Consider the following 277,782-nt stretch of genomic DNA (forward strand, 5'->3'; position numbering starts at 1 on the left):
TGGGGCTTGCCCGCGGAGGCCTCCGGACAGTACTTGAGCTGCTGCTGGCCCACGCGGACCCGGCGTGAACCCGAGTAGATGATGCATCTTCTCTGCGTCCCGAGCCAAGTGCTGTTCTAAGAGTCCTGACACCCCTTGCGGCTGCCAGGCCTGCTGGAGGCCTCCACGTGGTGCAGTCCGACATGGGTGTCTCTGTGGGGGTCGCTGTAGGTTGTCGTTATCCACCCCCCAGCTGTGGACTCCCTACCCTTGCTGCCGCCAGCTGCCAGGGTCCCCTAGCTCCACGCAGAAGGGCCACCATCAGGACCATGAGGGAGCCCCCCAGGGCCCTGAGCAGGCCCCTCAGGGGAGGCCCAGGAGCTCAGCACTTGCTTCCAGCCCCACAGCACTTCCAGAGCCTACCTCTACCTAAGCCTGTTTTGTACCTAACAGACATGTCTTCGCCTTGATTCTATTTCTCAAGTGCCTTCCGTTCCAGCCACCAGACCTTCCCTGATACCCGTTCCAGAGCAGCTCAGACGGAAGAAGACAGGCTTGTTCTCAGGCCGGGTTGGTCAGCTTCCCCTAGAGCCACTAGGGCTGCCCCAGCTGCACCCCGAGAAAATTAGATGGCATGAGAGGACTCGTTGTGGAGGCCTGGGCACCCCCCCCCACACACACACCAGCGCTTTCCTCCTAGGAATGCCAGAGTCCCCCATGGTGTCTTTTCATGAGTCCCAGCCACCATCTATAACACATTCAGAGGGCAGGGTGGGAACAGAAAGGCCTTCAGTAGAAGTCTCAAGAAGAATGTCCTGCCCAGAGTGAAAACAGCCTGTGATCCCAGTTATGCTGCTCATCTCCCCGCTCAAGATGCCAAGAAAGAACAAGGCTATTTATGAGATAGGATGAAGTTACTCGGTAGAAGAAGGAGGAAACCCAAACTGGCCGACGGGGGACCCCCAGATGATGCCCTCCTATCACTTCTAATGCAGTGAGTTACTTGGAGTCCACGGGTCCCTGATAAGGACCATCAGATCTTCGCAGTAAAGGGTGAAATTCAACACAAAGGACCAGGCAGAGACAGTCTCTAACTGTCACACACAATTAGGTACAAAGTTGATTCAGATCATAGCTAATGCTTCTTGTCATCTCTACCGAGCCCTGTGACAGGCTCACGAGGTAGGCATCCCCTCATTTCCCGGGGCAGGTAGGGTTGCGGTCTAGAACCACACTCGGTCAGATCGAAGCTGGGGACGCACCACAGCACCTGACTCCAAATCCATCCCTCCCAGCATCCTCCCCCATGAAGAAAATGTCTTTCACTCTGCCCCTGGCTTCTTTTTCAAGAGGCGGCTCCTTCCCGCCAGTGTCTGTCACTCAGTGGGTGTCACTGTCTTCCTTAGGTGGAGAAGGATGGAAAAATGGGGGCACATTTAGAGACCATCCAGGGCCCACAGGCACCAGAATGCCAGGCCACACTACACATGCCCAGAAGGTTCCGGGAGGGTCAGACCGGCCCACATGGTGCCCTGACGCCAGTCTTTCTAGAGAAACCTCTTCCCTCTGGGGCTCTCGGGGCACTTTGTGCATCTTATATCTGCTTTGATCACAGTGAGGGAGTTCACAGCCAGAACCCTGATTCTGCAGATAGAGAACGAGGCAGAGGCAGAGAGAACTCAGGAGCACGCATCCCTCCCTCTGGTTTCCGTCACTGTCAAAGTCCACGGCCTCTACTTGCTCTCCTCAGCGCCTCTCACTGTTTTACAGGGAACTCCAGATCTACAAAAATGTGCGAGTCAGACAGGCACCGGCCAGTTGTGGTTTCCTCAAGGTGGAGTGAGGAGGGAGCGAGTGTTCCCAGGCCGTCTCTGCAGAGCGCCAAGATGCGGTTCTTCTCCTGTCTTTACTGGTCTCCTCCTGCCATCTTGTGGATGTGAGCCAAGCATACATGCAAATTCCAACCTTCATCTCCCACACTGAAAAATGAGACTGAGTTTCTATCCCGTGCAATCCACACCAGGAGAGTAAGCACCCACCAGACCCGTGTTCATTTACTTCTTAGTCTGAAACAGGGGAAAAGAAGCTGATTTTTGGAGAGCATGGTAAAATTACCAAAAATAGGAGGCCGGGGGTGCCTGGGTGGTTCAGTGGGTTAAGCCTCTGCCTTAGGCTCATGGCATGATCTCAGCATCCTAGGATCAAGCCCCACATTGGGCTCTCTGCTCAGCGGGGAGTCTGCGCCCCACCCCCCGCCTGCCTCTCAGCCTACTTGTGATCTCTGTCTCTGTCAAATAAATAAAATCTTTTTTAAAATTTAAAAAAAAATTTAAAAGGAGGCTGAAAACATCAGATACCAACTTTTACCAAGTGGAACTTTTGCTGAGATGGGGGAGATGAGGTACCCCGAGAACTGGAGCCTTCCCGTCAACCCAACTTTGTTCTAAAGTGCAGAGGTAACTACACTTGAAGACAGACTTTACGAACAAGTCTTAACTGAACCAGCGCTGCACCCTCCCGTTAGTGATGTTCTGGAACACTTCCGATGTCTCTGTTCCACAGTTCAGCTAAAAGGACTACTCTCTACATGTTTCATTTATTTATTTATTTATTTATTATTATTTTTTACATGTTTTAATGAAGACTTTTCTCATGTTTTGAGTAACATAAAATACCAACAGAATAAAAGGAATTTCTTGGCTCATATAACTGAAAACAAGAACAAAAAACAAAGGAAGGGGAAACTTTAGGTATGGATTGATCCAGAGGTTCATGTTGCCTTCAGGGTTCTGGGTCTATCTGTGTGATTCTTCCTACCCAAGCCTTCTGTACACTGGCATCAGCCACAGGCTGTGGAACTCACGGCTGCAGTGCCCAGTGAGGCCTCATGTCTGCACATTGCACAGCCCAGGGACAGACAAGCTATCTCTGCTTCTCTGCTAATAGTGCCTAGAAGATTGAGGAAACTTCCTGGTCAGAAGCCCTTTGTAAGTACTTCCCTCCATCTCTGCGAGGACCAGACCTGGTCCTGCTCTTACTCCTAAGCCAGTCACAAGGCCCAAAAGGAGGTTGGGATCCTCTGACTAACTTCAGCCACCAGGGTCCACTCTGGAGTTAGGGAGGAATTGGTCTCACACAACATAGTCTCACATGGCCACAGAGTGGGGGGCGGGAAGCATTCTCCAGAGAAAATTGGACCCTGAATGTTATGGAAGACAAGAGATAGATGCCAGGGGGTAGACAATATGGGTGTGCCACACTCTCTCACATTGCTGGTGGGAATGCAAACTGGCGCAGCCAGTCTGGAAAACAGTATGGAGTTGCCCCAAACTTAAAAAATAGAACTACCCTATGAGCCAGCAATTCTGCTGCTAGGCATTTACTGAAAGAATACAAAAATCCTAATTCAAAGAAATATATGCAACCCAATGTTTATAGCAGCATTATTGACGGTAGCCAAGATATGGAAGCGGGCCAAGTGCCCCCCTGATTGATTAATAGACATAGATGTGGCATATAGACACAACGGACTATTAGCCACAATAAAGAATGAAATCTTGCCATTTGCAATGACATGGATGGACCTAGAGAGTATTACGCTAAGAGAAACAAGTCAGCCAGAGAAAGATAATACCAACTGACTTCACTCGTATGTGGCATTTCAGAAACAAATGAGCAAAGGGGGAGGGGAGAAGAGACAAACCAAGAAACAGACACTTAAATATAGAGAACAAACTGATGGTGACCAGAGGGGAGGCAAGAGTCTGGAGGATGGAGAAGATGGGTGAAGGCAGTCAAAAGGTACAAACTTCCGGTTAGAGATAAGTAAGCCCTGGGGATGTAATGTCTAACACGGTAACTAGAGTTAGTGATAGTGAGTTGCATATTTGAAAGTTGCTATGAGAGTCATAGATCTTAAATGTCCTCATCACAAGAAAAAAATTTTGTAACTATATATGGTGATGGATATAAACTAGACTTATTATGGTGATCATTTCACAATACAGTATATACACACGGCACTATATTACACACCTAAGGAGGGCCTGGGTAGCTCAGTGGGTTAAAGCCTCTGCCTTCGGCTCAGGTCATGATCCCAGGGTCCTGGGATTGAGCCCCGCATCGGGATCTCTGCTCAGCGGAGAGCCTGCTTTCCCCTTTCTCTCTGCCTGCCTCTCTGCCTGCTTGTGATCTCTGACAAATAAATAAAAATACTCTTAAAAAATACATTTATTATATACCTAAAACTAACATAATGCTGGATGTCAACTATACCTCAATTTTAAAAAAAGATTTTGTTTGGAAACGCTTTATTCTCTTTTAAAAATCATAGTTTAATACTTTAGGATTTAAAAACCCAGTCTTGGGTTTATTTCCATACTTGGTTTCAAAAGCTGCTGTCACAGAACAAGAGATTGTAGATTCAAATTAGGCAAATTGTCTTGATGGCTGCACTTATTAACTCACGATACCAGTATTTCAGTTCTACCCACCACTCATGAGCTTCTTTCCACCTTCTTGACACCAAAGGGTATGTTATTTTGTGTATTTTTAAACAAATGAACCCTTAATTTAGAAGACTTTGTTTCTCGAAGGGTGCAGATGTGAGCGTTCTTACTAAATGACACTTAACATCATTTTTGGCCACAAATCCTATCATGATACAATATTCCCAGACATGTTCAAAATGCTCTCTTTGTGCAGCAGCGACGGCTGTGGGAAGGCTACGTCTTTCTCACACAGCTTTAAAAACCTCACCCCCTCCCTTGAAGGGACTGAACTAAAATACATTGTTTTGGATCAACTGGCTGATGCTGCCAAATCACTTCTCAGGAAAGGCCATCACAGTTAGAAGTCACGCTTTCCTCTTCCATTCGTCTGTCAAGGAAAAATCTGTCATCCATTTTTAAGTCCAGAATTTCTTTTTTTAAATTTTTTTTTAATTTGACAGAGATCACAAGTAGGCAGAGAGGCAGGCAGAGAGAGAGGAGGAAGCAGGCTCCCCACGGAGCAGAGAGCCTGATGTGGGGCTCAATCCCAGGACCCTGAGATCACGACCTGAGATGAAGGCAGAGGCTTTAACCCACTGAGCCACCCAGGCTCCCCAGAATTTCTTTTAAACTCTTTGCCAGGAATACTCCAAAACCTCTACATGGCACAAGAGAAGTTCATGACTCCTCTTCCCCACCATTCCATGTACAAAATACCATAAAGTTCCTATTATTTAAAGGTCTTGCCTTTGTAAAAGTAGCCATGCCAATGGCCTCCTGCAGCCCCTAGACTGGGGTGTCGCTGGCAGCTGGACGAGTGGGATCTGCCCAGGCTCCCTATTCCACTTGGCCTCTCCCCAAGGAGTCATGTGGTCATGGCTGGCTGACAAGGGGCCTAGAGAGGTGCCAAGGACAACCCAGATAGTGAAAATTGATACCACCATTTTAAATTTCTAAGTGTTTCATTTTTTTTCTAAATCAGTAACCAGCAATACAACAAAACAGAATTGCTTGTGCTTTCTTCCCGCATCCCAGTGCTTGTCCAGTGCTGCGGGGGTGTGCCCTCCTCCTGTCTGGAGATCACTGCCCCTGAGAGTACTTCCAGGGGGCTAGTCTTGCCTGTCCCCCCGCCCCCACCACCACCACTAGAGATTTCTAAGCTTCTTAAGAGCAAGGGCTCTGCCTTGTCCCTCCCACCCGTCCCAAGAATCTGGCATGGGGAGAACAAAGCTCAGGGGTTCCATGACCCGGGATTAACAGGATGAGTAGACTCCATCAACAATAAGCCCTCGGATGCACAGATGCCCCTCAACCCAGCAGGGGTAGGGCTCAGATGAAGAAAGCCTAGACCGCCTTTCTTGAGGCTTCCTCATGTACTGGACTGAGAGATGTGTAAATGAGGAATGACATACGATCCAGGACAGAATGAGGTAGGAACTGCCGGAGAAATGCAAGAAAGGGCTGTGGAAGAAGGACCCTTGGTTCTGGTTCATTCTCCTAGAAGGATTAAGAAGGGCTTCCTGGGGGCGCCTGGGTGATTCAGTGGGTTAGGCCACTGCCTTTGGCTCAGGTCATGATCTCAGGGTGCTGGGATCAAGTCCCGCATCGGGCTCTCTGCTCAGCGGGGAGCCTGCTTCCTCCTCTCTCTCTGCCTGCCTCTCTGCTTACTTGTGATCTCTCTCTGTCAAATAAATAAATAAATAAAATCTTAAAAAAAAAAAAAAAGAAGGGCTTCCTGGACGAGGCGGCATGCTCTTCAGCGTACTGGTTTTTGTACCACAGCAACAAGGGGAGAGGATGGAGAGAAGATGATGAAGGGGCCATTAGGAGACATCAGCAAGGAGAAGAACCAGTCAGGGGCAAGTGTAGATGGGAAAGGAAGAGTTCACCGTGTCACTCTCAAGGTCGTACCACCACAATTCATGGTCACAGGCTGGAACAATATAGTAGCCTCACCTACAGCCTTCCAGATACGTTGGGTTTTGAATACAAATTTTTGTCTAGTAGGTAAGATAAAAGGTCTTTAGATGCAGATTCACAGATGTTCTTTCTGTTCCCTCCACACCGCTAACATGTCCTGCCTCAGGTACTTGCAGGGGCTTTCCTCTGTCTCCAACACCCTCCCCAGAGGCTCACACTGGTGGTCCCCTATGTCATTCAGGGCTGCACTCAGATGTGACCTCCTCAAGGGCCTCTCGGACATGACGGGGGGATGCCGGCCACTCTCTGTGGTACCGCCCTCCCCACTTTGCTCCCAGCTCCAAGCACGCCCTGAGGTTTTCTGTTTTAGTTAAATGGCAGTTTAACTGCTTGTGCCCCTCCTAGGTCGTCTTAAAAACTTGTTATAGGTCAGTTTGGTGAAACAGTCTCACTTGAGATGACCCCAAATCCATTTATGAGGGAAAAGAGAGAAGGAGGGAGAGGGAGGAACAAAAGAAATTTCTTAGTGTTAGTAGGAATTTCTCCCGTGAAATCCGACGTATGAGGTTACCAGAAAGCTTGTGTTTAACTTCTTTTTAAATCTAATTTGTTTTATTTCTCTTACTTCAGGTGAAAAACAAAACAAAATCAAACAAAATACCTTATTGTGTCTCTATGTACCTCTCAAAGGTACCTTACTTTGGTCAGAGACAAAGTTGGTAGAACTAATAAAGACATGAAAATACTTTAGGGATGTAACTTTGGGGATTTGATTTGTCCACAGATTTCTCTAGAAATGTGAAGTGTCCCAAGTCCTTGTTTCCCAGTCTCAACTAACCATCAGGTTCTCTGAGGGCATTTATTTAAAATACAGATTTCCAGCCCCCCCCCCCCCCACAGAAGATTGAAACCCTGGAAATGTGAGACAGGCTCCACTACTCCGCATTAGGCTTCGCAGGCGGTTGTGTGGCTCACTAGGTTTGGGGACAATACAGTAACTTACCGCTCCCCGGTCATCCAGAAAACAGTATCCATGCTTCGCTGGACTCCTTGAAATCTCAGTGAGGAAATTAGCGTGAAGAAAGTGGAAGATTTTGCTTCAAACTTGCTGATTATAATGTTGACATGGGGCCAGACTCGCCCCGAATGTTCCAGACACCTTCGGGGGGCCTGTGGGGGCCCCTGGCTTGCGTGGCAGGAGGGCTGCGCTCCCTCCTCTTTACCTGGGGCTTCCCGAGCTGCCCCTGGGCCGGGTCACCCCAAGGCTGTAGCTTCCAGAGAGCAGGTGGGCCCCTGAGCCCCTTCCCTTCCTGGGAAAGGCCGCGGCCCACCGCCATGGAGGGACTGTAACTCGGGGGTTCTCAACCTGGGGTCCTCAGGGCCCCAGAGGATCCATGCAAAGGCCTCAGAGGATCTGCGTACAGCCTGGGCCGTGTTTACCTTCCTCCGAGAAGACATTTCTGGGCCTTCACGCTCAGCTCTCCAGGTAGCCTGACGGTGAAGGGCTAAGCCCCAGCTGCGAGACTGAGGCTGCTTCCCAGGGCCTCCCAGAGCCGCGCTCCCCTGCAGGCCCTTCCTGTGGGCCTTGCTTCTTGGGGGGAGCCGAGGCAGGGTGGGGGTGGGGGACAAAGGCCACCAGCTCACCTGGGTGTTGATCTCCTGATTATTTTTGTGCCATTCGACCCGATGCCATCTGTACCAACCACAAAGGTGTAGCCATGATTTTTAATTCTACAGACCAGGTTACTCTAATCAACAGAAATCATCTGCTACCTTTTTAGCAGTTGAATGTATTATTCTGCAGGATACCCAATTGGATTAAAAACACAAGCGATTCTTAGTGCAAAATGTGGGTGTTTTAATACAGCCGCAGTTTTTACACTCTGAACCCTACATCCGGGGTTCTGAGTTTGAATTGTTAAATCTGGGAGGACCAAATTGTATCCCATTTCTCGCAACAGTCAGAAGAGTAACATTCAAGTCGTTATTTTTTTTTTTTTTTCATTCAAGTCATTATTTCTCCCTCCTCTGAATTTCCAAAACACTGAGTAACTTCTCCCAGTCTCTCTCACTGGTGTGTGTTAGAACTGCTTCTAGACCAGGTTAATCTCCCGGAGAGGAGGGACGGGTTTTGCCGCCCTGCACCTCTCCCTCAGCACACAGCATCTGTCACTCTGTCCTTCCTCTGCCTTTTACAAAACTTCCCAGCGGACTTGAGTGTACTCCGTGTTCCCGGGACACCTGGGCTGGCTGACCTCGTGGCATTTCCTACATGGTGTCCCTGTGTTGTCCCCGAAAGGTCGCGCACACACATCATGGCTGGGGACTTTGTCTCCTTCACTTTGGTGTGCCTACCTCCTGGCGCGGAGTAGAAAGCAAGCAAATGATGACTGCAAGAATGGACGCTTAATGCTTATGTGCACACTGTTTTAACAGCTTTATCGAGGCAGAATTCACATACCATAAAATTCGGCCATTGCAAGTGCACAGTTCAGTAGTTTTTAGCACATTGAAAGAATGGCGCAATGATGACCACAGTTGAATTTCAAACATCTAAGAATTCAGACATCTCATAGTCAGCCTCCCCTGAAACTACCCCTGGGGAAGATCCTGTATCCATCATCCATTATTTCTCATTCCTGCCACTAGCCCTGGGCCCTCCTCCTCTCGATGGAGCTGCCGATTCTGAACATTACACATACAGGAAACCCTACAAGAAATGGGTGTTGTGAATGCTTCTTCCGCTTAGCCTAACGTGCTCCAGGTTCATCCGTGCTGTTGCGGGCAAAAAGACTTCATTTTTTTTTTTTTTAAGATTTTATTTTATTTATTTGAGAGAGAGAGACAGTGAGAGAGAGCATGAGCGAGGAGAAGGTCAGAGGGAGAAGCAGACTCCCCATGGAGCTGGGAGCCCGATGTGGGACTCGATCCCGGGACTCCACGATCACGCCCTGAGCCGGAGGCAGTCGTTTAACCAACTGCGCCACCCAGGCGTCCCAAGACTTCATTTTTTAAAGGCTGGACAACAATCCCTTGTCTGGATGCACATGTAATGTGCACCCGTACATCAGCGGGCCAATATTTGTGTTTCCACTTTCTGACTAATACGAATGAGACCATCTATAAACATTCATGTACAAGTTTTTGGGGAGCATATGTTTTCATTTCTCTCGGGAAGATGCGAAGGGGAGTAGAATTGCTGGGTTCTGGGGTAACCTTATGTCTTGTTATTTTGTCTCTGTCTTTGATTCTAAGCATCCCACTGGGGTGGAGTGGTATCACGGCGATCTTGATTTGCCTCTCCTTAATGAGTTCTTGAGCATTTTTTCATGAGTTTATTGGCTACTTAGATTTGTACACTACTGAACCAAATGATGAAATGTCAGAGATTCAGAGGAAAACATCACGAATGAGTCCCAAAGAGTAATATTAAGCGATGTACCCAAGGAGAGGCATGCCCAGTAGCAGTACAGGGTCTCAGATGGACTCCTGACTCCTAACCAGTGCTCATTTCTTCCCCCCCGGCCCTTCTGTTGGGTGGCCTCTGGGTTCCTACCCCACTGGGTGAATGAAGGGATTGGACCCAGTATGAATCAGCACAAACATGTGCTCTAGGGCTTTTTGATTTTATGCCCTATCTAGTCTTCTTTGGTTGGGTGGCTCTCATCTCCGCCAATGGTTCTCGCTGGTACAGACCTTGTACTTGAGCAGATGAGTAAATTTGAACCTGTCCTTCTAATGTGTTCACTGTGGCCATGAACACACAGAAGAAAGTATTAAAAAGAGCAAGTATTCTACAAAGTACTTAAAATTAAGGAATGAGGTGGGTCAGGTGAGAGCAGTTATAGCGTAAGTACGAATGTTGGAGTTTGGGAGAAAAGAGAGAGAGAAGCTGACGTTGCTCCGCCCTCCCAGGGGCACAGCAGGGGAATCTGGAGCTGGAACTGAAGAGAGACACCATTCTTAGTACGAATTCTCAGGGAAGAGTGAGGTCCTCAGACAATGAACAAAAATGAAAAGAGATGGCCCAGAGGATGACTGGTCCCTAGTCAAAAGAGGCTGGTTTATGGTGCAATACACAGGCAGCACCAAAAATCTCCGTGGCTTATCAGAATGTAATTGTATTAATTGCCCATGCAACATTCACCATGGGTTTCCATGTGGTGGTTCAGCATTCCAGGCTACTTTTCCTTTTCTCTTTCTTTCTTCCTTCCTTCCTTCCTTCTTTCTGTCCTTCCTTCCTTCCTTCCTAAGATTTATTTATTTGAGAGAGAGAGTAGGAGAAGACGGAGAGGGAGAGAATCCCCTCTCTGAGCACAGAGCCCAACACAGGGCTCGATCACACAACACTTAGATCATAGACTTAGTGGAGATCAAGAGTCCAACACTTAACCGACTGAGCCACCCAGGTGCCCCCAAGCTACTTTTCATCTTGGCTCTATCTGTCTTAATTTACTTCCCCATTTTCCATGGCAAGAGAAGAGTAATCTAGAAGATTTTAAACCAACTGAGTTCTTCACCTTGGAAGCAACACATCATTTTTGCTCACCACCAATTGCTTAGAACTTAGTCACATGGCCTTGCCTAACTTCGGAGGGGCCGGGAGATGTGATCCTCCCATAAACTTGGAGGGAAAAGCGAACTAGACAATGGGCAGGTTCTAGTAACATTTGCCACAGCTGGAGAACGAGGTTCTTTCTGGTCTTCCCTGAGGGAGTTCTTGGAGGGATCTTTGTATTAGAGTCTCCCTGTCTGGCAGGGGATGGAGAACTGTGTTTGGACTGTGGAGGTGGAGGTGGAGCTGAAGCGAAGGAGAGATGCAGGCTGGAGATAAGAACACGAAGTGGATTAAGGCAGATCATCTAGATTCCAAGCCTTTTCTGAGTTTATTATCTGAATCCCCAAACACGAATAAAGTCTTTGTCTTAGCTAAGATTTGGGGGACACTCAACAAGTATGGCTCATCCCTGCCCACTGCTAGTTTTTATTTTGATCTAAATTAGAGAGATTTCCTTATGGAACAGCTGAATCAACACATAGACTCCCTTATTGAAAGAACCACAATTCGGTAAGCATTTACATCGTCATATCCTACGTGGCACCTGGCAGAGGGCCTCACCAGAAGGAAATGCAAGAAACTCAGAATTTCTTAAGTTAGAGATTGAGCAAGAAGAATGAGAAATATCAACCATCTATTGTATTCCTGAAGGCCAGCATAGTTCTGTAAGACCCCAAACTCTCCTCAGCCCCAGAGTAAAGGAGGGGGACAGGGGAGATGCCAGACCTAATTCAGTTACTGTGGAAACTCAGGACAGGCCCAGAAGGCTTGGAATTATGCTTCCTTCAATTGCTCCTGTCTTCAGATTGTTGGATTTGTTACTCATTCCAATAACCGGCCACCTACCAGGTCCGGTCCTACACAAATACGTGCTTGAACCATTTCTCAAGCATGTATCAACCTGCTTCTTATCTCTATCACTTCCACTCCCAACATGGCTGGCCCTTGCCAAACATAGAGCATTGTGGCTGCACGGGTGTCTGGGATGATATCACTGTAAGAAGATATTGTGGACTTGGAAGACTGGGTTGAAAGAAGCATCCCTTTGGACATACCGAATTTAAAGAACATTCAGGAGGAGAGTTGCAGCCGTACAGAGCAGGAGGTTGGGGAAAGTCAGGGATGGGGTTTCGCACTTGAGATTCACCGACATCGGGGGGTATTCGTAGCTGTGGGGATCAGGGAGAGAACATGAAGAAGATAGGTATGAAAGTATTTTGTAAAAAAAAAAAAAGTGTTTTGTATAATATAATACAAATAGTATGATTGTATATATATTTATTTTATATATTCATATGTAATTATATGTATGTTATAGTATATAACAAAATTTTAATTACCATATTTAATGGGTTCCAGAAGGAACTGGGAGGAGGGGCAAGAAAAGGGAAAAGGAGCCAGAAGCATTCAGAGAAGGAGGACGTAAGAGGCAGGAGGAGAACCAAGCAGCTGGAGGAGAGAGAGCTGTGAGGGTAGGGCCAGGGTGGCGAAGCACCAAGTGCTTGAGAACAGCCGGAGGGACTGATTGACGACTATAGCCTTTGGTGATCAGGAAGTTAGGGCTGTCCAGAGAGAGGGAGAGGTTTCATTAGGTAGCCTGGCCATCAACTTTCTCCTGTATTCAAATTCTCATCTGGCTTAGCCCCACCCCTTCCCAGGCTCTGTGCCCACCCCAGTCCGGTTCCCTACACCAGCTCTTGGGCACTGGGCCCCACTGGGACTCCCAGGAACCCATTATCCCTTTAGCAATCAACTCAACCTTGTCCAAGAATAGTCCAAAGTCTCTTCCAGTGAGTCTCTGAGGTCAAAACTATTTTTCACAATATCACTGAGACACTCTGGACCTTTCTCACTTTCCCTCACAAGTATACAACAGAATTTTCCGGAAGCAACACGATGTGTCCCATCACAACAGAAGGAGTGCATGAGATGACAGGAGGGAGGAGGAGAGCAGGCACTGGGAGGCAGCAGGGAGGCCCTTGAGATGCCCTCCTATGTTACAGGCTGGGCTCCAGGACCTCTAAGCAGCAGCCTTTGCTCCCTGGGAAGTGGCCTGGCGTGGGAGGCCAAAGACCCAGCAGCTGTAGGCTCAACTCTTACGTGCTCTCTGGCTGTGAGGTCACAGGCACCTCATGGGCAGCTGTCAACCCTCACTGGCCATTAGAATCCCATGGGAACATGAACAGGTACGGCCCTGAGACCCCACATCTGACCAAGTGCATCAGGCTCTCTGGGGGTGGGACCTCGGCCTGCCGCTTGGAGAGCCCCCGGTTCTCCAACCCTGCGGGATTCTTGGACTTTTTTCTGTCAGTTTATCCCACTGACCACAAGATGGAGCCCTCTTTCTGGGAAATCTTCGATGTTTGCCAACCGGGCGCCAGTCCATTTTCTCTCTAGTCCTCAAAGGACATATTTGAATTCGACAATCTTCACTGCATCTCATTAAGCCAGAATTGATGGGTCTAGCCATTTAATGTGTCTCTCTTCCCTTCTCTAAAAACCGTATTGGGTTGGGATGTGCCATCTCCTGTTTGTACTCCTCAAAGGCTACAATGCAGAGTCGGCATTTATTATGATCCTCATTATTAATATCGATAATAACGCTTCCCATGTGCAAAGTACGTTTCACCAATTCGACTCAGAATAACTCTAGGCAATGGGTATTACTGTTCTCATTCATACGAGAAAACTGAGGCTCAGAGCACGAGGTCAAGATCACAAAGCAAAAGCTAGCAGACCAGATCCTGAACCCTTCCCATTGGGCTCGGATGAGAGGAGCTGGCAGAAAAGCAGAGAAATCAGCAGTCAACCCCCGGGGGACCCAAAAAGTACAGCCCTGAGGCAGGAAACTTCTCAGGACAACCTCTGGAAGACTTCTTAAGCAAGCAGGAAAGGCAGATATCCTCTGGAGTTTCATGTTTTCACAGAGGACAGGTCAGTAGACGTTGGACCAGGCCAAGGAGTCTGCTGAGGTAACAGAGGAGAAGTTTCCAGTGCAAAGCTGGACAGAGTCAGCAGATATTCAACAGGGAGGACAGATTTGGTTAGTTTTAATTTTATGTTCCAGGGAAATGAACTGCTATGCCCATGGGAAAAACAAAGCTTAATTCTGCCTTATTCTAAACATGTAAACTCCCATCTCCCGAGAAAATCTTTTTCTACCAGCAAGGGATGTCTTACAGGTGAGGAGATCTGATGATGATAATTTCCAGGATCACGATCTCACTCATTACAGACTTGCTGCCAGATTCTAGCAATCAGTCAGGAAACCCAATGTCAAGGCGCCAGGGCCCCACTGTTTCTGGGGGCTTCGATTCCAGAGGAAAGGGCTCCAAGTGTAGGTTCAAGCACCTGGGCTACGGAGGCTATTTTCAGGACCGAAGTAGTTATGTGGAAAGCTTTATAAATTAGTATGTGGCTTAATTTCATGGCTTCAATGTACATGTTAGCAATTCAGTATGTCTTTTTATCATTTTCTGTGCTTCAGCTTCTCTGTGTGTGAAATGGTAAGAGTGGTCCCAGCTCACAGGACTGTTACATGGATCAAAAGAGTTTTATGTACAAAGCATTAGAACCATGCCCAGCACAGAGTAAGCACTACGTGTTTCTTAAATAATGTTAAATAAATAAATGGATCTGAGCACATCCATTTATATATTTTACAGGTGAAATCTTAATTTTTTTTCAGGATTCCAAGTCATTTAAATATCATGTAATTTGTACACTTGCAGGTACAAAAAATATGCTGCAGGAAGATTATAGTATTTCCTTATGACAAAATTTGAAATCCCACTTAAAATGCATAAATTTGACTAGAATGGTCCTATGGTCTTTAGCATTTTATAGACAAATAGGTTTAAAGTTCTTTAGGTCCACCATGTTTTTCTTTTCATTTTTACTGGTGCTAGCCCATAAGCCTATCCGGCAAGAATAATGCAGTGATCAGATTTTTCTTTCTCCTTTTTTTAAAAAAAGTTTTCCTCCATCCCCCCGCCCCACTTAATTTCTGAGTTTGGAAATAAGGGGTCATTGCAGAGGGTGCCCTGGGCCTCTTCCCCACTCTAAAGATTTCCTCGGTCTGAGTTTCTAGGCGTGTAGGAGTATCCTCAGCTCAAACCCCATCTTCAAGTATCAATTTAAAGCATTAAAAAGAGAGAGAGAGCATTTGTGCTGAGAGATTTCATGCAACCCCAAGGAGAGAGACTGGAATGCTGAGAATGTAATAGGGAGAGGACTTGGAAGAAAAACACATGAATTGAAATACTGCTTTCCAATCTAGAAGTTGTTTTTCATGTCTCATTTTGGCATTAATTTTCTTTTAGTATCATACTATTTCCTGGAAACCGTTTTTTATTGTTTATTGTTTTTTTGTTTTTGTTTTTGTAATAGCTCTTCTTTAAGACTTTCGTTTCTCTTTCTTGCAGGCTGTTTTATGAAATAGACTTTGTGCAGAAGAGATGGAGACAAAGATGGGCCATTTCCAGCCACCATGGAACTCCCCCTCCCCCACTCCCTGCTCAGAACCCTCACTATAGCCTGTCTTCCCAGGCCCAGGAGGACATGGGGAGAGGGGACGGGACAGAAGCGGGAACATGAGCCAAGCATTCAGGTGAAACCGAAACTACAGTTTTGCCCTACAAAGACAATATTTAAAAGTTTAAGTTCCTTAATACCAAAATGTGGGGCAGTTACGGTGAGAATCCCGTGGGCTTCTGTGCATTGAGCCAGAGGTCTAACCAATATCACATCATTGTTTCCAGGCAAAAATTAAAACCGAGGTCCAAATTTCTGACCTCAGGTGAACATTTACCATAGAACCTGACTGGGGACTATTTCCCATACAGCCAACACACTCAGAGACAGTTCTTCTTTCTAGCAATCAGGCTGTCCATCTGTCTCTCTGTCCATCTATTCATACAGTCTTTTCATTAAGGTGCAGCATAACTGCCAAAGAAATGTGAAGAAGCCAAAAGCTAAGATTGATAGAAACGAGTTACATATTTTATATTTATTGAGTTCAAAGCCAATGGTTCTGTTGTAAATTCATCTCCACTGATTTTTTTTAAAAATCACTATTTAAAATAATCTCTTTTCCATAGGGGTAGTATGGTACAGTCCCTGAGTTTTATAGCTGTGAATCTCAGGTCTAGCTACTTAACTTTTCCAAGTCTTGGTTCCTTATCTATAAACAGGGACAATTCTATAACTCTCAAGGATAAATTTTTTTTTATCTGAGATCATGTCAATGTCTGGCAATAAATGTGGCTCTTTTGAACTCTTTTTTGTTTCACTTCAATAAAGATATTTTTATACTTATCTATAAAAGGGGATGAGATCTCGCTGTGTGCGACAAGACGGGTGAACCTGGGAGATATTATGCTAGTGAAATAAGTCAGACAGAAAGACAAAACCCGTGTGATTTCACTTACATGTGGAATCAAAAACAAAACAAAAAGCAGAAGCAAATCCATAAATATAGAGAACTGAGGGCTGCCAGAGGGGAAAGGGGATGGGCAAAATGGGTAAAGGGGAGTGGGAGATACAGCTTCCAGTTATGGATTAAAAGGCTAAGCATAGGGGCGCCTGGGTGGCTCAGTAGGTTAACCATCTGCCTTCAGCTCAGGTCATGATCCCAGGGTCCTGGGATCCAGCCCTACATTGGACTCCCTGCTCAGCAAAGAGTCTGTCTCTCTCTCCCTCTCCATCTGCTTCACCCCCCCACCCCAACTCCCCCCAACAACTCACGCTCTCTCTCAAATAAATAAAATCTTTTTTTAAAAAAAGGCACAGCACAGGGACTACTGTTGATGGTACTTTGATTGTGCTGTGTGGGGACGGACGGCAGCTACACCTGTGGCGAGCACAGCACAAGTATAGCTAGACCTGTTGAATCACGCTGTACACTTGAAACTAAAGTAATACTGTGTCAACTATACTTCAATTTTAGAAAACTTCAATGTTTTTAAACCCACATTTAATTTTCAGAAGCCAGGATTTAAACTTTTCTCTACATGGGTGCCCTATCCATCTAGCTGCTTGACTTCGGTTAACGTACAAAATAGACTCACATGCATAGATCACTCACTTACAAATGAAATAGATTCAAAGAGCTTACTTATGTTGACAACTGTAACCTTTTTTTTTGGGAATTGTGCCTGCCCCTAAAAAAACCCTTGATTTTCACAACACTGTAAAAGATGTCACGTTTTTCCTTTTTTTCTTGAAGAGGGATTCGGATTTTCCTAACAGCTTCAACTAAGATCCCTTCTGTGGAAAGAGTTAGCCAAGTCAGGTGGTGCCTGAATGAATCAAGGAATGATCTCAGTGAAGGACAAGTCGGATTTTATTTAAGGAGGTTCATCAAGTGTTCCTCCCTATTTACCACAAAACCCATCTCATCGCAGAAGCAGAAGCGAGGGGTGGGGAGGGGTTCCACAACCAGGGCAAATGCATCCAGGTGGTGGGAAGCAGCCTTGCGCCCCCCGGGGTCCTGCTGGCTCAGCTGAATGCGAGTCCACTCTGCTGTTGGCGTGTCCAGGTCTCTGTCTCCTCCTGACTCGCTTTCACTGGCCCCTTTTCCTGGTATCTGTTCTCCTGCCGGTGGTCAGGATTGTGGGCTCTGCCTGCCGGTTAGAATTTGACACCCTCGCTCCTTATTCTATGGTGACATCATTCTCAGTTTTTTTCAGGCAACTCTGTGTCCACATAAGATCCACTCCTGCCTGCCAGGCTTGATCTCAGAGTGAAAAACGTACTCTCAGTTGTGAGAAAACCTGAAGGCCTAGGAGATTTTGTATAATTTAGAGAGCCCCCAAATCACACGTATAAGCCCATATTATAAAATATGGTTCTCTATAGTTTATAATGGAATCAGAAAGTTTCTCTGCTGTGTACTGAAGTGTAGGGTTATTCTCCCCCTCTCATTAAAAGGCGTGTTTGTCACATGCAGCTCCAGGTAGCCAAAGCTTGGAGATGTCTAGAATGACACTGCATTTAATTGTGCCTGTGCATGTGTGCATGTGGTATGTATGTGTGTGTGTGTGTGTGTTCAGGTGGCTTAATATGAAGCCAAGATGTCTGGTCCTATATTAATCTTCAGGAGTGATGATTTTAATTTTGTAGTGCAGAAATAAAGCTAAATATACAGGCAAAAAGTAAACCCGTAACAATGGGGGGCTTTAACTTAACTAATCCACTCCATCTTTGACAGCAATTTGAGATTAAAAAATGGTCCAGAGGACAAAGTACATAATTAATGATGAAAAAAACGATTCCTTCAAGTCCCATAAAAAAGAGTTCTCCCTGCCGTGATCATTTGTCCCGAGTTTTATTCACGCAAAAGCGATGGTTACTTCTTGCTTCTGTCCCCTTCATTCCAGTACTGCTCCGTCTGCATTTCGGTGAGTCGGGAAAGTGTGCGCTGAAATGCAAAGACTTCCTCTTCTCCAGTAAACATAGAGAGTCCTTCTGCTGAGTCCTGGTTACCAAAACACAAACCAAAAAAACAAAAAGAAACAAACAAACAAAAAACAAAATCAAAAACAAACAAACCCAGCACCAATTAAAACTACCACAAATAAAAATTTACAGAACTAAGAACAGGCTTAAAACAACATTTTAGGTTTACCTTTTTAGGTTGGGATTATCAAAGGTTCTGTATTGTCCCATATAATCTCTTAAATTAGACTAGAGAATCAACTACTTTAAACCAATAACCAACAGACAGAACATATTACCGGGGAGAAAAGAGTAGGGAAAACATGAAAGAGTAACTAATGCTGAAACATTGCCCCAAAATCCAAATACGAAGATTTCTGCGTGAAGAAAGATTTTGCAGGATGAAAATCTCCTGCAAGACCTAAAGGAAGGACAATGTCAGACAGAAAAAGAATTCTTTCTCCAAAAATGAACACCAGAAATAAGTAACACCAACAAACAGAGGTTTGGGCAAGTTAGGAAGAGGCTGACAGCCTCCCCCAGAGCGCCGTGGGCTGGGCCACAATCCCGACAAGAGGCCCTGAGGCCAAGCCTCAGCAGAGCCTTTTCTGCACTGGCAGGCAGAGAGGTCTATGGGCCTGGAGATCCAGCCCAAGAGTCCACTTTGGGAAGGCAGAGCTGTCTTGAGCTACTTAACTAGGGTTAAGTTTGGGAATCCCTCTGTGAGGCCAGCAAACAATCTGGTGATACCAACGTGGGCTGGTGGCTGGTACATGAGAAGGAGCAACTGTGTCTCTTTCCTTAGCAGTTTGCTAGCTTGCTTCCTCAGAAAACTTCTGGACCCCTTAGTCCATGCCTTCTGGGCTCACCCACCACAAAGCCCCAGAACCCTGCTGCCACGAGCCCTCAGTTCCTCGTGTAATGTTAGCCCTGCACGCAGAGCTTGCTTGACCCTCTTTCTGAACCCTGATCCTAGGGAGAAAACTTGAAGAACCAATGATTTAAGGAACTTCAGAAATGGAAAAGATAAGGTGCCTTGAGTATATCTTTTCAAACAGTAAAAGACGTTACTTGGATAGATGTATTGCTCTTAGAGAAACCACCAGCATATGGGTTTATAAGCAATTCTTCATTTCTACACATAGGTTTAAGTAAAGTAGTCTTATTTGGAAAGTTCACTTTTTAAATGAGTTATAGGCCTCACTTCCCCCAGACTCCTAAGCATACGTAACTTCTCCTCAGGTCAATAAGGAACCGTTTCCTCATTCCAAATGGCCTTTCACCTCTGGGGTTGGAAGAATGGGGCTCCCCTCATTCTGGAGGTAAATGTTTATGGACAGCTTTAAAATTTTGACTAATATTTCAACTGTTAAGAAATATACCCTGTAATATTCAGACAGAAGGAGGAAATGTAAAATCACTTCCACTTGGCCTGGGGCAAAACACCAGACCCCAAGCTCCAGAAGAAACAGGCCAGCACTGGCTCGTTCTCCACAGCATGTCCCTGAAATGTTTACAGAATGGGGCTGGCAGATGAATAATGGATTTCTCTGTAAGCCAAAGGCCGTGCTAGGCACTTCACAGTCCTGGAGTAGCCAGCCCTCATGCTCGGACACTGTATCTATCTCGTGCTCTACAAATCCAGTAGACATGAAGAGTATCTGGAAAAGCCACGTAGTGTAGCAGAACGAGCCCAGAACCAGACACGGGTGCCCTGGTGTCCGGCTCTGACCTGCCATTAGTCACCGGTGTGAGCACAGGCCCACCAGTCCTCCTCTCTGGGCTGTGTTTTCGTTACATGCAAATACGGAGCATGAAGCTCTCTTCTACCCTAAGACCATATGCTTTACATTTAGTGATACTGAGAAGTCTGCTCTATTGGCTTTAGGAGGAAGCAGCAAATCAATGATTGAATATATACTGTGTTCCTTCTTCAAAATGTAGCCACGTAAGAAAACAAAAACCACGAGGCTGCTTTATAATAAAAAGAGATCACGTGATGTTGCCTACCTGGCTCAGCCCCAAATCATCCATCAGTACTCTGCTTTGCTCCAACTGGCCGTCCTGATGTTGATGCAAAAACAAGCTTCCTATAGGGGTCGCTGCAGAGCAGATGACGCGCACCTGGAAGAGAAGAGGCCAGAAGGGTGGCGCTCCTTACATTTCACACGTTGAAGGCAAGAAAAAAAATCCCTCACAAAATAAAATTTGTTTGTCCTCGCAGGGTGCTAAGTTTGTGTCTCTTTAATGGGATATTTTTAAACTGCAGAGTGCTTTTCAAAAGATTTCCACACAGCTTATGACAACCTGTAGAGTAGGGAGCAATGGTTTTATTGGGTGACTTGAGGCCTGGAGAGGTCTCTCTCAGCTCATGGTGCCAGCTCAGGTCTCCCAGCTGGAAGTCCAGTGGGCTTTCCATTACGCCCTGGGGCGGCCATTTACACCCGGCTGTCTGGGGCCTGTGTGTGCGGGGAGAACCTTCTGTGTACTGCAAAGAGGTTACCATCTTGTGCATAGGTGAGGGTGAGTTCCACGCATCACTACTCTCATTAGACCCTGTCTAGAACCCACATTTGTATCAGCATCCCACCAAGACATTCTTCAAAAAGACTAAGCTTGACGTGAATATTTCTTGATTACACAGTGTCTGAGTGAGTGTGCACATGTGACCATATATTGGAAACAGCTTTTCTATCTTTATAAATTTTACATCCACCAGTTTAAATACAAACATACTCTTCTTGTTGTTTAATAAGTTCTGAATTTGTTTTCAGGATTGACAGCTACCCTTTAAACATCATTATTTAAACAACGATGCTAAGACCTTAAAATAACGTATGACATTTGGGAACTGTTTTTTCCGTATCTGGAAGGCCTTCTACCCTCTCTTAGACATTACTTTTGATCACAAATGACCCTATTTTCATTATTTAGATATGACTATCCTGATTTCACAAATTTCCATGAATACACTCCAGACTAATGCCCATTTGATGCTCCCAATTTCTGAAATAAGATCACTGCAACTATTCTTTAAACAAAGAACACAAACTCTAAATGTGTGATGTAGTTAAAGCAAATGTTAGAGGAGAGCAGTTCCGGCTCTCTGCCACACTGCACAGAACTCTTCCTTCCCATTAACTAAGAAGTGAAACGGTGGGTGTGAAACAGGACGAGGGGTGGGACAGAGGGCTGGGGACCATATGTTGTCTTTAAGGTATTCCTAGCTGACATGTAGATGAGAGTTTTATCAATCCTCCTACTCTAAGAACCACATACTAATGCCCCCTCTACCACTTTTTCTTGAAGCACTAGCCCTCTAAAAACAGACGGCCACCTCCAGGCTCACTCCTTTCATTCTGGACCCGACATGGTTATTTCAGAGCGGGGTCTGATCAGTGACAGGACCTGAACCCCGAGTTCTGGTGTTCTCAGCTTCCTGTCTCTCCTGCCTCCCTGAGCCCATGTACGCCAGCCCTCTGGGAGTGTGTGTGTGGCCCATCTGGATGTCCCTCACTATGGCAGACTCCTCTCAGCACTGTACTTGAGCCAAGGTAGGTGCCCTCCATGCTCAGGCCTACCACAGGACCTTTGCTACAAAGCCCCCCCACCCCCGCCCCCGCCACCATGCCTTGGAGTTTAGGCATCACTTCTCAGCGCTTGTAAGAAGCAGTTGAAGAGCTTGCGAACATGCAGGTTTTTCAGGTCCATCCCCTAGGATCAGAGTTCATTTACTGGACTGGGCATGGAGTAGGCTCTGGAACATGGATCTTAAGTAGCCCAGGGGACTCTGATGTAGGTCATCCTCAGCAGGATTTCCCCAGGTCCATCCCCAGCCCCCCAGAGATCAGTCTACTCTCCCCCAGACCTCATGGCACCATACTCCTCTCTCGATCCTTCCAAGAGACTAGACCTCAGGGATGACTTCACATTTAGTTCTGTAGATATTTGATGAATGCTTCTCTGACACTAGACAGTAAGTTCTATGAAGGCAGGCGTGAGATCTGGCTTTGCCTGTTGTTGAACTTCTAATACTTAGCACTGCACTTGACAAGAGAAAGGTTGTTGAATGAATGAATAAAAGAAACATTAAAATTTCATCTCTTCCTCCCAGTGGATCCTGGTACTTTCCTCCTCCCCTCAAAATCCCTTCAATTTTAGAATCACTGCTCTATCTATTTCTGTACAATAAGGAGAAATATTGTATCTACTAGTAATATATTTAACTCTAGGGATATTTAACTTTATTTTGAAATCATACTTGTGCTTTTACTATAAATATGTATTTACAGATATATATATATATATATATATATATATATATATATATATGAGTTTATTATTTGACACCGAGGAGAGAGTGAGAGAAGGAATACAATCAGAAGGAGTGGGAAAGGGAGAAGCAGGCTTCCCACTGAGCAGGGAGCGGGATGTGGGTCTCAATCCCAGGACCCTGGGATCATGACCTGAGCCGAAGGCTGATGCTTAACAACTGAGCCACCCAGGCACCCTATAGATATATTTTTAAAAAGATCTATTTATTTATGAGAGAGAGCGCGTGAGCATGGCAGGTAGGAGTAGAGGGAGAGGGAGGATCTCAAGCAGACTCCCTGTTGAGCATGGTGTCCGACGAGGGTTCTCGATCTCTTGACCCCAAGATTATGACCTGAACTGAAACCAAGAATTGGGTCCTCAATTGACTGAGCCACCCAGGTGCCCCACAGATATAGACTATTATTAGGGGCTCACCTTCACTGAACGTGCCTTACGTGGTCATTTAATCCTCACAACCACCATATGGAATAAGTACTATTATTCCCCTTTTCTTCTACAGAAGGCAACTGTGGCTCGAGAGATTAAGGTGGTCCTTAAGGCGGACAGCCTAGCTTAAAGCCAATTCTTTAATCAGTAGGCTATACTGCATCTGAAGAATGGACACGGGCTCATAGCTTAAACAAACAAAAAGATGATGCAAGGCTAGCTGCGAGGGTTTCTGGGTCACAGGGAGAGAGAGCTCCCATAGTGAGGAGGGTCCCGCATCATTCATTCATTTGTTCATTCATTTGTTCATTCATTATTTTTTCAGTCCAGTCATTTATTCATGCAACTCGTGAACTGACTGAGCACTCGATCTAGGTAAGGCATTTTGTTGTACAACACCAAGCGTGCACATTCTTCATTCTATGTCTATGATGGCATCGTTAACATCACAGTGTCTTCTGATGGAAGCCTGACTGACAATCCCACTATTTTTACTGCTATCACTGATATTATGTAAACAGCCTTCGGCTTGTGCTAAGTGTTGTTCTGAGTGTTCTTCATGGATTAGCTTATCTTGCCCTCCACAATTCTCAGAAGGAAATACTATTATCCCCCAATTTGTAGATGAGGGCACTGAGGCACAGAGAATAAACCGGGATTCCAGTCCAGGCCATCGGACTTGTTTAGTCTTGAGAAAAATGCACTACATCCTTACCTTGAAATCATAGAAGTTATCAATGAGAGTGATGAATCTTCGAGCCTGTGTCCTCTTGGCCAGCGTAAACTGGGGAATGTTTCGTAAGAATACTGTATCGAAATTCCTTGACAGTTCCAGATAGTCACCGGCTCCAAGTGGCTGTAATTAAAATGAAAATGAAGACTAGAAAACTGAAGCCAATTCCAGTGGCCCAGAATTTGAAAACACCTCTTTTTCTGGTCATGGTGTGATCTAGGCGGCAGCTTTGGTGTGACTTGACCAAACGTAGCAGTGTTTTCACTGTGGGCTGAGGTGGGTATCTACTGTCATTGTAACAGTGACATGAAAAGGGCCAAGAGTGAAGACAAGAGTGTGGTGGGGAGTGAAAGAGTATCTCGAGCCACCCCAGCCTTCTGTTTTTTAATTTCTATGACTTAACTGTAAACATGCCCCAACAAATCCTTCCTATGACTCCACTGCAAGCTGTCGCTGCTGTTAAATGGGCCATCTTATCATGGTGTGCCAACTCTTCTGTCGCCATTTTGAAATAAAGACTATGTTTCAGTGTGAAATCATCAGAAAATCTTTCTCATTTAATTTGAAATAGAGTTGTTCAGGTGCAGTGTCGTGAATGTAGCTAACTTCTGTAGGAAATACTGGACAGGTTAACGACCAAAGGCAGACAGAGGCCTGGAGCACAATTTGGTGCAGACTGCTCCCTCTTACTGTGAGGAGGGTACAACACTCAAGATTCACAAAATTATCCACAAAGACACCACCTACAATATAAGGCACTTATTCCCAAAACACGACTTTAACTCATGAAATTTATGAAAACTATCAGCAAACATCCTTTGGGGTTAGGAACATTCCCAGCAAGCATTACCTCTCTTTTTAAGTTGCACATGGATGAGTGTTTCTGGCCCTTGCTACAGCGTGGATGAGACCGAGGCCTGAGTGGGCCAGGAGCTACTTTGAGGTACTCCTAGAAGCTCCTGGATCACCAGGACCCATCCCTGGGACACAGAAGGCTGAGCCCCCTCAATTTCTGGCAGAATCCGACAACACTGCTCCCTGTCCAGAAATGTCTCCCTCCCTGGGGGAGTCATTTGCATCAAAACTTCTTCCAGAAATGCAGATTTGGCTATGTTCTTGGGAGAATTAGGGATTTGTGAGGAGGGGAGACCATCATCCCCGCTGCAGAGTCCAACCACTGAAGCCTACACTCTCCTAACAAGTAGCGGAAACAAGTCACACTCAGGAAAAGAGACCTCTCGTGGAGGCGTGCAGAGGCCAGAGTAAATCAGAGTGAAACTCTGGGGAAGTGGTTCCCTCGAGGGAGAGCAGCTCTAAGAAGGCTGCAGCAATTAAGAGACCCTGGGCAAAGGGGCAGGAAACAATCAGGAGAGAGCACAAAGAATGACCCAGCTCCTTTGGAAATCTGCTTCGAGAGGTCCCTTCCTCCCATCTCTCTCACCAACTAGGTAACAAATGGCGCCAGAAGAGGGGACCCTTGCTTTCCCATGTCCCTGCCCTGGCTGGGCAGCCTTTACCTGCATTTTACCTCCAACCATTTCTCATTTCCCTCCAGGCTGGCCTTACCTGAGCCTCCCCTACTCACTGGGCCACACAGGAACTGGGGTGTGGGGTTTGGGGTTTGTCTGTTTAACCTGGGCTCTCTTAGGAGACAACCCTGCTGTTAAGCCTGTTATGGACCAGGAGTGAATCCTCAGTCTGTTACTTATTAATGGTATACCTTTGGCAAGTCACATCACCTTGTGAGGACTCCACAAAAGAATACGTGTAAAGCCTTTAGCACAGTGCCTAGGGCACACGTTAGCACTCAGATCACTTTGGCTGCTTTTTATTTCGATTAGTTTAAGCCCAAACGATTAGGCCCAATAATGACAAGTTGAGGAGGTTCTCAATAGGACCGGTTAGTTATGTTCCAGCACCCACCCCGTCCAAAACCCTAAATCAGTCTTTGTGCATCTGCCAGACCTCAGGGTCACAGCAGGGACCATCGGAGACTGAGGGATCCCACATAAAGAAGACAATTCCCTACAGCGGGGGGAAGGCCACGTACGGCCTCTATGGGGACACAACAAAACTCCTACAGACACGCAGGCTCGGAGGGTGACACGTACCACTTTTTTTGAGATCAGTCAGGATTTAGTGTCTCATCTTTTGTCAATCAGAAAGTATATGTACAAAAAGTAACTGCTCATCTCAGGTCTATCGTTATGTATAATTAAACTCGTTCTTTATGCACGGATGTGATTTCTATCAGGATAACTACATGCCCAAGGAAAATCATCATCAGGAGAGCCCTGAAGTGCCTAGGGCAACTGGAAATCAGGATTCTGCCCACTCAGCTCTTTTTACAAATTATATACCTTTGTCAGAAGGTTCTGCATTTGCCATTATATTAGCAAATGTCCCCTTCGCTCACATCCCTAAAACAATTATGTGCTCATTCACGTAAAGAAAATTAAGCTTTATGTAGTTTTCTATCTCCTTTAAAAACAATGGTGATGGGGGCAATGAGCGGTAACTGTTTTCAGTGGATCCTGAGTTTCATTTTGGGATGAAGAGCATTCTAGAAATGGACAGTGGTGATGGTTGCACAACAATGGGAATGTACTTAATGCCACTGAACTGTACCCTTAAAAATGGTTAAAATGGCAAATTTTACATTATGTATTATTTTACCACCACAACAGAAAAAAAAGATCATTAACACTAAGAAATGTTATTTGTTGCCAAAGAAATCCCAATTTAGGCCACAAAAGGCTAACAATATTACTTTTTTCTTTAAAAACATAAGAAGAGGGGGGCCTGGCTGGCTCAGTGGGTTAAAGCCTCTGCTTTCGGCTCAGGTCATGATCCCAGGGTCCTGGGATTGAGCCCCGCATTGGGCTCTCTGCCCAGTAGGGAGCCTGCTTCCCTTCCTCTTTCTCTGCCTGCCTCTCTGCCTACTTGTGATCTCTGTCTGTCAAATAAATAAATAAAATCTTTCAAAATAAATAAATAAACAAACGAATAAAAATAAAAAACACAAGAAGAATGGGGTTGCCTGGGGGGCACACTCAGTTAAGCATCTAACTCTTGGTTTTGGCTCAGTCATGATCTCAAGGTCGTGTGATCGAGCCCCTCCTGGAGCCCTGTGCTCAGCAAGGAGTTTGTTTAAGACTCTCTCTCTGCCCCATGCCCCCTGGAATAACTAAATCTTTAAAAAAAAAAATGGGAAGAATGAAATATATTAATTGAAGAAAGATGTCTTTTCCCCAAGGAAATCAGCTCCAATAAGATTAATATTAACTTAAAATACAAAGCTTTTAGAAGGTATCTAAGAGTGTCTTCAACAAACTTTCAGGATTGATTTTGGTGAGAGATTGGGAGTTTTCTTTATTAGTCAGAAATGCTATTTTTCATTACATAAATAAGTCAAACTACTGTGGGCAAAAACTATGTTAAGACGCTTTGGAATCATTGGTCTGCCCCTTCCAGTCCTGTGACCTTGAGCAATCCCTCTGAACCTCCATTTCCTCATCTGTAAATGGGGGATCGTGGCAGGACAATTCTCAGGTTTGTCCTGATCTCGCATGTAAAATCTTTTAATAGTGGCTGTCGCACAGTAAGCGCTCAATAAATGCTATTTACGGAGTTCTGGTGAAAAGCATATGAAACAATATACGCATAGTACCTATTTGGCATACGCCAGACTGATACTTAATATATAGTAGCTATATTCTTTATTAACTAATCAAATAACCTAGTTCTGAGCTGATGAGGTCACGCAGCCTAAACAAGTGAACAACTCGGCTAATTCCAATCTGCTTCTGCCTTTGTACTCAGCAGGTAAAAGCTGCTTCCTCTGGTCCTTTTTGCTGTCTCCGGTCCACCAAGATATCTGTCAGCCAGATGCCTTAGCTCTCCACGAAGTCATTTATAGATGACAAAAACAGCATCTATCTCAGGCCCTCTCCCCCCCACTTCTTTGGTAATACCACCAGTACCACATGTCGGGGAAGGCTCCAGACACAAAGAATGAACAACCCCTACCCCAGCATATGGCACACTGGAAGGGCTTCACAGTCACTGAATGAATGAATGAATGAATGGTGCATAAAACCCAACATAGCCCAAGGAGCACGCGTATTCCTTCTTTTATACCAATTTGTCTCCAAAACAACGGAACCACCTACAAAAAAAAAAAAAAAAATCCCACTCCTTCTTCATTGGCCCAAACTCCTAGTTGTATATCCTAGTATGTACACAGGAAAAGTCTAGGACAATATAAACCAAAATGTGAATAGCAGTTATCTTTGGCTGATGGAATAAAAGATGAATTTTGGCTTTTTCTTATACTGTTTTGATTCCCGCCACCCCCACCCCTGCCCCATGAACTTGTATTACTTTCAAACAGCAAAAACAATAATGCTTTTTTGGGGGGTCATTTCTATAATGGGTATCTTATCATTTATCTTGCACGTGTGAGATCATAACATGAGTTTTGTCATGGACATTTTTCCCCCAGGTTTTCTTAATCTGAAGAAGTAGAGTTTTTTCAGGGACATTTATTTTTTTTTCTTTTTCTAAAAGATTTTACCTATTTATTTGACAGACAGAGTCCACAAGTAGGCAGAGAGGCAGGCAGAAAGAAAGGGGGAGGCAGGCTCCCTGCTGAGCAGAGAGCCCAATGCAGGGCTCTATCCCAGGACCCCGGGACCACGACCCAAGCCAAAGGCAGAGCCCTCAACCCCTTTAAATGCCCCTGGGTGGCTTTGGCACCTCTCAGGGACATTTAAAAAAGAAAATAAAACATAAGACTGAACATGTATTTTCTCCTTTATAGTCTGACAAAAGCATAAAGGATTTCATACTTGGGGTAAAATTTGATTTCGGTTATACAGTAGGCTCAACTGATGCTTCTTCATGGTAGGGTAGTGAGAGAGAGAGTGGGGAGGAGGTAAAGGCAGCACCCCCCAGTAGCTCACGTTTAGCTCTTGCAGTCAAGCACCAGAGTTCCCCAGATCAAAGGCTCAGTGATGTTAAAATCCATGTCACAGCCCAGACTGATACACTCCCATTTATATCATGTCTTAACTTGAGCAAATTTTCTCCATGCAAGCTTGATTCTTGTTCACACAAGATGGTAACTATCAAAAATTTCTCTTCAAGTTTTCTTCAGATCATACTTAAAATTTTTATTATCCTGTTCCTTTCAGTGGCAGGAACTTCTTGCTAGACATGTCTCCAAAGGCAAGGGAACCGAAAGCAAAATGAGCTATTGGGACTTCATCAAGATAACAAGCTTTTGCACAGCAAAGGAAACAGTCAACATAACTAAAGAGAACCTACAGAATGGGAGAAGATGTTTGCAAAGGACATATCGATAAAGATCTATAAAGAATTTATCAAACTCAACACCCAAAACCCAAATAATACAGTCAAGAAATGGGCAGAAGCAATGAACAGACAATTCTCCAAAGAAGACATACAAATGTCCAACAGACACAAGAAAAAATGCTTCACATCTCCTGGCGTCAGGGAAATACAAACCCAAACCGCAATGAGATACCACCTCACACCAGTCAGAATGGCTAAAATTAATAAGTCAAGAAATGACAGCTGTTAGCAAGGATGCGGAGAAAGGGGAACCCTCCTACACTGTTGGTGGGGATGCAAGCTGGTGCAGCTACTCTAGACAACAGTATAGAGGTTCCTTGAGAAGTTAAAAATAGAGCTACCCTACGACCCAACAATTGCACTACTAGGTATTTCTCTCAAAGACACAAATGTAGTGTTCTGAAGGGGCACCAGCGGCCCAGTGTTTACAGCAGCAAAGTCCACAATAGCCAAACTAAGAGTCCAGATGTCCATCGACAGAGGAAGGAATAAAGAAGATGTGATATATATATATATGTGTGTGTGTGTGTGTGTATACATATGCACACATATGTATATATGTATACATACACACACAATGGAATATTACTCAGCCATCAGAAAGGATGAAATTTTACTATTTACATCAACATGAATGGAACTGAAGGGTATTATGCTGAGTGAACTAAGTCAGAGAAGGAAAATTATATGGTTTTACTCCTTAGATGTGGAATATAAGAAAGAGCACAGAGGATCACAGGGGAAGAGAGCGAGACTGAATGGGAAGAAATCAGAGAGGGAGACAAACCATGAGAGACTCTTAACCACAGGAAACAAACTGAGGGTTGTTGGAGGGGAGGTGGAGAGGGGATGGGGTCCTTGGTGATGGGCATTAAGAAGGAGGGCACATGATGTGATGAGCACTCAGCGTTATACGCAACTGGTGAATTACTGAACTCTACATCTGAAGATAATGATGTACTGTATGTTGGCTAACTGAATTTAAATTTTAAAAACTTTATTATCATTAAAAATTATTAATCAGGAACTGCACTTAGCCACTTCAAATCAAAGCTGATTTTTAAAAAGTTATGTTCACAGAGCCAACTTTTCTCATTAAATTTGAAGAGATTTTATTTAAAAGTTTTGTTCAAATTTAATATTTGCTATATTTAATGTATCTTTGTAAGTTTATTTTTCTTCAGATTATATCACAGAAATTTAGTCAATGTTTTCATCAAAACACATAGGTGCTCAAAAATTATCTTATCTAGCCTTATGTGCCACCCAAATGGTATGCTGCCACAGGACTATGGATCCCCCTTTCCCCAGTATTCAGTATTTAAATGTGTGTGTGGGCATTCAAGTGCATTAAGTTAAAAATTCTCTAAAACATTATTATAATTTTAAACCTATTTAAAATACTTTTGGAAAAATGAAGAACGCCTATGTGCGGTAGTCTGATTATAATAATGGCTCCAATTGTTCTTGCCTCTTTGTCTACACTCTGGGTTATGACTTTCCATCTCTCCCATTAAGGCCTGACATCTCCCTAGCTCTTCAGTCTGGGCTGGACTTGTAATTCATCACGGTCAACAGAATGAAGCAAAAGTCACAATTTTCCAGTTCTGAGCTTAGGTCTCAAGAAGCTTTGCCTGCTTCTGCTGTTTTGCAACACAATACACAAATGAAAAATACAGTCAAGCTCCCTGGCACCCAGAGAAAGACATAACAAGAATGATGTGTCATTCTTCATATAGCAGTTTTGCAAAGAAAAATAAGTCATTACTACCCGATGCTGGCAAATAGGTAATGGGACACTCACTACTGCTAAAAAAGTAAATCAGTTTAGCTGCTCCAAAAGAAATGTGTTGGATTGTATGAAGAGTCCTGAAAGAAGTCATAACCTTGGCCCAGCTGTTATGTTCCTAGAAATCAATCTGTAGTTAACGATCAGAAATTCAACCAAAGGCAATAGACAGGATTATTTATAACTATGCGAACCGAATCAACTTTAAAATATAACACCAGAGGAATGACTCAATAAATTATGGCACTCTGATATAATGGAATATATTATCAATATAGAACAATGTTTCTGAAACATTTTATGACATGGAAACATGCTTACGATAAAAGTGAAAAAAAGCCCAATTCAAAATTATATTCGTAGTAAGGTAGCTATTTTGCTCTAAATAGATATGTAGGAAAAGGGCCAAGTAAATATGTAAAAATGCTAACAATCGTTATCTCTAAGTGGTCTGAGTGATAGAGGACTGTATTTTATTATTTTATCATCTTTGTTTTTTAGATTTTTCTGTATTTTTCAAAAAGGAGAGAAACAAAATCTATTATGACAAAAGAGTAAAAACAGAATGACGTGGCAAGACAATGTCGAAGATCTTTACTGAGTCCAAAGTATACTCTTTGTTTTTGTTTTTCAGCTCTCTGATCCCTTCCATCTCCCCTAAGAAGGAAGAGTGAGTGTGTAAAACAGTCACCGCACGTGCATATACTGAAGAGCTCGAGGAGCTCCAAATCTATTCCAAGTTGCCCTCGCCACTGTCATTTACTCCACTGTCCAAGAGGGGGAGTCCCGGAAGGGTCAGTACTCTCTCGTTCACCTGAGTGTCCGCAGCACCTAGCCGAAGGGGGACCAGAATCTTGCCCGATACAAGACTAGTGAATAAGCGAACACAGTAGTACAATCTCTTCTTCAGAATCAATGCTAACCCCTGACTGCTTAAAAAACCACAAGGTTTGTACTAAATCTTACAAGAACTTGGCAAAACACAAAGAACCGTTTCTCCACTCTTTCGACCTAACATGCCACCGAATAGCACACACAGGGTATCTACAGCAGTCGCAAGTCTTTATACTTTCATTTGCATTAGTTGATCCTCTTCTGTAAGTAAACCAGAGCACGAGACACCTTCCGAAACCATAATTAGTATTGTAAATTCCTGCATTGTGTCCGATGAATAATTAATGCACGTGACTATTTTCGAGTACGAATGCCACTTCAGTTGGTAGCATCCTTGAGTACGTAATTCTAGCTCAAAATTCAAGTAGCGTTATCTAATGCAGATTCTTCTTAGGATAGATAATGATGACATTCTCCGTCTTTCTACCTGAGCGATTAAAAAGTTTAATAGTCTTTGATGTGGCTGGTTATCTGAATAATTTTCTAAACAGAAACAATTAAAACCCACTTATTGGATGCTTTGTGCATTCTTGACTATTGTTTCCAGCTCTTTGTTTCTGGGGAAACCTGATGAAAACTTAAAGAACTTTAAATCTATAATGAGTTTCCAAAGAGCGTTTGTTTTCCTTAATTACCGGGAGTATACAGCTGGATTACACGTAGCACAGTTCTCTAACAAACTTTGAGGAATAAAGAGCTTGCCTGCTGTCTTCTTTCTCCTGCATGAGAACCGGCACAGCTGTCCGCTGAGGTTTGACCCTGGCGCCGGGAGTGGGGATTTTCTCAAAGCCACGCCAGTGTGAAATGCACGAGCCTCACCGTCGGGCTGCCTTCTGCCCTGCAAGGAGCGGTTGATCCACTCCAGCACACACGAATGAGCTGTCAGCTCGAGTTTCTTTTTTCTCTGCCCGGCTAATGCTTGTTCTGCCACCATTATTTCAGCTCAAGTAGGATGATTATTATTTCAAGCGCTGTCTAGATGATATTGTCCTCAGGGTTACCCTTTATAGACTCCGCTTTATAAATTCCTCATAGTGTCACCCTGATAACTCCTCATTAAACAAGTATGTGTGGCATCTTGCTTTGTGTACACAGACATGACAATATGTCGTATCTTAAAGAGAAGTACTTTTTAATAGAAAAAAAAAGCACTTTAACGGAATTAGGGTGAAGGCGTTCTTTTCAAAATAAACTAAGAATATCGTATGAATTTGTTAAAAACAACTAGGTGCATCAAATCAGTAAAGATAATAATAGGAAAAACAACGCAATGAAACGCGTGTATTTGTAGAGTACAGGATTTCCCAAGATTCGTAATACGGCCCCTTACTATGAGAAATCTCATTACTATGAAGTCTGTAACATCCAACCGGGAAATAGCTCACCATTCCAGAAATTACTATCATTTCTTACACACATTCTACTCTAGAAGGTGTTCTCTCATGGGCTGAGGCCAAGTTTTACTGCTTAACTTACAGAGTCACAATGGTAGAAGGCTATTTCTACCCAAAACTACCAGATCTTTACTAAACTTCTGTCCCCTTGATGGCCAAATATAGTACTCTTTGTGGGGGTGGGAGGAGTGTCGCATTTTTAACAGAATTTGTAGAAACAATGATTAAACAACAACAACAACAAATCAATGCGGCAAACCAGAGGCAACGACACTCTTTCCTCACCCTGGCTTGACTAGCTTTGTGTATGTAATAAATCTCCAAATTCTGGAGTTATCCAATTCTGGAGATTCCAGAACTGACAACTTTCTTAAAACACAAACCACATCAAATCAGATCTATTAAACGCCTGCTATATATCAGAACCACTGAGCTGGTTTATCACTAGGAATACTTCCAGTTCATTTGGGAAAAAGAAACCCCAACAACTGGCACAAAGACATTTGATTTATTGTCTATAGCACAGAAAGCCAAAATGCAAAGTGTGGAGATTAAGTTAAAAACACACCATTAGAAGAACATGAAGAAGTAGGAAATCGTTCAATTCATCATTATTACTAACAAGTGTCACTGAATGTAAGCGCCAATACAGCTCCAAGGAAATAACATGAAAACCACAAAAGCGTCTCCAGGAGATGGCAGGAATTACTGACGTGGACCATTCTAACCACTGGGACTGAGTAAACCAGACTATAACTTGTTAAGTAGGAGCTGGCATCTGACTAGGACGGAGTCTTCAATTGTTTAACAGACTCGGAAAACTTGAGGGGACTCAAGAGTTGCTTCTTGGGGAAGTGGGATAGACTGGGATCAACCATGCCAGAGGAATGAACAAGAGTAAATAAATTAGTGTGCCTTAGATCCCTCCCCTCAGAAAAACCCTAAATGCTTCTGGAATTAGAAAGTCTTACCCAAGTATTTTATTCAGTTTGTTTTCAGTTTAACTACAGTGTGAGGGACGGTGAGAAAGCAGCCTCGAGTCTATGAGGAACAGGCCTGCTTCTTTGGTTTTTAAGGCTGAGGGAAATGACCTCAGAGTCTCCCTCATGGACCTTGGCTATCCTCATCCTAGAATCTGGCTTCCCCATAAGATTATTCAACCTGGCTAGACTCTCCTACTAGTTCTCTCCTACTAGTATCTAAGATCTCTGAATTAAGATAATAAGAGGTTTATGCGTAAGATCTTTTCAAAAAGTTTTATTTTTCTTAGTAATCTCACAACCCCAAGATCTTACATGAGGCTCGAACTCACAACCCCAAGATCAAGAGTCACGTGCTCCACTAACTGAGCCCACTGGTGACCTTAAACTCTAGATTTTATAAGAAGCTATGGGCATACTTTGGATTAAGGAGTTTTATTTCTTGTGGCTCCTAAAATTTGTTTAGCTTCAAGCCAGCCCTAGGGAAACCAAGGTCTAGAAAAATGGGGACTAAACAAGTTAGTTGAGCAATGTGTTATATGGATCAATTAGCATAAGAAAAAAACCCATATTCTTCATCTCTAGGAACACGGATAGCACGGGGCTTTTCAAAAACATTCCATATACAAATGTATGTGAGTATGTTATAACCATTTCATTGGTTAGTTTTTTTTAAAGGAGTTTTTGGTTAGAAGGAATTTAATGTGATCCTCTACTGATAATTAACCATATATAATTAACCCATTCAAGTCATACAGAATGAGAGAAAAGTTATTTCAGCTGCACAAACAGCCAGTTCTTTGAAAGGACTAATCTAGATATTAGCAATCTAGCAGACACTGAAAAAAATATTGCTGGGAAAGAAAAATAGCCCAACTATTACTAGAATTATTTTACAAACTCATTTATGAAAACAGTGCTGTAACAACCGCCTTCTAATTTCCCACTGGCAAAAAAAAATATTTTATTAGCTAGTATAAAATGGAAATTTAAAATTTAAACATTATTATTAATGCCTCAGGCATTATAATATCTGATTGTACAGACTACAGAAGGAAATAAATGTATGTGGCCAAGGCTGAAATATGTTTCCATCCTGTTGTCTATTTTTGAATATAATGATTTTAATAAGAATGTACACAGTAATGACGAAGTACTTAGTAAAAACACGATTCTACCAAATTCACTGAAATCAGTAGCTGAAGTCTACCATCATCAAGCCATCCTGAGCATCCCCTCGGTAGAGGGCAGTATTCGCTACATCTCTGTTGAAGGAAACAGTGTTATAAATTTGCCTGGTTTTGAGATCCAGGAGAAACGTGAAAGATTACTCCCAAAGGAGGTTCTATACCTTCGCTACTGGTCCTACTTGTGCCTTTGAAAAAAAAGGTCGATCCACGCAAACCTCTTTTGGAAATCAAAGTGAAGAGGCATAAAAAGTAACACCACACTATAAAGCAAGACGAGACTTTAGAATATCAAATAACTTAATTTAAACTTGAGGATGATCACTTCTGAACATGTTAAAGTCCTAGAAATGCAGAAATGCAGAGATTTTGGTTTTGTTTTGCTTTTCCTCGAGAGAGTTCATTGGGTCTCTCCAATCCTCTTAGATTTGGATATTGAAAAAGCCTAATCAGAGTTGGGAACAAAATAGCTATAAAGAATTATTCTTCCTCCAAATCATGGAAATACTTGGTGAAAATGCTAATTCATATTCTAAAGATATTAAAAAGTTAATCAGAGCAAGGCTGAATGCTTCTCTGTGCTTCTGGATACACAAAGACCCGAATCCTTCAAACTGAGTAGACCAAGAGAATTTTTCACTCCACCTTCTTACCAAAAAGACAACCTTGAATTATCTGCTGCCCAAAGTTTTATACAACATTCGTGAGAGGCTTGAACATGAGTCTATCCAATCTCTATAAGCATTTATCCAGCCTCTAAATGACCTCTGGATCAAGTCTGATAATAAATAGAAAAGCTTACTCAGGAAGTGCTTTTTTAACCTCTATAGCACTAATTTCATTGAAAAGTGCTTTTTCATTATGCTCCCCAGGTTGATTATGAGAATCTGTGCCATACACACCTGTATTGGCAGCAGGGATAATGCTGAGAAAACTGTCTGCTGGCATCTTTCAGAAGTCATGCAAGGTCCAAGTTTCAGTAAGGACCTGACTTCTAACTGATTTTCTTTCTTCGAACTTAAAGAACATCTTTCTCCCTATTTGACTGAGAGAAGGCTGAGAGCTGATATTAACTGCTCAATTTGAGAACCCTGTAGGAGTTTATGACATATATTAATATATACTAACTTTTTCTTTCAACTTATTCTCTATTTTCTCTTTGTCCTACTTTCAAAAAATCTACATAATTCTTTTTGTGACTATATATGGAACCAAGGTATAAACAAATACATGCCTACATTATTCTTTTTCTATTTCTTTTCTTTCTTCCTTCCTTTCTTTCTTTCTTTCTTTTTTTTTAAAAGGGGAGAAGCAGAGGGAGAGGGTGAGGGAGAGAGACAATCTTGAGCAGGCTCCACGCCCAGCATGGAGCTCAACACCAGATTTGATCTCATAACCCTAAGATCATGACTGGAGCCAAAATCAGGAGTTGGATCCTTAACTGACTGAGCCACCTAGGCAACCCTCTTTTTCTATTTCTTTTTAAAGCTTATTTTGTTTCTAGCTTGTTTTTAAATAGGAAGTAAAGGGACATAAAATGTAAGAACTTCAGATACTAAAGAGCAATACCTCTTTTAAGTTTGTTAGTTAACCAACTTAAACTCAGTTTTATGTGGAATCTAAAAAACAAACAATACCAAACTCACAGAATAAAAGAACAGATTTGTGGTTACCAGAGGTGGGGAGCTGGGAGGAGAGGAAATGGAGGAAGGTGGTCAGAAGGTACGAATTTTCAGTTATGAGACAAATACTCTTCTTTTTTATCTATGCGAGACAATGGGTGTTCACTAAACCTACGGTGGTAATCATTTCACAATCTGTGTGAATCAAACCATCATACTGTACACCTTCAACCTTGTGTAGTGTAACCTTCACTTATGTATGGTGACATACATCAATTGTTTCTCAATAACCTGGGGAAAAAGTATGCAGGATAATTTTTTATCTCCATGTAAATGTGAATGATTTATATTTTATGGTTTTTCTATGTACATCAAAGCTGGAAAACAGTTACATTAAGTTATTAAGAGCAGAGTCCTAAGATGCTACAAATCTAGTAAATTACTTCCATTTTTAAATATTCAAGGAGGTACTTGAGTGGCGCAGTTGGTTAAGCATCTGCCTTTGGCTCAGGTCATGATCTTAGGGTCGTGGGATCGAGCCCCTCACTGGGCTCCCTGCTCATTGTGGAGCCTGCTTTTCCCTCTCTTCCCTGCTTGTGTATGCTGTCTCTCTCTTTCTCTCAAACAAATAAATAAAATCTTTTAAAAAATTCTTCAAGAAAATGGTGGAAAATTTTAGCTGTTTCTAATGTAACTTTGATTCAGCTGTACTAGGATCCTGACTCTGTTTCCTTCCACTAAATCCCACAATAAGATTTTCCAATCCCTGGGGCACCTGGGTGGCTCAGTGGGTTAAAGCCTCTGCCTTTGGCTCAGGTCATGGTCCCACAGTCCTGGGATCAAGCCCTGCATCAGGCTCTCTGCTCAGCAGGGAGCCTGCTTCCCCCCATCCCCCGCCTGCCTGTCTACCTACTGTGATCTCCGTCTGTCAAATAAATAAATAAATAAAATCTTTTAAAAAAATTTTTCCAATCCCATCCACACTGCTCATCTCTTCCATTTTCAGCGTTAGTTCAGGTGATTTCATTGACTCCTTTCAACTTCAAACTAATACATCTCTGTAAATGACTTCCAGATCTGGATCTTCAGTCTTAGATTCCCAGTTGTTTTTAAGTCCCCTTCTCCAACCTCAGGTATCTGTTAAGGGTCCTGCCATCCCTCTGGTCATCCAAACCGAAAACGTTAGAGCCCTAGGTGGCTCATCCTTGGCCCTGAGACCTCTCTACACCCAATCTTACAGATCTCCCTCATGTTCACCTTGTTCTTTCCAATATACCATGTATACCTGTTTTAGGGGACAATTGGGACAGAGATTCTGTCTTGCCAAGCTATGGACCCTGGTGAGAGGGCAACATCCTTCTAGAGGAAGGGCCACACAAAGGCATGATGTGGTCAGTTAGCTCCACGCCCATCTTGGGGAGCTTTATCTAGTGCACACAAAACCCCCATCTATGGTAGCAATGCCAATCTTACACAGCTCTGCCAGATTATCCAACATAGATCTGTTAAAAAAATAATGTTTGTTTTAGGCTGATGAAGTTTCTAATTGAAACTCTATTTATCACCTAATATACAAGCTGCTTTGTACTGACTTCAATCCATCTATCCTGAGTGCATATCACTCTCCTACATACGATCTAAATTCCATACATGACCCTTAAAGTCTCTGGAAAAAGAATTCTGGATTGTTGGGTGTTTTTTCCTTTGAGGAGTTTAACGATGATATTGCACTCTTTTCAGGTGTTCATTACCAGCCTTTAATCATACTATTGTTCCCATGGTTGCATCTTTGGTTTTCAACAGAATGACTATGATCTTCATAGGAGTGATTTTCTTTCTATCTTTTAGGGGTTGGTTGAGCTTCAGGGATCTGTATATTTATATCTTACCTTAGATTTGGAAAAACTTCAGCCATTATTTCTCCAAAAATATTTTCTACCCCATTTTCTCTTTTCCTTCTAGGGCTCCAATGATACAGTTTGATTTCTGATATGGTTTCTCATGCCATGAGGCTTTGCTTTTTTTTTTTTTTTTCCTCTATTTTTCAGATTGTTGCATAATTTCTATTGATCTATATTCAAGTTCACGGACTCTCCTGTTTTCTGCACTTTGGTATTAAGTACATACAATAAACTTCAAAATTTTTAGGTCTAGAATTCTCAACTTTTAGTTTTAGAATTTCCATTTGGTTCTTTTTTATGGTTTAATTTCTCTGCTAACACCTCCTATCTGTTTATTCATTATCAGCATATTTTCCTTTATATCCTTGAGTATAGCTATAAAAGGTACTTTGAAATACTTGCCTCTAATTCCATCAGATGTATCATCTAAGGTCAGTTTCTGTTATCATTCATTTCTCTTTTAAAAGTGGATCAGATTTTCCTGTGTCTGCATACATCTAGCAATTTTAGATTATATTCTAGATATTGTGAATGATATATTGTTGGAGACTTGGAATTCTTTTATATTATTCCACCAAAATATGTTGGTTTTTCTGTTCCTATTTCAGCAGGTAATTAACTTGGCTGATCTCAAACTCCGAACTCTGTCTCCCAAACTCTTCAGTAGTCTTAGTCTTAGTTGCACATGTGTAGTTCACAGGTCAGCCCATGATTTGGGTAGTCTCTGTGAAGAGTTCTGGGCTCTTCCTTCATGGTTCTCTCCTTTTCATTTTCTTATTTTCCAGCTGCTATAGTCACTCTCTCCTCATTCCTCAGGCCAGGAACATTGCAGGTTTCTACTAAGTTTTAGATATTCCATATGAGAACAACTATGATCTGTCCTCTGGCAAAAAACTAAAGAAAGTCACCAGCATCAATCCTTTCTTCCAGTGTGGCCTGTGCTCCACTTTTCCCCTGCTTTTGGTTGCTCAACAGTGCCTTCCAGAGTTATTTCTTAGATTTTGCCCAGAGTTACAGTTATGATCTAAAGATGGGTTGGGAACACCTCAGTGGCTCAGCCAGTTAAGCATCCAACTCTTGATCTCAGCTCAGGTCTTGATCTCAGGGTCATGAGTTCAAGCCCCACACTGGGCTCCCTGCTGGGTGTGAGGCTACTTAAAAAATAATAGTAAGTAAAAGTGGGTTGGTCAAATAGATGCTACTCTATCATTAATGGAATTAGAAACCTCCTGAGTCTTCAATTCTCTAAATATACTATGTAATTTCCTACTCCTGTGTTTTTTCATAAAAACAAAAAACCTCAAAAAACAAAAACAAAAACAAAAAACAAAAAACCTCAAAGGAGGAAAAGATCAAAGGTTGCCCTCACGATCCCCTATTCTTAGGAACAACCAAACAGCCACCCTGACACTCTCCCCCACCAGCAAATCTTCAACCTTCCAGCCTTTAAGGCCCAAGTTCCTCTTTAATTACCCAAAGCATTCTGCTTATACTGATCTTGTAATACTAATTATAATCTACCTTACATTCTAGTGATCTATATGCTGATGGTATTTTCTCTTTTAAATGAAGAACTTATGGTGTAGAAACTAATTCTTATCTATCTTTGTACCCCCTGATGAAGATCAGGGGAAGACAAGATGGCGGAGGAGTAGGAGGAGGCGCCATTTCAACCTGTCCCCTAAAGTGTGCTGATTACCTACCAAAGAACTCTGATCACCCATGAAATCAGCCTGAGATTAGAATTATACACGTCTGGATCTCTATGGGGGCAGAAAACGCCAGTGGCAGAAGGGTTCCAGGGTGCACCTTGCCTGCACCACGGTTGATACATTCAGCTACACATCCGTTCAACATCTCTCACCAAAATGACGAGGAGGAGGAATGCCCAACAGAAGAAAAATTCAGAGACTGGGCCTTCTGCATCAGAGCTATTAGATATGGACATAGACAGTATGTCAGAAAGGGAATTCAGGCTAACAATTACCCAGGCAATAGCTAGGTTGGAGAAAGCCTTTGATGACAAAATGGTATTGATTAGGGCAGAAGTGAAAGCCACCAGGGATGAAGTTCACAATGTTCTCAATGAGTTCCAATCTAATCTAAATTATCTAAAATCTAGGGTAACTGAGGCAGAAGATAGAATTAGTGATCTGGAGGACAAACAGATAGAGAAAGAGGATCAGGAGGAAGCCTGGAACAAACAACTTAGAAGCCACAAAACCAGAATTAGGGAAATAAATGACACCATGAAATGTTCCAATGTCAGAGTCATCTTGGTACCCCCTGTAGCATGTAGAATGATGCCAGCCTTCCATTAAGTACTTAGTAAATATCTGTTGAATGACTAGAAAGAAGTACCATAAAATATAAAAAGGGTAGGGCTCTCTTTGTTACCTTGCATAAAAGGTAACAAATAATTATCAAGCATGTTGGTTTATTTAACCAAGCTTTCCTTCTTGAAAGGAGGGCATTCCCAAGAGGAGATACTATTTGCTGACCCACTGGAACATGGCAGTGGAAATTACAAACTTTCCTAGAGTATACTTCCCCATTCATCATCCTATTACTTTATGTACCATGGTCCTGTTCAAACTAAAATGACTTTCTGTGGATCATGGTAAGAAGTCTAAACTTCTCTCCCTGGTTTTTAGAGAGGATCTGTCTGTGATTTTCATTCTTATTTCCCTTTTCTAACAGGTACTCTGCTCTCAGTAGGCAAGTATCTTCTGTTTCTCCTGAAACATTCAGTGCTTGGCTTCAGATCATGGTTGAAATATCTTCACTCTGCTCATCTAAATTCTACTCACCTATCAAGGTCAAGATCAATTTCCTCCTTAAACCTCATGTCTCTTCAGAGTCTTCCCAATCTTTACTATCCTTACTTTTCACTCCTGATGTACTCATTATATGTTCTAACGAACACAACTCCTCAAAATAGACTGTTACAGCTCAAATGAGGTACTTGGACCCAGATGAGGTACTTGGACCCAGAGAGCTTAAGTAATCTGTCCAAGGCCACTCAGCTGATTGGAATTCCTATTTCTTGATTCATTTGGACCTCTTTCCACTCTACAACATTGTCTGGTATTTCTTCATGTTACTTCCTTTACTAAATTATAAACTTTTTGAAAGAAACTTCTCATACTTCTTTTATATTCCTCAAAACATAGTGGCATACCAATGTGGAAGCACTTAAGAAATAGCTGCTAGCCACTGAATCAATGTAACAATCTTGGGGAAAAGGGGAATCTTACACAACATATATTTCTTGATTAACAATAAAAGATAAAAGAGCCAAGTAATATTTGATCCTAAAATACACAGAAATTGTATGATTTTTTTAAAGAAATTTTCTTCAAAGATTTTATTTATCTATTTGAGAGACAGACAGAGAGAGAGCACAAGCTGGTTAGGGAGCAGAAGGAGAAGCAGACTTCCTACAGAGCAGGGAGCCTGACGTGGGGCTTGATCCTGAGACCATGACCTGAGCTGAAGACAGATGCCTGGGACATCTGGGTGGCTCAGTCGGTTAAGTGTGTGCCTTTGGCTTGGATCATGATCCCAGGTCCTGGGATGGAGTCCCTCAATGGGCTCCCTGCTCAGCAGGGAGTCTGCTTCTCCCTCTGCCTCTTCCCCTCTCTCTCATGCATGCATAAATAAATAAATAAATAAAATCTTTAAAAAAAGAAAGACAGATGCTTAACCAACTGAGCCACCCAGGTGCCCCAATCCTATAATTTTTGATACTATAACTCATTTCTAGTTTTTTCACAAAATCTTTGCCTGACTTAATATCTTCACTGAGTTATCTTAAGAAACAAAAATAGTGTATCCTAACAATTCTCAAACTTTTTTTTCTTTAAAATACATTTTAAAGTCATAATATATCTAATGGGATATATCTTACTAAATATCTAATTACCAATGTACTGAGTAATGACTAATTCTCAATCAACAGACCTAATCTAAGGAAAGGTACTACAGAGTATATCAAATCATGTATTTTGTGGTGGGAAATAGAAAAAACCTGAAAGCTAAAGATCAAAGAATTACTTGATATACAAAACTTTTTGTTAAAAAACAAAAGAGCCAGTTGGTAGATAAGCATTAGAAAAGCCATCAGTGTTAAAACTTCAAAAATAATCAAACAAGTACATTTAAAGTACCTATAAAGTGTTTTACAGTCCTATTAATTGGTTGATCTGTATTTCCTCAACACTTTACCAGTGTTTTCACTGTATAGATCTTTTGTTCCTAGAACTATTCCTCTTATTATCCTCATTTAGGAGGGGGAGAAATTGAGGCCCTGAGATGTTGAGTTACTCTCCTAAGATCACATAGCGTGGTCAGGGCTTGACCTCCTTGGTACTTTGGGAATCAGATTCTATAGTTTAGGGTTGTGATATATTTATTATTAAATCCAAGCCAGATCAGTTTAAAGTAAAAAACAAGTTCTAATTTTTAAAAGCTAATGACCACTTCAATTGTTAAAATTTTAATTCATACTTCTTAATCATTGTGCAGGTAAATGACACATTCCTCTCAAATCCCAAAGCAAATATTAAATATTCGCTTGTCATACTTTCTTACAGAAGTGATCATAAAGGGAACATGAGGAGTTGTGTCTACTATTAAATCTGATCCTCAAAATAATTCTACTCCTAAGACAGAGAAACATGTGGAAGTTGCACAGTTCTCAGCACATTCATTGGTCCCTCGAGACACTCTGGGAATCCCTAGGGGCTTTCTCCCCATTACAGGGACCAGACACATTTTCATAGAAAATGAAAGCCAGCTTTCTCCCTCAGCAGGGTGCTGGGTCTCAGCCGGCAAAGGCTTGCAGAGTTTCAAATCTGCAGCCATCCACTGCATCACCAAAGGAGTTGTTCTTGCCCTAGTTTGGGAACAGAAGGTAAGCAAGACCACTCGGCCTCACAATGGGCCCTGTAAGAGAAAACTTGTCATGTGAAGAAAGTAGGAAGGTGTTCTCTCAAGCCAGTTTTTCTTCATTCCTTTTGATGCTTCTCCCCCCACTCCCTACCTTTACATCATAGAAATGGTCACATCCCAAGTAGCTATAGTTTCCAAATTTCTAATCCAGACTTCTTTTATGGGCATTTCTATAAAGGTCTTTTTTGTTTCTCCCTTTAAACCAGCAAAATACAAAAAACAAAACAAAACAAAAAAAAAAAACCACTTATAACCCAATATATAGTTATTTCCCTGGAAGATATAAATCACCACCTACAATTAGTAAAAATTGATCCTTCAGTTCAACCTCCAAATCTTGCTTTATCTTGAAAAATGCAAATGACACATAAAAATGTTGTTTTAGCTTATTTAACAAAAATATGGGTAATAGTAACAATGAACTAAATTCCTAGAATAAATAATGAACTACTACTATTCATTTTCAGCAAAACTTTCTTGACTAAATTATAGGATGATAAAATAGTACATCCTACATTTCACAATTTGGTTGTTCAACTACACAGAAAAATATTTTTACAAAAATATTTAAGGATTTTATCGGGTTTATCAAAATCCTCTTTTAATTAATAAATATTTCAATTATTTTCTTTTAAAGCTTTTAGGGTGTCATTATTCTTCATTTTTTTTTTTTTTCCTTCATCAGGTTGGCCAGTCTTCATTTATCAGTGGCTTTGCATGGATAGGTTTACTTTTAACTATATTGTTATGATGGGATGTTTACTACCTCCGACAAGTACTGAATGACTGGCAAAAGACTTTGACATGATCAGTGGGGCTAGGTACTAGTATTAAGCGATGAGAGATGTCTGAGGAAGGGCTACATTTTTAAGTGGTCAGTTCATTTGGGACTATTTTCTTGTTATGATAATTTTGCAGGTTTTTCCTTTTTTTAGAGAGAGAGCGTGCGTGTGTGCATAGGGGGAGGAAGGGCAGAGGAAGAGGGAGAGAGAATCTTAAGCAGGCTCCACCCCTAGTGCAGAGAGCCTGATGTGGGGCTTGATCTTAGGACCCTGAGAGCATGACCTGAGCCAAAATCAAGAGTCAGACACTTAACCGACTAAGCCACCCAAGTGCCCCGATAATTTTGCATTTCTCTTCAACGTTATAACTGTGGCAATTCAGATACTGAATACTTGCATGAAGAAGACTCTTGAAATCATTCAGTTTTAGATATAACCTAAAACAATTTTTAATAAAGATTTTATTTGACACAGAGAGAGAAAGACAGCAAGAGAGGGAACACAAACACGGGGAGTGGAGAGGGAGAAGCAGGCTTCCCGCCGAGCAGGGAGCCTGATGCGGGGCTCAATCCCAGGACCCTGGAACCATGACCTAAGCCAAAGGCAGATACTTAACGACTGAGCCACCCAGGTACCCCTTAAAATTCTTAATTATAATGACCTTCTGAGTCAGACTTAATAGTTCAGTAAACAAAAACCATTCAGGGTATCTGGGTGGGTCAATTGGTTAAGCATCTGCCTTCAGCTTGAGTGGCGATCTCAGGGTCCTGGGATTGAGTCCCACATTGCGCTCCCTGCTCAGCAGGAAGTCTGCTTCTCCCTCTACCCCTCTCCCCTCTCTCAAATAAATAAACGAAATCTTAAAAATCTTTATAAAAATTCAGTAAAGAAAAAAACCATTTCTAACCCCCAGTGAACAAAGCAGGACAGTCTCAGCTTTAGATGTCAGAGTTTTCTGGAAGGCTCCTAAAGACTGAGGCTCATCCAACCACCACACCTGACACCACCATGAAAGAAGGAGTGAATTGGCAAAGAGTGAATGTGTTGATGGTCTGTAAAGATTATTTTTGAGCCATGGCCCCTTCCAGGAAAAAATAATATATTTACAGTTTTATATATTAGGTAGAAATTTGTCTATTAGTGCCATCATAGATAAAAGAGTTTGACTGTAAGCCATTGATGTATGCCATTATGTAAAACTAGAAAAGCCCAGATCATTCCCATCTTCGCATACCTCTCTCCTTCCCTGCTCCAAGGTTAACATCTAGCTTCTTGGTATCTCCGGGATTCTCTTTCTCTGCAAGTCTACAATTCAGTACTGTCATGCCCAGAAAAGCAGACCCAATTAGGAGAGTCCATAGTACCTGCATAATAATAAAGCACACACTGCAATGTATCAAGCATTATTCTAGGCACTTTATACATATTAACTCATTTAATATCTATAATACATAGCCACTATCATTGTGCCCATTTTATAGGTGGAGAAATTGAGGTACTGACATGTTAAGTTACTTTCACAAGATCATATGGTTATCAAGTGGCAGAACTGGGGCTTGAACTCCTTGGTAGTCCGGAAATCAGACTGTGTGCTCTTCATCATTACACTCTATCTGAAAATGTTCTGGACAAGTTATATCAAATCTTCAGTTCTGGTTCAATCATGAAATACAATCAGATACTTTGTGAGTTCCATGCCTGAAGCTGGCTGGGGAGCAGACATCCTCCAGTGTGAGAGCTCCCTCTGTGCTGAGACCCTTAGGACAGAACTGTCCAACTCATGTGGCCTGGCATAACCATGCTATCCAGTACTGTGTTACTGACCCCTGTGTCCTCCTGAAAGCTGGGAAGGCCTTATACCTCCAGGCTAGTGACCTTAAGCCTTAGGCTTTCAGATTTCCTTGACATGGTTGCTTGGCTCAAGTAGAGGGCAATAAAGAACTCACAGATACTGTTATTTAAGTATCTAAAATACAGTTTTTAGATCTCTGGGGGTCCCTGAGACCCTTTCAGGGGTCCCTGAGGTCAAAACATGCTATAATAATACTAGGATACTATTTACCTTTTCCACTCTGGTGAAAAGGTAAATAGTTTGCAGTAATGGTGCAAAAACAATGGTGGGTAAAACTGCTGACACTTAAGCATGAATCAAAGCAGTGGCCCCAAACTATTTGTATTCTCTGTTGTCCAGTTAAAAAAATAATAATAAATCCAGTTCTACTTAAAAACATCCTTAGAGAACCAGTAAGAAGGATTTTGTTAAATCTCAACCCTTGAGAACACATCTTTTTATTATTCTTTGTGGTGAAGGAAGTACACATAAAGTACTTCTGCTATACACCAAATATAATGGTTGTCTTGAGGAAAAGCATTTGTGTGGTTGTTTTGAGTTGCTAGCTGAACTAGCCACTTTTATCATGGAGCATCCTTTTTATTTGAAAGACTAAGTTACAGGTAAACTACGGTTTTTCAGACTGGGCAGACATTTTCCTACAATGTTCCACAGATAGTTTCTTGAAAATGAACCAAGTAAGACTTCCACTTCAAGGAAAACAACTAAAAGTAATTCATTGCCAGTGATAAGATTTGAGCAAGTAAGGGAAAATTAGAATTTTGGAAAACTTGGCTGCTGCCATCATGAACTGGACAGCCTTCCATTTTTTTTCTGATGAGACTGATGGTGATATTAAGGAATCTAATGCTTTGATATTATAGGATTAAATGTGGCAACATGTAGAAGATCTATATAATTCAGTCAACCAATATTTTCTAATAACCACTGCATTAAGATCCATTTAAAGCTCAAGAAGGAGGGGTGCCTGGGTGGCCCAGTCAGTTAAATGTCTGCTTTTGGCTCAGGTCATGATCTTGGGCTCTTGGGATCGAGTAATGAGTCAGGCTCCCTGCTCAGTTGGGGAGTCCACTACCCCATCCCCCTTTGCTCCTTCCCCTGCTCACACACACTCTCTCTCAAATAAATAAAAAATCTTTAAAAGAGAAGTAAAGTTAGATAGGAGGATATCCCTATCCTCTATTAAGCCAGATGTTAAAGTTAATGGAAGGGCACCTGGGTGGCTCAGTCAGTTAAGTATCTGCCTTTGGCTTAGGTTATGATCCCAGGGTCCTGAGACAGAGCCCCACATCAGGATCCCTGCTCAGCAGGGAGTCTGCTTCTCCCTCTCCCTCTGCTTCTCTCCCTGGTTGCGCTCTCTTACTCAAATAAATAAATAAAATCTTTTTTTTTCAAAGATTTCATTTATTTATTTGACAGAGATCACAAATAGTCAGAGAGGCAGGCAGAGAGAGAGAGAGGGGAAAGCAGGCTCCCTGTTTAGCAGAGAGCCCAATCCTGAGGATCATAACCTGATCCTGAGATCATGACCCGAGCCGAAGGCAGATGCTTTAACCCACTGAGCCACCCAGGTGCCCCAATAAATAAAATATTTTTTAAAAAAGAAGGATTAATGGATTTTAATAATAGTATGTCAAAAATACACTGATACTGTCTCAGATTCTACACTGTAAGAGTTTAAAATCTACTTCTTGTCAAATTTTTTTTTAATTTAAATAAGACTTTTTAAGGATATTTTCAGGTTTACAGAAAAATTTAAAAGATAGTACAGAGTTTTCATACACTTCCAAATCCAATTTCCCCTATTATTAACACCTTATGTTAGCATGGCATATTTGTTACAATTAATAACCAATATTGATATATACTATTAGCTGAAGTCCCTATTTGGTTCAGATTTCCTTACTTTTTTAAAAAATTTTTTAATAAACATATAATTTATTATTAGCCCCAGGGGTACAGGTCTGTGAATCGCCAGGTTTACACACTTCTCAGCACTCACCATAGCTCCTTACTTTTAATCTAAGGTCCTTTTTCTGTTTTAGGATCCCATTAAAGATACCATATTACCTTTTAGTCATCATGGCTCTTAGGCTCCCCTCTGCTGTGACAGTTTCTCATAACTTTCCTTATTTTTGAAGATCCTGACAGTTTTGGAGAGTACTGGCCAGTTATTCTACAAAAGAATGTCCCTCAGCTAGAATCTGATGCCTTTCTCATGATTAGACTGGAATTATGGGTAGTGGGAGACAGACCACAGAGGTCAAATGCTATTTTCCTCACATCATATAAAGGGCATAGCTACCAACATGAGTCATTGCTGTTGATATGAATGTTGATCACACTTGTTTGATATGGTGTTTATCAGGTTTCTCTAACAGAAAGTTTATCTTCCCCCCCCTTCTCATACTGCGCTCCTTGGAAGTTCTTATTGAATTTTCATGTAGCATAAAAAAAGAGCACCCACAATTATCTGATAAGGCTATCAAAATATTTTTCCCATTTCCAACTACACACCTTTATGAGACCAGATTTTCTTCTATACTTCAATCAACATAACATATCATAATAGATTGAATGCAGAAGCAGAAAGGAGGATGTCCCTATCTTCTATTAAGCCAGATGTTAAAGAGCTTTACAAAAAATATAATGTCACTCTTCTTTTTTTTTTTTCAATTTTATTTATTTATTTGACAGAGATCACAAGTAGGCAGAGAGGGAGGCAGAGAGAGAAGAAGGGAAGCGGGCTCCCTGGAGAGCCCGATGCCGGGGCTCGATCCCAGGACCCTGGGATCATGACCTGAGCAAAGGCAGAGGTTTAACCCACTGGGGCACCCAGGTGCCCCTAATGTCACTCTTCTTAATGAATCATTTTCACTTTGGAAAATACTTTTCTCAAAAGTGATATTTATGCTAATTTGATAGGATGAATAGAATGGGTTTTATCATTGTTATTTTAAATCGATTATAAATACTTAAAAATTTTCTCAGCTTTAATTTCTAATACATAGAGTAAATATTAAGAGCGATAACCTACATAAACAAAAGCTCTTTGGGTTCCTCAATAATTTTTAAGAGTGTGAAGGGGTTCTGAAACCAAACAGTTTGAGAACCACTTGCTTTAGGGTTAAGCTTTTGTAGACCAAAAATGAAAGAACACTGTTCAAAGAAAGTGAGCCAAAACCGAATTCTAAAGGCTTAATGAGTAAACTGACTATACCTAAATTTTCCTTATTGAAAATTGTAATTTTTACACCTGCAGAAAATTGTTTCCTCAACTGATAACTGTGCTCACAAGTAACTATTTGCAAGAGTAGTTTGTTATTTGTGTCTTAAAAATAATGACAGGTAGCCAGGTGTGTTTGTAAAAAGTCTAAGCAGAGAAATGTATCAGTTGATGCATATGCATGGGTATACACATGTTCACTGTCAACTTCTTGTTTATTAGTTTTTTTCTTCTTCGGTTATTAGTATTCAAGGAATAGAGATCCATCAGATATATGTTTTGGTTTGGCCTTAATTTTCTTCCATTAATATTGACTATATCAAAATAGTTCATATGTGTTAGACATAACTGTATCTAACAGTATCTCATGGGGAATTGTTAAAAAAACATTTTGCTTCTCCATCTCTATTTTATGCTTTATTTCTTTTCATGTATTCCAAATGAAACCACCAGTTGGGAACTACTTCTGGTTTGTGTCCCGTGCTTGGTACACTCTCAGTCAATACTAAAGGATGAATAGCTTTTATCTCTACTATTTGGCCAAGAGTCAAGGCTGATGGTGTCTGGATGCCAACAGTGGTGATTAGCATCAGGGAATAAGGGCATTAATCACCAGAACTGAGGCAGCCCAGGAATCTCCCTGGCTCTTCACCTTCCCAGCAGCAAAACCACGTCTGCAGCATTGCCGATCTGTGTGTGCCAGTTTCCCAAATACGCTGAGCTTGGGCAACACCATGTCCAAGTAAGGCAGTGGGTCTGGCTAAAGCATAGGGGACAGGTATGGCAGAAGCGAAATGAAGAAGAGTTTAGTAGACAATGGGTCAGATCCTTACAGGGAGGATGTGAATCCAATGTCAAAAATTATTCCTAAATCTTACTGTCCTCTCTTTTCATCCTCACAGTCCTCATCAACCCTTAAGTTAAACATTCATAACCTTGGTGTTGAAAGACATCTTGAGAGTTATCTTGTCCACCTGTTCAACCAGCCTTGAATCCTCCCTACAAACTCTAGTCTTTTAGCTGCCTTGCAATGCCAATTTGCAGGATGCAGTTAGAATGGCGTGAGAAGGAATTCAGGACATAAGTCTTTAAATGAAAAATTTCAACACACATATCTGGACCCAGCCTGCTTCACATGGGCCCCGAGAATTATATAAAAAGGGTAGAATAAAAATCTTTTGATTGACCTATACCATAATTTGATTTAAAATATACACTAGCAACCTTTTGCCTGAATTTATTTAATTGTTCTGAAACTTTGTAAATAAAGGAAAAAGAATTCTCTGCAACAATCTTCTTCCCCACCACCTCCCCAGAGTAGACTATGAAGATCTGGGCCCCTGAGTAGTGGTCTTTTCCTAACAGTTAAGTGTCTCCTGAAATAATAAACACATAAAAAATAAAAATACTCAGTGTCTGCTCCAAGAGACCATCTTTGCCCAAGACACAACAGGTCTATCCTTCCCCTTTCCTCATGAGGTCCCCTTCCATGGAAGAAAGAGGAGCTTCATCTTTTCAATACATAAGATTTTTCTCAAGTTTATTTCTCAAGCAAAGTAAGTAAAAGCTAAGTGGAAGCCTTAGCAGAATTTCGAATACAGATGATAGGGTACTGGGACCTTGACGAAACTGACCCCACGGAAATGCGAAGAAGGGTCCATATTACCTAGGATGCCTTTCCCTACTACCAGGGGTGACATTTTTGCCCTGTCAGAGGATCTTAGTTGATCTTAAACCTTATCGATCGAAGTGCTTTATTTCTCTAATAACAACTGCAGACTGGATTCATCTCTCTGGTTTAAAGATTACAAATCTAAACTAGTTCTAATAAGTCATTAGCTTTTGAGAAAAGTACTCACAAAATGGCTGGCAGTTATAAATAAAGACTTTCTCTTCCCTCTCACTGAAAACGATTCTTTTTTAGTCATCTTAAAACCTGAGATAAATCAGAGACCACTTACAGGACAATTAAGAAATTACGCTAAAAGTTATGTTTAATTTGGGTTTGTTTGTCTCAAGATTTACAGTCAATAAATATGTTGAATATCCACTGAGTAACGAGAATCCCAGAGCTTTTAGAAGACAGAATTCAGGGCACCTGGGTGGCTCCCAGTGGGTTAAAGCCTCTGCCTTCAGCTCAGGTCATGATCCCAGGGTCCTGGGATCGAGCCGCTCATCAGGCTCTCTGCTCAGCAGGGAGCCTGCTTCCCCCTTTCTCTCTGCCTGCCTCTCTGCCTACTTGTGATCTAGGTCTGTGAAATAAATAAATAAAATCTTAAAAAAAAAAAAAAGACAGAATTCATATCAATACTGAATTTGCAACAAGGTCTTTCTCATTTATATGAATGTACACGTTATATATATTTTTTTCCTCTGTTGAGTATATTATTATATAATACAGAGGTCACGGTTACAGAAATTCACTTTGTCGCCCAAATAGATCAGAAATGGCAATCACAGGTGGGCAATGAGTACGAGGGCTAGAAATTCTCTCACGTCGTACTTTCTTGGATCATGGTAGTATTACTTCGTTTTCCTTGTCCCACATACTAACCTCCCCCCAGTTCAAAAAAACTTAATTCTCTTCTGTGTGACTTTCACAAAACATCCCTCAAACTGGTTTCTGTTCTGCTTCCAGCAACAGTTGACAGTCCTCTCTGTATTTCCAGTTTTGCTTAGCATCCTTCTAAGTGCAAATTTCGAGCCAAGGCCCATAAAAGGCACATGACATATACGGACGAGTATTTCCCTTCATGAGACTGTTAAATGAGTTCCGAGTCTGTGAACAGTCTTTTAAAATGTGAAACAGGCAGAGAGGAAAATATGAAGTATTTTAACATGTGAAAAGGCCAATGAGTCTGGACGTGTCTGGATACTTACTCTCTCACACAGCTCTTCAAATGTGCAGTCGGCAACAGTTCCACAGGCTTTATTCAGCCGCAGCTCTCTGCCTTGCACTTTTAGAATCCTTGGTCTAGTTACTATGGGAACATGAACAAAGACTCAATCTTGTCTGGATAATTACTATAAAATTCATCTCTTACAGATAGGAAATGCATAGCTTGATGAATAATAGCACATGATTCAACACATAAATTAGACAAAATGCTGATACAATGACTGCCACTTGAGCGTGGCATCAACCCATATACAGCAATGGAACTTATTAATTGGTCAGTGGAGATTGGGCATTGTGTTCTAAATGTATTCTCTTTCAAGAGAAATTAACTTACGTACAATCATTTTGTTTCTGAGCCAGCTCATCAAACAACTTATCCATGACAGCCTCCACATCAGCTTCACTTGTGCTACAGTGAAAAGAATAATAGAATATGAAATTAATAACACTTGAAGCCAACATCAAACAGCTGCCTGAGCCTGCTTAGCTTTTTGCCCATAAAAAAAGAGAACAGGATGTTATGCTCTAAATACAAACATTAGATTTAGAATACACTTAAAAGCAGAGAATATTAACTCTCAGGTAGATGATTCGGCCTTATTTGCATACACTGAAAGACTTCTGTGCTTCTGGCTGTTTCCAGTAATGAGACGATACAGGCAGAGTAAATCCATTAATACTATGTGTACACAATGAGAAGAAAGGCTTCTGGCTCTCTCTTGCATGCAAAACAAGAGCAAATAGACAAGGCAGTCAAGCATCCAGCAAAGTATCCTTTGAAATCTCTACTGAGAGGGTACATGTGAAATTAAATATTGAAGCTGCTTAAAAAAAAAAAAAAATCAAGTCAAGCCACTGACTGAGAGGATCAAACATCCAGAATTAAATTACCAGCTTCGAAATACCGAGTTGATCTGCACATCAATAACTTTATCAGACTTGGAGTACAGGGACAATTATAGACCACACAGTTTCTTTCCAAAGTGTCCTTGTCAGAAATTCAGGAAAACTCTCTCCTTCTGCAATGCCTACCACTGCAGCTCCTACGAAGTTAGCCTCATCAAAGAATCCTTTGTATTCTAATTACAAATCACCATATGGTTTAGGGAACCCACAAATACAAATGTGATAACACTATGCCCTTTCTTCCTATCACTTTTTTTTCAAGAGGGGTTTGTAAATTAACTGTCAATAAAATAAAATAACTGGCAGAAGAAATAAATTCTGTTAAAAAAGAACTTCAAATGTAAATGTAAGTTTACTTCAACTCTACATACAAACTTAAAAATGATGACCTGCCAATATGCTTAATTTTGATATACAAATCACTCATATCTAGGGGTGGAAGCTAATAAACTCAATTCTGGACATTCACCTTAATGAAGTTTTTTTGAAAACTAACATGACAAATCATTTTTTCTTTAAGTTCAAACAAAACCAGACTCATTTCTCCCTTGAGATAATTACCAGGTGGCATGCATTTAACACACAAGCACCTAATTCTTCAAATGTTGTACAGCAAATGCATTTAAAATGCAGGACAGCACATGGTCACTATGAAGGGTTTGGAATTGTCACCTTCCAAGTGATAACCATTCCACCTCAAAGAATCTTAAAAACATCATCTGCAATGGTTAACTTTGCAGGAGAAATGCTATTTGACTTGTATGAGCTTGTATGACATTTGAATAGGGTAGTATTACAATAATAAAATGACACTACAGAAAGTGATCATAGAGACAAAAAACAATTTTTTAAAAAGATTTTATTTATTTATTTGACAGACAGAGATCACAAGTAGGCAGAGAGACAGGCGGGGTGGGGGAGCAGGCTCCCTGCTGAGCAGAGCCCAACTTAGGGCTCTATCCCAGGACCCTGAGATCATGACCTGAGCCGAAGGCAGAGGCTTAACCCACTGAGCCACCCAGGCACCCTAGACAAAAAACAATTTTAAAGGTACAAAGAAATCACACAAGCCAATGTAAATGTCAGGGCCCATACCAAGCACATGTATGTTTACGTGGCTTCATCAAGATTATTCTTGGGAATTTATTTGAAATTGTCTCCACCTTGTAATGCTGGTGTAAACACACATGACTATTGGAGAACCAAAGGTACCAAAAAAACTTTTTTAAATATTTTTTTATTTTTTTTAATAAGCATATATTTTTTATCCCCAAAGGTACTAAAATTTTTAAGGGATATAAAACAGAAGGAGCAAAGCCAGCCACCCAGGTTATCTGCTGGCTTTCAGAAAGTTAACTTCTCCTTCGGATAGGCATGTTACCCAACAGAGGGGGAGAAATGCATTCTGAAAAATAACCAAGACAGAACACAGTTATATTTCTAAAAGCATATTTGGTGAACAAACAAAAGCTTACAAACATCCTCAATGGTGATTTCCCCTTTACAGTGTGCTCTAATATACTATAAAATTAAAATGTGGCTCACAAGACTTCAGTCAGGCCACACCTTCTACCTCATCTATGTAATTACTATATATGATTTCACTTATATGTGAAATGGCCTAATTATTTTACTATAGTAAAAATTCTAAATGGAGCCTCTGGGTGGCTCAGTCGATCTAGCATCTGACTGGGTTTTGGCTCAGGTCATGATCTCAGGATGATGAGTTTGAGCCCCATGTGGAGCTCTACACTGAGCATGGAGTCTGCTTAACATTCTCTTTCTTGGGATGCCTGGGTGGCTCAGTCACTTAAGCCGCTGCCTTCGGCTCAGGTCATGATCCCAGTGTCCTGGGATCGAGTCCCACATTGGGCTCCCTGCATGGCCGGGAGGCCTGCTTCTCCCTCGGCCTCTGTCTGCTACTCTGCCTGCCTGTGTACTCTCCCGCTGACAAATAAATAAAAAAATAAAATCTTTAAAAAAAAAAAAAAAAGATTATCTTTCTCTCTTCCTCTACCCCTCTACCAGTGCACACTCTCTTTCTCAAAAAGAAATAGATAAATAAATAAAATTCTATTAAATTATCACAAAAAGTTACCTAGAAGTTACAAGATGCAAAATAAAATTTTTTTACCGGTGTTAAATGGACTAAAAAGAAATATTTGCAAAAGTAGTTCATGTAACTTACAACTGAACAGTCTGTTATCCATCTAAGCCAAACTGTACTTGACCTCTGGAGTAAGTTCTATTGACCAGTTGAGGGGCAGAAACCTCAGCTTCATATTGTCTTAAAAGTGGGAGGGCTTAGTATGTGTCTTGATTTTATTAACTATATCTCTGTATTGACATGAGAGATGAGGATGCTGTGAAAGAAATTCTTACAAGAAATGAACTTATTCATAATCCCTTAACCGATACTTCACAAGAAAACACTAGACTTTTCACACTCTACTCAGATTTCCCTACTTAAGGGGATGCATCAATCAGAGCTCATGAACTTTTTTCTTAAGGATGAGAATTAGGAAAGTGAAAGGAGAAATTAAAATTTACCTGTCCATATTAACTTAAAAGATTCAGATTTTTACTCATTATCCAGGTGTGTATCTGGTTTAAACATCTTTGAATATGTTTTGTAATTTTACTTGAAAATGTAGATGATTCTGAACGATTTCCCTGTGTCACACAGGGAATAACAAAAAGCTGTATTATATAAGCAACTCGTATGCAACAGTTCACCTATTATCACCCCACCTTCCCATGCAGTATTTGCTATTATCCCATTTTTACAGAAGAGAAAACTGAGACTCAGAGAATTAAGCCCTCACTTATCTAAGATCTGAATATAGAAAATTTTTAAATTGCTGTACAACAAAGTATTATAAATAAAATATATAGGCATATCAAACAGTAGCAACATGTATGGCATTTATTATCAATGTATTGAGAATTAATACAATTTTAATAACACAAACAGAAAAGCTGACAAAGGTTCTGAAAAGAAAAACTGTATTTAAAAATAGCTCGATGAAAAAAAAAATAAAAATAAAAATAGCTTGATGGCCCAGAAGCCATCATGTAAAACCATTCATTCACTAGTGATAACAAATGCAAAGTAAAATCATGCAATACTATTCTTTTATCTAAACTGGCAGAGATGAGGAAAATCTAGACCAAGGGTACTTAAGGGGAAAATAGACCCTCTTCACATACTACTGGGAGGAGTATAAAATTGGTACAAGATTTCAGGGCAACCGAATAATATGTAACAAAAACATTAAAAACATGCATACCACATCACCCAGTTGTTCTGCTCATAAGGATTTCACCTATGGAAATAACAATGGTTAACAACGACAAGGATGTTCACTGTGACACTTCTAACATCAAAAAAGTGAGGAAAAAAAAAACCCTAATGTCCCACAATGGGGACTAAGAAGTACATTTGAATATACTCACACAATGAAACATTATGCAGTTTTTGAGTATGACTCTTTCCTCTTGTCCTGGAACTGCAGTTAAAGTCCAAAGTTGATGGCTAGAAATTCTTAGTGGCCCCAAGTTTCTAAAGAGAACCACCAGTGTGCCACTAATGGCTGGATCCAGACTCCTGCCCCCATGGTTAAATCATGAAGAGAACCAGCCCTATTCCAAATGCTACCCCCTCCTCCTTCACCAGCCCCTCCTCTTTACCACACCACACTGTCTTTATAAAAGGAGAAGAGGAATCAGGAATCTTTTTATGTCTAGTATCTGTGATAAGAGCCTTTCTCTCCCCTTCTTTCCCTTAGGACTTTTTCTTCAGGTTGACTTCTAGTTCCATAGTGTCGTGGTCAGAAAAGATGTATGGTATGACTTCAACCTTTCTGAAATTTTTGAGGCTTGTTTTGTGAACTAATATGTGATCTACTCTGGAGAATGTTCCACGAGCACTTGAAAAGAATGCGTATCTGCTGTTTTAGGATGGAATGTCCCGAATATATCTATTAGATTCATCTGATCCAGGGTGTCATTTGAAGCCACTGTTTCCTTGTTGATTTTATGTTTAGATGGTCTGTATATTGACGTAAGTGCCCTCCCCTTAGGAGAGAAGAGGGTGATTTACCTTCCCCCAAAGACAAGTGATGGGAGGGAAGGGTTCTCTATACAAGTCACCTGGAAAGATTAGGGGAGTCTGGAAAAAAAAAAAAAAGAATCTGGCATTGTTGTCTCTAATGGGATGAGTAGAACCTTGGTAGATTGAGAAATCAGAAGGTGGGAGGTGGGGTGCTAAGCCAACATGAAGCAAGTCAGTTCTCACTAAAAATCCTCCAAAGATTTAGCACTGCTAGATATACTTGAAGTTACACATGAGGGGGGACAGGCTGGAAATGGGGGGATCACTGGAAAATAAGACAAAGGCAGTTCTTTTGATGCCCTCCCTTTACCTGGACAGCAAGAGTCCTGAACACCTCCCCAACTCCAGCTGAAACTGTTAAGTTCATCATCTGGGTCCGTTTTAACAATGAAGAAAAGGGGAGAGACACCATACTGAAATCCTACATATTAGTGAAACCAACAGTCCCTCCCTCTTCAGTACCCAGAACCCTACCAGCCAAAGTTCTACTGTAGGAAGTAGAAAGATTGAAGGAAACACTCTGGAGGACACTGAATAGTCAAAAGAAAGACTTGCAGATACTGACATCTGGGATCTCTTCAATGGAAAATCTGACCTGTCACACCATCTCCCACCCTCCAGTGAAGCCTACCCATCAGCAAAACCCTATCCATGCACATGGAACTTCTAAACAGCTTTTTAATGCTTCAATCTTGTGAATGGACAACCAAATGTTTCTAGGAATTTAAGGAAAGCCCGTAAGATATAAAATAAGGATGAAAGGAGATAGAAAAAGAGGATCTTGGAGGAAACAAGGACAAATACACTCTAATACACCTAAAGAGAAGAAGATATTACGTGCATAAACAAAGAAGGATGTGATAAACTAAAAGAACAACTAGTACGTAAGAGAGAGCTCTAAATATGACTGTTAAATAAATTCAGGAAAAGAATTAGAAGAAGAAGTTGAGGTAATCTTTCAGAAAATAGAACACAAAGAACAAAAACTAGAAAACAGAAGGGAAAATAGAAGAATGAGAAAATACATCCAGAAGGTCCAATATCTAACCAGGAGAAGCTCCAAATACTATTGAGGAAAAAAAAAAAAGGAGCAGCAATGAAAAAATTAAATTCTAAGATTAAGTAATTAAATTAATTAATTACATTCTAAAATTAATTTTTCTAAGTTTCCTAGAACTGAAGAGCATGAATGTCTACAGTGAAGGAGTCCAGTGGACACCCACAACAAAGAATGGGTGAAAAGGTTCCATTCCAAGGCATATTAGCAGGAAACTTAAGAAACCAGGAATAAAGAAAGAATATCCTAAAACCTGCAAGAGGAATAACAGGTAAAATATAAAAAGGTCAAGAAACTGATTTGTATCCATACTCATAGAACTTTGCAGCTGTAATAATGGAAGCACAAAGAGAACAATAAGTGTCTAAATTTTCTAAAGGGAAGTTATTGTCAAACTAACCATGCCAGGTCAAACTATCAAACAAGCAAAATAAAGACATTTTTAGGCAGGTGAATTCTCAGAAAAAGCTACTTCCCATCCAGCCTTCTTCATAAGATACTAGGTAGGCTGGGCTCTCTCAGAACAGGAAGAAGTGTTCTCGGTCTAGTAGGACCTAATAAGCTCTACCCCCCACAATGGTCCTCCTGCCTATGGCAGCTATTACGTCCAGACAAAATACAAAAACAGGTGACCTGAAGGCACTGGGCAATGAACAGAACTGAAGAGAGTGGACACTTGAGAGAAGGAAAAAACATGGGGTGAATTACCCATTTTACAGCTTTCAGACGGAAGACAATCAAGTCAGGACTGCTCAGGGCAACTCCAACTCCAACAGAAAACCTGCAGTCCTGGCTTGAAGAACCAGAGGCCAGATGGGGGTAACCACACAGGTGGGAAATCCAGAAGAATCCCCACAATTGTTTCCAAAGTCCTGGAAGATACTAATCTTGAAAATTCATGAAATCATAAGTTATTCTGTATATCACAATACTAATAAACAGTGAATCACTTTTCCGTTACAGGGTTATACTAAAAGCTTCAGCAGTTTTTTATGAAAACAAAAAGGCATAAAAATAAATTCATGGTTTATCACTATTACAAATCAATATACTATGACATATATTTCTATATTATGTATATTGTGATCTATTTCAATAACATAAAAATAATCTCTACAAGATACAGACTTTTGATAGTACTAAATATTTAAAGGAAACGTTAACACAAGATAAATGCAAGATAAGATTATTTTAAAATTTAAGTACCTCCAATATTTAATATAGAAAATTTATTTTTCAAATGAAAGGTTTTTAAAACACACAGCGTAAATATCATATCTGATAGTCCTGATCTCTGCTGGTTGACAACTATTCCATATACAGGAAAATGTCATTTGGCACTGACATTGATCAAATCATTAAGAGTGTATCCTAAATCATTTTCAAGTTGGGCATTACGGTACATACTGCTTAATATAAACTCATTTCCCTTATTAACATGTGTCTGGCTTTGTTTACTCACTATTATCTACCCAAAGGCTCTATCCTCAAATACAGTCTCACTGGGGATTTGGACTTCACCTATGAATTTTGGGGGAATATAATTCAGTCCTTAACAATGAGCCTTGGGGCGCCTGGGTGGCTCAGTGGTTTAAGGCCTCTGCCTTCGACTCAGGTCATGATCCCAGGGTCCTGGGATCGAGCTCCGCATCGGGCTCTCTGCTCAGCGGGGAGTCTGCTCCCCCCCCAACCTCTCTGCCTGCCTCTCTGCCTACTTGTGATCTCTGTCAAATAAATAAATAAAATTTAAAAAAAAATAATGAGCCTTTGCATAGTTTACAATTCAGGGTTACTATGCATAGGGCTATGTGAACATCCTAGCACATGCCTTTTAGTAAACTTTTGTATACATGTCTGTTGGGTGTATAACTAGGAGCCGAATTACTGCTCATAGGGTATACCAATGTTCAGCTTAGTAAATACTGCCAAACAATTTTCCAAAGTGGTGGTAGCAGTTTACTTTCTTACCGGCATGTTCAAAAAGTTCTATTTGTTCCACATCCTTGCCTACACTTCCTTTTTCCATTTCTTCCATTTTAGTAATTTTAGTGGACATATTATGAATGATTTTAAGGTTAGTTGCCTCAAATTATTTTTAGAAATGCATGGGGCACAAAAATACAAATATAATTAACACAACAGTTAATCCAAAAGCATTTTCTTAGTAAGATGTCATTATGATATACATAAATTAAAAAAAAAACTCTTAAAAAACACTAAGATCTCTGGACTTTTTTAAGTAGGAAATTTCAAGAACATAACATTATTGCAAAATTTTCAGCTGGAGAGAATGACTTTAACCTCAAAATAGGAAAAGAACTTAAAAATGGAGGAAAAATGGAGTAATGGGAATGAGTCTACGACTCTAGGGCCCTACTAGTCAGTTTTCCAGGGAAACAATCTAAAAAGGCAGCAACATTACCTTATACTAAAAATCTACACTCAAAAATACAACCACGCCTGTGAAGCTCCAAAGGAGGACCAGGGTCAGATTTTTAAAGAAAATCAGATTTTTAAAGAAAAATCAAGTGTTTGGGACACAAGACCCACAGTTGGCAACAGGCATATTCAGAAAAGAAAGGTACAGAAAACACTCAAGGATATCAATCACACAAAATACAAACAGCGATTAAAATTAGACCCAAGTTATAAACATAATTTAAAATTATTCCAGCCTAACTAGAAGTCAAGAGCAGTTGCAGGGGAAAGCTGCAGCCTAAAGACGGCGCTAAATTAAATGGTTTCTTTTTGTTTTTTTGTTTTTTTTTTTTTCAGTGTAGAAGGGAAGCTAAATTCAGGGCTTTCTTTCAGGGCTACAAGAATATCACATCACAAAGCGAGGAAAAAAATATTCTGTTCAGCGTTGTGTAGTTCAATGTTAACCACAGCGTGGTGTATCTTAAGAAAGAGTGCCTTGGGGAGCATCAGTATGATCAGGAGAAAATATAGGAATTAAGCTCAGAGGCTATGAACTGTAGCCCCTTGCCTCTAGGAGAACAGAAACATAAGCTCCTACAACGGAGTAGGGATAAAGAATTTAAGTGACTTCCTTCAATTCTGGGTCATTACCCCACCAGTGCGATGCTACTGTGTGGCAGTGTTTGGGGCGGATAAAATGTGAAACAGAAAATCTGCCCACCGATAATCAAAAGTAAGAGAATTAAAGTCATTTCTGAAGAAAAAGCGAAGTCGCTCTTTCCAAATGGTTTTTGTTCGGGGGGTGGAGGGGATGGAGTCCAAGTGGAGTGCACACTATTTTTCTTTGTTCTGTAATGCCCTGGTAAAATACACCCATTTCACTGCTTCTGTCTCTTTTTGCTAAGCTCAGAAACTGCAGTGGACAGGCAGGTTTCTATTTTCTGTTAAGTAGTACCACTGTGTCTTTAAGTCAGAAAAGCCCTGGAATCAACCACCGTTTCGTTGCCAGGAAATTTGGCATCAACTCCTACAGGAAACCTGTGAGTACAGTACACTGGATTAAAAGCCTGATTGCTTTTGGAAGTATGAGAATCATGCTTTATTTCTCCATATTAAATTAGTAAACAGAGAGGAAAGTAATCAGTCATTCCAATTTTAAGAAAATTTCTATAGCTGAAATCAGGCACTCAACCCAAAACTTAGACAGAGAAATAGAACATGTCAAAAAAAGACCTTATTATTGTTGGATCATTTGAAATTCTCAACAAAAATCCCAAAAGAAGTGGAGGTTTCTAGAAGAGGGTCACACATGAATTTAAATGGAAATTAATTTCTTCAAGAACCTCCCACTTCATTAGGATTGACTCAGAGGAACAGAATGCTACCCACACTTTGCCCCTTTATCCCCTTTTTAAAATCAACAGCTTGTTAGGGTATCAACAAGTAGAATAGGGTTGGCTTTCCTTGGTCCCTCTCTCTCCATGTTCTCTATTCCAGAGAGCCAAAGTTGATTCAACGAGGGAGAAATTTCCCCTTCCTCTTAGAGTTCTTGTGCCAAACTGCCCTGGCAGGGAGCCTTCTCACTCTACTGATTCCTTGTGCATTCATGCTGTACAGCTCTTTGTGCTCTTACCAAACATAATCTGGGGCTGGAGGCAGGTCTAAGATTAAGTTGGTTTATATTTGCCTTAATATAAAACAGACTTGGTTGCATTTCAAATCCTGTAGGTTTGTTTTACATAACGGAATCAGTTGTTAGAATGGATTTGGTCCTACTATTTATCTTCTCAATCATTCAAAGGCTTAATTGACTGCTCAGAGATCTATTTCAATCTCTAAATTTCCCACCGTTCTCAGTCACCTGGAGAGTAACTTACCTGGTTCCATTAATCTTGACCCGTGTATAATGCAGAAAGTGGGACCTAGCACCTTTTGCTCTCAAATTCCAGACCTTCACTCCCTCTTTTCAGCCCCAAACTCCATATAAAATTTCTACCGAATCTAAATATAGCATTTCCACCCCCCACCTAATAAGTCAGTGGTGGAACACGCAGAATTACAACTTGGTAGATACAATAATATTTCCTTTTCATAAACTTTAAGAAAAGCTAGAATGGACTGAAAATTATGAAAATAAATAAATAAAAATGAGAAGGAGGCTAGAGAGTAAGAAGCTCGGACCCCTTTTCAGAAGAAGAGAATCGTCCCATCCACCTTGGAAAGAGAGGCCAACGGAGTTCTAATGGTTAAAAAAGTACACAGCACTTGCCAGATCCGCTTTTATAATGTTGAAGATTGACCTTTATTTATACATTTATAAATGACCTTTATTTCAAATGTGATCTATTTGAAGATGAAATAAAAGATAAGAAGAATTCTAAGGAAATCTAAAAACTTTATTTTGTACTTTTATATGTATAAGCACACATATCATTTACTCACATACATATTGGGTATTAGCTTATTTACACCCTATTAGATGATTAGAGCCGTGCTGCTGAATACTTTGTCAGTGTGTTCAGCGGGAAATGGTGGGCCAGCTCTATTCTGGTCCTTGTCTGGCCTGCTGGAAATAAACACTGTGATATGCTATTGTCAAATGACTGTTCGATAAAGGAATGGAAGATAAAAGGTCTGCTGAGCTGACTGATGGAGTCTGCGAGTAAAGTCCAAACAAGATGAACTTCTTCGGCTGCTCTTATGAATTCTTAGGCAGTATTTCAAACAGCTTCAAACTCTTGAAGTTATTAATTCAGTACTCCCTAAGTTAATACAGGATTAATAAAGTTTTTAATGTGCACCTGAATTAGGTCGAATATACAATTTTGTGATTTTTAACAGACATGATAAACAGTCTACCCGACTCTGCCCTACAAGATATAAAGAGAAAGTTGTTGTTTATTAATGTAAAATTGTAAGTTTGTAATGTCGCAGTGCCTTACTCATTCATAAACTATCAATAGGCATTCTTATAAGAAAGATACTGTGCATCTGCTTTTGAGAACCAACTATACTTTTCCACCATAGAGCCCAGGGTGCTTGTGGCTCAGTCAACGGTTAAGCATCTGCCTTTGGCTCAGGTCAGGACCCCAGGGTCCTGGGATTGAGCTCTGCATCAGGCTCCCTGCTCAGGGGGAAGTCTGTGTCTTCCTCTGCCTCTCACCCTGCTATCTTATGCTCTCTCTTATTCTCTCTCGGTCTCAAAGAAATAACTAAAATCTTAAAAAAAAAAAAAAAAAAAAAAAGCAGAGGTTGTTTGACTGAATAAAAAAGGAAGCTCCAACAATACATTGTTCATAGGAGATATCCTTCAGGTTCCAAGATACAACTAGGTTGAAAGTAAAGGACAAGAAGAAAGACATATTAATGCAAATAGCAACCACTACTAACATCAGACAATACAGACTTTAATATAAAAAATGTGATTAGAGATTAAAAGGGACATTTCATAATGATAAAGTTTCAATCCATCAGGATAATACAGCAATTACAAACATAGGCCCCTAACAACAGAGTCCCAAAATACATGAGGCAAAAACTGACATAAATGAAGACAGAAACAATAACAGTTGGAGACTTCGATATCCAACTCTTTCTTATGATTTTATTTTTAAGTAATCTCTATACCCAAAGTGGGGTTTGAATTTATACCCCAAAGATCAAGAGTCACATGGTCTGCCAACTGAGGCAGCCTGGTACCCCCCAGCTCTCAGTAAGGCTAAACAACTAGGTCAAAAGACCAAAAGGCCATATAAAACTTGGACTATACACTAACTAGACCTAACAAACATCTATATAAATACTCCACCCAATAATAGCAGAATACACATTATTCTCAAGTATACATGGAACATTCTCTTTTCTTTTTTCTCTTTTTTAAAAAGATTTTATTTTTATTTATTTATTTGACAGACAGAGATCACAAGTAGGCAGAGAGACAGGCAGAGAGAGAGGAGGAGGAAGCAGGCTCCCCTGCTGAGCAGAGAGCCTGATGCAGGACTAGATCCCAGGACCCTGAGATCATGACCTGAGCCGAAGGCAGAGGCTTAAGCCACTGAGCCACCCAGGTGCTCATGGAACATTCCCAAGGAAAGATCATATCTTGGGGGTCATAAAGCAAGCCTTAATAATTAAAAAGGATTAAATTATATGAAGTCTGTTCTTAATCACAATGGAGTGAAATTAGAAATTAATACCAGAAAGAAAAAAGAAACATAAAAAAAAAGAAAGAAATTAATACCAGAAAGGTATTTTGGAAATTCACAAACGTGAAAATTAAACATACTCCTAAATGACCAATAGGTAAAAGAAAGAAAACAAAAGAAAATTAGAAAATATTTTCAGGTAACAAAAATGAAGACACAACAAACCAAAACTTTTGGGACACAGTTAAAGTACTGCTTAGAAGAATCGCTAAGGAAATGTTGAAAAACAAAAATAAAGCTGGCGGCATCACGTTACCTGATTTCAAGCTTTATTACAAAGCTGTGATCACCAAGACAGTATGGTACTGGCATAAATACAGACACATAGACCAGTGGAACAGAATAGAGAGCCCAGATATGGACCCTCAACTCTATGGTCAATTAATCTTCGACAAAACAGGAAAAAATATACAGTGGAAAAAAGACAGTCTCTTCAATAAATGGTGCTGGGAAAACTGGACAGCTATATGTAGAAGAATGAAACTCGACCATTCTCTTACACCGTGCACAAAGATAAACTCAAAATGGATAAAAGACCTCAACGTGAGACAGGAATCCATCAGAATCCTACAGGAGAACATAGGCAGTAATCTCTTTGATATCAGCCACAGCAACTTCTTTCAAGATATGTCTCCAAAGGCAAAGGAAACAAGAGCAAAAATAAACTTTTGGGAATTCATCAAAATCAAAAGCTTCTGCACAGCAAAGGAAACAGTCAACAAAACAAAGAGGCAACCCACGGAATGGGAGAAGATATTTGCAAATGACAGTACAGACAAAAGGTTGATATCCAGGATCTATAATGAACTCCTCAAACTCAACACACACGAAACAGGCAAACATATCAAAAAATGGGCAGAAGATATGAACAGACACTTCTCCAATCAAGACATACAAATGGCTATCAGACACATGAAAAAATGTTCATCATCATTAGCCCTCAGGGAGATTCAAATTAAAACCACATTGAGATACCACCTTACACCAGTTAGAATGGCCAAAATTAACAGAACAGGAAACAACATGTGTTGGAGAGGATGTGGAGAAAGGGGAACCCTCTTACACTGTTGGTGGGAATGCAAGTTGATGCAGCCTCTTTGGAGAACAGTGTGGAGATTCCTCAAGAAATTAAAAATAGAGCTCCCCTATGACCCTGCAATTGCATTCCTGGGTATTTACCCCAAAGACACAGATGTCGTGAAAAGAAGGGCCATCTCTACCCCCAATGTTTATAGCAGCAATGGCCCACGGTCACCAAACTATGGAAAGAACCAAGATGCCCTTCAACGGATGAATGGATAAGGAAGATGTGGTCCATATACACTATGGAGTATTATGCCTCCATCAGAAAGGATGAATACCCAACTTTTGTAGCAACATGGACGGAACTGGAAGAGATTATGCTGAGTGAAATAAGTCAAGCAGAGAGAGTCAATTATCATATGGTTTCACTTATTTGTGGAGCATAACAAATAGCATGGAGGACAAGGGGCATTAGAGAGGAGAAGGGAATTTGGGTAAACTGGAAGGGGAGGTGAACCATGAGAGACTATGGACTCTGAAAAACAGTCTGAGGGGTTTGAAGTGGCGGGGGGGTGGGAGGTTGGGGTACCAGGTGGTGGGTATTATAGAGGGCACAGCTTGCATGGAGCACTGGGTGTGGTGAAAAAATAATGAATAATGTTTTTCTGAAAATAAATAAATTGGAAAAAAAAAAGAAGAAAACATATAACTTTGAATACCTACATTTAAAAAAAAAAAAAAGAAGAAAGGGAGTCTGAGTGGCTCAGTTGGTTAAGCAACTGCCTTTGGCTCAGGTTATGATCCTGGAGTCCTAGGATCAAGTCCCGCATCGGGCTCCCAGCTCTGTGGGGAGTCTGTTTCTCCCTCTGACCTCTCCCTTTCATGTTCTCTCTCACTCTCTTTCTCTCGCTCTCAAATAAATTAATTGATTGATTAAATTTAAAAGGAAGAAAAATCTCAAACCAATAACCTAGCCTTCCACCATCAGATCCTGTACAAAGAAGAAAAACTAAACCTAAAAGAAGTGAAAGGAGGGAAATAATAAAGATTGAAGTGGAAAACAATGAAATAGGGAATAGAAAAATAAAACAGCAAATTTTTTTTTAGAAGTTGGTTCTTTGAAAAAGTGAACAAAATTGACAAATCTTTACCTAGACAGACGAAGAAAGAGTGAAGACAAAAATTATCAAAATCAGGAATGGCAGTGAGAATATTATAAATATAAAAGATTATAAGGGAAAACAATTAACAATTATATACCAGCAAATTAGATCACCTAAATGAAATGGACAAGCTCCTAGAAAGATACAAACTACCAAGAAAATCTAAATAGAAGAGGGAACACTCTCCATTTCATTCTATTAAGCAAGTATTACCTTGATAGCAAAACCTGACAATGACATGAAATCTCTCATGACTATAAACACAAAAACCCTTAACAAAAAAATAGCAAATGAAATCAAGCAACATATTAAAAGGATTATATACCATGATCAAATGGGATTTATCCCAGAAATAACTTAAAATCCAAAAATTAATTAATGAAATATACCTTATCAATAGAATGGACAAGAAAAACATGATCATCTCAATAGACACAGAAAATGCACTTGTCCAAATCCATCACCCTTTCATGATAAAAATACTCAGTAACTAACAATAGAAGGGAAAGTCGAATATAATAAAGGGCATCTGTGAAAAACCCAGAGATTATATCATAATTGATGGTTAAAGAATAAAGTCTCCCCTACTTAAGGTCAGAAACAAGACAAGGGTGTCCATTCTATAATGGAATATACCACTTCTTTTTAGCATTGTACCAGATGTTCTATGCAAGGAAATCAGGCAAGGAAAGTATAAAAAGCACCCAGATTGGGGGCGGGGGAAGCATAAGCATCCAGGCTGGAAAGGAAAGACTAAACTATCTCTATTTGCAGAAGAAATGATCTTTCTTATATTTAGAAAGACCTAGGAATTAGAAACTATCAGGAACTATAAGAAACTATTAGAACAAATAAACAATGTCAGCAAGGTTGCAGGCTACAAGATCAATATACAAAAATCAGTTGCATTTCTACATAGTAGCAATAAAGAAACCACAAGTGAAATCAGAAAAACAATTCCACTTAACACCAGCTTTAAAAAGAATAAAATTTTTATGAATAAAATAAACAAAAAGAATTATAAAACTTTATACACTGAAGACTATAAAACACTGCTGAAAGGAATTACAAAAGACCAAAATAAATGAAAAGATAGCTGTTAAGGGTTGAACTGTGTCCTCAAAAATGTTAAACACCTAACCTCCAATATTTGTGAATGTGACCTTATTTTGAAATAGGATCTTTGCAGATATAATCAAGATGAGGTCATACTAGTTTAGGATAGTCTCTAATGCAATGACTGGTATCCTTATATGAAGAAGAAATGTAGAAACAAAGACACGTAGGGAGAATGGCATATGAAGATAGAGGCAGAGATTGGAGTGATGCACCTACAAGCCGAGGAATCACCAGAAGCTACAGGAGAAGCATGGAACAGATTCTCTTTCAGAGGACCCAGTGGGGACCAACCTGCTAACATCCTGATTTTGGACTGCTAGCCTCAAGAACAATGATAGAACAAGTTTCTGCTATTCCAAGACACTCAGTTTGTGGTACTTTGTATGGTAGCCCTAAGAAACTAGTAAAATACTTCACCTGGATGAATCAGAATGTTTGATACTGTATTTCCCAATGTGATTTACAGACTTGATACAATCCTTATAAAAATTCTAGCTGGCTTTGTGTTGTAGAAATTGACAAGAGGATTGTAATATTCTTATGGAAATTCAAAGGACACAGAATAAGTCAAATAATCTTGGGAAGAAAAAAAAAAGAAGACTTCTTGATTTCAAAACTTACTACAAAACTATAGCAATCAAGACAGGATGACACTGACATAAAGATAGACAAACAGATTGATGGGATATAATTGAGACCAGAAATAAATCCTTATATTTACAGTCAATTAATTTTCAACAATGGTATTGCTATATTTCAATACAGAAAGAATAATCTTTTGAACAAATGATGCTGGGACTACTAGATAACCACATGCAAAAGAATGAAGATAGACCACTATATCACATCACATAGAAAAATTAACTCAAAATTAATCAAATACCTAAATATAAGAACTAAAACTGTAAAACTCATAGAGGAAAACATAGGTATACATATTCACAAGCTTGGATTAGACAATGGTTTCTTACATAGGACACCAAAAGTATAAATAATGAAAGAAAAAAATAAATTGGACAACATCAAAATTAAAGCTTGGGTGCTTCAAAGGACATCATCAACAAAAATAAAAAGATAAACCACAGAATATGGAAAATATATGACAGGGGATCTATATCTAGAATGCTTAAGATCCAATAATGACACAATTTTAAAATGGGCGAAGTATCTGAATAGACTTTTCTCCTGAGAAGATACACAATGGTCAACAAGCAAATGAAACAATGCTCAATGTCATTACCCATTAGAGAAATGCAAATGGAAGCCATAATGAGATACCATTTACACTCGCTAGGATTGTATTTGGGTTGGATTGTTACCCCAAAAAGATATGAATGAAGTCCTAAGTCCCAGCACCTCAACATGTGCCCTTATTTGTAAATAGGGTCTTTATAGATGTAACTGGTAAAGTGGGAGAGTGCTTAATCACATATGATCAATACCCTTATGAGGAGACATAGAGCAGGACCATGCGACAATAAAGGCCGGGACTGGATCGACCCATTTGCAAGTCGAGGAACACCACGTACTGATGACAAACAACAGAAACGAGAAGAAGTAAGGGCAAGATTCTCTCTAGAGGTTTCAGAGGAGGCAAGGCCCTGCTGAAAACTTGATTTTGGATTTTTTGCCTCCAGAACTGCAAGTCAATAAATTTCTGATGTTTTAAGCCACCCAGATCATGGTACCTTGTAACAATATCTCTAGGAAACTAAGGCTAATAACAGAGGTAAGGACAAGCAATGTCAAAGGTGTGAAAAAACTGGAACCATCATACACTACTAATGGAGATATAAAATGGTACAGCTGCTTTGGAAAACAATCTGGAAGTTCTTCAAAAGACTAAATGTAGAACTAACCACACCCAGAAATTCCACTCCCAGGTCTACACAAAAGAAATAAAAATGTAAGTCCACACAAAAAAAACCCTTGTATACGAATGTTCACAGCAGCATTATTTACAATAGCCAAAAAGCAGAAACAACGCAAATGTCCATCAGCTAATGAGTGGACAAACAGAAGTTCTATATTTAATGGGATATTGTTTGACAAAAATAATATGAATCCTAAAAAAATTATGCTAAGTGAAGGAAGGCAATCACAAAGGAACACATCTTACATGATTCCATTGAAATGAAATATTCAGAATGGGTAAATACAGAGAGGAAGAAAGTAGATTAGTGGTTGCCTGGGCTGGTCAGTGGTTGGTTGAGTGATAAAAACATTCCACAGTAGACTCGTTCTGGTTGCATAATTCCGTGAATATACTAAAAGTCATTAACTATACACTTTAAATGGGTGAACTATATGGCATGTGAATTCTATTTCAATAAAGCTATTAAAATGTAAGTATAATATCCTTATCACACCTAACAAAGCTACCACTAATTCTTCAATGTCAAGACATACGCAGTTAGTGTGTGAATGTCTCTGATTGTCGTTTCATACTGTTTTTATTTTTGTTTTTGTCCTTACAGTTTGTTTGATTCAGGATCTAAGTAAGGTCCACACATAGAAATTGGTTGCTAAGTTCCTTAAGTCTCTTTTAATCTATAGGTTCTCTCTCTTCTTTTATTTGTTCAAGAAGCAAGTTATTTATGTCATTAAAAAAAAATATGCAGTCTACCATAAGTGACTCTTAATCTCACGAAACAAACTGTGGGTTGCTGGGGGGAGGGGGGTTGGGAGAAGGGGGGTAGGGTTACGGACATTGGGGAGGGTATGTGCTTTTGGGTAAATTGGAAGGGGAGATGAACCATGAGAGACTATGGACTCTGAAAAACCATCTGAGGGGTTTGAAGTGGCAGGTGGGTGGGAGGTTGGGGTACCAGGTGGTGGGTATTATAGAGGGCACAGCTTGCATGGAGCACTGGGTGTGGTGAAAAAATAATGAATACTGTTTTTCTGAAAATAAATAAATTGGAAAAAAAAATATGCAGTCTACATTTTGAAGAATATATTCCCGTGATGTTATTTAACATATTCCATTGCTCCTTAATATTTCCTGTAAATGGATCAAATTCAGGTTCCATTTCTACTGCAATTATTATAGAACTTAAGATCATTAACTAGTTCCATTAAACTGTGATGATTTTACAAAATGGTGATATTCTAATTCTTTCATTCTTTTCATCTGTTATCTAGAAAACATCTATAAAGATAACCATCCCTCATCAACTATTTTGTTATACTAAAAATCAGTTCTTTTTAAAACAGGCAGAAAAGATACTTGATTCTTTTATTTACCTGTTTTCACGATAATGGACTGGAAACTTACACTTCAGATGTGACCATAATGAAGTAACAGGGCCCAGATTTGCCCTCCAACCTTAAATAACTACAAATTGTCTAAACTACATGAAACATTGTTTTTTCAGACACTAGATCACAGAAAGCACGGGACAGTGATCCCTGAGGGAAAGAAAACAAATGAGATGAGCTTCCAGGCTTCAGAAGAGGAAACCTAATCAGATCCCAGTGGTCTCTGCATTGAGAAAACAGATTCAGAATTTGGGGAGGCCATGGCAGCTAGTATTTGCAAGGCAGAATACTGAAGAGAGAGCTACACACCCAAAGACAAAGGTTCCATGATCTGCAAAGGGTCCCTCACAGGTCTTTGAACTGAATACTGATCTGTCCATGCATGAGAAGAAATGACTCAAGGCTGGAGGCGGGCTATGCCACTGGTGAAGTGGAGCAAAGAACAGGAAAATGGATGACTGTAGTTGTCACCAGGAGGCCTGCCATTTGAGTGTCTGAGTGCTCAAAAGTACCCAATGAGAGGGCTCTTGGCTTCACTGTCTCCTGTATCCGCAGGCCTCTGGAGTGGGGTGGCAGTAAGAGGGTGGGGAGAGAAGTTGGGCCAAACAAACAAACAACAACAAAACAGCACTGGAATCACATAGCATTACTCTTCGAGCTCCTAATGGCCAGAAATAGTTCATATTTCCTCCAGTCATAGTAGATAGCCCTACTAACACATGGAGCATTGAGCAGAGCCCTCAGAAGAGTATTACTTCACTAGTAGGAGTAATTAACCATAGAATAAAGATTACTCTGGTCCCACTTTACAAAGCTTAGCTTTGAAAGGATACAATTATTTCCAAGTGACTTAACTATGTCCTAGAACAAAGCCCAAATTCACAACATTTGGCCTTCAACAAAATTAACAGGCATTCAAAGAAGCAGGAGAATATAACTTCTAAAAAGAATAAAAACCCGGGCACCTATGTGGCTCAGTTGGTTAGACATTTGACTCTTGATTTCTGTTCAGGTGGTCATCTCAGGGGCCTGGGATCAAGTCCCATGCTGAGTCTGCACTCAGTGAGGAGTCTGCTTGAGGATATTTTTCTCTCTCCTCTGCCCCTCCTCCCACTTGCATACACTCTCCAAAATAAAATAAATAATCTTTAAAAATAGAAAGGATAAAAATCAATCAGTAGGAATAGACCCCAAAATGACATATATGGTAGAATTAGGGGACAAAGACATTGAAACGGTGATTATAAATATTCTCTGTATGTTCACTAAGTTAGAGGAAGGTATGAGGATTTTTTTTCCTTAAGATTTTATTTATTGGGGCGCCTGGGTGGCTCAGTGGGTTAAAGCCTCTGCCTTCGGCTCAGGTTGTGATCTCAGGGTCCTGGGATCGAGCCCCGCATGGGGCTCTCTGCTCAGCGGGGAGCCTGCTTCCTCCTCCCTCTCTTTGCCTCCCTCTCTCTGCCTGCCTCTCTGCCTACTTGTGATCTTTGTCTTTCAAATAAATTTAAAAAAAAAAAAGAAAAAAAAAAGATTTTATTTATTTATTTGAGAGAGCAGAGGGAGAAGGACAAGCAGACTCTGGGCTTGATACCAGGATCCCATTAGACCTGAGCCTAAGACAAACGCTTAACCAACTGAGTCACCCAGGCACCCTAGAAGGTATAAGGACATTAAGAACAGAGAAAGAAGATATAAAGTCTTCTAGAAGTTGAACTAGAAACAAAAACATACCATGTCTGAGATGAACAGTATGTGCGATAGGATTAATAGCAGATTACACACTGCCAAAGAAACTACCCAAAATGAAATAAGACTGAAAAAAAGATTGGGGGAAAAAATGAGCAGAGAATCAGGAAACTGTGAGACAACATACAGAGGTCTCATATAGGTATAACTGGAGTCCCAGAAATTGGAGAGGGGAAGGAGGGACAAAGTATGTTAAGAAATAAGGAATAAAAATAAATAAATTGGAAAAAAAAATAAAAAAAAGAAATAAGGAATAAAAACTCTTCAAATTCAATTAAAACTATAAATTCATGGATCCAAGAAGTACAACAAACCTTGAAAAAAAGAAACAAACAAAATCACACCAAGGCACATCATAAACAGACAACTTAAAACCAATAACGAAAAGAAAACTGTAGAAGCAGCTAGTGAAAAGACATCTTATGTAAAGAAGGACAAAGAATGATAGATTTCTCATTAGAAACAATACAAGTCAGAAGATAATCAAGCAACAATATTTAAAGTAATGAAAGGGGGAAAAAAATCTGTCAACCACAAATTTTCTAGCCAGCAAAAATGTCTTTCAGAAATAACAAAGACTTTAGAGACACATGAGACATATAAACGATGAGAATATTCATCACTAGCAGAATACCACTACAAGAAATGTTAAAGACTTTCAAACGGAAGGAAAATGAAACCAAATGGAAATTTCAAACTATACAACAGAATGAACAGCATAAGAAATGGTTTTCATCTAATGGTATACATATAAATGTAAAAAAATTTTTTTATTTAAAAAAATCTCTAAAAGATTATTGGCCATTCAAGTAAAAATAGTAACACCATATTGTGTAGTATCTAACATAAAATACATATAATATTACATAATAAAATACATAATTACATAATAAAATGTAGGACTATAACAGCACAAAGGCCAGGATAGTGAAAAATGGAAGTACACTGTTGTAGGGTTTTTATATTGTACATCAAGAGGTATAATGTTACTTGAAAGCAGACTATTATAAGTTAAAGATGCTTACTCTAAACTCTGTAGCAATCACAAAAACAAAAACAAGAAGGTATAGTAAATAAACTAATGTGAGAGAAAACGGAATCTTAAAAATGAAATAAGCCAGAAAAAGAGGTAAATGGGAAGAACAGGAAAAAAAATGATATCGCCAAATCCAACCATATCATTAAACACATTATAATTTAAATGGTTTGAACACCCCCCCCTTAAAGAAAGAGTATGTCAGATTGCATAAAAATAAATTCCCGACTATGTCTTGCTCACAAGAAACCATTTTAAGTAGGGCACAGATAAGTTAAAAGCAAAAAGATGGGAAAAGATAAATTACGGAAATGCGAATTTTTAAAAAGCTGATGTAGCTACATTAATACTAAGCATAGCTTTCAGAGCCAGATGTACAGAAAAAGCGATCAAAATATGTATAGTGGGAGGGTGTAAGCCTACCAACCAAAGAATGACAAAGGTGACCTGATGGGCTCCTTATCCTGATCAGGTGCTACTTTTGTCAGCTAATGGGCCCTCAAAAAACCTTACAACTTCAAATGAAAATATGCTATGTCATCCTCTGTTTTTATATGGTGCCACTATCACCATATAGATATATTTCTATATCCTTTGCTGCTAAACACATTTTACATTCTTTATCTTATGTGCTATTTTCCCTTCAATACTATCATTACTCCATTGTGACACCATGAAAACTAGTGTCAGGGTAGGAATAATATGTAGAAGACTCTAAAAGATGCATGAGGGAATTCAGGGAATTAAAGGGAAAAGAATATAGGGGACCCATATTTGGCTTTCTACCATAGAATCTTTGTTATATATGGTGAGAAAAAAATTGTTTCAATGGGGTATGCATACAGCTTGCTACAGGACTCTGGGCAGTCAGGAAGATGGAACTGAAACAGTCTAAAAGGAAAGGAACTAGGGCGCCTGGGTGGCTCAGTGGGTTACGCCGCTGCCTTCGGCTCGGGGCATGATCTCAGGGTCCTGGGATCGAGTCCCGCATCTGGCTCTCTGCTCAGCAGGGAGCCTGCTTCCCTCTCTCTCTGCCTGCCTCTCCATCTACTTGTGATTTCTCTCTGTTAAATAAATAAATAAAATCTTTAAAAAAAAAAAAAAGGAAAGGAACTAGACTTGACAATTTCCATTGACTTGACAAATTTCATTGGCAGATGCTTCAGAGGTTCTCCAGTGGGAACTGGAACAGGAAATGACCGACCGGGTAGGTACTCTAACTGGTAAGAAAAACTAAGACAGACACTGTAAAGTTCAATGTCTAAGACATAAACACCTGGAATGGTAATGATGGGGTTGGTGTTGGGGAGAAGGTCCTGAGATGTCCTAGAGACTCTGGTAAACTAGAAATGGGGAACTTCCAGGCAGAAGACAGATGTCTGCCAATGTTTTAGGTATGAAAAAAATGTGACAATTGAGTTAAGAAATATTTTAAATTTTCATTGATCTGGTTCTCTCAGTTGAGGAAGGGGGAGTGTGTGTAGGGACTATCATAGGGTAGAAACATGAAGTTTTTAATTGTGGCGATGTTTTAACATGTATGAGCTCCAGTCTTTGTTTTCACAGACCTTTCTTCTAAAACAGAGCTGTGTGGTGTTGGCCAGCAAACTTTTTTTTTTTTAAATATTCAAAGATATATTCTCAAAAATTATTTTCTGTTTGGAATAGATATTTCCCAAGTGGAGATTAAGAGTACTTCAGACATGAAACTTCAATAGGTAAAAGAAAAAAGAAACTTCTTTTGAGATCAGCTCAAAAGACAGGTACTGTATGTACTGTAAAAAGCCAGGCAAAATATGTGAGTATTTGGGCTTTATCTAAAAGTCGTAACAAATTTTTAATCTTTTCAGTATGACCCATAGTTCCCACATACATGAAAGTGAAATGGTCTTGAGATAATTTAACTGAAATATTCCATAACTGAATAACAGGTTCAGATATAATTTTGCAGAAGCAGTGGATGACTTGATAGATAAGAGCCAAAAGAAATAAAAGGAGAAAGCCAGGCTTCTTTAAGGTTAAAAGTCTGGTCAGTGTCCCCTATTGGGATAAACAGTCCAAAATGGGTCTCTCGCTCATCTGCGCATCTTGCCAAGCGTGCCAAGAATGCATGGACCCAGCCATTTCTCAAGGTTGTGTTTGGCACAAGAAACCTTGAGGGACAAGGCAATGTCTCCCTTGAGACAAAAAACAGGATTGCTTACTTCTGGCTATAAAATGGTAGATTCCCCAAGCTCAGAGTTCCTGTCCTATAATACAATTCATTGTCTATGAAGGTATTCATCTGGGCCCTTGCCAAAACTCCCCATGCCTCCGACAATGAAACCACAGGGCAAGGAGGGCACGGACACATGTTCTCCACACCAAGGGTCATAAAATCCTTTGTCTCTGACCCAGGTCTCTCTTGCTTCTGCCAGCATCCATGAAACAGTAACAGGCAAACCTATTAGCTGGTAAGTTGGGTAAAATCAAATCCCAGGCCCATTACCTTCCCCCCATCCCTTCTGATTCAGTTTAAAGTCTTCCACTGAGGCCATGGCCTTTGTGCTAGGGGTGGGGTACATGACAAAGATATGGTATTAGAATAAGAACCCTCTCCCCACCCCCAAGCCCTACTTCCTTCAACAGACTTAGAAAAAGACCCTGTACTACTCGTTCCTGAATGAAAAAGAGAAAAGAACAAGGGAGCACCCAACATGGTCTGATCTCCTCTCGCCATGAAAAACCAGAACTCTTCACAAAAGTGACAGCAAAATAGCCTGGGGCAACATCCCACGGACCCCTCAGCAGTGGTGTTTCCTGTCTGAAAAGAGAGGCTCATTGCATATAGAAAATGAAAACCTCCACTGTCATCAGCCCCCAGTTAGAGAACTAATTTGAAGCAGTGAAATTCTCTGGAGGGCATGGGATACGGCCACCACTAGCGAACACCAGGCAATTAAAAAAAAATTACTCTCCCAAGCCCCAACCCAAATGCAAACAGGAAGCCCAATACTTAGTTGACCTGCTTGGATCTTATTCCCCACATGGGATGCCTACTGATCCCAATCTACCAAGCAACAAGGAAGAGAATGACATCGTGCAGATGTCTGGGGTGATCATGCAGTTACCACAGAATAAAAAATTGGACAATCATGGGGTATTTTAATTTCTGCAAAGTTCAGATATCTGGGCTCAAGCTTTCTGTCATTTGTAACCTGCTAAATTTCAAGTTTCTGAGTTTGTTTTGTATGAGATTAAGAACTTGTTCGGATGAGCCACAAACATCTGGAACTTATTTATAAAGATACTGTAAGATTTCTACATCTAATGTGATATAAAACTATGACTAAAATAGATTACATACAAACATATAATGTCACATATGAATTAGTTCTTTTGCAACCCAGACAATCTTATGAACCATAGAAAGTGTTCCCATGTGAACTTTTTGGGTACTTTGAAAGATCTCTGATAATTCTTGATATTATTTGGATTGTGTTTGGTGACGTTCTGAATTAGCTTTTGGAAAGTTCGACTAATAAAATACTGAGTTAATGAATACTTCTATTTCATTAAAGATCATATGTAGGATTCTGCTTGTATGAAATCCTGAGATAATGCTTCATGTTCCCCCGGAGGAAAGCTAGAATTTTGTTTTTCTTTCAGACAGCTGGGCGGTGGGCAATGAGATGGACAAAGGGGGAATCTGCACTTGTATGTTCAGGTACGAATGCCAGTTGTTTAGGCAGATCTTTAGTAAAGAGAAACACATGTTGTAATAGGACATTATATAGTATGGAACATTAAAATCTGTTATGGGGGAAATTAATTCAGTTTCCCTAAAAGAACAAGAGCAAAAGAAATCTAATTAAATCAGAAATATTAACATGACCCTAGGAAATTTTTTTTGTCATGAAAGAAGTTCTTCCTATGGGTTCCTGTGAAACAGGAAAGAGATAAGAACATATATTATATTATATTATAAGAATTATAAATTATAGCCTTAGCAAATAGTATTCTCCCACTCCCGAGGGGATTTTAACTCTGATTCTCCTCAGGAACACGCATCTGCCTTACCCGCTAAGTGAGCTGTGCCTTTAGGTTCTCTAGTTTTGGTTATCCGATTATAGTAAAGCTCTCTTTGCTGTTAAATACACAAACAAAATCTACCTTCCTTGAGGATTAAATGAATACATATATTTTTAAGAAAGTTGATCCAGAGTGCCATTCCTGGACTCTGGGTTGCTGTTAGCTGTTGTTTTCCTCCAGTGAGTATTTTAAATACCAACCTGAATTTCATTGTGTTAAAACTGCACTTTAGCAGGAAAAGGAAGAAGCAGCCTCAGGGAGAAGGTCAGAGAGAAAATGGCTATCCTCCCAACAAAAGCAGCTTTCCACATCCTGTAAATTCCACTGAGACCTCTCCAGCAATAGGAAACAAATCTCATGATGTAGACCCAGCCTACCATCCCAACTGAAGGAACTTCCCATTAGGAAAATGTTTTAATTCCTCCACATAAGGATACATTTTGTGGGAAAACAGGGGACAAAGACTGCCCCCTTTGAAAAAGAATGCAGAGAATAGTAAGAAGCTAATTTCTAGGTATCACACGTCGGGAATATCACAAAATTGGTAGCAAAGAATCAGGAAAGATTGCAAATATCAGAAAAATTTTAAAAACCTGCAAATATAAACATAAAAGGAACAGAGGGGGGAAAGTCCAAGCTAAAGCAGAAAGAAGTGTTATAAGAATTTTTTAAAATTATAAAGTACTTTAAAGACAAAGTACTTAAGGGCACATGAAGAACCTTCTATAATAATCATCAGAATCTGAATAATAAACCGAAATTGTCCCCCTTGGTACACTGTAAAGCATGCAATTTTAATTATGTGATTTTTCTAGCTAATTTCTGCTTCAAAAACAGTAAAGTACTTCTGCTTACAAGGTGGCAGAGACAAGAACTTTGCTGAACCTCTTTTGTCATCAAAATTTAAATTAGCAGAAACATGCCTTTGAGTTAAATCACAATTAGCACTTAGACCTATTTATTGAGAACCCACTATGTGCCCAACGCTGGCGGGATACGCTAAACAGATTACATTTGTAAAGCACTTGTCCCTTCTCAGGTTCTCACAAATGACATTTTAAAACCAACTATTTGTTTGTCAGCATTAACTGCATGTGCTGAATACATCTATTATTATAAATAGCTCCTACTCAGGAGAGCCTTTGTTTTTAAAGGATAAAATATATCCAGCTGTACTTGTGTATATATATTTTACATAGTTATGTACGGAAGTCAGTCAACAATAATAAATACAACAGACTGTCGAACAAAATAAAACAACAATTTTGGAGGAAGCGAAATGGCATATTTGTCAGGAGATGTCCACAAATAATTAATTACTTTCTCACAATAAAGATATTCTCTTAATCCTAGAGTCTCATAAGAGGATCTCATTACTTTCTAACCATCTGTCATCACTCCTCCCCAAAAAACTAATTAGGGTTTCATCCAATCACACATTATAAAACATGCAAATGTGGATGGCAAAAAACACAGTTTAGAGAAGTTAACATTATAACATTCTGTATTCTAAGAATCACAGGCTTCAGAACTAGCCTTTCCTGCTCTAATAATGACCCTACTTATTTTTCTCATCATTTCCTGATTAATTATTCGGTATTAACCTTAGAAAATTAAATTTAAGCAAAGAAAAACTTACAGATAGTAGAGTTTTCCTGCAGCAGGAAGTTCCCTTTTCCGGTAGTCGATCCCAGAATCGAGCTGGACCGTATTACAGTATTTCTGCAACCCAGAAACACAAACAAGTCGTGGCTCAGAATTATGATCTCTTGGCTATCCTTTTTCTTTTTTTAATCTTTGAACTTTTTCCTCAGGAAAACAACGCGTTTAGGACAAAACAAGAGACGTCAAGTAAGAATCATAAAAGTTGACCATTAAATATATATCAAACCCAAAGAAATCAGTTCAAAAAAGTGAAGATTGGCAGCATGCCCTTCTGCAACTTTGCTATAACAATGCTAACTGGCAAATTCCCCACCTGATGGCACTACATTAAAAAAATTTTTAACCCCAATTTCTGTTACCGTTAAGTAAGAAGCTATAAGAAAAAAAATAACTCGTGTGTCTTCAGCATCACAATGGGAGAGAGCTGGGCCTGAACATAGTAGCCATATTTTAAACCAAATGCTCTTACTGAAGAGATGCTTTCTGTATACCTGCACTTCACTCGAAAATGACCACCACTGCCCTTATCCCATCTCATAAATGACCACCACTGGCCCTACCCTGTGGAGTCCCCCTCTCTAGCCATCAATGTCTTTAGAGCTCTTTCCTGCTGCAGACCCTCCCTTCAGCCGGAGTCCTGTGCCACCCTTGTCCTTCCACTCTCCCAATCACTCGTTCCTTTCCCTCTCCCCCCACCCCGCCCCGCCCAGGCTGCACATGTGCATGGAAACTCACACACACCACACACACACACATACGCACGCACGCACACACATACACACGCACATGCTGAAACTCCTCCTGTAGAAGTTTATGAACTTTTGCTATACCTATCTCGGTCAGTCGGCTTTCTTTTTAGGGGGAAGGGGGGGCATATATATTATATATTATAGACACATATTCATTCCAGTAGAACAATGGTGAGCAAGGGTTTTCAGAACAATTCAAGAAAACATTTACAGGCTGATCTTTTTGTTTTCATCCTAAATGAAAATTGCTTTATGAAAATTCATGAGAAAAAATTGTATTTTAACAACTTCATTACCTTTATTAGTGAAAAACTGCTTTTTTGGGCCAAGGTAATTGTGGCAAACAGTGTTTTCCAAAGATGGCTCCAGTAATCTCCCCATGCCAACATGCTGTGATGTTGCTACCCCAACCATCAGGGAGTGGGGTCTGTGCTCCCCCTCCCCCGAATTTTGTGACTAGGCAAGAGGATGCTCTGTGATAGTACCCTATGTGATCATCGCGGCAGCTTCTTACTCGCCAGCTGGAACACTTGCTCTGAACCCAGAACTATAAGGTAATCATCAAACTTACTGGAGAGAGCTCAAAGCAGCCCATACAGAGACATGACCTGGAGGGGCCCCGAGATGACATGAAACAGAGGTGTCGTCTGATCAGTCCCCAGCTGCTCCAGGTGTTGCCATTAGGGTCCTAAGGGAGCCGGAATTGCCAGCTGAGGCTTTCTCAAATCCCTAACCCAGGGAAACCAGGAGAAATAATGAGGCAATGTTGTTGTTGTTTTTTGTTTTTTAAAGATTTTATTTATTTATTTGACAGAGAGATCACAAGGAGGGAGGAAGCAGGCTCCCTGCTGAGCAGAGAGCCCGAAGTGCGGCTGGATCCCAGGACCCTGAGACCATGACCTGAGCTGAAGGCAGAGGCTTTAACCCACTGAACCACCCAGGCACCCTGAGGCAATGTTGTTTTAAGCCTCTAATGTCTTCAGTCATTTGTTACACAGCAATACATAATCTGGGCACACTGGAAATGTGGCAACCTTCTTCCTTTCTGAAAGTGCATCCTGGGCTGAACTGCAACCCAAGAGCCGAGGGCTGTTTATCCGCTGCACTGCAGGGAAGAGACTGTGCCCAGGGGCAGGGAGAATACATTACCCCCTTTCTGTGCTGCAGCTGCTAAGCGGCTCAAGAAGGGAAAATAGGGCGATCAACCATCCCCCTGGGACTGAGGGGTTTCCCCGGATGCAGGACTTTTGGGGCTTACGTCAGGACAGTCCTGGGCAAACTGGGACAGATGATCACCTTAGGAATAACCCAGAAATCTAGACTGGAACGCTGGAGTATTCTGATCCCAGGGTCCTGGGAATGAGCCTCGCGTTGGGCTCCCCGCTCAGCGGGGAGTTGGCTTCTCCACCCTCCCACAACTTGTGCCCAAGCGAGCATGCGCAAGCCCTCTCAAATAAATAAGTAAAATCTTTTAAAAAATGAAATAAAATAATCCCTGATGGTCCTCTAGGGAAGTCTGCAAAACAGAGCTTTTGAATCATACCTGTGACAAACAACCCTTGGACCTAACAAAGTCATGTCACCCTACAATGCTAGACCCCAGCAGCCGGTGGGCCTCACTATACAGACCCCCCCACCCCCGCCCAGCTCACCATTCCAAGCGGCTCAAACCCACTCCCCAGGCCTCATTCAGGGGCCTGTAACCCATCTCACCAGAAAGGAATACGGTATCGCTCAAATACATGCACACGCATTCTACTCTCCTCTTGCCTCAGATGATCTGTTTTCTTTTGTTGTTGTTGCTGTTGTTCTTTTTGTTTGTTTGTTTTTATGCTATAGCCGTATACCTCTCTTCTCAACTTCGAGTAATGTACCAAAATTGGGAAAAGAGAGACCTCCTCCCCTTTGCCCAGACTGTCATTTTGGGGGCCCAGCCACCCAGGACAGGGAGGAGATACTCTTGTTTTAGCTAGCAGCTCAAACTCCCTTCTCCGAGAGAAACCTGTCCGGCAGCCATAAGGGCCCGTGTTTCATAAGCTAGTCGTACCACAGACAATACAATAAATAGCATGGCAATATATTCATGTAAGCATATTCACCCAGGCTCTCCATTTCTTTTAAACCACAGTTTATCTTACATGACCCAATATTCCTAATTTAGCCAAAATTTTTTCTTCTTTATTTTTTTGCTATTAAAAAAACAAGACTAATGGAAGTTACACAAGCTTCAATTTCTCTTTCTGGGTAACTAACTTCTCTCTCATAGGAGTGAGTGATTAAGCCCTACTGAATGATTGCATTTGTACATTCACTAATCACCACCAAGGAATACCTAATCAGCAGCAAAAAGAACTACAACCAAAGCCCTCAGATTTTAGCTCTTAATTGTCTGAAAAATACTAACACTCCGTTTATACTTTTAAAGAAAAATAAACCTCAAATTTTCAGATTTTATTCACGGAAGCTAAGTTCTTCAGAACACTTTGCAGAAGGATGGAGGAGGGTGAAAGCTAAGCTATTTCCAAGTTGATGAATCTAGTCACAAGGGCATGATTTAATTTCCTAATTTCCAGGGATAGTTGTGAGACCTGTGACCTCTTATCACCGTCCAATTGCAATGAATAAAACTAATCAGCTACCAAAAGAAATTTATTTTAAAAATAGTTTGTATATTTACATCTATAAAGGACAAACACAATTACACAATCTAAAAATGCAATTAGGAAATTTGGGGAGGAAACAGAGGGAGGTGAACACACCCATGGGAGCATTTGCATGAGTGAAAGGCCTTGACTTTGCAAAGAAAAATGTGCTACTAAAAGAACCATTTTCTAGCAGTTTGCATTTTCCTCAAGATCTATTGTGTGTATTTTTAGCAACTATGAATAGTATCATCAGAAAAATAGCCATCTCACAAAATAACTTTATATAGCTTCTAGTCTGGCTTTTCCCTTCCAAGTTGGAACAAAAGAACAATAAATATTGGGGAGAAAATCCTGTAAAACCACAACATATTAACCTCATAAGCAAAGACTGAAATAATGAAGTCTTGCCTACCTTAAATACTCTTTATTAAAAAGTATATTGCTTACAATGGAAAATTTGGAAAAAGAAAAAAACACATAACTCAAAGTTTTATGTCTTATCTAAATGATTATATTGAATAGGAACTTAAAAGATATACACTATTGAAGTTTTTTTGACAATACTAAACTGATCAGTTTTATACATTTTTAATAAGTAAGCGTTAAAGGAAAATATGGTGGAGGCCTTTCTAGTTGCAGGAAATAAAATATTTAAATAACTAAAATCTGTCCTTTAACTTAGTACTTTCAAACCATATCTTTTTAAGCTAAAAAAGTGACCCACTCTCACTATAAAAAATTCCAATACTAAAGATGTAAAAGTAGAAATGAAAGTCTATCCCCTTCTCAGAAAAAAGTTTGCTTATAGCTAATATCCTTCAAGTTTTTTCTACATGTTCAGAGATGATGATAGAGAAGCTGGGATCTTATTTATACATACAGTTCTAGGCTTAATTCTTTCTAATTTTTTTATGTTTTTTAAAATTTATTTGACAGAGGGAGAGAAATCACAAGTAGGCAGAGTAGCAGGCAGAGAGAGAGGAGGAAGCAGGCTCCCTGCTGAGCAGAGAGCCCGATGATGGATGATGTAGGGCTCGATCCCAGGACCCTGAGATCATGACCTGAGCCGAAGGCAGAGGCTTAACCCATTGAGCCACCCAGGAGCCCCTCTTTCCAATATCTTAAACGTTCTATGAGAGAAATAACTAGATTTAAATACAGGAAAGCTACACTGGCACTGCACTGGTTTGTTTGCTAAGAATGTAATTCTATAAGTAAATGACAAGTAAGAGTACAAGAAAGATATTGAGCCAAAAAAGAAAAAAGGAGACTTGGAGGGGAGGGTCTCTTTTTGAGGCAGGATATACATTCAGACATACATGCTGAAGCACGTATTAATCACATTCAAAACAATAATGTGTTACCACTTTTAAGCGAAAGCAATGATACATAAAAATTCAACACATGTTACATTTGGACATATTTTTAAGCTTTGTGCAATATAAATATAACATAAATGCAGAAAAGCACACAAGTCATAAATGTCCAGCTCAGTCAAGAAACAGAACATTACTAGCACCGGTGAAGTCCCCTCTACTAGCCTCTTCTACCTCTGCAAAAGTAACCAGTACTCTGATTCAAGCAATGCAGGATTTTGCCTCTTTGGGGAGTTTTACTTGAGTAGATCCATCCAGTATGTATTCTTTTACGACTGGGCTCCGTTATGTTTGTGAGATTCACCCATCCCCATGTTGTCTATAGTTACAGTTTGGTGTGTCATATACACTACATGAATAAGCCACAATCTATCAACTCATTCTACTGTTGGTGGACATTTGGGTTGTTTCTAGTTACTTGTTCTTTCCAATAATGCAGTCACGAACACTTCTGCACGTGAGTCTTGGCACACACATGCACATGCTCTTGTTGGATACACACCTAGAAGAGTAACAGCTTGGCCATTCGGTAAGCATCCACATTGATTTTTGAATACTCAGCTTATATCCACCAGTCTTAGAAATTCAATTATTAACGTAATATTTTTTGTATGTTAATTTTTCAGGATGATACTAGAGATGTCCCCTATTTTTTGAAAATATGCTACATTGTTTTATATCACAAAAAAATACACACTTACGGTTTAACAAGTTCTCTGTAAATTCAATATCTACTTTGGATTAACTTAACAAACACCGAACACTATATACGGGGTACTTCCCTGGTTCCTAGAAATATTATAAATAAGCTTTTGCTCTGACAGCCAGGTAGAACTCAGATATTTGCCTCAAAGTTACTATTTTCTTCTTTTCCCACTCATGGATCTCATTCTTCAAAGTTGATTAAGTTCTTTGTCAATTTCCCAGAAGTGCGATTTTAGCCCATTACGTAATTTCCCCCTCAGTTTTCTCCTCTATAAAATAAAGGAATTGAATTATGATCACTTTCAGTCTCAAATTCTTTTTTCTTTTTTTGAGATTTTATTTATTGGGATCAGTTGGTCAAGTGGCCTACTCGTGATTTGTACTCAAGTCATGACCTCAGGTTTGTGAAATCGAGCCCCCAGTGGGGCTCCATGCTCAGTGGGGAGTCTGCTTGAGATTATGGCTCTCGCTCTGCTCCTCCCCTCACTCGTGCACACGCTCACTTGCAAATAAATAAAATCTTTTAAAAAAGATTTCATTTATTATTTGAGAGCGAATGTGCAGGCATGTGCACAAGCAGGGAGCAGAGGGGAAGGGAAAGAGAATCCAAGCCGACTCTGCACCAAGTGTGGAGCCCGATGATGGGCTTGATCTCACACCCCTGAGATTACGACCTGAGCTGAAACTGAGAGTCCAACATTGAACCAACTGAGCCACCCACAGCAACCCTCAGTCTAAAACTCTTAATACAATCCTAAAATTCTCACACTTATTACAGCTAAGTTCTTGTTCAGGCTTTTTTAGTTCTGAAGTAGACCCAAGCCTCAGAGTCTACCACAAACCATTCTGCCTCCTTTGCTTTCTTGCTCATCTATTCCAAAATACATTTAAAAAAATTTTTTTCCCATTGCCCCCCTCCTACTTCCCTGGATACCCTACTTGTTTCTCATTTAAAATACCCACACCCTACCACCTTAGCAGGTAAGGTTTGTATCCCTTCTTTTTATCAAGCAATTTCAGAATTTCTTTTCCCTTCCAAAAAGCAGGAAAGTAAGATACTTTAACCATTGCCAAGTGCTATTATGTTTCACTTGTGTTAATGCATAATAACTTGAACTTACCTCACATAATCCTCAACTAATCATACACAAAGTAATTTTTTATCCCCATTTTACAGTTGAGGAAATTTATGGAGGAGATTACTTTTTTTAAATCACTGCAAAGGCCGAAACTGTGTTCCCAGTAAATTCGTATGTTAAAGTCCTAACCCCTAGTACTGAAGAGTGTGGCTGTACTTGGAGACAACCTTTAAAGAGGTGATTACATTAAAATGAGGTCTTTAGGGCAGGCCCAATCCAGTATGATTCCAATGGAGGAAATTGGAACACAGACATGCAAAAGAGGAAGGACCAAGTGAAGGCAGAGGGAAAAGCCAGCCATCTGCAAGTCAAGGAGAGAGGCCTCAGGAGAAAACAACCCTGCCAACACCTTGATCTTGGACTTCTAGCCTCCAGAACTGTGAGAAAATACGTTTCTGTTGTTTAAGCCAACCAGTCTGTAGTATTTTGTCATGAGAGCCCAAGCATACTAATACAATACTAACACTCTTGTAATAAGCATACAGAAAGACATTTTTTAAAAACAGTAAAAAAGGAAAGAACAGTTGAGACCAAAAAAAAAAAAAAAAAGGCCAGGACCGAAGCTAAAAAGCACCACTGTATACACCTGCTTATAATGTGAGCCACACACTGCCTCTTTCTGCGCTCACAGCTGGAGGGGAAAACACAGTAATTTCACAATTCAGAGAGCTCTAGATAGACCACATAGTTTGTAGGTGACTGAGTCATGATTTGCCCAGGTCACTCCTGACCCCAAATCTGTGACCTTCTCACCATGCCACACTGAGTTATTACACAGTAGCTACAGGATCATTTGTCCTTAGCCTCAAACAATTTACATGATTATTTCTTGCTCCCCGATTCCTCCTTCCATATGCCAAGTCAATTACCTCCACACAGCATACATATGCTACTTGCTCTTCCAGAGGCCCATACTGTATGATTTCGTTACAGTTTAAGTATTTAGTGCAACACTGTGTACGAGGTATGTTCAACCTATACTAAATTCTACATCCAACTGGATGGTAGTATAGTAGTCTTCCCTTATATAGGATGTTTTCTATGTTTAAAGTGTCTGCTTAACTCACAGGCCACTATTTTTGTGACCTGTACCTGATCATCTAAACTGATGTTGTCAGTCCTGGAAGGTAAACTCCAAGAGAGCAAGAACTGCCTGCTCAATTAGTCTTTATCAGAACTCAGAGACAGAAAATTCAGCCAAAGAGTTGTATCTTCCTCTAAAGTAAGAGCTTCATCCCATGGCAGGATTTCTTCAATGACAAAGAGATGAAACCAAGAACACAGCCACATTCATAAAACAGAAGTCCTGAGCTATGCTGATTAGCCTCCTTATGCCCACTACAATCACTCATGTAGCTTGGAAAAGACACAAGTTAACTTTGAGTCTCCTAAACCAAGGCAAATGACTGGGAAGTTGGAAATATCCTGTTTGGTAGACCAGTGGTTTTCAACTCTGGATGCATGTTAGCATTAGCTGGCAATTATTTAAAAAGTACTGATGCCCGGGTCATACTCCCAGACATTTTTGCGGAGGAGGGCTTACATTGGCTGATTCTGTCTGTTTTATTTTAAGCTCCTTAGGTCATTCTAATGAGCTATCAGCATTGAGAACCACTGGCTTAGCCTAATCTGGTCCCATCTGCAGTTGGTCCCATTCAAATCACATGGCTATTACATAGTAGAAGAAAGGTGGAATGAATTTTCGAGAAAACCACCACATTATCCACCATAGGTGATAACTAAAGTCACAGAACCACCCAGGGTTGGTGTTTATGGCCCTAGAATCAAAGAGTCGGAGACTGGTAACATTGATTCTTCTCTTGTTTATGTTGGATAAAATGAGATGAAAAGAAATCACCATTACTTTACAATGAGGGTAAAGACATAAAAGCATATGACTTGTCAAAAATAAAGGAAATAGAATACTAAGTAAACAAAAGATTGATAAAACTTAATGTGGATTGAAGAAATATTCTATAACTGAAGTCGTATGATTAGATGAAGAGGACTTGAAATAAATTTCCTTAGGGAAAATAAATATTTGAGAACATACAGAAAGGACAAGAGACTTGAGTGACTTGTCCAGCAGAGGATTCCAACATCTCAAACTAGATGACCCTAAGTTTATAGAGTTGGGTTTTCAACTCACATCTCATATTATTAATGAAGCTACATTCTTTTTTTTTTTTTTTAAGATTTTTATTTATTTATTTATTTGACAGGTAGAGATCACAAGTAGGCAGGGAAGCCGGCACAGAGAGAGAGGAGGAAGCAGGCTCCCTGCTGAGCAGAGAGCCTGATGCAGGGCTTGATCCCAGGACTCTGGGATCACGACCTGAGCCTAAGGCAGAGGCTTTAACCCACTGAGACACCCAGGTGCTCCTGAAGCTACATTCTTATCTTTTTGAGCACCACTATGATTTGGATCATTCCAATAGTTCTCTGAAATAATGAGTTCCTGGATATTTCACTAAAAATATTTTCCAAAAAAAAAGAGGCAAAGCACCAGCATCTGGAGTCATACCTGATCAAACTTAGCAGGTATAGACCTGAAGCCCAGCACAACAGTTGTAGGGTTTTCCTGTCAGTATTTGGAACTCTGAGATGAAACCGTGGCCCTTCAAAAACAAACCTCTACTCTCATCATCTATAGTAGGAAAGGTGAAACATCTGACTGTGGCAACAGCTACTATGTAACCAGAGACCTTGTTCAAAAGGCCAATGACTTACTTCCCCTTCTATATTCTTTCCCTGAGACATATTGATTCTTAGAAAATATTTGGACTCTAGTATACTAAAGTATGGTAACTATCAACTTTAGATTATCAAGAAGTAGGAAATTGTAAAGAACAAGAACGCCTCTGTCAACTTGGTCAAGACCTTAGGTACTGTTAGTAGACTGGTTTCCTGATAAGACTTAATTTGGATGATCTAAGCTACCAATTTGTAACTTAAATAGTTATGTGCCAGGGTGGGGAGCACATCAGAATTGATGAAGTCGCATCCTTACGCTATCAAATGGAAACTTTTGAGACATAGGATGCTACATAGAGTTTATGTGTTTTCTGCTTGTTGTAATAGAAGATGCCTCACTGCCCTTTATATATGTTTAACCATATAAATATTATATATAAATGTTTAATCATGGTTATCTTTATATTTTATAAAACTGTCACAAAAGAATAAAAATAACTATAGCCACCATTTATTGAGCACATAATTTTACAACCTTTAAAGATAGGATTATTGGCCTTGATTTACCAATGAAGTACTTAAAATTCAGAAAGAGCAAATATTTTGCTCTACTTGTCTAGAGTTATTTGGCTCTTAGGGGGCAGAGACTAAACTCAGGTCTGCAGACCATGCACTGCATGTATCTTCTATATTCAGAAAAAGACACAGAACAAAATTCACACAGTTCAATAATTCAACCACCCTTAAATATTCTGGCCATTATGATTTTTGAAATAACATGATACTAACTCAATATGTCCAAACAACATCCAGTAAAATTCCCAGAGTACCCCACATTAACGCCACATGATTTGTTGTCACTTATTTATTTACAACCTACTGTGCTCTGGAGGGTACATGTGGCTTCTTTTAAAAAATCACCTTACTCTTTGTATATTTAATTTCACCATTTAATTTTCAATGTTATCTAATACACAAGTGTAAATTGACAAAACCTAATGAGCTTTAATTACACAGAACTGTTGACCCAGAAATCCCAATTCTAGGATCCTATCCTTCAAAAACGTTAACTCCTTTGACTAAAAATGCATTTGTAAACAGGTTTTTTAAAGCATTATTTGAAAAGAAATATAGTAAACCTAAGTATCCAAAAATAACAGATTAGTTTAAAAATACTAATGACAAAAGGTATAAAAGCTATTAAAAAAAAAAAACGGTATAAAAAAGCACAAGGTTTCTGCCTGGCCCAGAGATTTTTAAAGGGGTTTGATCAGGTAAGGGAGTACAGTGGTCTGCAGCCATTAGTAGAAATACAAAGCAGCCATTAAAAAAAAAAAAAAAAAAAAAAGAGCTGGAGTTATATCTGTTATAAAAAGCTCTCCGGGATATCTTGAAGGTATAAAAAAGCACAAGTCAGATTAAGGCATAACTATTACTCCATTAATTTACAACAAAACTATATGCATAGGTATATACAGAGATCTGTATACATATAAATGTACAGAAAAATGCTTGAAAGATACAGATTTTCTTTCAGCTTTATTGGGATATAAATGACATAACATTTGTAAGGTTAAGGTGTACAACTGATAAACTTAACATACTGCAAAATGATTATCTATCATTTTGCAATATGTACCCTATCACCTCACACAATTACCATATCTTTTTTTATGACCTAACTTAGCAATTTTCAAGCATATAACACAGTATTGTTAACTGTATTCACCATGCTGTGCATTAGATCCCAAAAACTTAATCATTTACAACCAAAAGCTTGTACCCATCTCTCCATTTCCTTCACTCCCCAGCTCCCAGCAACAACCAATCTACTCTCTCTGTCTCTATTAGTTCAGCTTTTTTATATTCCACATATAAGTGATATCAAATGGTATCTGTTTTTCTCTGACTTATTTCACTTAGAGTAATGCCCTCAAGGCCCATCTATTTTGTCACAAATGGCAGTGTTTCCTTCTCATGGCTGTAGAATATTCCATTGTATGTGTGTGTGTGTATATAGACACACCACATCTTTATCCATTCTTCCATTGATGGACACTTAGTTTGTTTCTACACCTTGGCTATTGTGAATAATGCTGCAAAGAACACAGAAGTGCAGATGTCTGTTCAAGATAATGATTACATTTCCTTTGCATATATACTCAGAAGTGGAATTGTTGAATCATAGGCTAGCTCTACTTTTAATGTTTTTGAGGAACTTCAGTACTGTTTTCCCTAGGGGCAGCATCAATTTATAGTCTCACAAATAGAGCACAAGGGTTTCTTTTTCTCTATATCCTTCCCAACACTTATCTCTTGTGATTTTGAGGGTAGCCATTCTAACAGACTGAGGTGACATCTCTTTGTGGTTTTGATTTACATTTTCCTGATGATTAGTTATGCTGAACATCTTTTCATGCACATATGACCATTTGTAGGTCTTCTTTTGAAAAATGTCTATATGGTTCCTCTGCCCATTTGTTGGAGCCCCCTACTATTATTGTGCTGTTTGTGTATTTCTCTCTTTAGACCTGTTAGTATTTTCTTAATAAACTTAGGTCCTCTGATACTGGGTGCACCTATGATTGTTATGCCTTCTTAATAAATTGATCCCTTTATTATTATACAGTAGTGCTCTTTGATTCATTGCAGTTTTTAACTTAAAGTCTATCTTCTCTCTTTTCTGATTTAAGTATAGCTATCCCTGCACACTTTTGGTCTCTACTTCCATGGAATATCTTTTTTTCATTCCTTAACTTTGAGCCCACATATCCTTAAAGCTATGTGTCCTTATAGGCAGTACAGAGTTAGGAATTCCTTTTTTGTTTTTAATCTATCCAGACAATCCATGCCTTTTGATTAGAGAATTTAACCCACTTATATTTAGAGTAATTATCAATAGGTAAGGACTTACAAAGGCCATCTTACGTTTTACTCTGGTTGTTTCCTTGTTCCTTTCTTTCTCTCTTGCTGCCTTCCTCTGTGAACAGCTAATTTTCCATAGTGGTAGGCTTTGATTCCCTTCTCTTTATTTTTAGTGTATCTACTGCAGCCTTTTTTTTGTGGTTACCACATAAACTACCTTATGAATATAACAGTATATTTTACACTTACAACAACCTCAATCTCATACAAAAACTCTACCCTTCTACTACCCTTTTTTGTTTTTGATGTCACAATTTAGCCATTTTCATATTGTGTATTCATCAATAAATTATTATAGCTATAGTTATTTTTAATACTCTTGTTCTTTAACCTTTATACTTGATTTAAGTAGCTAACGCACCACCAAGTTACAAAATTAGACTATTCTGAATTTGACTATACTTTACTAGTGTATTGTATATTTTCATATTTTCATGTTACTAATTACTGTTCTTTCATTTCAGTTTGATGAACTTCTTATAAAGTAGGTCTAGTGATGATGAACTCGTTTGACTTTTGTTTGTCTGAATAAGTCTTTGCTATCCTTTATTTCTGAAGAATAACTTTACTGAATAGAGTAGTCTTGATTGGCAGGGTTTTTGTGGTTTTTTTTTTTTTTATTTTAAGTTATATTTGAATATATCATCCTAACCTCTTCTGGCCTGTAAGGTTTCTTCTGAAAAATCTGATAGTCTTATAGTGTGCTAGTAACAAGTTTCTTTTCTCCTGTTGCTTTTAAGATTCACTGTCTCTGACTTTTGAGTTTTATTATAATGTACCTTGGAAAAAAATTCTTTGAGGTTTTTGGATGACCTATAAGTTTTATGAACTTGGATATCCAAATCTCTCCCCAGATTTGGGAAGTTCTCTGCCATTATTTTTTTAAATACACTTTCTCCCCCCTTTCCCGCTCTTCTCTTTCTGGAACCCCAATAATTTAGATTGTTTCTTCCGAAGGTATCTCGTAGTTTATGTAAATTTTCTTCATTCTTTTTGAACCTTTTTTCTTTGTTCTTCTCTGACTGGATAATTTTAAAGTTCCTGTCTTTAATCTCACTGATTCTTTCTTCCACTTGATCAAGTCTAATGTTGATTGCCTTCTATTGCTTTTATTTTTTTTTTTATTTCATTAATTGTATTCCTCAGTTTCAGAATTTCCATTTGGTTCTTTTTAAGATTTCTCTTTGTTAAATTTATCATGGTGTTCATATATGGTTTTCCTGATTTTTTGGCACTATTTTTGTGTGTTTTCCTATAGACATTAAGTTTCTTTAAAACAGCTATTTTGAATTCTTTATGGGGTAAATCCCAAAAGCCCATGTCTTTGGGATCAGTTATTGGGAAAAAACTGTGATTCCACGATTTTTCATATTCTTTGAACTTTTGTACTATTGTCTTCACATCTGAAGTAGCAGCCCTCCTCCTGTTTTTACTAATAACTTTCAGGAAAGAAATACCTTCCATCAGCCAGCTAGGGATTTGGGGACTTTCTCAGACCTTCTATGAATATATGTGCTCCACAATTATTGCTCTTTCTTGAATTCTTATGCTTAAATGCTTTCTCTCAATCCTGCAATATCCTGAGTCTAATAACCTTCCTTTTATTTTCCAAAAGGGAGCACTTAAGCTCAAGTTTGTAATCTCTCCCTTGTGTGCAGATTCTGGCTGGCTTTCTGAACATGCTCACTAGCCATCTGCCAAAGCTCATTCTTATCACAGCCACTGGGAGCATATACAGGGCATCAGCCATGAAGTGAGGGTGTGTGTGGGTGTGTGGGTGTCCGCACACGCACATATGTGTGATAATGCAGAGCACGGGAGATGCCCTTGAGCCAACAGAGGATCTGGGCAAGGTTCCCCAGCAGCTTGTGAGCAGGCTTCTTGATATGTGTGAAGCAATCCATAGGATCCACCTCTCTTTAATGCCTTCCAAGAGAGTGCTCCTCTCCTAGCCTCTTCCTGCCCTCCAGCCATGCAGCTCACGATTTATTACTCTGGATGGGGCAAAAGAGAAATGAGCCTCAGGCAGCATCCCACATAGCTGGGGAAGCAGGGTGATCACTCACTTCCTCTTACGATCCCCTATAGGAGAAATCACAGGCCAAGAAGTTCTCTCTTGGCCCTAACCTGTGCTGCCTTGGGGGAAGGGTGATGCAGGTAAAATCAAACTGTTCCTCTTACCTTCTCCAATGTGTCCAAACCCAGGTTTTGTTTGTTTTTTGCTCCAACAGTATGTTGGAACTCTTCTACTAGAAACCTGGATATCTACAAAGGCTCTCTCATCCTTGGGTGACTGTTTTAAGATCCGGTTTCCAGGGACTCCCAGACCACAACTGAGAGAAGCTAGTGCTGCTTCACAGACCACTGCAAGGTCACACCCAGGACGAGGTCTATATTCCTATTACCTGACACATGGGTAGGCAAGCCTCCTCCCAGGTGCCCTGTCATATGATGGTAAATCCAACACCACCTATAAAGTCATTTTTGTCTGTGAATAGATGCCAAATTATTGTTGGTTGGTGGGGGGGAGGTGGTGGGACCATGAATAAGAGATGTCTTATTCGAAGTGCCTGGGTGGATCAGTGGGTTAAAGCCTCTGCCTTCGGCTCAGGTCGTGGTCCCAGGGTCCTGAGATCTAGCCCTGCATGGGGCTCTCTGCTCAGCAGGGAGCCTGCTTCCCCCCGCCCCTGCCTGCCTCTCTGCCTACTTGTGATCTCTCTCTGTCAAATAAATAAATAAAAATCTTTAAAAAAAAAAAAAGATGTCTTATTCAATCCTGATACTGATGTCACTCCGCTACATTAAATTTTTAACAGCAGCTACTCCTGAGGAGGGAAGCAAGAATGAAATAGGAGTGGAGGAGGGGAGGAAATGGGGAGAGGGGAGAGTAGTGAAGGCGGGGGCATTTGATATTTAGTAAATAGACACTTATGTGGCATTCAGATTTTTAAATATAGCATGTATTCATTTCTCTCTCATGAAATCTTATAAAAGGAAAGATCCTAGAGAACTCCATGGATCGTCCCAGAATAGTGGTATATGGAAAAATCTGATAGCTGTGTTATTGAAATTATAGCCATTATACATTTCCAGCTCTGTCATGACCAACAGAACTTTAATTAATATTCCATTTCTTCTCCCACTGTTTACTTTATCCAAGAAAACCAGAGTCCTCATTCCTGAGGTTAAAAAAAAAAAAAAAAGAAAAAGAAAAAAGAAAAATACAAAAATGACATCACAGACTGGAAAGAAGTTGATGTATATGCCTTTTGAAAATCTTTTTTATAACCATACTACCAACCCATACTGTGGCACCTGTAAGCTTTCTTTTCCTCCCACAAAAAGGAACTGTGCAATCTACCCTCAGGCCAAAGGGAACTTCCCACTACATCTGCAGCTCTGCAAAATGTATTTTTTGAAAATCCAGTAAATTTTACTTGCAAGTTTTTTCCTTCTTTCATACAAATAATCAGGGCTAAGCAATAACTTCTCTATCTTAAAAAAAATAAAACCATATAAATACACGAAGTACATAATACATGTGATTCATTTATACTGTAATCACAACTTCTAGAATGATAAAAACTGAATCTAAAAATATTTAGCTTAAAAAATGATTTTCAGAGACCTTGTTAAGACTTTTAGCATCCAGGATAGCATTTTAGAAATATTCTCAACTCTGGTTCTGCTCTTCCTGCCTTGTATTTGCTCGGCTTTTTGCCACTTCACTGTTCATTAGCACTTTTATTGAAAGATGAAAGAGGAAGAGATAGAAGATGAATTCAGTCAATCTTGTAACTTATTCTAATCTCTGATAAAAGATCTGAAGAATACATTTTAAGCTATTAGCTAAAACAAGGTTGAACACGCTATATTTATCATTGTGTACAAATAAAGGTAGATTAATAAAGTAGATTATACTTTTATAAAAGAAAAAGAATTCTTTGTTCATAAAAGCAGATGAGAATATAATTAATTCTACCCAAAGACAAGATTACAACATGTAAATATAACAAATATATAATGTTAAAGACACATACACATGTGCACACACATATTGAGCAACACGGTTTGCGGAAAGAATGCTGAGTAAAAAAGCAGGAAACCTGGGCTCTAGGTTTGGCTCTGCCACTAGCCAGGCAATCTTAGACATGAGCCTCAACTGCTCAGACCGTATAAAGTGATGGTATAAATATTTCTAAGGATGCTTCAACATAGTCCTTGCTCCATATTTCTCAGCTCTCACTATTCATAACTTAGTGCTACATCAGGTGTCTTCTCCCATATACACTGAAACTATATTTTGCTTTCTCCCTCTGCCCTCGCCTTTCCCTTCTAAGCCTTGTCCAGCTTTCTCAAGAAAATTTTCACTTAATTCCAATTAGAGCAAAACAAAACCATAAGCATGACTATTAAAGAGAGATGGCAGGGATACACCTAAGTGAAGAAAACAAAAGGCCTAACAAACAAACAAAGGTTCAGTTTCACCAACCTCTGAAATTTGCAGATACATACAGGAGTCCATTCAGAATTCACATAAATTTCCATTTCATTCACTCATCCCCCACAATCACCAGCATTATAGAAAGCAGAAAAATTATTTAAAATTTGTGGGCCTATCACTGTTTTTTTTTAGTATATGTGCTGCCGAAGCGAGCACTCTATCACTGTTTTTTAAATAATTCTTAGCACTGTAATCTTCTAACACACAGTAAATCACTCCTAACTCATTCTATATTGAAGTATAATACTTTTCCTATACTATAATTATTTGCTGGTGTGCCTATTTGCTCTACTAGAACATCCTGATCTCCTTGATGGCAGGATTCATTTCAGGACAGCTTCATCACAGGAGCTAAGCACTTAATAAATGCATATTGAAATATGAATATTGTTTTTCTTTTATTTTATCTTACAAAGGTATAGTATTTGAGCTACTTGGGCAATTAAGCTTTCATAGATAGCTAGTCTAGGACTGCAACACCACACTTAGAAAATGTTTGGGGGAGAAATTTCTCATAATTCAAAAAAATAATAATTTATAAGTCAACTTCTGAAACAATCTTTTTGAAAATTTATAGCACTATATATCAGGGTCTTAGGAATCTTGCAGTCCAATCCCATCATTTACAGATGAAAAAAATGTAAACTCAAGTGGACTCAAGAGACTTGCCCAAAGTCAGAAAAAGAGCTAGGCTTAGAAAGAACTGCCTCCTTAAACCATGGTTCCTCTGCTGTATCATGGACACCACAAAAATATGTGTGAAATGACTGTATGGCTTCTTCTTGCTTGCAGCTGTTAAGAATTTTAAAAGATTTTTATGGCAGAATTTAATCAGCTAATCAACCATAACTTTATAATATATGAATCCTAATGATCATTACTGACTGAGAAATACACTATAAGAACATTCACATGTCTTCAGAGACAGATTACAAAGTGCACATTTATTAAAAAAAAAAAAAACAAGCCGAACACTACTGAAAGTACATTCCAATTGCCCATTAAGAAGCTCTTTCTATTAACTCTAATTTTAGGGCCAATCTACATTTTTGTTATTTATTTTATGTTTGTATATTCAGAGAGGATACTGTCTCAATAAGCTATATAATATTTAACGTGAACTTGAAAATGGGAAGTGTAGATACAGTCAACAGTAAAAGAATAGACACAGTATTTTGTACCAAGCACCCCTAATATGCTATCATTTTGAGAGAGAAAAGCTAAATTCACTAAAGCAGAAAAAGGTTTCTTGGATATCTTGAAGCCTCAAAAACTTGGCCAACTATTGTTCAGCAGCACACAGTTTGTGTCTTCATGCTCAGATGTTGTTGAAACAGCAGACTTAAAAGAAATAATGTCAATGAATCCTACCAAGCACTATACATGACCTCTGGGGTAATTAGCAATCATTCAAAAGCAACAAGACTAAAATGTTCTATTCTTTATTACTGTCAGCTCTTATCTTGATCAGCATTTTAATAAAGATGCTTCGTTTCTAAGACAGTTTCATGAATCAGTCATAATTACATTCTGACATGCAGTGAATAGTAAAGCAAAACTAAATATCACTTCATCAACCTTTCTAACCTTTATGCAAGTATTAACTGTAAATAATTTTTACACAATCCTACAACAGAAAATCTGCATATTTCTTAGCTTTGTACATACTTTACCCCAAATGAATTTCCTGTGACCTATACCTGAAAAACACAATCAGCCATAATTATCCAGTTTTGTGAGATGTTCAGGTGTTGCCTTTCAGAGTTCAAATCAACTTCAAGTATAAAAGGCTACTTTATTCTACAAATGGCACAATATGCAAAATGGGTTAAGTAGCCAAAAGCATCTCAGAGCATTGTGGCTTGAAAGAAGTCTATCCAGAATCAAAACGTCAGAACAAAAATACGCTAAAGCAAAGTGACACTTATAAAAATAGATTCATAGATTACACATTAACACATGGATCTTGATGACTACTGCAGAAAGTCTTATCATGAAAATATGTTAAAAGAAGAATGTTAATTAGAAGGAAATCTGAGCAGTTAAAGGGTAGACTTTTTTTTTAATGTGACACCTAACAGTTTATGGAAGAGGACAGAAACTTATCAGAAATATAAACTTACTTAGAAATACTACTCTGCTATGGAGGATAATAATGCAAACTCTTTTAACAGCAGTAACTCCCCTCCCCCCATTCATGATTTACTTTAGAGTTTTGAAATAGTTAACTTCTCTTTTTTGGTGAAGACTTTTAAAAATATTTTTGATAGTCAAGGTGAACATAATTCAACTATCAGAATAAACTGATACTGCATTTTAGGTGACTTATTGTTTCAGGTTCTTAGAAGATTCCAAAATAAATGCAATGTTTCTCGAGAATAATTCCTGTCTTCTCAGTACTAGATACGGAATATCTGCACACAGCTAGGTTCCCAAACCTATATTTTCACAATGTCCCTCAAATAAGTAAAGTTTACAGGAAATCTACCAAGAGATATTTTTAACCAAGCTGATTTTTTAAAAGTGAACTATAGTGAAAAAAGAACATATTTACCATTTTACTTTGTGTGATTGCAATTTGAAAAATAAGTTCCTTCTAAAACCAATCTAAAATCATTCTCTATATGTTTTCTTATACGTTTTATTATAAAACGACCTTCCTAGAATGTTACCAGTCTGAGGCGAAAAGGCGCTAGCATCTTTCCCATATGGAACTAAAAACACAAAAATGTATTAAAAAAAAAAAAGCCACACAAAAATGTATGTCTTTTATATGATAATTTTTGTTTAACTCTTCTATTTAGCGTTCTGCATCATTATTCCTTCCTCTTATTGGAAGTGCAAGCAAAGAAGGGAAAAGAAGTGTTGATTTAAGAAAACAGATTTCCCAGAAAGAAAAAAACTGTGATTAAGATTTAAACAAAAGCTAAAGATGGCTTCCTCCGAGCACTGATGAGGTCCGCTACCTCATTACTAACAACTGAAAACTTGTGATGCATTTTGTTTCAAGAGAATCCAAAAGTCCTTGCTATAAAGCAGACAGGGGGGTGCAGAGTCCATTCACTCTTTCTGTGTCACGACCATTATGTAAGAAGTATAAAACACTGCCTTTATGCTGCCAAGCCACAATGACTCTTCCTACATCAAAGGATTTTCACCACCAGGGTTTTTTCTTCAAAATTTATTCAAGCTAAGGGCAGAGAGACAACAATTCATACACGCTAATTACGTCTAATTATCTACTCCCTTTTCTGACCAGCTTCGGCCAGTGTTATTTGCTATCTGGATTTCTCACAACCTCCCTTTGCCCTGTCCATCCAGCCCAACAGTGAAGGCTTTGAAGAAAACAGTTGTGGCTTTTTTGAGTTTTCTCAATATAAAGTTCAAGCAAATTAAATAATTATTCTGTTAGTTTTGACACATTTATGCGTTAAATATGAGGACCTCTTGGTTAATTTGGCAAATTCCTCACATCTCTCCATGGTTGGAATCATAGTAACACCCTCTCGTATAGGAGCTTCTCCTCATGCTTTCTTTTCATGATCTAAATGAAATGTTTATTGGATTAAAGTTCTTCTCTGCAGACCTCCATGGTGGCCTATGACAAAGAGCTTAAAAGTTCTATTAATTGGCTTGAGTTTTCAGGGAGGGGAAAGGGAGAATTTGATTTCACATTACATCACTAGCCAAGAAAATTGCCACGTGTAATTAAACTAATTTATCTCATGAGTCAAAGAAACAGCTAATTCATATTTAAGACACACTTCCTTTCAACCATTCTCACCATTAAAGAACTGATTTCTTCTAATTTAACCAAAAATAACTATTTATTATTCTAAGAGAATTCAAGACATAACAGTACATATTTTATATATAATACACATAAGCAATAGTCCTATTTGATGCAAACATATCATTTTTATATTTTATATATTACCTAAATACAAATGTATAATTTATACATTTCATGGAAAGTCTTTGTTTTCATTTTATGTAAGAATATTACAGAAAATACAAAGCATACACTCAAAATGACTTTTCCATACACCCTGACTAGTAGAAAGTGTACATTCTGGTATGAAGACAGACAAGAATTACATTTTAAATCCACACTACAACAAATTTATCCTAGATATCTATTCATTTCAAGGACACAGCACAAAACCACCACCACAAATAAAGTTTAATGCCTGTTACAAGAGCCAATTTGCTTAAATATATTTTCTCAAATACATATGGAATAGGCTTATGAAAATAGATTTCCTTCATTTCTTTAGCCTAACATGGCAAAATACAGGAATGTTCCGCAAGTCAGTCACTTTTGTTTCTTAAAACATTAAATACTAAAGTTCAAATGAACACTTTAGTAGTTTGTGGGGTAAGTCAGAACTCTTTTCAATTCCAGACTACTAGTTTCCTATATCTTCTTTCTTCCGATTTTAAGTGATAAAAAGTTAACTCATAAATAAAGATATTACATCGCCCTAATGAAGGGTTAATCCTTGCTACACTGACTCAGGTGACAACACAGTGGAGGTTTGTCAGTGGGGCTGACAATGACCTCAAAGGCTGCTTCTGATTATTTAGCCATCTGAAAGCTCCAGTATTGCAAGTTATAATGAACAAACTGACAAATCAATTTCAATAGTAACATGAAAACTGCGGCAGGAAGAAATGGCAAATATATATTTAGTAAGTTCATAAATCCCAATGCAGGTAGTGGGCAGTCTGAGCATTAAAGTGTCTTACCTAAGGGTTATAAACAATTTTTCTAAAGTTTATAACTAGACATCACATAGGACATAGTCTCAGAGTTTACTGTGCATACAAGATTTCTTAGGGAAAAAAAATTTCTCAGGAAACAAAACCAAAAGCTAATACATGGCTTTTTGTGTAAGTTTTAGAAAAAGGATGCATAACAACTGAGAGACATTAACAACCAAGTAGAAGAAATGGAGTTATTACCTGAATATTAAACAAATACTATAAAAACAGTAATAATAACAAAGCTATTACTACTTCAGATTATAAAGTGTTTTTATGTGTTGCATATTTATACCCAACAAATGTTAAACCAAATCAGATTATGTTTTCCAAATGGACAACTCTTTATCAAGAAAACAGAAATTCATATTTATAAGACTTAATGCAGTATCTTCTTTTTCTATTTCACCACCTAACATTCGTCAAAGAGAAAATGATACTGTAGAATGCCTTGCTGACCAGCTTACAGTGTGATTTGTGATATTTATGACCAGCTTACAGTGTGATTTTGGTAACCTATTAATTACCTAATTCATTTAATTTAATTTAATTTTTAACTCCTTTAATTTTAAATAGAAGATTTTGAATTTAATAAAGAAAATAGTTTGTTAAAGTGTTAGTGTGAATTAAAGTTGAAATACCATATTACTGATAATAGGATCTATCACTATGTGGCAAAACACTACGTAAAATATTGCATGGGGACATTTCCCATGGGGGGATTATTTTAGATCTGTCCATACTGTGAAACTGATTAAGAAAATCATAAAGTGGGGCGCCTGGGTGGCTCAGTGGGTTAAGCCGCTGCCTTCCGCTCAGGTCATGATCTCAGGGTCATGGGATCGAGCCCCGCATCGGGCTCTCTGCTCAGCGGGGAGCCTGCTTCCTCCTCTCTCTCTGCCTGCCTCTCTGCCTACTTGTGATCTCTCTCTCTCTCTGCCTGCCTCTCTGCCTGCTTGTGATCTCTCTGTCAAATAAATAAATAAAATCTTAAAAAGAAAATCATAAAGTGGTGTCTGGCTGGTTCAGCCGGTGGAGCATGAGACTCTCGATCTTGGGATTGTTCATTTCAGTCCCATGTTAGGTGTAGAGATTACTTAAAAATGAATCTTAAAAAAAAAAAAAAAAAGAAAAAAAAATCATAAAAAGGGATGCCTGACTGGCTCAGTGGGTAGAGCATGCAACTTTTGATCTCAGGGTTGTTATTTCGAGCCCCATGTTGGATGTAGAGATTAACTTAAAAATAAGCCGCTGCCTTCAGCTCGGGTCATGATCTTGGGGTCCTGGGATTGAGTCCCGCATCAGGCTCTCTGCTCAGCAGGGAGCCCGCTTCCTTCTCTCTCTGCCTGCCTCTCTGCCTACTTGTGATCTCTCTCTGTCAAATAAATAAATAAAATCTTTAAAAAAAAAAATAAAGTCTTTTAAAAAATCATAAAATGTTTTAAAAAATTCTCCATCTGAATTTTGGAATTCTCCAAAATTTTGGAATTCTCTAAAATTCAGATGGGGAATTTTTTTAAACTCTAATATTATGATTAGCATTTATTTCTTAAAGGGCTCATTATGGAATGCATCAGACACAATAGTTTATTTAAGTGTGATGGAGTAGAGAGACAGATTTTTACCCAAATATACAATAGCTGTTCAAAATACCATGGATTGCTGGAATTTGGTCAGATGAGAAGAGCAGTGCTTGCCAGGCAATCTATGTATCAAGAAAGCCAATAATAATAGTCCAGTTGAAATTAACCTAAGAAATTATTTTTCTGTTCAAAATACCAATTGGTCCTCTTTTCCCTTCAACCACATGATTTTAAATAAAGTTTACAATGGGACGAGATTATGTTCAATGTATATTATACAATGACTACACTTTTAAGATGTTATTTTCTTAAATGTGTAAAAGTGAAGATATTTCCAAGAAAGTTGATCCTAACAAAACTGGTATTTCTCAACTTACCAAATTATTTGAAACTGATACCGAACCACCCTCTTACCTTTTGGTTCCCCAAGCTTCATCCCTTCTATCAACCATATATAGCAAGTTCTTAAAATGCCACTTTCTGCAAGACCTACAAATGTAATGAATCTATGTGGGACACATGCTTCCTATCACATAAAACAAGTCGTATTTTACAGAAAAGAAGTGCTATATACATATGTTCATTTATTTTTTTAAGATTTTATTTATTTATTTGACAGACAGAGATCACAAGTAGGCAGAGAAGCAGGCGGAGAGAGAGGAGGAAGCAGGCTCCCCGCTGAGCAGAGAGCCCGATGCGGGACTCGATCCCAGGACCCTGGGATCATGACCTGAGCCGAAGGCAGAGGCTTTAACCCACTGAGCCACCCAGGTGCCCCTATACATATTTTCTTTTAAACACTTATCTCTCTTTCCTTTGCATGTTGTATAAATCAGGGATAAGAAAACTTTCTGTAAAAAGCCAGATAGTAAGTATTGTAGGATTTGAAGGCTATCCGTGCTACAGCTACTTAACTCTGCTGCTGTGGTGTGAAAATGGCCAAAGACAATACAAAAATGAATAAGCATGACGTTTTTCAATAAAATTTTATTTACAACAGGTGGCTGTCCAGATTTGGCCACTGGCTATAGTTTATATATAGATCTCTGTATAGAGATCTCAGGATCTATATATCTCGAGATACATAGAGATATATAGATCTCGAGATCTCTAAACAGAGATCTATCTCTCTCTCTCTCTCTATATATATATATACTATATATATAGTATATATCTATACTCCTGGTATAGATTATCACAGTCCCGCAGGGCCGAAATGAGACAGATATATTTAACTTTATAGGATAGTGCTAGGTAGACACCAACACATGCTTTCACAATTATGTCTGCTTATCTACTTAGAAGAACTGGCTACGTGCTATTAAAAATCACAACAAAGATTCTTTAATTCTTTAAGAATAAATCAGCAAAATCAAGACATTATGTCTCATGGTCAGTCAGGGGTTTCAAATTTGAAGCAGGTACAATAATCATAGTATTGACCACCTTTCTTTTTATAGACAGGGGATATTAAGTACTGTCTTTTTTAAAATTACAGTAGTCACCCTGGCTTTATCTGTGAGGGATACAATCCAAGATGCCTAAAACTGCAGATAGTACTGAACCCCATACATACTAGATTTTCTTATATACACATACCTAAAATAAAGTTTAACTAGTTTAAATTTAGTTTAATTTAACTAAATTAGGCACAGTAAGAGATTAACAAGAACTTACTAATAATACAAAGATCTGACTTTTAAATAGATTTCCAAGTTTCAAGCAAACAAAAGGACAGTGATCATTATTATTTTATGAAAACTTCAAAGAATTACTGATCACAAAATCTTAAACTGGTAATTCTCATGCTTCTGTCTTTTCCTTGCGTTTTCTTCTCCAGGAGGACTGCTCTTTCCCACTTTGCCTGGTAAATTTTATTATATGCTTATTTCATTTAAGCATCATTTGTTCTTCGGAAATATTCCTGATATGTACTGCTACTCCATTCAAATGGCTAGTGTGGGTTGGGGCCCCTTTTCTATATTCTTTAGCATTCTGCAGTTAACTCAATTACAGAAGTTCCCACATGCTTATGAAAAAATTTTACTAACTTGCAGACCAGAGTAAGAAAATTTTTAATCAGAATAGCGATCATCACCAATGTTTTCTTACCATAATATCTCCACCTACAGTTATTAATTTTTACTTAATCTTAAAGTAGTTTGTTCAATTAGTTTCATGAGTTGTACACTTCTGTAGATACCACATATCCAAAAATATGTATCTACAGGCTTAGATTTTCATGACAGCTTGGCTAACAAGAGGGCATACATTTATTTTTAACAAAGTAAAATCTATTTTATTCTATATCTACTTGTAGCAAGTAAGTCTCAATCCAGCTTGATTTTTTCCCACTGATTTTCTTCTAATTAACCATAGGACTCTTCCTTTATCCTTGAAGTTCAGTTATGCACCAGAAAAATGTATTATTCCTCTATATTATTTTTCTCTCTTAGAAATACGAATTCTGTGAATGTTTGATTTCTGTCATCTGCTTTCCAGAGCTAGCATTTTCACAATAGTTTTCTCTCTGACTCTTCCAGCTTCCTTTTGTGTGATTTTTTTCATAAGTTGGGTCTCCTTATCACTAATTTTATTTTTAGCATTTTTTATTCTTTAACTTGCTTTTTCTATGATGCTCTTCAGTTTTTTAATGGGTCTCCCCTCACTTTTTTTTAGCTCTTCAATCTAACTTTCCATCCAATCTTATAGTTACTTTATTTCTGTTTTCATATTTCATTGGTACCCATAACTTCTATCATTTCTTTTAAAATACAGAAAAGTTTTATCTGAAAAAGTTTCCCATTTCTTGGGGTAGTTCTTCCAAAGTATAACCTTCATGTGTATATTTACTTCTCCTGTCTGCTCCTGCTGCTTCCTTCCTATGCCCACCATTCCACTCTTTTCATGATAGCCTCTGTACATATGACCTATATTCATTCCATTTTGCTTTTTGCTAATTTCTCGACTTCGAATATGAGTAGTCCTATCCATATCTGCTGACTTCCTAAGAAGGGTAGGCAAAAATTTACCTGCTTAAAAAAAATGGGTTTTATTATAAAAAATAACACAAGATCATTCCAGAAAAGTCTAATGTTAGAAATCTTAGAAAAGTCTAACAGAGAAGATGTAAATCATCTATAATCTTATCATCCAGAAAAAAGTTCTAGTTACATTTTGAGATTACTTATTACCAGGATTTATTTTCCTATGTGTGCATATTATCTCCATAATTAAGAGTTACAGATATACTCTTGCATCATATTTTTTCACCCACATTATTTGTGAGCATTATTATACATTATCAAAAGCTTTTTGAAAATATCATTCCAAGTAAGTATACTATATCCCTTCATGTGACTATACCATCATTTAAAATCATTCCTTTAAACACAGGAAAGATGTTCCCATCACTGCTTTTTAAAATAGTTATTCTATTTCTTTTTTTAAAGTATCTGGAAAAAAAATATGGTTCTGAGTTTCTAAATTACAAAATATCCTGTCTTCTTCTTTACAATTAAAAGCCAAGATAATGGAAACCATCAACAAAATGAAAAGGCAACCTGCTGAGTGGGAGAAGATATCTGCAAATGATATATCCAATAAGGGGTTAATATCCAAAATACATAAAGAACTTATACAACTCAACACCAAAAAAAGCCCCAAGTAAATGGATGAAAATATGGGGAGAGAACCTGAATAGACATTTTTCCAAAAAAGACAAACAGACAGCCAAGAGACACAAGAAAAGGTGCTCAACATCACTCATCATCAGAAAAATGTAAATCAAAACCACAAATCACCTTACATCTTGTCAGAATGGCTAGAATCGAAAAGACAAGAAATAACAAGTAATGGGATGTCTGGCTGGTTCAGTTGGTAGAGCATATGACTCAATCTCAGTGTTGTGAGTTCAAGTCTTACACACTGGGCATGGAGCCTACAAAAGGAAAGAGAGAAAGGAAGGAAGGAGGGACAGAGAGAAAGAGAGAAAGAAAGAGTGAAAGAACAAACAAGTATTGGCAAGGATGTAGAGAGAAAGTAATCCTGGTACACTGCTGAGGACTTGTAAATTGGCAGAGCCACTGTGGAAAACAGTATGGAGGTTCCTCAAAAAATTAATAATACAGGGGCGCCTGGGTGGCTGTGTCTGAGCCTCTGTCTTCAGCTCAGGTTGTGGTCTTTGGGTCCTGGGATGGAGCCCCGCATCAGGCTCTCTGCTGAGCAGAGAGCCTGCTTCCCCCTCTCTCTCTGCCCACCTCTCTGCCTGCTTGTGATCTCTCTCTCTGTGTCAAATAAATAAATTAAGTCTTCAAAAGAAAATTAAAAATAGAAATAGCATATTCACATCCAGTAATGCCACTACTGGTTTTTACCCAAAGAGAACAAAAAACACTCATTCAAAAAGTGAGTTGGGGGAAATCAGAGGACCTTAAGAAACAAGCTGTGGACCTTAAGAAACAAACTGAGGGTTCTGGAGGCGTCAAGGGTTGGGAGGGCCTAGTGGTGGGTATTAAGGAGGGCACATATTGCATGGAGCATTGGGTGTGGTGCATAAACAATGAATCTTGGAACACTGAAAAAATGAAATGAAATTTTAAAAAATGATACATGCAGTCCAGTGTTCACTGCAGCATTACTTACAATAGCCAAGATAATGGAAGCAACCCAAGTGTGCCTAAACAGATGGAAAGATAAAGAAGATGTGGTATATATACACAATGGAATATTACTCATCCATTAAAGAGAATGAAATCCTTCCATTTGCAACAATATGGATGGACCTCGAGGGTATTATCTAAATGAAATAAGTCAGACAGAGAAAGACAAATACTGTATGATTTCACTCATATGTGGAATCCAAAAAAACAAAAAACAAACAGGAAAAAAAAAAAAAACCACACACGAGAAAAACCAGACTCCTAAATATAGAGAACAAACTGATGGTTGCTCTCAGGTGGGGGATGGGTGAAACAGACAAAGAGGATTAAGAGGTACAAATTTCCAGTTATAAAAGAAATAAGTCAGGAAGATGAGAAGTACACCTTAGGGAACATAGTCAATAATACTGTAATGCTGCTGTTTGGTTACAGATGGTGAATACACTTATTGTGGTGAGCATGAGTAAGGTACAGAATTGTTGAATCAATATGTTGTATACCTGAGGCTATATGTTAATTATACTTCAATTTAAAAATGTATGCTAATTATACTTAAAAAAAATTAAGAAAGAAACTTACACTTTTAGTCAAAGCAGAGTATTTAGAACTCAATTTTACCTTCCTGCCATTACACAATAAAACACTGGACATAACAGGTAAAACATTTGCTATCAGATGTAATACAACAGGTAGCGGAGGATAGCAATCCCTGAGATGTAGGAAATAAACCAAGCAAGCGTTACATTTCCCATGGCTTTCTTTCAGAGGCAATTTCTAGACTGTAGCACAGCAGTCTAAATGAATTGAAGAGACAGTGACCAGAGTTTAGGGGATTAAGGCAGTTGGGATTTGCATGAAAGAGTTCAGTAAAAAAAGAAATATGTAGAGAAAGAGCTCTAGATATCTGCATAGGGAATGTCTATAATCTTTGGCTGAATATTAAATTGCACGTGCATAAGGTGAAACTTCACAAGACTGGGGAAAGAGCAATCCACACAAAGCTGGAAGACATAAGCATTCTGAACAGCCAGAGTAGAGAGATGTCAGTGACACTGAGGGGATTCAGCACAGAGCCTTGAAGGGTCACATGTAAAAGAAAGGCTAAATAGTCTTAGAGTAAAGGCTACTTTAGACACATTACTGAAATTTAAAAACAAGCCTTGGAAGGATAAAGCTGATCTGCAAGAAATGTAATTACTTGCCAAAATAAACACCCAACAGCCTTAAAGGAAGTAACACTCAATATTATCACCCACAATATCCAGCATCCAATCACAAATTATTAAATCTGCCAAGAAGCAGGAAAGTAGGACTCAAAACCAGGGGGAGAAAACCAGACCACAAAAACAAAACCAGAAATAATAGAATTAGCAGAGAAGGACATTTAACAAACTGACATCCACTTCTGGGAAGATGGAGTAGATGCCCTTTCTCTATCCCTCCTGCTCTGTACAATTGAAAATCCTGGAGATTATATAAAAAATAAACATAAAAATATACTAAAAAGTGGAAAGAAGAAAGAATAGCTAGGGATCAGCTAGGGATCTCAAGACCTGTTCAAAAGAACAGTGAGTTCTCTGCTTTTCTTCTTAATTTAAATTTTTCAGACTTGGAGCTGAAGAAGCCAGCACCTCTGAAATGCCACCTCAGACAAATGAAGACCCAACAAAAGTCAGCTCTCTTTAGCTAAGGGACCAGAAAAATGGCAGCATAAGAGAAGAGACAACTTTTTGACAATAACTTTTACTGCAGCAAACACTGCAGGGAAAATACACGTATTGTGGGTGCCACCTCCACCCATTCCAGTCAAAAGAGGAGTCTAGAAGTATATCCTCAGAAGCTTTTAGGAGGCACTCTAACCCTCCTGCCAGTAATGTCAGAGAAGACCAAGTAGGGAACTGAAACCTCCATGCCTGCCAGTCAAAAATGAGTACCCTTTCCCGCCCCTGATGACATCAATGGAACCTCTCCACCAGCAGAAACAAGGTGCATCTTCTCAATAGATGCTGAATAGAGAACCTGGGCTTCTACCTGTATCTGGCAATAAAGAGATGGTGCCTAACCTTTGTCAGAACAGTGTCCAAAAAAGCCATCTAAAACTAAAGTTTGAAGATGATAAACGGGTTCCTGGGTGACACAGTTGGCTGAGGGACCAACTCTGGATTTTGGCTTGGATCATGATCTCAGGGTCATGGGCTCCTGCCATGCACTGGACTCCCTACTCAGTGTGAAGTCTTCTTAACTCCCTCTTCCTTTGCCCCTTCCACTTGTGTTCTCTCTCTAAAATAAATAAATCTTAAAAAAAAAAAAGTGAAATAAAGATGAAAAACAAATGGCCAATAAGCACATAAAAAGATGCTGCACATCACTAATCACTTGAGAAATATGAATCAAAACTACAATGAGGGATGCCTGGGTAGCTCTGCTGGTCAAGCTGCTGCCTTCAGCTCAGGCCATGATCCCAGAGTCCTGGGATCGAGTGCCACATCGGGCTCCCTGCCCCACAGGGAGTCTGCTTCTCTCTCTGCCTCTGCCTGCCACTCTGCCTGCTTATGTGTGCTCTCTCTCTCTGACAAATAAATAAATAAAATCTTAAAAAAAAAAACTACAATGAGCTACCACTTTATACCTGTTAGGGTGGCTATAATAATGATAATAACGATGACAAGTGTTGGCAAGGATGTAAAGAAACTGAAAACCTTGTGCATTGCTGGTGGGAATATAAAATGGTGCAGCTTCTAAGGAAAACATTATGGCAGTTCCTCAAAAACTTCAATATAAATTTACATATGACCTAGAAATTCAACTCCTGGGAATATATACAGAAGAATTAAAAAGACTCAAACCAGTATTTGCACAGAAGTGTTCAGAGCAGCATTATTCACAAGAGTCAAAAGGAAGATTTAACCCAATGCCCATCAACAGATGAATAGATGAACAAATTGTGGTATTACATAAAATGGAATTTTATTTCTTAAAAAGGGATGGAATTTGACATATGATACAGTATGGATGAACCCTGAAGACATTATGCTAAGTGGAAAAAGCCAGAAACAAAAGGACAAATATTATATGATTAATTCACATAAGGTGTCTAAAAATGGCAAATTCACAGAGATAGAAAGTAGAATGGTGATGAGCAGGAGTTGGGAGTAGAAGAGAATGGGGAGTTATTATTTAATGAGTACAGAATTTCAATTTGGGAAAATGCAAAAGTTCTAGAGATGGATGGTGGTGATGTTGTCCAACAGTGTAAATGTACGTAATGCCACTGAACTGTACATTTAAGAATGGTCAAAATAGCAAATTTTATATTACATGTACTTTACCATAATAAAAAATGATTAAAAAAATAAGATCCAAAGCCTTATGACAAATTATGAAAATGTTCAAGATTCCAATGAAATTCATTCATACCAAAAACCAGGAAGATCTCACACGGAATGTAAAAAGACAATCAGTATATGCCAACTTCAAGATGACAGAGATGTGAAAATTATCCAATAAAATTACCCTATGCATGTGCAATTCAAAGCAGATATGAAAAAAAATACTTCAACAGGCATATGACTACGCTTGAAACAAAGGAGCTTATATTACTACTTAGTAAAAAAGTGTCATTAAGGGCGTGGCTCAGTGGGTTAAGCCTCTACCTTCGGCTCAGGTCATGATCTCGGGGTCCTGGGATGGAGCCCCGCATTGGGCTCTCTGCTCAGCAGGGAGCCTGCCTCCCCATCTCCCTCTGCCTGCCTCTCTGCCTACTTGTGCTCTCTCTCTCTCTCTCTCTCAAATAAATAAATAAATAAATGATAGTTATTCCCTAAAAATGTCATTAAGGAAGTTCTGTTCACAAGCAATATTTAATAATTTCAACTCTGCATGTAACTTATAACATAACCTCCAAATATGTAAGGTCAATGACAAAATTATCAGAGAAATGGACAAATTCACAATCATCATGAATGACATCTTCCATGAGCTTCGTAGTACTTGATGGGAAAAAATAATAAAAACTGGAACATTATAATTAAAAATTCTAATTTAATCGGTGTAATGTTTATATATACTAGCATAAACAACTATATTTGAATACTCACTATTTTTAAGAATATAGAGAGTATATGGGGTGCCTGGCTGAGTCAGTCAGAAGAGCATGTGACTCTTGATCTTGGGGTCATAAGATGTCATTTTTACATAGGGTGTAAAAATTAGTTAAATAAAAAAACTTTTAAAAATATTTTTAAAAAGAATACAGAGAATTTTTTTTAATTGCCCACATATTAGGGCATAAAGCAAGTTTCAACAAATTTCAAAGGATTTAGGTTGCACAGACCATATCCTCCAACCACAATGTGATCAAGCAGTTGTTAAGAAAATAATAACAAAAGCATAACTAGAAAATTTCTTATGTTTGTTTGGAAATTAAGAGACATACTTCCAGGTGATTCATGAGTTAAAGTAGAAATCACAATAGAACTGAGAAAATACTTAGAATTTAACAGTGAAAATACTATCAAACTTAATGAATGTAGCTATTTAAAGGAAAATAAATAGCCTTAAATGCATTTAGGAATCAAGGTCGAAATGAGATTTTTAAAAATTAAAAAAAGAACATCGAAATAAACTCAAAGAAAGTGCAAGTAAGAGTGAAACAGGAACCTCCCTACTTAAAAGGGAGTGGAAGTTCTATGTAACGGTTTGCTTTTTTTTGTTTGTTTTGTTTTGCTTTGTTTTGTTTGAAGGGATTATTCTAGGAAGACTTCCTACAGGAAATGTACCTGAACACTTTATAAATCCCTTCCAGTACTATGACTTTTCTCCTTTTGTAATAAATGGTGGTAAAACATACACAACATAGAATTTATTATTTCAACCCTCTTAAGTGTACAGTTCAATGCCATTAAGGACACAGACAATGTTATGCAATCATTACCACTGTCTCTATCCACAACTTTTTCATCATCCTAAAGAGAGACTCTACCCATGAAACAATAACCACTCATTCCCCTCTCCTCTCAGCCCCTGGTAACCTCTATTTTACTTTCTGTTTCTCTGAATATGCCTTTTCCAGGAACCTCATATAAGTGGAATCATATAATATTTGTCCTTTTGTTTCTGGCTTCTCTCAAATGTTTTCAAGGTTTGTTCATAATGTAGCATATGTCAAAATTTCATTCCTTTTTTAGGGCAGAACAATAACTCGTTTGAATAGACCACATTTTGTTTTTTAATGGCGTATTAGTCTTCCTCATCATTTCTACTACCTTATGACAATATTATTATTTACTAAGAGCTTTTATAAACTCTTGGGTTTGTTTGTTTGTTTGTTTGTTTTTTGCAATACTCCAAGCAATAAATCACAAGTTCTTGTAGTGAATTAGAATTGTTATCACTTGGTTTATAGAAGAGGACATAAAGGGAAAAAATGGATTTTACACTGTATTTTTCCCCCAAATAAATTTCTATTTGATTTATAATCTCTTCTTTTTTAAGATTATTTATTTGTTTGTTTGACAGACAGAGATCACAAGTAGGCAGAGAGGCAGGCAGAGAAAGAGGAGGAAGCAGGCTCCCTGCTGAGCAGAAGTCCAATGCAGGGCTCCATCCCAGGACCCCAGGATCATGACCCAAGGCAAAGGCAAAGGCTTTAACCCACTGAGCCACCAGACACCCCTATAATCTCTCTTTTTTTTTTTAAAGATTGTAATTATTGGGTGCCTGGGTGGCTCAGTGGGTTGGGCCTCTGCCTTTGGCTCAGCTCATGATCTCAGGGTCTGCCCGCATCGGGCTCTCTGCTCAGCGGGGAGCCTGCTTCTCCCTCTCTCTGCCTGCCTCTCTGCCTACTTGTGATCTCTCTCTCTCTCTATTTCAAATAAATAAATAAAATCTTTTAAAAAAAAAAGATTGTAATTATTTATTCGTCAGAGAAAGCACAAGCACAAGGAGCAGCAGGCAGAGGGAGAAGCAGGCTTCCCGCTGAGCAGGGAGCTCAATATGGGGCTCGATCCCAGGACCCTGGGATTAAACCAAGATTCTCTATTTGTTTTAAGATTGTCTTCTGCTAAATATCTCTCTCAGCTAGGCCAGTTTGCAAGGGTAATGCTAGCATATGTAAATAGGCAAAATATCATTTAAATAAATATGAAACAACCTTTTCTTACAAGCGAAACTACATATGCCCACCAAAAAAGTTCCAGGGAAACCAGCCACAGCATATATTTATCAGGCTGTTTTGTTACATGTGAAAAGTCTTTTGAATAAATGAGACATTTTAAATATTTTCTCATCCAATCTGGTATTTAATTCCCTACAAATTTTAGTTTATGTTCAATTTCAATCTCAGTTCTTAATTCAATTTCAAATTTGGATTATGTATCTCTTTGGTGTTCCTTTCTCTACAAAAAAAAAAATTAAAGGTGAAAAGGGTAAAAAGTTTAAATTCTGGTCAATTTAGTTGCTTATTAATAATGCTATTATATATTAAAGTACAAAAAATCATTGGCCAGGGCGCCTGGGTGGCTCAGTGGGTTAAGCCGCTGCCTTCAGCTCAGGTCATGATCTCAGGGTCCTGGGATCGAGGCCCGCATCGGGCTCTCTGCTCAGCAGGGAGCCTGCTTCCTCCTCTCTCTCTGCCTGCTTGTGATTGATCTCTCTCTGTCAAATAAATAAATAAAATCTCTAAAAAAAAAAAAAAAAAAAAAAAAAATCATTGGCCAAAAAATGTTTGTGGTTAAAAAAAAAAATGTACCTACAAAGTTCCCTGAGAACCTTTAACTTGCTTCATTATGTGAGCCTTCACTCTTATATTTTATATATTTTCTGCTACACGAAGGTACTATTTTTAATACCCATTTTTCTCAGCCTCCCTATTTATATTTTGATATCCAAATCTACCAAATCACTTTGGATTCCCAGCATAGAGAAAACACCACAGATTTACCTTCTCCCCAAATGTAAAACATGAATGCAAAGGGGAAAAAATACTAACGGCATAAATCTTCAAAGAGTACTTTGCCTTACATCTATAAATATCTCACGGAAATTAAAAACGTCTGGGAACTTAAAATTGGTCAAGAAAATACACGTTTTAATTCTCCTAAGTATAGCATAGGGAATAAAGTTTGGCACCAACGATCTTCAAAAATATTGTCTGACTATATCTTTAGAATATTCTAAGAAAAAATATTCTTCTCCTTTTTAAAAATATTTATTTATTTGAAAGACAGAGAGAGAGAGCATGCACATGTGAGCTGGGAGAGGGGCAAAGAGAGAGGGAGAGTATCTCCAGCAACTTCCCACTGAGCGCAGAGCTGATGGACTCAATCCCAGGACCCTGAGATCACAACCTGAACCAAAATCAAAAGTCCATACTCGGGGCGCCTGGGTGGCTCAGTGGGTTAAGCCACTGCCTTCGGCTCAGGTCATGATCTCAGGGTCCTGGGATCGAGTCCCGCATCGGGCTCTCTGCTCGGCAGGGAGCCTGCTTCCCTCTCTCTCTCTCTCTGCCTGCCTCTCCATCTACTTGTGATTTCTCTCTGTCAAATAAATAAATAAAATCTTTAAAAAAAAAAAAAAAAAGTCCATACTCAACCAACTAGGCCATCCAGGTGCCCCATTATGTGCAATGGAGCATATAATTATATGCTTTCTTCATAAGAATTTTTGAGGTTATTGGGTTTTTAAAAAATAATACTTTATCCCTTCTTCAGTTATATTGCTATAGACTGGGAAAAATGCGTAACTGAGAATTATGGGAATTATATTTTGGCACACATGCTTCTTTTTGGTACATTTTTGTTTGGTACTTCATTTTGCTTTGTGTTATAAATATTTGTGCATGTACTATATGCCCAACTAGAATATAAATGACTTATAAGTAAGAAACATAGCCTATTTCATGACTGCATTACCCATCATGCTTAATGTAGCACTTTGCACATAGTAGGTTCCCAATAAATACTGGTAGAATATAGAGTTATTGAAAAATTGTGTAAAAAATATTTAAATTAACAGTGAAAAAGGAGGTTACTTTATTCCTAATCAGATTGTAATGAAGACTATTTCAAACTCTATGCAGTGATGATACACACAAATATTTAAACTATTTATGTGCCTCAACTTGACATAATTTCATGATAACTTGATGGCAATCACATTTAAATATATTAGAATATTTTTGTAATAATGCTACTCTAGAATAGCAACTTTAATAGCTGAGAAAACATGTTAAAGACCATTAACCTGAAAGAAACAGAACACTAAACATTTTTTTCAGAAATCAATGTATAAGGTTAAACATTCCACTATAATATTTATGAGCAAACCTCAAATTAAAATTTATAAATGCAAACTATCAAATGTTTCAGTTAGACAATAATTTAGATTATATTTTATAATTCCTCCTGTGTACACATTGATGAATACTATATAAAAAAACATTCTTTCTTCTTTAATGTCTTTGACTGTAACTATCTAGTTTCAAAATTAATTTTGCTTGAATGCAAGGCCATGGCAATGCTATAAAAGCCCTTAATTATCAGTGAATATGATATTAATCAGTGAACACAAGTAAGTGATTTTCCTTACCTTTAGGACAGCAATGAATGGTACGAAGTTAGCTCTTTGGAGTCCATTTTTATAGAGATCTGAAAGAAAAAATTGCTATTAGTTTTTTATTTAGCCGAAATCTAATGTTAGCTCAAATCTCAGTCTAGAAAATAAAGCTTTCTATTTATAAAAAAAGATAAACATGCAAAAGAAAAATAACTGAAATTGATTTCTATTCTGGTACTACACAAAATTCATTATATTCTTAATAAGAAGAAGAACTGACAAAATTATGAAAGAAAATCAAAAGACATTCAATCAAATTGGCTTTGAGCTGTGGTTTAAAAAAAAGTAATAAAAGAATTTGGAAGAGATCACAAATAATCCTAAGTCAATAACTCAACATCAGATATTTTTTAAAGTATTTAATATTTCAACATATAGAATTTTACTGGGAAAGGAATTACATTGCCCTTTATCTCAATCTATAGTAAAAATTCTCAGTACACAATTAAAAATGTGTAACAAGATTAGCCTTTTAAGAAAACACATCAAAAGACAGAACTGTGCATGTATTTGTATCAAGATTACATATTTAACATAACGGTAAATGACACTAAGGCCACTCTACTTTAAAATAAATTACCTAAAAATTAAAATTCCATTCTCAAAAGACTATAAATTTAATAGTTATAATAAACAGCTAGTATTTTTTGCTTTATAATATGCATATGTTACAGTGCATGTATGTTCAGACATATCCACACACATGAACATACACTGTCAAGAGTAAAGCAGTGGAAAGAGGTAGCAAATTTTAAGCTTTCCATATTTTTCTTCATTTTCTCTTTTTCTTCCTAAAAAAAAAGGACTTGGAATTTTATTCAAGAGATTGAAATGTTATTGCATATAAAACATCCCTTTTAAAAGTAAAATCTGAAGTAATGAGTTTTTTTAAAAGAGTATAAAAATGGTAACAGTAAAAAGTCTTCTCAATAATAAAACCCATGAATTAGGTTATGTGCCTTGATTTTTTAAAAATATGCTTTAGAGTTTCCTTCCTATATTTCCTTGTTTAGAGAAAATTTGATGACTGAGATAGACCTCAACTGGCACATTCACTTATGGAAATAAAATATGGTCATTAGGAAACATTTATTCTCTTTAGAAAAATATTCATTCTAACATCATTATAGTGTAGAATGTATTTGCAAAGCTCTTTGGTTAATTAAGGACAAGAGGCTTTAATTCAGTTACATTTAATATATTTATTTAGGGATATTACAAAAGGTAACATAATGTTGGCCAGGCTGTTAGAATTTTCAAATCCAAAATGAGATCTTTCCTTTCCTATAATCAATAACCTCAAAAGAGTAAATAGGTAAAATGCAGGAGGTGGATTATTAAGTTAAATATTTTCATAATCTTCCCTAATTATTAGGTTGTTGGGGAAGGTACAAAAAACACTACTGTATGATAAGAGTTCACAGCCATGATTGCTAACAAGTGGCAACATCCAAAAATAAAATATCCTTATTTTATTTATTTTTTTTTAAGTAGGCTCCATGCCCAACATGGGGCTTGAACTCATGACTCCAAGATCAATAGTCACATGCTCCACTAACTGAACCAGCCAGGTGTCCCAAAAAATAAGATTGTTTAAATACACTCAATGTTTACAGCAGCTTTACTTGTAATAGCCAAAAACTGGAAGCAATCCAAATGTCCATCATTACATGAGTGGATAAGTAAACTGTGGCTTTTCTGTATAATGAAATACTACTTAGCAATAAAAAGTAGAAACCATACACACAACAAAAGAGATGAAGCTCAAAATAATTATGCAGAGTAAGAGGCCAGACCAAAAAAAAAAAAAAAAAAAAAAAAAAAGGTACATACTGTTTGATTCTAATTACATAAAACTCTAAAAAAAAAAAGCAAACTAGGGCCACCTGGGTGGCTCAGTGGCTTAAAGCCTCTGCCTTCAGCTCAGGTCATGATCTCAGGGTCCTGGGATCGAGCCCTGCATCAGGCCTTCTGCTCAGCAGAACCTGCTTCTCCCTCTCTCTCTCTGTCTGCCTCTCTGCCTACTTGTGATCTCTGCCTGTCAAATAAATGACTAAAATCTTTAAAAAAAAAAAAAAAAGCAAACTAAAGCTACAGTAACAAAGCAAATTGGCGGTTGCCTAGAGAAGGGGTCAGCAGGAAAACAATGACCAGGAGAGATGAAAATAAGGAAAGAAGAAAGTTTGAGTGTGATGGAAATATTCATTATACTGACTGTGGTGGTGATTTCACAGATATAAGCACATGCCAATATTTTGGAAATTGTACCCTTTAAATATGTGCCATTTATTGTATATCGATTATAGCTCAATAAGTTCTTTTAAAATTTATTGGGGAAAATGCCAAAGTGAATATCAAAGAACACTGTGTTCATATTACACTAATGAAAGTTTATCTATATTAAGGTAACCTTTTGGTCTCACAGAATAATATCTTTGTTATGGACATATAAAGCTCTGAGATGTCTAACTTAACAAATGTGTACCTTTCAGTAGGTTCATGACAATGAAAGATGTAAAAGGCCCACTTGTAATATTCTTGACTGAAAGTTTCCACTCATCAGCAAAGTTAAAATCAAATAATACCTTTCAGGCTTCAAGAGTTAATTTTTTAAGGGGTTAACTTTAAAAACACTCTGCCTTTATAAGGATATATAAACCAAACTTTATGCTCTGAGAAGAATTTTCTAAACAGAATTCTAAACAAAATTCATTTGGCTTGAAAACCTTTAGGTTTTTATAGGACACTTAAGTGAAAAAGAACTGTACTCATTAAATTGAAGAGTTTTTTTGCAATTCAAATATTATGCTAATTATCAACGCAATAGATCTCCTGAAATGTTACTTAGCTACCATTTTTTTCAGAGTAGTTGTTTAATATTCTTTTTCTCAGACATAAAGATTTTATAATACATTTATATCAACATTTGTCATTGTTTACTAAATACTATTTAAAAATTCAGTAGAAGTTCTTGCCTACAATTTTTTAATGATCTCTAAACAGAGTTAAATGAGCACTTGGTCATATAAGAGAGAGTACTGAAATTACGGCACATTCATTTTTCAAGCCTGGTAATAAGGACTTCTACGTTCTCCACAGTGAATAACTATAATAATACTTACAGATGAAATACATGCAAAGAGGATTTTTAAAGGAATTACAAGGACCTAAATACTTTGGAGATGTACATGGATATACAGGTTTTCTTCCTTAAAAATCCAAGCATCGCAGAAAAGGTTATATACAAAAACATAATGGTAAACACATATCAAAACCACTAGTAAGTATGCAAAGAATAAGGAGAAAGAAATTCAAACATATCCCTAAACAATTAAGCAAAACATGAAAGAAAGACAAGGATCAGAGGACATCTTTAGAAACAATCACAGAACAAATAACAAACTGACAATAAATACATATCCATCATTAAACTACTTTGAATGTAAATGGACTAAATGCTCCAATCAAAAGACATAGGGTGACAGAATATAAGAAAAACAAGATCTATATATATGCTGCCTACAAGAGACTCATTTCAGACAAAAAGATATTTGCAGATAGAAAGTGAGGGGATGGAGAAACATGAATCATGCAAATGGATGGCAAAAGAAGGCCAGAGTAAAATAAATACTTATATTGCACAAAACAGACTTTAAAACAAAGACTGTAACAAGAGACCCAGAAAGACACTACATACTAATAAAAGGGGTAATCCAACAAGAAGATATAATGGTTGTAAATATTTATGCACCCAACAGAGAAGCACCCAAATACATAAAACAGTTAATATTAAAAATAATAACAATTACAAAATAAAGGAATTAATTGATAACAATACAGTAACAGTAGGTGACATTAACACCCCACTTACATCAACGGACAGACCATCTAAACAAAAAGTTAACAAGGAAACAATGGCTTTGACTGACACACTCGACCAGATAGATTTAATAGAATTCAGAAGATTCCATTCTAAAATAGTAGAAATACCTTCTTTTCTTTTTTTTAAAAGATTGTATTTATTTATTTGATAGACAGAGATCACAAGTAGACAGAGAGGTAGGCAGAGAGAGAAGGGGGTGGGGGAAGCAGACTCCCTGCTGAGCAGAGAGCCTGATGCGGGGCTCGATCCCAGGACCCTGAAATCATGACCTGAGCTGAAGGCACAGGCTTTAACCCACTGAGCCACCCAGGCGCCCCTACCTTCTTTTCAAGTGCACATGGAACATTCTCCAAAACAGATCATAATTTAGCTCACAGAACAAACCTCAACAAATTCAAGAAGATTAAAGTCATACCATGAAACTTTTGGGACCACAAGGCTATAAAACTACAAGTCAACAACAAGAAAATATCTGGAAAGACCACAAATACATGGAGGTTAAATAACCTGCTACTAAACAATGAATGAGTAAGTCAGGAAATAAAAGAAGAAATAAAAAGTACATGGAAACAAATTAAAATGAAAATACAATGGTCCAAAACCTTTAGGATGCAGTAAAAGTGGTCATAAGAAGAAAATTTATAGCAATACAGGCCTCCCTCAAGAAGAAAAATCTCAAACAACCTAACTTTGCATCTAAAGGAGCTATAAAAAGAACATGCAAAATCTAAAACCACCAGAAGGAAGGAAAAATAAAGATTAGAGTAGAAATAAATGATATAGAAACAAAAAACAAAACAAACCAAAAAACAATAGAACAGATCAACAAAACTAGAAGCTGGTTCTTTGTAAAAAATTAACAAAATTGAGAAACCCCTAGCCAGACCTACCAAGAAAAAAAAGAATAAGGACTCAAATAAAATCACAAATGACAGTGGAAAAATAACAATCAATGCCACAGAAACATAAACAGTTATAAGAGAATATTATGACAAACTATATGCCAACATATTGGCCAACAGAGAAGAAAAGGATAAACTCCTAGAAACATATGAACTACCAAAACTGAAACAGGAAGAAATAGACGATTTCAATAGACTGATAACCATCAAAGAAATGGAATCAATAATCAAAAAACTCCCACAGACAAAGTCCTGGACCAGAAGGCATCACAGGCAAATTCTACCAAACATGTAAAAATGAGTTAATACCTATAATTCTCAAACTATTCCAAAAAATATGAAAGGAAGGAAAACTTCCAAATTCATTCTATGAGCCCAGCATTACCTTGATACCAAAACCAGATAAAAACATCACAAAAAAGAGAACTACAAGCCAATATATTTGATGAACACAGGTGCAAAAATCCTCAATAAAATACTAGCAAACTGAATCCAACACGACCTTAAAAAAATCATTCACAATGATCAAGTGGGATTTATTCCTGGGCTGGAAGTGTGGTTCAATATTCACGAATCAATCAATCTGATATATCACAACAATAAGAGAAAGGATAAGAACTACATGATCATTTTAACAGATGTAGAAAAAGTGTAGACAAAGCAGAACATCAACTCACGATAAAAACTCTCAACAAAATAGGTTTAGAGGGAACATCTCTCTCTCTTTTTTTTTTTTAACATTTTACTTATTTATTTGACAGAGAGAACAATCACAAGTAGGCAGAGAGGCAGGCAGAGAGAGAGGGGGAAGCAGGCTCCCTGCTGAACAGAGAGCCCGATGTGGAGCTTGATCCCAGGTCCCTGAGATCATGACCTGAGCCAAAGGCAGAGGCTTAACCCACTGAGCCACGGAGGTGCCCCAAGAGGGAACATATCTCAGCACGATAAAGGCCATATATGAAAGACCCCACAGCAAACATCATTCTCAATCGGGAAAAACTGAGAGCTTTTCCCCTAAGGTCAAGAACAAGACAAAGATGTACACTCTGACCACTTATATTCAACAGAGTACTGGAAGTCCTAGCAATAATATAGCAAAAAGAAAGAAAAGGCATTGAAATTGGTAAGAAAGAAGTAAGGGGCGCCGGGTTGCTCAGTTGGTTAAGGAACTGCCTTCCGCTCAGGTCATGATCCCGAACTTCCAGGATCGAGTCCTGCATGGGCTCCCAGCTCCTTGGGGAGTCTGTTTCTCCCTGTGACCTTCTCCTCTCTCATGCTCTCTCTCACTCATTCTCTCTCAAATAAATAAATAAAATCTTTAAAAAAAGAAAGAAAGAAAGTAAAACATTCAATTCATTATTTGCAGATGACGTGATACTATACTATACATAGAAACCCCAAAAGACTCCACCAAAAGCCTGCTAAACTATTAAATTCAGTAAGGTTGCAGGATCTACTGAAATTTGTTGCATTTCTATACACCAAAAATGAAGCAGCAGGAAGAGAAATTAAGAAAACAATCCTATTTACAACTGCACCAAAAACAGTAAGATACCTAGGAATAGACCTAACCAAAAAGGTAAAAGACCTATTGAAATAAATTGAAGATGACATACAGAAAATGGAAAGACATTTCATGCTCATAGACTGGAAGAAAAAATATTGTTAAAATGTCTATACTATCCAAAGCAATTTACAAATTTAATGCAATCCCTATCAAAATACCAACAGCATTTTTCAGAGAACCAGAACAAATAACTCTAAAATTTGTATGGAATCACAAAAGACCCCAAATAGCCAAAGCAATCTTGAAAAAGAAAAGCAAAGCTGGAGGCATCACAATTCCAGACTTCAAGTTGTATTACAAAGCTGTAGTAATCAAAACAGAATGGTACTGGCCCAAAAGTAGACATACAGATCAACAGAAGAGAATAGAAAACCCAAAAAGGAACCCACAACTATATGGTCAAATACTATTTGACAAAGGAGGAAAGCATATTCAATGGGAAAAAGACAGTCTCTTCAACAAATGGGGTTGGGAAAACTGGACAGCAACACGCAAAAGAATGAAACTAAACCACTTTCTTATACCATTCACAAAAATAATTTCAATTAGCAATAATCGCGCCTCGGATAAACCTCATTGGCTACGATACTGCCACTGCGCAAAGCTCACAAAAATAATTTCAAAATGGATTAAAAACCTAAATGTGAGACCTGAAACCATAAAAATCCTAGCAAAGAACAAAGGCAGTGACTTCTTCGACATTGGCCTTACCAACTTTTTTTTTACCTCTGTCTCCTGAGGCAAGGGAGACAAAAACAAACTACCGAAACCACATCAAAATAAAAAGCTTCTGCATGGCAAAGGAAACAATAAAACTAAAAGAAAAACTATGGAATGGGAGAAGATATTTGCAATGACATACCTGATAAAGAGTTAATATCCAAAATACATAAATAACTAATACAACACAACACCCAAAAACCAAATAATCAAATTTAAACATGGTCAAAATATACACACAGACATTTCTCCAAAAAGGTATCAGATGACCAGCACACACATGAAAAAGTGTTCAATATCACAGTGATGTACAAATCAAAACTTCAATGAGATATCACCTCACAGCTGTCAAAATGGCTAAAATCAACAACACAAGAAACAACAGGTGTTGGTAAGAATGTGGAGAAAAGGGAACCCTCGTGCCCTGTTGGTGGGAATGCAAACTGGTGAAACCACTGTGGAAAACAGTATGGAGGTTCTTCAAAAAATTAAAAATAGAACTACCTTGAATCTAGCAATCACACTACTGGGTATCTACCCAAGGAATATAAAAACACTAATTCAAAGGGATACATGCATTCCCTATGTTTACAGCAGCATTATTTACAACAGCCAAGATATGGAAGCAGCCCAAGTGTCCATCAATTGATGAATGGCTAAAGAAGATGTGGCATATATACAGAATGGATTATTACTCAGCCATAAAAAATATGAAATCTTGCCATTTGCAATGACATGGATGGAGCCAATGAGTATAATGCTAAACGGAATAAGTCAGAGAGAGAGAAATACCCTATGATTTCATATATATGTAGAATTTAAGAAACAAAACAAATAAGCAAAGGGAGAAAGAGACAAATCAAGAAACAGACCCTTAATTACACAGAACAAACTGATGGTTACCAGAGGGGAGGTAATTGGGGGGATGGGTTAAATAGGTGATGGAGAGTAAAGAGTCCACTTGTCATCATGAGCACCTAAGCATCTGGTGATATTTGGAATTGTTGAATCACTACATTGTACACCTGAAACTAAAATAACACTATATGTTAACAAACTGGAATTAAAATAAAAACCTAAAAAACAAATTCAAGTGTCAAAACTAACAAGGTGTAATGCTTATTTATATAAGTACATGTCTGTCGAGAGAAAGAAAACTTTCAAGATTGATAATTAGAAGGAGTGTTCCTTTTAACACAATGAGATACTACCACACACCAGTCAGAATGGCTAAAATTAACAAGTCAACAACAAATGTTGGCAAGGATGCTGACAAAGGGGAGCCCTGTTATACTGTTGGTGGGACTGCAAGCTGGTGAAACCACTCTGGAAGACAGTATGGAGGTTCCTCAAGAAGCTAAAAATATTATCATTTTATTTTCATTTCAATATACTTTCATGAATTCCTACACATAGTTATGCTGAAATGAGTGCTGAAGACAAAAGATAAATAAAAAAGGGAACTAGGATTTACAGAATACTGACTAGGAGCCAGGCAATTCACTAGGCAATGTATACAAATCACAGTAACACTACATGCAGATACTTCTACCTCCCTTTTACAGGAAAAGAGACTGATCCTCATAGTTTCAGATAATTTGCTGAATTTCCAGCCAGTAATAAGTATACCTAGGAGTCAAGGTCTTGAATGATGTTAAAACTTGTGGACTTCTTCAGAACCACGTTCTATTCAGCTTATCACAGCCGACAGACACAACCAGACTATAACCATGATTCAAGGTAAAAAGGGACAGAGGTATAAATATAATACACAGAGCAAGAAACTATTCATTTTATCATGGTTCAAAGACAGCTTTACAGAGGTAAGAGTGGCACTAGACCACCTTGGAAAAATGAGCAGGGTGCCTCCCAGCAGAGAGGAAGGAAGAATATTCTAGGCACAAGAGTCAGTATGAGTTCATGACTCTACTTTCTTTTCTAATAGTATACAACCTATCATTCAAATAACACATTCTGAATCAAACTTTCTTAAACCCACCATGCTTGACAAACTTTTAGAGTGGCCCTCCATAAACCCCAGACCTGGTATTATGCTCAGGTGTAAACATTGGACACCAAGATCAAAGGACAGTTATCCCCGAGAATAGGAATCAAGTGCAGTGAATTCTACAGTTGCCCCAGCTTAGTGCCTGGGCAAAGTTGACAGCACTCTGCTCAAAGAGGGGGAGTCCAGGCAGCATCTGGCAGCCTTCCTGAATGGAGACGGATGAGAGTCTTGGGAGGACAAAGCAAGTAGAGTTCCCAGGGCAGAGTACCAGAGAAAAGAAAGCTGCCTAGTAAAAAAGCTCTGGGGATCTGCTAAAGGTCCCTAATGAGTCCTCAATGAAGTACTAATCAGACATGCGTGGAAGGAAACTATCAAAAGCCAGGCAAAAAAGATATCTGGGAGTACTAGAGAAAACCACCATTGGGGCTCACACATGCCTGTCTCCACCAGTCAGACTGGAAAACCTCATAATTCATGGGGTACTGGGTAGAGTACTCACCTCACCAGTGAGAAAAACTAGTTTGAGACTAAATGCGCTCTGTCCTGCTATACAAAGCTTAGAGACAACAGCCCCCAAAATCATACCAATTCTAAGAATGGGAACGAAGCTTGAAATATTTATTGTAATACAAAACTCTCTAGCACTCAACACAGTAAAAATTACATTGTCTGACATCCAATAAGAAATGATGAAAGCATGCAAAGAAAAAGGAAAATAAGGCCCATAATGAGGAGAAAAAGCAATCAATAGAAACAGACCTAGGACTGACACAGATAATAAATTTAGAAGACTAGTACATTACAGTTATTGCTATATTCCATGTGTTCTAGCAGCATGAAGAAAGATTTTCCCAATCAAATAGAGTCATGGAAAATATTTTTTAAAAATCCTAAGATGAACTTTTTAAAAAATTAACATATGATGTATTATTTGCCCCAGGGGTACAAGTCTGTGAGTCATCAGTCTTACATAATTCACAGCACTCACCATAGCACATAGCCTCCCCAACGCCCACAACCCAGCCACCCTATCCCTCCCCTCTCCCCGAAGCAATCTTAGTTTGTTTCCTGAGATTAAGAGTCTCTTATGGTTTGTCTCCCTCCCCAGAACTTTTAGAGAAGAAAACAGTATGTGGAATGAATAAAATGCTGGCCGGGAATAACAGTAGATTACACAGTACAGAAAAAAAAAAAAAAAATCAGTGAACTTGAAGATACTGCAACAGAAGCTAGCCAAAATGAAACACTGAGAGAAAGAAAAGGTAAGAAAACATAAGATAGAATAAGTGAGCTATGGTGCAACTTTAAGCAACCTAATACTGTGTAAATGTATTACCCAAAGGAGAGAAGAGGAGAGGATATTAAAAAACTTGAAGAAATAATGGTCAAAATATTGCCAAGCTTGATGAAAACTATAAACCCACAGATCTTCTTTGCTCTATGAGGCCCAAGCACAACACCAAGGCATATTATAATCAAACTGCTTAAAAATGGTAACTAAAGGAAAACAAAAATCCTAAAAGCAACCAGAGAAAAAAGGTACATTAAATATAGAGAAATAAGGATGACAGCACCTTCTCACTGGAAACCAATGTAAGCCAGAACACAGTGAAGCAATTCTTTTAAAGGACAATGGAAAAAAAACAAAACTCAACAAAGAATTCTATCCTGAGCCAAAGTATCTTTAAAAACACAGACTTTTGGGCCACCCGAGTGGCTCAGTCAGTTAAGTGTGTTAACTCTTGCTCTGTGACTCTTGCTCTCAGCTCAGGTCTTGATCTTAGGGTCAGGAGTTCAAGCCCCGATTCAGGCTCCACACTGGGCACAAAGCCTCCTTGGGGGGGGGGGGGAGAATCAGGAGTGGGAGACAAACCATGAGACACAAGGACTCCCGGAAACAAACAGAGGGTTTTAGAAGGGAGGGGGGTGGGGGGATGGGTGAGCCCAGTGATGGGTATTAAGGAGGGCATGGATTGCATGGAGCACTGGGTGTTATACACAAACAGTGAATCATGGAACACTACATCAAAATCTAATGATGTACTGTATGGTCACTAACATAACACAATAAAAATTAAAGTTATAAAAATCAAAGCAAAATAAATGAAAAATAAAAATAAAACAACAACAGAAAAACAGATTTTTTTGTGACATTTAAAAGCTGAAAGAATTCATCACCAGAATACCAGAACTACAAAAATCTTAAAAAGAAGTCCTCCGCCAAAAAAATATTAGATGGAGCCCCATAATACACAGAGGAATTAAGAGCAACAGAAATGGCAATTATGGGTAAATATGAAACTTTATTATTGTTATCTAAATGCTTTTCTTGAAGATTTTTATTTATTTACTTGACAGAGATCACAAGCAGGCAGAGAAACAGGCAGATAGAGAAGGGGAAGGAGGCTCCCCGCTGAGCAGAGAGTCCAATGCGGGGCTCAATCCCAGGACCCTGGGATCACACCTGAGCCGAAGGCAGAGACTTTAACCCACTGAGCCACCCAGGCACCCCTAAATCCTTTTTTAAAAAAGATTTTATTTATTTATTTATTTATTTGAAAGAGAGAGAGAAAGCATGAGGAGGTGGGCAGAGGGAGAGAGAGGAAAGCAGGGAGCCTGATATGGAGCTCCATCCCAGGACCCTGGGATCATGACCTGAGTCAAAGGCAGACACTTAACTAACTGAGCCACTCAGGTACCCCCAGTCCTTTTTTCAAAAAAAAAGTTTTATTTTTAAGTAATCTCTACACCTAACCTGGGGCTCAAATTCATAACCCTGAGATCACGAGTTCCATGCTTTTTCAAATGAGCCAGCCAGATGACTCTTATCTAAATCCTTTAAAAAGATAACTATTTAGGGGAGCCTGGGTGGTTCAGCTGGTTAAGAGGCAGACTCCTGGCTTGGCTCAGGTCATGATCTCAGGGTCAGGAGAGAGAGGAGCCCCCACCAGACTCCATATTCAGTGCAGAGTCTGTTTATGCCTCTGCCTCCTCCTCTGCGCCTCCAAGCCCCACCTCCCTCACCACTTGCATTTTCTAATAAAAAAATCTTTTTAAAAATTAAAAAAAATAAATAAATAAGGGTGCCTGGGTGGCTCAGTTGGTTAAGTGTCTGCCTTCAGCTCAGGTGGTGATCCCAGGGTCGGTCCTAGGATTAAGCCCTGCATTGGGCTCGCTGCTCAGCAGGAAGCTTGCTTCCCACCCCCTCTCTACCCCTCCCCTCTGCTCCTGCTCATGTGCTCTCTCTCTCAAATTAAAAAAAATTTTTTTTTAATTTTTAAAAAGGTAACTATTTAAAGCAAATATAACAGTGTATTTTGGCATGTATAACATGCGTGTATTAAAAATGGGTGCATACTGTTAAAGGTAAGCTTCTTCCACTATACTAGAAGTGGTATAATATCACTTAAAGGTAGACTGATAAAGTTTTATACAATAATCCCCAAAGCAAACCATAAAACCTTTTCTAAAAGCCTCATAAAAGTGAAATTGTAGAGTATATATTATTTTGTATAAGGCTTCTTTAACTCGGCCTGTTTCTGAAATGTACACATGTTGTTATGTTCATCCCTTTTCATTGCTGAGTAGTGTTCCGTTTTATTCATATGCTACAAATTCTTTATCCATCCTCTGACGAAAACCTAAGTTGTTTCCAGTTATTGGCTATTATAAACAAAGCTGCTAGAGCCATTCTTTTTTTTTTATGTTCACTTAGTCTATATGTTAACTGATAGAACCATTCTTCTGTAAATTTTTTTGTCAACTTTTTTTCTTCCCATTTCTGTGGGTAAATATCTAGGAGTTTAACTCTTGGGTCATAGGGTTAGAAGTACGTTTAATTTCATAAGAAAATGTCAAACATTTTTCAAAGTATCTTACACTCTGCATTGCCATCAACAGTGTAGGAGAGGTTTAGTTGCCCCACAGCTTCATCAGTAGTGAGTTTTGCAAGTCTTTTTAATTTGAGTCATTGTGGTGAGTATGTATTATGATGTTTCACCGTGCTTAATTTGCATTTGCCCGATGACTATTTAAGCTGGTATCTTTGCATGTGTCTCCTAGCCAAAAGAAGTACCTGCTTAAAAATTGGGCCCAGTTCTTATTAGATGGTTTATTACTAGCTTTTAAGAATTCTTTGTATATTCTGGATTCTATTCCTTTGTCAAATATATGATTTACAAATATTTTTTCCCAGTCTGTGGTTTGCCCATTCATTTTCTTAAGGTGCTTTTTAAAGGAGCAGCAGTTTTTAATTTTGTTGAAATCTAACTTATCATTTTTTTTATAGTATTGCTTTCTAGGATTTGTTTAAGAAATCTTTGCCTTCCCCCAAATCATGAAAATATACTTCAATGCTTTCCTCGAAAAGCTTAATAGTTTTGTTTTTTTTTTTACTTAGGTCTATGATCCATCTCAAATTAATTTTTATGATATTTGAGGTAGGGGTCAAAGTTCATTTTTTCCCATGATATCCAGATATTCCAGCATTTTTTCCCCCAACAGACTGTCCACTGCCTTTGTCAAAAAGTCAAATTATTAGATAAGTAGTATCTGTTTCTGAGCTCTCCATTCTCCATTCCAATCATTAAACTCCACTGATTAATTTTTCTATCCTATGCCAATACCACACAGCTTCATTTTTTGCAGATTTCTAGTAAGTCTTGAAACTGTTTGCCCTTCAGCTTTGTTGTTCTTAAAAAAAAAAAAAAAAAAAGTGCGGGAGGCGGGGTGAGGACGCCTGGGTGGATCAGTCAGTTAAGTGTCTGCCTTTGGCTCAGGTCATGATCCCAATGTCCTGGGATCCAGTCGCAAACCAGGCTCCTTGCTCAGTGGGGAGCCTGCTTCTCCCTCTGTCAACTACTCCCCTGGCTTGTGCAGCTCTCTCACTCTCTAACAAATAAATAAATAAAATCTTAAAAAAAAAATTTCTTAAATAGACTCTGTACTCAATATGGGGCTTGAACTCACTGTTCTGAGATTAGGAGTCATGTGCTCTACCAACTGAGCCAGCCAGGTGTCCCAACTTTATTCTTCTTAGACTGTCTTGTTTACTCAAGGTATTTTTCATTGCCATATAAAACTTGTCAATTTGGGACACCTGGGTGGCTCAGTGGGTTAGGCCTCTGCCTTCGGCTCAGGTCATGATCTCGGGGTCATGGGATTGACCCCCGAGTCAGGCTCTCTGCTCAGCGGGGAGCCTGCTCCCCCCGCCCCACCGCCTGCCTCTCTGCACACTTGTGATCTCTGTCTGTCAAATAAATAAATTAAATATTTTTTTTAAACTTGTCAATTTCTACACCCCCAAACAAAGCATGCTGGGGTTATGATTATGATTGTACTGAATCTACCAATCAATTTAAGAGGAAGTGACATTTTCTCTAATACTGAATGCTGTAATCCAAGAAAATAGTATATCATTCCATTTATTTATGTCTTTAATTTCTCCTAGCAATGTTTTCTAGTTTTCAGTGTAGAGAGGTATTACAGGTTTTCTGTTAAACCTATTTCTAATTACTTTATGCTTTTGATGATATTATTAAAAATTTGGGGGGTTTATTCCATTTTCCAATGCCCTGCTGATTTTTGTACACTAACCATATGACCTGTGACTGTGCTAAATTCACATGGTAGCTCTATGAGCTTATTTAAAGATTTTAAAGATATTTTTATATAAACAGTGTCCTCTGTAAAAATAGATCATTTTAGTCCTTCTTCTCCATTTTTTTTTCTTTCCTTATTTCAGTTACTAGGGCCTCTGGTATTATGTTGACCAGAAGTGGAAAGAGTAAGCATCCTTGTCTTGCTCCTAGTATGAGAGGAAGGGGAGAATGTCTAATATTTCACCATTAAATACACTTAATGGTTTTGGTGGATGGTTCTGGTAGATGTTCTTTATCAAATTAAGTTTTTTCTATTCCTAGTTCATTGGTTGATTGTTTTTTTAGTAAAATGCTAGCCCTAGCATTTAATAATGAATGTGAGCTAGATCTTGTCAAATGTTTTCTCCATAGTTGTTGAGGTATTATTTTTCTCCTTTATTCTGTTAATATAGATGACACTGATTGATTCTCAATTTTTTTTTAAGATTTTATTTATTTATTTGACAGAGAGAGATCACAAGTAGGCAGAGAGGCAGGCAGAGAGAGGGGGAAGCAGACTTCCCGCTGAGCAGAGAGCCCGATGTGGGGCTCAATCCCAGGACCCTGAGATCATGACCTGAGCCGAAGGCAGAGGTTTAACCCACTGAGCCACCCAGGCACCCCTGATTCTCAAATTTTAAAATAATGTTGCATTCATAGAATAAACCCCAAATAGTCATGATGTATTATTATCCTTTTCTTTATATGCTGCTGAATTTGCTTTGCTAATATTTTGTTAATTATTTTTATGTCTCTGTTCTTGAGAAATATTATCTTAATTAGTTTTCTTTCTTTGGAATGCCTTAGTCTAGCTTTGCTGTTATGGCTACACTGAACACATAATAGGAGTTGGAAAATGTTTCCCATTCTTCTGTTTTCTGAAAGAGTTTATGTTAAGACTGCAGCTCTTTCTTCCTTAAGTGTTTGATAGAATTCATCAGTAAAACTATCTGGGCCTAGATTTTTGGTGAGAAAGTTTTTATAGCAAATTAGAATTCATTAAAAACTATATGGATATTCAGGGGCGCCTGGGTGGCTCAGTGGGTTAAAGCCTCTGCCTTCAGCTCAGGTCATGATCTCAGGGTCCTGGGATCGAGCCCCGCATGGGGATCTCTGCTCAGCAGGGAGCCTGCTTCCTCCTCCCTCTCTGCCTGCTTCTCTGCCTACTTGTGATCTATCAAATAAATAAATAAAATCTTAAAAAAAAAACCTATATGGATATTCAGATTTTGTGTCAGTCTAGCAAACTTTATTTTTTCATAACTTTGTCTGTTTCATCTAAGGTGTGACATTTGTAGTCATGAGTTGTTCACAATATTCTTCTGGTTATCCTTTAAAATATTTATAATCCTTCTTTCATTCTCAATATTGGTCACTTGTTTATTTTTTTTCTTGATCAGTATAGTCAAAGGTTTTACAATTTCATTCATCTCAAAAAACTTAGTTTGGGGTTTGTTAAATTTTACTATTGCTTGTTTTCTAATTTCATTGGTTTCTACTCTTACCTTCATTTTTCCTTCCTTCCTTCTACTTACTTTTAATTTGCCCTTCTAGGTTCTTTTTTCTCCTTTTTCTAAATGGAAATAATTGACATATAACATTATATACTAGTTTCAAGTGTCTAACATAATGACTTGATATTTATATATATTGCAAAATGATCACTCAAAATAATTCTAGTTATCATCCACCACCAGCTACAATTTTTTTCCTGTGGTAAGAACTTTAAGATCTACTCTCTTGGAAACTTTCAAACACATGATACAGTATTATTAACTATAGTCATCCTGTTCTACATTACATCCCCAGGACTTATTTATAACTGGAAGTTTGTACCTTTTGACCACCTTCACCCATTTTGTCCACCCTCTCTCTGTGGGAACCATCAATTCCTTTTCTGCATCTATCAGTTCAGTTTCCAGAAGTGGAATTGCTAGAGCATATGGTAGTCTATTTTTAATTTTTTGAGGAGCCTCCAAGTTTTCCATCACGGCTGCAAAAATTTACATTCCTATTAACAGCACACAAGGGTTCCCTTTTATCCACATCCTCACCAACCCTTGCTATTTTTTGTCTTTTTGATAATAACCATTCTCAGAGGGGTGAGGTGACAACTCATTGTGGTTCTGATTTGAATTTCCCTGACAGTTAGTGATGCTGAGCTCCTTTTCCTGTTGGCCAGCTGTATGTCTTCCTTGGAAAAATGTCTATTTAGATCCTCCTGCCCACTTCTTAAACAGATTGTGATTTTTTGCTATTGAGTTGTAAGAGTTCTCTCTATATTTTGGATAGTAAACCCTTATCAAATATATGATTTGCAAAGATTTTCTCCCATTTGGTAGGTTGCCTGTTGGCTTCTCTTTTTTTTTAATTTTTTTTTAAAAGATTTTATTTATTTATTTGACAGACAGATCACACTTAGGGAGAGAAGCAGGCGGAGAGAGAGGGGGAAGCAGGCTCCATGCTGAGCAGAGAGCCCTATGCGGGGCTCGATCCCAGGACTCTGGGATCATGACCTGAGCAGAAGGCAGAGGCTTTATCCTACTGAGCCTCTCAGGCGCCCCTGCCTGTTGGCTTCTTAAGGTCACTGATTTTAGAGACCTTTTTTTCCTCTAAAAAAAAAATTTTTAACTACAAATTTTCCTCAAAGAACTGTTTTGTATAGTAACATCTTAAAAACTTCAATGTTACACTTTCATTTTCTTTTACTTCAAAACATTTTCTCATTTTCATTGTGATTTCTTATTTAATCCATGGGTTAGTTACATGTATTATTTAATTTGCAAATACCTGAGAGTTTTCTGGATATCTCATTGTTATTCACATTTAATTTAATTCTTCTATGGTCACAATCATTCCATATGATTTCAAACTTTATATATTTGTTGAGACTTGGTTTATGGTCCAGCATATGTTCAGTCTTGGTGAACATACAATGTGTACTTAGAAATAAAGACTGAATTCTGTAGTTACTGGGTTTAATGTTCAATAAGTACTAATTAGGTCAAACAGATGATTATCTGTATCTTTATAAATTTTTGTTCATTCAACAGCTTTAGGAGGGATGTTCAAATTTCCAACTATGATTATTCAATTGTCTAGTTCACTCATTAAGTCTGTTTTGCTTTGTGTAATTTGAAGATGTGTTATTAGATGTATACATTTAAGATTGTCGTGGCTTTCTAATAAACAGACTTTTATCATTATGAAATGTCATTCTTAATCTCTAGTAATATTTATTTTGACATTTACATTTTTGGAGTTTTGGATGAAACTTAGAATTTACAGATTTATAAAAGTATAGAATTTATAAAACCATAAGTACAGATCTCATATAGACTTTACACATACTACATAATATTTAACTATCTGTTCTTCACAAAACATTTGGGTTAAATATAAAATTAACATTTATATTATTTAATTTACTTTCTTCCTTTCTTAGTTCTTTCTTTTTATTTTTTCCTTCCTTTTTAATCATTGCCCATCAGTTTAAACCAACAAATAAAACTAAATTTATTCTAGAGAGGTTCTGTACCACCACTATCACAACCATAAGAGCTTTTTTTTTTTTAAATGCCAATAATGTGTTTGGTCGTACACAAATAAAAAATCAGAAAGAAAAGCTAGGGTGATCTACACATCTATTATTATTGATGTTTTGTTACTGCATACATTCTTAGCTAATATTTTCAATGAAAACTGATATAGAGATGATGGCAGGAAGAAGAAATCCTTCTAATCAATCCTACAAATAGTCCTATAAATTAAATCTACTTTTTATTTAAATAATAATTACCAGCCCCTCATTTTAGATACAATACAACATTTTAAAGGATACGATCCCCTGTAAGAGTGATAATGGGAATCCAAGGAAATTATAGGCACCATGAAAGAGAAACTTCACAAAATGTTACATAAATCTTTATTACAAAAATACTACCATCCATATAGTTATATATTTATTTTCAGTAAAGTTAAACACCAATAAAGTAGTTTTTCATACCAGAGCTTCTTTTTCTAATGAAAGTCAATAGATTTAAATATCATGACTTAAGCGTTCAATGAGAGAACAGAACATCTATATTTCTGGGAACCTTTTATGCATGAAGATCATCCAAAAAGAGCCAGGCAAAAATTAGTGGCAGAGACTCCAACTCTCCTGTTAACTTTTAGAACCATCTATTTCATTATCTAGTGTGAGTGGCTGAGGCTTAGTTAACAACAGCTTTCACTTGGACTCTAAATAAATGTTGTCTTTGTATTCTGAGGTTCTTACTACCAGATGGAGTATTAGTGTGAATGAATGGAACTCTTTGACAAACTTCTTTAGAGTTCATTTAAGTTCATTGTGGGTTTTGTACTGATCTCTACAAAAACTGTATGAATGAGTCAGTGGAGTCCTTAGCATCTCTCTCCATGACTTTCTTTTTATGATAATATCACACTTATTTCCTACAATGTCAACTACAAAATTAGATGGGCCTTGCTGTCAAAGATCTCTTAATTGATTCCTTAATGTTGAAAATATTTCCTCTTTTTGGTATCATAAATCATTATAGCTGAAGTAACTGTAATAGTAATTCTAGTAATGCAGAAATCACTCTTGTGCAGCTATATCCCAGATTAGGAAATTTACATGCTCATTTTGGTACTAGACAAAAGATGCCCTCTTACTTAAATGATCTTAGGTTATTTCCATTCTGCTATTAAACTCATCAAGTGAATTTTTACTTAAGACACTGTCTTTTTTAATTCTAAAATTTAACTTGGTACTTTTTTATGATTGCTCTTTCTCTGCTGAGAATTCCTATCTCTTCCTTCATTATGAACATATTTTTTCTTTACCTCATTTTTCTACAATTATTGTTTTAATTGTTGCTTTAAAGTCTAATGCCAATATCTGGGTCATATCGGGATTGATCTCTGTTGATTGTTTTTCTCTTGAGGATGGATCATATTTTCCTCATTCTTCATTCTGAGATTGTATCCTGGACCTTATGGATTCTGTTTTTTTATCTGAAGAGTGTCAGTATTTTTGTTTTAGCAAGAAATTACCTTGGATGACTCTAACTACAAACTGAAATCTTAGTTCAGTACCCTATCTTTAGTAGGAAGTTTGTGATCTACCTTGCAAACGTATGGTTCAGAGGTCAGTCAGAAGTCTGGGCAAGATTTATACATAGAACCTGGGGCTATATCCATCTAGTTCACTCTGGGGTTAACTTCTCATTTTCCTACAGTAATGCTTGCCCCAAACTCCACCATCTGGTTCTTTAGGTCAGAAAGACTGAGTTTTTTATCAGAATTTCGGTCATTCAATATAGCACTGACTTTATCTACCTTAAAGATGACAGCTATTTAAAAAAAAAAAAAAAGAAAGAAAGAAAAAAAAGAAAAGAAAGAAAAGATATTCTCTCCAATTTTGGACTTTCTTCTAAGTCTATCTCCCTTCTAGGATCTGCCTGACATTTTTTTTACTCTTCAAGACCTTCAGATAGTTGTGTTATTTATTTTTTCCATATTGTCTCAAAGAAGGCCATTTGGCTAGGAGCTTACTCAGCCATATCAGAAGTTTTAGTTTTTATTTTATTTTATTTTATTTTACTTTAAAGAATTTATTTATTTATTTGAGAGAGAGATCACAAGTAGACAGAGAGGCAGGTGGTTGGGGGGAAGCAGGTTCCCAGCTGAGCAGAGAGCCTCATACAGGGCTTGATTCCAGGACCCTGAGACCATAACCTGAGCCAAAGACAGAGGCCCAGCCCACTGAGCCACCCAGGCGTCCCGGAAGTTTTCGTTTTTAATAGAGAAATGTAACCTATTTATATTTTCTGTCAGCATGCCTGATCTTGTTTTACATTCTTTACCCATACTTGTTGCTGTTTCTTCTGCTTTCTAGTTTTTGCTCTAAGAGATATTTTTTTCTTTTATCTTTTCTCTAGTTATTTGAAAAGTAAAAGGTGTATCTTAAATTCTAAAATAGTTGACTGTGGGGTGGCTCAGTTGGTTACGCATCTGCCCTTGGCACAGGTCATGATCCCAGGGTCCTGGGATTGAGACCCCACATGGGGGGGGTCCCTACTCAGCAGGGAATCTCCTCTCTCTGCTGCTCATGCTTTCTCTCTCTGTCAAATAGATAAATAAAATCTAAAAAAATAATAAATAAAATAAAGTACCTGACTGTGTATTTCCCTAGTTATAAATACAACAAATGATGATGCTGTTACTCAGGATCAACAAACACTCCCTCAAAGAGGAACACAATTCACAAATATCTAAGCAAGCAGTAACTACAAATATTCATTTACATTCGGTTCATTGGTATCATCAATTTTCTTATTTCAAGCATTTCTTTTTAGTAAGTGCATATCAAGAACTCTTTCCCCCAGGACACTTATTTTTTTCATCATTTTATTCTCTTTATTCTATTTCTACATACCTCTTATGTTGTTTCTCTGCATCACTGATTTCATTTTCTGTAGTTTCAATTCTAAAAGTTAATGCTTCTAATGCTTTCATTAATTTAAATTAACTTAATCTTTTTTATTTCATTTAACTTTCTTTTATTTTAGCCGATTTCTTATAAAAAGGTTTTCAACTCAATCTGTCTTTTCTCTGCTTAGATCTTCTATATTACAGTCAATTTTTCTTGATTTTTAAAGACTCTACACAGAAATTTTCTAATACTTACTTCTCTTTTCTACTTATTGTTCCCATATTATGGTATTTTCTTTTTATATAACCTTGAAAAAGGAGTGATATGACTAATCTTGGAGAACCCCTAAAATGAAGATGTGTGGTTTTTCCTTGGTTCCCCTCCCTAACCTCCCAGTTTTCTTATGTCTCTGTCTCTACCGTAGTTCAATGTTAAAAAGTGATAGTTGGCATCCTTCCTTTGTTCATACTTACCACAGAAATACCAGTATCCCCACTAAGCATAATTCTGACTTTTGAACTCACATACCCATATTTGATATCGTATTAAGAAACTACCCATCTGTTTATCTTTTAGGAAGTGATTCTATCAAGAAAGAGGGTGAATTTTGCCAAATGTCTGTAGCCTTTATGGTGAACACAACTGGATTTTTTCTCCCTGGAAGTATTAATATGATACATTACATTTATTGCATGTGTGTGCCTAACTTCAAGCCAACTTTCTAGTGATATCCAGCTTTTTATTTACTGTGGATGTGCCTACCTGAGGAAGGATCACATAGTGTTGTTGCCTGTTAATCTAATACAGGATCGTTCTTGGGCATTCTAATGCTGCCTGCAGCATTTTTATTGTAATAAACAGTAAATGTAAAACTAGAAAGACCAGAATGCACTGTTCTGAGTCCTAAACTTCAGTCAGTAGGGGACTTTCTTTTTTTAACCACTCTGTGTTTTACTGTCAAAGAAGCACAGTTGAAATGAATTTACATATTCTAGTTCCCCATAAAAATGTATTCTTATTTTTTGATTGAATAAGTTCTTGAACTTATAATTTTACATTTTAAATAATTTCATTTACTTGCCTATTATCAATCTGTTGTTAGGGTCCTTAAATATGTATTTTCTCTATTAGAATATCATTTAATTAACAAAGTTTTATTTCTGAACCTAAAAACTGAGTAGCATATATATGAAATTTTAATTGTAGATTTTTGTTTTAGGCTTTTCTAATGACCTGACAGCATAATCTTTGAAAAGTAAAACTGTCTATTTGTATATGGGCCACATAAACTATTTCCTTAAATGATAAAAATGAAAATAAATCCTCTAATTGAGATTCTACAAAAATAAGAAATTAAATACAAAGTAGATCTAGATCTAATTTATCTGAAAATTTTCTATCAATTCCCTATTCCTATGGATCTGATCCAAGATCCTCTCTGTTTCACTTTCAAAAGCCTTAATCAGATTATCCAACAAAATATAAAATAGTAGCATTAAAAATGTTACACTATAACTTCATTTAAAATATACTAAACATATTTAAAGCCTGCAAGAAACTAGGAAAGCCCCTATAGACTAACAAATAGGGAGACTAAAAGCTAAAGCAGTAATCATCAGCTGATACTGGTTTGGGTTTTTTGTTTGTTTGCTGTTTTTGTTTTGGTTTTGGATTTGCAAAAATAGATACAAGCTTTATTGAAATATATTTGCTTGTGAAATTTATATTTGTTTGTATCCCCAGGTTCCAAAAAAAAAAGATTTAAGGAAGCTTATGAGATTAAATAAAATGCAACAAAGGAACATAGATTAAAAGTAGGAACACTGAAAAAATTAAATTAAAAAGAAAAGGAGGATGAGAGAAGAAGAAAATGAGAGGATATTAAATGAAGCTGGGAACAAAGCCCAAACTGCATAGTATAATGACTTTAAATATTTGCTCTGGGTCATCTACAAGTTTGAATCTAAGCTTCCTAGCAGTGAACATGAAAAGGGAAACATAACCAAATACTCTATTGACAATGTTTGTGAGATAAATATACACTGGTGTTGTGAAATACAAACATTGACCCACCCCCGCAGCCCAGGAATAAGTCCCACATGAGTAGTGAATGATTCTTTAAAGGTACTGTTGGATTCAATTTGCTAGTATTTTACTGAAAACTTTAGCACCCATGCTCATCAGGGATATTGGCCTGTGGTTCTCATTTTTTAGTGGGGTCTTTACCTGGTTTTGGTATCTGGGTAATATTGGCCTCAGAATTAATTTAGAAGTTTTCCTTCCATTTCTTTTCTTTCTTTTTTTTTTTTTTAAGTTCGGGTTGTTCTTTTTCTATAATTATTATGTTCAGTTAGCCAACATATAGTACATCATTAGTTTGTTTTTTTTTTTAAGATTTTATTTATTTATTTGACAGAGAAAGATTAAAAGTAGGCAGAGAGGCAGGCAGAGAGAGAGAGGAGGAGGCAGGCTCCCTGCCGAGCAGAAAGCCCGATGCGGGACTCGATCCCAGGACCCCGAGATCATGACCTGAGCCAAAGGCAGCGGCTTAACCCACTGAGCCACCCAGGCACCCCAGTTTTTGATGTAATATTCACAGATTCATAAGCTGCCTATAACACCCAGTGCTCATCACAACACATGCCTTAGTTTGGGGTTTTAACAACTATATGGGAGTATAGAGGGTGAGGCCTTGGGCCCAAGGAAGACAGGAATTAAAAAGTAGGACATACAGGCAGTCACTCATTGGTACCTTATTCGCTTCACCCCCACCCCCAAGTTTTGCATCCTTTTCTTCTCTTCTACAGGATTTTTCTCTCTTAGGTTCCTAAACTCTGGTGTTGCTTTCACTTGGCTATCAGTTTTTTTCCCATTAAAATTACTGATTGCTGGGGCGCCTGGGTCGCTCAGTTGGTTAAGCAACTGCCTTCAGCTCAGGTCATGATCCTGGAGTCCCAGAAACAAGTCCTGCATCGGGTTCCCTGACTGGCAGGGAGTCTGCTTCTCCCTCTGACCTTCCTCCTCTCATGCTCGCGCGCTCTCTCTCTCTCTCTCTCTCTCAAATAAATAAACAAACAAACCAATTAAGTAAAAAATATTAGTTGCTTATTAAATGTTTCTGATCACTTTCTACCAAAATTCATAATTTGTCTATTAATTGACAATTAAGCTATAGGCTGTTAAGAGATGAGGGTATGAGGGTAGCTTCCATCAACAACAATAATCCCCATTCTTGTTCATGAAGTTGATGCTTTACAACTAGAAATGGAGGCAATGAAATGAATGAAGTGGAAGAAAATTAAACAGAGAGGCTAAAAAAATTAATGAAGAAGAAAAAATGTTTTTCTCACCTGAGCACTATCTTCTGAATCTTTAACCTCCAGATTATACTGTCTTTATTTTTTTTTATACTGTCTTTATTAAATGACAGACATCACCACCTAGTTGTACAAGCCTGAAATTTTAAAGCAGTTTCTACATTTTCCTTTCTCTTTTCCTTAGTATTCAACCCATAACCAGGTGCTATCCATTTTACTTCTTGACTATCTTTCAGATCTATCCTCTTCATATCCATAGGTATCACCTTATATCAGACTTTCTGAACCTCCGAACTACAGACATTTCTGGCTAAATAATTCCTTGTTGTGGGGGGTAGCCATGCATACTATATGACATTTTGGCAGAATTCCTGGCTTCTATAGAATGACTAAAGGCCGACAGCAGTACCCACCCCCACCCTGCCTAGTTATGACAACCAAAACTACCTTAACATTGCCAAATAGCCCCCTAGGTGACAATCACTGCCTTATAACAAGCTAGCACCACTTCTCACCCAGTGTACTGCAAGATCTCCTAAGGTGTCTTCACTGAAGCCAGCATGTTAACATACCCCACTCCGTAACCATTCTGTATACCACACCCAGTGACAGTCCACCTCTGATCTTGTCAGTCCCCACTTAAAGTACTTCAGTATCTTCCCACTTCTCTTAAATAAAATCCAAAAAACTTTGGATTTTATTTTTTTTCTTCCTTTTTTAAAATTTTATTTATTTTTCTTCCTTTCAGATTTTGGATTTTATTTTTTTTCTTCCTTTTTAAAATTTTATTTATTTTTCTTCCTTATTACTGCTTTATAAAGTCTAGCTCTCACTTCTCCAGATTCACGTTGTGCCTCACTGCATCCTACTCCCCCCTCCTCCGGTTCTCCCACCGCACTGGCCACCTTTCAATTCCTCACATGCGTCATGCTCTCTCTAGCTACTGGGAGAACTCTCTGGCGAGAAGATTCTTCCCCCACCTCTTGTAACACTCCAAGAATTAGTAGATACTATTTTATTATTTTTTTAATGATTTTATTTATTTATTTGACAGACAGAGATCACAAGTAGGCAGAGAGGAAGACAGAGAGAGAGGGGGGAGAAAGTAGATCCTGTTTTAAAACAGTAACAACCTATGTTGAGGCTCTAGATTAAAAGCTATGACCAAGGGGCGCCTGGGTGGCTCAGTGGGTTAAAGCCTCTGCCTTCGGCTCAGGTCATGATCCCAGGGTCCTGGGATCAAGGGTCCTGGGATCAAGCCCCGCATCGGACTCTCCGTTCAGCGGGGAGCCTGCTTCCTCCTCTCTCTCTTTGCCTGCCTCTTTGCCTACTTGTGATCTATCAAATAAACAAATAAAATCTTTAAAAAAAAAAAAAAAAAAAGCTGTGACCTAAAGAAAAAGTTGAATGCATTTTGTTGGTTGGAAATCAACCAAGTTGTTGGTCCTTTTTCTAGGACAGAGTACAAAAAAGTCAGTGATGACCAACAACGAGAAATGATAGAGGACAATGTGTTAAGAGTCACAATATCTAGGTTCTAATCTCTTCTCTGCCATTGATTATCCATGTGATTTGTTGTTAACTTCAATTAACTTTTCTGGTGTACAGTTCTATCAGTTTGAATACGTGTAATCACAACCACATCGGGATGCAAAACAGTTCCATCACGCCCCACAAAAAATCTCTCATTTTGCCCCTTTGCAGTCAAATGCCTTCCACTGTAGTCTCTGGCAACCCCTGACCTATTTATTCTTTGTCCTACACATTTATCTTTACCTGATATATATATACATGCCATCTTCTTTATATTAAAATATTAAGCCATTCATGATGATCACTTGTCTGCCATGGCCAAAAAACCAAATATGTAACAGTATCCCTTTTATGATTCACATTTGTGGTTAATGTCCAATTTTTTCAATTCCACATCTTAAACTTTCAGTCTTCTCTGGAAAAGTGGCTCTACATGCTACCCTGGTGGGTCTGTAACTTTGCTCACTCTACAAAGCTACGAGCTCCAGAATGTTCCTTAACATTTCCTTGTGGCAGTCCTTCCTCAGTTTATCACAGCAATTTTCTTTTCAATTTTTTCTTTGCAATTTTCTTTTCAACGGTCTTTACTGGTGGTATGGGAGGCGGCAAGCTTGTTCTAGTATCTTGCTAATTATGAACATAGCTTGTCACTGAGTGTCTAAAGCTAATACTGATGACAGCTAAAGGAGAGTCTTGATAAATGATGTAATATGAAAAAAACCCTTATCTCATAAGGTTGCCACCCTGGTAAATCATAAGAATGCTCCCCATAAACGTATATAAATTTTAATAAATGCCCCTGACAGAACCATTCATAATTTTCTTATAGTGTAGATTAGGTATAATTACACTTGTTTGAATAACTGGATTCAGAGGTATTAGTAATTGGGGTGCCTGAGTGGCTCAATCGGTTAAGCATTGGACTCGGTTTTGGCTCAAATCATGATCTCATGGGTTGTGGACTGAGCCCTGCACTGGGCTCCAGGCTCAGCGGGGAGCCTGCTGAAGATTCTCTCCCTCTGCACCAGCCCCAACTCACACTCTCTCTCTAAAATAAATCTTTTTTTTTTTAAAGGTACTAAGTAATTAATGTCTCCCACAAGTGCTTCTTTGTTGTTTTTTAAAATATTTTATTTGTTTATTTGAGAGAGAACATGAGGGTGGAAGCAGAGGGAGAGGGAGAAGCAGACTCTCTGCCGATCAGGGAGGCTGATGCGGGGCCGATCCCAGGACTCTGCGATCAAGACCCAAGCTCAAGGCAGACGCTTAACAACTGAGCCACCCAGATACCCCACAAGTGCTTCTTTAGAGATTAAGTATTAGAAACTACTTATATGCAAGTGTTACGTCTTTTTCTAAGATTCAGTTAAGAGTTCTCTATCTTTTATTTCATTGAGTTTCTTTTATGACCCCTAAAAAGCAATTAGAAAGACTTGTATCTCTGAGACAGAGAAACTGAACAATTCCATAAAAATCTGCTTTTTGCTCCTTTTCCTGCTTCTATTCTTGCTAGGACCTGCACCCTTACCCCACTTTACACATGCCTCAGAATGCAAATAGTGTATGTCCTCCTTGTAAGGGACAAGAAGTTCATGACTTCTTCAAAAACAAATAACGTCTAAGGAAGGACAGATGACAATGACTGAACAAAGCTGTCAAATGTGTATTCCAGACCACCAGCGCTAGACATCTCAACACCAAGACACCTCGGCTCCAAGGAATAACACCCGGGGCTCATCTTCATTCTCACTGGTTCCTGGATGCCTGAGAGGACACATACACCACACCGTGATCCTTAATAAAAAAATGCCAGACCCCAAATAAAGACAGAACTCATGCTCCTTTCTTTTCTAAGTCTCCTAGTCGCTTCATCTGTATCTGCCCTCTCTGTACATTCAATAAACTCTGCTCTCACTTCTTGCTGCTTTGCATTTGCCAACCTGCACAAAGCCAAGGACCCTCTTGGCTAGTCCTACAGGACCCCCTCCAGGTCTTCAACATCATTTTTTGATATGAACTTAAATCAAACACTCAGAGATAAACAGCAAGTCTGTCGAACACAGGGGATCACATGGATTTACCTCACTAAGAATACCAACTGATTTTTTAGATTAAGTCCTTTAAAAATTAATGATAAGCAAAGTCATCAGATTTTATTAACACAGTAAGATGAATATAAAAAGTATAGATTTTTTCAAAGCTTGTTAGTTTCCACCTAATTGGATGAGCCTAGCACAATGTTTGTTTTTACCTTCCGGTGGCCTGTTGGATGTTGCCACAACGACGACCCCATTTTTGAACAGATTTTCAAAAAGCTGTTTCAGAATCATGGCATCAGCAATGTCAGTGACCTATGGACAACAACACATTTGTTTTATTTTAATTTCACTTCTGCTCTAACAAATTTGCTAATGGCTCATCTTTTTTTTTTTTTTTTTTTTTTTAAGGATGGAAGTGAATTCCAAGAGAAAAATTCTAATTATCACCATGAAGAAAAGAGTAGATAATTAAAAGCATGAAAGACTGTATGATAGTCTTTTAAACTTGACTCTTTCTTGCAAGCCTATCATTTCTAAGCAAATTATCAAATGGTTCTATGTTAACTTCTTTTATAAACTACAGGTGGAAAGCACAGATAATTGTCCTAAACATTTAGGAAGTCTGATTAATTAGAACTAACATGACCAAATCCCTCCTCCTACTCCCATCACACACTCCATCCAACCGCCCCCCCACCGCCCCTCAGGGCAAAAAGAGAAGAGAGAAGGGAAAAAAAGAAAAAATAAAAGAAAAAAAGAATAATAAACAAGCCAATTGAGATTTCTAATACCTTTCTGGCAAAGGTCCCTGAAAAGGTGACTTTAAATGGTCATGGGACTTTAGAAATAAGGACAAATAGCCAGTGAGACATAATCAGCTGCTGTTGAAAATAGAATGATATGACATAGATACTATTGTGCAATTGTTGCACAAAACAATTCAACAGATGGCCCATCACAAAAATAAGCAATTTCATTGTTCTTTTTAAGTGCCTTCTATTACTGTCCATGAATAATCAAAAGGCACTGCAGTCACTTCCAGCACAGCCAGCCTCTGCTAACCTTCGCAAACACAAATATTCCTTCTATTAAAAAAAGAGAGAGAAAAAAAGAAAAACCTTACAAGCATGGTTCATGCAGGACTTTAAAAAATTACTTCTGACAAAAGCAGAAATGTGTATTATAGATAAAACCATTCCATCTAAGTTACAGAAATGCATATATCCTCTAAATTTTTTTAAAAATCCACAATTAACAAGTAAGCTTACTAACTTTTTAAAACGCTTTTTAAAGTCACAAAGAAATAGAGAAATTAAGGAGGGAAGGAAGTTGAGTTCAAAAACAAATGTATAGTGAAGGTAGATATTAATCATTGCACCTTCCCTTAAAAATATAATAATATGGGTTTTAGATACTTTTCAAGTAAAAATATTTTGATCTCTAATAGCATTTTAGATCATCATAATAAATCTGTTTTATATTCACAAAACATATCATACAATAAAAATCATTGTTATTTTTAAACTATGTTAGAGCATAGAAATTGGGGGAATTCTTTCAAATTAGAAAAAAATACTTCTAGTTACCAACTAAGAGGCTGTATAACACAACAACCAACCACCTGGCTTACTCAGGTCTATGTCAGTTTTCTCTTTTCAGCTGATGTTTTATGCAAAAGTTTCATTATTCCTTTCCCACTTGAACAAAAACCAAACCAAACCAGGAAACAGGGATGTGCAGAGCTTTTTTTTCCATTTTTTTTTTTTTTTGGTCTTTTTTTGCTGTCTAGGCTATAACTTTAAAACATTAACTAAAAAACTCCTGAAGATTCCTTAAATTAAAAAGACTTCAGGAAATTAGAGAGTGGTGAATAAAATGAAAAGGAAAGTCGTACTATTTAATTATTTAGGAAAGTGATATTTATTTGGAGCTTAGGATCACTGTCAAATTTTGCTTCCGCAAAAATACTCACAGAGAAGGCCCTTTTCAAACGCTTAGACACCAGTGGCATTTCTGATGAGAAAGCAAACAAGCTTGCAAATTTTAGAAGCAAGTGCACTTTTAAACTGGATTCCCAATACACTGACTTTGAAAGAGAATGCTATCAATTAAAAGTTGCCCAATTTTAGAAAATAAAAATGGTCATTTGACTATCTATTTCAATGGTTTTGAAAAAAAAAATTAAAAACAGCTTTTGTGCCCTACGGTTTAGAAAAGTGAAGAGACATTTAGCTTGTAATGGTGCAAAGGTTTAAGCTGGAAGTTGAAGAAAAGCAAACAATAAAGACTTGTGGTTGAATCATAATTTGTTGTTTTTGTATTACAAAATGTCTTTGCTCTACCAGAGTAAATTAACTTGGAGAAGCTATGGCTAATTAATAAAGCAGGAGTCACTTGGGGTAGCCGGGTGCCAACGTATACTCTTTTGATCTTGTCCCTGCACTTGCTCAGCTTTGCTGGGGAACAGTAATTTTACAGTAGAAGTGAACAGAAGACAATTGGCCACACATTCTTGGAGAGCGGGCTTTTTTAGCACCCGGCATTTCATTACCACCAAGAACAAAAGAGAAGGCTACAGATTACCAATAAGGGTAGTCTGCTAATACAGAGAGGGGGAGACATTTCATTAGCATTAAAGAGAAAAGATTTTTTATGACCTAGAGTTGCTTTCCATTATGACTCACTTAAGTAAAAAAGAAAAAAAAAAATCTAATGGTTAATTTACATATGTAAGTGCCTGAGTCTCAGTCACCACTGATTGGTACAGTGCCATGTAATGAGTGACAAACATAAGCATGCATTATCAGTAATTAGTATTAGCACAAAAATAAGCACCTATTTTTTATTAGCAGTTTTTAATAGCTTTCCTGTTTTACAAAAACGGTCAAAACTATTTTTTAAATGATATTGATAGCTTATAGAGGAGAATTTTGCATGATATTCTGCTCATCAGAATTCTTTTTTTTTTTTTTAGACTCTATTAGTAAAACATCTATCCAGTGGCCCTGAAAGAGACAGGAAAAAATAACTTTCAAGAAAAAAAATCAGTTTCTTCAGTATTATACCTTCAGAATCATAAACGGGTTAACAAAAAAAAAAAAAAGTAAATATTCAAAGTCAACATAACAAAGACCCTAAAGAAAACTTTGAGGAAAAGCTGCTCTTTTATCTTAGCAACTAGAACACATAAAAACAACCTACCTAGACAAATTTCTCAAACAGAATGTAGTATATTTGACAATCTGGCAAAACTGAAATGCTATACTTAGTGAAATAACCAAGCTAATGAGGAATACATTCTGCAAATGTAATCTGAATGCTGCCAAAACATAACACAAAAATTCCCCAGATTCAAGAGCACATGTATTCTTGTTTTTAAGCAGCAATAATTCTCTTTCAGCTCCCTAGTAAAATAAATATTATATTAATTAACACCACCTAAAGGCCAATAATACCTAGTTAAAAATCAAGAACTAAGAGGATTCAATTTTAGAAGTGAAGTGGTGATTGTAAACATACAATTGTTAGAAGTAAAGTGCCTAAAAAATTCTTTTCTAGTAAATCAGCAGTGTACTGTACCAGGATTAATAGGCTTAAGGATAATTTTTAGGTCCTATTATTAAAACATCTACTAAAAAAGTCTATCCAGCTCCAGATCTGTATATTTAAGTACATAATACAAGACATCATATGCCAAAGAGAACATGTAACACTGCTGTTATTATAGTGCATTAGAGCACTAATGATGAATTCAAACTGAGTTACCAGCTGTGTGACCTTAGACGAGTTAGTTAACTTCTCTGACTCTTTATTTCCTCATCAGTATAATGAAGGTAGTAATAATACCTATTCTGCAAAATTGTTACGATCCTTACAGTAAATCCTCAAGAAATGTTAGCTAGGACTATTATCTGTGTATGGTATATATCCTAGTATAATTACATGTTATTTATATATAGCTGTATTGAATTTTAGCTGTAGGTGGGAACAGTACACAGCACAGTAGTTAAGAGCCTGGGCACATAGTACTCAACAAACAATAACTAATGTTATAACAGAATATACATAATAGGTGGGATGTAAGCATTCCAATAAATGGCATTTTCTCAGATAGTTCAAAAATGATGAATTTTAACTAGTTACTAAACAAATGTAAAAAAATTTCAACTATATTATTTCTTAAGGAATATACATTAAAACAACGACCTACCATTTCTCATCTATTAGACAAAAAATGTGAAGATATATCAGAATGTTGACAGGAAAATTATGAGTTATTATTCTATATATATGGGAAGTGGGACTTATTTGCGAGACTACCTCAATATTTATCGTTTGGTACTAGGATTTATTCATTCATTCTTTTACTCATTATTACGCATTCGCTCATCCTCAAACATTGTTCTAGACATCTGAGATACATCAATTACCAAAACAAAGATTTCTGCCTTCAAGAGTACATTTTTATACATATATAATATCTATATAATAAACAGTAAATATAATTAATATATATATATACATGTCAGAAGGTGATGTATGTTATTTTTTTTAAGAATGGTTTTAAAAAGGACAATAAGAGACTTTGGTTAATGGCAAACCACAATTTAATAAGACTAGGCCTTGTTAAGGAAATAACTAAGGAAAGATCTGAAGAAGTGAGAGACTCTTTGGGGGGGGTGTGGGGGAGAATGCCCCAGGCAGAAATTTCAGTGCAAAGGCTCTGCTTTTTTGTTCTAAGTTATGTGGATGTTGGGAACCAGAGTGCTGTAGCAATATTTTGGGGGTATCCTTTTACCTCTGAATTTTAGAAAAAGGAGACAAGAAGAGATCTAGATTAGCAAAAAATCCAGTTTTGGTATGCTAGAGGAACTTTTCTAAAACCAGTAGAAGACAGTCCAGATATTGAACTTAGAGATTCAGGTTCTGCTCAGGGATCACCTCTGTCCTTAGTGGACATATTCTTGCCCTTACACTCTTAATTTCTCCGGTTCTTCTCAACAGCGGGTATATACAGATAATTGGCCTTTTCTCACATATAGCGGTAAACTCCAGGCTTGGAGGCTGGAATTGCAGAGGAAATAAAAGAACAAAACTACTAATATTTTTCATCCTAGGACATGCAGGCCAACTCTGTTCAAAGGCAGAGCATTCTCTCATGTTGTCAACTCTAACGTAATAGAATGCTGCATTCCAGTAGCATTTGTCATCAAATAAAAGCAATCAATTTGATACTCAGTCTGGTTTTAGTATCTCTGAGCATATCTTCGTCAGAGCTCTAGTGGGAAAGAAGCATTTGGTATAACATCCACTATTAGCTATGGTTCCCAGATCCAACCCCATTAAGGCTGTTTGCAAGCAATCGGCACAGGAGACTGAGCCAAAGTAAAGGGGTTTACTGGAGACTCCAGGATGCGAACAGCACGGATAACACCTGCTGGGAACGGGAGCCGCGGCAGCTCTGGAGACCTCAGCAGCTGTCCAGGGAGCAGTCTTGTAGCCCTCCCCCCTAATGTGAATCACTTATTTCCTATGTGTCTTTGTTCCTGCTTTATTATCATGTGGGACCTGACCTCAGTGCCTTTTAGTTCAAAGACACAAGACAGAGGACATGACGGGCCCAATCCCCGGGGCCCACCACACAAGTGCAATGTTGCTGGCAAGCTTGTAGGCTTGGTATTCGGAGATCAGATGTCCAGACATGGTCCATTTGACTGTGGGTCAGATTGGGTCCTACAGTATGGGATAAGGCTCTTTATTTAAGGCAACTGGGATGGATGAGTAAAGAAATGAATGAACATCAAACCAACTCTGGACGGGACAGGCGATGACCACTCAGTCATATCGACTCTCTCTTTGTTAGCAAGCAACATTTTACAACTGAGGGGCCTATCCCCCACCTTGATCTCCTTTATAATTAATACGTGATTTGAAAAATCATTTTTATTGCTTGCCTTTCTTTTGCAAGACCCACTCATTTAGAACACAAGCATTCTGAGAGTTGCTTTTGTTGCCTTCTTCCCAACCATGCATTGAACACTCTGAAATCTGAACTCAATGGAGAACACCCAGTGCAACCAGAGAGATTTCTGTTAGGGCTTCAATATTGGGGTGGCATTATGACTTTCATGGGTCTTAGGCATTTCTACCTTCATGAGTCCTCTCCTCGATGAGAAAATGCATTTGAGGGGTACCTCAAGAGGTGTGGCTCAGTCGGTTAAGTGTCTGACTTTGGTTCAGGGCATGATTCTGGGGTCCTCAGATCTTAAAATTTTTTAAGATCAAGTCCGGCATTTAGCCCCGTGATTAGCAGGGAGTCTGCTTCTCCCTCTCCTCTGCCCCTCCCCCACCTCCCCAGCTCATGTGAACAGGCGCACTCTCTCTCAAATAAATAAATAAAATCTTTAAAAAAAAAAAAAGAAAGAAAGAAAATGCATTTGAAAATATGTGTGTTTACATTCATAAGTAATACTTTATGACTGGGTTGGTATAAAATATATAGAGATACAGGCTGAATTCATTATGATATGTTCATTTTTTTCTGCAAATTTTAAAAGAAATTAAAATATTTTCATGGACCCCTGAAAGTATCATGGTCCCTAAGTACTGTGCGTAATACACCTAACGGGTAATTTGGCCTTGCTTGCCATTAATTCTCTGAGGATCTCTTTTGCACCATCAAATTGTCATCAGGTCTTAACCTTCTTAAATAGTCTTGCCGATGGTCTGCATGTCACAGCAACAGACCAATCTTTAGTCCAAATGTTTTAAAATTTGCATTTTTTACGCTAAAGGTCATGATTTTTATATGATACCAAGGAAATTCTGATGCCTCAATATTCCTCATCTACATGAATATAATAACTATTTTATGGAATTTTAAAAAATATTTTACTTATTTATTTGCCAGAAAGAGATACAGCGAGAGAGAGAACACAAGCAGGGGAATGGGAGAGGAAGAAGCAGGGAGCCCAATGCGGGGCTCGATCCCAGGACCCTGGAATTATGACCTGAGTCAAAGGCAGACACTTAATGACTGGGTTATCCAGGCGCCCCTATTTTATAGAATCAAATGAATAACGATTTTATAGATATAAAAACACTTTGTAAACTATGAATCATATACAAAGTCTAGGTATTAATATACTTTTTTAAAAATTTAACTTCAATGTCCTAATCAAAAATTTAACTGTGCTAACTCAAGATTTTTTGGCGATAATGTGATTAAGAGATCATAATGAGAAAACAAGAGATGGCCTTCACTGATTTATCACTCACTTTTACTGTTGACAACATAACTGTTAACTCAGTACTAAAGGAGGCCCTTCTCTTTATGCAACACATTAGTGTGCTTGGTACACTTCTTCTGAGCAGAACATAAGCCCTTCTTTGGAAGACCTTTGTAGAAGGTGGTGGGATGCCTGTGTGGCTCAGTCAGTTAAGCATCTGCCTTCGGTTCAGGGCATGAACGCAGGGTCCTGGGATCGAGTCCCACATCAGGCTCCTTGCTCAGTGGGGAGCCTGCTTCTCCCTCTGCCTGCACTTCCCATGCTTGTGCTGTCTCTCTCTCTCTCACTCTCTGACAAATAAATAAATAAAATCTAAAAAAAAAAACAAAAACAAAAAGGTGGTGAATGTCAGGCTGTCTTAATGACTGAAAGGAGAAAGAAAGAAAGATTCCTCCTCCCCAAAATGGCTCAGTGTAACACCATTTCTCATCTATCATAAATCGAGACCATTGCTAGGTAACTACATCAAGTTGCTAAAAAAGACCTATCATGCCTCAATTGAGATAAAGACAACCTGGCCATCTTATCTTCCCAACAAAGCAGGTTTTTAAACACAGAAGAATAAGAAGTAACTCGCTACCAGTTTAAATGCATCATTTCAGAGACTCTTAAAACTGGAAGAAGCTTTATAATTCAACTAGGACAGTCCCCTTACTTCATCACAAATATGTTGTGAAGCTTAAATAACGTGTGTGACTCACCCAAGGCCCACCACAGAATAGGCACAAAATAAATGTTAGCTTCCTACCCCTTCAAAGTTCTCTGGACCTTTATTCTAGGCAATCAGACACAGCACTCAGCTCCAGAAATACTCAAAAGCTCTGGGTGAGAAGCCCTATTTTTAAGCTTATATTCAGTAGTTGTGGATTTTTCTATTTTCATTCCAATAATCAGTTGCTCTTATGGTAAGCATTATAGAAAAATCAACTACTACATTTCAGAACTATTAAAAGAAAGCAAATAAAGAGGAAGTAATTCTTAACCTAGAGCATTTATTATTATTATTATTATTATTATTATTATTAAACACTGGGATACAGAAAAAGCATAAGACCTGGCATTTGCCTGCATGCCATATTTGCTCTCATAAGAAATAAAAAATCAGAAAATAACTAATTACCAATTTAAATGCACAATTTCAGAGAATCCTAAAACTAGCAGAAACTCTTAAAGTTCAACTAAGGCTAACTCCCTCCTGTCATCATAAACAAGTTGTGAGACTTAAATGAGATGTGTTAATCACTTGGTTTTTTTTTTAATATAACACTTAAAAAAAAACCTACAAACATTTTTAAAGACATTATTTTGTAATCATGACATTATCACCACCGTGGTTCAGGTACAATATAAATCCATGATTCTAACATAGGGGTGGGCAAACTTTTCCTATAAAAAGCTGAGTAGTAAATATTTTAGGTTCTGTAAGCCACTAGCGGTCTCTGTTGCATTTTCGTCTTTTTTAAAAGACCCTTTAAAAATATAAAAATCATTCTTTTCTCACCGGCCATACACAAGCAGATGGGCCAGATTTGCTCTGTGTGAGCCACAGTTTGCTAATCCCTGGACTAGACAGTAAAATAAAGTCATAAGTGGTATCAAAGCAATTTATAAAACAATCGTAAAATCAGGAACAGAATTTAAATCTTCACATGTCATTCAGAATACCATTCCACATCTATGAAAACCTCTACCTTACCTGAAACTCATCGAAACATAGGAGACATGCTTCTTCGCTGATTTCTTCAGCTATGGGGGCTATTGGGTCATATGATTTAGCCATGAATCCCGGTTTCCTTTTTGGCAAACTCTGTTTAAGGCGGTGTATTCCTTTAATGGATGAAATTAAACACAAATCAAATACTGTATTAATTGTACGTTTTAGGCAACTATAATGTATCTTTTAAATTTCTAAATGAAGCCTTAGTGTGAACATCAAAATTAAGTTTAAAGGCCACATAAAATCAAATGTGATCACTGAAAACCAGTTTTATTTTCTCAACCTCAAAGTAAGTTGTTCACTTCTTCATGCATTCCCGAGGTTGCAAGGATACTTTACAGTCCCCACCTTCAGTCCCCATCCCCACCCTTCAGTCACTTCAGAGATGACAAAGTGACAGCCTAATGACAAGATGGTAACTAGGCGGATCAACAGATCATCAGCCTTACTGTGGAGGGTTTCAGGGATGCGGGCAGAGGAGGCGATCCTGCTTACGTCTGGCATACGTGATCAGGATGTTTCCCTTATCTCTAGGCAATCCCACTTCACTCCCTATATGTGTACTAAACCCTGGAAGTATTAGAAGAAAAATATTTTTCTTCTAATGCCCTGAAGAGGTTACAATATAGTGGGTAGACAAATAACGCACAACCAAAATAACCTGAGAACTCAGACAAAGCAGTAAGGCACACATACACACACATGAATGCCTACCTGCCATGGTGACCAAGACGAAAGGACCTAATTTAGAAGGATTTCTTGAAATAAGTGAGTTTTTAACATTTCTTATTGATCCTTAGTAGAAAGAGAAAATACCTGACCTTCATTTAGTAACCTCTCCTCTCTTAATGGGAAGTACTGAAGTTGTCTTTAAAACCAATGTTAAGGGGCGCCTGGGTGGCTCAGTGGGTTAAAGCCTCTGCCTTTGGCTCGGGTCATGGTCTCGGGGTCCTGGAATCAAGCCCCGCATTGGGCTTTGTGCCCCCTGGGGAGTCTGCTTCCTCCTCTCTCTCTCTGCCTGCCTCTCTGCCTACTTGTGATCTCTGTGTGTCAAATAAATAAACAAAATCTTTAAAATACATAAATAAATAAAACCAACATTAAATACACCATGAGTTGTGTCGTGATAGCACAAAACAAATGAAACCAAATAAAACCTCACTTTAAGCATGCTAATTTTTTAAACGATTTGAAAGATTAAGAATTTTTTGAAAGATGATGACTGTTTTGTGATGTTTGCCCACTTAAAAATCCCTTCTTTTAGACCATTTCACTTACTTTCATGAACATCTAGCATGAAACCATGAAAATGAACCCGCTTCTTTCTCTTCATCTCCACATAAGCATAAAACATGTCCATCACCATTGTTTTCCCTGTACCTTAAAAAAAAAAAAAAAACAACTATTAAACAGTATGTACTGATTGCTCTAATGATTGTTCATTAGCTTTGGGATAATGAAACCACACTCTTCTACTGGAAAGCTTAGGACTATGTTACTTTTTTAGAAAGGAGTGTTTATTTTTTATGTTAAAGGAGCTAAAAATAAAATGTTGATATTGCTCTTTTCTGTCAAAATCCTGTTATTAGAAAATACAACATTTACTTAATATTACAGGGACAATTTCCCCCACAGAACTGTGTAAACCTACCAGCAAGAGCTACAGATTATTCTTTCTTTAGTTGCTCTTCCAAAAGACACCTAACTGAATAAAATAACTTAATCAATTAAGTAAATATTTATTGGGCCATAATAAGCAAGAGGAGCAGTCTTTGGGAAATTCAAAGATGAAAAATTAAAAAATAAAGATTAGTATCTAACATAAATGCTGAAAATAAATAATAGATGTATGTAAGAACTGCAAAATTGCCAATTTTAACACTTTTTTGGGTAGGTTTATCTTTATTTCTCCTTGTATATCCTACAGTATTTCCTTTATAAATGTTGATACTATGTTCTATTTAAGTCTTTTATTTTAGTTACAGTATAGTCAACATACAGTGTAATATTAATTTTTCCGCATACAACATAGTAACTCAACACTTCATACATGGCCTGGTGCTCATCATGAGAAGCGCCCTCCCTAACCCCCATCACCTATTTCACCCATTCCCCACCAACCTCCCCTCTGACCACCATCAGCTTATTCTCAATAGTTAAAAGTTTGTTTCTTGGGGTGCCTGGGTGGCTCAGTGGGTTAAGCTTCTGCCTTCTGCTCAGGTCATGATCCCGGGGTCCTGGGATCAAGACCCCTGTTGGGCTCTCTGTTTGGCGAGGAGCCTGCTTCCCCCTCTCTCTCTGCCTGCCTCTCTGCTTACTTGGGATATCTCTCTCTCTCTCTCTCTCTCTGTCAAATAAATAAATAAATAAATCTTCCAAAAAAAAAAAAAAAAAGTCTGTTTCTTGCTTTGTCACTTCTTTTTCTATGCTTCCTTTGTTTTAGGTTTTTAAGAACGTGTCCTTAAGGGCGCCTGGGTGGCTCAGTGGGTTAAGCTGCTGCCTTCGGCTCAGGTCATGATCTCAGGGTCCTGGGATCGAGGCCCGCATCGGGCTCTCTGCTCAGCAGGGAGCCTGCTTCCTCCTCTCTCTCTGCCTGCCTCTCTGCCTACTTGTGGTCTCTGTCAAATAAATAAATAAAATCTTAAAAAAAAAAAAAAAAAAAAAAGAACGTGTCCTTAAGATAGAACACGTTCTTAAAAAGCTGAGAACATTAATCTTTCAAATTAAAGAAACTGAAACCATTAAACCTTGTAATTTCATTGTCTAATTTTCAACACTGAAACTTTTAGCCACTGTGATTGCTTTAGTAATCAAAGAGTCACATTTAACAAAGTATGCACAGAAAGTCTTCTTCCCTCGCAGAAAGCCCAGAACTTTGGGGACATTGGTAGTACGCAAGCTCGGGTCAGACCCAGCATTCCTCAGAAGGACAGGCCAGGACAGGCTGGTACTGTCCCCCATCCTCACAGCTTCCCCCAGCACCAGCCCACCCCAGTGCACATCCGCACCTCATAGAAGCTGCGAGTAGTCACAGGTAGCTCAAGATGTGAGACCTAAGTCTTAAATCTCTTTGGCTTTCCCCCGTTCCACAGGACTTTGAGCCCATGCCTATCTGAATCACCAGAAAGTTTTTTGTATATGAAAATACAATTCACCAAACACATCTGGTCATTAATGAAGAAACCAATTTGATTTAAAGGGAAATTTTTTGCAAAAATATTTAATATAGGGCGCCTGGGTGGCTCAGTGGGTTGGGCCTCTGCCTTCGGATCAGGTCGTGGTCTCAGGGACCAGTGATCAAGGCCCGAGTCAGGCTCTCTGCTCAGTGGGGAGCCTGCTTCCCCCTCTCTCTCTGCCTGCCTCTCTGCCTGCTTGTGACCTCTCTCTGTCTGTCAAATAAATAAATAAAATCTTTTTTAAAATTTTAATATAATATTTCTTGATACAATGAGTGGCAGCAAATTTAAATCATTACATTTAATGCAAAAATTTAATAAAATTTTAAACTCTTCTGCATGAAAGACAGTATACTTGTAGATCCAGAAAAAAAGTCATGATCTAACCAAAAATGTAAATAATATATCTTTAAATGTAGTCTTTATGCTCCTCCTTAAAAAAAACAGGCCTAAAATATAACAAGACCATCATATAAAAAACTTCTGGAGATAAAAGCAAAAAAAAAAAAAATCATAAAGGCAAAAATGGCTACATGAAATTTAACCTTCTGAATATCAAAATCACTATAAATAAAATTAATATCCTTATTTATTAATCAATATATTGTTACTGAATACCACATGTGAGGACCTATCCTGGGCGCTCAAGATCTGGAAGTAAACAAAACAGACAAAAATCCCTGTCTTATCATATAAAAAAATGGGCAGAAGATATGAACAGACACTTCTCCAATGAAGACATACAAATGGCTATCAGACACATGAAAAAATGTTCATCATCACTAGCCATCAGAGAGATTCAAATTAAAACCACATTGAGATATCACCTTACACCAGTTAGAATGGCCAAAATTAATAAGACAGGAAACAACATGTGTTGGAGGGAATGTGGAGAAAGGGGAACCCTCTTACACTGTTGGTGGGAATGCAAGTTGGTGCAGCCTCTTTGGAGAACAGTGTGGAGATTCCTCAAGAAATTAAAAATAAAAAAAATAAAAATAGAACTGCCCTATGACAGTGCCATTGCACTACTGGGTATTTACCCCAAAGATACAGATGTAGTAAAAAGAAGGGCCATCTGTACCCCAATGTTTATAGCAGCAATGGCCATGGTCGCCAAACTGTGGAAAGAACCAAGATGCCCTTCAATGGACGAATGGATAAAGATGTGGTCCATATATACTATGGAGTATTATGCCTCCATCAGAAAGGATGAATAGTAACATGGACGGGACTGGAAGAGATTATGCTGAGTGAAATAAGTCAAGCAGAGAGAGTCAATTATCATATGGTTTCACTTATTTGTGGAGTATAACAAATAGCATGGAGGACATGGGGAGTTAGAGAGGAGAAGGGAGTTGGGGGTAAGTTGGAAGGGGAGGAGAACCATGAGAGACTATGGACTCTAAAAAACAATCTGAGGGGTTTGAATTAACGGGTGGGTGGGAGGTTGGGGTACCAGGTGGTGGGTATTATAGAGGGCACAGATTGCATGGAACACTGGGTGTGGTGAAAAAATAATGAATACTGTTATGCCGAAAATAAATAAAAAATAAATTTTAAAAAAAATCCGTCTTCATGAAACTTGAAAGACTAGCCTTACATATCTTCAAATATGAAGAGCTCTTAAAAACTACAATGGTGCTTTGGGGTTTTTTTGGTCTGTCCTAAATCTCTTACTTTTGAAAATTTCTCTACTTAGCATGATTCTACAAGAATATCAATCACAGAATGAGCCAATCAAAATACCCCTATACCATATACACTGTAGTTGGCCCTGTAAGGGGCACATGACTCAGTTAGGTAGGTGTCCTTCTAGAGGCAGTTAATGTGAATTCTGAAAATGAGAATCTTCTCTTCTCTTTTTAAAGGAGCAACCTAGAAAACTCCAGAAATCTTAAACAGTAAAAAACTGGGCCAAGAATGAAGCCAATGACAAAACTATGAACGAGAATGAAAAGCAGAACCAAAAGGTGAAGGAAAAGGGAAATGGAGGGAAGGGGAGAGAGATTCCAAAAATATTACTTAAGATATTAAATACAGATCTGCCCACAGCTGAATCAGACCACTATTCAACTCCATAATTAAACCAGCCATTAGGGCGCCTGGGTGGCTCAGTGGGTTAAGCCGCTGCCTTCGGCTCAGGTCATGATCTCAGGGTCCTGGGATCGAGGCCCGCATCGGGCTCTTTGCTCAGCAGGGAGCCTGCTTCCTCCTCTCTCTCTGCCTGCCTCTCTGCCTGCTTGTGATCTCTCTCTGTCAAATAAATAAATAAATAATCTTTAAAAAAAAATAAAAATAAAAAAAAATAAACCAGCCATTAAATTTCTCCCCTGGTTCAGCTAATTCAACTAGCTTTTTTTCCCCGCCACTACAATTGAAAAAATACCAAACAGGACAGATTTAATAGGGGAAAGATAAAAAGATGATCAATGTACAAAAACACATGAGTAGTCAAATCACACAAAAATATAAATAGCCTTAAACACATTTTTAAAAGTTTAATTCTACCAGAAATAAAAGGAATACAAGTAAAAAAATACTCATGATATACCATTTTTATGTTGGTGAAGATGTAGGAAAACACTCTAATATACTTCTGGTGATCGTATAAAACCAACTGTTTTGGAAATCAGTTTGGCAATGTCAATCAAAAGGTAGACAAGTATTTAAAAATACTCAGAACCAAAATCAATACCGTAAGGATATTTTTGCTCCCTAAATTATTTTAAAGCTCAGTGGAATCCCAATCAAAATCAATTTAGAAATAACTCAACAACACGATCCTAAAGTCAATCTCCTGATTAAAAAAATAAATAAATAAAAGTCTAGCAATAGGCAACTGATTAAGTGAATTGGGTAACATTCATATAATAAAATAGTTATACCCAGTAAAATGAATGAATTGGATCAGTATGTTCTGATACTACATGATATCTAAGAACCACAATTAACTGTTAAAAAATAAAGTACTTAACATTTGAATAAAATAAAAACACCCACACTTTAAAAAATTCTCCTGAGTGGCTAATTTCTTTTTTTTTTTTTTAAGATTTTATTTATTTATTTATTTGACAGATCACAGGTAGGCAGAGAGGCAGGCAGAGAGAGAGAGGAGGAAGCAGGCTTCGTGCTGAGCAGACAGCCCAATGTGGGGCTCGATTCCAGGATCCTGAGATCATGACCTGAGCCGAAGGCAGAGGCTTTAACTCACTGAGCCACCCAGGCGTCCCTCTTTAAAAAGTGTCAGAAAAGGGACACCTGGGTGGCTCCGTCAGTTAAGCATCTGCCTTCGGCTCAGGTCATGATCCCAACCTCCTGGCATCGAGCCCTGCATTGGGTTCCTTGCTCAGCAGAGAGCCTGCTTCTCCCTCTGCCTGCTGCTCCCCTGCTTGTGCTTGCTCTCTCTCTCTCTCTCTCTCCTCTCCCCACAAATACATAAAATCTTTAAAAAGAAAACAAAACTTAAAATAAAAAAAAGTGCCAAAAATACTCTAAATCAAGAATAAGTAGCAAGTAATCGAGGGGGGGAAGGCAAGGAGGAAAAGAAGAGAAACTACACAATAAAAATGTGTTATGAAATTATAGAAATTCTACTTGAATGATACTGGATTTTTTTAATCAACTAAACCAATTAAGCAGACCAAAGGATATATCATAACTGTATAGGAAAAAAATAATTGCTAACGACAAATGCTCAGCCATTTGAAAAAAAAAAAAACAAACAAACTAGATTCCTACCCTCACATTTCACACCAAAATTAAATTCAGATGAATCAAAGGTGCTAAAAAATATGAAAAACCCAGAAGGTAAAATGTGTGAACATGTGTATCACCTTGGAGTAAGAAAAGCTTAGCAATGTGTATCAAGAAAATGAAAACTTTTGAGAGACTGTGTGAGGGTAACTGTTCCCAGACTTGCCATCCAACATAAACAACTAGAAAACTGGATGAAATACATGAAATTAATATTTTCAGACACTGGAAAATAAAAATACAAGACTCTGATCCCTGACAGGAGAAAAAATCAAGATGAGCCCTGTATCCCTCTAGCTTTGGTCTTGGAGGCGCCCTCCAGATGGCTGCACAGAACTCCTGCTGCACAGGACTCCAAGGCAAACACCTAGCTCAGCCTGACTTGGGTTATGAGAGATCAGAATTATGGGAGTCTAACGCCAGTGAAATTTGCAAAGCAAAGTGCCAGGGAGGAGGAAGCTATCTATGAAGAAGAGCTCCAGAAATCAACATGTGGGTACTCTTAAGTCTTTGGCTGAATACTAGTTGCTCATGTTGGGGTGATACTCTATGATGTGAGGTAAAGAACGGACACCAGGAAACTAAAATGAGTAATTTCCAGAGATACTAAACTCATGCAACAACTTGGATCTAAAAAATTACACTGAGTGGGGAAAAAAAAAATCTCAACAGGTTATGTACTTTTCCATTTATGTAACATTTTTGAAATGACAGAATTTTAGAAATGGAGAACAGACTGATGGTTGCCAGCACTTAAAGAGGGTGAATAGGTAAGCTACAAAATTATGAGCAACACAAGAGAATGCTGGTGAGAGAACTGGTCAGTACCTTGACTATGGCGGTAAATACATGAACCTACACCGGTGATACATTGTACAGAACTAAATACAGACACATAAATGAGTACAAGTAAAACAAGAAATTTGAGTAAGATAAGTGAACTGTATCAATGTCATTCTGTTTGTGATATTTATACTATAGTTTTGCAAAATGTTACTTTTGAGGGGAAATGAGTAAAGTTGAACACAGATATCTCCAAATTATTTCTTACAAGTGTGAATCTATAATCATCTCAATAAAAATTTCAATTAAAAAATACTTCAGGGGGTGCCTGGGTGGCTCAGTGGGTTAAAGCCTCTGCCTTCGGCTCAGATCATGGTCCCAGGGTCCTGGGATTGAGCCCCGCATCAGGCTCTCTGCTCAGGGGGGAGCCTGCTTCCTCCTTTCTCTCTCTCTCTCTCTCTCTCTCTCTCTCTCTCTGCCTGCCTTTCTGCCTACTTGTGATCTCTATTTTAAAAAAATAATAATAATCCTTCAGGGGTGCCTGGGTGGTTTAGTATGTTAAGCATACTACTCCAGATCTCAGCTCAGGTCTTGACCCCAGGGTCGTGAGTTCAAGTCCCATACTGGGCTCCATTCCCAGTGTGGAGCCTACTTAAAAAAAAAAAACTTTAAATGAATCAAGCTGGCATGTAAATAACTCCTTATCAAAATAAAATTCAATATATATATAAACCATATAATCATCACATTTGAAAAGATGTTTGACAAAAGCCAGCTCACATTTGTGATCAAATCTCTCAGCATACTAGGAAAAGAAGCATACTTCTCAAACTCATAAAGGACAAATACAAGAAGAAACCTACAATTAAAAGATGTTCAACATCACTAATCATTTGAGAAATGCACATCAAAAACTTCAGTGAGTTACCGCTTCAACATCCATTAGATGGCTATTACTGTTTTAAGAAGAAAATAACAAATATTGGTAAGGATGTGGAAAATTGAGGACCCTTGTGCATTGCTGGTGGGAATATAAATAGTGCAGCTGCTGTGGGAAACAGTAGAGTAGTTGCTCAAAAAATTAAACACAGAGTGGTCACATGATCTACCAACTCCTCTTCTGGGTATATGCACAAAAGAACTAAAAGCACAGATTCAAACAGATATGGCAGTATTATTCACAACAGTCAAAAGATAAAAATAACCAAACATCCATCAACAGATGAATAGATTAAAAATTGGTTACATATGCTGGAATACTATTCAGCCTTAAAAAGTAATGGAATTCTGACACATTCTACAACATAAATGAACCCCAAAGAAACTACGATAGATGAAATAAACTAGACACAAAAATTTAAATAATATATGATTCCACCATATATGAGATTCCTGGAGTAGTCAGATTTACAAGGACAGAAAATCAAAAGGTGGTTGCCACGGCCTGGGAGGGAGGGGCATATGGAATGGGGAATTATTGTTTATAGGTACAGAGTTTCAGTCTGGGAAGATGAAAATGTTCTGGAGATGGAAGGTGTGATGGTTGCAAAACAATGCCAAGGTACTTAGTGCCACTGAACTTTCAAGTAAAAGTGGCTAAAATGGTAAATTTGACGTTATTTATTTTGCCACATTAAGAAAAATTAATATATTTTTTAAATCCTACAATTAACATCACACTTACTAATGAAAGACTGAACATTACTACCCTAAAACTTCACACAAGGCAAGGATATTCATTCTCACTACTTGTATTCAGCATTATATTGGAGTCCTAGCTAGTGCGATAAAGCAAGAAAAAGAATCAGAAGACATGCACGTTGTAAAGGAAAAATTGTCTTTATTTGCAACAGCATGCCTGTATACATAAAAATTCCTAAAAATCTGTCAAATAACCACTAGAGTATATAACTGAATATAGCAAGGTCACAAAAAAAAAATCAATTGATTCTACTACTAGCAGCAATTGAGTTGGAAATTAAAATTTTAAAACATAATACCATTTGCAGTGGCATTAGAAAACACAGGAATAAATTTATCAAAAGATATGGCAGAACTCTGCATTACAACCTATGAAACAGTACTGAGAGAAATTAAAGATCTTTAAAAATCAAGAAACATACCATGCCCATAGATTGGGAGACTTAATCTTTATTTTTTTTTTAAAAATCAGTATTTATCAAAAACATCAATATTTTAAGTTATCAATTCTTTCCAAATTGATCTATAGATTGAATGTAATCCCAATCAAAATCCCAGGAGGATTTTTTTTTTAGGAAATTAACCAGACAGTTGTAAAATATATGTGGAAAAGCAAAAGTCATATTCTATTCTATTCTAGCCAAAACAATTTTGAAAAAGACAGAGCTGAAAGACTCACATTACACCACAGGAATGCATCAGCAAAGCCCAAGTTGTAGGAAATCCTACAGGACAAATTAGTTTATATATGTATGTCTGTGTGTGTATATATATATATATATATATATATATATATATATATATGTGTGTGTGTGTGTGTGTAACAGTGTGAATTTTGCTGATGCATCTTTGTGGTATGACATCACACACACACAAAGAGACTAAAGACTTAATATCATATTGAAAACAAACATTATGACATAATTAGAAATCTGAGTAACTACTTAATAAAATTAAAAATAATGTTAATTTTTAGAGCGTGAAAATGGTATGTACTTAAATTTCTACTTCTTTTGTATTCATTCTTTCTCTTATTTCTACCAATACCTACTTTTTTTTTCTACGTCTAACAGAGACTAGTAGATATACCTTTCCTCTGCACCAAACAGTGTTTAGGGAGAATATGAGGGAAATGTTAAGTGTATGACACTACCAAAAAAGGAAAGAAAAAGGTAACAAAGATCCTTCTAAAATGTAAAATTCTTTCAATGTGGCTATACTAAGCACCATTAGATTTAGTATGGTAGGCACGAGTGTGTGGTGGATTTCAGAGACGCTAAAAGATTTCTCTGCCCCAAATCACCAAGTGGTCAGCTTGATCACTACGTCCCATTTCATATATACCAAGTTACAGTGAAATGCTAACTCTTAGAAAACGCTTTAAAAAAATAAATAAATAAAGATTATTTGAGAGAGAGAGCAAGCACAGTGCGCATGGGGGAGGGCAGAAGGAGAGGGAGATAGAGAAGCAGGTTCCCCACTGAGCAGGAAGCATAACACAAAGCTCCATCCCGGGACCCTGAGATCATGACCAGAGCTGAAAGCAGATGCTTAACCTGCTGAGCGACGCTGGTGCCACTAGAAGACTCTTTTTATATGCAAATGTATCAGTGATGGAACTACTCAACTAATGGAACCCATTAAAATTTTAGCAAGTAATTTAGAATAGTTTAGATAGAAACAGCTTAGAAGTAGTTCAGACATTTAGCTAGAGGGCAGATCCTGGGATAATATGAGCCCAACCAGTTTAGTTTAACTGGTAGAGGAGAAATCTGTGTCCTGTGGAAGGTCCAGCATGAGAAATCCTAAGGCCCAAAAAGACGAAAAGCAGGAACAAAACCTAGCATGCCAACATTTAGTAATGCATATTAGAGACACTAGACCAGTGTTTTTCAAACTGTCTCTATAACCAGAATTGTTTTTTCACAGACTAGAACAGAATAGAAAATATCCAAATGTATCACATTTGGTAAGTTTTCTTTCATAAAATTATTTTTAAGGGGTATGTGTGCATATGTGCACCTGTAGACACACATACATATTTAGGTCAGAATGTAAAAATATTTTTACTCTGGGTCATGTTCAAAAATATTTCAGAGCCATCGCAAGAATCTATAAGCTTTGGGTAAGCAAAGGCTGTGTCTGCTTTTATTCACCATTATATCCGCAGAAACAACACAATGCCTGGCACACAGCAGATACTCAATAACCTTTGTCAAGTGAGCTCAAGAATGAGGGCAGATGTCGGGGTGCCTGGGTGGCTCAGTGGGTTGAGGCTCTGCCTACAGCTCAGGTCATGAATCCAGGGTCCTGGGATAGAGCCCTGCATCGGGCTCTCTGCTCAGCGGGAGGCCTGCTTCCCTTCCCCTCTCTGCCTGCCTCTCTGCCTATTTGTAGTCTATCTGTCAAATAAATAAATAAAATCTAAAAAAAAAAAAAAGAATGAGGGCAGATTTTGTAAAACTGTGGGGAAGAAACCAACACTAAATTTTATCTACTTCACAATTTTGCTTTGGTCTCTATAGTATCCTAAATAAAACCATCTGCTTTTCTCAAGAGAAGTTTTTTTGTTCTTTTTTTAACCAGGGGAGTAATTTTTAAAACCTAAAACTCTTCTAAGTTCTAATTCTCAAGCCTATATAGATTTGAAGCCAAAAATGACCACTCGAGCATCCCCCTCCCAGTGGAACCCTTTTCACAGCCAACCCTCCTGCTGAAGGAGCTGTAAGTGCTGTCCTCCCTCACCCAAGCCCAGAATTTAACCAGGAGGCAGCAGAAAAGAGACTCATAAACAAAAATGGACTTTGATTCTCTCCAAATGTACAGGAGGCATCAGTAACCCTGCCATCACCACAGCAGTCTGCTAGTCAAGAGCTGGAACCTTGGTGTAAGAAAGCCAACCACACTGGGGTGCCTGGGTGGCTCAGTCAGTAAACATCTGCCTTTGGTTCATGATCCCAGGTGGCTGGATCGAGTCCTGCATTGGGCTCCTTGCTCCGTGGGTAGCCTGCTTCTCCCTCTGCCTGCTGCTTTCCCTGTTCATGTTCTCTCCCTCTCCTTTTCTCTCTCTCTCTCTAAATAAATAAAATCTTAAGAAAGAAAAGAGAAGAAAGCCAACTATAGGATAAGAATGAAGCCACAAAACACTCTTACTGCAGTGTTTGGCTTCTGCATGAGACACGCTAAGCACTTTATTAATGAAAACATCTCAAGGCTGAATCACTGATGACAATGCCTCCAGTTTACCTATCAACTCTATTGGGGTTCCCTGGATTGAGGGTCCATCTGAGTCAGATCTCATGACATCATGACAGAGCCCAGGGCAAGTACAGAATAAGGAGCAGAAGGGGGTACTACAGAACAGACATCTTTCCCATTGAGTAGTCTTCAATATTGAATACCTGTTTCCCAAGTCTAAAATGGAAAATCATAACACAAACAAGCTTGTGAGAACATTCTGAGGGTATTGTCCCAGAGAGATAACACCCCCTCCCCCACAAAATAAGAATCTGACCTCTTCTATTACCTGTTTTGTAAGTATTCTAAACTAAACTGAGTGCAGTCATCAAAATGTTCACTTCCCTTCCTACTGTACAATTCCTTTCTCTTCCCCTCTCTGCACTGTAAAGACATTCTTAACCAAAGGTTGCCACACACCCAGTTCTGTGAACAACCACAGATGTTACCATATCCTCTCTAATTCTTACAAGCACTCAGCTGAATTACATCTATCACACCTCCCCTCAACTTATTAGCACATGGCTGTATTTTCCAAACTAAAATCTAATAACTTTTATAAGTTGGAGGTATTATTGGTTTGTTTTTTTTTTTAAGTCCTTTTGCAGAAGTAGAAACAGTTGTGTTTTACTAACCATCTCCATTTATGGTTAAGTGGCTGAGGTAACAGGAAAAACAAAGATGTTGATTTTAGCAATGACTACACATGAAAGTGAAGGTATAGGAAGTAAATGTTCTCCAAAAAGGCAAAGAATGGGAGATGACAACAGAATGAGAGCTGCTAGCAGTACCCAAAGGTGTGGACACATAAAACTGCTTAAGCACCTGGTATAAATTGCTTTCTAAATAAGAAGAAAGCCTGCGCTGTTCTCAAAGATACCAATTAGCCAATGAACTAAGAAAAAGAACAGCTTGAGCTTCTTTGACAGTTTTCAAATCTGTAAGCTCCAAGAACATAAAGAATCTTAAGGGGCAAGCTCTCTCATTCACTTGTTTATGAGCTCACCAATTCTTTTTATTAGACTTGCTAAATCTGTAAGTATAAAACAGGCATCCAAAAACAACTAAGAGCGAGGACCCAGAAAAGAACAGTTGGATCTTTAAGGCACTGTAACGACTTACTAGGCTCCTATTGTTTTTCTTGTCCTGAAATTCTTACTAAGAACCTTTGCCACAACTTCCTCATATTGCAAATTGGTTTTATGGCTGTAAGGGGAGCCTGAGGTTTATCACCTGAGGAGCAAAACTGATTTTGCTATATGAAAATGTCTATTTTGACTAAGCCAATAAAAGAATTGATTGATAAGCAATAAGACCAAATAAAGTAAGAGTTACCATCATGATGTCAGAGAAGGTGGGTAAATAGGGAGAGGTTTAGAATTAAGAGGGAAGGAAACTGAAGGCAAAACACCCACACCAAAAAACAGACAATTTCACCAAGAATGAAGTCGGAAAAGAAGCAAGACATTGACCCATTAGGAAAATCTAAAAAGTAAGCAATAGCTCACAAGGTTTCTAAGAAAAGGTGAGCCTTTGTGCCCAATATATGGATGTGGGAGACCAAGGAAACGTAACCACTCATTCATTAAGAATATCCACTAATAACTAAAGATAATAATAACTAAATTGAGGACAAGGGTTAAATTGTGAGTAAAAATATGAGTGGACATTAAAAGCAAAAAAGACACAAACCTGTACCCCTGGGGCTAATGATACATTACATGCTAATTTTAAAAAAGTACAAAAGAACAGCTTATTTTTTTAAGGATTAGCTGAGTCAAACAGAATTGAGCAATGAGATTCTGATTTATTTAAGAACGTATTTATAGATGATCACTTCCCTGAGATCAACTCAGCTTACACACTAAACAATGTCTGCACTCTATCTACGCTAAGTAATCTTGCTTTAAACTACTGTCACACCCTGTGAGAAGTAAAAATGAAAACTAAGATAACTACCCCCTTCTTCCCCACCCCCCCTTTTACTTTGCCTCATCCTATTCCCTAGCTGGTAGTGGACTGCAGGGTGGAAACAGAAATATCCCTGAATGAAAGCCAGGAACCTCCTGTCTGGACCACTCAAAACTTACTTTAACGCACTTACCAACATCTCCATAAACATACAGGCCCCTTGGAGGTTTGCTCCTTGAAAAAAGCTGCAAATTAAGAACAAATTATAAATCTCTAACATGGAAAAAATTAAATATCATCATATACATAGTGTTCCTAACTGTCAGATACAGAACTAAAATGGGCTATTGTACACAATAAGTACAAAATATTTGATGTGAAAGGCTACAAAGCCCAACTTACATTTTAACAGAGGAGGTAAGAATCATAGCAGCCCAGAGCAAGGGCTCTGATGTCACATAACTTGAGTTTACATCCCCTACATCATTTAGTAACTATGTAATCTTCCCCCTCTTTCCTCAATGGGCTCCCCGAACAGTAAGAGCCTCTCGCTCATTCCCAGCAAGCAAGAGAACTGAAGAATTTTTCTAGAGACACTGAATCATCTCCTGGAAAACAAAACAAAACAAAAACAAAAAAACCTGAAGGTACTTATGTGTGGATTTCTCCCAAAGAAATAACTGGTCTCTATTAGATCATCTTATGGTAGAGCACACCAGTCAACCAACCTCTTAAGATGGAACCTTCAGGGGCGCCTGGGTGGGTCATTGGGTTAAGCCTCTGCCTTCAGCTCGGGTCGTGATCTCAGGGTCCTGGGATTGAGCCCCACATTGGGCTCTCTGCTCGGCAGGGAGCCTGCTTCCCCCCCCCTCCGCCTGCCTCCCTGCCTACTTGTGATCTCTCTGTCAAATAAATAAATAAAATCTTTAAAAAAAAAAAAAAAAAGATGGAACCTTCAGTTTGCTTGTTAGTATCTGCAAAGATTCTAAAATGAGTTGACACATAAGAATCAATATAAACTTCAAAAGAAAAATGTCCAAGATGAAAATTGGAGACCAGAGCAAGGGTACAGAGGGGATAAAAACTCAAAGGAAACTGAGTGCTTCCGTTGGTTAACCAACCATCTCTTGGTTTCAGCTCAGGTTATGATCTCAAGGTCATGAGATCAAGCCCCAAGACGGGCTGCACCCTCAATGGAGATTCTGCTTGAGTGTCTCTCTCTCCCTCTCCCTCTGCCTCTCCCCACTCGTACCCTCACATAGGCGCGCTCTCTAAAAATAAATAATTTTTTTTTTAAAAAAAAACTCAGAGGAAATAGAGACTGCACAGACAACAAAAGGAAAACTTCAAAATAAAACCGAATCTGGTGTGCCTGGATGACTTAGTTGGTTAGGTGACCGACTCGATTTCAGCTCAGGTCATGATTTCAGGGTCACGGAATCAAGTCCCACATTGGGCTCCATACTCAGTGCAAAGTCTGCTTGTCCTTCTCCCTCTGCTCCTCTCCCCACCCTCACTCATGTGCAAGCATTCCCTCTCTCTCAAATAAATAAATAAAATCTTTTAAAAATAAAACTGAAATCAATAGAATTAACATGCTGAGGAAAATAAAAGAAGCTATTAAAATTATAAAGCAAGAACAAAATGCAATTTTGAAAAAGGAACATCAAGAACAAAAGAACATTTTGAAATTTAAAATATGGTAGCAGAGGGGTGCCTGACTGACTCAGTCAGCACAGCATGTGACGTTTGATCTCAGGGTTTTGAGTTCAAGCCCCAGGTTGACTGTAGAGATTACTTAAAAATAAAAAGATCTTTAAAAAAATATGGTAGCAGAAATAAAATTCCAGAAAAAGGATTAAAAGATAAGTTTGAGGAGATGTCTTTAAAAAACACAACAAATAAATAGCAACAGTAACAGATGGAAAATATAAGAATATTACTGGATTACTTCATCAGGAGGTCCAATATCTGACAAAAAAAGAGAATTCCAGAAAAAGAAGATAGAAGAAGGACAGGAGGAAGTTATCTAAGAAATAATGCCAAGATTTTTCTCAAATCTGAAGGACTTGATTTCTAGATTGGGAGGAAGGAGTAAGGACCCAGCACAGGGAGGGAAAAAAAACCTATACCAAGTCACAATCCTGAAATTTCAGATACCAGGGATATAAAGAATATCCTACAAACATCTGAGGTGGCCTTTGGGGAGGATGACAAAGGGGTAGGGGAACAGGTCACAAACAATAGATAAAGACTTGAATAAGATTTGAGGGACAAAGATTTATAATCTAATCCATCTAATCTATCCATCAAGTACAAAAATGCAAAATTGGCATTCCATACATAGAAGGTATTAAAAATACCTCCCCAACAGAAATAGGAACACCTTGGCTCCAGGTAAGACAGAGGATCCTGGAAAGAAATCCCCGGTAAGATGGAGGGTTGCTCTAGAAGCACAGAGGCACAAGCAAATCAAGAAAGCAATCAAGTCTAGACCAAAAACAGGAGGATGGAGGGCTCCAAGGAAGAAATGGAACTTCTCTTTGCCTGATATTATTATCAACCCAAATAACCATCCTAAATTTTGGTTCACTTAGAAGAGTAACCTTCAAATTCTGCAACAGCTCCTAGACACCTGTGCAAAAGCCAAGGTAAGCCAAGGCAGAGAGAATTCGGAGAGGGTAACAGCAGAAAGAAGCCAAAGTTATGCCACTTGGCACAAACCAGAGCAGTCAGGATTTTGCCAGGGAACATTCTCAAAGGCATGATATAATCTAGTTCATAATGCTTTTTCTTTTTAATCTGTGGGCTCACTCCAACATATCTCAGAAACCTCTCCAGCTTTCCTGCTCCTCTTAGCTTTCTCTGCGAACCCAGGTCCTGACTCCAACACGCCCTTTCCCAAAGAACCTTCCCCATGATTTAGGCAAAAGGATCTTCTTTGCTTTGATTCTGCCAGCTGGATGCCTTCCCTGTGTTCCTCAGCACATTAACTCTCCATCTATTCTTAAATCTCAACGGAAAACAGATTCTACTCCTGCCAAAACCTCTTAATTTGTTTTGTTTTAAAAATCTTATATGAGCCATTCTTGTACACTGGTTATTCTATTTTCAACTTGCCAGAAAAAAAGCATTATGCTCTTAAATAATTTTAGAACAGTTCAAATTAGAAAACTTGCATAGAACCTCATAATCTCTAAGTATATTCTATGTATTAGAAATCTTTTGAAAGCAACATTCTGTATTCTGTGAAGTGTCAGAGCAATTCATAATTCTTCACAGCACATTTTGTTAGAAGAGTCCTGGGTCTGCTCTAGTACTATTCACATGATATCATCAATATATGCTAAATAAATGAAGTTCAAGGCAAAAATTTAACAAAGATTGAGAAATAAAGATGACACGGAGATAATTCAATCAATGCTGTCCCAAAAAATATTATTTGGTTCTATCTCCTGTTTTACCCACTCTAGCTCAATTATCTTGGAAAGGAACACTTTAGCAAATATATTATACTACATATTACATATATATTTTCTAATTATATAACTATAATTATATAACTGTAACATGTTAGATACCATTAACCAAAAGAATATATACTCCAAGTATTTTTACTTCGAGAGGTAAGCTAATTTTCTCCTAAATTATTTTCAGTCTACCAAAAATTATTGAAATTATGTCAAGGGATTTAAAAATCTGTATTTTAAGGGAGAAAATCAGAATTGAATGGCAAGTAAGATTATAAAATGATCCTAGAGAAGTTTTAAAATTCTGTATTCATAGTAGCGAATTCAGGGAAGGGAAGGTTCACAGTTTTCTTCCAAATAACTAACTTACACAGGAACCCACATCATTTACATGCTCCTAATTTACATTTTCTCACAATTTACCCTATTTTTCAGTTCCATTAAACTTCCTTTCTTAATGTTTTAATTTCTAATATTTGTTCTTAGGCCTCAGAAAACTCCACCCTGGTATCATTCCTCAGTGTTGATATTCTCCATTTGCTTCTCCCCCACTGTCTTCTCCCTCCTCCTCTGCACCCCAAGAGGGCTATGTAGCTGGCCGACTGCTAAATGGCCTCAGCCCTGGGACACATTACTTGCGGGAGATGGAAGGGAGGGAGCAGAGAAAAATGGGGCCATTCCTTCCTGTTCCCTCCCTGCCTCAGTGCTCTGTCTCTGGCAGAGCTGCATCCCTCCAGGACCATCAATCAGGCCACAAGCCACAGCTCCAGCCCACTCCAGGCTCCCCCTTTACCCCTCTATCCCTTGTCTGCTGTCTTAGGCCTGCCCTGCCCATGACTTAGTCATCCCGATTCAGTCTTTATTTGAAACATCTGCTGTGAACAGTTTCCTGCCAGGACTCTGATGCACACCCTACCCTTAAAATGCACACACTTAAGCAAGACAAAGGCCTGAAGCTCTGAACATGAACAAGTTTCTTTAATGAACAGTTGTAAGATTTGTTATGTTAGTTGTATCTTTGGGAATTAGTAAATTAGGATGACAGCACTGTCTCTAATGGATTTTTGGTAAGGATCCAATGACACTATATTATAGACTTTGCAGATGGTAAGTTTAAAGATGATGTTGGAAGGTAGTGGTAACCTACCACCTATCTCCACTGGTACAAAACAGAGCAGAAGAGCACTGGAACTGAACTCAAAAGATCTGGGCAAAAATGCTGGTTCTACTACTTCTTAGCTTTGTGGCCCTGGGTAAGCCATATCAACTCAACAACCTGCCATTTCCTTATCTATTAGGTGCAGGGCAGAGCACAGGGGAGTTCCCACTCACTGCCCAGCTCTCTGTAACTAATCACAAGGTTCACTCACTCATGCTGAAGACTGCAAATTTCATGTTTTACTGATATCTGTTCCCATCAAAACCTAGGCACCATAAAAAGAAAGAAAGAAATACCATGCCCTATAAGACACCCCTTTCAAAGATCCCAACACTAATATGCACTCAAACTATTTTCTATCTATTTAATAAACTATACCAAACACATAAAGAATACACATTTGTAGTACCATTTCAGATATAGTCAATATGGTGTACTCCAACTAGAGTGTAATAAAATTAGAAATAAATGATAGAAGGATGGCTAAAAATAAGAAAAATCTCATACTAAGAAATCAACCTTCCTATCATGTTCACCCAGACTTCAGAATATTGCTGAAACAAGTCTGAAAAGCCCTTCAGAGTGTATGCTCTCAACAGTCCCTTCCTATTGTCAATAATTCTGTTTTACTGGTTAGTTCACTCTCTGTTTCTACAACAGTTCTCTGGAACCCTCTCAGCCCTCTTCAAGCCATCCTACACTTCCCCCCAACACTTTCAGCAGGTGTCTCCTACTTCTTAGAAAAACAGAAGGCATCGGGGTGGAACTCCTTCAACTTCCTATTATTATATGAAATTGCAATCTGACCCATATCTGCACTCATTTTCTCCTCTCTCCCACCTGTGACAAAGATGATTCCTCTTCCTATGTAACTTTCCATCAATTTCTGGATCTCAGTCCTCACTTCTACCACCTTCCCAGGAACCATGTCCATCAAATTAAATGTTTCACTTCTCTTGTAATCCTTTTCATCAACAGCTTTATAACTGTGTTTTGGTGAATTTATTTTTAAAATCTTTAAGTATAATGTCTTACAAGCAAGAGACAAACCCAAAAACTATAATGGAAAGGACAGAAACATTAAAGACAGTGAAATTAAGCATTTCTGTTTGGAAAAAAAAATGCTAAGAACAGTGAAAAGGCAAGGAAAAAATCCTGCAATATTACAGAGAAGGATTTGTTTCCTTAGTAAACAGGAGTTTTTATACAACAGTAAGAAAACAAATACAAGTGGCTTAAACATTTGAAAGAATACTTATTCTCCTTCACAATAAAAGGTGTGTTTTAAAATAACAACAAAATACTGCCATGACAAAAATCTAAAAGTCTGAGAGAATATGGTATTGTCAAAAATGTAAGGAGGGGCGCCTGGGTGACTCAGTGGGTTAAGCCTCTGCCTTCGGCTCAGGTCATGATCTCAGGGTCCTGGGATGGAGCCCCACATCAGGCTCTCTGCTCAGCAGTGAGCCTGCTTCCCCCTCTCTCTGCCTGCCTCTCTGCCTATTTGTGATCTCTCTGTCTGTCAAATAAATAAATTAAAAATCTTTTTAAAAAAATGTAAGGAGACAGGCAGGCTCATAAATTAGTAAGAATATGAACTGTTGCAATATTTTTTTTTCATAGCAGTGAATTTTATTGTCCTCCCCTTTGGGGAGGTCACACTGTACACTTTTGAAGATACCTCAAAAGTTGTCCAGTAATCCTACTTCTGGGTATTTATCCAAAGGAAATCAAAACACTAGCTCAGAAAGATATCTACATGATATCATCACCCCAAGATAGTGTGACACCGTTTACAACAACCAAGACAGGAAAACAACCAAAGTGTCTACCAACTGAAAATCGATAAAGAAAATATATATGCTGGGATAACTAGGATATTATCCAGGTATAAAAAAGAAGGAAATCTTGCTGTTTGTAACAACATGGATGGACCTTTAGGGCATTATACTAAGTGAAATAAATCTGGCAGAAAAAAAACATATACTGGGGTGCCTGCTGGCTCAGTTGGAAGAGCCTGTGACTATTGATCTTGGGGTTGTGAGATCAAGCCCCACGCTGGGTATAGAGATTATTTAAAATAAAAATTTAAAAAAAAAAAGACATATAACAAATAATATCACTTACCTCTGGAATCTAAAACAAAAACCAAAAACTAAAACTCCTAGAACTCTCTAGTCAGAGAGCCTCCTCAAGTTTAGGAGACTTACTGTAGTAACCTAAATCAAAGAAGGAAGGATAAGAAAAGCAGGTGTCAAAAGAATGTCATTAAAATTGTTTAAAACAATGTGGCTAAACTAACAACTGTCCAATAAAGAAATGTGGTGTGGGGCACCTGAGTGGCACAGTGGGTTAGGCATCCAACTCGTGGCTCAGGTCATGGACTCAGGGTCATGAGATAAGGCTCTGCACTCAGTGCAGAGTCTTCTTGGGATTCTCCCTCTCTCTCCCCACCATGCTTGGTCTCTCTCTCAAATAAATAAATGAATAAATCTTAAGGGAAAAAAAAAGAACTGTGCTGATATTGTCAATGTTTGGGGTCCTGGCTATTATGCATTTGGTGATACACTCCAAACCATCGAGTTTAGTAAAATTTATGTTTTGAAGTTTATAGGCAGTATATAAAAGCCACTTTCCACCAAAGAATCTTTTGAACATAGGGTTTATATTTTAAAAAGTAAATATCCAGGGCACCTGGGTGGCTCAGTGGGTTAAAGCCTCTGCCTTCGGCTCAGGTCATGATCTCAGGGTCCTGGGATCTAGACCCACATCGGGCTCTCTGCTCAGCAGGGACCCTGCTTCCTCCTCTCTCTCTGCCTGCTTCTCTGGCTACCTGTGATCTCTGTCTGTCAAATAAATAAATAAAATCTTTAAAAAATAAAATAAAAATAAAACATAAAAAATATCCAATTATTCTATCAAAGTTTTATGAGACATAATCAAATGCAAAGTGTGAGTCCAAACACACACACACAGTCAAAGGGATATCTAGGGAACTAATGAAATTTAAATGTGGGCTTCATATTTAGGGTTGCAAGATAAAATACAAGACGCTCAGTTAAATGCGAATTTCAGATTAACATCAAATAATTTTTAGTATATGTATGTCCCAAATATTGCAAGAGACATACACACACTAAATAAGTATTATTTATCTGAAATTCGAACTTATTTTGATATCCTGTATTTTTCTTTGCTAAGTCAGGCAACTCTATTTTAGATAATATTATTATAACAATGTTAAATTTCTTGGGTGTGATAATGGTAACACAGTTATGCAAGAGATGTCCTAGTTAGGAAATACATAATGATGTCTTTAAGGGTTAAGTGTTATTATGTTGCAATTTTCAGGTAGTCAAAGAAAAATATATATATATATTTAGAGAGAAAATGGGGCAAAATGTTAATCATTCATGAATTTAAGTGTACTGTTGCAATTTTTCAAAATAAAACAGGGGAAGGGAATTCGATGAGTCCAATATGGCGGAGGAATAGGAGACCATATGTTCCTCTGGTCCCAGGAATCCAGCTAGTAGCTATCAAATCATTCTGAATGTTTGTGAACTCAACCAGAGATTAAAAATCAACCACTTTCTGTAAGGTAGGAGATGTGGGGAAGTGAAACTGAGGTGATAAATGGATAGATAACCCGGGTGGGGAGGGAGCCTCCATCAGCCAGCAATGGAAAGTGATATAGCTGCTGAGCACAAAATAAGAACTTTAAAAGTCTACTCCTGGGAGGGACAGCCCTGCCTGAAAGACGCTCAGGTGGCAAAGCAAGCCAGACTCCTAGGTGGGACAGCATGGTCTCATAATCCCTGGGGACACAGAAAGACTGAGGATGCCTGAGTGTAGCACAGCCCCCAGGCCTGGAGTGGGAAAGCCAGCTGCAATCAGGGAGCCCAGGAGTGAGCTCTGTTTATACCATAAATTGCCAACCAGCATGTTAGCACAAACACTTTCCAAGCAAGGGCCCAGCAAGCAACAGAATTACCAAAAGACCTCCCCTACATCCCCCAAGGACAAACGGTGCAGGTGCATGCCACAGGAGTTTGCAGGGTTTGGAGACTCTAAACAGGATCACAAGCCTGAGATAGAAACCCTTGATCACAGGCTGGGTGAGCATGGAGCGCAGAGACCAGGAAGATGGGAGTGATGGACTGCTTTTCCCTAAGGACGCACTGAGGAGTAGGGCCCCAGACTTTCAGCTCTACGGCTGGATATTGGGAAGCTGCCATTTTCATTCTCATCCCCTGAAGAGTCTCAGAAAGCCTTCAGGGAACAAAAACCACATAGAGCAATCCCAAGTACCTTACTTAGCCTGGCCCCTCTGGCAAGGGCAGTGCAATTCCACCAAGACAAAAACACCGAAGAATCAGCGCAACAAGCCCCTCCCTGAGATCAGCAAGAACATCTGGACAAGACCAAGTTTACTGATCCCAGAGGACTGCAAAATTCCAACATTAGGGCAAAAAAGTATATAGAATTCATGATTTTTTTCCCCATGATTCTTTAGTCCTTCAATTTTAATTTTGTTCTTGTTCCTTTTCAACCAATTTATTTTATCAACTTTTTAAAAAAACTTTTTTAATTTTCTTTTTTACACTTACATCTTATCCTTTCATTGTATTTAATTTTATTTTTGTATATAGAAGTTTTTCTTTCTTTACAATTTTGGGATGCAGTTTCTTCTGACAGACAAAATACACCCAGAATCTAGTGTATTACTCTGTTCTCTTCACCTGTTTGATCACATTCTTTTTTTCTTCCTTTTTTTTTGTTAGAGTCTTTTTAAATTTCTATCTTTATACTTACATTCTATCCTTTCAAAGTAATTAATTTTGTTTTTGTGTGTATAGATATATATTCTTTTCTTTCTTTACAATTTTGGGATGTAAGTCCTTCTAACACACCAAAATATTCTCCAGATATAGTGTATTGCTCTGTTCTGTTCCCCTGTTTATATTCCTTTTTTTTTTTGTCTTTTAATTTTCACTTATACAGTTACATTCTATTCTTCCAATGTATTTAATTTTATTTATCTACATAAATAATTTTTTCTTTCTTTATGATTTTGGGATCTAGTTTTCTAACAAACAGACCAAACTACACACTGATCAACTGTACTGCTCTGTTCTATTCACGTGTGTGATTATATTCTCCCCCCCCCCCCCAGTTTCAGGTCTCTTCTGATTTCGTGTATGTTTCTTTGGGGTCATTGTTGCTATTTTAGTATTTTGTTCTCTTGTTCATCCATTCTTCTCTGGACAGAATGAAAAGTTAGAAAAACTCACCTCAAAAAAAGAGAACAAGAGACAATACTGACTGCCAGGGACCTAATCAATATGGATATAAGTAAGATGTCAGAACTAGAGATCAGAATAATGATTACAAAGATACTATATGGGCCTGAAAAGAAGACACTAGAGAATCCCTTTTTCGAGAAATAAAAGAACTAAAATCTAACCATGACAAAATCAAAAAGGCTGTTAATGAGACACAATAAAAAATGGGGGCTCTTATTGCTAGGATAAATGAGGCAGAAGGGAGAATTAGTGATAAAGAAGAGCAAATGACGGGGGCACCTGGGTGGCTCAGTGGGTTAAAACCTCTGCCTTCGGCTCAGGTCATGATCCCAAGGTCCTGGAATTAAGCCCGGCGTCTCCCTGCTGAGCAGAGAGCCTGCTTCCCTTCCTCTCTCTCTGCCTGCCTCTCTGCCTACTTGTGATCTCTGTCTGTCAAATAAATAAATAAAATCTTTAAAAAAAAAAAAAAGGGCAGGGCGCCTGGGTGGCTCAGTGGGTTAAGCCGCTGCCTTCAGCTCAGGTCATGATCTCAGGGTCCTGGGATCGAATCCCACATCGGGCTCTCTGCTCAGCAGAGAGCCTGCTTCCTCCTCTCTCTCTCTGTCTGCCTACTTGTGATCTCTCTCTGTCAAATAAATAAATAAAATCTTTTAAAAAAAAACAAAAGGGCAAATGACGGAGAATAAAGGAGCTGAGAAAAAGAGAGATAAACAACTACTGGGTCATGAGAGGAGAACTCAAGAGATAAATGATACCATAAAATGAAACAATATTAGGATAATTGGGATTCTACAAGAAGAGGAAGGGGGAGAAGAAGGTATATTAGAGCAAATTACAGCAGAGAACTTCCCTAATCAGGGGAAGAAAATGGGCTTTCAGGTCCAGGAAGCACAGAGAACCCCCTTCAAAATCAATAAAAATAGGCTAAAACCTCAACATAGAATAGTGAAACTTGCAAATTTCAGGGACAAAGAGAAAATCCTAAACACAACTCAGGAATAAGAGGTCCATAACCTCAAGGGCAGAAACACCAAACTGTCAGCAGACCTATCCACAGAGACCTGGCAGGCCAGGAAGGATTGGCATGATAATATTCAGAGTGTTAAATGAGAAAAATATGTAGCCAAGAATACTCTATCCAGCAAAGATGTCATTCAAAATAAAAGGAGAAATATAAAGCTTCCAGGACAAACAAACTAAAAGAATGTGATCCCTGAACCAATTCTGAAGAAATATTAAAGTAGATCCTTTAAGTGAAGAGAGATCCCAAAAGTAACAGACCAGAAAGGAACAGAGACAATACACAGAAAATAGTGACTTTACAGGTAATACAACAGCACTAAATTCCTATCTTTCAATAGTTACTCTGAATGTAAATAAGCTAAATGCCCCCAATCAAAAGACACAAGTATCAGATTGGATAAAAAAGCAAGACCCATCAATCTGCTGTCTGCAAAAGACTCATTTTAACCCACTGAGCCACTCAGGTGCCCCGCAAAAGACTCATTTTAGATGCAAAGACACTTCCAGACTGAAAGTGAGGGGGTGGAAAAGTCATTTATCATGCTAATGGACAGGAAAAGAAAGCTAGGGTAGCAATCTTTGTATCAGACAAATTAGATTTCAAACCAAAGACTGCAATAAAAGATGAGGAAGGATACTGTATCATAATTAAAGGTCTATCCAAAAAGATCTAGCAATTAGTATTTATGCCCCTAACATGAGAGCAGCCAATTACATAAACCAATTAATAACAAAATTAAAGAAATACATCAATAATAATACAATAGTTGTAGGGGGCATTAACATCCCACTCACAGCAAGCAACAGATTATCTACATAGACGATCAAAAGGAAACAAGGGCTTTAAAAGACTCAGTGGATCAGATGGACTTAACAGATATATTCAGAGCATTTCATCCTAAAGCAGCAGAATATATATGCTTTTTGAGTGCATATGGAACATTCTCCAGAATAGATCACATACTGGGTCACAAATCAGAGCTCAACCAGTATGAAAAGACTGAGATCATACCATGCATATTTTCAGACCACAATGCTATGAAACTTGAAGTCAACCACAAGAAAAAATTTTGAAGTACACAAATACATGGAGGTTAAAGAACACCCTACTAAAGAATAAATGGGTCAACCAGGAAATTAAGGAAGAATTTTAAAAATTCATGGAAACAAATGAAAATAAAAACACAACTGTTCAAAACCTTAGGGATGCGGCAAAGGCAGTCCTAAGAGGGAAATACATAACAAGACAAGCCTTTCTCGAGAAACAAGAAAGGTCTCAAATACACACTCTAATCTTACACCTAAAGGAGCTGGAGAAAGAACACCAATAAAACCTAAACCAAGCAGAGAGAATACAGATTAGGTTCAGAAATACTAGAAATGGAAACCAAAAGAACAGAGCACATCAACAAAACTAGGAGCCAGTTCTTTTAAAGAATTAGTAAGATTGATAAACCCCTGGTCAGAATTATCAAAAAGAAAAGGACTCAAATAAATGAAGGACCCAAATAAATAAAATCATGAATGAAAGAGGAGAGATCACAACCAAAACTGAAGAAATAAAAACAACTATAAGAACATATTATGAGCAACTATATGCCAACAAATTAGGCAATCTGGAAGAAACGGATGCATGCTTAGAGACATATAAACTATAAAAACTGAAACAAGAAGAAATAGAAAACCTGAACAGACCAAAAATCAGCAAGAAAATTGAAGCGATAATCAAGAATCTCCCGAATCCAGGGCTGAATGGCTTCCCAGGGGAATTCTACCAAACTTTTAAAGAAGAATTAATACCTATTCTTCTGAAGCTGTTTCAAACAACAGAAATGGAAGGAGAACTTTCAAACTCATTCTATGAGGCCAGCACTACCTTGATCCCAAAGCCAGACAAAAACCCCTACCAAAAAAGAGAATTACAGGCCAATAACCCTGATGAACATGGATGCCAAAATTCTGACGAAGGTTCTAGCCAACAGGATTTACCACGACCAAATGGGATTTATTCCCAGGCTGCAAGTGTGGTTCAACATCTGTAAATCAATCAATGTGATACAATACATTAATAAAAGAAAGGATAAGAAACATATGATCCTCTCACTACATGCAGAAAAAGCATTTAACAAAGTACAGCATCCTTTTTTATTAAAACTCTTCACAGTATAGGGATAGAGGAAACATACCTCAGTATCATAAGAACCATAATATGAAAAACCTACAGCAAATATCATTCTCAATGGGGAAAAACTGAGAGCTTGTCCCCCAAGGTCAGGAACATGGCAGGGATGACCATTCTCACCACTATTATTCAACACAGTATTAGAAGCCTTAGCCTTAGACACAAAAAGAAATAAAAAGGAATCCTAATCAGCAAAGAAATCAAATTCTCACTCTTCACGATGACATGATACGCCATGTTGAAAACCCAAAAGACTCCACCCCGAAATCGCTAGAAATCATAGGATTCAGCAGAATATTAAAACAATGCACAGAAATCAGTTGCATTTCTATACACGAACAATGAGACAGAAGAAAAAGAAATTAAGGAATCAATCCAATTGAGCATTGCATCAAAAACTGTAAGATAGCTAGCAATAGACCTAAGCAAAGAGGCAAAGGATCTGAACTCAGAAAACTACAGAACACTCATGAAAGAAACTGAAGAAGACATAAAGATTGGGAAAACATTCCATGCTCATGGATTAGAAGAACAAATACTGTTAAAATGTCTATGCTACCTAGAGCAAACTACACATTCAATGCAATCCCCATCAAAATCCAATGCAATCACCATCAACTTTTTTCACAGGGCTGGAACAAATAATCCTAAAATTTGTATGGAACCAGAAAAAAACCCAAATAGCCAAAGGAATGTTGAAAGAAAAAAAAACAAAGCTGGTGGCATCACAGTTCCGGACTTCAAGCTCTATTACAAAGCTGTAATCAAGACAGTACAGTACTGGCACAAAAACAGACACACAGAAGAATAGAGAACCCAGAAATGGACCGTCAATTCTATGGTCAACTAATCTTTTGACAAAGCCGGAAAGAATGTCCAATGGAAAAAAGACAGTCTCTTCAACAAATAGTGTTGGGAGAATTGGAGAGCCACATGCAGAAGAATGAAACTGGACCATTTCCTTACACAATACACAAAAATAGACTCAAAATGGATGAAAGACCTAAATGTGAGACAGGAATCCATCACAGTCCTAGAGGAGAATTCAAGCAGCAAACTCTGTGACCTCAGCCACAGAAATTTCTTACGAGACACATCTCCAAAGGCAAGGGAAACAAAGGCAAAATGACCTATTGGACTTTATCAAGATAAAAAGCTTTTGCACAGCAAAGCGAAACAGTCGACAAAACCAAAAGACAATGACAGAATGGCAGAAGATTATTTGCAAATGTCTTATAAGATAAAGGGCTAGTATCCAAGATTTATAAAGAACTTACCAAACTCAACACCCAAAAAACAAATAATCCAGTCAAGAAATGGGCAGAAGACATGAACAGACATTTCTCCAGGAAAGAAATACAAATGGCCAACAGACACATGAAAAAAATGTTCAACATCACTTGGCATCAGGAAGATATAAATCAAAATGAGATCCCACCTCACACTAGTCAGAATGGCTTAAATTAACCACTCAGGAAATGACAGACATTGGCAAGGATGCAGAGAAAAGGAAACCCCCCTACACTGTTGGTGGGAATGCATGCTGGTGCACACACTCTGGAAAACAGTATGGAGGGTCCTCAAAAAGTTGAAAACAGAGCTACCCTATGACCCAGCAATTGCTCTACTAGAATTTACCCCAAAGATACAAATGTAGTGATCCAAAGGGGCACATATACCCCAATGTTTATAGCAGCAATGTCCACAATAGCTAAAATATTGAAAGAGCCCAGATGTCCATCAACAGAGGAAAGAGACAAATACTATACAGTATATATATATTTATACACACACACACAGACACATACATACACAGTAATGAGTAATGGAATATTACTCAGCCATCAAAAGAAATGAAATCTTGGCATTTGCAGGGATGTGGACAGAACTAGATGGAACTAAAGGGTGTTATATTAGCAAAATAAGTCAGAAAAAGACAATTAGATGATTTCACTCATATGTGGGATTTAAGAAACAAAACAGAGGATCATAGAGGAAGAGAGAAAAAAATGAAACAAGACAAAATCAGAGAGGGAGATAAACCATAAGAGAACTCGTAATCATGGGAAACAAACTGAGGGTTGCTGGAAGGGAGGGGGGATTACTGAGCGATGAACATTAAGGAGGGCATGTGATGTAATAAGCACTGGGTATTATTTAAGACTGACGAATCACTGACCTCTACCTCTGAAATTAATAATACATTTTATGTTAATTAATGAATTTAGATAACAAAATATATATTTAAAATTTTTTAAAGTTGGGGGAAAATGTGGTGATTAACTACTAAATTGCTTTTACTTTTTTGGTGAATTGCTTTCACTTTTGAATCAAGTCTAAAATTATTCTAAAAGTATCTGCATATTTACATTTCAGATGAGTGCTTTTGAAACTGTTGCCAAAAGTATTCCTTTAACTGCTACAAAGTAAACATTTGTCATCCTCATTCGGAATATTTTGATTTAATCATTTTAACTTGTGTTTTATTCCTTATATTAACATTTCAGCATTAAAAAGTAATCCAAGGTGACTCCCATCAAACTCATAAATTGAAACAGCATGTCCTCCACCTTTCTGGGTTACTATCCACCTGCTACTCCAGCATAATTTCCATTAGGACAATTAGATAATAAGGGTGGTGCTTTAAAATAAAAAGAGTTGTTTTCAATTTGTTTAAAATGCAGGAATACCACTTTTCCTGTTTCCCCCCACTCCCCTCATCATTCCATTATTATCTCCAAAAATGATAGCATCAGAGACAATGATTCCAGCTGGAATGCTGAGCATAATTACATCTTTTAAAAACTAGCATTATATCATTCTCCACATAGACCACTTTCTGATAAAAGTAGATCACTTCAGGGTTCTAAGAAGATCTTTAAAAACTAAAAGACTGAACTATATGTTAGTTCTCTTTAAATAAAAATTCTCTTTAAATAAAAATCTTCTTTTAAACAAATGCCTTCAGCTGAATTGCAAAAGAACCTTCATAACCTAAAGTACACCAATTTGTTCAGTTTACTAGTATAATTAAGCCTATTTAAGTATCTAAATAACTAGCAAGTGTGTATAGTGGGTGAGCTTAAACGAACAACTAGCGTACAAAATGGCTCAATTTCTGATTGTAACAGAGTCTGAAGATGCAAATGACTTTTTAATACCTCACGCATTCAAGCAACAAGCATTTATAAGTGTCTGTATGTGCCACTAAGAGACAAATGACAGGAGGCAGTTTCTTTAGCCAATCTTCCATGTTAACTCACTCCTACTAATATTCTGATTCTGGACTGGCTTGGACAAACTTATACTAGGTGAGATCTATTCCAGTCCACTACTAGTTCAGATGGATGTCCAAGACATAAGCATAATTCTCAAACCAATCTGGAATTCATCAAAAAAAAAAAAAAAAGAAAAGAAAAGAAAAAAGTGAAAATATCCCTCATTCTGAACCTGGTTGAAGTTCTGAATTTGAGGAATTAAAGTGACCTTCCAGGCTTCTCCTGGATTATCAAAGAACTGATGCTACAGAGGGAATGAGAATCCAGACACATCCACAGAGAGGCAAACTGATATAGACACCCATAGAGACACCAACACTCTCACACAGACACACAGATGGGCAGACAGCAGAGAGACTGACAGCCTCCAGAGTCAGCAGACATTGTTTTGTGAATCTTCAGGGATGGTTTTGTTATTCATTTTTCATGTATTCTGCAAACATGGATTGAGGACTGAGCACCTACTTTGTACCCAGCAGTAAGCTGGACTCTGCAGACCTAAGATATCCAGAAAACAAAGTATTTTCTAAAGGATTATGTGGTTACTAGGTGGGCAATAGGAGAAGAATGAGATAAAAGGATAGAGTGAGGCAGACCCAGAGGCAAGAAAAGGTCCTTGTCTTGCCGAGGATCTTCAAATAGTTTGTCACAGCTGGTGCTTTCATTAATAGCAGAGAACTAAGACTGATGAAGCTGGCAAGAGGCAGGGACCAGGTTCTCAAGGACCTTGTAGAACACACTGAGTTTGTACTTCCTCTTGAAGATACTGAGTTTGTACCTCTTGAAGGTACTTAAACAGAAGAAGGGAACAGTCAGATTATGTGTTGGGATTACGGGTCTTGATACATTGGTGAATACATTGAATGAGAGAAAACTACAGACAAGGACACTGCCACTCACATCTGCTCCACGGACAAGGCATTCTTGTCATGTAAAAATGTGGTCCAGGAAGAAATACTTTTGGGGTCATTTGTGTCATTCACCGAGGCAAACGGAACTGAAGGCAGCCCTGTGGTGGTCTCTGTTGCCATGAAGGAGGTATAGACTGCCTTGGAGCTGTGCTTCAGACTTCTCTTAGAGAAACTGACCTGGCATGGCAGTGTGGCTTGAAACATGGGTTCAGATCCCAGTACCTCCACGTTTCCATGAGAGATGAGGGCACGGGTTGCGATTGCTCAGTTTTTCTTCTACCACCTCTTGTTTCAGAATAAAGGTTTTCTCAGTTAAAAAAAAAATGTATAAAGCAAAATCCATCTACTATTCAACTTAAGAAATTACATGAAGGCAAATATCTAATTCTTGAAAGGCTTAATATTGTTTAAAGGGAATAACTTCTTATAGTTATCCTTCAAAGATGATGCCTTCATAGAGAATCTTCTGGAACAGCAAATGTGAAAGCAACCAGTGAAGAGCTTTAGAGGGACAACTCTGAACTTCAGGCTGAAATAGATTTTGTGGGAAAACAACTGAAATTAAAAGGAAAATCTAAACAATTCAGAATCAGATTAACTGGTGACTTTACAGGAACAATGAAATTACTAGAACACAAATCAAAATATCACATCACGTGGCTTTTCCAGTTAGAGTGTGCCCTTCACCCAAGAGTTGGCCTTCATCTGCAAAGAGATCTCTCCCACTACTTAGATTCTCACCCTTGCTACCATGCTTTCCTCCCCATGGCTTCCTCCAAACCAAAGGCCTTGTTGCCAGTGCATCTAAGTGAACATTCTTAAAATGGAGACCTCAGTTTTCTTACTCCACAAATACTTTTTTTTTCTCTTAAAGATTTTATTTATTTGCTTGACAGAGAGAGATCACAAGTAGGCAGAGAGGCAGGCAGAGAGAGAGGAGGAAGCAGGCTCCCTGCCAAGCAGGGAGCCCGATGCGGGACTCAATCCCAGAACCCTGAGATCATGACCCGAACCAAAGGCTTAACCCACTGAGCTACCCAGGCGCCCTCCATAAATACTTTCCGCCAAAGGATTTTCCTAGCCTACCATCTATCCATCCTTATTTTCCTTTTCTATGTGCTGAACTTTCCCCCACAATCCCCACATCCTGAAAATGATAGGACTGCCTTTAGGTTTCATTCAGTCGTCACAAAAATCTACTGAACATCCTGAATCTGAGAAATCTGGGACTTCTTTTTGTCTCTCTTCAAATTTAATTTTGAATTCTCAACCTTAGTTTCAAAAATTGCTATTATTTAATAGCACAAAGGGAAGCTTTACAGAATGGTTCTCAGAAGTCTTTTATAAAGTATTTATTAATCTTATTAAGCATTATTTACATTTTATTCTCTGTAGATAGTAAATATTGCATTTAATAGTAAAACTTAATAATGATTACAAGAATACTACTAAATTTATTTAATACTGAAACAGTCACATGACCAATTCGGGAAGTGGAAACATTTGATATGGTAAAGCCAGTACCATATGCCTACAGCAGTATCTTCATTTATTTTAGTAACACAAATGTGAAAGCAATTTGAATATATTTTTAACTGGCATATTTTTGAACATGTTGAACAAAGTATTTTAAATATAGTAACATTGATCCTTCTCAGGAGTACACAGTTAATACACATAAACTTAAATATATGAATTTGTACCATATATTTTCATGGGTTTTATGCTGTTGATTTTTTTAAGTTTTTTTTAAGGTTTTATTTATTTATTTGCCAGAGAGAGAGAGAGCATACAAACAGGGGGAGTGGCAGGCAGAGGGAGAAGTGGACTTTCTATTGCTAAAATTCCCATATGCTGTTTATTTTAATGTACATATCCATGTTTGGAATGTGGTCCTTCAAGAGTAAATCAGTAGTACTTTGGGGCACCTGAGTGATTCAGTCAGTTAAGTGTCTGCCTTCGGCTCAGGTCATGATCCCAGGGTCCTGGGATCAAGTCCCGGATCAGGCTCCCTGCCCAGCAGGAAGCCTGCTTCTCCCTCTCCCTCTGCCTGCCGTCCCCTCTGCTTGTGCTCTTTCAAATAAATAAATATTTTTTAAAAATAGTACTTTGATTCATAAAATTTCCTATAATTGATCCAGAATTATAAGCCACAAGTGAAGCAATAATACAGAATAAATTTTAAATCCTTTTATTTATTAGTCAGCTCTCAAAGACTGTTCCCATATATATTTCATACCCACCTGAATTTTTTATTTAATTCACTGAGTTGTAACTGTCTATGATCATTTCTTCTACTGAGCAAGGTATGACTGAAATCAGAAGCCATTACTCTTTTTTTTTTGTATTCTTATTTTTATTTTTATTTATTTTTTTCCAATTTATTTATTTTCAGAAAAACAGTATTCATTATTTTTTCACCACACCCAGTGCTCCATGCAAGCCGTGCCCTCTATAATACCCACCACCTGGTACCCCAACCTCCCACCCCCCAGAAGCCATTACTCTTATTCACATCTGTATCCTTGGCTTCTAGCATGAAGCCCAGCACATCGTGAGGACCAACTCTCTTTTTGTTGAATTGAACTTACATAACAATTCAGCATCCTCCAAAAAGCAAAGGGATACATTTTCTAGCTAAGCACAATAGAGTTTTCTATAAAACTAAAAATCATTTGCTTTTCCCAGCTATGTAACAGAACTACTTTCCCCAGTGTCCACTGTGGAGATTTATTCTCTTTTAAAAGACAAGAAAACATTTAGCTTACTATTTGTCCAGTACTTGAAAGGAGTACATTACTCAAAAAAGACAAAATATTACTGAATGTAAGTTCAGATTAAATCCAACATTAAATGAACACATATCTACACATATAGAATTCAGAAACATCTGGCATTCATGAAAAAGATTTAAGGTCAAAAAAATTCAGCTTATGAAATTTCAGGAAAAAATTTCCATGGCTGAAAAGTCTAAGGTACTTTCTATGCCTTGCTCAGCTCTGTGCTAATAATTCCCCTTCCTCAATCTGTTTGTAAGAAACAAATGCTGAACAAGTCTAGAATTACATTATCAAGTTGTAATTTCCTCAAAATGACTTAAAACAATCTGTTGAAATAACTAACAATTACACTAAAAAATATTTTTATTATAGAATATAATAAACAGGCTAAATTGGATAGAATATTAAATAACTAGTTACCTACCACCCAACTTTATCAAATCCTTATATTTTGACATACTTTAAAATTTTAGTAAAACACTAGGTACAGGGGCGCCTGGGTGGCTCAGTGGGTTAAAGCCTCTGCCTTTGGCTCAGGTCATGATCCTGGGGTTCTGGGATCGAGCCCCACATCGGGCTCTCTGCTCAGCGGGGAGCCTGCTTCCCCCTCTCTCTCTGCCTACTTGTGATCTCTCTCTCTGTCAAATAAATAAATAAAATCTTAAAAAAAAAAAAAAGGAAAGTGTATTCATGCTATCCATGCTATTTAAAAAAAAAAAAAAAAAACACTAGGTACAGCTGAAGCCTCCCTTTGTGTCCTCTTTCCTCAGCGTTAACAATCCTGACTTTGGGGGTGCCTGGGTGGCTGAGTGGGTTAAAGCCTCTGCCTTTGGCTCAGGTCATGATCCCAGGGTCCTGGGATCAAGCCCCGCATCGGGCTCTCTGCTCATCGGGGAACCTGCTTCCTCCTCTCTCTCTGCCTGCCTCTCTGCCTACTTGTAATCTCTGTCTATAAAATAAATTATATTCTTTTAATCCTGATTTTGAAATCATCCCATGCTATGCAACATTCCATTTCAGCAATACATTCTGATTTATCTACCCATTTTTGTGGCATCTGCTTGTCATGCCCCAAAAACGGACTCTTCATCCATTCATCTACTCAGTTTTTTTCCTATTTTTGATAGTTCTTTATACATTCTAAAAAACAATACAGGGGCACCTGGGTGGCTCAGTGGGTTAAGCCTCTGCCTTCGGCTCAGGTCATGATCCCAGGGTCCTGGGATCGAGCCCCACGTCGGGCTCTCTGCTTAGCAGGGAGCCTGCTTCCCCCTCTCTCTCTGCCTGTTGCTCTGCCTACTTGTGATCTCTGTCTGTCAAATAAATAAATAAAATCTTTAAAAAAAATAAAATTAAATTAAATTAAAATTAAAATAAAAAATAAGAAACAATACATAGTCATTAATTTTTTTTAAAGATTTTATTTATTTATTTGACAGAGAGAAATCACAAGTAGGACAAGTAGGCAGAGAGGCAGGCAGAGAGAGGAAGGAAAGCAGGCCCCCTGCTGAGCAGAGAGCCCGATGTGGGACTTGATCCCAGGACCCTGAGATCATGACCTGAGCTGAAGGCACTGAGCCACCCAGGCGCCCCTACATAGTCATTTTTGATGCAAATTTTTTCTCCCAGTCCATGTCCTGACTTTTCACTTTTCCTATGACGCTTTTTCTTGGCTAGAAGTTTTAAATTTTAGTATAACCAAATGTATCCATCTTTACCTTCAGAATTTAGGCTTTCATCACCATTTTTCTTCTTCTTTTTTTTCTTTTGAGATAGAGGAAAGACAGCAAGAAAGCGCGCAAGTGGGAGCTGGGGGAGGAGCAGAGGGAGAGGAACAAGCAGACGCTGCACTAAGCATGCAGCCCGACGCAGGGCTCCATCCCATGACCCTGAGCTCATGACCTGAGCCGAAACCAAGAGTCAGATGCTTAACTGCCTAAGCCCACCCAGACGTCCCTAGGCTTTCATATCTTATATAAGAAATTCTTCCTTTTCTCACTCAGGTTCATAAAGATATTCCTCTATATTTTCTCCAAGAAATTTAAGTATAGGACATTAATTCTATGTAATTTAGTTTATGAGAAAAAAGTACTTAATTTTATTTTACTTTTCACATGTTCAATCATCTCATCCTTATTTATTGACTACACCATCTTTTCCCCCACTCTGATTTTCAGTGCCACTTTGATGGTGTATCAAGTCTTTATGCAAGTTCCAAACTTTCTGCTTTGTCTTGTCTGTCTATATAATGGAACACTGAGTGGTTCTGTTGACAAGAGGCAGGAATATCTAAAAAGAATATATATATGTATATATATACATATATATATGATGGATAGATACAAAAGATATATAAAAAGTGGGGCGCCTGGGTGGCTCCATGGGTTAAAGCCTCTGCCTTTGGCTCAGATCGTGGTCTTGGGGTCCTGGGATCGAGCCCCGCATTGGGCTCTCTGCTCAGTGGGGAGCCTGCTTCTCCCTCTCTCTCTCTGCCTGCCTCTCTGTCTACTTATGATTTCTCTCTGTCAAATAAACAAATAAAATCTTTTTAAAAAAAAAAGATATATAAAAAGTAATGGGAAATTAGATTGGAAAGCTAGACTAAGACTAAATACAGTTCAGGGGCGCCTGGGTGGCTCAGTGCGTTAAGCCTCTGCCTTCGGCTCAGGTCATGATCCCAGGGTTCTGGGATCGAGCCCCGCATCGGGCTCTCTGCTCCGCGGGGAGCCTGCTTCCTCCTCTCTCTCTGCCTGCCTCTCTGCCTACTTATGATCTCTCTCTCTCTCTCTCTGTCAAATAAATAAATAAAATATTAAAAAAAAAAAAAAGACTAAATACAGTTCAAACAGAACGCTGAATATAATTAATAGTTGCCAGCCAGCCTTCAAAATCTGGTCAGACAGCAGTCATCTAGAGCAGGAATCAGCAAATCATGGCCTGTGGACCAAACTCAGCCTGACACCTGTTTTTGTAAATAAATACTTGCTGGAGTACATTTACTTATGTACTTCTGTGACTGCTTTGACTACAGTGGTAACACTGAGTAGCAAGACAAAGATCATATGGCCCCCTAAGCCTAGAAGGTTTCCTACATAGTCCTGGAGAGAAAATATTTACTAACCCCTCTCTAGAGCTCTGACTATAATCTCAGCACGATGTCTCTTCACAGCCTATGTTATTTTGCTTTCATAACCAAAGTAGTCAGCTTTGGCTGATAAAGACAGAAAAAATTCCAATCCTAAACATTATGAAATAGGGCTACAGCCTTTCTTTTAAATTCACTTCAAAGGAGGGCACCTGGGTGGCCTCAGTTGGTTAAGCAACTGGCTTCAGCTCTGGTCATGATCCCCGAGTCCTGGCAGTGAGTCCCGCTTCTGGCTCCCAGCTCCGCAAGGACTCTGCTTCTCCCTCTGACCTTCTCCCCTCCTGTGTGATGATCTCATGAGAGATCACTCTCTCTCTTTCTCACTCTCTCTCTCTCTCACTAAATAAAATCTTAAAAAAAAATAAATAAATTCATTTCAAAGGACTTATTAAAGACATTCTCATCTATGTTGATGGCATAATTTAACCTTAGGAATTATGACAAAACTTAAAATGTAATTGAATACATTGGTTAATTATTCTAGAGAGAGAAACAGGCCTATTACACTCTGTTTCTCAAATTTCAGACTTTCAATGAGTCTGGGATGTATTAGTCCTCAAAAAACAAGGTAGTTTCACTCCTGATCTCACTTCTTATAGACAATGCCATCCTCAGGTTAGGATATAATGCTTTTGCTTCATTTGTCAGAAAAATCTGATAAAAGAAACATTTTTTTTTTAAATATTCCTGGTCTTGGGGCACCTGGTGGCTCAGTGGGTTAAAGCCTCTGCCTTCGGCTCAGGTCATGATCTCAGGGTCCTGGGATCGAGCCCCCAACGGGCTCTCTGCTCAGCGGCGAGCCTGCTTCCTCTTCTTTCTCTGCCTGCCTCTCTGCCTACTTGTGATCTCTGTCTGTCAAATAAACAAATAAAATCTTTAAAAAAAAAATTCCTGGTCTTGGGGTGCGCCTGGGTGGCTCAGCTGGTGGAACATGTAATTCTTGATCTCAGGGTCATGAGTTCAAGCCCCCACACTGGATGTAGACACTTAAATAAATTTTTCAAATTCCTGGTCCTTAATAAAACTGTAGCTATAGATATTGCCCATTTTATATTCAACGTTGCTTATAGTCTTCTAATGGATAAAGGGATCAGGGAAGCTTTACCTCAATCATGCTGCTCAGCCTACTCTACCTATAAGAAATGCCAGTTCTAAGAAGAGGAATGGAGAGAATCAGTGCCAGGGCCCTTAGATGGAAGAAAGAAGGAAAGAACTGAGGATAAACAACAAATAGCTTAGTCTTGAATTAATAATTAAAGGCATTTAGACTAGGCCTCCCACATCTCCTAAAAAGCCACAACTAACATTCCAGGTATCCTGTTCATAGCCCCCAGGTGCTAGAAGCCAGAACAGGGAAAGCAAGAAGACCTTAGATTAGCTGACTTTAAAGGCAACACTGGTCTTTTCCATGTGACGTACATACTGTTCTTGGGAGGGTAAGCAGAGGTATCCAAATAAAAAATTATAGGATGTAAAAGGAAGTTGGAAATAATCTCCCATTAGGGAAAAACTGAAAATTGTTTTGTAGAGAGCAGGAGGAAAAGGAAAGGAATATTATGCCTTCCACTCCTATTCCCAAGCCTCTTGGGCTATGATGTCGCCTCCCAAGAGATGGAAAAACCTGGCTGCCTGTATAGCCTGATGAATGGAAACAGAGACTTGCAGAGTAGCTCCACACTCTAATTCTCTCCCTCCCTGACTCTAGGAATGCTTGATTTGGCTGTGTAAAAGTAATTCTAATTATAGTGATTTACATGAACTACTTACCATTTATGCCTAATTATCTCACAGCACAATAACAATTATGCATACATTACATGTGTCAGATTAACCTGGTTGTAAGTTTTATTTGATAACAAAGGTAAAGTGTTCATAAATGCTCATTCCTTACAGTTTTTGCCTCTAAAGCATGGTCATCTGCTCATAACTCTTTCAAATTTTTATTAGAGGGAATACTGTTACACAGAAAGGTAAAAGCAGCCTCATAGACTGGTACCAGTTTTATTCTCATCAATAATTCAGACATGTTGTAAAGGTGCATTTTATTTTAATATTATACCTTAGCCTTACAGCAAGCTCCTTAGGAGTACAATGGGAAAAAAAAAAAAAAAAAAAAAGAACATTCACTATAATGAATGTTTAAATACCTGCATTAAAAACAAATGCACAGGGGCACCTGGGTGGCTCAGTGAGTTAAAGCCTCTGCCTTCGGCCCAGGTCATGATCCCAGGGTCCTGGGATCGAGCCCCACATTGGGCTTTCTGCTCCGCGGAGAGCCTGCTTCCTCCTCTCTCTCTCTCTGCCTGCCTCTCTGCCTACTTGTGATCTCTGTCTGTCAAATAAACAAATAAAATCTTAAAACAAACAAACAAATGCACAAGGGGCCCCTGGATGGCTCAGTAGGTTAAGCACTTGCCTCTTAGTTTCTGCTCCGGGTTGAGACTGAGCCCTACACTGGGCTCCTTACTTAGTAGAGACCTTACTTAGTAGAGAGTCTGCTTAAGATTCTCTCTCCTTCATGCTCTGCCCTTCCCACTTGTGTGTGTGCTTGTTCTCTCTCTCTCTCTCTCTCTCTAATAAGGATTTTTTTAAAAAATGCCCAAAGGGAGCGCCTGGTTGGCTCAGTGGGTTAAAGCCTCTGCATTCGGCTCAGGTCATGATCCCAGGGTCCTGGGATCGAGCCCCGCATCGGGCTCTCTGCTCAGCAGGAGCCTGCTTCCTCCTCTCTCTCTGCCTACTTGTGACCTCTGTCTATCAAATAAATAAAATCTTAAAAAAATAAAATAAAAAATAAAATAAAAAATGCCCAAGGGCCCCTAAATGGCTCAGCCAGTAGGATGTGCAACTCTTGATCTCAGGGTCATGAGTTCAAGCTCCATGGTGAGCATAAAGCATATATTAAAAGAAACACACACACACACACACACATGCCCATATTGCTAAGTGAAATATGTCAGACAAATGCTGTATTTTCTCACTTATATGCAGAATTCTGAAAAAGCCAAATTTGTAGAATGGTGATTACTGCGGCTGGGGATAATGACAAGATATTGGTCAAAGAATACAAACTGCCAACTATAGGATAAATAAGTTCTGGGGATCTAATGCACAGCATGAGGACTAAAATTAACCATATTGTGGGGCACCTGGGTGGCTCAGTCAGTTAAGTGGCTGCCTTCAGCAAAGGTCATGATCTCCGGATTCTGGGATCAAATCCCACATCAGGGTTCCTGCTAAGTGAGGAGTCTGTTTCTCTCTGTCCCTCTGCCCCTTCCCCCAGTGCTCATTCTAATAAATAAATAAAATCTTTTTTAAAATAAATAAATAAATAAAATTAACAATACTATATTATAAACAGTATGGAGGTTCCCCAAAAAGTTAAAAATAGAGGTAACCTTATGACCCTTCAATTGCAATATTAGGTATTTATCCAAAAGTTACAAACACAGTAATTCAAAGAGGCACATGAACTCCAATGGTTATTGCCCCAATGTCCACAATAGCCAAACGATTGAAAGAGCCCAGATGTTCATCAACAGATGAATAAAGATGTGATATATATACACAATGGAATATTAGTCAGTCATCAAAAAGAATGAAATCTTGCCACTTATAATGACATGGATGGAATTAGATGGTATTATGCTAAGTGAAACAAGTCAGTCAGAGAGAGACAATATCATATGATTTCATTCATATGTGGAATTTAAGAAGTAAAACTGATGAACATAGGGGAAGGAAAGGAAAAATAAGATGGAAACGGAGCAGGAGACAAACCATAAGAGACTCTTAATCATAGGAAACAAAGTGAGGGTTGCTGGAGGGGAGAAGGGTAGGAGTATGGGGTAACTGGGGGGTGGGCATTAAGGAGGGCACTTGATGGAATAAGCACTGGGTGTGATATGCAACTGATGAATCATTAAATTCTACCTCTGAAACTAATATGTTATTATGTTATACTATTTTTATACTTTTGTTAATTAAATTCAATTTTAAAAATTTTTTATAAATACTGTATCATATACCCAAGAGAAGTTAAAATAGTATATCATAAAGGTTTTTACCACAAAAAAATGGTAATTATGTGAGAGGATAGAGATATTAACTAACCTTATTGTGGTAATCATTTTGCAATACATGAGTATCAAATTATCATATTGTATCCCTAGATCTATAATTTCTCAATACTCTTAGAGGGAAAAAATAAAATCATAAATCTTACTTTCCAAAATCAACAAATCTAAAAACAAAGTTCTCCTTTCACTAAAAAAATGACCTAGTAGCCCAAGTTTCACTTCTCTGATACTTGGCATATCAGTGTTTACTTTTAGAAGAAATAGGTCTCACAATTACATGGTCAATTAATCTTTGACAAAGCTGGAAAGAATATCCAGTCTCTTTAAAAGACAGTCTCTTCAACAAATGAACACTGGACAGCTACATGCAAAAGAATGAAACTGGACCACTTTCTTATACCATAAAAAAAAAATAAATGCAAAATGGATGAAAGACCTAAATGTGAGACAGGAAACCATTAAAATCCTAGAGGGGAACACAGGTAATAAACTCTTTAACATCAACCATAGCAACTTCTTAACAGATAGGTCTCCAAAGGTAAGAGAAACAGAAGCAAAGATAAAGTATTAGGACTTCATCAAAATAAAAAGCTTCTGCACAGTGAAAAAAATAATCAACAAAACCAAAAGACAATCTACAGGATGGGAGAAGATATTTGCAAAGGACATATCCAATAAAGGATTGGTATCCAAAATACATGAAGAACTTATCAAACAACACCCAAAATACAAATAATATGGTTTAAAAAAAAATGGTCAGAAGACACGAACAGACATTTTTTCCAAAGAAGACAACAAGATGGCCAACAGACACATGAAAAGATCCTCAACATCACTCATCATCAGGGAAAATACAGATCAACACTACAATGAGATATGACCTCACATTTGTCAGAACGGCTAAAATTAACAACACAGGAAACAAAAGGTGTTGGTAAGGATGTGGAGAGAGGGGAACCCTCTTGCACTGTGGGTGGGAATGCAAGCTGGTGCAACCATTCTGGAAAACAGTACAGAGGTACTTCAAAAAGCTAAAAAGGGAACTACCATATGATCCAGCAAAGCTGTATTAGGTATTTATCCAACAATACTAAGCCAAAGGGATACAGGCACTCTGATGTCTACGGCAACATTATCAACAAGAGCCAAATTATGGAAAGAGTCACATGTCCATCAACTGACAAACAGGTAAATAACAGTGATATGTACAAACACACACACACACACAGTGAAATATCACTCAGCCATTAAAAAAAAAAGAAAAAAAGAAATCTTGCCATTTGCAACAATGTGGGTAGAACTAGAGAGTATAGCGCTAAGCAAAATAAGTCAGAGAAAATACCATATGATTTCACTCATATGCGGAATTTAAGAAACAAAACAAAAGAAAATGGGGGGATGGCAAACCAAGAAATTGACTCAACTATAGAGAATAATCTGATGGTTACTAGAGGGGAGGGAGGGAGATGATGAGTTAAACGGGAGATGAGGATTAAGGAAGGCATGTGTTGGGACACCTGAGTGGCTCAGGCAGTTAAGCAACTGCCTTCAGCTCTGGCCATGTCCCAGCTGGTCCTGGGATCAAGTACCACACAGGATCCCTGCTCAGCAAGGAGCTTGCTTCTCCCTCTGCCTGCTGTTCCCCTACTTGTGCTCTGTCTCTGACAAATAAATAAAATATAAAAAAATAAAAAAAAAAGAGGGGGTGTTGTGATGAGGACCAGATACTACATGTTAAGTGTTGAATCACTAAATTCTATACCTGAAACTAATATTACACTGTTAAACTAATATAACACTGTATGTTAACTAACTAGAATTTAAATAAAAACTTGGAGGAAAAAAAAAGAAATAGGTGTGTGGCATCTTTACAATCTTCAAAAACTAAAGCTTTTTGGCAGACAGTCGCTGCTTTGCTATGCTGCCCGCCACTCCCTTGCAATGTACTCAGTAAACTTTGATCTTCTTTGTTCTGCTCAGGTGACGTCTTTCACCGGCCACACTGCCGGTTTCCACCTGATCAGCTGCCCCACATTTGGGGGCTCCCATCTGACTGGGAGAGACACCACATCCGGTGGCCCATACGGGAGACTTTGTGCCCCCACCCCCTGGCCAAGGTTACTCCTGAATGAGGATCCAAAGCCCCAGGGGGAAACAGCTACACTGCCCTTGCCCAAAAAGATGAGGGGATGCCCCTCTTGCTCTTGGGAGGAATTCTTCCTTCCCTCTCCTTTCTCTTTCCAGCCTTCCAGCAATCTAACCAGAGTACTCTTCAGACCACTGAAGATCTCGGGCCACAGGGTGGCTCCCTGGTGTGGTCTGAAGGTCTGAGGGCAAACAGGTCAGATTGCCCAAGCCTGTGAGGGCAAAGGACCCCTTTCCTCTCCTCTACTCAATAAACTTCTATCTCCTTAAAAAGCAAACCAAAACTAAAGCTTTTATATATGTTTTGCTCAGATTACATTAGATGTGTGGGTCTTTTTCAATGTTAAAGATTTGGCAAGCTTAAGAATCTACAGGACATATACTACCACAAAGAAATGCTGATCTACCTACAAAAGACTTAATCGCATATGCATTAAGATCAAACAAATATAAGCTTTCATTAGACACATTTAAAACTACCTGAGATGTCAAATCTCTTACTTATATAAGATTACAACTACACATTAAAACCAGGGGCTCTAGGTAGTAAATATTACATTTACTTACTTACTTACAAGTCAAAGGAGGAAGTATGGGAGATTACCCCTGAGAAGAGCCAAACAATTATTTTAAAGAAAAAAAAAAATGTTGTTGAATTGGCAGCCAGATACATTAATAAGTAAAGGATACTTTTCACTGGCTGTAAATTTACCAATCACAGGAAGATGAATCCTAGGGATGATACAGTGGGGAGGAGAAAAAAAGGACGGTATTTCTAAAAGGGAGTGGATCAGAAAGAGAACAAAATAGAAAACTCGTGAAAGCAATTTCACTCTCAGATAACCAAAAACCCAGTTAAGTAAAACATCCTGCTTCCTGGCTGTGACGCAAAAGCAAGCCAATATTTTATTTGGAAGACCATCTGTATTACAAACTATAATTAGGGACACAGTACATAAGCAGTCTACGTTTTCCAAACTTCTGTGCTTTACTCACTTATAAACTTTTGGAAATAGTGTTTGATGAAGAAGAGGTGGCCATCAAAAGGGGTAATTCCTTTTTAGTTCCTATAACCATGACGCTGGGCCGGCCTGTCTTAGCGGCTATCACACTCAGTCTACTTCGGAGAGAACCACCATAATCACGGGAGCCCCGAATGGTCCCTTGGGCAGAGATCTATCTTTACACTGGCTAATAGCCTCCAATAAACCTGGTATGAAGCTCTGCCCAAACAGGGATAAAGCGACTGGGTTTCCCATCAGGGAATTTAAACCACAGATACAGAAAAAGAATAGATTGGTAGGACAAACGGAAGTAGAAACAGACACAGAGGAAGGAACAACCGAGTAAGCAAATTACTCGAACAGAAGAGCACTGGAGCAAGAATCAGCAGGTGCCTGTGACTCCTGACAGTCTAGTCACCAACGCTCTCAGAGCAACGGAGGCAGAGCCTCAGGCTCTGGCCCCAGGAGACCTGGCTGTATAAGGGAGAAGCCCTTCACTGTTATTTGCATATGTAGTCTATTTTAAATCTCCATTTCTTTCTGTAGCCTAGATGAATCCCTAGTCCATTGAACCAAAAGATGTTAATGCAATGACAGCATTATTCTTTCTATAAAAATAAAACTATGTAAGTATACTCTAACATGCTTCTTAAAAAGTAAAATAACTTGGATTAGACTTTTTAAATCAAGTACTACTAACCTGTTATATATTACCTTTCCTCTAAAGACCTCATAATAATAAGATATTTGTATGTGGGGGGAGGATGGTTGGCCAATTAAAGGAAAACTAGATTCTTTTTTCCTTTTTTGTTTTTTATTATGTTATGTTAGTCACCATACAGTACATTGTTAGTTTCTGATCTATTGTTCCATGATTCATTGTTTCTGTATAACACCCAGTGCTCCATGTGGAAAACTAGTTACTTTGGTTGAACCATATTCTAACTCTTCTTACTATTAATACCCCTCATAATGTGAAGAAGACACTGCTGATGACAGTGGCTTCTACAATGGGATAAGGAATGGGAGTTTTCAAAATGGATAAAAAACCTCAACATGAGGCAGGAATCCATCAGAATCCTAGAGGAGAACATAGGCAGTAACCTCTTCGACATCGGCCACAGCAACTTCTTTCAAGACATGTCTCCAAAGGCAAAGGAAACAAAAGCAAAAATGAACTTTTGGGACTTCATCAAGATCAAAAGCTTCTGCACAGCAAAGGAAACAGTCAACAAAACAAAGAGGCAACCCACGGAATGGGAGAAGATATTCGCAAATAACACTACAGACAGGTCTGATATCCAAGATCTATAAGGAACTCCCCAAACTCAACACACACAAAACAGATAATCACGTCAAAAAACGGGAAGAAAACATGAATAGACACTTTTCCAAAGAAGACATACAAATGGCTAACAGATACATGAAAAAATGTTCATCATCACTAGCCATCAGAGAGATTCAAATTAAAACCACATTGAGATATCACCTTACACCAGTCAGAATGGCCAAACTTAACAAGACAGTAAACAACAAGTGTTGGAGAGGATGTGGAGAAAGGGGGACCCTCTTACACTGTTGGTGGGAATGCAAGTTGTTGCAGCCACTTTGATAAACAGTGAGAGATTCCTTAACAAATTAAAAATAGGGCTACCCTATGACCCTGCAATTACACTACTGGGTATTTACCCCAAAGATACAGATGTCGTGAAAAGAAGGGCCATCTGTACCCCAATATTCATAGCAGCAATGGCCGCAGTCGCCAAACCGTGGAAAAAACCAAGATGCCCTTCAACGGATGAATGGATAAAGAAGATATGGTCCATATATACAGTGGAGTATTATGCCTCCATCAGAAAGGATAAATACCCAACTTTTGCATCAATATGGACAGGACTGGAAGAGATTATGCTGAATGAAATAAGCCAAGCAGAGAGTCAATTATCAGACGGTTTCGCATATTTGTGGAGCATAAGGAATATCACAGAGGACATGGGAGACTGGAGAGGAGAAGGGAGTCGGGGAAAATTGGAGGGGGGAGATGGATGAACTATGAGAGACTGTGGACTCTGAGGAACAACTGAGGGTTTGGAGGGGAGAAGGGTGGGAGGTTGGGTGAGCCTGGTGGTGGGTATTGTGGAGGGCACGTATTGCATGAAGCACTGGGTATGATGCATAAACAATGAATTCTGGAACACTGAAAAGAAATTTAAAAAATAAATAAAGTTTTTTTTTAAAAAGGAATGGGAGTTTTCCTGTTGTCTCAGAATTTCAGTAAAAGCTCAAAGCTAAGAACAAGGAGAAACAAGTTCCCCTACATTCTAAAAAGAGGTATTAGTCATATCCACGCAGGAATTACTTTAAGAAAAAAAAGAAGCAAAAACAGCCCTAAAACCAAAGTAGAACTGAAGAAAGTAATCAAGGTAGAAAGCTGTTAGCTAAGTAAGGAATGTGGTAGCATCTCCCCCACATACACCTCAAGCCAAAAGCAGGTGGTCCCCAAGGGAAGCATCCAAAGAGATTAGGGTTGAGTGTATGATGAGATGAGCAACCCCCTCTCCAGCAGGATGCTTGTTTAGGTGAGGAAATCCACATGCCGTTACCAAAGCAGACTATGGAAGTTTCCATGGAAGAACTTGTTGTAGGCCTCCATGAGCTAACTGAAGCTGGAACAGGGATTGAAAATAGGAGATGCTATGCTGTGTGTTATGCTTCCTGTGGTCTAAGTAGACACCATGAAAGGTGTACTGGGTAGAGCTGCCCTGACAGGAGCCCAGCCAAGAAGGTTAAGTGCAAAGGCAAGGGCTACCGGCAGAATGCAGTGGAGCAAGAGGCTCAAGCAGAGTCATAAGAGGTCCAAAAGCAGAGCAATGGGGAGGTCCCCATGGGAGCCCAGAAGAACCCACCAGTGAGCCCCTCAACAAAGTGCTAGCATGTCAGTGTCTATCACACAAAAGGCCCTTAACTGCTCACTTAAGAATTTGCTGTTTTGCTCTAATCTTCCATCCTCTCATCCTGACCCTAGAGAAGCCAGGCAAGCAGATACAGGAGGAAGAGGGAAAGGGGAAGAACAAATCATCCCACCTTCTGCACTGTTGATCCTGAGCTAAAGGGAGGAAGAATTTTTAAATTATACAATCTTCATTTAGACTAGATGGCATCAATCATTACCTAAATATGAAGGTATATGAATCCCCCCCCCAAAGGTAAAAGAAAGCCATGGAGCATTAAGAGGTCAGGAATGGGGATCTAACAGAGCTTATTTAAAGGACCTGGTGAGAAGGGTGCCTGGGTGGCTCGTTGGTTAGCTGTCTGCCTTCAGCTCAGGTCATGATCTCAGGGTCCTGGCATGGAGCCCTCCATCGGGCTCCCAGCTCAGCTTCTTCTGCCTCTTTCTCTCCCACCCACTCATGCTCTAATAAAAAATAAAATCTTAAGGAAAAAAAAAAAAAAAAAAGGAACCGGTGAGAAATTTTAAGCAGTTTCATGATTGTACCGATGCATTATTTAATCCATTTTATAAAATGCTTACTTTTAACTGTTCCTTCTTTAATATCACACAAAACTCACCTTTGAAAAAAGGCCTCCTGCCTCTATCCTGTATCCTTTGAGGTCCTCCTGTAGTTTCTGCAAACACTGTATGACTCTTCTTTGATGCTTATCCTCTTTTAGCTCATGAGCTTTGATCAGAAAGTCATAGTGGTCCAGTGGGCCATTGCAAACAGCCAAAGCTTTTGAAAAAACCTCTGTAGCCGTAATCGGAGATGTAATCTCAGGTGTCTGAACTGTATAGGCTATAAATAAAAATATACATAAAATTTTAGACTCCCTTAAATAAAGGGATTGCATAGAACTCTGTAAGTTTCTTAATGGTCACATTAAAACCTTTCATTTTCAAGTATATTTATGTGAACAGTTATTGTAAATCTCATTCTGATAAAAATAGAACACATTTTGGGGCACCTGGTGGGCTCAGCCAGTGGAGGGTGAGCCTCTTGATATCCATGTCATGAGTTCAAGCCCCACCTTAGGCATGGAAACTACTTAAAAAAATAAAAAAGATAAAACACATTTTGTTCAGTGAATATAATCATCTCATTCTAATAAAAGAGTAAATCTCAAACCTTTAAGCTATCATTGTAACTCCACTTCTAGAAAACCTAACCTGCCATAGAATGCTTTGCCTCCACTCCATTAAACGGGCCACCTGCATTCATCAGATCCTTCCCCCACAGCAGGGCCGGCACCTTTGAGTTAAGCCTCATTCTGGTTCTTAAGTATCAAGGCAGACACAGAGATTAGTCACAAAGGGTTTTCTATTGCCCCTGTATTCCCTACCGGAAACCATACAGCATTCCAATATTATACTGATTTCAATGCTTGTAAGATTCCTTTCCTTGGCCATAACTTTTAAGTTGAACACAAAGAGTTGAAACACACCAGAGTGTCTGTTTCAAAGCAGTGAGGTCTTCTGATCCTTTTTTTAGCCTCTCCTGGGAGAGAAATGATTGGCCATGGCAAGGTCAATCATAACTCTATTCCTTATCTGGGCCAGGTACAATGAGCAAGTAATGCCCATTCTACTTTTATTTTTTCTTTTATGTAAGTGTAATTGATATACAATATTCTATTAGTTTCCAGTGGACAACACAGTGATTCAACAATTCCATACCTTACACCACTCCTACCACAGTAAGTGCAGTTACCACGTGCCACCATATAAAGTTGCTATAATATTATTGCCTATCCCTCTCTGTAGTTTTAAGAAGCAACAATAAATAGCAGCAAACTGGTTCTTTTTTTAGACAGGGCTGGCGCCCTTCTTTGAATCAAAGATTTTGCAAAGATACACTGCCAGTATTATCCTTGTTTCACTGAATACCGTGTTTCCATTGTTTCAGTAATAGGAAAATTACATACCCTAGGGGGAAAATTAACAGTCAATGTTATTTCCATCTTTTTCCCAAGAAAGGAAAGAAAATCCTAAATAAACCATGAGTGTTGGGGAGAGGGCAGGGCTGTCTTCTAATAGCTATTCTTCCTTTCTGAATAGTTTTAGCTGGGTACAAGGCTGCCCAGTTAAATAACCCATTTCTGGCCTCTCCAGCAGCCAGGCCCAACCCTATGACCAGTTCTAACCAATGGGATGTGAGCAGAAACATGTGCAGCTCTGGTACATGCCCTTAAAGAGAAAGGCATGCCTTCCTCCCCTCCCTCCCCTTCTTCTAGCTGGAATGTAAGTGTGATGCCTGCAGCTGGAAGAGCCAGCCTGGCAAGGAGAGGCCCACAGAACGCTGAGCAAAGCAGGGCAAAGTTCTCCAACAAAGCTGAGCTGCCAAACCAGCCCTGGGCCACCTACTGGATTTTTACATAAATGAATAAACTTCTCTCTTGCTCTTCAGCCAGGTCCTCCGCCAATCATCCACTGATACTACTCATTTTGTAGAGCAAATCTCTAATCCATCCCCTCCCACTCTTCCTCATGCTAACCACCCTACCTGGGTCTCTCATGATCTCTGGCTTGGCCTCCTTGCTTCTGATCACCTCCACTGCCCCAAATTTACCACTCACGATCTGGAAAAACCTTCCATCAACTACACAGATAATGTTGCTAAAATCCAAACTGGGATTTTATTAATATTTTTCTTAAAATTCATCTCATTGTTTAAAGGAGTGGTTTTCAAATATCAAACATAATTTTAACAGCAGCATCTTTTTTTTCTTTTTCTTTCTTTCCTTTTTTTTTTTTAAATACACAAAACCTTCCACGCAATCCTGAATTTATTAAAGAAAAAAACAGGAGGGGGGACACAAAATCCCATGCTCTTCCCATCTCCCTCATTTCTACAACTGTTCCACCCCCACTTCCAAAGAAGCCCCTGAAGCCCCATTTCCACTTGATAGAAGCACATTAAGTACAAAGAGTGTACAGAAAAGAGTTAGCACAGGAGGCCTGAGATTACTATCCTTAGAAGCGTTTGCTTGCAAGGTGGGCTCTTGGCTGGGAACTCGGATTCCAAGAGGGTTCCCACCAATCCCAGAAATGGAAAGAGTGACTTATTGTGCCTACACTGTTTGTACCATGTACAAGCTACACGGTTTATGCTGAACACCTAGTTTCCTTCTATCTGGCCGGATTTTTGGTACATGCTATGCAAAGAGAAGCTATGAGACCACCACCCCCCCACCACCACCCTAGGCATTCAGTCTCTAATGAGCTTCCCTAATAGAAAACATTTCATATCTGTTGTCAGAGTTCACTGCTGGAGAAATTAAGTATTTCTTATGTGACTCCACTAGAAGACTCCTAGAAGCTTGGACCTAGTTTCTTCCAGACTTTGCCCAACATGCCTTTCCCATTGGCTGATTGTGTTTATATCCTTTTGCTGTAATAAATCATAGCCATGAATACAACTATATGCTAAGTCTTGTGAATCCTCCTAGCAAATCATCAAACCTGGAGGTAGTTTTGGTGATCCCCAAAAAGAGTGTCCTCATTCAAGGATTCAAGAAATTCATAATAGGGCCCCAGCCTGTATTTCCAGACAACTTCCCCTCTACTCTCCAAAAAGCAGCCATTGATACAAGAAATGATTGTCTACCACATGTAATGTGTAATGGGGTAATAGAGAATACCAGGGTTTTTTTATTGTTATTTCAAGAGGGGGTGACAGGGAAAAAATTGTAGTAGTGATGTATCAAGATTAACTGGCATTAGCAAGTCAAATGAATTTGGATACAGAGAAACTGGCTATGAAACTACTCTAAGTGGGAAATAAGGCCCAAATTAGGTTGGGCAAGAGCAGAAATGTCAGGAAGCTAGTAAGAATGGAAAAATGCAAAGGTAGCTTCAATAATGTGAGTCGCCTTCTAGTCAAAAGTATGACTTACTGTATCCCAAACACTTTCAATTCCTTCATTTCATAGTCATGCCTTTGTTCATACAGATTCCCTGATTTGGACATCCTCCTCTTCCAATCTCTACCAGCCTAATTTCTCCCTCACAAAATCTCACCATCCTTCAAAGTCCCTCAGCTCCCTACCATCAAACCTCCAGACGCTCCTGTATTTGCCCCATCCTTTTCTCTTTCCTTAGCCTTGGAGTTCTTGCTCATTCCAGCAAGGATATTGATGCTTTCTTATCCTCTAACCAGTGGCCTTCAAATTTTGAAACCCTCCTGAGTATCATGACCCAATATTCACACACATATATGCAAATGAAAAACAAATTTCATGAAATAAGCGATTTAGTAAGAGTATGAAATGGTTAACAACAACCCTCCTTCCCCATGCACACACACAAAACACAACTATGCAAGGGGTACCTAGGTGGCTTAGTCAGTTAAGCATCTGCCTTCAGCTCAGGTCATGATCCCAGCGTCCTGGGATCGAGCCCCATGTTGGGCTCCCTGCTCAGTGGAGAGCCTGCTTCTCCCTCCCCCTTTGCCTCTACTCAGCCTACTTGTGCTTGCTCTCTATCTCTCTGTCAAATAAATTGAAAAAAAAAAAACAAAAAAAAATATGTATGATATACTCTGGTATTTTAATGTATATTTTACTATATATATTCTTATATACATGACATATATCTGTGCCAAGAACCACTAGATTTAGTTATATTAAATGCCATATATTATACTTTTGTACTTTTTGTTTTCTGTCTGTCCCCACCAGAGTAGATGTTTGGGTATATGCTCTTTGAGGACAGGAATTTTTGTCTGCTTTGTTCAATGCTGTACTGCCCAGTGAAAAGTGCCTGGTGCATAATTGGTGCTTATTAAAAATAATCTTGAATGCCCTCCCTTCCTACCTTTCCAGAGATGTCATTCTCTTCATTAACCAGCCTTGTATTATGTCATCAACCTTCCTCCTCTCTACCTGCTTTTTCATACCAATGCAACCCTTTCCTGTCTTAAAATTATAATAACAAAACCTCACTGATCCCCCAGTCATGAGACATCTGCTCTACCCTCCTTTCCTTCACAGCAAAACCACTTGAAAAAGTTACCTTTATTTTTTCTGGCAACTCCCTCACATCCTGCTCAATTCCCAACCCACTGTGGTCAAGATTCTACTGAGATAGCTTCTGTCAAGCCCATCCAAGACCTGCTGTTGCCAAACCCAGAAGCTACTCCTCAGTCTTCATGTTCCTTCTCACAATCATCAAATAGCTAATTTTTAAAATTAGTCATTGGAAAGATCAGGACTGTGAGCAAAGTATGTTGTTTCTCTTGGCATCTGCCTTTAGAGAGGATTACTGTTCTTTGCCTCTACTTTTATTTTTTACTAGCCTAACATCTTTATTTAGTACTATATACTTCATTTGCATTTTTTAAAGAAAATCAAGGCACACTGAAGATAAGACATCACTTGAGCTAGTCAGCAGACATAAAAAGAGAAATAGCGGTTATCCAGTTTTGCACGTAAGGAGCCTGAAAGTTGCAATTCCATCCTAACAATGAAAAAGCTGAACAGACTGAAAAACCAACATCTCTTCTCAGCTCCATAATACAAGGGAAGATTCAGGGCAAACCACTGCCCCCCAGATTAAAGAGAAGTACAGGCAAATACAGATAGCAATAGCTTACAGGAGCAGAGACTCGTAAGTGGAAACCAAGCAGGAAAACCTAAAACATAGTTGAAAAATTGCTAGAAGCTCAATATGGACAACTCAAGAGTTAAAAACCCCAGTGGTACCCAGTTATAGAGGGGCACTCACACTTTTCTGAATTTTATCTATAGGAATTCAACCAAGTTCTTAGTGAAGTATGGGAAAATCCCCCTATGCTTCTGGCATGGACAGGGGAAAAGAAATCTTTTTTTAAAAAGATTTTACTTTTTTTTTTTTTTAAAGATTTTTTATTTATTTATTAGAGAGAGGGGGAGAGAGAGCAAGCACAGGCAAACAGAATGGCAGGCAAAGGCAGAGGGAGAAGCAGGCTCCCTGCCAAGCAAGGAGCCCGATGTGGGACTCGATCCCAGGACGCTGGGATCATGACCTGAACCGAAGGCAGTTGCTTAACCAACTGAGCCACCCAGGCGTCCCAGATTTTACTTTTTTAATAAAGATTTTATTTTTTATTTGTCAGAGAGAGAGAGCACGCACAAGTAGGGGGAGCAATAGGCAGAGGGAGAAGCAGGGTCCCTTCTGAGGAAGGAGCCTGATGTAGGTAGGTCTCGATCCCAGGACCTTGGGATCATGACTTGAGCTGAAGGCAGACACTTAATGGATTAAACCACCCAGAAACCCCTAAGATTTTATTTTTAAGTAATATTGAAACCCAGTGTGGGGCTCAAACTCACAACCCTGAGATCAAAAACCTCACTCTCCACCAACTGAGCCACCAACTGAAACCATTTTAAAATATACCAGAGCACTGTTATTCCTAACAAGGCCTGCCCTTAAGGGAAGTTAGTTAAGGAACCTAATCTGCTAGGTATTGTCAGAGCCTATTGACCTGAAAGGAAAATGCCCAACTCCACTCAACTCTAGCCTTCCATATGGGAGAAAGGAAATACTCAGCTCCAGCCCACTCATGCTATCACACCAAAGAGGGAAGAAAAAACATTTCTGAAGCTCATAATCCAGACACGTGGGCTCCCTAAAACATGGAGATCTAATTATAGGACCATAAAACACTTCCTCTCCCCACGTCTCACCATATTACCAAAGGCCTATTTATAGTAATTCCTTTTACTCGGATATCATGCCCAAGAAAAAAATTACAAGATATACTAAAAAGCAAACAACAATTTGGAGAGATGAAACAAGCATCAGAACCAGACATGGCAGGGATGTTGGAATTACCAGACCAGAAGTTTAAAACAACTATGGTTAACGTGCTAAGGGCTCTAATGTATAAAGTAGATAGCATACAAAAACATCTAAGCAATATAAGCAGAGAGATGAAAATCCTAGGGGAAAAAAAGGACCAAAAAGAAATGCTAGAGATTGAAAACACTGTTAACAGAAATGAGGAATGCTTTTGATGAGATTAGTAAACTAGACACAGGTGAGGAAAGAATCTTAGCACTTGAGGACGTATCAATAGAATTCTTCAGAACTCAAAAAAAAAAAAGAATTCTTCAGAACTCTGAGGCAAAGAATGGCTGGGGGCGGGGGGTGGGTAGGGACTAAAATCCAAGGACTACTGGACAACTGCAAAAGGTATAGCATATACATTATGGTAATGCCAGAAGAAGAAGAAAGAGGAAGAAACACAAAAAATACTGGAAACAATAATAACTGAGAAGTTTCCCAAATAAATGATAGACACCAAACCACAGATCCAGGAAGCCAAGTAGAATAAATGCCAAGAGTATTATACCTAGACATATAACTTTTAAACTACAGAAAAATCAAAGATAAAGTCCTAGGGCACTGGGATGGCTCAGCTAGTTAAGCATCTCACTCTTGATTTCAGCTCAGGTCGTGATCCTGACATGGGTCATGACAAGCCCCAAACAGGATTCCATGCTGGGAATGGAGCCTGCTTAAGAGTCTTGCTCTCGTTTTCTTCTACCCCTCAGCCCTCTAAAAAAAAAAGAAAAGAAAAAGAAAGAAAGAAAGGGAAAAAAAAATCCTTAAAGAAGCCAAAGAAAAATATACCTAACCTATGCTCCTCCTCAGAAATATATTCAAGCCAGAAGAGAGTAGAGTGAAATATTATTAGTAGAAGAAAACTTACCAACCTAGAATTCCGAATCCTGCAAAGTTACCTTTCAAGAGTAAAGGAAAAATGAAGACTTTCTCAAATAAAAAAATTAAAGGAATTTTTTGCCAGAAGACATGCCTTACAAGAAATGTTAAATGAAGCTCTTCAGAAAGGATGAAAATAATATGGGTCAGAAAGTCAGATCCATAAAGAAAGAATGTTTAAGAAGGAATAAGTGAAAGTAAAATAAAACTTTTACTTTCCTTATTCTTAATTGATTTAACACATAACATGTAACATTCACCAAACAGACCACATTCCAGGCTATTAGACACACCTTAAAGTTAAAAGTCATACAATGTCTGCTCTAGACAACAACAGAATTTAACTAGAAATCAGTAGCAAAAAAACAACAGGAAAATTCTAAAATATACAGAGATTAAACAATACATTTCTAACATATGGGTCAAAGAAGAAATCTGAAGAAAAATGTAAAAGATCTAACACCCTTCCAACTCAAAATGGATCATAGACTTAAACGTAAAACACAAAGCTATCAAACTCCTAGAAGGCAACATAGGAGAAACATAAAAGTCACAGAAGAAACCTACATATATACTCTTGTGTAGATACAACAGCAAAGGAATAATCCATGAAAGAAATAATCAATAAGCTGGACTTTATTAAAATTTAAAACTTTGTTCTATGAAAGCCAATGTCATGGCATCATTAGAAGTCAAGACACAAAATGGGAGAAAATATTTACAAAAGACCCATCTGATAAAGGACTGTTGTACAAAATATACAAAGAACTCTTAAAACTCATAACAAGATAACAAACAGTCGAATTTAAAAATTGGCCAAATGGGGTGCCTGGGTGGCTCAGTGGGTTAAGGCCTCTGCCTTAGGCTCAGGTCAGGATCCCTGGGTCCTGGGATTGAGCCCCACGTCAGGTTCTCTGCTCAGCGGGGAGCCTGCTTCCCCCTCTTTCTCTCTCTACCTGCCTCTCTGCCTACTTGTGATCTCTATCTGTCAAATAAATAAATAAAATTTAAATAAATAAATAAATAAAATAAAAATGGGCCAAAGACTTTGACACCTCAGCAAAGAAAATATACAGATGGCAAAGAAGCACATGAAAAAACCTCTACATCATATGTCATTGGGGAAATGCAAACTGAAACAACAATGGCAAACCACGATTCACCTATTAGAATGGCCAAAATTCAGAGCACTGACAAATGCTGGCCAGAATGTAGAGCAACAGAAACTCTCATTCATTCCTGGTGGGAATTCAAAATGCTAAAACCGCTTTGGAAGATAGTTTGGCAGTTTCTTACAAGAATAAACACACTGTTACTATATAATCCAGCAATCATGCTCCCTGGTATTTACCTAGAGGAGTTAAAAATTTAAATCCACCACTTAGACTGTTTTTCAGAGTCCATAGTCTCTCATGGTTCATCTCCCCTTCCAATTTACCCAAAAGCACATACCCTCCCCAATGTCCATAACCTTACCCCCTTCTCCCAACCCCCCTCCCCCCAGCAACCCACAGTTTGTTTCGTGAGATTAAGAGTCACTTATGGGGGACGCCTGGGTGGCGCAGTTGGTTAAAGACTGCCTCCGGCTCAGGGCGTGATCCTGGAGTCCCGGGATCGAGTCCCACATCAGGCTCCCAGCTCCATGGGGAGTCTGCTTCTCCCTCTGACCTTCTCCTCGCTCATGCTCTCTCTCACTGTCTCTCTCTCTCAAATAAATAAAATAAAATCTAAAAAAAAAAAAAAAAAAAAAAGAGTCACTTATGGTTTGTCTCCCTCCCTATCCCATCTTGTTTCATGGATTCTTCTCCTACCCACTTAAGCCCCCATGTTGCATCACCACTCCCTCATATCAGGGAGATCATATGATAGTTGTCTTTCTCCGCTTGACTTATTTCGCTAAGCATGATACGCTCTAGTTCCATCCATGTTGTCGCAAATGGCAAGATTTCGTTTCTTTTGATGGCTGCATAGTATTCCATTGTGTATATATACCACATCTTCTTGATCCATTCATCTGTTGATGGACATCTAGGTTCTTTCCATAGTTTGGCTATTGTGGACATTGCTGCTATAAACATTCGGGTGCACGTGCCCCTTTGGATCACTACGTTTGTATCTTTAGGGTAAATTCCCAGTAGTGCAATTGCTGGGTCATAGGGCAGTTCTATTTTCAACATTTTGAGGAATCTCCATGCTGTTTTCCAGAGTGGTTGCACCAGCTTGCATTCCCACCAACAGTGTAGGAGGGTTCCCCTTTCTCCGCATCCTCGCCAGCATCTGTCATTTCCTGACTTGTTGATTTTAGCCATTCTGACTGGTGTGAGGTGATATCTCATTGTGGTTTTGATTTGTATTTCCCTGATGCCGAGTGATATGGAGCACTTTTTCATGTGTCTGTTGGCCATCTGGATGTCTTCTTGGCAGAAACGTCTGTTCATGTCCTCTGCCCATTTCTTGATTGGATTATTTGTTCTTTGGGTGTTGAGTTTGTTAAGTTCTTTATAGATTTTGGACACTAGTCCTTTATCTGATATGTCGTTTGCAAATATCCAGGTGGTGGGTATTATAGAGGGCACAGCTTGCATGGAGCACTGGGTGTGGTGAAAAAATAATGAATACTGTTTTTCTGAAAATAAATAAATTGGAAAAAAAAAATTTAAATCCACCAAAAAACTCTGCCTCCAGATGTTTACAGCAGCTGTATTCATATTTGCCAAAACTCGAAAGCCATCAGGACATCTTTCAGTAGGCAAATGGGCAAATAAATGAGTATATCAAGACAAGTGAATATTATTCAGCACTAAAAAGAAATGTGCTACCAAGCCATGAAAACACATGGAGAAAATTTAAATGCCTATAACTAAGTGAAAGAGCCAATTTGAAAAAGCTGGATATTATAAGGTCAGACATTCTCACTATATGACATTCTGGAAAGGGCAAAACGATGGGAACAGTAAAAGGATCAGTGGTAGACAAAGGGTGGGAGGCAGGGAGGAGGGAAAAGACAAAGCACAGAAGATTTTTAGGATAGTGAAAATACTCTGCATGATTCTGTAACGATGGCTACACTTCATTCATTACATTCAAGAGTGAACCCAAATGTAAAGCATGGACTTTAGGTAATTATTAATAATGAGTCCTCATGGGTCCATCAGTTCTAACAAACGTTAACATTCTGGTGGGGGAATCCGTACATGTTTGGGGGAAGGGGAGTAGGGAGAATATGGTAAATCTCTGTACCTTCCTCTCAATTTTGCTATGAACCTAAAACTGATCTTGGGGGTGGGGGGGATAAGTCTAAAAAAGAGAGAGAATCAGGCAGACAAGACAGTCAAGGCTGAGAGATTGGCCGGCTTAGGCCTGGATCGCAGCTGTATAAATTGAAACACAAAAGACTTCTCAAAAGCGGCACTAAATGAAATCTGTTACTACATCAGTGTACACAAATTATGGGATGCTGCTGCCATATTATTTTGATTTGTATTAATTTGTCTTATTATACTCCAAATGGACAGTGGGGAAATGCCATTCGGAAGCTCCACACACTGATCTACAAACATAAATGGAAGATTTTAGAGGCCCATAAAGCCTGCACAGGCTACTATCTCAATTTTGTACTTTATTTTACTACTTTCTCCTAAGTAAGTTTTAGGAAGATTCCATGAAACTCCAAAGCCCATGTGCTGCAGGACTTAAGTCAATATCATGATGTCCTCCTGTCTGAATGATTACAACTTCCTAGATAGTATTTTGACAATTATTTCCATCTACATACACTCACCCCCAAGAAAAATAGTTTCACCAGCCTTTCACTGCATTTGTGATTACTTACATTGTTTTTTGTTTTTTTTGGGGGGGAAGTGAACATAACCTCAAGATTTTACTGTCTTCATATTAAGCAAGAGATGAAACTTAGAACTGAATCACTTGACCCTTTCTCTTTTTATCACCTCCCAGTTTAAAACGTCTTAGTGGCCAGCACTGTCTAAATCTGCAGTTGGGCTCAATGCATTCAAGCATCAGTACCATCTCCTTTGCTTTTTAGTTTTAGCTTTTTCCCAGAAGATCTGCTTAGTCTGCTACCATAGCCTCTCTGCTTCCTGTAATAAGGCTGATGTAGCAAACAAAGGCAAAAGAAAAAAAAAATAAGTTTCCTTGTAACTTATAGCCCATTGACAAGTCCTTGAGATAGGCAGAATGACCTTCATAGGAACTCAACTGCCTCAATGTTAATACTTTGCTAAGGACAGAAGGCAATCTCAACTTAACATTAGCCTGACCTCCAGGATCTTAGAAGTCTGCTTTAACATACAAAAATCCCTTTGGAGACCTCCTTTTTCTCCACCCCCCCACCAAGATATATGTTAGCAGTCATCCTCCAAGAGTATGGCCTTCAGATATACATCTGAAGGGTCTCATGACTAAGGTTTTACTAGACAGTAGTAAAGGACCTCTCAAGGTTCTGAAAACCTTGCTTCCAAATTCCTTCGAGATTTACACCATCCCTAACCCCCTCCCAATTTGAAAGTATATAATCAGCCACTCCTCACGACCCCAGTGCAGCTCTTTCCTGCCTACAGGTCCTGTCCCGGGGCTTTATTTAATAAGACCACCTTTTTGCACTGAAGACATCTCAAGAATTCTTTCTGGACTGTTTGCTCCAAACCCCAACATCTCCACATCAAAGGCCACTTTCTCTGGGTATACAAAGAATCTTTGCCCTTTTTGTCCCTTGTCACTGTGCCCCACTTCTTACAGGAAAGGCCATGGTTTTGGGGAATGTTCACCATGTTTGTTTGCTGGGGCACTATTAGCAGGGAAAGTGACTGCCCCCTATTTTTTTTCATTGGTTATAGTTCTGCTTTGATAGAGTAATATTTAAAAAATATACAGATATCCAGGCGAAAAAAAAAAGCAGTATAAAGTACTGAGAGCATAACTGTGCTTTAATCTGGGTCTTCAGTTTCTAATTTAACAGCAGTCATACTTCTCAACAATGTCCACAGCTCTGCAAGCACGTGCAATGGTGACATTAGAATTGTCTGGAATTGTCAAAACCCACTCTATAAATTCACCCTATGTTGCATCTGGATTTTTCATAAGAATTGAGGCACATCTATAATTCACAACTAGAGTCAGGTTTCTGAAGACTGAAATATGAAACACTGCCAAAATACTGTCAATTTGCTTCTCAAACTGAATTTTTAAAAAACAGCATAATTTATTCTTTAAAGCAATTTTATAGATATGGGCAGTCTAATTAATTTCATAGTAATGTTGGTTGACTGTGATACAAAGGAAACAGGTATTTTCTAGGACAATGGGATAGGCAAAGGAAGCTTTAAGAATTCGTGGGGGGAACAAAGATAAAACCTAAAGTTTTTCAGATATCTTTAAATTTCTAAAAAACCTTTTGTTCCAAAATTAATTATTTAACTATGGTATATAAAATATATTGACTGCATTGCCCAGCATCAAGATGGCAAACCCTCTAATTTAATAAAATTGTCTTTTCTGGTCCATCTTGGCCCAGGCCCCGGTTGTCTGAGGACAGACTTCTCTTGAGGGGCCCGAAGTTGTAATACAAAGCATTGTCTTCATCTACTGGTTTGTATTCTTGTTCAATTTCAGTTAGGAAGCCACGTCCTGAGCCACTTCCACATCCTGATCCAGAGCCAGATCCCAAATAGTCCTCAGAAAGAGAGAAGACATCATTCCAGCTCCGGGATCTTGTCATTGAAGAAAGAAGATTCTGTTGGATTCACCCAGAAGTAGGTTGAATATGGGTCCCTCTTCATCAGTGCAGTTTGCAGAATTACTTCTAGGACTGCAGCATGCCCACTGGTAGCTGGCTCTCTGCACAGGAGAACCTCTCTCTGGCTCCAGTCCCTGTCTGTGTCTTGGCCCCGAATTGCCAAGGATGGGGGCAGAGCAAGAGTTGGGTTTCTTCTCCGCCAATTCTTAAGTTTTCATTTTAAGGCTAATTTGGAAGAAAAAAAATTCTTAAGTTCTACTGTCAACAAGCTAATATGCTCTGGTTAACTAATCTCACCACGTTAATAAATAACATACAGTCATGCTTGTCTTAATGGCACATGGGAGCCTATAATGCAGAAAGAAGAGTCAACTGAACAGCACAATTAAAAAAGAAATTATTGGCAATTTGTCGCCAATAGCCCTGGCAAAAGTTTTTATATAACATATAGTTCTTTTTCTAAAAAGGTCTTAACTTATGATCCATGAAGGTCTGGGAGCCTACTTAAAGAAAATTATGTGTATGTATATGAGTTACTGTGCATTTTTTCTGAGGCAAGATCTCTAAATATATTATAGCCTCCTTCAGATTTTCAAACAAGTTTGTGAACAAAAACTGGTTAAGAACAACTGTTTTAAAGAACTGCCAAAACTTAGAGTTTTAGAAGGAAAAATCTATTAAAAGTAGCTCACTTTTATTGAGCAGTCACTGTGTGCCAGGGACTAGGATAAGTAATGACGTAATTATATTTATTAATCCTCATAATAATCCTATTATACAAATAACCAAAAAAACCGTGGATAAATTTGTTCATTCATTCACTGTTGAAAACCAACTATATCTAAGGTACTATCGGTGGAAAAAAAAAACAAAAGAACAAATTCTTTTCCTTGTGGAGCCTTCACTCCAGTCAAGGGGAAAGAGACAAAAAAATTAAAGAAAGGAACAGATGGTGATCAGTACATTGATGAAAATAAAAGTGATATCCTAGCATCACTGACCAAGAGCATGGGCATCATCACGGAGTTTAACAGACAGAATATCAGGACCCACATCAGGGGTCTGAATCAAAACGTGCAGTATGAAAAAAAACCTGGGCATTTCATCTGCACATTAAGGTTTAAAAAGCACAATGCTCGGGAATGACTGGGGACTCCTAAGAGTTCTAAGAAAAAGCCTTCCTATGGAAGGGACATTTACCTTGACACCTGAATGCCAAAAGGAGTCAGCCCTGAGAACGATCCGGGAAAACACCCCCAGTTAGAAGACCTCTGACAAAACCCTCAAGTGAACATGGAAATAAGCTTTACATTTTTGAGGGAGAAAACATAAGTTTATGTGGCTGATCTATATGAACAAAATGGAGTATAAGATGAAGTCAGAAAGAAGAGCAAGGACCAGATAGATCATTTAGGATCTTATAAACCATAGTAAATAGTGTAGACTTACAAACAGGAGTGAGAATAAGTAGGTTTTGATCAACAGCATGACATGATTTTTCAAAAGATCACTTCTATAGAAATAAGATGGTAGGAATGCAAAGTAGAAGCAGAAATGGATGGATTGTATGGTGTGTGAGTTACAGCTCAATAAAGTTATTACATATATATTTTTTAAGTAGAAGCAGAGAGACGAGTTTGGAAACTGAAACCCCAGATTAAAGCACAGTTATGCTCTCAATACTTTATACTGCTTTTTTTTTTTCCTGGATATCTGTATATTTTTTAAATATTACTCTATCAAAGCAGAACTATAACCAATGAAAAAAAATAGGGGGCAGTCACTTTCCCTGCTAATAGTGCCCCAGCAAACAAACATGGTGAACATTCCCCAAAACCATGGCCTTTCCTGTAAGAAGTGGGGCACAGTGACAAGGGACAAAAAGGGCAAAGATTCTTTGTATACCCAGAGAAAGTGGCCTTTGATGTGGAGATGTTGGGGTTTGGAGCAAACAGTCCAGAAAGAATTCTTGAGATGTCTTCAGTGCAAAAAGGTGGTCTTATTAAATAAAGCCCCGGGACAGGACCTGTAGGCAGGAAAGAGCTGCACTGGGGTCGTGAGGAGTGGCTGATTATATACTTTCAAATTGGGAGGGGGTTAGGGATGGTGTAAATCTCGAAGGAATTTGGAAGCAAGGTTTTCAGAACCTTGAGAGGTCCTTTACTACTGTCTAGTAAAACCTTAGTCATGAGACCCTTCAGATGTATATCTGAAGGCCATACTCTTGGAGGATGACTGCTAACATATATCTTGGTGGGGGGGTGGAGAAAAAGGAGGTCTCCAAAGGGATTTTTGTATGTTAAAGCAGACTTTTAAGATCCTGGAGGTCAGGCTAATGTTAAGTTGAGATTGCCTTCTGTCCTTAGCAAAGTATTAACATTGAGGCAGTTGAGTTCCTATGAAGGTCATTCTGCCTATCTCAAGGACTTGTCAATGGGCTATAAGTTACAAGGAAACTTATTTTTTTTCTTTTGCCTTTGTTTGCTGCATCAGCCTATTACCGGAAGCAGAGAGGCTATGGTAGCAGACTAAGCAGATCTTCTGGGAAAAAGCTAAAACTAAAAAGCAAAGGAGATGGTACTGATGCTTGAATGCATTGAGCCCAACTGCTGACCTAGACAGTGCTGGCCATTAAGACGTTTTAAACTGGGAGGTGATAAGATGTTCATTTTAACAGCTTTAAGTTTTCTTTGTAAAACTTGGATTCATTTGAAAATTCGTGAGTGAGGGGCACCTGGGTGGTTCAGTTGGTTAAGCGACTGCCTTTGGCTCAGGTCATGATCCTGGACACCCAGAATCAAGTCCCACATCAGGCTCTCTGCCCAGCAGGGAGCCTGCTTCCTCCTCTCTCTCTGCCTGCCTCTCTGCCTACTTCTGATCTCTCTCTTGTCAAATAAATAAATAAAATCTTTAAAAAATAAAAACAAAACCCTGAGGTAAGGGGCAACCTGGGTGGTTCAATGCGTTAAGCCTCTGCCTTCAGCTCGGGTCATGATCTCAGGTTTCTGGGATCAAGCCCTGCATTGGGCTCTCTGCTCAGCAGGGAGCCTGCTTCTCCCCCATCTCTCTGCCTGCCTCTCTGCCTACCTGTGATCTCTGTCTGTCAAATAAATAAATGAAATCTTTAAAAAAAAAAAAAAAAACCCCAGAGGTAAAAAAAAATAGTAATAATTTTTTTAAAAATCTGGAGATACCTGGGTGGCTCAGTTGGTTAAGCCACTGCCTTCAGCTCGGGTCATGATCCCAGGGTCCTAGGATTGAGTGCCACATTGGGCTCCTTGCTCAGCAGGGAGCCTGCTTCTCTCTCTGCCTCTGCCTGCTTGTGCTCGCTCTCTCTCTCTCTCAATCTGACAAATAAATAAATAAAATCTTTTAAAAAAAAATCTGAGGTAGCTATTTTTATTCCTTACAAATGAGGAAGCTAAAATAACTTAAAAGGTTAGAAAATTCAAGCCAGGATATGAAGCTAAGTGACCCAAACCACCAGGATGTCACTCTCATTAAAACAACTGTAATGCCATCGATAAGTGAAGGCTGTGTTCCCACTTGTCATAGCCGGGCAACAGAAAATCAAAACACGAACCTCTCTCAGGCCTTCCAGTTTGAAGTACTCAAGCCTCTTGGAGCAACCACCAACCCCTTCTCCTTCTGGATCTCCATCCTCCTCAAGCTCAGGCAGAGCCCTGCCCCGAATGCACACTAGGGTCAGCCTGCCTCTGCTCAGAAACAGGACTTCCAAAACCCACCAGCAGCAGCTTTTCCTATTAAATGCCCCAAACTGGAGTGCTAGAGGAAAGAACTCTCCCTCTATGAATTGAAAAGCCCTTATATTTCACATTGTTGGCTTCTATGGTTTTGACAAATCAGACTTATGTATACCTTTTTGAGCTTTGATGACAAAATATATTTGGCACTAAATAAGACAATAACCTAGCCCTCAAACATGAAGAGGACACAAAGCTGGGAAACAAGCCCTCAAACATGAAGAGGACACAAAGCTGGGATTACAATCGGATTCAAGAGGATACTGACGTGCTCCAAAAATTGGATGAAACTCCCAACATAAAATTTAACTAAGGTGCATTTAAATTCAAAAGTTTAATTAGACTGAAAAGAATCAACTGAGAAACCTATGAAATAAAGAACTGAATTCAGCCAGCAGCTAAACAAATATTTATAAGGCATCTACAGAGTGCAAAGGTCTGTGCTAAAAACTTCTAATACAATCCAGGGTGAGCTGGAAAGACACAGTAACTGCTCTCAGAATACAGTGCACTAGGAGAGATACAAACAGGCAGATCAACATCTCTAATGAAGTATAGGAGGTAGTAAAGGAAAGAGGAGGATGCTAGGAGATCAGAGAGCTGGAGCTAGTAATCTAGCCTAGGGACGTAAGGAAGGGTACTCGGAGGAAACGACATTTCAGTCTAGAGTAACAGGACAAATGGATGTGAGCTAGGGAAGGGAGAGAGGTAGGGAGGGAGGGAATGAGAGGCACTGGCCTGAGAGAAGGCTCTGAAACACAATTCAACACTAAAGAAAATAAAACAAGTTCAGTATGGCTGAACTACAAAGTGGAAAGGAACCAGACAAAAGATGAGCTACTAGAGAATTATAAAGGAACCAGGTGACACAGGGCCTTGCAATGATAAGCAAGTTGAATTTAACCTTGAAGACAGTAAGAAGCTACTTATGAGTTTTAAAGAATGCAGTAGCTTGATTATGTCCCCTCTCAAGCAAAAAAAGGTTACTGGAAAAATATCTTAACAGTTTTATCTTTCTAACATGCTAGCAATAACCAGTTGGAAAATACAATAGGAAAAAAAAAGGATCCTACTTACAATTACAATAAAAGGCCTAGAATAAAGATTAGTATTATCTTTGTAAGACTTATATAAAAATCTCAAAGGCATACAAGAAAATTTGGAAAAATAGACATAGTATTATTAGAAACACACACAATTTTACCAACATTGCCAATTCTTTAATTCTTCACAATTTACAGATTAAATACAATTCCATTATAAATCCTCAGAAAATTGTGAAGAAGTAATGAGGGAATCTTGCCTACCAGATGTGAAATATAAAACATTATGATCAAAAGATAAATTAATAGGGGCGCCTGGGTGGCTCAGTTGGTTAAGCATCCAAATCCTGGCTTCAACTCAAGTCCGATTTGGGGGTCCTGAGCTCAAGCCCCACCCCAGGATCTGTGCTCTGCACTGTCAGATGGAGATTCTTTCTCTCCCTCTCCGCGTGTCCTTGCCCTCCCTGCATGTGCACACATGCGCTCACATGCTCACTCTCTAAAATAAATAAATCTTTTTTAAAATATGAATAGAGGGGTGCCTGGGTGGCTCAGTGGGTTAAAGCCTCTGCCTTCAGCTCAGGTCATGATCCCAGGGTCCTAGGATCTAGCCCCTCATCAGGCTCTCTGCTCAGCAGGGAGCCTGCTTGCCCCTCTCTCTCTGCCTGCCTCTCTGCCTACTTGTGATCTCTCTCTCTCTCTCTGTCAAATAAATAAATAAAATCTTTAAAAAATGAATAAAATACTCAAAAAAGTCTTCATGGCATAATATATAATAAAAGAGGGAAGCATAATAAATCACTGTTCTTTTATCATCTAACTTACACTTTTGTTATTCATCTTGTCTGTCCCTCTCAAATAGACTGCAGGACACAAGAGGATAGGTTGTTCAATTCACTACATTCCTAGCACTGACAATGCCTGGCATATGATGGGCACAGCAATAATTAATTAATTAATTAATTAAGCAATAGGAGGCAACAGATTAGTCAACAAGTAACATCCTGACCACGGGAAGACAACAGAAAAAAAAACAGATTATCCCTTCATACTACATACCTAAATAAATTCCAGGTGGTTTTAAAATATAAATATTATATTCAAACAAGAAACTACATATGAATATTTATTTAGTATGTAAGTCTGCAAACTATGGCCTACAGACCAAATTCAGCCATTCCCATTAGTTTATATACTGTCTATGACAGTTTTCACACTACAATACCAGAGTTGAGTAGTTGCAACAAAGACCACATGGCCTGCAAGGTCAAAAATATTTGTTATCTGCTCTTTTACCAAAAAAAAAAAAGGTTTGGCAATCTCTGATCCATTCTCCCAATAGGTGTGGACTTTCTAAACCCAATCCTGTCTGGACATCACAATCCCTGTGAAACTCAGACTTAATGAATCCCAGTTAAATGCCATTGGGGGGGGTGGGAGGCACCTTAGTGGCTCAGTTGTTAAGCATATGCCTTTAGCTCAGGTCCTGAGCCGGGGTAGGATCAAGCTCTGCGTCAGGCTCCCTGCTCAGCGGGAAGCCTGCTTCTCGCTCTCCTACTCCCCCTGCTTGTGTTCCTTCTCTCACTGTGTCTCTCTCTCTCTCAAATAAATAAAATCTTTTAAAAAAAAAAAAAAAAAAAAATATATATATATATATATATATATATATATATATATATATTTCTATATATATATATATGCGCCAGTAGGAAGGGATCAAAATCCTAAATGTAAAGAACTATAAAATACTCAGAAGAAAACATAATTGTAAATCTTTACAACTTTATATTAGGCAATGATTCTTAGAAATGACATCAAAAAGCAACCAAGGAAAAAATAAATTGAACTTCATCAAAATTAAAACTTTTATACAAAGAATATTATCCAGAAAGTAAAAAACACCATCCCTAGAATGAGGAAAATATTTGCAAATCACAGATCTGCTTGGAACTTGGCTCCAGAATATATAAATTTTTTTTTAAAGATTTTTTAATTATTTATTTGACACACACAGAGAGATAGTGAGCGATAGAGCACAAGCTGGGGAATGGCAGGCAGGCAAGCAGAGGGAGGGAGAAGCAGGCTCCCCACTGAGCAGGGAGCCCAATGTGGGACTCAATCCCAGGACCCTGGATCATGACCTGAGCCAAAAGCAGATGCTTTACTGACTGAGCCACCCAGGCACCCAGAATATATAAATTCTTACAACTCAATTTTATAACACAATTTTTTAAATAGGCAGAGAATTTGAAAAGACATAGATACATGAATGGCCAATAAATACATGAAAAGATGTTCAACATGAGTAATCGATAGGGAAATGCAATTTAAAACCACAAAAACAGTGATACTTCACACCCACTAGGAGAGTGAAGATCAAAATGACAATAGTAAGTGTTGAAGAGGATATGGAGAAAATAGAACCTATTACTGGTGGAAATGTAAAATAGTACAGGTACTCTGGAAAACAGTAACAGTTCCTCAAAAAGTTAGAGTTATGACATGACCCAGCAATTCTACTTCTAAAGTACACACCAAGGAGAAATGAAAATACACGTCCACACAGTGTATACAAAAATGTTCACGGCAGCATTGTTCATATTAGCCAAAAAGTGGAAAGTCCATCAACTGATGGTATATCCATCCACACAATGAAATATTATTCAGCCATAATAAGGAATGAAGTACAGATAGATACTACAACTTGGATAAAACTCAAAATAATTATGCTAAGAGAAAGAAGGCAGAAGAAGAATGTGTGTTCTTATGGTTCCATTTATATGAAATGTCAGTAGGCATATCCATACAGACATAAAGTAAATTAGTAGTTGGCAAGGGCTGGGGCAGTGGAGGAGGGGCTGATGGAGAGGAACAGGTAGTAGCCCCTAATGAGTATTTGCTAGTGGTGAGATCTCCACAATTTTGTGAATATTCTAAAGATTTTTTTTTTTTTTTGACAGACAGAGATCACAAGTAGGCAGAGAGGCAGGCAGAGAGAGAGGGGGAAGCAGGCTCCCCGCTGAGCAGAGAGCCCGATGCGGGACTCAATCCCAGGACCCTGAGACCATGACCTGAGCCGAAGGCAGAGGCTTAACCCACTGAGCCACCCAGGCGCCCCTGTGAATATTCTAAATATCCTGAATTGCACACTTTAACGGGATGAATTTTAGGGAATATGAATAAAATTCCCTTTATTCAGGGAATAAATTTTAGGGAATATGAAATCCCTAATAAAACTTTAGGGAATATGAATTATTTAGGGAAAAATAGAAGTTTTCCCCTAAAATTTAGGGAATGTGAATATAAATTTTAGGGTATATGAATTATGAATTTTAGGGAATATGAATTTTTTAATTAAAAAGTTCTAAGGAAAATTCTAACAGGAATATTCCCAATACATATGTATTAAAAAAAACTTATATCCAGTATAATATAAAGAATATCTCCCAATAAGCCCAACAACCTAATTCTAAAAGAGATAGAAGTGGGGCACCTCGTCTTTTTTTTTTTTTTTACTGTTTAAGGAATTTTTATTAAAGCAAGAATTTTATAATCCAAATTACGTTTCCTTGCTCAGTTATCAATTCTGTTATTTAAAACAGAAGTGACATTCTGAGCTATTCCACAGTAAACAATTACAAAATTAAAGAAAGGAATGCTTTAAATTTTTGTACTTTGCTGAAAACTCTTTTTCCCAGGGTCTATAAAACATTAATTTGTTTTTATATTTTACTATTTTTTGTGGGTTTTTTGTTGTTTTTAAATCAATAAGTGGGGCTCAGCTAGTTAAGCGGCCCACTCTTGATTTTGGCTCAGGCCATGATCTCAGAGTCATGAGATCAAGCCCCATATCAGACTCCATACTCACTGCAGAGTCTGCTCTAGATTCTCTCTCTTCCTCTACCTCCCCCTACTCACACTCTCACTCTCTAAATAAATAAATAAAATCTTTAAAATAAGTAAGTAAGGGCGCCTGGGTGGCTCAGTGGGTTAAAGCCTCTGCCTTCAGCTCAAGTCATGATCTCAGGGTCCTGGGATCGAGCCCCACATCGGGCTCTCTGCCCCGCAGGGAGCCTGCTTCCTCCTCTCTCTCTCTCTCTCTTTGCCTCCTTCTCTGCCTACTTGTGATCTCTGTCTGTCAAATAAATTAATTAAGTAAGTAAGTAAGTAAATAATAAAAGGAAAAGAGCATCAACAATTACTTGACAAAATAAGATACATTAATGGTAATAAACCATAAAAAATTGCTCAACATCTCTAGTCATTAGGTAGATGCAAATTTTTCTTGTGTTTAATTTTTTTTTTAGTTATCCCTATAACCAACATGGGGCTCAAACTCACAAACCTAAGATCAAGAGTCACATGGTTTACCAACTGAGTCAGCAAGGTGCCCCAGTACATGCAACTTTAAGCCATAATAAGATACCATTTTCCATTCACTAAAATGGGAAAAATTTAGAACCTTGACAACCCCAATTGTTGGTAAAGATACACAGCAACCAGAACATTAATACATTATTGAGAGTATAAAATAGTAAAATCACTTAGAAACAGTTTGGCAGTTTCTTATAGTTAAACTATACTCCTTATAGGAACTAAAAATGCCATTCCTAGGAATATACCCAAGAGAAATTTTAAAATACCCCAAAATAACTAATACAAAATTGTGGCAGCTGGAAAAAACTCAAAGTCCATTGAAAGAAGAATAGATAAACAAACTGTAGTATATTCATACAAAGGAATACCGCTCAGCAATAAAAATAAACACATGTAATTACACGTTTTAGCAGTTTATCTGAAAAACATGTAAAGTGAAAGAAACCAGACAAAAACAAATATATACTATATAATTCCATTTATAAATTCCAAGAACAGAAAAAGTCATTGTGATAGAAAAAATTAATCTATGGTGACAGAAATCAGAACAGAGATCACCTATAGGATACAAAGAATGAATAAAACGGTAAAGAATAAACTTTCTAGGGTGATGGAAATGTTCTTTATCAGAAGTCAGCAAGCTACTGGAACTCCTGGGTAGCTCAGTCAGTTAAGCATTTGCCTTGGGCTCGGGTCATGATCCCAGGCTCCTGGAAATGAGTCCTGCATCCAGCTCCTTGCTCAGCAAGGAGCCTGCTTCTCCCTCTGTCTGCCGCTCCCCCTACTTGGGCTTGCTCTCTCTCTCACAAATAAGTAAAATATTTTAAAAAGGGGGGAAAAAAAGTCACCAAGCTATAGACCATGGGCCAAATCAGCTCACTGCCTGTTTTTATAAATAGTTTTAATGGAACATAGCAGTGTTCATTTACGCAGTTTCTGTGGTTGCTTTTGCACGACAAGGGTAAGAATAAAATGTGATAGAGAACCTACAGCCCACAAAGCATGGAATATTTACTATCTGGCCCTTTACAGGAAAAGTATGTCAACCCCTATTCTGCATCTTCATTGAGGGCAAGTAACAGTGAATACATTTACTGAAACTCATTAAATATACATTTAAGATCTGTACATTTCACTCTAGGTCAATTTTACTTCACTTTTTCAAAAAATCCCATTAACATTTTTTGAGCATATTCCTAAATCAATTCTGAAATTTATATAGCAATGCACAGGACCTAGAATACCCTAAACTAATGCTGTATAAAAGAAATATAATGTGAACATATAGAATTCACATTTTTTTAAGAGCTATATTTTTTAAAAAGTTTTTTAAGGGTGCCTAGGTGGCTAAGTCGGTTAAGCATCTCCCTTCAGCTCAGTTCATGACCCCCGGGTCCCAGGATAAAGTCCCACATTGGGCTCCCTCCTCAGCAGGGAGTCTGCTTCTCCCTCTGCCTCTCCCCTCAGCTCATGCACTCATGTGCTCTTACAAATAAATAAATAAATTTTGAAAATCTTTTAAAAAATAAGAAGTTTTTTAAAAGAGGTGAAACTGGGGCACCTGGGTGGCTCAGTGCATTAAGCCTCTGCCTTCAGCTTAGGTCATTATCTCAAGAGTCCTGGGATCGAGCCCCGCATCGGGTTCTCTGCTCAGCGGGGAGCCTGCTTCCCCCTCTCTGCCCACCTCTCTGCTTACTTGTGATCTCTTTGTCAAATAAATTTTAAAAATCTTTTTTAAAAATATTATGTTAAAAAACAAGAGGTGAAACTAATTTTAATCATACATTTTATTTCATCCAACATATCCAAAATATTAATTCAACTATTAGATGATTTTTATAGTAGATCTTTTCTATTTCTGCATACCTGTGAGTAGAGGCACAGCCTTTGTTCTAGATAGTTTTTCAACAATGGTAGTTGCTGTCTAGTATAATAATGTCTCCCTACATTTCAAAACCTAAGATTTGCCTGCAACACCCTTATAAAAGATAGGGTTTTCTAAGCTGAGGGCTTCTTAGTTGTGAAACAAAGCCACTGAGTATGACTATGCCAGCATCACCTGGGCCAACCCCTGCATCACCCCCACGGGGCTTGAGGGGCAAGGGGAATGGAGGCAAACATGACACTCACATTGCCTGCTGGGTCATGAGTAATAAAATTCTTTGTTTCTGACCCAGGGTTTCACATCTTCTGCCAACACTCACGAAATCCTAACAAGCTAACGTGTTTCTTGCAAGCAGGATAAAATCTCAGATCCTTCACAGTTCTTGACATCAAGAACTATAATCAACATGTACTCTGATTTTTACATTTTTATATATCTTATTTTTTCAGAATGTATTTTGCATTTAGACTATATCTCAATTTGGATGCTAAATTTTCATTGGAAATACTTTATCTGTGCTTAGACTTCACAAAATCTATAGCTGAGAAATTAGATTCATATTCCTGAGTTGTTCCAAGAATACTTATGTTAATAATGAAGAAAGCTATGTAAGTATGAGGGCAGGAAGTATCTGAGAAATCTCTATACCTTCTGCTTAATCTTGCTGTGAACCTAAAACTGCCCTAAAAGTCTTTTTTTTTAAATGTTTTCCAATATCTGAATCTGGTATCCTTTTTAATACTTATATTTAACTAAAATTTAATAAAATTTAAGATTTACCTCCCCAGTCATGTTAGCCACATGTGGCTAGTGGCTTTGAAATCAGACAGCTTACCTAGGTCTAGTTAATCTTGAAAAAGAGTGAAGTTGGAGGACTCATACAGACAGATATTAAAATTATAAAGCTAAAGAATTAGGGTATTGTGGTATCAGCACAAAAACAGACCAAAGGAAAAAAACAGAAACCCACATATACATAGAGTCATGGATTTATGTCAAAGGTAGTACTTCAGTAGCCTGGTCAAAAATGCAAAAAATTTCCCACATGAAAAAAAAAAAATGAACCTTGACTGCAGTTTAACATAACATACAAGCATTCCAGATGGACCATGGATCTAAGTGTGAAAAGTAAAACAATAAAATTCCTAAAAGATCTCAGAATACCTTCATGACATTAAGGTAAGCAAAGATTTCTTAAATAGGATACCAAAAAAAAAGGCTGGTAAACAGACATTACAATTAAGTGCTCTTTGTGAAAAAACTCCACTAAAAAAAACTAATTAAAAATTTAAAAACCTAAAATGCAAACCACAGACCATGAGAAAATATTTGTAATTTATACATGTGACAAAGGACTAATATCCAGAATATATAAAGAATTACAATTATTAACAGACAAAAAAATGCATTAGGAAAAAAGACAAAACACTTGAAAAGGTGTGTCACAAAAGATTCTATCCAAGTGTCCTATAAATATGTAAAAAAGGTAGTCAACCTCAAACGTCATCTGGGTAAAGCAAAATAAACCACAATGAGATATCACTACACATTTAGTTGAGTGACTACAACCGAATACAAGTATCAGTGAGGACACAGGGCAGCTGAAATCTCATATGCTGCTAGTAGAAATATATTTTAATGTAACCATTTTGGAAAACTGGTCTTGTCTACTAAAGATGAACATATATTGTACGATCTAGCAATTCTCAGGTATCTGCCCACCAGAAAGCACACACGTATGCACACCAAACTATATGTACAAACTTTCATAACAGTATTATAAATAGCAGTAGCCAAAAATTGGGAACAACTCTAATACCTAATAAAACTGTAGAATGGATTTAAAAATTGTGGTAGAGGGGCACCTGGGTGTCTCAGTGGGTAAAGCCTCTGCCTTTGCCTCGGTCCTGGGATCGAGCCCTGCATCAGGCTCTCTGCTCAGCAGGGAGCCTGCTTCCCCCTTTCTCTGCCTGCCTGTCAGCCTACTTGTGATCTCTCTCTCTCTGTCAAATAAATAAGTAAAATCTTAAAAAAAAAAAAAAAATTGTGGGAAGCCTGGGTGGCTCAGTGGGTTAAAGCCTCTGCCTTGGCTCAGGTCATGGTCCCGGGGTCCTGGGATCGAGCCCTGCATCGGGCTCTCTGCTCCGCGGGGAGCCTGCTTTCTCCTCTCTCTCTGCCTACTGTGATCTCTGTCTGTCAAATAAATAAATAAAATCTTTAAAAAAAAATTTACAAGAAAAAAAAATTGTGGTAGAATCCTTACACCAGAAGGGCTAGTATCAAAATGATAGGAAATAAGTGTTAAGTGAGGCTGTGGAGAAAAAGGCATCTTCATGCACTGTTGGGGGCAATATAAATTCATGACCACACTGTCAGAAATGTGGAGATATGGAGCAACCTACATGTCCATCAATAGATGAATGGATAAAAAAGATATGGTATATATGTACAATGGAATACTATGCAGCTCTAAAAAAAGAATGAGATCTTGCCATTTGCAACAACATGGATAGAACTTTGAAAGTATTATGCTAAGTTAAATAAGTCAGACAGAAAGATGAATACCATGGGATTTCACTTATGTGTGGAATCTAAACAAATGAACAAAAAAAAAGCAGAAACAGATCCATAAAACACAGAACAAACTGGTGATTTCCAAAGCAGCAGGAGGTAGGAGACGGGCAAAATGGGTGAAGGGGATTGGGAGGTACAAGCTTCCAGTTACAGAACATGTAAGTTATGGAGATGAAAGATACAGCATAGAGAATATAATCAATGGTGCTGTAATAGCATTGTATGGTGACCAACAGTAGCTACACTGTTGGCAAGCACAGCATTACCTATAGAGTTCTCTAATCACTATGGGGTATATACCTGAACTATTGTAATGTTGTGTGCGAACTATACTGCAATTAAAAAAATAAAAAGACCTTTAAGAAAATTGTGGTCTGGGGCACCTGGATGGCTCAGTGGGTTAAAGCCTCTGCCTTTGGCTCAGGTCATGATCTCAGAGTCCTGGCATCAAGTCCTGCATTGGGCTCTCTGCTCAGCAGGAAGCCTGCCCTCCCCCCCCCACCCCGCCTGCTGTTCTGCCTGCTCGTGATCTCTGTCTGTCAAATAAACAAACACAATACAATCTTTAAAAAAAAAAAAAAAAAAAAAAGAAGCTACTTTAAAGAAAACTGTGGTCTAAGTATATAATGTCATATTGTATTCAGCAAAATGAATTAACTGTTACTATATGGAAAAGACTGATGAACCTCACAAACATAATGTTAAGTGAAATAAGCAAGGATCATGATTCTATTTATATAAAATTTAAAAACAGGCAAAATAAATTAATAGTAATATATATCAGGATGTTGATTACCATTGCAAGTAAAGGGCTAGCAACTCAGAGAGTGCTCTACAGTTGCCTCAGGCATTATAAATGTTCTATTTCTTGATTTAGGTTATATTACACAGATCTATTCTCTTTATGAAAATTCGGTAGGCTTTACAATTATCATGTGTACTTTTCTAAATGAACATCATACCTCAATAACTTTTCAGGTTTTTTTAAAGGATTTATTTATTTAGGAGAGAGACAAAGAGCATGAGTCGGGGAAGGGGCAGAGGCAGAGAAAGAGAGAGAAGGAGATGCCCCGCTGAGCAAGGAGCCAATGCATGGCTCAATCCCATGACCCTGGGATCAAGACCTGAGCCAAAGGCAAGCGCCCCACAACTTTTTAATTTTTTAAGTATACTTAATAGCTGCCGCCTCTGTATTTCCTAGTATGCACATGTACTATTTTTATAATATTTCTTTTAAAAAAATTAATCAAATACAAATTGGAGAGATCTTATCTTAAAAGCCCTAGGGGTCTTAAGGTGAGACATGAATGTAACAGGACACAGGAAAGGTAACTACAACACTCCTCTAGCCAGACATATATGAAGGAATATACTGAGATATGGAGACCACATTCTCAGAGCAACATTCAGAAAGTAGATTGTAATCTCAAGAATGGAAGAAGTTCTAGGGATCTAGAAACCATGTCATGAGACTTGACTAACAGGACAAGGGGCAGCTGACACTGAGACGAGACATAGTAATATCCCAGCACCCTATGTCTAGCATATAGATGGTACCAAGAAACATTTGGGGAATGAATGAATTAATTAATGAATTAAATCTAAGTCTTTAATATTTGAAAGGTTGCCAAATGGAATTAGGACAAGGATGATGAATGAATGAATAAATGAGTAAATAAGTAAATGATATTATCATTCTTGATATATTTAAAGAACATATTTAAAGTTCTTTAAATATGTGCAATCTGGACTAGAGTTATATATGCTGTGCCTGAGGAAAGTTTCAAGATGAATGTAAAGAAGGTAAAGAAAAGCTCGAGTTTCATTCTACTTAAAGAATTTTCTAGGGGCACCTGGCTGCTCAGACTGAAGAGCACAAAACTCTTAATCTCAGGGTCATGAGTTCAAGCCCCATGCTGGGTACAGAGATTACTTAAAATAAGTAAATCAAATTTAAAAAAAAAAAAACTTTTCTAACTGTAAGGCATCCAAAAATGAAAGAAACAGTTAAGGCAGAAACTACACGCCTATATAACATCATTTGACTACATGACCCAGGCCCCCTTCAGCTTTAATATTCTTTGACTCTATAAAATATTATCTTTATATCTTTCTGCACAGCAAATAATTCACAAATACTTGAGTTATTTTTGAAAACAATATCAATTTTTTACTAAAAAAATTGATAAATAAACTAAAGATATATCACTTGCATACTATAAATCAAACTTTCACAGCTTTCATTGAAACATCATGACAAAGAACCTCTAGGTATTCAGAGTATCCAGCGAAAAAGCAGTTAAATCCAAAAAGAACAAAAACCATCACTGGTTACCTACAGAGGCCCTTTGCACAATCTTAAAGAAAAAAAAGAAAATCAAAACTGCATTTTCTAGAATTCAAAGCACTGAAATCAGACTGGGTCCTTTGCCATTCATTTGAATCCCCCCCCACCCCCCGCAAAGTTAAAATTACTTCAGTAATTCTGTATAGAGTTGAATTCATTCCATTTCTACTCACTGACTAGAATCTACCAACTCTGGCATTTTCATATTTAAATTACTCCTAGCACAGTTCCACACTCATATAACAATTCTTATCGTTTTCAAAGTACTTTCTCACATAATAACTTATTTGAGCCTCATAAATGACCGGCAGGGAAGGGAGAGTTAGGATAATTAATCCCCTTTCTACAGATGAGAAAATGGAAATGACAAATTAAATGATTGTCCCAATACGATCAATGAAACCAAAATCACAATCCAGTCTTTGCAGGTCACATTTTATTATTCATCTGGTATACCATATGTTCATCAGTCCTAAGATAGAACTGATCAAAATTCTTCAAAGTAACAGTTATGGAATAAAAGGAGGTTCACTTCTTCACAAAGAGGAAGAAGATTGTTGCCAAAAAGAACACATGCTTAGTTAAATGAAATCAAAATTATATAAGGAATTTAGATTTCCAGTTTAAAATGTTTACCCAACTGCTGTGAGAAAAATGCACAATCAGGAAAAGCACATTTAATATTTCTAAAGGGCTGGATTAAAATTTCAGCTGTAAACTTCATTACTGTAATTAGATTTTTAATGCATATTTATTAAACATCCATTCAAATACTGTGTTCACAATTATTCATGAGTTATTTGTACATTTGTGTTGATTTTAACAAACTGTAAACAGTGGCCACTGACCAGAAATGTTCTCCTACAATGACAGAAGCCCATACTAAGGTCATAGGCAGCCCATTTATGCTCTATTATGTTCTAATCATACCTCAAATATAAATATTCAGCTGTTTTTTTGAAAACTGCAATGGTCATCAATGACCCAAAAAGTTAGACTTACCAGTGACATTAAAGACCTATGTTTAATTCAGTGATGAATAAACAAAGTGCAGAATAGAAGAAAATCAAATCTTAATTAAACTCTTTCTTTAGAAAAACAACATAAGCCATCATCAAGGAATGCATCACAAGATGATTTACTTTATTTATAAAAGGCTGATTTAGGGGCTTTAAAAGGGTGCTTTTGATTTAAATAGAAAAATTATGAAAATTAAAACTAAATGCTTGCTGGTTATCATTCTTTTCCTTTCGAAGCTGGTTAATCTTAATGTGCCAGTGTATAACTTTACAAAGGGAAAAAAATAGTACTTTAAATTTCATGATAACAAATCAGTAAAATACCGCCTAAAAATCTGAATAAAGCTATTCTGAAGTAATTATAGGCATGGCCTAGCATACTGAGTAACTCTTTAATATTCACCCTGTTCATACACTATTTAATAATGAGATCTAAAGGATCTATCTTCTTTCAAGTGCTAAAGAAAAATAACATTTTTTAGGTTCATTTAAATTTTTTATATACTCATACACATAAGAATTTTTTAATGGAATCTACATGGTTTACATTTAAGATGGAGTTGCATTATGAAGCTATGAAGGAACTATTCTAAGAATTACCTATTCAGGCTTTAAAAGTTGTTGAAAACTGCTACCTGGGCAAGAATATGAATAGATGATGTGTTGGAAAGTAACTCCTAGAAAGGGCTCCATGAAGAGAAGAAATAAGGGGGCAGGAGCAGGACAGTGAACAAAAGCTATGAAAAAGATTCTGGAGATTAAAATATCAGAACCTCCAAGAAAGTAGATGCAGAAACGGGATCTCAGTTGAGGACCTTAGGGAAGGAAGACCTAACACAGCAGGAAGAACAGACATATCGAAAAGGGTTTTTAAGAGAGAAATTAGAAAAAAACCTTAGTTACAGGTCAGTGAAAAATATGAGTGACCTAGGAAAACAAGTACTAGATACATTCAAGCAGAGGACAGATCACTTGTCAGAGAATTTATAGATGGAACATACTACTACACTGGGCCCAAGGCTGACCTTCCAGTTTCTAGAATCTTAACACCTACTATTTCTGCAGTACTTTTAGTAATAAGACAAATCAAAGGATTTGATTTAAATATGATTTTCTTAAACTAAGAAAATCAAGCTCTTGAGGTATAAAGCAGTACTAATCTACAGTAGATCAATCACCCATTTCTGGACCTCTTACATTCCTTCCTATCAGTTCTGTTCTTAGACCCACCCTTTGTTATCTGCCCCTCCAGCCCCTAGAACTACATCTAGGGCACCAGCTTTGCCTATGGAATAAGTTGTGCTATGTTTTTTCAAACACTAATTGGAAAATAAATTATCATGAAGTTATCAGTCTCAGGAGTAGGCAAGAACATTCTTTTCTAATACAATAAATGTTAATGAAAATCCAAGAAACATGAACTTACACATAAGGGTATTCACCTAATTGGGTAGTAAAGTCCAAAGTCCATTTTCTTAACCACTAATATATATCAACAATAAATTATACCAATTCATATGGCTGAGGTACATTAGCTTCAATGCCTAATTGAGATCTCCTGTATATATAAAGAGGTTGTGGAACCAAGGGTGAACATGAGTCATCATTTAATAAAGACACCTAAAAATATAACATTGAGATACAGAAAGACACTCTGGAAAAAAAATCACAAGATGCGGCTCTAACAGTACCTTGCCTCCATGAAACAATTTATTTATAAAAGCTAGCTTAAATAAAATAGAATTTTCAGATATGCTAATGTTCAATTTTAGAAAACCCTACATTCTCCTCTTTGGTTTCTACTCTAATTTTCCTATGGCCTCTCTTAATGTTCTCCGACAAGGTCATGTTCTTCTCATAAAATGTCAATTTTATTGACCAAGGACTCACCATCAGGGTTTTCTCCTTTTCTCTCTACAAATATTCCCAGGCTAGTTCTTCCATTCTCATAGCTCTCGACACCTCATTTTTCCTTTTTTAGTCTCAGACCCCCATATTTCCTACAACTAATTAAACTTAATTATCCAGAACTGTCATAACCAACTCAAATTTAACAAGTCCAGAAAGGAAGCTCTCCCTAAAATGCCTCTGGTCCTACTTTTTTGTGTGTTTGATTTGTTTACCTTGATGGATGGTGATGCCATCAAATTACCCAAACTAGGAAACCTAAGTTGATCCTAACTCTTCTCTTTCCTTGTCTCACCCAAAGCCTGGCAACTCTATCGAAGAACAGTCTCTGAATCCCCTCCCTTGCTGCCCTGTTTCCCACCTCACCACAGCAGTAATTCAGGCTATGAACCGCTCTCTCCAGAACTACAACTTCCTTCTAAACCACCACGGAGTTTCCAGTATCCTCCACCCAGGCATTTCCAATCTGCATTTCAGGCAGCAATAGGAATAACCATGCTAAAACCAATACTACAACTTTTCTTCTTATAAAACCTCCACCAGCACCCTGCTGAGCCTAGATATCTTCGCGCACTATACAGGACTTTTAAGCAGATCCAGGCCACCTTCCCAGCTTCATCTCTAGCTGCTCTCCCTGAGGGCCCCTAATCCAGTAAAAGGGCCATCTACAGCCCACTTCTACACTTGTGCTGCCACACGCTCCCCTCTCCAAGCAGAGCCGCTTTCACTCCACAGCCCTGCAACACTTAAGATGAGCTTCCATGACAGACTATCAATGTCCATTGTTATATTAAGGAGCTAGACAACAATGGTGAAGTTTGTGGTTCTGGAGCAAAAAGAACCTGGGTTCACATCCCAGTTGGGTGACCATGCCTCTTTATCCATCTATGAGACAGAGGTAACTAGTATTTTACACGGCTTTTATGAAGATTAAATTATGGAAGAGAAAGAAACTGCTAGCAGATCACGTGGAACATAGAAAGAGGTCCATAAATGTTAGCTATTATCATTTCATCGCTCTTCCAAGACTGTGAACTATTCAAGGGCTGGGACTCAATTTCATTCACTTCCCCGACCACCCCCCACCACCACCACCACATACACACACACACACACACACACACATACACTTAATACAAGGCTTCAACTGAATTAGCCAATTTGAGGCACTTTCCACCCACACTGTGGCCATTCTAATCTCTAATGTTTCCCCTTCACTATTTGGAAGTTGACCAACCATTACATTAAATGAAGATACACTTGGGCCGAAAAGAAAATGGGCAATAAAATAAAATTTGAGCATCTATACTTAAAATATAGGACACCAAATTTCAATTCAAATTTTTTAAAGCGTTTTTCCAAAGATTTTATTTATCTATTTGAGAGAAGGAGAGCACGTATTTCGAGTACGCAAGCGGGCAGAGCAGCAGGCAGAGGGAGAGGGAGAAGTAGGCTCCCTGCTGAGCAAGGAACCCAGCTGGGGCTCCATCCCAGGACCCTGGGGGATCATGACCTGAGTCAAAGGCAGCCGCTTAACTGAGCCAGAGAGGTAACCCTCGATTTAAATTTTTAATAAACTAAGGAAAAGGGCACCTGGGTAGCTCAGTAGGTTAAGCATCTGACTTCGGCTGGGGTTGTGATCTGGGATCAAGCAGGCTCCCTACTCAGCTCAGCGGGAACCTCCTTCTCCCTCTCCCTCTGTCTGCCACTCCCCCTGCTTGGACTCTCTCTCTCTGTGAAATAAATAAAATCTTGGGAAAAACAAAAACAAAAAAAAATGGAAATATACATATCCCCAAATGGAATTCATAATGTTCTATTTCCTAAGGAATTTAAATTAGGCAACCAGGTAGGCTGATTTGCATGAAGAGCTTTTTAGGACCCCTAAATTCTTCATAGTTCGGCTTCCCAAACATCTTGGAGCCAGGGCTGGCACTAAAGCTTAGATGAGACATAAAAACAATGAACATGCTCTTCCTTTCCCCTCATTCCTTTCCTTGGTCTATTTCCTTCTTCTGTTTAACATTAAGTCAATGTTTCCCTCACATTACACTGTGGTAAAGAATGGACTTGAAAAAATGAAAAAAATGCAAATATAAATGTAAACAGTAAATATTCTCCCAAAATTGAGGGATACAAGGCCCATTTTAAAATTGAACTCTAAATACTGAAAAGCATTTCAACTTAAATTTCTTTATTTAAAGAGAGGGAGGGAGTACCTTTACTTACAATTAAATCAACCTCTACCTTAACTGTATTTTCATTAAATCTCTAACCTTAAAACTGGCTAGATTTGAGTATAGGAGACAGTATTATAACAACCCATGTTCACCTGTCCAATGCCCGGCAAAGACCACCACTGAAATACCAAGTATGTAGCAACAAAAGGGTTTATTAAAGATGGAGCCAAACAAGGAGACAGGACAGCAAGCCTCAAATCCGCCTCTCCAGAGGAGGAGAGAAGGAAATTTAAAGGCAAAGGAAAAAAGGTCTGGGTATAACGTTGCTGGGGCACTTTTTAGGCTACAACTGCAATTAGTCCCATTAACCCTTTGGTTACTGGTTTCAATCCCCACTTTTAATCATTCCTCATTCTTGAGAGAAATGGGACGATGACCATTCTAGTTACTTTCTGCTGACACAGAAGTAAAAAATCAGGATTAGAGGTATGGAACCTTTCTGCAGCAATCTAGAAATATTCTTTAGCTCCAGGTTGAAACCCAAAATCCTACATTACCAAGGTGTGTGTACTTTGGTTATTAGTTCTTGCACTATATTTTATCAAGACCTTAGGAGAGATTTGTTGTAACCAACCAGCTTGTAGTACTTGTGGATTTCTTCAGACCAGCTCCCCTAAAAAGTATTTTCAGGTCCATCAAAGGCTTGCCAGTCCAAACAGGGCTCTTTTTGATGTTCTCCTTGTGACAAGGTATAGGGAACCTGTGGACTCTTATAATTTGAGTGTAACGAATCCATGGCTTAATTCTCTTTAGTTTCACTGAAGAATGGGTGGTCACCAGTACTTCATAAGGTCCTGTCTAATGAAGATGGAGCTGGCCCTCCAAGTGCTTTTTCTTCCAGGTCCTTAATACCATCAAGTCTCTAAGATTCAGGCAGTGTAAAAGCACAAACAAACAAAAGTTTGTCTAGAAACAAACTTACACGGTAGTATTCAATTCCCTAACATAAGCCTCATCAGGAACTCCTAAGTCATGAAGAGTGTAGAGTCTTCCATATAACATCTCATGAGGGCCTAAACCAAGCCTACTTCCAGGGGCCACTCTTACCCAAAACAAAGAAGCAAGCAAGGCTTCTTCTCAAGTTAAGTTGGTTTCTTGGCATATTTTTGCCAAAGTTCATTTTTTTCTGTTTTTCCAATTGGTTGGCTTCTCCAGAAAGCATGTAATTTCCACTGAATGGCCAAGGCACCGAACACTACTTGTATGATTTTTGCCACAAACGCCACTCCATTGTTGCTCTGAATTGTTAGTGACCATCCAAACCTGGCAATAATCTTACTTAAAAGTGTTTTTGACAAGGCACCTAGATGTCTCAGTCAGTTAAGCGTCTGCCTTCATTTGGCTCAGGTCATGATCCCAGGGTCCTGGGATAGCATCCTGCAACATCGGGCTCCCCACTCTGCAGGAAATCTGCTTCTCCCTTTGCCCCTCCTCCCACTTATTTTCTCAATCTCTCAATTTCTTTCAAATACATAAATCTTTTTTTTAAGTGTTTTTGAAAATTTCTGAGGTCTCCTCTGAATAGCATGGAAAAGCTTCAGCACAATTTGTAAAGGTGTCTACAAAGACTAAGAAATATTGAAAATTACCTATTGTTTTTGGCATAATAGTAAAGTCTACCTGCCGATTTTCTCCAGGTTCAGTACCTCTAAATTGTATACCTTTTAGAACTGGTGGGGGCCAGTTTTAGAATGGTTTGTAGCACAGATGTCACATTTTTTAATGGTGCTGTGAAAAGTGGGACCCACAATATACTTATGGATCCACTTAAGAGTAGTATCTTGGGGTGCCTGGGTGGCTCAGTGGTTTCAAGCCTCTGCTTTCAGCTCAGGTCATGATTCTTGGGTCCTGGGATCAAGCCCCGCATTGAGCCCCACATCAGGCTCTCTGCTCAGGGCTCTCTGCTCAGTGGGGAGCCCACTTCCCCGCCCCCCTCCCCCGCCACCTGCCTCTCTGCCTACTTGTATCTCTGTCAAATAAATAAATAAAATTAAAAAAAAAAAAAGAGTAGTATTTTAACTATAATGGGTGCTTTGGAGAATATGGTTAATCATTTCTTCCATAAGATGTTCTGGGATAAGGATTCATTTTACCTCCAACAGGCTTTAGTGCTAATATGGTGTCCAAATTCCCATTCCTTAAAAAATAAAAAAGAAAGAAAGAAAATTAAAAAAAAAATTCTAATTTCTTGCTCTTTTGAGGTCCTCCCAGGAAAACTGGGTTGATATTTAGTTAAACCCATGTCTGGCACTAAAGTCATTACAAAAGGTTTTTGGAGTCTTTGCCAAACTGGCAGCTTAATCTGCCTATTGTTCCCTTGAGCAATCAGTCCAATTTCTGGTGTCCTCAGCAATGGACAATAGTTGATGGTCACCACTGCATCCAGCTCTTCATTGTCTTTGATCCATAAAACTGCTCCCATCCACAAACATATCTCCATCAGGAACGAAGGACTCTCGGCTGTAGGAAGACTCCCGACAGTCCCCAGCTCTCAGATACCATCAGGATTGTCTTGACTGAAGACAGCTGGCTGCCTTACCAAGGGTATGCCCTCTTCCCAAGTGGTCATATCCAATCACTGTTTAAAAAGTCCAGCCCTTTTGTCTCAATTTAGGATGGTTCTGAAGGATAACCAACTTTTGGAACTCCTCAAGAGAATCAGTTAAGGCTTCTGCTGATATCATATCACTGCTCAACTTCTGCCTACTCTTGTTCTTTTATGCTCCCTTCTCTTTTTCCGGTGTTAATCACTAACAAACTTCTTAAATACTAATCTCCATAATTAAACTCCATAAAAAAACTAATCCCCACAAAATTCCTTTCCAAAAATTCCCTTCTCACAAAACTTCTAAAACTTTACTTCTCACAACATCTCACAATTTTACTTTTCACATTCAGATTTTGTCCTCTTTAGGTAACCAGGCTCACTTTCCTGGCATATAGAGTTGTTACCTTTATTATTTCCAGCAGTCTTAATTACATCTGTTAAAAGTACTTACATCTGCTTATTTGTTCTTAGATCACCCATACAACTTAATAAGAACAAGTTCTTAAAATTCTAACAAATTTTGCAATGGTGATAACATGAGTTTATTTGACTTTCAGTAAAGACAGGCAGAATAAAACCTTTACATTTAATGCTGATAATTCTAAAGACGTGCCCCTTTTATTTAAACCAATAACCTTGAATAAGTCTTAATACTGAATGTTTTCCAAGATCATGTGAACGTAAAAAACAGCTGGGTTAGTTTCCATCTTTCTCAGTTTTAGAATGCCCAATTCTTACAAGTGCTTGCCTTGGAACCAACTAAATAAAGCTCTTCCACAAAATTAATTTTAGCAATAACACCCAGAGGTAGAGAAAATATCTCACATTTACAACACAGAAGGACACACAAATACACAAGATGCAAACAAAATCTTAAAGGTCCAATTTCTAGATATCCCCCTTTTACAACACAAATCTAATTGCAAGATGGTATTATAATTAATGGACGCAGCCAAGCAGTGTTGCCAAAAAGGACTGCCCAGTTTTGGAGAATACAGGCCAAAGGGCTGCATGTGGAGATGAAATTGTCATTTCCCATTTTCCAATTAGAACACAGCTTGTTTTATTCTAAAATACCAAAAGCTTTAGCAACAACAACAACAAAAAAAATGAAGCCCAGAGTACCTCTGTGAACATCGTTCCTCCCCAAAAGTTGGGGCTCCACAAACTGAACCAAATGATTCCCTAGCCAAGCCTTTTCTTAAGAAAAGGAGACTAAGAGAACCAAAACCCACTATTTGAAGGCAACTGAATGGGAGGAGAAATCTGAGAGCCAAACCAAATAGGAGGAAGAAATAAACTCACATGCCATCACACATGAAATACTACTCACCAAGAGACATCTGTCCAAATTGAATCCAAGGAAACGTTTCCCTGGCACAAAGGTTAAATGAGGTGCTGAAAGTCAAAGGTACCCAGCTGGGATGGGGCCCCAGGGACAGTCCCTAGGGCAAAGAACCTGGGCAGCTGCTTGGACTTGTCACCAGGCCCCCCTCACGGAACTACGGGCAACAAACCACCCACAGGCAGGCAAAGAACTCCTGGCTAGCTTGCCAAATCTGTAACAAAACCCAAGTTTGGCTGCCCAATGTGCAGCAAAGACAATCACTGAGAATCAAGTAGGCAGCAGGAAAAGGGTTTACTGGAGAGGTAGGCAAATGAGAAGATGGGAGAACAAGCCTCAAATCCACATCTCTGAAGTAGGAGGGAAATTTAAAGGCAAATGAGAAAGGTCTAGAGGAAAAGTTGCAGCTGCAATTAGTTCCATTAACCCTTTGATTTCTGGTGAGTTCTGAAATTCTAAGAGATAATTCTGAAAGCAATGATATCTTGATTTAATTTTTTAAAAATATGAGTACAGGTTAATAGCAAAGCCTTTATGGTCAGATGTAAATCCAAGTATAGTCTTTACTTGAAGCCAAAAGTTCTGACATTTCACTAGCTATATAACTTCTGCAACCTTGGATCCATCATCCCCAAAATGAGGATAATAAGAATTAAATAAGATAAAGTGTGTAGAAAGCACTTAGCATACTGCATGGCACAGAATAAGCATTCAGTAAATCTTATGTTATTATGATGACATTCCTTAAATCTTAAATTTTCATAAATTATGGTACATGCATTGAATAGAATTCTATTTTAACCATCTAAAATAAGGCAGTTCTATGAGGCACCTGGGTGGCTCAGTCATTAGGCGTCTGCCTTTAGCTCAGGTCATGATCCCAGGGTCCTGGGATCGAGCCTCACATCAGGCTCCCTACTCAGTGGGAAGCCTGCTTCTCCCTCTCCCACTCCCCCTGCTTCTATTCCCTCTCTCGCTGTCTCTCTCTGTGTCAAATAAATTAAAAATATTTTTTTTAAGTTAAATAAAAAAATAAATAAAATGAGGCAGTACTAGGAGTGCCTGGGTAGCTCTATTAAGCAACTGCCTTCAGCTCAGGTCATGATCATGGGGTCCTGGGATGGAGCCCCACATCGGACTCCCAGCTGTGTGTAGAGCCTGCTTCTCCTTCTCCCGCTTGCCACACCCCCTGCTTATGCTGTCAAATAAATTAATTTTAAAAAAATAAAATAAGGCAGTTCTCTATGTATTGATATGTAATGATTTCTAAGATATACTAAACAAAAAATAAAAGAAAGGTACAGGAGGATATGTATGTTACCACTTTTTAAAATACAGACACTTACTTATATACATACATATTTATTCATACAGAGAATGTCCCGAAGAATACATAAGAAACTAATATTAGAGGTTGCCTCTAGGGAGGAAAACTACTAAGGGATAGGGGTGGAACATTTTACCATATTTTTTCTTGTATCATTTGCTTTTATTACCTGTTTCACAAATTTAAAAAAAAATAAAGTTTATATTATGACCCAACCCTTTATGATATCAAAAATATCCCATTATATATAGTAAGTGAATTATGCTAAACTTTGCAGAAAAATCTAAGGTGACTTAATCAGAGTTCTAGTATTAATTTCAACTCTACTGATGGTAATAATTAAAGACTGATAGGGTTTTAGCCAGATAAGCCAATGAGAAAGGGTGCTGGAGTTAAGAAAAAAGAAAACATAAGTATGCTTGGAAAAGACAATAAGAATAACATCATTCATTCATTCAGGAAATAGACCTTAAGGGTCAGGCGCCAAACACTGAGCCAAGTGCTGAGGAAACAAGACACTTGGTCCTTGCTTTTGAGTATCCCGCAGTTTAATGGGACTATGTGAATACAGCAGCAAAATCAGCACTCCTGGAAACTTAGTTACTCGCAACATATGACCATTCACTCATGAACACGTAACGATTTGAATGAATGAGTGGAGCAAGCCTAGTGACAAAATACACCCCACTGAAGCCTCTAGTGAACTGAAAAGAACAAGAACTGATTCCTCAATCTGAGAATACTTGGACACCTGCATTCCCAGAGCCCCCGAGAGCCAGTCTGGCCGGCAGAAGTCTGAGGTTTGGCTTTTAGATGCCTTGCAGGGTCACCATTCGGGAGAGCAGGGAAGGCGAACTATAAGGGCCAACAGTCCCCTATCCCACAGTTGCACCCCTTCAGCCAGGCACTCCCGCAACTGGGCTCAGCAGGTGTTAACTCGAACTGCCTGAAGGGAACAAACTCTTAGTGGACCTCTGACCTCAAAATGTGAAAGCCGTCCTGGGTCAGCTTCCTCAGTACTCAGGGCTCCTTCATCAGCTGCCAGACAGGATAAGAGAGACTGAAACTCCTCTCTCCAAGGGCCCCTAGCTCCAAAAATCGTGAAACCAGGGGGCAACTGGGCAAAAACAGAGTAGGGAAGGTAACTGACCCGAGGCTTCCCTGTTCATTTGCAGTGGGCTTGGCCTACTCATGGCACAGTCACTGACCTTTCCAAAGGGTGTTCCCAGGGGCGGTGGCCGGAGGGGCGAGAGCTGCAGCCGGGGCCCCGCACCCAGTACATCTCCCTCTCAGCCGGCTCTGCACTAAGCGCAGGGTAACCAAGGGCGACCAGGAGGCCGCCATCTTGAGATCTGTACAAGGGAAGAGGAAAACTTTATTGAAACCCAAACCAGAAACGGTGGCACGGACAAATAAAGACGTGCTCACAGAAGGCTACCCCCAGAGAACGAAAGGGAGCCAGATGAAGGACCGGACCTCTACTACCGAGAGGGCTGGCTAGACTCCGAGGCCCTTCCGTCCTTCCGGGCGCCTCCAGGCAGAACTACGACTCCCAGCATGCAGTGCGGAAGCGCCGTGGGCGGAGAGGAGCCGGCGAAGGATGGGCTCTGGGGGAGGGCAATCCTGCTCCCAGCGCCGGCCAAAATTCCCGGCAAAGGATCCCAAAACGTTTCGGGGATTTGGAACGTGATTATGATGTGTAGTCACGTAACCCCTGAGTCTTCTCAGTTTAAGTACTTGACCGAGATTTCGAGATCTAAATAAAATGTGGGTGACCCACTGGGCAATCATATTTTAAGAAAATATTGATGTTACCTGGTCACATTCCTTAAATGGTAGCCCTAATTTTTTACCTGCAGCGCCCAACTCATCTTTGGCAGAGTATCTGAAATGTGCTCCTTCCACTTTTACTTTCTATATTTGAAAAGCATAAATCACTTTCAATATGGTATGCACTCAATTTTTTTTTTTTTAAGATTTTATTTTTTTATTTGGCAGAGATCACAAGTAGGCAGAGAGAGCGCTGAAGGGAAACAGGCTCCCTGCCAAGCAGAGAGCCCGACCGACCGGGGACTCGATCCCAGGACACTGAGATCATGACCTGAGCCGAAGGCAGGCTTTAACCCACTGAGCCACCCAGGTGCCCCTCAAATGTTTTTAAAGTATTTATAACTGTCATGGGAAAGCCAGTGGCCCGAGATGGACAATTAGTGGATGGAGTGGCCATGGGATAGTGTATCCAAAAACGAAATCCTAAGTGGATACCCTAATTTGATCAAACAAAAAAATATTTGAGTTAGTATAAGTGCATTGAGAATACAAACTGGTGTCCAGAAGAGGCTGGCGATCCAGGATGAGGGATGAAAAAAGCAACAAAAGATTCTACAAGATGTTGTGGAATCAATGAAAGGAGAGCACTTTGGGGAATCAGGAAGGACTTCTGGAAGCTTTGATTTTATTTTATTTTTTTAAGATTTTATTTATTATTTGACAGAGAGAGATCACAAGTAGGTGGAGAGACAGGCAGTGAGAGAGGAGGAAGCAGGCTCCCTGCTCAGCAGAGAGCACGGTGTGGGGCTGGATCCCAGGACCCTGAGATCACTACCTGAGTGAAGGCAGAGGCTTAACCCACTGAGTCACCCAGGCGCCCCTGGAAGCTTTACTTTTAACAGGAGATGAAGACCCTCCAAGAACAGGAAATAGACTGAGCAGGCAGTCAAGAAAGTCTGAATTATAAGGAGGTCAAAGCCACAATCCAGTTGAGTGAAAACTAAAACAACTACCCTATAAAGAATTCCAGGAAGTTAAGCAGTACGTCCACAATAGAAAATTCCAAAGAAACAGAAAAAAGAGAGCATATCACAGTATAATTTGGAGACTCTACTGTCAATTTATGAAAAGTTATTTTGATTGTATCTTTCAAAATAAGTCAGTTTACACTATTTGTTTTCCATCTTTAATTCTATTGTCTGACATGACTATTCCTCCATGCTATAGTGAATGTTTATTTCTTTATTGTTATTAATCTGAGGTATGACACTCTGTGAAAAACCTTTTGGAAAGGTTGGACTATTCTTCCTTGACTTACATATTGTTCACACTCAGCACTTCCAGAAATTATCTATGTGTAGGGGTGCCTGGGTGGTTCAGTGGGTTAAAGCCTCTGCCTTTGGCTCAGGTCATGATCCCAGTGTCCTGGGATTGAGCCCCACATCAGGCTCTCTGCTCAGCAGGGAGCCTGCTTCCTCCTCTCTGCCTGCCTCTCTGCCTACTTGTAATCTCTGTCTGTCAAATAAATAAATAAAATCTTTTTTTAAAAAAATTATCTATGTGTCATTTTGTTTGCTTTGGGAAAATAGGTGCTTGCATTGGTCAATGAAATTACTTTTTATCAGGGATTCCAACAACTTAACAATTAGGAAGTGAAACAGCATTCAAAGACAATATAATGACAAATTGGCAGGAACATCTACAAGAAATTATCACATGACTGTGCAAGTGAACAGAAACATGGCAAATGAACTTTATTGCGTACCAGTATGAGGTAACTTAGATTATATTTGTTGTATTCAAGAGAATTCATTATGACAAGAAGACTAATTTAGTAGCCGTTGTAAACCATTTTATTACAACATCAATCCTGTGTTCCTGCATTTCCTGCAATTGCTAAAACAAATGAAAAAGCAAAAATAACTCTGAAAGTAATTTTTAACATTATCAGAAAAAGTTATAGAAGCCAATCAGAAAACCAGAAAACATTATCTTATCCTTATTTTAAAAACCTCCCTAGAGAAAAGGCCAAATAGTTCTGGCATCTAATCTCAAGGACAAAACCAAGCTGAAAGTATCCAGAGAAGGACAAATAAAGTAATGAATGAAATGGGAAAGAAAGTGGTTTGGCTAATAGAAAACATACTATGACAGAAGTCAGGTATATTTGGGTTCTGATTTTGTCACTAAATTAACCTCTGCCTTTGTTTTCCTCGTCTATAAAATTAAGATAATGTCTATCCTAACTACCTTACAGAGGTTTTGTGAGAATTAAATGAGATAATGTATATACACAAAGAGTTAATAAAATATACTTGTAAACAGAAACTGAAAGGGGATAAGATCAAAATCTAAAATAAGGGATGCCTGTGTGGCTCAGTCAGTTGGGCGTCTGCCTTTGGCTCAGGTCATGATCCTAGGTTCCTGGGATCAAGCCCCACATCGGGCTCTCTGCTTGGCAGGAAACCTGCTTGCCTTTCTCTCTGTCTGCCTCTCTGTCTGCTTGTGATCTCTGTCTGTCAAATAAATAAATAAAATCTTTAAAAAAATAAAATAAAATGTTAAATTGAATCATGCCATTTCTGTGTTTAACATCCACTATGCCTTTCCCTGTCACTCAATTATTAAAACATCCTACAAGGCCTCATGACTTGGCCCCCAAATGGCTTTGTGATCTCATCTCATGCCACTCTTCCTTACCTTCCCTCAGTCATTCTACATTGGCTTTCTTGCTGTTCCTGGAACTCACAAGTCTGCTTACCACCCTAGAGGTTTTGCATTTCTTATGCCTTCTGACTGGAATGCTCTCCTCCAAGAGATCTTCTTAGTTCACTTCCATATGTCGATACTTCCTTATATATTCTCAGCTAAGGCCTTAAGGCCTTCCCTCCCTACCTATATAAAATTGTCTCACCCAGCACTCTTTTTCCTCCCTCCCAGACTTATTTTCTCCACAAGTTACCATAATGGCATAATACATGTGTTTACTAATTTATTAGTTGATTATCTGCTCTTCCCAGAATTTAAACTCCATGTGGACAGGTATTTATGTCTGTTTTGCTCACTACTGTATCCCCAAGGTTTAGGATAGCACCTAGGTTAGTAGATAAGGTTTGTTGAATGACTGAATGAGAAGTCTTAGTAAAAATACAAAATGTATTGTTTTCGTCTCTACAAAAAAGCAAATAACTTGTTTCATGAAATCAGTTATATTCCTAATATTTTAAGCCCATTTTATTTTTAAAGACTTATCCATTTATTTAGGACAGAGAGAGTGTGTGTGCAAGCAGGAGGAGGGGCAGAAGGAAAGGAAGAGAGAATCTCAAGCAGATCCCAGCTGAATGTGGAGCCTAAGGTAGGGCTTGTTCTCATGACTCTGAGCTGAAATCAAGAGTCAGATGCTTAACAAAATGAGCCACCCAGGTGGCCCATTTTAACAATTAAAAACACCATCAAACTTGGTATCACAGAAATGGAATACAACCAGAGAGTATTTATTTTCCACTTATTTATTCATTGACTTGTCATTACACATGACTCCTCATAACTAGAGGGCCTCAAAATTATAGATTCTTCTAATTTAACAAAGAAATACTTCAGAGCTGCAAGAAACAATATGGTTCACTCAAAGACACATAAGGAATGATTTAAAACTATAACAACTCATTGTGTAGAGTTAAATAAAATCAAATATCCAGCTTCTAAATTTCAATGTTTGTATTTAAAGATTCTGAACCAAAAATATAATTTAAGTTACTTAATATCCACAAACTGATTAAATATGGTTAAGTGCCTTATTACCTATGGAAACTTCTAAACAAGATACACCTACTTCAGTAACATAAATTAACATGAAGTATAAATTTTGTTGCAAGCAGTCCATTCCTTCTGATAAGAAAGAATTATATATTTGCTGACTTTATAACAGAAGTTATCATTTTTGTCCTTTACTAAAACATTGTTTAACCTGTAAGTAGAGACTGCCCAAAGACAAAATATTTGGAAGTCAAGTCCAGTGACTTGACATCTGTATTTATCTATATTTTTCCTCCTTAAATGTTCTTTACCCAACCTTTGAAGGAGGAGTTGCAGCTTTCCTTATGTAATTTCTCCACATGCCCTCTCTGCCATCTTTCTTTTTAAAAGAGCAGTGATCCCTAACCAATTCTAATCTTCCCAAACTCCACATGCAATTGTATAATCTGACCACCACCTTCAACTAGTTTCTGTTCCTCATCACTCACATCCAATCTTTCATCAGATAAACCTGAATACTGTCATTTTAATTAGGCTTAAATCCACCTTTTATCACTGGGTTTTCTTCCTGTCTTTCCAAGGCTAAATGCACTGGCTATAATTCTTTCCTCCACTCCAGGCTGCTATCAGATTTGTTTCCAAAAATATGACCTATCTCACCACATCCCATCACAGATTCTAAATTTGTAATGCCTTCTTACTGTCAACAGAATTTAATTCAATTTCTTTATTATAAGTCTTTAGAAAATCAAGCTTTGGCTCCTATCTAACTTAACATTTTCTCATATCAGTCAAATGATTTAGATTCAGAAAACATGTCATGAGTGATTTACCAAACATCTCATTTATTTTCATGAACCTTTATATATATATTATTTTGGAAAAACTGGAGAACTGATTCCATCTCCAACTCCCTACCCCCCCCTTTCTTTGTTTCCTAAGTGTGTTCTGGTACTTTCTGTAATTAGAAAAAAAATCATCTTGATAAAATTAATCACAAATTTACAAAAAAAATTTGAAGTTGAATACTTCAGGGGCGACTCCAAAGATGTTCCAGATTTAATACAGCATACATGCTCGTATTCATCATTACAAGAAAAAAAAACTTCATATAAATGGATATCCAGACTTAATGAGAAAAAAATGACTTACCAACAATGACACAGGTACTATTCCTTTTTGAAGTTAGTTTAGTAATAACAGGGACTAATACCTTGTCTATTCAATGAGACAGTTCTTCAAATAGCCCTTAAGTCAGATCTACATATAAACAAAAAACAGATCATGCTACGTAGAATTTTGATTGACACTCAGTAATGGTCAAAATAATCTAGTTTGTTGGTTGGTCAGTTGGTGGATGCAATGCATCCAAGCATTGAAACAGACTGAATATTTTTCAGTTCTATGGCCTGCTTATTCAGAGGAACTTAAGTTGGCCAAAAATGCGACCAGTCTTTGAAACTCAAAGATGTGATCATAAAACTGTATGAACTCATTTGTTCAAATCACTATTAGTACTTGTGCTAATTAGTCTCAAAATTGGTCACATTTTGGCCTAGACCTCAAAAGAATCAGCTGGGTTTTGTTTTGTTTTCAACTGGACATCTTGGAGAGATTACCTGGTTAAGTTTTAAATCAAGGTCAGTTTTATTTATCCAACTTTACTGACAACAGAGAAGTGTTGTTTTTTTATTAAATAATGTAATGTTTTGCTTTGTTTTTAAAGGATTTTATTTACTTATTTATCAGAAAGAAACATAAAGAGAGCAGGGGAGGAACGCCTGGGTGGCTCAGTTGTTAAGCATCTGCCTTCAGCTCAGGCCATGACCCCAGGGTCCTGGGATTGAGCCCTGCATCAAGCTCTCTGCTAAATGGGAAGCCTGCTTCTCCCTCTTCCACTCCCCCTGCTTGTGTCCCCTCTCTCACTGTGTCTCTCTCTGTCAAATAAATAAACAAAAATCTTTTTAAAAAAATAAAAAATAAAAAAATATAGAGAGAGAACAGGGGAAGGGGCAAAGCGAGAGGGACAAGCAGACCCTGAACTGGGTGCAGAGCCTGAACATGGGCTCAGTCTCAACCCAGAGATCACTGGCTGAGCTGAAATCAAGAGTCAGGTGCTTAACCAACTGAGTCACCCAGGCTCCCCAACAACAGAGAAGTTCTTAATCTAGACTCTCTAGATGATGAAACCTAAATACTTTTTAGTCATGGGACATATCTAATTCAAGAAGGGTTTATTCCGAAGTTGAGTATCTTCTGCCAAAAGCAAGACTGTGTGCAGAAAACGAAGGGAACAGATAAGGAAAGTATCATGAAACCTCTAATGTCTATACACACCAAATGTAAGGACCCAATTTTCCCAGCATGTATCTCACTTAGGCCAAGCAATTCTCATCAACTTCAAAGGGAGAGATGTGCATCCACAGATCCAAGTTTGCAGTACCCAGGGCTTACTCAGCGGGAATACATACTATAATTTCTGGTCCCAGGCTTCATTTTTTAGTCCAAATCAACTCAGCTGGATTTTGAAACTTTAGTTCTTGCAAATAATCAACTATCCCTTAAAATATCAAATCTACTTGGCTTTATTTCACACATCGATCCTATTGATTACTTAGGATAAGCCATAGTATGGGTTTGTACATTGACATGGACATGTACATGTACATTGACATGGAAGACGTAAAATACAGAGCAACATGCTATAATGCTACTGTGTAGCATTATAGTATCAAATTACCAAAATTGTTTCTGGAAGTGATCTTATGCATAGCAAAGAGAGAATAAGGAGATATAGTTTGCCATTCTGCTGTTCAAAAATTTTTAAAATATAATTCTGTTTACAAGTACTATTTTTCATGTTTAATTTGATACTTTACTACCAGATAAATTATCTTCTAATGTAATTACTTTTATATGATAATTATGATCGTGAAAGTCTACAAAGAGATTAAAGGGCACTTTCTAAGAAATAGATGTCTGGATTTAAATTATGTAATTTTTCTGCTTTAGTTTTGGTGTTATCAATTTATTATTATCATTATTATTATTATTATTATTAAATAGTTATGAAGTGGCACGTATAGAAATAACCTTTACAAATAGCTGAGGCTTTAGGTCTAAAATTTTTTTTTTTTTTTTACATTTTATTTATTTATTTGACAGACAGAGATCACAAGTAGGCAGAGAGGCAGGCAGAGAGAGAGGGTGAAGCAGGCTTCCTGCAGAGCAGAGAGCCCAATGCCAGGCTCCATCCCAGGACCCTGGGATCATGACCTGAGCTGAAGGCAGAGGCTTTAACCCACTGAGCCACCCAGGCGCCCCAGGTCTAAAATATTTTTAATCACAGATTTCAAAAGTTGACACAGTATATCCCCATTAACTTTTTTTTTAGTATTAGTTTTGACTCACTCTAGCACTTTATACACATCAGCACCTGTGCCCATTTAGCAAAGAATTTCAGTACAAATCATTTCTGAATTGAATAGACATCTCTAAGAAGCATTACAATTGTTGCAATATTTTTAGAAACCGAAAACAAGGAAATAAACAACTTCAGTAAAAGTGATTTAAATAACAAATAACGTATCTTTATAAACAGCTTATCTCCTTGAGAACAAAGAATAAACAAGGAGACAAGGGTTTTTTTTTTTTCTCTTTCCACTATTAAAGCAGATCACAATATGAATGGGTGAAATGTCATGAATAATTGGAGAAAATCACAGAGTAATCTTCTGCAAAAACATCTGATTTATTTAAATTGTCGCTGTTTGTCTTATTAGAACCTTTATTTAACCTTGTTATCCACAATGCAGTATTCAAGCTGGTTTATCAAAAATATACTTTGGAACTAACCATATTTTGAAAATTTTGACTTTCTCAGATGTAAGCTACGGTAATGTAAACCTTCTGTGACAGCTGTCTTGGTTGGGACCTAATTAATTGACATTGCATTACAACGAAATGCCTGTGAAAAACAATGTTTGAATCTAAAACAGCAGTAAATAAATCAAGGCTTTGAAACATTCTGTTAATAAATTTAAGCTCAGGTTTCTGGTCAAGAGGGTCAACAAGCTTCACGACTAGATTCATCTCGATGCAATATTCATTTAATATCCCCTCCTCACAAACCTAGCCAATATCACCAGTCTCTCATGGTAATGATTCAGGGCCTCATCTTATGATTTTCCATCCATGTTCTTTCTTTCTAGATAAAGCCTATTTCCTTATAGACTACTGCACAGATTTCAAGGCTTAGCGTGTATCTAGCACTGTTCTAAATGCTATACAAATATTAACCCTTTAAGTGCCCATAACCACCTTGTGAGGAAGGTACTATTATGTTCCAGACCTCATATATGAAGAAATGGAGGCACAGACAGGCAAAGTAACTTTTCTAGGGTTACACAGCTATAAGGATTTGCCCATCTTCTGTACCAAGCCCTGATTAAACAGAATTGATTTGTTCATAGTATTGTCCTCAAGTCAGATGCATTTATATAAAACACAAAATTCTAGCCAAGAGATATTTGTAACATAAAAACATACCAGCATGGTAATATGTAAATAATGGCTGGGAAAGATTAGAGAGAACAAAGCACTGTGGAGATCTCTCGGTCTAACATTAACCAAAACTAAGCTGTGGCAGGGGAGAAAAGCATGGATGAAAAGAAGAGAAAAAAGATGGCTCATAGTTATAAGTCTAAGTGATTAGAAAAATATTGATAATATTTACAGCAAAAAGGATGTAAATATTAGCTATTGCTTAAGGGTTAATGGGCCAGGATGATTTTAGACATGTTGAGTTGGATTTAGCCAATAGGAAAACAAATGGAAATAGCATATGGGTACCTGCTTAAGCATGTGATGCGATGAAAGCCAAACATTGTAGTGATACACCCACTCCGAGTTGAGATCTTCATAGATTTGGGAGAATTAAACAGCCTAGTGGATCAAGCCCTGGTCCAGCAGGTTTGGTCAAGCTCTCTACCAAACCCAACCCACAAGTTCTGGACAAATACATCTCTTACACCGATAAGTTTCCCAATGAATAGTGAGAAGAGTTTACTTTCTTTACAAATATGATTAGCAACCAACCTGGTACACCTGGGTGGTTTTGTCCTGGTGGCTAAGGTCTTTCCCTAGAACACTGGCACCAATTCACAGGAATTTGCCAGGACTTCTGTGTCCCAATAGGTGTTGTGGTGCTGTTTGCCTCCTGACATCCTCCTTGACTTGGCATCTCACAAACTTGGTCTCAACAGTCTTCAGTTGCTTAGTGAAGTGGTTTCTTTGGGTCAAACCAGGGAACCCGGGGCAGGTATTTTTCCAGACTATTCACTTTTCTGCATTTCCACTGCTTACCATCTTAATTCCACCAGAGTGGTCTTTCTAAACCAAAAATCAATCAAATCACTCTTATTCAGTGGTTTCCTTTAGGAATTCTTTAGATAATATCCAGAACCATAAACATGGATTGTATGCCCCCTCATGGCCTTGTCCCTCTTGGCCCTAGCCCTTTCTATTCCCTCTTCATTCCAGTGGTACTGAACTATGTATAGCTCCGTAACTATGCCATGCTCTTTCTTTCCCCGGGGTCCCTGTGTGTATTTCTCTCTATCTCCAGAATGCACCTCCTACACATATGCACACCCAAATCACAGGCACCTTGCCTCTCCAACACCAATGCTACGCCCAAGTTTTGCTGCTGCTTCCTTCTGGAATTCTTCCCATACTGCCCTCAAGACTGGGCTACGTGGCACTCATCACACTCTTATTCATTTTTATGTCTCTATGACCAGTCTGAAAGATCCTGGAAGCAAAAACTGTATCTTGTTTGCCACCTTCCCTCTTCTCCATACTCTCCCTTCCCCCAGCACTGAGCACACTGATTTATTGTGGGTGCTCAGTACCTATATATTTGCCACATGAATGGCCAGAAGAGCCTAAAAGTCCTAAGAGGGACATTCTCTGTTTGGCTAAAGAGACCATGTGATGCCACTGGTTCTGGAATGCGACCCTCTCCCTACCCCACCAATTAATTAATGTATCTTGCATTCTTGAGAAGCTCTAGATCTTTGCTACTCATTGTGGTCTGGAGACCAGCAGCATGGGCATTACCTGGACCTTGTTAGAAATACACAATCTCAGACTTTCTCCTGGAACTCCTGGATCACAATTTGCATTTCTACAAGGTCCCCTGGTGATTTGTATGCACAGTAATATTTGAGAAACTCTGCTCAATTGTGGGCACCACCCACATTGGTGGGCACGCCTGGGTGACTCAGTCCTTAAGTCTGCCTTCGACTCAGGCCATGATCCCAGAGTTCTGGGATCGAGCCCCGCATCAGGTTCCCTGCTCAGTGGGAAGCCTGCTTCACCCTCTCCCATTCCCCCTGCTTGTCTTTCCTCTCTTGCTGTGTCTCTCTCTATCAAATAAACAAATAAAATCTTAAAAAAAAATAAGTAAAAATAAAAAAGATAACATTGGTGGTTCTTTCCTCAGAAAGCTGGTATTCCCTTTTCTTGAGAGAAGGAATGCAAATGCCTGGTTTCCAGGGCTCCCAGAGCCGAGGAATTATTTTTGCCTTAATCCATGTATACACCAACCTTGCCTGTCCTTACGTGTTTTAAATGAGTCACTCTGCATGGCAGGGGCCCTTCTATCTCAAAAGGAATCCTGTTCCTGCCTCCCACTCCCCCAGCCCTGGAAATCAACCACTCAGCTGGAAACAGGAATTTCTCCTTGCGTGGCTGCTTTTGACTTCTAGACAGTGAATCCAATGTTATCTATCAGAAGAGCCTTTCCTCTCCCAGGAATGGGCCTTCTATCCCTGATGCCTGAGCAATCCTCAGCCATTGGCTGGGAGCAGCCTGTGGGAAATACAGCCTTGGAGTAAATGCAGTAATAAATTTCAGAGCACAGCAGCTGAGGCCATAGGTTAATTATGTTTCCTGAGGCTGGAGATCTGAGAGGCACATTCTCACTGCTACCACAAAGAGTAAGGAGCAGATATAGGGGAAAAAAAGGAATAATTAGTGGAGAAGAACTTGAAAAAAGCAAGAGAGAGTGGTTCTGATGTTAATAAAACCAGCTGGTCACTGCCTGCTTTACCAATACAGAAGAGGCACTAAATCACACACACAAAATAACAAAATGCAGAATTGTTTGTGTTTTGGAGGAGATGGTTTGCAAAGGATCTCAGGGTGGGGATTAAGACCCCACAAGGGCATGCCTAAAACACAACAGGTGGTCACTAACCCGCCAGCTGAGAGTGAAAGTCACCTTACCACAAGGTTTTCTTTGCCTAGTAGCGTATGCAACCTGGACCTTGGCTAGCTCCAGCTCCAGCTCCAGCTCCAGCACCTAGTCTCTTTAAACAACAGTGTAAGCAAAAATACATAGGAAAGCAGTGTGAAGATGTATTCAGCTAAAGTACAAGCCTTCCAGGGATTCCAACTCTGAGACTAAGATGCAAACCCATGCTGATTCCCTGACCTCGGAGTAGGGCAGTTCAGATTAACACCAGCCTCTGATTCTCCAACAGCGACTTGGTGTCCCACAGTTGAAATCAATTCTGAGACACATTACCTGAGGTTGGCACAGACCCTACAGGTTAAGGACTCAGCCCCATAAGACTGTCCTCACAGCCACAAATGAGGTGCCAAAGCTAGCCACTTCTGCTCAGCCAACTTCAGATTTGGGGGTGGGTCTCATAATCTCCCCCTCAGGCTTGAAAATTTGACTCATGGATACCAGAAAAACATTTTACTTATGTTTGCTGGTTTATCTCTTACATTTGGTTCAAACACAGCCAAATGGAAGAGATGCATAGGGCAAGATCTGGGGAAGGGGTGTGTGGAAATTTTATTTCCTCTTCTGACTGCCACCTTTCAGGCATTAAAATTTCCCAACCTCTCCTCAAGTATTCGGCCTTTCTGGTGACCAGTTCCCATCTTGAAGCTAACTAGGGACCTGCCCTGAGTCACCTGGTTAGCATAAACTTGGGTGTGGTCAAAAGAGGCTCCTCAGGAATAACAAAAGACACTTCCACTACTCAGAAAATTCCAAAGGTTTCAGGAACTCGGTGCGGGAAACCAGGGACAAAAAAACCAATATATTTTTTATTATACCAGATACAGTCACAGATAAAGACTCAAAGAGAAATGAAATTCTCATGTGACTTCTAGTATAATAATACAACCATCTCAAATTATGAGTAAAGAATAAATTTTAAAAAAATATATAAATGGTGTTGCAACAACTAGGTAGTCAAATGGGGGGGGGTTAGATCCATACTTCTCTCATGCCAAATGAAATTCTAGGTGGATCAAATTTTTTTTTTTTAAACCTACAAATAGGGGTGCCTGGGTGGCTCGTCCAGTAATCGGCTGCCTTCAGCTCAAGTCATATTCTCCAGGTCCTGGGACAGAGCCCTGCTCAGTGGGGAGTCTGAATCTCTCCCTCTCTCTTTATCTCCCTCTGCTCCTCCCCCACCACTCATTTTCTCTCTCTCAAATACGTAAATTAAAAATCTTTATAAAAAATTAAAAATTTAAAATATTAAGAACCTATAAATAGTCTGGAAAAAATGTGGGTTTTTTTAAGATTTTATTTATTATTTGACAGAGAGAGACACAGCAAGAGAGGGAACACAAGCAGGAAGAGCAGGAGAGGGAGAAGCAGGCTCCCCTCAGAGAAGATTGATAAATTCAACTACATAAATTAATGTATATTAATTTTTTTTTTTGGCTTCTGAGTTTTATGGCTTCTGAGTTTCCAAGCATACTTAGAAAGACCTCCTCCTCTTTTAAAAGAAAAGCCAGGGGCGCCTGGGTGGCTCAGTCCTTAAGCAAAATACACGGTAAAAAACCATCACTGACAAAGTTAAATTGGGGAAGATATTTGCAACTCATATCACACAAAATGGTTACCTTTTAATATTTTAAATTTACTTTTTAAAGATTATATTTCTTTATTTGATAGAGTGAGAGTGAGAGAGGGAACACAAACTGGAAGAGTGGGGAAGGAGAAGCAGGCTTCCCACTGAGCAGAGAGCCAGATACAGGGCTCAATCCCAGGATCCTGGGATCATGAACGTGGGCCCAAGGCAGACGCTTAATGACTGAGCCACCAAGGCACCCCAAACTTTTAATATTTAATAAACTCCAATATATCAAGAAAAAGAGCAAGTCAATAGAAAAAGAGGCAAAGCATTTGAACAAATATATCACCAAAAAAAAAAGTAAATATGAATGGCTTATAAACATATGAGAAGATGCTCAAGTCCTTTAAAGGAACATGTAAATAAAGATACCATTTAGATAAGTGAGGACTAAAAAGTTTGATAACACTTCATGTTGGTGAAGCTATAGACAAACAGGCACTTTCATACATTGCTGAACAAGGTATAGACTGGCTAAACCTGTACGGAAGACATTTGGCAATACCTCTCATGAACAAATATATCCTTTGACCTAGTAATTCCATTTATAGAAATTTAGCCTATAAATATAATCCCGGGTTATGTGTAGTGATAGAATATTCAGGCTATTCATTGCAATACTATAATAATGAAAGGTTGAATCCCCTATATTTGTGAATAGGGGGTCAAGTTAAATTATGGCACATCATGTAACGGGATACTTTGCTACAGTACAAATATGGAACTATCTTCAAGATACATTATTAAGTGAAATATGATATTATATAAATTTTTATGTATATATATATATATATATATATATATATACGTTCTAGTATACTACTTAAGGGACACAACTCTCACCTCTTATGCTTCCACAGTAATACAGGTACACTAACAAATTATTTTTCTAGAATTAGGCCATTTAGGAAAACATAAAGTTGGTAATAGATTTCTAACATCTAAGTCTATCCTTATAATATGCTGATGTCTTCCCATTCCTTTCCCCACTGCAATTGCCATTCTCTCTTACCAGTGTTAACAGCCTGATTATATCTTTCCATACTTTTTCCCATGCACATACAGAAATCTGCCCATATAGATGTACATATCTTTATATATTGTTTTTGTTCTGTTTGTTTAACCAAATGATATCATACTGGACAGATTTTTCTGTGATCCTCACCAATGCATCATGAATACTCCTCTTCTAATCCTAATAATTAAAAATTGATATATTCTCCATCCAGACTCCATTTTTCTGCACAGAGAAAAGTATAAATAGGGTCTGTACTTTCATTCAGCCACTAAATTCTCTTGTTAATTCTAGTAGCTTACTCTTTTTGGATTATTCTAGGAATACAATCATATGTCCTGAAAAATAATTTTCCTCCCAATATTTATACCAGGAGGCTCTTCTTAGCTGTCTGGCTGCCATGTGGCTGTGCCACTCTCTTCTGTAGCTGCTTCCCACTGCAGCCATTTGTTGCTACTGCCCAAAGCTGCTCTGCATGGCATCCAAGGAATGAGACAGAAGATTCCTATGAGAATATCCCATGAGGGCTTTGTTCAAGTGTCACAGATCATAGCACAATACAATGGTTCCTGGTCTCTTGGCTCACATATATTCTAATTCAAAGTGTCATCTCATAGGGACCAAAGGCAGGCTCTCCCAAAAAGTGCCACCTTGGCACATTATTTTAAGTAAAAGTTACTCAGGAAACAGTCCGTGCAAGCACACTCAGACCCTCCTTGCTCCCCTCTGAGAGCAGGAAATAAATCTTCCACATGGAAGGTTTCCTTCCTGTACTAAGGAAAAAAAAACCCTCCTCACCGGGAATCAAGACTGTAAAGTCTCCAAAATTATAGAAAAAACCTTGTTAATTTTTACTACTCTATTATCCCAGCCCAAATTCTGCTCAGAATTACTTAATTAGAGCTCCCAACCTTCTGTTTTCTGTGTCCTATTAATTCCTCACAGATTTATTGTCTCATTTCTGAAAAGTATAAAAATTCCCTGCTTTGGACATTTCTTTGGATCTCAATTTCATTATTGGGCCTCCATGAGCATGTAATTAAACTTTGGTTATTTTCTCCTGTTAATCTGTCTCACATAAATTTGATTCTTAAACCAGTTGGGTAATCTTGAAAGGTAGAAGGAAATTTTTTTCCTCCCCTACAATCTATGCTCAATTCTTGAGCTCACTGCTATATTCATACTAGCCAATTCCCATTTGGTCTCTGGCAACAGGAGACAGGCTCAGCAGGGAGTCCTGTCTGCACATACTTATTCTAACTTTACCCTTACTCTTTGAAAGATACTCAAAGAAGGCTTCTTTGACCACCCTGTCTGATGAGCTTGTCTTAAGGGACTTAAGGGACACAACTCTCTATCAGATTATTCTAGCTTTATTTCCTTATAGCACCAATCTTATTATTTATTGACTTACTATGTTTCCCCAAGGACTCGATAGCCGACCTGATGAATTCAGAGAATTTCCGTAACTTATTTACCCTTAACTCACTACTATCTACTCTTTTTTTTTTTTAAAGATTTTATTTATTTATTTGACAGAGAGAGATTACAAGTGGGCAGAGAGGTAGGCAGAGAGAGAGAGGAGGAAGCAGGCAGGAGCAGAGAGCCGGATGCGGGACTCGATCCCAGAACCCTGAGATCATGACCTGAGCCGAAGGCAGCGGCTTAACCCACTGAGCCACCCAGGCGCCCCACTACTATCTACTCTTAACTCACTAGTATTTACAGTTGAAAAATACCTACTAGACCTTCAAGAAATATTTGTTGCACTAATGAACGTTGATTTTTCAGAAAATACTCTGTATTATATTTAAGTAATTTCTTTATTCCAACTGTTCTTAGTGTTATTAGGAATGGTTTTTAATGATCTGGGCAATTTTTCAACTTAAGGGTCAGATTATTCAAAGTGAAATTTCTGAAACTCAATATAGTTTAAAAAATGCAGACATAGTTGCAGAACTATGCCATAAACAGAGATAACCCTCTAGGCAGGGATAGAAACATCCTTCTACCTCAAAGTTCGAAATCTCCATTTTTTACAGATGAACTACCATCTACTGTTTTTTTTTCCAGGCGGTTCCCCCCCACCCCCCAATTCTTAGAAAGTCTTATCTGAGTTTAAAATGCTGTAGAGGGACGCCTGGGTGGCTCAGTGGGTTAAAGCCTATGCCTTTGGCTCAGGTCATGATCCCAGGGTCCTGGGATGGAGCCCCACATTGGGCTCTCTGCTCAGCAGGGAGCCTGCTTCCTTCTCTCTCTCTGCCTGCTTCTCTGCCTACTTGTGATCTCTGTCAAATAAATAAATAAAATGTAGAAATATGTTTACCACTTTTCTTTCTTTCTTTCTTTTTTAACTTACTGGAACTTTGTGGGAAATGAGGGAAGAAAGTTGCAGTTTACCCAAACACAGGTCATTAAAGGCAGGTTTCAGCCCACTTCACTACGTTATTTTGTTCTCGAGAGCCCAACAGTCTCCAAATGGTTTGACCTTAGTGCTGTGATCTGGCAAGGTCTTTGTATTCCACTCTCCTACTTAATCACCTACCATTTATCAATCTAGATACGCGTCTGGTCAAACTGTCACGATGATGTCAAAATCAAAATGTGAGGCAAGTTAATGGTTATCTAGAATGGCGTTGTCAGTGGTTCACGGTAAGACGGGTGATAGGTTGACACAGAGTTAGCTGGAGTTTCATTTCGACTGCGGGCAAATCCCACAAATCTAGCCGTTTAACTTTTGTTCTCGCAGCCCCCTAGACCTTGAAGATCATTTCCGTGTTTCCTCCCACCGCTCCAGGCCCAGGCGACTGCAGAGAGACAGGAAGCCTCCACCCCCGGACCCCTAGGTCCGGCCGAACCTCGGCCTCAGCCTGGCGGCGACGCGCTCGCCCGGTGCATTGTGGGTACTGTAGTCTGGCCGGAACCTGTTCACGACTACAAGTCCCGTGACCGCCATTGCCCCGCGGCCGCCCTAGCCCTCAGTCCCCCTCCGTGGCCTCCGCTGGGCCTCCCCGGCCCAGGGCGCGGCGTCCCGGCAAGTCAGCTGTTTCTCGCCGGGGCCCAAGAGGCGGAAGCCGGAGAGACGCAGGGAGGAGCTTCGCGTGCGGGGTGAACGCCCGTCCTACGTGCTCGTTCGCTTCGCGACCGCTGTGCGCGAGCCCGGTGTCCCCGCGGCGGGCAGCAGCGGCGGCGTCGGTGGAACGCGGAGGGGGCGGAGGGAGTCCGCGGCGGCGGCGGCTGCAGTAGAGAAATGGCGGAGACCGTGGCGGACACCCGGCGGCTGATCACCAAGCCGCAGAACCTGAATGATGCCTACGGGCCGCCCAGCAACTTCCTCGAGATCGATGTGAGCAACCCGCAGACGGTGGGGGTCGGCCGGGGCCGCTTCACCACCTACGAAATCAGGGTCAAGGTGAGGCTGTCTTTCTCCCCTTCGGAGAGACCCCTCCCGCCGTCCGTGGTCTCCCCCAGCCAACCTACGAGTGGTCCCCTCCAGCGGCTAAAGCCGCCCAGGCCGGGAGCCCCGGGCTGACTCGGTCGGGCAGCCTTGTCCCCGGGCGGGGTCTTGGGCCAGGGCCCCGCTTCCTCTAGGGCTTACAAGGGGTCTGCAGAGTGAGCTGAGCCCAGCCATGGTTTGTGGAGAAGGTGCTCGAAGAAGAGGGCGTGGGTTGAGCGCCGCTTGCCCCTAGAGCAGCTGATCTGGGAATGACATTTGAGTTGGAAAGGTGTAGATCTTTCGAGAACACAGTGCTTCCTCGGGAGGGGAGCTAGATCTGACTGAGGAAGGGGGTTTGCGCAAAGTTGAAGTTTTCCCAGTCTTCTTGAGCTGGAGACTTTTCCTAAAGGTGGCCGAGCCAAGCTGGTTGGTTGTTCCAGGCCCTTCCCGAGCTACCAAACTGACCAGGTTGTACACTTCTCGGAACAAAAATCTAATGGGTGTTCATAAAAGCCTGACGAATTTGGTAGGGCTGAGCCTGGAGAGAACAGTGATAGACCTTCGCCTTCTGGGCCACCATCGTGCTCAAGGCTGAGGTGTGGCGAGTGTTGTCTACCTCACAATCCAAAACTACAACTGCTTTTAAGAAAGCCTATTCCCTTAGGGATCTTGCTCTCTTAATTTCGAAATTTGCACTTAACTGAATGAAGGAATCAGCTGAAGTAGAAACACACTTATAATTTCGTAGCTAGTGTTTCATAGCAAGTAATTCAGATGATTTGAAAGATGCTAATTGAAAATAGTGCTTCACTTTCACTGTAGTTCAGGATTAAAGAACTTTCTTATGTATGAAAGTATCTTTAAAAGTTAATGACATGAAATGAATATAGCTGTTAAAAACGGCAACAAATTTTACTAAAAATTAAGAAGTTCACTTTACAGTAATCGAAATTTACATAACAAGTTACCATTAATATTTAAGTGGAGTAATTTCTCACTAACTTGTGCATTTTTTTGTGCATATGGTTAAAAAACAACCTATAATTTGCCATCTTCACCATTTTTAAGTGTACAGTTCAGTAGTGCTAAGTATATTCATATTGTGAAATTTATGCATTTAAAAAATATGTGTTGCTAAAAGAATTTTAATAATCAGACTTTAAAATGTGAAACTGAAGTTTATGTTCCAAGTCACCCTAGTGTCCCTATGGATTTGTAAACTGTGAGCCATACGCAGTTTTGTGAAAAAATCCAGCCTCCGGTATACTCAAGGAAGTGTTTTACCACATAAGCCTAGTGAAAAGAGTAAGGCCCCCCGGCCCTTTTTTTTTTTTTTTTTAAACTTTTGGAATGATTTTAAAATACATGGCAGAATGTTCACTAAAAAGAACTTCCTCTTTTAGCCTAATTCACCACCGTGTTTTCCTTTATTTTTTTGTGCTAAAACAGAAGTTGGTATTCCTGTTTCTAAACTTCCATAGTTAGTACTTCCTGTCATACAACTGAAGCAGAATCTTCTGCTTCCACTTCCTCCATTTAATAACTTCGTGCTTATCTTGCTGAGTGCATTGTATTAAATGCATTGTATTATAATTTAATCATTTAAAAATACATCTGATACTTGATTACTGCATAGCTAATAGGACACTTTAAAAATAATGTTTATGGTATGATCATTTACATTTTTAAGAATAATCCTTTTTAAGAGTAGTTAATAAGTTACGGAATGAACAAAGAATACACCTGCATTGGTTTGTATTATATAAAACAGGTTTTTTTTTGTGTGTTAATGATGGTATTAGTCACAAATGCAGGTATCCCCAAAAAAGTGTAATTGAGTTTCAAATGGTTGTGAAATGACATTGGAGTTTTTCTTAATATGTGGTGTGTTAACTTAAAATTCAGAACACCTTATAGTAAGACAGTAGGTCTTACTTAAGTAGCATATGATTTTTTAGAGTAATTACAGTCTTGTGTTAAGGTAAAATGGCCAGGAAGATGAATAGTTAAGTCATTTTGTAATTTTATTTATTACTACTTTCTAAACTGTTGCTTTTCTCCCTAGCCCCTGTTGCCTGCCCTTTGCTACTGAATTGCCATGTGGAGTTTGGGACCTTAAACTATCTTATAGTTACTTTCTAATTCTGGCCTTGAGTAAAGTGTTCAATTTTATAGAATCTGATTGAAATTACTCTAATTCACAAAGTAATTTTATCTAGATAGTGGTACTTTAGAATGGAAGTTTCCCAGTCTTCATTTATCTTTCGGTTTGAGGGTAGTGTTTAAGACTATTAGGATCACTTGATTAGTATCTCTGGGCTTTTGAAAATAATTGGTACAGTGTTAATGTTTTTAAAAATTGTTCTAATGGGTAGGTACAGCAGAGAGCACCATAAATGATGAAAGATTTAGGAAAGCTCGGGGTTTAGAACTATTTTGGCATATTAAAGAGAAGTTTAAAGGAGAAACTCAGTCACTATTTTTGAAGTTTGTACTATAATGCCACCTTAATTTTCTGGGGATTTGAAGTTAGTTCAGATCTACTATTGTAACTAGAGACAGTTGTTTCAAACAAGAGGGAAGTTAAGGATCTTTCTTGAGCTCTGAGTTCAGTGAATAGATTATAAGCAGAGTAAGGTCAACAATCTAAACTCCATTTCCCCCTCTGTAAAATAGGTATGCTAGCAATTGCATGTACTTGTAGGACTAAATGAGATAATGTATGTAAATCTCCTTAGCATTGACTGGTACATATACTAAGCTTTCAAAAGTTACCTCTTTCTAAAAACAGATAGGTTCTAATTTAAAAGGCAGTGATCAACTAACTACACTTTCTGAGTTACTGTGCAGTTGAGTTACTAAAATTGTTAGATTTTCTTGGCATGGAAGTATACTTTCATTGCGGCAGATGTAGTATAAAAGAAGCCATCTTGTTCAAGGAGCTTTTTGGTTTGTTTGAAGTTTTTATTATTTTGTGTGATTCCATTTAGAAAGTTGTGATGTCGTTTGGAAGGTGGTAAATTTCATATTAAGCCCTAAAATATTTAATAGAATACTTCATATTTTAAGGTTGCACATTTCTTGTGATTATAATAGTATTCTTACAGTTTTATTAAGATATGGTTGATATACAAGGTATTAAAGCTGTACAGCAAAATGATTTTTTATGTGCATATATTTTGAAATGATTACCACAATAAGGTTAGCTAACATGCAACTCCTCGCCTAGTTACAGAAATAGCCTTTTAAAATTGAGGCTTATTAAAATACAAAGCTGAATACTAAAGTTTAATCGACATTTTTTTTTAAAGATTTTATTTATTTATTTGATGGAGAGAGAGAACATGAACAGAGGAAGAAGGAAAAGGGAGAAGCCGACTTTCTGCTGAGCAGAGAGCCGTATGTGGGACTTGATCCTAGGACCCTGGGATCATGACCAGAGTGAAAGGTAGACCCATAACAGACTGAGCCACCCAGCCATATTTTTTTTTTTAATTAAGATTTTATGTATTTATTTTAGAGAGAGTGCGTGGGGGTGGGGGATGAGGGGCAGAGAGAGAAGAGAAACTCAGGTAGACTCCACGCTTAGTCTGGAGCCTGAATCAGGACCGGAGCCAAAACCAAGAGTGGATGGATGCTTAACTGACTGTGCCACCCAGACGCCGCAAGTCTGATGAACATTTGGACAAGAAAGATGGTTAGTAAAAGTAGCATTTTGACAGTTTTCCATTCTAAGCCCATATTGGTGATTTTATTCTGTGTGAGTCCTCTCATTTTAAATTGGAAGTTATTAATATCGGGATTGGAAACTAAGAAATACATTCTTAGGGGCTCCTGGGTGGCTCAGCGGGTTAAGGCCTCGGCCTTCTGCTCACGTCAGGGTCCTGGGATCAAGCCCCGCGTCGGGCTCTCTGCTGGGCGGGGAGCTACTTCCTCCTCCCCCTCTGCCTGCCTGCCTCCCTGCCTGCTTGTGATCTCTGTCTGTCAGATAAATAAAATCTTTAAAAAAAAGAAAGAAAGAAAGAAAGAAATTCTTAGACTTGCTATCAGTATTTATAAGAATGATTTAGTAAAGGGCCCAGATAAATTTTTTAATGATGTTTTAAAGAATCAAGGTATTTTATGTCAAAGGACATCTGCAGAATCTAGGTAGCTTTATCAGCTGGCCAGGAGATGTCTGATACGCATCTTTGCTGGTGGCTCCAGCTGGCTTCCGGGATCTCCATGAAGGATGGGCATGTCACTAGCTTTCAAGGATCTTACCTAATCCATGCCTTAAGATGGGGGAGGGAAGCAGTGACAGTTAAAAAGTAGTCCTGCTATATTGGGCTACTAGGGACTGTTCTGTATTGTTCATTATAGTACTTTAGGGAACCAAAGCACAGACAGTTGTCTCTCACCCAAAGTAAATTATCTGACTAGTGTCACAGCCAGGGTCAGATTGGAAGTAGTCTGGTCCTGGTTCAGAATTGCTTCACAGCTGCGGTTCATTTAATTTAAAACAGGACATTAAAACCCTTGTCTGCAGCCTCGTTTGGGGGCACCCTCGGGTGTCTGAACACTGGAAGGAAATCCCAGGGTTGGTACTCTTGAGGCCTGAGTTGAGTCTTCAGTAATGCACAGCGGGTAAGACGCACCCAGGAGAAGCGAGCAGCCGCCGAGAGCTTGCTCTTAAATTCTGTGCTCTGATGAGACCTGGAGGGAACACGTTGTTGACTGGCTGGCGGGTGATGTTATAAAAGGCAGGCCTTTTTTTTCTGTGTGTGTTGAAGCCGAAGAGGGGACTTAGCACTTCAGTGCTTCTTCTATTCAAGGCGCTGTGCTATATATATGTGTCTATAAAATATGGAGTGTTTCATGAATTTGCGTGTCATCCTTGCGCAGGGGCCATGCTAGTCTCTCTATCGTTCCAATTTTAGTGTATGTGCTGCTGAAGCGAGCACTGCTGTATATATATAACACAGTCTTTGAGGTAACTGAAGAGAATAGGGAATATTCCTGTTTTGCTGATGTAAAAGCTGGGGTCCCTGTTGATCTGATCCTCATCTTTGGTCCCTTCCTCATTCTTGTTTTATGTTCCAGGCCTGTTGAGCTCCTGAATAAGCTGAATTCTCTTTTATCCAGGCCTCTTGTGTCTACATACTTCCTCCGCCATTAAAGACCATCTTCCTGGGGCGCCTGGCTAGCTCGGTTGGTGAAGCGTGTGACTCTTGATCTTGGGCTTGTGAGTTTGAGCCCCACGTTGGGTGTAGAGATTACTTTAAAAAATAAAGTTATTTATTTATTTATCTTTAAAGATTTTTCTTTATTTGTCAGAGAGAGCGAGAGAGCACAAGCAGGGGGTAATGGCAGGCTATACCATAGGCACAGGGGTAACTGGCCCACCCAGGTCCCCCCTTGCTATCATTTTTCTAGAGATTTTGCTGATCCTTGGAATTTAGATTGGATTTCCTTCCTGTGTAGCCTTGTAGCCCTATGAGGATTAAATTTATTTGCTTATTTGTGGCTTCCTTTAGTTCTTGTATCTTCCACTATAAGCTCCTAGAGGACAGGGACTGTCATGATCATCCTTATTCAACACCTGGCACTGCACTTCCACATAGTGGACATTATGAATAATGACGTTTAGGAAGGTTAAGTAACTTGCCCAAAGTCATGGGTATTAAATGGCAAAACTGGGATTTGATCTACATTTTCTGACCTTCAGAGCCTGTATTGAACATTCTCCTGGGGAGCTTTTGAAACCATTGTCTTCTTTCATTGGGCAGAAGTGGGATTTGGGAAATGGTAGTTTCTTTATTTATTTTTAAGATTTTATTTATTTTATTTTGGGAGAATGAATGATGGAGAGAGCATGAGCCAGGGGGAGAGGAAGGGGGAGAAGCATACTCCTCGCTGAGCAGGGAGCCCAGCTAGACTGCTTCTTAAACTGTCATTTCCTGAGGTGCCTGGGTGGCTCAGTGGGTTAAGCTTCTGCCTTCTGCTCAGGTCATGATCCCAGGGTTCCTGGGATTGAGCCCTGTGTCGGGCCCCCTGCTCCGCAAGGAGTCTGCTTCTCCCTCTGCCCCTGCCTCTCTGCCTGGCTCTTGCTCTCTCCCTTCCACTCTGTTTCTCTTTGTCAAATAAATAAATAAAATCTTAAAAAAAAAAAAAGGCACCCTAGCAAGGACACTTTACTGATACACAGGAAGGCTCATTCCTGGTTACACCATGCTCTCTGTCTCTGGGAAGTATGAAAAAAATGTATGGAACCACAGTGATTGGTAGTTAGATGTGATTTAGAAAGGCAAATTCTAAGTAAATAAATAGAAACAAATCAGCCAACCAGAACAAAAAAGCAGACCCTGATAGAGATCTGAGAGTGGAGAGGAAAACCAATGACATTTGCCAAAGATAGAAAACTGTTTTGGAGGGGAGGCAATTTAGATACTAGCTGAAAGTGTAACAACCTGTATAGCTTAGCTTTTTCGGAAGAAGGGGAGGCATTGGCTGTATTCAGCCAGGACAGTTGTTTTTGCCACTTTACTGTGTCCCCGTGTAAGAATCAGGGAGGTAAGCCAGGAGTTAGGGAAATATAAAATATATATCCATCTAAGAAAGAAATAATAATAATAATTATAATAATAAATAATTATTATTATTTTGAGTGTGCACATGAGCCCAGGTGGGGAAGCAGACAATCTTTTTTTTTTTATAAGAATGTGTGTACTTATTTGTCAGAGAGAGAGCACAAGTAGGGGGAGAGCCAGGGTCCTTGCCAAGCAAGGAGCTTGGTGTGGGACTTGATCTCAGGACTGTGGGACCATGATCCAAGCCGAAGGCAGATGCTTAACCAATTGAGCCAGCCAGGTGTCCTGGGACAGAGAGAATCTGCTTTCATGTAAGCAGAGCCAGCAATTTTTTGAACATCAGATAAGAGAGATGGTGTCCAAGAAAAGCAACACTGTAATCTCAGTACGGCTATTTACTGATTTCATAGTTAATGACATAACACGTTCAACCAGAGTTTTACATCCTTAAAGAAATATTTAGAACCTAGGAATTTTGACATGGTAGTAAAATGTGGCATATGATGTAACTTTCAAGAAAGGTGGTATCAGGATACGGTTTGGGCTGTTCTCACAGAGGCTTCAACAATAGAGTCTTTATTTTTTCACGTGACAGGTTTCAGAGGCAGTCTTGGGCTGTTACCCTGGCTTGACTGTCAGCTCCCAGCATCACATCCATCTTCTAGCCAAGGGGAAAATGTATTCCTGCCCCATTGCCCTTTTCCTCAAAAAGAAGCTGGGAATTTAGTCACATCTTCAGCCATGTGAAGAAAGGAAGAACAGACACTGGTCTTTCTTTGCTTTACTACAATAAAGAAGTAATTGGGATCAGCCCTTCTAGGGTGTGGCTTTAGCAACATTCTGATCATCTCTCTTAATTCTTTACTTTTTTGCTGATGTCTGATTTCAAAGTTTAGAGGAAGGTGGGTAAGAAATAAAATTGAGTTCTCATTAGTGCTGACAATCTTTTTTTTTTTTTTAAAGATTTTTTGTTTATTTTATTAGCATGAGTGGGAGGGCCAGTGGGAGAGGGAGAAGCACACTCCCCACTGAGCAAGGAGCCAGGGATCCCAGAACCCAACCTGAGCCAAAAGCAGATGCTTAACCAACTGAGCTACCCAGGTGCCCCAGTTTTTACAATCTTAAATGTGAATGAGTTTTGATTTCTTCCTGAGAATTAATTTTGATAAATTGAGAAAGACTATTGTTAAGACATGGTATATCTGATAGAGGCATACCATGGGATTGGGGTTGGATTAGAGGTGTTGAAAATACATGATTAATCTTTTTTTTTTTTTTTTTCCTTCCATGGCTGTTTAAAACTATGGAGGCAGTTTTACTTAGGACCAGCATTTTAGTTGATGGTATTGAATGATAGAGTATATAATTTGAGATACCAGAATAAGTGAGATCATTGTCTCTTACCAGAAAATCATAGAAGACTTGAAATAATTTTCATAAAATAATTTTGTGTCTAGCAGTATCGGAACGGGCACTTCCTAATTCTTTGCTCTCTAGACTTTGATTTTATCACTGATATAACATCTCTGTTTGCTTGGATTTCCTTAAATTATTTCCACACTTGCCACCTATGGATTGTTTGCTTTCTGTTTTTTTCCCCACTCCTGCCTTGTGGGATAGTAAATTTGGGGATTGTGATCCATACAGAGGAGGAGAGGAATCTCAGATCTCCTCTCCTTACATCCATTTCTTTGCATCTCACTCCTCTTTTGCCTTGACATTATTCGTGATCTTGAAGTGGAAACAGAAGTAGATAAAAGTCTTGTTGGCTAGGCATATATTATGGATTGTCAGGTCTTTATTTAAGTTTATACCCAGGGGTGCTTGGGTAGCTCAGTTCATTGAGCATCTAACCCTTGGTTTCAGCTTAGGTCATGACCTCAGGGTTGTGGGATAGAGCTCTGTGTCTGGCTCTGTGCTCATCGCAGAGTCTGCTGGAGATTTTCTCCCTCTCTCCCTTAAGCTTTCACTTGTGTGAGTGTGCACACACACTCTCTTTCTCTTAAATAAATAAAATCTTAAATAAATGTATTTATAGTCAGAGATGCCTCCCATATTGTGTAACTTGAGAACTTTTTTTTAAAGATTTATTTATTTATTTGGAAAGAGAGAGAGCAGTGAGTAGGGGAAAGGGCAGAGGGAGAGAGAGAGAGAGAAAGACCCGAAGCCAACTCCCTTCTGAGTGTGGAGCTGGACCTGGGGCTTGATCTCTCTGCCCTGCCCTGAGATCATGACCTAAGCTGAAATCAGGATTCAGAAGCCCAACCTGCTGAGCCACCCAGGCACCCCACTGAGAAAATTATTAAGACACTAATAGATTTAAAAGAAAAAAAAAGATACTAATAGATCTAGAGCAGGAGTGAGCAAGCTGTGGGCTTCCCTGTTTTTATAGTTTTATTGGAAGACTTCCACAACTCAAGGCATAAATTTGTGTTTTAAGCTACTAAGTTTGTGAGAATTTGTTACAGCAGCAATAGGAAATTAATAAGAATGACCATATCCTTTTACTAAAAGTCATTTCCCTGGGCACCTGAGTGGCTCAGGTGGTTGAATGTCTGCCTTTGGCTCAAGTCATGATCCCAAGGTCCTGGGATTGAGCTCCAGATCTGGCTCCCTGCTCAGTGGGGAGTCTGCTTTTCCTCCCCAATGGTCTTCTGCTCTTGCTTGCTCTCTCTGTCTAAAATAACTAAAATCTTTTTTAAAAACTGCGTATAAGAGAAAGAACCACATAATCTTTAATAGGGTTTTTTATCCTTGCTGTTATCTTGTGCTCTTATATGAGAGGGGGCCAACTTCTGAGACTAGACAGTTGTAAAATTATGCCTACTTTGTGATGAATACTGTGGATTATTGGCTCTTGGTTAAAATTTAGCTTAGAAAAGGTATAATTCTTTATTATTAGGCCTTTGACCCTCCATAATTCTAGGCAAGTTCTTGGAAGCAATAGTATCTTATATTTGTAGCACACATTGGAATAAAAATACTTTTGAATTCTGCATCTTGTGATTCTAGGTTTCAAAGTCTAACATTTAAGTATTTCAGGCAATAAATGTATAACTACACAATTTCTTCTGATATTACATTTTTTTTTGTTGGATTTCTATTTTGGAAAGAAACCTGCACGTTAGCCTCAGGCATTTATTTATAATGAGTAGGAACAGGCGGTTCTTTTAAAATATTCAGATCCATTTATGACAGGATAGATTTTAAAAATCCAACCTTAAAAGGCTATGAGGTATATAAACTATATGTATCAAATATGTAAGGCACCCAGAATTTCTATATGAAGAAAGTTCAAGAATGTCAAAGCTAAGGAAGCATTGTAGAAGAAGGATTTTAACTATAAAATCTGGTAAAACATTCATAAAATTAAGAAAGTATTTATAGGTTGGAGTAGGCTATTAGTTATGAATACTATTCAGTGGGTTATTTACAAGGATGTTCTGTATATATTCTTTGATTTGCTTTTCTCTAGAACATTTGATAGCCCTTTGTCTAAAACTGTTCTAATACAGTAGCCATTAGTCATAAGAGGCTATTTAAATTGAGGTGTTAGATAGAAGCTACCAGACATCTATTTCCTTGGGATTAAAGTTGAATTGTTTGACTTGTCTTTAGTTCATTACAAGTGATAATTGGGCTTGAATATACAGTATGTGTCATATATAAAGGGACCATTGTATCAGGGCTTTTTCCCTTGAGTTTCTGTAACCTTTTTGCCCCATCTCACTGTCATTTCCAGTCATTGATTGGTCACTCACAGTCTGTTCACTGTTACCCTTGGGGGAAACTCCCCACCATGCGCTGACACACACACCTTGTTCTCTGCTGATTAAGATAAAGAAAATTTCTTTTTTTTTTTTTTTTAAAGGTTTTTTTTTTTTTTTTTTTTTTAAATTTATTTGACAGAGAGAAATCAGAAGCAGACCGAGAGGCAGGCCGAGAGTCAGGCAGAGAGAGAGAGAGGGAAGCAGGCTCCCTGCCGAGCAGAGAGCCCGATGTGGGCCTCGATCCCAGGACCCTGAGATCATGACCTGAGCCGAAGGCAGCGGCTTAACCCACTGAGCCACCCAGGCGCCCAAGATAGAGAAAATTTCTTAATCCAGTCAAAGGTTAGACACTTACTTTCTTTATAGGATAATTTTAATGTATTAGGAAATTGAGCACAAGTTTGGAAACTATAGTTAAACTGTAGCTTAACCAAAGAGAACTGGGATAAGAATACATGGTGCCTTTCAGAGTGCATAGAATCTTCCTTCTCTTCAGTGTTGTACAGGTACGTGTAAAATATGAGTGCTTTCAGTAGGTTTCAGTTCCAGTTGCCTTCAGGTCTGTTGAGAGCACTGGGCCTTCCGGTGGTATTTAGCTCAGGCCCCTGTTCAGTAATTTCCTGTTCTTCACAGAAGTTGGATCTCTTACAGGTCTTGCTGTGGCCAGTAGAAGAGGAAATGCTTCCCCAAATCCCTTCCTGCCCCACTTCCTCAAGGGTTCTTAATAAAGGCCTCAGGAAAATCTGCTAGATTAAATGTTAACGACTAAATTCTCCTGTAGGCAAATGAAAAGCAACTCAGCGGAGGACATTAAATTCAGATTGTAAAGCACTTTGATAAATCTCATTTGGGACGCCTGAGTGGCCCAGTCAATTAAGCGTCTGACTCTTGATCTCAGCTCAGGTCTTGATCTCAGTGTTCCTCAGGGTTCCTATCTCATTTAATATTAGCTGTTGCTATTATTTAATTACTGAGTTGGCTTTAGCTTTCTATTGCATTATCAAAGAGAAGGAGGCGCCGGACTGGCTCAGTCGCTAGAGCATGTGACTCTTGATCTCAGGATTGTGAGTTTGAGCCCCACGTTGAGTGTAGAGATTACTTTAAAAAAAGAGAAAAGAAAGTACTGATTCTAGTAAAGGATTGGTTTTCTTTCTTTCTTTCTTTTTTTTTTTTTTAAGATTTTATTTGTTTGTTTGACAAACAGAGATCACAAGTAGGCAGAGGGGGGCGGGGCTGAAGCAGGCTCGCTGCGGAGCAGAGAGCCTGATGCGGGGCTTGATTCCAGGACCCTGGGATCATGACCTGAGCCGAAGGCAGAGGATTTAAACCCACTGAGCCACCCAGGCACCCCTATCATTGAAATGTTGTTAAGGAAAAGTAAAAACTCTATAGACTCTCTTACACTATTGCAGAGTATATTATTTAAACGTGATAATGTATGGTAGGGATGGTTGTACAACAGTGTGAATGTACTTAATGCTTCAGAATTCTGTACATTTAAAAATGTATACTCTGTGACATATAATGGTAAATTTTGTGTGTGTTTTATCACATAAAAATAAAACGTGAAAACAGGCGCCTGGGTGGCTCAGTCGTGAAGTGTCTGGCCTTCAGCTCAGGTCATGATCCCACAGTCCTGAGATCGAGCCCTACATCGGGCTCCCTGCTTGGTGGGGAGCCTGCTTCTCCCTCTCCCACTCCCCCTGCTTGTTTCCTGCTCTTGCTGTCTCCCTCTCTATCAAATAAATAAATAAATAAATCTTTTTAAAAAATGGAAACAAATAATGGAGGAGGAGCAGTTGAATAAGTTAATGTAATGTTTTCTTTGAAGTTACCAAAGCAGGGAAGGAAAGCAGTTTCTCATGACCCCCCCCTTTTTTTTTTAAGATTTTATTTACTTATTTGACAGAGATCACGTGAAGGCAGAGAGGCAGGCAGGCAGAGAAAGAGGGGGAAGCAGGCTCCCCGCTGAGCAGAGAGCCAGTGCGGGACTCGGGGTTCAATCCCAGGACCCTGGGATCATGGCCTGAGCTGAAGGCAGAGGCTTAACCCACTGAGCCACCCAAGCACTCCTCTTCATGACCTTTTAACAAGAGTCTCTGTCCTTACCCATTTATCTTGGCTTAAAGTCTATTTTAGAGTTGCCGGGGTGGCTCACTTGGTTAAGCAACTGTCTCTTGGTTTTAGCTCAAGTCATGATCACCAGGTCGAGTTCTGTGGTCAGCGCAGTCTGCTTCAGTTCTCTCTCTGGCCCCCTCTTCTCTGCACTCTCCCACCCCTCACCCCCGCCGCTGCCCCTGCTCCTTCCCCTACTCTCACAGGCCCTCTCTCGCTCTCTAAAAATAAATAAAATATTTAAAAAATTTGTTTAAAGTTTATTTTAGTTGTTACTCATATAGTCACTCAAGCTTTTTTGTGATTGTTTGTAGGCTATATCATTTTCCATCCTTCGCTTTTAACCTGTTCTTGTTTTTGAATGTTAAATTTGACTTTCGTGGACAGGATATAATGGTAATCTTTTTTTTTTTAAATCCAGACTGACAATCTCTGTCTTTTGATTGAAATGTTTAATAGTTATATGTTTAATGAAATTTTTGGAGTGATGGGTTTATTTCTGCCATTTGATACTTTTTTCTTTTTAAAAGCTCTTATTTTAATTCTGGTTAGTTAATGTATACCATGTTAATGTTAGTTTCAGGTGTGCAATACTGTGATCTAGCAATTCCATACATCACAAGTGCACTTCTTTTTTATTTAATTTACTTATTTTTAAGATTTACTTATTTTACTACTTCTTTTAGAGAGAGAGCACGCACAAGCGGAAGGGGCATAGGAAGAGGGAGAGAGAATCTCAAGCGGACTCTGTGCTGAGTGCAGAACCCAGCACAGGGCTTGATCTCACAATGTTGAAGTCAAGACCTGAGCCAAAAGCAAGAGTCAGACTTTTAGCTGACTGTGCTGCCCAGGTGCCCCTTTCAATTTGTTTGTTTGTTTATTTATTTATTTATTTATTTTGAGAGAAAGCATGAGCTGGGTGGGAGGGGCAGAGGGCAAAGGGAGAGAGAATCTCAGACAGGTTCCATGCCCAGCGCAGGAACAGGTCTTAGAACCCTGAGATCATCACCTGAGCCACAATCAAGAGTCATATGCTTAACCAACTGAGCCACCCAGGTGCCCCACAAGTGTTCTTCTTAATACTTATTCATTATATCTCATTGTTTTTCTATTCCTCCTTTACTGCTTTTTTTATTAAATAGATATTTTTAATATACCATTTTAATTCCTAAGACCTTTTAAAATTCTTCTTTAAATTATTAGTGTTTGAGCTAGGAATTTATATCATAGTGTGATTCATTTTAATGCTAACTTAATTCCAGTAAAATATAGAAACTTTGCTCCAAATATAGCCAGTTCCTCCCCCTTCCTTTGTTTTATATTGTCATGTGTATTATATCTTGACATAGTACAAGGGTAACAGTAGAGGTTTATAATTGTTTTATGCAGTTGTCTTTTTTTTTTTTTTTAAGATTTTATTTATTTATTTGACAGGGAGAGATCACAAGCAGGCAGAGGGGCAGGCAGAGAGAGAAGAGGAAGCAGGTTCCCCGCTGAGCAGAGAGCCCGATGTGGGGCTCGATCCCAGGACCTTGAGATCACGACCCGAGCCGAAGGCAGTGGCTTTAACCCACTGAGCCACGCAGGCACCCCAACTTGGGTCTTCTTTAAAATCTTTTTTTGTTGAGGTGCTGTGTTCCTTGAGTCATTGTCAACATACTTTTCCTTGAATCCTTTGAGCATGATTTCTTTTAGTTATTTGAGCATATTTATCATGATAGCTTTGAAAGCCTTGGAATCCTTGTCAGCTAAGTCCAACAGCTGAGCCTCTTCAGAGATAGTTCCTGTTGAAAACAGTTTTTTCCCTGAATGTAGAACGCACTCTTCTGTTTCTTTGCATGTTTCATAACACTTTTTTGTTAAGCTGAACCTTTTATTTTGTTTGAACATTTTCGACAATTTATTTCTTTTTTTAATTTTTAAATATTTGTGAGCATGAGCAAGCACAAACAGGGGGAGGGGCAGAGGGAGAAAAAGCAGCAGAGTCCCCTTTGAGCACAGAGCCCAGCATGGGGCTCAGTCCCGGGACCCTAAGATCATCACCCAAGCAGAAGTCAGACACTTAACCAACTGAACCACCCAGCACCCCTTAGATAATATATTTTAGAGACTCATGAGTTCTGTCACCTTTTGCCTCTCCCACACAGGACAGGATCTATTTCTGTAGATTTCTTAAGGATCTGCCTGCACAAAGTCTGTGGTGTGCTATTGCCAATATCTCTGATTTTTCCCCCCCAGTTCTTGTTTTTTAAGCCTGGTTTCCTAAGGGTCACTCTTGGATTAGCATAGCTTAGTGGTTAGCCAGTGACTGAGTCGGAGGTTCTGCATAAGCATGTTGAGCCATTAAGACCTCTGCCCTTTGACAGTGAATTAATTTGTAGGTTGGGAATGAATTCAAAGCGTAAGCAATTTACAGATTCCAGCTTCTGGTTTGTGCCAAGTCTTCTCACGTCCGTGACTATTCTTATCTGTGAAAGACCTTACAGCCAGGGATACCTAGATGAGTGGGGTTCTTGCCAGTCTTTCCTAGGCCTGCAACCTTTGTGCAAGCACACAGCCTCTCAGACCACCAGGGAGAACTTACTAAGGCCCATCGTGGTTGTGCCGTTCTCAGGACATCTCTGCTGAGTTTCTGTCAGGTGTACCCGTTTGTTTCTTGCCCTAGTCAGTCTTGGAACCATTGGCTGCTGCAGTTTTGGCCTTCTCCATTGTTTGCAACCAAGATCACTATTGTTCTCAACAATACCCCCTGCATACGAACTTTTCTGCATTTTTCTCTTAATCACTTATCCCCCTCTAGTAATGATGATGCTGGTTTTGTCCCACACTGGTGAAACTACCAGTGACGGAGCTGGTGGGTGGTGGTTAAAACACCACAGACTTCCACTCTTATCTGAGGTTCACTGTTTTTTTCTTGAATAGATGCTTTTCGATTTGTTATATGTCTTCAGCCAATTTTCAGAATCCTGATACGGTTTTATCATTGATTTGGGGCGAGGGAGTCTGAGATGTTTTACTTAGCTCTTCACCATTCCAGCAGCTCCCACCCTTACTGTTTTGCATTCTATCTTTTTTTGAGGTTTTATATTTTGAAGAAGTCTTATTAATATTATTATGCTTTTAATGTTAGTATCTATTTGCTCAGGAGCACTCTTTGTGCAATGTTTAAATGTTTTTAAAGGCCTCTTGATCAAATATTACTTAGCTTCTTGCACATAGTAGTTGTTTAGATATTAAGTGCTTATTGGGGTTTTTAAAGCTTTATTTAACATCTGGTTTGGGTCAGGTACTGTAACCATAGTATGCCTTAGGATCATGAACTTTGAACTTGAAAAAAAAACTCTTCTCTTCTCTCTCTCTCTCTCTCTGCCTATTTGTATCCATATGACCCTAAGCAAGTTACCTCACTCTGCTTTTTGAGTTTCTTCAGCCATAAAATGAAACTTCAGAGGATAAAATGGGACATGTGGCTATACTGCCTAAAGCAGTCTACACATTAAATGCAATCCTTGTCAAAATACCACCAGCATTCTTCACAGAGCTGGAACAGTTTGTATGGAAAAATTTGTATGGAACTATGGAAGACTACCAGCCAAAGCAGTCCTGAAAAAGAAAAAACAAAACTGAAGGCATCATGATTCTGGACTTTAAGCTGTGTTACAGAGCTGTCATCATCAAAATAGTATGGTACTGGCACAAAAACAGGCTTGTGGACTAGTGGAACAGAATAGAAAACCCAGAAATGAACCCACAGCTATATGGTCAACTAATCTTCGACAAAAGATAGAATATCCAGTGGAAAAAGGCAATTGCTTAGACATACGCTGTTAGGAAAATTGAATAGCAATATACAGAAGAATGAAACTAGACCCACTTTCTTACATTAAAATAAATTCAAAATAGATGAAAGACCTAAATATGAGATAGGAAACCATCCAAATTGTGGAGAACACAGGCAGCAAACTCTGATGGCCATAGCAACTTCTTACTAGGCACATCTCTGGAGGCAAGAGAAACAAAAGCAAACATGAACTTTTGGGACTTCATCAAGATAGAAGGCTTTTGCACAGTGAAGGAATCAACCAAAACTAAAAGCTACAGGGCATCTGGGTGGCTCAGTGGGTTAAACCTCTGCCTTCGGCTCAGGTCATGATCCCCGAGTCCTGGGATTGAGCCCCACATCGGGCTCTCTGCTCAGCAGGGAGCCTGCTTCCCCCCCTCTCTCTGCCTGCCTCTCTTCCTACTTGTGGTCTCTGTCTGTCAAATAAATAAAATCTTCGAAAAAAAAATTATAAAAAGGGGCGCCTGGGTGGCTCAGTGGGTTAAAGCCTTTGCCTTTGGCTCAGATCATGATCCCAGGGTTCTGGGATCAAGCTCCGCATCAGGCTCTCTGCTCAGCAGGGAACCTGATTCCCTTCCTCTCTGCCTGCCTCTCTGCCTACTTGTGATCTCTCTCTCTCTCTCTGTCAAATAAATAAATAAAATCTTAAAAAATAAAATAAAATAAATAATAAATAAATAAATAAAAGCTAGCCTACAGAATGGGAGAAGGTATTTGCAAATGACATATCTGATAAAGGGTTAGTATCCAAAATATATAAAGA

At 38.8% G+C, this 277,782-nt stretch overlaps 2 protein-coding genes and 2 non-coding genes across 5 annotated transcripts in view; 1 reads left to right on the plus strand and 3 right to left on the minus strand.

Annotated features, from left to right (window-relative positions):
• Positions 1-17,272: 17,272 nt before the first annotated feature.
• On the minus strand, positions 17,273-243,390 carry AFG1L (AFG1 like ATPase). Of its 2 annotated transcripts, XM_044244541.1 has the most exons (14): positions 243,279-243,390; positions 243,011-243,154; positions 202,542-202,765; positions 168,686-168,737; positions 155,207-155,308; positions 153,908-154,038; positions 145,135-145,234; positions 116,849-116,907; positions 80,492-80,574; positions 53,072-53,142; positions 52,715-52,815; positions 23,861-24,001; positions 20,395-20,508; positions 17,273-18,424 (listed from the first exon to the last, which is right to left on the minus strand). In XM_044244541.1, the coding sequence occupies exons 2-14, from the start codon at positions 243,144-243,146 to the stop codon at positions 18,296-18,298; spliced, it is 1,443 nt and encodes a 480-aa protein (XP_044100476.1). In that variant the 5' UTR covers positions 243,147-243,154; positions 243,279-243,390; the 3' UTR covers positions 17,273-18,295. The 2 variants fall into 2 exon arrangements, with proteins under 2 accessions (XP_044100476.1, XP_044100483.1); XM_044244548.1 differs by having other exon boundaries at positions 243,011-243,390.
• LOC122897193 lies at positions 123,695-123,833 on the minus strand. The gene has a single exon (XR_006382482.1). It is a non-coding gene; the product is annotated as a U4 spliceosomal RNA (small nuclear RNA).
• A 16,872-nt stretch (positions 243,391-260,262) lies between the features above and the next one.
• Positions 260,263-277,782, plus strand: part of SNX3 (sorting nexin 3) — a 40,185-nt gene continuing 22,665 nt past the window's right edge. The window contains exon 1 of the mRNA XM_044244555.1: positions 260,263-260,700. Within this exon, the coding sequence (XP_044100490.1) occupies positions 260,539-260,700 (162 nt within the window). The 5' untranslated portion in view covers positions 260,263-260,538. The remainder of the gene's footprint in view (positions 260,701-277,782) is intronic.
• LOC122897649 lies at positions 265,564-265,667 on the minus strand. Its single transcript, XR_006382585.1, has one exon. It is a non-coding gene; the product is annotated as a U6 spliceosomal RNA (small nuclear RNA).

The sequence above is a fragment of the Neovison vison genome, chromosome 1 (assembly GCF_020171115.1).
Source record: "Neovison vison isolate M4711 chromosome 1, ASM_NN_V1, whole genome shotgun sequence".
In the NCBI taxonomy this organism is placed as follows: Eukaryota; Metazoa; Chordata; class Mammalia; order Carnivora; family Mustelidae; genus Neogale; species Neogale vison.

What these genes read in the sequence shown, in the direction of transcription:
- AFG1L (XM_044244541.1), bottom strand. Translation starts at nt 243,146, where the DNA reads ATGGCGGCCTCCTGGTCGCCCTTGGTTACCCTGCGCTTAGTGCAGAGC. An exon ending in GCAGGAAAACTCTACTATCT is followed by an intron (nt 53,143 to 80,491) that starts GTAAGTTTTTCT and finishes TTTTCACTGTAG; the next exon opens with CACAAGTGAAGCTGATGTGG. An exon ending in ATGATTTGGGGCTGAGCCAG is followed by an intron (nt 18,425 to 20,394) that starts GTAGGCAACATC and finishes TTTGGTAACCAG; the next exon opens with GACTCAGCAGAAGGACTCTC.